This window comes from Pteropus medius, unplaced genomic scaffold, assembly GCF_902729225.1.
Source record: "Pteropus medius unplaced genomic scaffold, Ma_sr-lr_union100, whole genome shotgun sequence".
In the NCBI taxonomy this organism is placed as follows: Eukaryota; Metazoa; Chordata; class Mammalia; order Chiroptera; family Pteropodidae; genus Pteropus; species Pteropus medius.
The window spans coordinates 1,314,497-1,602,854 of NW_024343105.1; the positions used below are offsets into that span (position 1 = coordinate 1,314,497).

Consider the following 288,358-nt stretch of genomic DNA (forward strand, 5'->3'; position numbering starts at 1 on the left):
ACAATAAGATGAAAATTTCAGGACTCATGGAACTGCAGATGGGTCAATGGTCCCCTGGGCCCAGTAATATTCCTAAACCCCACCAGCATGGAGGAATGAGGTGTGGTGAGAAGGGCTGCAAGGGCACTGTGACGGTCCAACACTAAGGTTCAGAAGGCTGCCCATGTGAGTGAACATTTATACAAGTACTTCACACAGGCTGCATGCACAAAGTCAACACATGGTTACTGCCCTCCACTGCCCCGTAAAGCCCCACTCTTTCCCCATGTTGGAGGTAAGCATGCATCAGTGATTATAGTGCAGCGACCTAGCCATGAACTGGACTCAAAGTCTATAGAGGTCACTGAGAATGAATGAGAGGAACGAGACTGACTGTGCTCTGTCCACCTGTGACGACATAAGTTTACAGAAAAGCACAGCCCTTATATCCTTCCTCCATTCTCACCCCTGCACTGAAAGGGAAAGCACTGCAGAGATGAAAATCTTTTGTGAAGGGCAATTATTTCTTGGTAGAGGGAGTGCATCTTCTTCATTGGTTCTATTTAAATCCTTAGTTTGCTAATCAACATTAGTTATTTTAAAAATAACTAAAATCCTTATAAACTATGTTTTATTCCTTAATATATCAGTAATGAAGGGAAACATTTAACATGTGATTTTAATATTTTTTTACTATCTGCATTAGAGAAATTTAAACTTGACTCATCCAGGAAAAGACAGACTTGACAAGCATTTCACAGACCCAGGTGTTCCCCTTACGGCTCCAGCTCTCATGTCCTAGTTATACAAAAGGCCCCTCTCCCAAGGTACTGAAGATATTCACATTGGGCTTTCCTTTCTTACACATGATCTTTGCCTCATAGGAATTTTCTCTCTTAATAAAAATTTTTATTTTCATTACAACCAAAAAAACAATCAGTCTCCTCGTCTGCTACATAGACACAAAAAGCCACATATGGTGTGATTCCACTTATGAAAAATCCAGAATATGTAAATCCGCGGAGACACGGGGTCGCGACTGACACAGGCTGATGGGGGAGGAGGCGTGAGCGACTAAGTGATGGGTTTGATTTTGCTGAAAATGTTCTGGAACTAGATGGTGGTTGTGATATGGCTGATAGTGGTACAGACTGGTGACCGTACTTAAGGCCACTTGAAAGTACGCTGTGAGGGACCACAGGGTAGATATTATTAGACTTAAATGAAGGTTTCATAAAAAGTTATTAAATTTTAGTTAAAATAAATTTTATCGTAATTGAACTTCATGGGAAAAAATACAGTTAAACTGTATATAGGTCAGATAAAAACAACAATTTAAAAGAATGTGGATGGAGGAACAGAGAAAGAACCTTCTGGAGTGGCAGTTGAACAGACTGTTGCTCAGAATCTGTCACTCCAAGCCTCCGAGGATCCGAGGCAAGCTGTTTGTTGGACGTCGTCTCCTTCAAGAGAGGCCAAGACCCCAGATGGCCTGGGAATGGCGGTGTTGCAGAAAAGCTCCAAAATCAGACCAGAAAAAAGAAAATAAGCAGTAACTCAGAGAAAAGGAGAACTCAGGTTTATTATGGGTGGTCCCAGAGGAGCTCATGCTCTGAAGAGTCTGAGCCCAGAGCACAGTTGCAACATTCCTTATATATAGGGATTTTATACAAGCTGATTTGTTAGTATGAACTCAGACCATTACAAACAGGGAGTTGCTATGGTTGCAAGTAGTAACATCAGTGGAAGGGTGGGAGTTGTTATGGATTACCGGCTGATACAAAATGATATGAATTGTTATAGGAAGCAGGAGCTGCCAGGGGTACAAACTGCTACGAGAAAGGAGCTGCTAAGGGTACAGTTACATTTACAAGTCGAGCAAAGTGCAAGTGCGCTCTTGCAAGAGCTCCTGCATATAGCAAGCATATTTACAGAAGCAAACAGAGAGCTGGTTAGCATTTTGAAATATATTTTCTTCATTTTCCTTTTCAGTGATGGTAAATCTTCCTGCTCTGCCTCTTCTCCTTCTGGGGAGGCCGAGCCCCAAGACGGCCTGGGCTCTATAGAGGGCACTAGAGATGCTGTTGGTATCACCTATTGCTCGTTTCCTTGTCTTGCTCTGGACCTTGTTTCTAGATCCAAGAAGAAACATATTGTCAGCATCCGTCCCTTTGATGTGCCTTCCAAAGAAAGGGAACCTCTCAAATCCATCAATGGAGTCTCAGCTCCCAACCACACGAGGATGTGGTCCCGAAAGCAGTCCCTGGGGGTGGTGGTCTGAGCCCACTCGGTGCTCTGGCCTAACCCAGCCTTAGAAGCCCCATTCTGTGTGGCCAGGCCCCGGCCCCCACCATCACAGGCCACATACCCAACCGAGCCGTCCTCATCCGCCGTCTCTGTCTCAGGGGACTCAAAGTCCTTTAGTTCTGAGAGGAGGAGCTGGGCCTGATGCTCTAGGCTGGACCCTGGGAAGTTGACCTAGATGCAGGCCAGCAACAGCCTCAGGTAGAGGAATTCTGGGGGCTGGAGAAAGTCCCTGTGGTCCAGCCAGACGCCCAGGATGGAGCAGATGGCCCTGGGAAGAGACAGGCAAGTAAGAGAGTCTGAGGCCTGGCCTCTCCTTCTGCACCGCCCTCCCAGACCGGTGCTGGCAGAGACATGCCTGGTCACCCAGGAGGGTCCAGAAAAGCCTTTGGAACTGAGAGCTGTTGGTCAGTGGTTAGGGGGAGCTGACCCTGCCCCGACCTCCCCGGTGACCGCCCACCACGCCCCAGCCCCTCCACGGCTCTCTGACTCCTTCCTTCTCCTCTAGGAAATGCCCTCACCTCTCTGCCCCCTTACAGAAACCCTGTGGTGTGTGGTGCAGGGTTCTGCTGGCATCTCCAATCCATAGGCTGCACACTCAGTCACAGCTCTGTCCCAAGCCCACTCACCCCTTCACCTAGCCCAACGGTCCACCATCCTCTTCAGAAACTGGGAAAATGCAGCCATACCTATAGAGAGTCAGGAGGACGTCGCTTCGGCTGTCCTGTGCACACGACATACCTGTGAAGTCCGGTGTTGCTGTCTCACTCCTGTTAGAAGCAAGCTCTGGAGGGTGGGGCGTGGTCTGCTCTATGCCCTGGACTCCATGCCCGCACCTGGTGTGGCTTCCGATATATTTACCAAATACGGGCCCCCACCAGTCTCATCGCAGATATCTGAGTGAGCCTGGCCCACTTCTCACCCCTAGGATTTCTACTCTGACTTCTCCCAGGACAGAGACCCCATGGAATCACCAATCTCCTTTTCAGACAAGAAAACAGCTGGGCCCAACCCCAGAGACAGTGAGGGGTGAGGCGGAGGCATCGTCATGAGGAACAGAAGATGCCCAAATAGCACTGTCACAGACTTTCCCCTGCCACACACACACATACTTCCAGGGACCTCGCACAGGGCCAGACACCCAGAGAGCACTTTCCCACGAGTCCCTACAATGACCCTCTTGAGGCTGGTCCTCAGCTCACCCTGCCATCCAGAGGAGCAAACAGACTCAGATGCAGTGACCTTCTGAGAACTCACACTAGCAGGTGGCTGAATCAACCCTGTGCTGTGGGGGAAGGCGGAGGCAGGGTGCTCGCCTTGCACACAGGGTGTCCAGCACCCGCTGTGTGGTGGTAAATGTTTTGTAACTGCCTAGGAATGTGGGGACGAAGGTGGGGTCACTGCCCAGGAAGGCAGATACCAGGTAAGCAATCAGACTGTCCAGCCTGCGTGCCCACTTGAATGGCACCATGCTGGTCTTATATTCTTTGTTCCTCAATTCCCTGAGGTAGGACAGAAGAGGGACATGCAGTCAGAGGCAGTGCCATGGGCCACTGGGAGGGTTAGGGGCTGCAGCTCAGACGAAATACCCAAGCCCTCAGTGACCGGTGGCAAGAGGGGAGACATGCGTGCTTGCAGAAGAGAAAAGGTTCTTGGCATTCAAAGTAGAATTTGAGGTAGGGAGAAGTTCATCATATTGGTATCTGAGGTCGTTTTCTTGGCTGAGTTTGGACAGTACCTCCCCGTATTGAGTGTCATCCCTGTGATGTTTGACCAAACGTCCCACTCTAGGATGAGAACACAGAGGCTTCTCCTGGAGTGGGAGGGGTAAGGATACCAGGACATGTGAGATGTCCAGGGCGGCACCGTTGAAATGACAACAGAAGGAGAGCAGGTCAAGGTGAACAGGTGCATCACCGTGGTAACCAGTCCCCTCCTGTTATGTCCTGCAGCTGTGTGTCCTGGAAGGTCTGTGGGGATGTGTCCCCAGGGCAGCAAGTGTCAGAGCAAAGGACATGTCACATGAACCCTGTGTCCTTTTGCATCAAAGCACCCCTACTGGTCATGACGATGTCTAAGACTGTGGCAGGGGGAAAGGTGTGCAAAGATCGGGAGGCCACCACCAGCACTGGAGGGGGCGGTGTTCAAACAGGAGAATCTGTAGAACGACACAAACATACTCTTGACTGATCATGAGGTGAAATGGTGTCGATGTCTCTTTGTTGATATCGCTACAAATATATGGACAGTGACTTTGCATCTGGCCTAGGAAGGAGCTGGATAGTGAGGGCGGGCGGGAGAGGAGATGGGGACCCAGATTCTTTTGGGGGCTGGACTCTAGGAGGGAGTCCAGGGGAACAACAGAGTGACTCCTGGAACCCAGGACCCCCTGACTGTCTGGGTCCTGGGTGTCGGGTCAGCTCAGCGACTGCACTCACCGTGAGCCCTGGCCAGGCTGTCTCAGTGCTGTGGAGCACGTGCCTGTCCTGGTGGAGAACGGAGTTGAGGCCCCTCACTCAGCCCTTGACTGATGTCCTGTGTGGAACTCTGTGAAGACAGTGCCCGACGCCAGGCGGAGAGCCTCAGAGCCTGGTCCTTACCATCCTCAGACCCCTGACTCTCCACCCCAGACATACCCACACCATGGTCTTCCCACACCTCCTCCAAGAAGGGAAAGATGTGATAGCCTGAGGGCCCTGGATTCCTGATGTCACAGATTAGAGGCCCTCAGGAAGCCCCCTCCACCCTGCCAGCCTTGTCCTGGGGTGTGATGTGACAGGACCACCAGGGGATTCACCACCAAGCAACTTGTTCCTGCCCAGAGGGTACCCCCATCATGTCTGTCTTCTCCCACATTGAGTACAGGGCTGCCCAGGGAGTGCTCACAGAGGTGGCCTGGCCTGGAGTAGCCTAACCAAGGTCTCCTTGTGTTTCCCAAGGTGACCTTCTCCAAAAGGGTCAGAGTCACCTACACCATCTGGAAAAATTGTTACTGTGTTGTTTTCAGAGGCCAGAGCCCCAGAAAGTGGGAGCATAGCAAGAGAACATGTCATCCTACTGAATGTGAGTGACCTGGCTAAGGGCCTGTTACTGGAATGTGGGTGTCTGGTAACGGGGTTCCAAGTTCTGTGGGGATCTGTTGAAAGGAAGTTACATCGCTTCCTGAGATCCCTCTCTGAGTCCCCTCTTCAAGTAACTGCTACCCAAGTAGTCCTCTGGGCCGCTGCCTGTCAGTCCCCTTCTCCACACGGTGCCTGTGCATGGTGACACCAGCACACCCCTCTTCAGGACTCTTCACTGAGGACAGCTGGCTATAGCTAGGGCCCCGGCAATGAGGAGACAGGCCTCAGTCATGATTCAGCTCTTCATTCTTACTCTTTCTGGACCCCAGATAAACCAGTGCGGCCTCAGAGCCTGTCCCCTGCCTGCAGGGGTTACTCTAGCACATGGTTCATCAGGATGCTTAGATGTGTGGGGGCAATAGCTCTAAAATTGGAGGGTGCTGTCGCATGTAGATAGTGCCTCCAACCTCTTTTCTCTTCCTCTAGTCGCCTTTGTATATGTTCCTCTTTCAATCCTGCGATAGTCCTACACCTAGCGTATGTGTGTATGTGTGTGTGTGCATATCACGGGACCCAGGTGAAGACAGCCCCACGCAAGGGGAACAGGCTTGAGCTTCCCAGTGTGTTAGGCTTTCTAGTTTCCAAACCAGCCCTGTGGGAGTGAGGGGCAACGCCATCGACCTGGAAGTGGGAGCTCTGTTGACCTCTGGACTCTGTATGTCATGTGCCCTGGCCAGTCCCTGCCTCTTTGTGGGTCTCAGTTTCCCAACTGTCCAATGAGGGTGAGATTCAGAATGACAGAAGTGTGAGCTCAGTGAGAAGGGCCCCCCCCGCTCCTCCACCACAGGGAGGGGTGTGGACAAAGGTGCCCCCCAGTGGTCCCGGGGACCCCTGATGTGTGCTTTCTTTCCTGGAGCTCTAAAGATGCCTGGTGCAAATATAACTGTCCACTGTATAGAAACATCAGCAGCACTTTTACAATCAGAAGATGTTGCAGGAGGACTGGTAAGGCCTGCACAAGCGGCTCGGGGCTGCCCTACCTGGAGGGCCACTTTTGTTCAGTGTGGTTTGGGTGTGGAGTTGGGGCCAAGGAAAATAATGTTCACTGGGAATTGAAGGAGCATTCCTGATCCCCACTTCTGGGAGCTGGAACACCCATCCTTAGCTGAATACATAAGAATGCTGAAAAGAGGGGTAGTCAGCGCCACTTGGAGGTCTAGGCCAGTGATGCCTCCCCTTTGTTCTGCAGGAGCATCAGCAGGTGGGCTTTCAGGAATTCCAGGTGCCTAGTACCTCTTCACCCGGGGAGTTTGGTTTTTGTTGTTGCATTTTCCCAGGTTTATTGAGTTATGATTTACAGGTAACATTGTGTAAGTTTGAGGTGTACAGTGATGATTTGATGCATAAGGTTGGTTAATACCTCCATCACCTCACAGTTACCTTGTGTGTGTGGCGAGGACATTTAAGACTGTTCTCTGAGCAACTTTCAAGTTTACAGTACAGTTTGTTGGGTACAGTCACTGTGCTGTATGTTAGATGTCCCCAAAGATTTTGATTCATGAATCTCTAAGACATGAAGTCCTGGGGGAGCCCTGGGATCTCCTTGTATCTTGTGATTACAGTCCAGATAGTACCAGTGAGCGGGCTGATGGACCCTGTCAGCCAACAATAGACACTAAAGCCATAGCCCGCAGACACCAGCTGCTTTTGGTAGCACTATTGGCTCGCTGAGCTCTAGCATGGCCCCACCCTATGGCATCCCTCTCTGGTCCCTGTTGCAGCAACTGCCTGCACTAGGCGGAGCCCATGCCCCTGCCCATGTCCAGTTGTGATGTGGAGGCCTACTGCCTACTGTGTGAGTATGAGTATGAGCGTAGCACTGCCACTCTCAAGGTGACCCCACAGGGCCACACTACCCTGGCCCAGACTGCCCAATACCCACAGGGTTTGGCCTTATTCCAGAACATTCAAGTGGCTATCAGACTGGCTTCTGAGCCGGTATGTCACAGACACAGGACCCACTTGCCGGAGCCAGCTCTCCTCTGACCTCTGTCCAAGGGCCCTCCTTACGCTGGAGTGTGACAACCTGGGAAAAGCTCAACCTTCCTTCTTCCCCACTCCCCCATTCTTCCCAGTTATTTCTCTTTCACTCTCTTCTTCTGTTCATTCAATAAATATCTTTTGGTGCCTCTTATGTTCTGGGCACCATGAAAGATGCTGCTAGTAGACATGTGAGCCCTTCTAGTTGAGCATCCAAAGTGACAGGACACCAGCCTCTTCTGAGCATCCCAGAGAGCTGTGGCCCAGGCTGGGGGTCTGGGTGCTGACGCAGGGCAGGAGAGGGGTCAGGCTGCTGCTTCTTGTGCCTCTGTGACCCGCGTTCTTGTAGGCCCGTGGGCAAATTCAGGGGAGAAGTGGTAGGCATGGCTACCCCACAGGAATATGTGGACAGGGGCCTGTTTCTTCATCTACCACTAGCAAGACTTGCCTGGACCACGGCTCCCCAAACAAACACATTCCTCAGAGCCTCACAGTCTCCTGGTCTAGGTTCTGACCATCCTGAGCCAGCATTGCTTACTGATTTCCCACGTAGCCCTTCCTGGTCCTGTTTTTAAACTTATTTCTGTGTGTGAAGAATCTAGAAACAACATCAGGAGCTTAGGGCCACTGCCAAGTCCTCTGTCAGGTTGATCCTTTGAGGCTCATTTGGAGGCGAGGTAACTCTCACTGTCATCCTGCCAGGACCAGGGAGCTGCAGCGCCTTCCCTATCTTCAGTCCTGTGTTCTCACCTCAGGTGGAGAGCAGCTACCTGTCCCTGACCCTGTCAGTCATTGCCTGTCAGGCTGTGTGGACTCTACATCTTTCATCCTGCTGTCTTCCCGGGGCCACCCCTCCAGTGCCTGCTTTTCTCCTTTTCCGAACTTGCTCTAGCTGTGGGAAGAGTAGCTGTCCGTCTCCTGCTTAAGAAACCCAAAGACAGGACCCTCCCCTGGGGACTGGAGAGGAGACCCTCCCTGCCCTCAGGGGGCTCCTTTTCTGATGGAGAACAGCCCCTGCCTTCCTGTGGTGACAGTGGCACAGCCTCAGTTTTCAGAGTTCCCATCCGGTTGGAAGACCTACCTATCTATTGTCTGGTCACCAATAAATGGTATCTGCCATTGCTGTGGCTGGCTCCAACAGCTAGCTCTTTGTGACAGGTAGAGATGGAAACTAGTATGCAGTAAGTATCCACGGTGGGCTACTTAGCTGGGCCCTTAGTATTATTGTGTCATTTAATTATGTAATTTACTCTTTCCTGGGTTGTAGGGAGGTAAGTATGCAGGCCACTGCTTCTGCCTTGCTAACTCCTTATCACTTGGTTGGAACATTGTGCAATCATCCAAGGCAAAGTACTGATACCAGAGGGATCTATCCACGTATTTGCTTATTGGCTCTCTCCTTGACTGGAAACATAAACCCCATGACAGATTCTGTTTTGTCTACTGAGTGGAGGACAGTGCTTGGCACTCATTTCTTGAATGAGGGCCCCCCGCCAAGAATCTACACTTAGTTTTTCTGATTAACTGGGATGAGACAGATCCTAAGCAGGCACATCTGGAGATGGCTCCATAACTGTGATGGTGCACAGACAGACAAGAAGATGCCCACACATCCCTGTGGAGTAAGGCTTATGGGGAAGGCAGAAGTTCCAAATAAAAGGGACAAGGAGGCTCAGAATGAGACTCACACAGCCCACTTGGGAAAAAGGTGTTAAAAGCATGGTTGGTCATAGCCTTGACATTAGATGCTGAAAGTTGAAGGCCAGGGTATAGAATGAACAGAGTAACTCTTCCCTGCTTCAGCCCAAACTGCATTGTCGCCAAGCTGTTACACAAACCCCAAAGCCATCTAACCCTCCCAACCCTGCATGGAGATGGAGATTGGCTAACATTTGCAGACACACAGGGAGTCACAGTCAATAGTCAAAGCTAACTCCTGTTTGGTTTTGGTTCAGAAAGAACAATCAGGGGTTCAGCTACCCAACCAGAATTTGAGATCCCAAATGTTAAAACTCCATCAAATAATTGAATATTCTCAAACACAGATACTATAGCAGCAACAGGAAATAACCATTGAGAACAAAAGGATAGTAGTCACTACAAATTAGAATGACAACTGTGGTGGTGTGTGAGGCTCTTATCTCCAGGACAGTGGGGAAGCCATGCCCATGAGGACTTGTGGCTTCAGATAAACACCATTTCTTTGGGCTCCTTCAAATGTTCTCTCTGCCATGGATTCTCACGCATTTAATTTCTCAAATGTGGGTCCAAATGAATGACTGATTTCTTTTCCAAAGATTAAACTCCACATTTCAGGAGGTATGAGCTGAGGGGTCCAGTGAATGATGGCATAATCAATTGCAAGACTGTAATAAATAAATAAAATTTATGAGTCCATTAGAATTGTCTAGAAACAGAAGAATAACCAAAGAGAAAGTAAAACCTCATTTACCACCATTGGAGATAACTGTTAGGCAACTCCTTTTAAATGAAAATTGGTAATTGTAGGGATAGAATTAAGCATTTACCCTGCTTTTTAAGGAGAAATGATAGTTTATTCCCAGTTTATAAGGTATCGTTCTTTGAAGAAAAATGCCAGCCACTAAATGAGGAAGAAATGATGAAATTAGTAAGCCACTTATTTGCAGCCCAATAAAATAAGTGATTCAGTTCAGGATCATCAATGGATGCTGAAACCACTATGTGAAAAGATTGTGGAAGAGAATGTTCACTTGGTAAATAGTACCACTCCACAGCGTGAATAGGGGAAATGCAGTTTTACAATGGATAGATCTGGCTGTCACCACCCAGCCAAGCAATCTATCTTAGTATCACTAGTGGGACAACCTGAACCTCCTCTTAGAATAGGAAGAACATAGTGTATAAAGTGTTCTTGCCAGTATAGAACAGGAAGTGAGGGGGGCAAAATGTGAACAAAAATTACAGAGACTCTAGGATGCCATGAACCGAGAAAGCTTGGGAGCCTCTGTGTGGGACCATCACTCCATTGGAACTGGGCACATTGAACACTAATCGTCCCCCTGACAGTAGTCATTGGGATTGAGTTCTGACTCCCTGCCCCTTGCTCTAGCACTACTCCTGTCTCAATTCTTGAGAATTTCAATATGTATATATGGATTCTTCCTTCATGCGGGACCCTCAGGTACTCAAACTCTCTCCAAAGGACCTTGTCCTCTATCCAAACTTGACTGTCTTTTCCCCATACAACCTTGTTATTATCACACCCTCTAGTGTCTGACTCAAGAACTTCTTTGAGTGCTCCCGCCTGCCCTCCCAAGCCCACTGACATCTTTTCACCACCCCTACCTACCCTTGGCTTGCCTTTTTTTCTCCTCCTCAGTTTAAGTTCCGTAATCAATCGGTATAAGCCCTTCCCTGCATGATGCTTCAACTTCATTGCCCATTTCTCCTTGCATTGTACTCACTTTGCAAAACCACTACCCTGGTCAAATTCAACCCTTGCCTCCTCTGGGCCTGCACCTAAGCACCTGAACTATTATTCCAAGACCTCCTGACTGCCTCCCAAACCTATTTCCATGCAGCAGCCAGAGCAACTTTCTAAAGTCACTTCATCTCTTAAAACCCTTCAATGAGTCATTCGTTGCTCATAAGGTACAGTCTAAATACATTAACATAATTTATAGGCATTTCGTGCTCTGTCCCTACTTGCCTCTCCAACCTCCCTTTTCAGCATGCACTCCCACCTCCCAGCCCATGCCACCATGCTTCACACTTTGCAGTCAAGAAGGTTCCCCGTTCTCCTTCTCTCCTCTGCCTTTGCCCGTATTGCTCCCACTATGGGGAGTGGCATTCACCTTGCTAACCTGACTAGTCTCTCAGTCATTATTGAGATGTCATTCTCTCTAGGTTGCCCCGACACCCTCCCTGTGTGCTCCCCCGGGAGCAGCCCTGAACCTCTGCTGCAGGCACCTGGTTACTCACTGGAAACTTTTTGAGGGCAGGAAACGCATTTCATACACTGTTGACCCGACAGTGACTGACATTCAGAATGCACGTCATAACTAATTGTTGAATCATCCTAGATCTTGTGAACTGTTGTTTAAATATAGATATAATCTGTCCATGGTCTTTTTAAATTTTGTTCTGTAAAAACAGATAATATGTTTAGAAGAATTAAGTCTTGGTAAACCATCTCTGGTTCTAACTTCCTTTCTAAGTTTCTGTGAGCTTGTGCTCATCTTGCCTTGTTATTGTCATCTTTCAGCATAATGCGCCAAATGCCTTAAAAGAACCAGCGTGATTGCTCTTTCCTATGAGTTACTGTGTGTATATCACCCAAGAGATTGAGTACAAACCTCTGTTCTTTAATGGTTTCATGTTCCTGTTTTCTGTTTTTAACATTTGGGAGAGTAGATGTGGATGTTTTCAGGAAAAGTTTGCTGCCAATAAAGAGGTTAAAGGTTAACAGAGCCATGTCCTTACCCAGGGCTATCCCTGCAAGAGTCACTGATCTGTACTTTCATAAGTCTCTTGAGATGTCAATAATGATAGAAATTTCAAAAATGAATTTTAATGAAGTTCAGAAAAGAAGAACAAGGTGGAATTCCCCCAAACTCCCTGAAATGTGAGAGTCCAGGGTGGCCATACCAGTTATTCTACCTAAATGTCAGGCCAGCCTCCCTTAGACTGGGAAAGATAGTCCTCATAAGAATAAATTGAAGTAGATTAATGAAGGAATGAATGTAGGTGACCAGATAAAATTGAACTAAAAGGCTCTTCAGATATTGTGTAATACGTATGGGATATAGACGGGGTAGCATAACACAGAATATTCTAGAATGGCAAAAATAAAGAAAAAAACTTTGGCTAAATTGTTTGTACCAAGATTCTAGAGTTTGTATACATTTTATTATGTATTTTTCATCATTCTTTTAATCCTATTTAACTGGAGAGCAACGTGAATTGGAGGCTGCCTACTAGTTTGCACTGAAGCACAGTTAATACTTTCTTACTCTATTCTATAAAGATGTTACCAAGGTCAGCTCAGTGTTGTGTTTCTTTCTTGAGAAACTACATAAAAAAATAATACCTTTAACTGGAATAGGACAGTGTGGGAAAGAAAATTGCAATTGAAATACAGTAACATTTTCTAGAGTTCACGGGTTATTTTTCAATTCGAAAATCGAGTTTTGTCATATCTTATTAATGGAAATACTGCCATTTAGAGATATACATTAAAAACATAATAAAGGGTTGCCATTGTTTTTCTGTGCACTTCAGTAGATGATACCCTGGTGTTGCAGTCGGCAGCTGGTTGTGAGTCTATTGAAATTACGCCAATTTGTATTAAATTATGATGTGTCAGAAAAGCATGCAACTTGAATTTTCTGGGTTAAAGACAAGAATACTGAAGTTGAAGCGCTTTCATAAAAGTCTGTAAAATCGCAAAAACGACAAAAGGGCTTGAAAAATATTCGAATATTCTCCCAGCTCTGCAAAATCAGCTTTCAAAAGAGTTCTGGTTGTTTCCTAAGTACTTGCAAACTCTTCAGGTGTGTTAGGCAAGGTAATAAGGGATAAAAATGTGTTGAACCTCTCTTTGCACGGTGGTTCCCTTCACGTTTGTGCATTACAACAATAAAGGCTAGTATAACAGAGTGTGGGATTTCTTGGCAAATTGACATTGTCGAGAGGGGGGAAATGATCCTTATAGGACAATTGTCTTGCTGGAAGGCCCTCAATTAAAATTGTACTTAAGCATATACAACGTACTTTTTTTTTTTTTTAACGCTACTAGGAAATTGCCTTTGCGCGTAATCCCAGTCCTGCATTTGAGATGAGACACTCGCGGTAGGTTTGCAGATTTCCCGGCGCAACCCGGGGCGGGCTCTTGGAGGACGGGGAAAGGGGTTTGTGCCCCGTGACGCAGTGTTCATTCCCACCAAACTAGGAGGGCTGTGACTCTTGGTTGCTCCGACATTGGAAAGTGTCAGTTCATGTGTGTCCTTTTCTCCACTAGATGTCACTGTAAATCACTCGCTTGTGGAGGGAGACCCGTGTTTTATGAGAGCACCAGGGTTCTAAACATGGTCAGACCCTGCGCTTGTCCTTTCGGACTAGGGAGTCCGGAGCGGGGAGGGGTGGCAGGAACTCGCTGAAAGAAAGCAGCACCCAGTCCGAGGCGGAGACTCGAGCCGCAGGCGCGGGGGTCGCGAGGTGCGAGGCCGCCTGAGATTTGCAGGAGGACCCGCCACGCGTTCCTCTCGCCCACGCCGGCGAGATGGTCACGTGCCGCGGCGGCGCTGGCCCTGCGGACGACGGCGTGAGATGGGGGCGGGCTCGAGGAGGGGCGGAGCGGCCCTCGCCGAGCTCCGAAGCGCCGCGCCCGACGTTCGGGGTTGCCCCGGACTGGGAGCGAGCGAGCGCGTCCGCCGCTCCGGGGGGTGAGTGCGGGCGAGGAGGGGCCAGGCGCTCGCCGGCCGCGCGCGCGAAGCAGGACACCGCCCGCGGGGGGCGGGGCGGAGGCGGGGGCGCGCCGGCCACCGGAGGGGGCGGGGCGGGGCTGCGGCGCGCGCGCCCGCCGGAGAGGGAGGGGCGGGGCCGCCGCAGAGCGCGCCGGGCCGGCCTCCGCGAGCTTGGGGCGAGCGCGGACCGCGGCGTGACTCCTTCCCTGGGCCTTCCCCCGGCCCAAAAGGTGGTGTGCGGCAGCCGGCGCCGGGGCCCGCGAGGCCGGACGAGGTGGCCGTGCCGGGCATGGTAGTCTGGGGCAACGCGGAAGGTGAGTGACCCCCCAGCCGGCGGCGGGGTGGGGGAGGGGCGGGACCGGACGCGCGCAGCCGGGAGGCTCCGCAGAGCCGCCCGGCGGCGGCCGAACACGGACGGCTGAGGTGGGGCAGGGAGGGGAGGACGTGCCTGTCGGGCACCGAGGCGGTCCGCTGGCGGCCCGCGGCGTCCGGAGCGCGGCGGCCGCCAGGTTACGTAACGGTGACCTCCCTTCCTCCTCCGCCATGGCGCGGCCAGCCGGGCCCCTCACGCGGCGGCCCACGGAGGCGCCGCTGGACGACTGGTACCCGCGGCCCTGGCCCCTGCTTTCCTCGCGGGAGCCTCTCGGCCCCGCTCCGACCGCGCCGCAAACTCCCTCTCCTGCGACGGCGCCTTGCCAGCCATTCGGCGCCGCGCCGTTCAGTGGTCCGCGCGTGGGGTCGCTGGTTCACGGAGCAGCGCGGGTGTCGGCGGGGGAAGAGTGCGGCGTTCCCCGCCGGCCCCCCGCCGCCGTGTTTCCCTCCATTACCCTTCCACGAAGCCCCCGCCCATTGGATCCCGGAATCGGGTCGGAATATCTGAAGGCAGCTTTCATGCACTTGTTTTTCCTCGTTACTCATCTAGTTGCCTTAATATACAGGGCACCTTACCCCTACCTGTCCCTTTAACACTTCGATTCACAGTTAAAACGAGTCCTCCCTGTGTAGACGGGAAGGAGCATTTCCTTATGCAGTTCACTGCCTTTCTACCTAAACCCAGCTTGCAAAGAGATACCTTAATATATCACGCCTTATTTGACTCTCTTATTTAAAAAAAAAAAAAATGTATATGGTGTAAGTCTACTCTTTCTGTCGTTCGCGTTTCCTCAGGTCACGTACAGAGTAGAAGTAGTATTTAGGTAAAAATAATGCGGATCAGCACATACCATAAAAGGGCTTGTAACTTAAGGGCGTTATGTAAGTTACTAATTCTGTCTGGTCTCTCTGGCCTCTCTGAGACTCAGTCTTGGAGAAAAAGCCATTTCCTCCGTAGGCAGGGTAAGACACACTGTAACCTTGGTTCATCCTGTGGTGGGCACAGAAACTCATCCTTTGAGAGTACCCTCTGTCTGCTTTCCAATCTTGTCGTCTCTGCTTTCCCACATGGCCTTGTCTTAGCTGGTGCAGATGCTGCTAGCATGTTCCCTCCTTATACTTCCTATGGGAGACTCTTCAAGCACACCTCAAGTACCTCTTCCAGAATCTTCCTGCATCTATCAGGATCTCCTGTTCAATTCTTGGGCTATTTGGCACTTTCGATTACCTTTTGTCCACATCTATTTTTCTCCGATTGTCTTGTAGGTCTCCAGGGCAGAGTCTGTACCAAACTTGTCTTTCGTCACAGAACTTCTCACCTGTTTTATGGTAAACAATACACATCGAAGATATTTTTCCTAAAAAGTTGAAAATCGCTATTTTAAGGTTGATTTCTATGAGGTCTCAAGTAGAAAATAACTTTTCAAAATAATGTGTTTGAATATGTAAAACCACAAGTCACTCTATTTTTCTCACTTCCAACGTCAAAACTGAAGATTCTGTGTAAGAGGAAGAAACCCTGTCCTCACCAGGAACAACCTAGTCATTGCTAAGAAGTTAGGAAGGCTTCATGTGATACACAATAGTCCTTTTTTTAATAGCTGCTGAGGTAGAAAAGCCAGAACTTTGGAGTTATATGTAGATTTAAATTACACTTTGCCCACTATTAGCTTTGTGACCTTGGACAATTTAACTGATGTCTCTGGGTTTTTTTTCTCATTTGTAGAATGAAGATCTCATTCCCACCTTGGGTAGCTGAGGATTCAATGAGTTCTTAAATGTAAGGCATCTAGTGAGTCCCTGGTACTGGGTAATGCTCAGTAAATACATATTCCTTTTGGAATGCCTCTATTGGAATTCACAGTCTGGAACAAGTCAAGTTGTGCTGAAGACAAGGCATGAGAGGAAAGCTAATCAGAAGAGGTGATAGGTACCTTTTCTTGTCTCCAAATAAATGAATAAACCATAAACTAAAGAGCAGAGCTCTTTCTGCTCAAGAATGTATGAGTGTGTGTGGCACATGATATAGAGTATATTAAACAGGACATTTATAAGTTAAATACCTTTTAAACTTTTTTCCTCCTGTAATACTTCTTGAAACATTAACATGAATATTAAAAAGAATCTCTAATTTTCAAAGTCAAGTCAGGAATGGGGGAAGGAGGGAAGGGAGAATATAAAGTCTTTTTAGAGACATTTCATGCTTTTAGTCTCATCTAGGTGTAAACAGTATGTGAATTCTAGTCTACATTCCAGCATCTCTTCCTCATACTATGGCAACAGTGCCTTCCCTGCTGTCCCTGTTTTTACTCCCTTCCTCACTGATCCTCATATAATCAGAGTGATGTTTTTAAAGATATAAATCAGTTTTCTTGTTCAAAATCCTTATCAAGCTTCCTATAACCCTTAGAACTGAATCAGAACTCCTTACCACAGCTCATCAGGGCATTACATGGTTTGACAGCGGCCAGTTCTGACCTTAACCTCCTACCACATGACTCATCACCCTGTCCCAGTCCAATGGTCCGATTGCCATTTCTTCAACAAACCAAACTGTTCCTACTTTAGGGATGTTATGCTTGTTTTTTTAGCTGGGCCACCCCTCCTCCTGGTGGTTATCTTGCCTTTACATCTTTTGTTTGCTTTTTAAATGTCATCACCTCAGATACAACTCCCTTGATCCCTAAAATAGAAGCCAGCCTCTCCCTCCGTCATGTCTGATTTTTTCATTTTGCTTATTTTTCTCCATAGAATTTATTACTAGATGAGAATACACTATTCACTTACTTGTTTCTCCCATTAGACTTGTTTGCTCCAAGGCCTCTCCTCTACTAGAGGCTGAGGCCTGGTCTGACTTGTTTGCAGCTCTGTCCCCAATGCTTAGAATTGTGCCTGACACATAGTAGGTTCTTAGTAAAACTTGTTATATGAATGAATGGTATAGTTGATTTAACATTGGTTCCGGAGTCAGAATCCTGGCTCCTACTATTTACTGATTGTGTGCTCTCAGGCAAGTTAGTATCTTTTGGTGGGTAGGTTTCTCTATCAGATGGAGAAATAATATCTACCTCAGGATTGTGTTGAGTAATAATCGGGTTAATATATTTATTGTTTTTAAAAACCATGAAATTAGTTCAGTATTCACTTAAGATTTTGTATTTTTGTATGAGATAAAGGTCTAATCATTAAATTTTGTATACTTCTGCTGAATTTTTTGGCTATATTTATGGAACTCAAATACATTTTGTGGATGTCTAGAATGGATTAAAAAATAAACTATTGAGAATGGTGAGAAATATTTGGTTTTAATGTGTAGTGTAGGTCAGCCTTTTTAGTCTTAGATCTGTGGAAGATGCTAAGAGTGATTATCTTAACAGCTGCCCACTAGAGTGGCTTTTATATATTTCCTTTTGAAGTTCAGCTGGAGGTATGATTGTGGTGATGAAAGGACTTATTGGAGGTTGAAGACAAGAAAATCCTTGACGATCCAGTCAAAGTATGAGTCTTGTATTTCGGAAAGGCGAGGAACACATCTTCAGTGTGTTCAATTTCTGCCTTTCATTATGGATCCCTTCTGCGCCCCTCCCCCATTGCATTTTATTCTTAATTAGAGCTTTTAGTAACCCACTTGTACTTGTTTTCCCTTTCTATTCTTCATAATGTGATTTTATTTTATCTTTAGCATTTACAGAAATAGGAAAGAATTGATGGGGACAAGCAACTTAGTAATAATAGATACTTTGAGCTAATGCCCCTTTAAGTCTTAGAAATTAAAATTCCACCTGTGGTAACTGCACTTGTATAAAACCGGTTTTACTTAGTCCACTTATTTTTAGTAAAATGCCTCTTTGAAGGGACTCTGTGTTTCATTATGTTTTATTTCCAGGTCTGAACTTCCACCAATAAAATCCTAGTCTTTGGGTCTTAAACTTAAAAAAAAAAAAAAAAAAAAAATCAAAATACTGCTGCTTTGTGTAACATTTGTTCCAAAATTTCATAATAATTGTTAAATTACTAAATATTTACTGTGTGTCAGGCTCTTTGTTAAGTGCATTGTCTCACTTAATATTCACAACCATCACAGAAGGCAGGCACAGTTATAAGGAAACAGATTTAGAGATATGGTGTTACTTGGTCAGGTCACACAGGTAAGAATGAAGCCAGGATTTCGGTCTACTTCCCCCTGATTCCATAACCCAAGGTCATTACTACTTTGCTCTGTGGCACCTAAAAACAAGGTTTCTGTTTGGAAACTTGCCAGTATGTTTTATCACATTTCTGTTGTTCCTCTTTAACTACTGGCAGTTTGATCATTGTGGCCAAGTTTTATTTTTTTATTTAACCACTATTATACTTAAATGCATATGTAGTCTATAAGTGTGAGACATTTTAATAGGCTGCTGATATGTAAAATCATGCATTTTTTTCTCATTAAAAAGTCATTAAACATTAGTCCAAGTATCATGTGTTGTGGTAGGTCAGTTTTGTAAATAGTTTGAAAAGTGTTTGTATATAATGATGTGATGATGCATCAGATGTAAGAAACATGATGTCTTCAAATTTGCTTAAGGCTAAAATAATTTTCAGTAGCACATAAATAATAAAATTAATGATGTGTTTCTGCTGATTATGGAGCAATTCTTTGTTAACTCTGTTTTTAATAAAGAGGGACACACTGGTAGGATGTTTAGTTTTTTCCCCTGCTACACTATTAAACTGCCTCCTTTGTCACTTAGGGAAAGACCAATGTATGCTTCATATCTTATGTTCAAGAGGGTAGAAAATTGAGCAGTATATTCTTGTAAATTTGTGATTTAAAATCTCGATTTTTTCTTCTTTTTTTTTTCTATCATTGTTTTTAAAGTAGTAGAAAAAATTCTTGTCCTTATAGTGCAGTTAGAAATTATGCTTTCTCATGTAGGCAGGTAGCTGCCTTATGCACAGAGGATGATTTGAGAAATCCTTACAGATCAGTCTGGTGTCTTGGCTTTATGCTTGAACTAAAGGATTAATTAGGGATGGGCAGCAAAGTTGGTTATGATGTGAACCAGTAACTTAGTAACCAAAAAGTTGGTCACTTGCTTCAATCATTCCTGATCATAGCCAAGACTAAAAAGAGCTTTTTGGAGGTTTAGTCAGAAATTACCTCAATCTTAAATTTTCTAAATGCTACCATTTCTACACTCAAGATTACTAAGAATGGACTTGACTTACTATATTTTGATCATTTAGGCACTGGTCTTAATTATGTAATTGAAATTATGATTTAGGTTTCTCATTTTTTTTAAATGCTTTTTATCAAAGCTCTGAATTTTGTCTTATAATCTCTATTTCGTCATGACTGATTGGCTCTTTATTTTAAACCTTTTTAAAAATTTCAGCTGGACAATTCTGAATATTAAAAGAATTTTAACCATTTTTTATTATTTTTGAGAGCATAACCAAAGAAGTCCTTTACTTTTTGTAATGCTTCATGCCTTATAAAGTGCTTTCACTTCTCATTCAGTTCCTCTAAGAGTCCTGAGAAGAGGTGGGGCAGTATGTCCTGATTTGTAGCTGCAGTACAGTGGTGTCACCAACTACCCCAAGTTCGGGGAGGTATCCCAGGTCTAAGGGCACAGTCAGCAGGACTCTCCTCACTTCAGACACCCTCACTCCAGGCCACCTGCATGCTGACCAACTGGCTGTAAATTGGGAGTTCCCACTTCCCTCAGGTGTCATAATTTGCTAAAATGACAACTCAGGAAGATGCTGTAATTGCCGTTTTACAGTTTTATTGTGAAGGAGACAAATTGAGACTGGCCAAATCAAGAGATACATAGACAGAAGCCTGCGGAGGGTCCCATACACGAAGATTGTGTGTCCTTAGGACTTGTCATCCTCCTGCTACATTGATGTATGATGACCAACCAGGGAAACTCACCCAAGCCTTAGTGTCCAGAGTTTTTTTGGAATGTATTACACAGATGTGATTGAATTATTGGCCTTGAGGTTGGATTCAGCCTCTAGCCCTAGTCCTTTTCCAGGAGGTCAAGCTGCTGTGTGGGTTAAAGCCCCAACCCTCTGATCACATAGTGGACCTTTCTAGCATGATGTCTTCCCCATCCTGCAACTAGGGGCCCACTGGGAGTCACCTATTTATATAAAAGCTGTGGTCCTACGGACCTACCATGGTTCACAGAGATACTTCTAAGAGCTGTGAAATTCCGAGGGTTTAGAGTATCCCAGGAACCAGGGACAAAAGGCAGCCAAGTTCTTATGCAGCAGGTAGTAGCTGCATAAGTGGGAACAGATGTGCCCAACTTGTGACATTTAAGGTAACATTCTGGGACTGACTGGTATTCAGGACACATGGCCAGAGGTAGTGACTGCAAAACTAACAAAGTAGTTGAGGAAATATAAGAGAAGGCTCTGAATATCTTACTAATAAGTTCGAACCTTACTTTGTAGAAAGTTAGGAAAGGAAGGCTAAGTCTGTGTACTTAAGTGATGGGGAAAAGGGCTAGCTGGGAGACAGAGGTTCTGACTCCCGAGCTAACCTGCACTAGATCTGGCAGACGTCCTCACCTGGTGACTGTACCCACACACACATCAGATCTCAGAACTCAAGGTGGACTGGCCCACACAAAGACACACAACTAAAAACAAATCCCACTGGGAACTGCAATTCAAAAACGTGGTCGAACTCACTCTTCTAGATATGCTATCAGTTCCACCTTTCACAATCTCTCTTTTCACAAATCCTTCTATTAAGTAACTGCAAGCGAAAACAGGGAGTAGAATGTTTAAGAAACTGCCACTGCTTTGCTTCCTGGCCTCTTTCCAAACCTTGCTTCATGCCAAGAACTCCCTAGCATATACTAAAAACAACACCCCACTACTTCTTAAGATATGACATTCTAAGGAGATGCTACATTCTTTAATGTAACAGTTTATTTAGCTCTCTATACCTTAACTAATAGATTCTATTTCTGAAAAACATTCAGAGGGTTCCAGGACAATGTAATATAACCTTTATGTGACAATTACGTGACTGCAAGCAATTTACTAGTTGAAGGTTTTGATTAGATTACAAGTGACAAGATCTCTTCTGTGTGAGGCTTACTGCTGTTTTCTCTGCATTTATTGCATTTTTTCAGTGCCCCTAATGTAGGCTCCTGTATTGTAGTTTTATTATGGAAATCTTTTTTTCTCTGATAACTTTGGATCGTGGTTTATACTTACTTTACTCACCTTGAAAACTGCAAATTATAGTCAATGGACCAGCACCGGTTCGTGGCCTGTTAGGAACTGGGCTGTACTGCAGGAGATGAGCAGCGGGCGAATGAGCTAGTGAAGCTTCATGTGTATTTGCAACTGTTCTCCAGCACTAGCATCATCAGCTCAGCTCTACCTCAGATCATCAGGCATTAGATTCTCATAGGAGCACCAGTCCCTGGTGCCAAAAATGTTGGGAACCACTGTTTATATCGTACCTGTAATTGGGGGAAGAGGAAATGGGACACAGGACAGAAGAGATCTTGTCACTTGTAATCTAATCAAAACCTTCAACTAGTGAGTTGCTTGTAGTTCTGTTGTGAAATTCTTTCTACTTATTGCACTTTGTAGCAACATTTTTTTCTACTTTGGTACTGTGTCACATTATCTGTGACCTACTGTACTTGTGTCTCTTCTGAATTCCCACTCTAGATACCCTACTGGCAAAATCACAGGCCCTCCTAGTGATTCTGATGCCTGCTCAAATGTGAGAGGACCACTGCTCTGGACACAGTCCTCTCTTCTCTGAGATTATAATCTCCTTTATTCTCCAGCTAAGTTCTTTTCCTGTTACCAAGCTCTCTGGTCTTTGGAGTCCTTGATTCACTGCAGCCTTGAACTTTTCTGTGGGTAATCGTTTGGCTTTCCTGTGAGAATATACCACTCCTCCCTGGTGAGGGCCACTGCTTTTTACTTCTAGACTTTTTTTGTATCATGTCATCGCCAGAACATTCTTTTATTTTTCTTGGTAGCTTGATCCCTGGTTTTAGACATGCATGTAGGACATCCTAGTGGAAATGTTTGCTAAGTATTTGGGGCACATGGATTGGAGGTCAGGAAGTCAGAAAAATTGAGGGAAGGTGTTTGGAGACCAGTTAACTTTGCTGCATTTTGGAAAACCAGAGAAGGCAGTTCGTTGTACTTTATTAAAACAGTGTCTTTGTTTTGTTCCCTTACCTTCTGTAGAAGTCTAATTATGGGGAAGAAAATTATTAGAACGCCTCCTTCAACTTGTATTCAAATGATTGATTTTTAGTCGATCATCTTTTTGTATTTTTGTTGTTGAAAATAACCAAGGGAGAGGAAATTCTTTGTTGTATTTAGTTGTTTGGAATAGAAACTTTCCTTTTAATAAGATCATTCTCAGACTGCGACATTATAAATATTTGTTATGCATTTTCATTTTTAATATCTCCAGATGTTTTTCTTATACATCTTATTGTTTGTCTCTCTTTTTATCTCTGTGTGTGTGTGTTTTAAGTATTGACTAAATCATAATATTAAAATGCTGAAATGTACCTGTATTCTTTAGGGTATAGTCTAAGCTGCTGTAATGAGACTTCAGAACACAGTGATTCAAAAAATAATGAAGCTTCTCCTGTAATAGTAGGCATGCAGTCCACAGTGGATGAGTGACTGCCCCCCCTTTTTTAGGTCATTTAGGGTTCCAATCTCCTTCTGTTTGTTTACCTGTCCCCTAGCGTATTGTCATCGTTCTCATGGGTGAAACCAGATTACCTCTCAACTGCATTCCGGACAAAGAAGCGAACAACCTCCTTTAAGAACAAGGAACTGATCTTCCGCACATCGCTTTGCCCTTGGGTGCTCCTGATCTAACTCAGCCTAGGAGACGTGGTCTGGCTGGCAGCCCTTCTTCCTACCAGGAGGGAGCACGAGAGCCGTTTTATTACCAAAAGAAAGGGAGAATGGGTATTGGAGGGCAGTTGTCATTTTGCCACTCCACAGTGTAGAAGTTCCAAAACCATCCTCACTTCTGACACCAACTGCAAGTTTGGGGATCCTCAAGACTGCCCTCAAGTTTAGTAATTAACTAGAAGGATTCAAAACTCGCGAAAGCTGTTGTATTCATGATTACAATTTATTGCATTGTAAGGATACAGACTAAAATCAACGAAAGGAAAAGGTGCATGGGACACACAGGTGGGTTCCATGTATGGACTCAGTTGTCCCCTCCCACTGGAGTCTGGTACAGCACTCACTTACAGCAATAATGAGTGACAAGGTGCACAAAGAATTGCCAACCAGAAAAGCTCAAGGCTTAGTTAGTGTCCAGAGGTTTTATTGGAATCTGGTCATACAGCTGTGGTTGACTGCTCATGTAGTTGGCCTTTTGTCTCCAGCCCCTCAGGTAGATTGATAGTGCATGGCAGGGAAATTCCACCTTAAATCACATTGTTAGACCATCCCAGTGTCTCCTGGCTCCTAGATAAACAAAGACATTAATCAGGCAGGACATTCCAAGGGCCTAGAGATCACCTCCCAGAAACAAAGGGCAAAGGCTAGACCTCTCTGAGTAAGGTTAATCTTTTACTGTACAGCTACATCTGTGGATAGGCACATCTTGTTTTTTGGAAGTATAGACAGTTGCATAATATGTATGTTTTTCATCTTAAAAACCTTTTATACATTTTAAAAACTGCAAGAGACTAGAATGTGTCCGTTTTAACTCTATCCGCAAATGAGGGAACTGAGATCTGACTGCTTGTGACTTGCTTAAGGTCAGAGAACCGGTTAGTAACAAAATTGGTACTGTTACTTTGTCTCTACTCTCATGAACATGGACTGCTTCCGGTGGGGTTCTAGATGGAACCTATTTGTAGGACCGTATTTCCTCCTTAATTTTTCTGTCACATGGCTGCTGCTGTGTCTAATGCGGACAGATGCTTGGTTCCCCAGTGAAGATGCATCCGTTTAGTTGAATTGTATTAGGCTAGTGTTCTTCCTCACTTTTCAGCAGTTTATTGTATTGTAGCATTGTTGATTTCTCCCTTGAAGATTTTGAGACATAGTTTTGTAAAAGATAAGTGTGATTTTATACCACAAACCAGCAGTGCAGCCTTCTCAAGCATTTTATTTTGCCTTTCTGCCTTAGAAGGCATCTGTGTGCAAAATAACTAGTACTTGGCCCACCTGCTCCACAGATGTGTTGTAAAGATAAATTGATGTAAAGACCTCTTTGAAAAATAAAAGTACTATGGAAATGTGAGATATTACTAGTGATGTGTTTAAAGAATTTAATTTTAAATGTTAAAATCAATACTGAAAGGAAGGAAATATAAAGTATCAGTCAACAGGTGCATTTTTTAAAGAGATGGTGGGAATATGGGTCATTTTCTCTTTTTCGTTTCCTGTATTTTCTTAGTTTTGTACAATGAATATGTATTGCTTTTATAAATAGAGCAGGAAAAACAATTTTTTCAAAGATACACCTAGCAAGAATGACAGCACAACAAAGCAATGTATAAACACAAATCAGTAATTGGGAAGATAATAGAGAATGTCTCAAGGAAAGATGGAAAGACCGGATTCACTTCTAGAAAAGGCTTATGAATCGAAGCCTATAACTTGTTTAAAGTGCTGTGTATATTATAGCCAGTTTTATTTGGCAGATTAAAGTTCTTTGAATGCTATGTGGTTTTTTTTGTTTTGTTTTTTGTTTTGGTATTGTTGAGATGATATCTAATATAGTATAGGAATTGTTTCATTGAAGCAGAACAAAATTGGTAATAGGAAAATGTTTCAACATACCAAAGATGGAAAAACCAGGTTAAAATAAACCATCATCTTGATTTCAAATCACTAAAAGTGAGTATGTATGTGAGACTAGAGCCAGTAGTTGTGCTTCTTGGAAACTGTTAGAAGGACTTAATTCCTTCACCTGGGTGTCTGATTTTTTGTTTTAAATAGCTTGGCGAGGGTCTCTTCGAAGTCAAAACCTGACTGCAGTGTATGGGGTGGGGCTGGAAGAAGATTCTACTTCTCTGGGTTATGAAGTTCAAGAATCTCTCTTGTGCCCTTAGAACTTCAGCAGTGTGACAACTGTAGCCTTAGACAGTGATGGTCTCTGGTTGCTTTGAAACAAAACCTCAAAACCACCTGTATTATCGTACCTAAATGTCACTTAAAAATCTGTTTATCTTGTGTTAAAGCCTTTCTGTTTAAGGACAAATAAGAGCGCATTGGAGCAGGCATTGTCAACCTCATTAGCAACTGTGCCAGTGCTTCATTTACTTCGTCAATCGTAAGGACAGTACTTGGCCTCCCATTGCCCTTTCCTCCAAGAAAATCCTAGCTGCTGCCATACAGGCTTTGTGGGGAAATGGCCCCTTTCCCAGTTTTGTACTCCAGCTGAACATCTACTGGTCCTTTCCTGTAGGTTGCCAGTCAGTCTTTGTGATCCCAGCAGGCTGCAGAGTGTTTCCAGTGTCCGAAGTCTTTTTTTTTTTTTTAATTTTCTTTGCTTCTTTTTAAGTGTTTTAAAGATTTTTAATTGTGGTAAAATACCTGTAAACATAAAATATACCATTTTAATGATTTTTAAGTGTACATACAGGTTAGCAGTGTTAAGTATGTTCACTTTGTTTTGCAGCCAATCTCCAGAGCTCTTTTGTCTTGCAAAACTGAAACTCTGCCTCTTAAACAGCTCACTAGTTCCCCCTTCCCCAACCCCTGGCAACCACCACTCTGTTTTCTCTATCTATGGATTTGACTGTTCTAGGTACCTAATATATGTAGAGTCATACAGCATTTGTGTTTTTGTGACTGGCTTCTTTCACTTAGCGTGATGTCCTCGAGGTTCATCCTTGTTGCGAATCTTTCAGAATTTCCTTCTTTTTTAAGGCTGAAAATATACCATTGTATGTACATACTACATTTTGCTCATCCATTCATCCATCACTGAACACTTGGGTTGCTTCCACCTTTTGGCTGTGGTGAGCAATGCTGCTGTTAACATGGGTGAAAAATACCTCTTTTAGACCTTGTTTTCAATTCTTTTGGACATATACCCAGAAGTGGAATTATGGGATCATATGGTAATTCTATTTTTAATTTTTTAAGGAACTGCCATAATGTTTTCCATAGTGGCTACACCATTTTACATTTCCACCAGCAGTGGACGAGGGTTCCAATTTCTTCACGTCCTCTCCAATGCTAGGTATTTTCTGTTTTCTCCATAGTAGCCATCCTAATGGGTGTGAGGTGGTATCTCATTGTGGTTTCCATGTATTTTCTATAATGATTAGCGATGTTAGCCATTTGTTTATCTTTAGAGAAATGGCTATTCAGATCCTCTGTCTATTTTTAAATTGGGTTATTTGTTTTTTTTATTGTTGTAGGAGTTCTTTATATATTCTGCATACTAATCCCTTACCAGATAGATGGTTTTCACACATTTTTTCCCATTCTGTGGGTTGCTTTTTAACTTAGTTAATTGTGTCCTTTTGTTGCATAGTTTTGATTTCGATGTAGTCTAATTTATCTGTTTTTCCTTTTGTTGCTTGTGCTTTTGATGTATCTAATGAATCGTTACTGAAGCCAAAGTCATGAAGCTTTTCCCTTGTTTTCTTCTAGAAATGGAGGACTTGCCCCTTGGTGTCAGAGGCATCAGTAAAGCCCCTTTTTCAAGGATCCTTACTCGTTAGCAGAAGCAAGGTTTTGCTTTATGGCAAACTAGTTTTCAGGAATAGAGTTTTATGTCTTGATTTCACGCTACCAAGGAGCACTGTAGTCTCTAGAACCCACTGGATGATTTACACTTAATCCCACCAGTTGTGTGGTTCTTGTTAGTACCAAAAGCATGTATCATTTGCTGATCTTGTGTGTATGCTACTTTTTGGGGAGAGAGTGTCTATCATATTGCTATCTATTAATCAGCACAGAATTCTGTTGTGAATACTTGGAAAACTGTTTTAAAATACGAGAAATAAAAAGTAGATAAGAGTAAACTAAATATGCAAGGTAGAGTTTTGAATATTGAGATATTGGGATATACTGTACTTGGGACATACTACTGTTGTTACCATGCTTTATATGTAAATTCATTTTCTTTCTTCAACAAGCATCTATCGACTTCCTGTCACATACAGGGCGAGTGGCAATTCTATCTGTACAACATATTCATATTCCATTCAGAAAGGAGGTGAATTAGGTCTAACCAAAGTGAATGATGTGTGAACAGTCTTTGGTGCTGTGTACATGTCAGCGCACAGTGTGTTCTAAATCTGCTTATCGTTTACATCCATCACCTGCGTCTCCCTTTTATTTGGCCACACAGTTCAGGTTGTCAGGTAGCTTTGCTGCATGCAGGTTGGTCTGTTACTGCTCTTGGCCAGCATTACAGGTCGTTTAGTTTGCTTTATGCTCTAGGGTTGATTGGTTTTTTTCCCCCCTACTCTTCCTGCCTAAAATTTTTCCCTTAAAGTTATTTGTAGGGCTAGTATTTCCTTGATTAGTGCTCATTTGTTTTTTAGATCACATAATTTTAGAACTCATACAGAAAAGCCTGTTGGTCTTAGTAGTGCCTCGTATAGTATGGCACTTTACACACAGTCATATTCTATTGACTTCGATCTGTAGGTAGTCTAGTGTGGTGCCTCTTATACATGGGCTCTAAATTATTTCTTAGATGCTGTAATTATTTATGCCATGAAGTATAATCTATAGCTATCTACTGAACTATCTGGCATCTGTCCTCTGAAAAAAGAAAGTTACACAGTCGATGTCACGCAACAGTGACAGAGTTGATAAGTTGCTACTCCTCGTGTTCAATAAAGGCTAGATCCACAGTTAGGTTTTTACCCCTAATTTGTTGTCATAGGCCATCTCAGTCTGTATATAGATTATTTAAATGAATTTGGTAGGACAAGTTGCCTCGAATCTTTCAGGTATAAGGAAAGGGAGTCAGCATAAAGTAGACCATCAGCATTGTTATATAATCAAATTTCTGAAATTGAAGTACATTACTAAATATGGATATAGTAGTTTTAATTTTTTACATTTAGTTTCCAGAAATAGGTCTTGAGTGTGTCTTGTGTAGAGCACTAAAGGGAACTGTGAAAAGATTTCAATCTGAAATGGAACTGGAGGGTATGAAACGGAGAATCTCACGTGTGTACCCTCAGAAGAACAAACTTAAGAACTGAAAGATTGATTTCCTATAAATGCCTGATTTACAGAAGACCGAGATCCGAGATTTCTCTCCTGACCAAGAATCCCTCCCATTTTCATGCCAGTAAACCTGCTGCTTGGACTGTGGCTAGACACCCACTCCTTGCCCCTAAATACAGCTCCCTGTCCCCCCACCCCAAAACCCTCAGTGAACTCACTGTGGCTTGCTACAGTATGCAGTTCCTCTGCTATTCCCAAATAAACCCATGCAAGCTTCCTTAGTTTACCTCTTTATTTAAGTTGACAGAAGTCTACCTCTTAGAGTTACAGTTAGAGACCCGGATAATGCGGTGACTGAGACCCTGAGGTGAATGTTTACTGGTCAGCGAAACCAGTTAATGGTCAAGCCTAGACTAGAAACAGTTCCCCTTAGTCTTTTTTCATAATCCTTTGACTCACTTATGCTGTATATTATGCAACAGACTGTAACTGATTGTCATTATGGTATTTTTATTTAGTCAGTATCTTACACTGATGTACCCAGATATTTACTGTTTTCCTTGCTGTGTCTTTTCCCTGTAGTTTTGACCTTCCTTGTAGGAGAGTTTTCCTTCCACCTGAGGGACGTCCTTTAGGATTTCCTTTAGTGCAGGTTTGCTGGTGTCATTAGCTTCTGTTTTTATTTGCCTGAAATGCCTTTATTTCCTCTTTTGTAACTGAGTTTTTTCCTGGGTATAGAATTTTAAGTTAGTAATTATTTTCTTTCAGCACTGTTGTCTTCTAGCTCTGTTGGTTCTGTTGGAAAAATAGCTGTCTAATTTCTGCACCTTGGAGTATTTCGAGTGGAATTTCTCTGTTCTCTCTACTCATGACAGCTTTTAATGTTTTTTTCTGTCTTTAGTTTTCCATACTTATATATATATACATAAAGATTTCTATTTTTTCCTGCTTTGGGTTCATTGGACTTTTTGCATTTGTGGCTTGGTATCTTTAATTAGTTTTAGAATATTTTAGTCATAATTTCTCCAAATATAACTTCTTTTTTTCTCCTCATCCCCACTCCTCCTCATATTCACTTGTTAGACCTGCTCAAGTATCCTCTGTATCTCTTTCCTTCCCATATTCTCTATTCTTCTGTGCCACTGCTTTTTCTGGATACTTCTGACTTATTTTTAGCTGTTCTTTATTTGCTCTTATCTGTTCACTTGCTCTTACCTCTTTATGGTATTGTATCTTTCAATTTTAGAGTTACCATTTACTTATTTTATGTATTTTCCAATTCTTTACCAGTATTCCAGTACTTGCCTGTTATCTCCTTGAACATAGTAAGCATACTTACTTTAAAGTCTGTGTTAAGTTCAGTATCTGCAGTCCACGTACATCTATTTATTCTTTGTTTCTGTTGGTTCTAACTCATGATCTTCTTTGTGTGCCTAGTTTTTATGTGCAGGCGAGACATTATGTTTGCAGAATTGTTCATAGAAGTATGTGGAGTTCAGGGATTGTTGTCATCCTCCATTGAGGATTTACATTTGCTTCACCAGATGTTCCAAGCATTGGCTGTCCAGGATCACCTAAATCTGCTTACAGAAATCGAAATAGTCTAAGGCAAGATACATGTTCTGCAAAGCTTGGTCTGCCTACTTTCAGTTTACTTTTACTCCTAGGGTCCTCATCCCAAGTGTGCAGATTTATATCCTTGGAAGACCCTTGAAATCCAACTTCTGTTCCCTTAGCACTTTGTCAAAAACATTGCCCAGCCTCTCAGCCACTCTTTTAGAATTGCCAAATGCCCTTAGAGGGGAAAGCTGTCCCAGTTTGGCGAGGAGAGGTAGGGCATGGGTGGTGGTAGGTGTCACCTATAAATCTTGTCCCAGTAAAATTCTTCATTATTTGCTAGGCCTTCTGTGCCTTGAGGCAATTTTTTAAAAACAATGTTTTGTGTGGCTTTTCTGTTCCTCAGCAGGAAGGTGGGTCCAAATTATCTAGTTTACTATTTGTTATAGGATCTTTTGAAAAGTAGAATTTGAATGTGTAAAATGAAAAATGTTTGTTTCCTTTCCCTCTTTTTTGGGGGCATATTATTTGAATCCTTGACCAGAGTTTGTTGTACATGGCTCAAATTAGTGGAAATGATGAAATTACTATTTCAGTCTTTCATTCCTTTTATGTTTCAGAGCTTTAAACATTTGTCTGGGCTAGCTTTCTTTGGAATAGGGAAAGGATCTTTAAAATCTGTTTTATGGTTTTTTTACTTATTACAACTTTGTTTCATACTTGTCTACCCTCATTAAACCATTGATAAGGATTTTGTGTTGTCCTTTCCCAGTAAATACCCCATAGATCTTAAGTGAGGCTCTTAAATGATTGGGCAAATGAATTAAACTTTTAAAATATAGTTTGTTCTTTAATTTACTTCATTTAGCAGATTAATTGTTGTATTTAATTTTTGTGAGTGTGCATCCTTCACCTATAATGGCCTGAATTCTCAAACTCTTCACTTCTTAGAGTAGATGTATGGATTCAGTTTATATGAAATCAAGAACTATGTGTTAACACATTTCCCGGACTCCCTTAAGTCAAGGAGAGAAGTCGTGAGGGACTGGACAAAGCCTCTTGAAAAAAGCAGTAGTTATCAGAGCAAATTAAGGCAGTTCTGGGACTCATGATGAACATTTGGTAGCCATGCTCCTGCCATTGTTGAATTTCAAAACACAGGCCTTTTCTCTCCCTCAGCACCCACAACACCTGATCAAAGTGAATCACTTCGCCTCTTGTTTTCTGAGCCCATTGCCCATGCCCCTTGTCTCTGTTGGATTTCTCATTGAGTATATCTCTGCATATGTTTTAGGCACCTTTTATGAGTAAACGGAAAAATTCATAGTTAGTATAAATGTCAGCAGGGAGAAATATAGGATTTAAACGCCTATAAATCCCACAATATACCAAGAATAGAAATATTTGAAAGATAATATCTGCTGGTGTGTGTGGATAAAGTGTCATGTTTTAAGGTGTTATTCAATAACATTTTTATAAACCATATCAAAACTGACTTAGATAATGTATAAGTCTTCTCCAGTGATATATGGTAACTATTTGATATTAACCTATATATAGTTACTAGAAGAAAAATACCTAAGTGGAGATCGTGTTTGTTGATTTTGTGAAGGATAATGCAGTCACGTCTCACGATGTAGCCATTTGAGTTAGACTTAGGTTTTGATTTGAGTTGTTTTATACCTTGCTAGCCACTAAGGCAGCTGACACTTGACATGAGCTATCATTTAGTCATTTTGGTGGTTTTTATTGTACAGTTGGTCAAGTGTTGCCTTAAGGAAAATGCCATATTTACTAGTTTATTGTTAGTGATAATAGTACTGCATCACGTCCATTAGATGCATCATTTTAATTTACTTCTTTTAGGGCTTTTTGTGTAATAGGTGAATTACACTATGAATGTACTCTTATGTGTCCAGCATGTAATAGCGGAGACAGAGTTTAAGAGCCAATTTATATTGTAGGTTAGGTCATGAAGGAATATGTTTTCTTAGGTTCCGTTAACACTAATTGTTAACAAGCACAACCCATGTTTGTCTGATTTGGCGAATTTTTTTTTTTTTTTTAATGTAAGTGGGTGTTAGGATTGGTACTCAGGAATGCATAAAAGTCTTTCCTGTTAAAATTTGAAAATGGTTATAATTTAAACCCGATACTTATCTGTAGAAGTACTTCTATACTTATTTTTAGGAATAAATTTCCCTTGTGAATCAGTAGAATGATATGCTTTGGAAAAAGTTTCCTCAGTATTATACTTTTAACTTTTATCAATTGAACATTTGATTTATTTTCTCATTTTTTTAATTGACATATACATTATGTTATAAAATTGACATTTTTTTTCCCCTTAATACAGAAGCCCCACCATGAGACGAGGTGGATGGAGGAGGCGAGCTGAAAATGATGGCTGGGAAAAATGGGTGTGTTTTAAAAGAATAAAAATAATTATATTGAATTATCTAGGTATTTCTCATTCTTCTTTTAGTAAGACATTTTCTAAGTTGCAAATCACTTTAGACACCAACTCTTGAATTTTCACAATTTATTGAAAGTTCAGATTTTAACACTTAAACTTGCAAAATTTTCTCCTGAAGAAATGTTCGTGTGTATAAAATCGTATGATAATTTTATTGCAGCATTGCTAATAATACTGAAAAATTGGAAAACATTGATATCCAATAATAGGGAATTGGACAAGTAAGTTTTCCCTGTACAGTGGAACACTGTGCAACACTTAGCTTTGTATTTCTTAACATGGCAAGATGGCCTTGACTTAAAGAATGTTGTGTTATAAAGGAATATTGATATATATATGATCCTGTTTTTGTAAAACTACTATGCCTTGGGACATAGAAATAAACTTTGAAAATAATATCCCAAAATGTTAACAGTGAATGAGATCATAGCTAATTTAAATTTTCTTCTTTATATTTTCCTATGCTTTCTAGAAAAATGTTTTTGATAAGGAGCATGTAATATTTGATCAAAAACAGTGGACTCATTTCCATTTTGAAAAAAAATATATTTCACTTCTACATACCTACAGCTTTATTTTAAACATTTAATTGTTAATTCTTTATCCATAAAGATAAATTAATTCAAATCAATTAAGTTTAATTATTTCAATGTTCAGGAAAAGTGTGGTTGAATCATAGATTTATAAAGGTCTGTAGGAAAAATAATGTTTTTATATTCTTTTTGATGTTCATTTTATGGAATGAAAATTCTATAAATGAAATGAAACTACCATCAAATAGATTTATTAGATCCAGTAGTTAGCCACTGAATCATTTATTCTGTTCTTATCTACATGTATGGAGGATTGTACTAGTTTGTTGAACTGCTTCATTTTAATTGAAGTTATTATTACTTTTAAGTTTCCTATATAAAGAATATAGTGGAAGCCAGTTTAAAATATACTCTTTTGACCACTTGTCAAATTTTAATTGTTTTAAACTTTGGTGTAACTTTTGCTTGAATTTATAGATAAGAAAAATATTTCATGGCATTAAACTTCTTATACTTGACTTAACCTTTCCCCTCTTTTTAAAGTAAGTCTTATTATTATAAGAATGTGATAAAATTATTAAAAATCGAGTTGACAGAAAAGTCCTCCTTGACCTGACTGTTTTATTGTCTTCTCCTATGATTTACGTTTATAATTGTACCTTGTGTCACCATCATACCTTGGTCACTAGCACAGAATAAGGTCCTCTGTGTGTTTATTTTCAAATATAAATTACTTTTTTTTTTTTGAAATTGCTTTTTTAAAAGGTGGGGGTGGGGGAGAAAATATAACTTTTGTGATTAGTTTACCTTTTTTTTTTAATTCTAGGGTGGGTATATGGCTGCCAAGGTCCAGAAATTGGAGGAACAGTTTCGATCAGATGCTGCTTTGCAGAAGGAGGGAACGGCATCTGCGATTTTTAGTGGAGTTGCCATCTATGTCAATGGATATACAGGTCGAGTACTTTTTACTCAGTAGTAAATAGGTACCCTATTTTGGCATGTACTTTTATTGGGATCAACAGTGATTTGTTTTACATCCTGTTTTTAATTATCTTGTTTATTAAAATGATAAAAATAAAATCCTTTGCTTTAAGTATTCTTCCTTCACTTATTTTTCCATCTTTTATTGAAATATATAGTTTAAAAAGTCAAATGAGGTTAAAGTGGAAAACAGCAGGGGCCTTGCTTAAACAGCTGATTGGAAGTTCATCACACATGTGTGGGGCTTGTAAACTGTGAGCTTCAATATCCGGGATCTGGTAAGGCGACCTCACTGGTGAATCTCCCATTGTAATTATCCTTGGGTCCTTCTGAGCTGGTGGAGGAGGGGGTGGTATGTGTGTCAGATTTCCCAGAGTCTTGCTTCCAGAAGGGTATAAACCTAGCTGCCAGCTCTTTAGTTGCCAAGGGGGAAAGAAAGAGCCAGAATTCTCAGTCTAGAAATTAGAATTTCATTCAGTCTCCCTCCCTTTTTTTTCCATCCGCAATATGACTTCTCTGCCTCTGCTATGCCTGTTGTCATTGAGTCCAGTATCTGGAAGGGACAGGATAGTCGGTCTTCTTCATGAGTGGGAGAGGAGGTCCCTAATCTGTGTCTTACACAGAATTTCAACCATGAACTTCTTGTTTCATGACGTGTCTGCATGCCCACTTTTGGAGGTGCCTCTATTTCTTAAATCTCTCTTGTTTTCACTGGCACCAAGCAGCCTCTCCAAGGCTTCGACATAGCCAGCTCAGATTTTATCTTTTTCTCATCTGCAGAGTCAGTCATGACTTGCCTATTGGCCATCAGATTTTACTGCTTAAGTTTCTCTTCATTCTCTTTAGGATTTCTCTCCTCTTAAGGTCATGTTAGTGTATTATTTTTTGAAGCAAATGGCTATAAATATTTGTGTCATTCTGTTATATTTTTCCCTCTCCACTTCTCAGTTGGCTGATACCTGCTTATCTTTAAGGTCTCTGTTAATATATCACTTCCCTTTGATCAGTTGTCTTTCTACTGGTGTAACTGACTTCCCATACTTGTATTTATCTGCATCTTGGTATTTATACGATCTTACTGTAGTTGCCTGTTAGACAAGAGCAAGAGCTATGTTTTCATATTTCCATTGCTATTGTATCCTTGATTCTTCTACAGTGACTAGGTGTAACCCACACAGGAAATATTTGTTAAATTAAAGTTGAGTTTTAGTTACCTGATACATTTGCCTGGTTGAGTTTTATCGGGCATCACTGACAGCGAATTTAGCCTAAGACTGTTATCTCAGAATGAACTGCAACTTTGGGAAGAGTCATGTGCAACTCTTCTGTTGGGTATCCTGGAGCAGTCATGCTCCACAGACCTGCCTGAGATGCAGTATGAAAGACCCTAACACAAAGAAATAAACATTGCTCGTCACATTAGCTGGTTATGGAAGTTCCCAGTTCACAAGGGCACCCTTATTCACATAAGAGGAAGAAAAAGAGATCCTTTGAGGGAGAAAAAATGAGTATGGTAGTAATCACTATCATGGTTGAGAATTTGGAAATCTAATTCTACTTTTATCGCTAATTTCTGTATTCAAAGACTTTTTTTTTCTCTTTTAACCTATTTTATTTGGACCCATTATTAGCCCTATCCCTTTCCTTAGGATAAGGATAATGATATTAATTTTTACTCTTATTATTATCAGGATTACATTATAATTCTACAAGTGAAGTTCCACTATGTAGAATTTCATAAGGACATGCAAATTATGGAGAGTTTTTTTGAAAAATTTTCTGTTTTAGTGAACACTTAGCAACTTTATAGACAAAACAGAATCAACCTCTGTGTAATGAATTAGCAAGTGGAGAAAAGTGCTTTAAATGCAGTAAGACAAGTAGGGAATGCTGTTTTATTGTTATTTCTTAATATGTTCCTCTCAGGCTTTAACTAATATTCCAAGTTTTCTTGATTCTTTTAAAGCTCCCACTTCTGCCATCTGAACTTCTTTCTCTTTGATAACCTCTCATTCCTTCTAACCCGGTTAGCATTGAACTTGTGCTCAGAGATAAGATCCTCCCCACTCCCCTTTTGGATACTCTGCCTCTGTCAACCTATTTTCTCTTTTTTTTCCCCCTCCAAAAGCATCTTTTTCCTGCTAAGATAAACTTCTTTGCCTTCTATTCTTTTTTTTATTTAAAAACTTTTTTGATGTAATTGTAGAATCACATGCAATTGTAAGAAATGATCCAAAGAGCTCACCAACCTTTTGCCCAGTGTCTCCCAATGGTAACATCTCACAAACTGTAGTACTGTATCAGCTAGGGAATTGACATCAGTACAGTTGAAATACTGGGCATTTCCACAGCACAAGGATCTTTGTGCTGCCCTTCATAGCCACACCTGCTTCCCTTCTGCTCTCAGCCCCTCTTATCCCTGGCAGTGATTGATCTGGGCTCCACTTCTATATTTTTTCATTTCAAGAATGTTACATAAATAGAAGAGCATGGTATATAACCTTTTGGGACTGGCTTTTTTTTTAACTCAGCATAATACTCTGGAGATTCATCCAAGTTGTATGTGTCAGTAGTTTTTTTCCTTTTTATTGCTGAGTTGTATTATTCCATTGTATGGGTGTTTCACAGTTTGTTAACCACTCACTTAAGAACATCTGGGTTTTTTCCTGGTTTTAACTGAATATTTGTATACATAAGAGTGCATATGGGTCATATGGTGGTCACATGTTTAACTTTTTTAAGAAACTGCCAAACTGTTTCTCAAGTTATACTATTTGACGTTCTCACTAGCAATATGTGAGTGATCTGGTTTCTCTGCATCCCTGTCAATATTTAGTGTATTTTAAACATTTAGTAACTGTGTAGTGATACCTTATTGTGGTTTTATTTTCTGTAACAGTTGCCAAGCATCCTCATCAGCATTTTTGTTTCGTGTTTTAATTAATTTAGGTATTCTAACATGTATAGTACTATCTCATTGCAGTTTTAATGTTCATTTGCTTGATGACTAATGATATTGAACATCTTTTCATGTGTTTGCCACTTGTATAACCTCTTCAGTGAAATGTCTGTACATGTCTTTTGCCCACTTTCTAATTGGGCTGTTCGTTTTTTTTTTTACTGTTGAGTTTTTAGAGTTCTTTATGTATTCCAAGTACTATTTCTTTGTCAGATATTTGATTTGCAAATATTTTTCCCAGTCTATAGTTTGTCTTTTAACCTCTTCACATGGTCTTTTGTACAGCGCAAGTTTTTAGTTTTGTTGAGGTCCTATTTGTCCATCTTTCCTTTCATAGATTGTGTTTTCACATCAAAAGTCTGCATAGCACTAGATCAGAAAGATTTTTTTCTTGTAAAAATTTTATAGTTTTATGTTTTATATTTAAGTACATGATCCATTTTGAGTTAATTTTTGTGTGTGTGTGGCCTATGGATGTCTAGTTGGTGTAGCACCATTGGTTGAAAAAGCTGTCTCTTCCTTCATTGATTACTTTCGCACTTCTGTCAAAAATCAGTAGGACGTGTTTGGGTGGGTCTGTTTCACAAAATAGACACAGACAAAATAGAACTTGCTGGGATTTTGATAGGAATCATATTAAACCTAGATCAATTCAGAGAGAACTGACATCTTTACTGTGTTGAGTTTTCTAATTTATGGACCTTCCATCCCATTTTACTCTAGTTGATTGAACAAATATATTTTGTACACTGCTTGTGTGTTAGGAACTGTGTTTGAACAGAGTTGGCAGTTGACGAAGAATGTTGATTTTGTTAGACCAGACCAGAGAGATGTGGGCGGCAACATAGCAGAGCAGTCAGTAATTGCTTTCCAGAGTTAGCGTGTCCTTCGTAGAGAAACTGCCTTAATTAGCTGGGTCTTAGATAAATAGGGTTTTCTAGATGAAACTGGGTAAAGGCATTCTTGTCCTAATTGTAACCTACATTTGCACCTTAACATTCTCTAATTTTGGTCAACAGGCTTATCTGATAATTTAGGTTTGTCTTTGTACTTTTAGTTCCTGTGCTTCTGTTTGTGCTTTTGCCTCTGATGAAAAGTTCCTTCCCTCATTTCTGTGAACTGGAATTATATTCATCCATTAAGGTCCAGGTTAAATTAGATTGTGCCTCCTTCCCTGTCTGAGCCATTCCATAATTTTTAAATTTCATAGCATTTTTGCCAGAAACATTTATTTTGACATCCAAGCTTTGTATTGGCAGGTCTTACTTCGATATTTAGTTTTTTGAGGTCAGAAAGCCCATTGCATGTAGTAGCCCCCAGCCAAACATGGATCAGACAATACCATGAGACCTTAAATTTGCTGTTCCTTCTGCCTTCCCCAAGTCTTCATCATTCAGCTCTCTGCTCATATGTTGCCTCCTCCCAAAGATTTTCCTTGACCATCTCATCTGAAATAGGTGTGTGGTGCCCTTCAGATGCTTTCTAACCCCTATCCAGCTTTATTTCTCTTTATAGAATTTATTTGTATCTGAAATGGTATTATTTATCTGGCTTATGTTCTGTCTGCCCAGTGAAGTAGAAGTTCCGTGGAGCACAGATATAAGTCTTGTCATTGCTGCATTCCAAGGGCCTTGAACCTTGCCTGGTATTCACATTGTAAGATGCTCAATAAATGTTAGGTGAATGAATGAGTAATAGTTTTCATTCATTAGAATGGATAGACATACATCAGAATGTAAAAATATTTTAAATAAAAATATTAACATTATTATTTGTATGCTAATTAAACTTAGTCTTCCTGAATCTATAGTTTTTAATTAAGAAATGAGCCACATTCTAGGCTTACTGAATTGTAATCTCTAGGAGGTAGGTCCTGGGCATGTGTATGTGGGTGGAAGGCTCCCCAGGTAAGCTAGTGCTTCAATCTAGTGAAATGTAATTACTCTCTTCTGTGGAGTGGGGTTGGGACAGTCGATAAAGAAAGAGGCATTCTGGTTGTTTTGTACTGTTTTCAGTATGTGGGTAGAAGACCAGGCCCAGTGACTTTGGCACTGCTGATGTGGATGAAAAAGCAGGTGGATGGGCAGATACTTGGGCATGATTTGCAGAATGGACAAAGGACCATGCAAGTGTAATAGATTTACATTCCACGTAACCTTATATTCATGTTTTCTGAGCATGTGAATGTGGCAAGTTAGGAAAATAGTACATTTAATGCTGACAAATTAATTTTTTCGGAAACAGATGCCTTCTGGGAATTATTTTCTATAGATATAAACATGTCCCCTTCAATTCCTGTGAAATTCTGATCTTTTAACTCAGGGATGTAGGAATTTAACCTCCAACTTGGGAGAGTTACTGTATTAACTTGTGCCACCCACTGTAATTTTGCCAGTGTCTAGTACATATTTGTTCCTGTTAGGTATTCAAAAATATGTCCTGTAGGGCTTTGAAACTTTCTCATTTTTGTTTTATTCTGGCTTTTGGTTAAGTGTGGTAAGTCTGAGGCAGGCAGGGAAGAAAGGCATCCAGAGGAAGCGTGGCTGTTGCAGGAAGAGCAGTGGGTAGAGGTCAGAAGATAGGCAGCACAAGCGCCCGTGGTTATGGACAGGTCGCCTGATTTTCTCTAATTCCTCATCAGTCACTATGGTATATTATCTTTTCTGATTTATAGGATTGTGAGACTCAAATGAAATAACGAAGGATATTACTGCTGTAGGACCAAAGAAGGGACAAGCAGCCATTTGGCTGGCTTCTTTCTGCCATGTATGTAGTATAGCTAACATTTAATCAAGCTCATTGGATATGTGGAATGAAATGGTGACAAAATGAATGTTTTCTCAATAGAAATATATCAAGGAAAGCTTTTGTACAAGGTTTAAAACTTGTTTATAGACGTTGTTCTAACCAGATGAGCAAAACTCGATATGTAAACCATGCCGGAGATGTGGACCGGTCTTCACGTGGCTCTTCTGGTGTAACATGATGGCATTTGCTCTGCTGCAGTTCACTTGCAAAGCTTCAAGCCTAAAGAGAGTGTGTCCTGTGTTTGATATGTACCTTTTAATTTTACTGTGTTCCATTGTCTGTTACTGTGAACCCTGAAATTTTGTTGCATGCAGAATATCCTCAAAGAATGTTCTATGAAATTCACAGTAGGAGTAGTGTAGAATACAGTTTTATTTTAAATTTCATTCAGAAGATACTTAATATCTTAGAGTGCCTTCATGTGTAAGGAACACCCATTATTTTATGTAAGGACATCTACTAAGTAGTTTGAGTTTTTGCAGTGTTAGAAATCCTTTTATCTCTTGACAAAATGACCATACCAGCAGTACCGGCGAGTGCTCCTCCCACCACTCCAGCCCCAGCACCGGCTATAGCCCCAGCCTCAGTCCCAGCCTCGGCTCCAATTTCAGCACTAGTGCTGGCTCCATCCCCAGACCCCATGGCAGCGGTGACTACGACCATGGCTCTGGGCCAGACAAGGGCCTCAGCGGCAGCCCCAGTGCAAACCCTGGTGCAGTTGCTGGCTGGGCCTGCTCTACCAGGCCCTTCCCCAGCAGCTGTGTGGTCCGGCTGCACCCGGTCATTTTGGCCTCCACTGTGGACAGCTATGAGCGGTGCAACGAGGGTGCTGCTGGGAACTGTTGACAAGCTCTCAGTGGAAGTCACTAATTGCTTTTCAGTACCACACAATAAATCAGAAGATGAGTTTACTGTTGACATGGAATTTGCTAAGAACATTTATGAATTGCACAAGAAAGTCTCTCCCAGTGAGCTCATCCTGGGCTGGTACACTGCAAGCCATGACATCACAGAGCACTCTGCTGATCCATGAGTACTACAGCCCCCAACCCCATTCACCTCACTGTGGACATGAGCTTCCAGAATGCCCACATGAACATCAAGGCCTATGTTAGCACTTTAATAGGTGTCCCTGGGAGGACTTTGGGGGTGATGGTCACACCTCTGACAGTGAAATATGTGTGTTATGACACTGAATGCATTCGTATTGACCTGATCACGAAGACCTGTTTTAGTCCCAACTGGATTATTGGACTATCAAGTGACTTGCAGCAAGTGGCAGGGTCATTGGCTTGCATCCAGGAGGTCCTAAGCACAGTGTTGCAGGACACAGAAGATGTACTGTCTGGAAAGGTGTCAGCTGACAATACTGTGGGCTGCTTCTTGATGAGTCTGGTTAACCAAGTACCCAAGATAGTTCCTGATGACTATGAGACCATGCTCAACAGCAATATCAATGACCTGCTGATGGTGACCTACCTGGCCAATCTCACAGTCACAGATTGCCCTCAGCGAGACACTTGTAAACCTGTGAATGGGCCCTAGGCAGCACTCCTGCCATTCTGGGCCCCAGCCCTGGGACTCAGAATGGAGTGAAGTTGAAATGCATCTTGTGGGTTTGAGTTACACTGAGTCAGTCAACTGCTTGTGACTCTAAATAAACATAGCCTCACTTTTGTAAATGGGAAAAAAAAAAAATCCTTTTATTATTCTTCACACCCAGCACTTTTATCCTCGTTTGTGCCATTTGCCACTGGCCAGTCTGCTACAGAAAATTATCTGGTTTACATTTTATTTTTTCCCCAATAGTTTACCTTTAAAAAGCAGGTGGGACTAAGTGATGAAAAAGAACAGTGAGAACTAGCTCTGATGTCCCAAAACCTGTTGTAGAAGGCTATAAGCAATTAAAACTGTATAACTGGTGTAAGAATAGGTACGTGGTTTAGAGTACCTTAGAAATTTCATGTATATAAATTTGATATGTAAATTAGATATGTTATATATGTAGTTATAAATTAAATGAGCTAATATTTATAGAACACTTAGAACAATCTCGCATTTCAGCACCACATTAAATATTTTAAGTTACAAAGGAGTTTTCTGTAGATCAGAGGGGAATGACTAGAAAAAATCTTATACATCAAAATAATAGGAAATAAAACACTTAAGATTCCAGTTGATTAAAAGGCAGATTTCAGAAACGATCTATTTGAGGAAGTAGACCTGGATAACAAACATGAAAATAGGTTCCACTTCACTAATAGAGAAATGCATGATTAGTTTTTTGCAACGTTTACTTTTAAAAATTATTACATGATTATACCTAATTTAGGCATGGATGACGAAATAACCACTCCATTCATTATTGGAGTGAGAGTAGTATAATAGTAGACTGGCTTTGGAAAGTGGCAGTATATGAAATATATGAAGAGCCTTTAATATGTTATAACCTTTGACTCAATAGTTCTTCTAAGAGTCCATTCTAAGGCAGTAAACCTAAATGATTCCCTCGGTATAGGTTTGTGTAAAAAATAATCTTATCACATTGTTTTGTTTAAAAGCAAAGCATTGTATAAGAATGAAAATTTAGTTATAAAGTATAACATTTACAAGGTGGCTTAAAACAAAGTAAACTGGATAATTTGTAGTAACAGAAAACTTTCTGGTAAATGAGAAAAGTGTAGGCTGTAAAATGAAAAGTAGAGGATGATCCTCATTAAAGAAAAGCACAGAAAAAAGTGCTAGAAGCAAATATATCCTAGCGTTCTCTTTGGGCATAGAACTATGAGTGCCGTATATTCTATTTTCCAACTTTTTTTTCTAGGTGTGTTTTTAGTAGGATAATTCTGAGCTTTATTATTTGTCTTGGAAAACAAATTACAGGAGAGCCTTTGATTTTTTTTTTTTTGCTTTTAAAAAGGCTCAAGACATATGCTGCTAATAAGATAGGTTGCAAAAATAAGGAAGCCAGATTACTTAGGTAAATTTTTCTAACTACGCTGTGTGGTGGACTGTGTGTTGTTTGTTTTTTCCCCACCAAAATCTACTTGCCCTCCCTGGGAGAGGATTACACTTCTCCACTTGTTGAAGTTGGGGTGGGCCATGTTCACAGAATGTGAGCGTAAATGGTATATTCTATTCTATCACTTTGGGAGTCAAGCTTTAAAAGCCAGTTTGTGCTTCAGAAAAAGGTCCCTCTGTCAGCCCGGATTCCAGAGTAAACATGACATGGAGCCACAGCTCCATGGTCATTTTGGAGTAGAGGATGGATATGTTGTGTGAGTGAAAAATAAACTTTCATTGTCAGTCACTGAGATTTTGAGTCCACGTGTTACTGCAGCATAACCTGTGCTATCTTCTCTGAGCAATATCTGAAATGGTGGATTAGAAATATTTAAAACAAATATTTTGTTTTGGGTTTCCTAAAGTGGCAATCTGGCTGTATTGTAGCTCAGGAATTGGCATACTTCCTGTGCAAGTCCAGAGCTTTATGGGCCACGCACACTGTTGTAGCTGCTCAGCTATGTTCTGATAAAACGTCATTTATAGAAGGGCTGGATTTGGCCAACCCTTGCTGTGATCACAGACTCATAGACTCTTGGGATTGGAAGGAAACTTTTTTTCTGATGTATCATATTATACATTTAGTGTTAACAGTCATTTGTGGAATCCTTACTAGATTCTTAAGTGAGATGCTTGAAAATATGGGTACTGAGGATACATTCATGATTAAATAAGTTTCCTCTCCAATATCATAAGTCTTAAGTGCTATTGGAAGCCTGATTAAAGCTGCTGGTTGTTTTGGATTTGTTTATCAACTTGAGTTCCTTAAAAGTTTTACAGTCTTAAAATTACAGTATTTTTAAGTATGCTAAAACCAGGTTAAAAAAAAAAAAGGTGCAAACATGCTCTTTACCTTTTGCTTGTCCAGTTAAGTAATTTTTACACAGAGTTGGAATAAAACTTCTTTTAAATGGTTGCAAATGTTAATAGTCCTAATGTGTATGAATCAGGATTTTTTCAGTACTGTGCTGAAATGCAAAATAGTCATAAGTATATATTACAAATTGAGCTTTCATAGTAAAGATGTCTTACATAATACTACTTTTACTTGCTTGGTATTTTGGGGATTTCTTGTAAGAGTTCATTTAAAATGAGAGTTCTGCTATTAAAAAAAAATTGAAAATCCCTGGTTTAAATATCTCCATCTGTCTTCATTAAAGCAAAACAGTTTCTTAATTTGTTTCCTTTGGTGTTTTGTACATGACTGAACATTAGTAAATGCTTATTAGCCAATATAACTTGGCCTGGGGTCTGCAGAGGATTCATCCTTGATTTTTACTGTACTTCTCTAATGAAGTTGGTCAGGGTCTTGCATATATGAATCATAAAGTGGAATCAGTAAGTTGTGCGTACTCTGACCTGTGTGATTTGGAGCAGAGCTGTCCCCACCTTGTTCTGCCCCCCATACTTGTGATCATCTGAAGTGGCGGTTTTGAGAGAGAAGGAGAGGTAGAGCTAAATTTTTTAAAAGGAAGAGACTTTCATTTAGCTTAGTCATTGGAGACTTCTTTCCTGTGTTGCCATTGTACCAATTCTCCTATATCCTAAAATGGTACAGTTGTTTTAAAATAAAAGATAGAACCTTAATTTTCAGTTAGCTTTTTCTCATTGAGGTATTTTTTTGACCAAGATTGCTTTGTTGCATAAGTTAACATTTCACATTCTGTTGCCCAAGAAATGTAACCACCTGTGTTATGTCCTGAATTGAAATGCTGTGTAGACTAGGGCTGAGAACATAGTCAGGCTGCACTCAGCCACCTCTCTTTAGGTGAAGTAGACTGCCCTTGAATCAGTCAGTGCTCCTTTAGTGTTTTGTTTGCTGGGTGACCACCATTGTCCAGGTTTGCAAAGCTTTCTAAGATGTTTAAGTTTCTTAAATTGTACAGTCTTATTCACTGAGAAATATAGTTTCAGATGAAAAGTTTTCTTGGTGATCAGTGTTCTTGGATGGATCTTGTGTTTTTTCAAGAAAGGATGCATGTTTATAAGTGTACCTAGAAAAGGAGAATATGTGTATGTTCAAGATATAGTTATATAACCTGCTTTTAGATTTATTAAAACTTGAAAATGCTGCATTATAATTCTTTTATTTGAAATTGGCCTACTTTACAAAACCTCATGCAGGATGCTGAAGGAGCTAAGGATATGGCTTAAAAAGGATTGGAATGAGAAACCATCATTTTACTTTGTCGAAATATTTCTAGTAAGTTTTTATTTAGTAAATCCCAGTCTCCAATTAGAGTATCAAAGTTTTAAAAAAGTTGGAAAAGTTTATTGAATGTGTGCTGGTTCTAGGATTAATGTGGAAATGTTTATTAACTGTTGCAAGTGGCTCCCTTAATTTTTATTGATCTTTTCCCTAAAAACTTTTTTCCAAAGTACAGAATATAGATTTTTTTTTTTTTTTAATTGAGAGGTAGTAAGTTAGAGTATAAGCCTGGGATCAGGAATCAAGGCTTGGATTTTAATTTAATTCCAGTTATTCTTGATTTATTAGCTAATCTCATCTCTTCTTACAGCTGTGAGATGTTAACCTATTTCCACAAGCATCTCTAAAATGGTAGTCGTAATAATGTTTTATCAAGCTCTTATGATTATGGGTTCTGTAGAATTGAAAATTAAACGTGGATGAAATTACAAAGACAATAAAATTCTAGTTAATATTAACATGTGAGTGATACTCTGGCTGAAATCAAACTTGCAGCTCACAGTGTAGGCATGGTGCCAACCCCCACACTCCCATTCTTTTGTGTGTGGAATAGTTGTCCAGATGTGTTTTTTTGTTACATGTAACATAAAATTTACCACTTTAATAACCATTTTTAAGCATATAGTTCAGTACTGTTAAGTGTATTCACCTTGTTTTGCATCCAATCCCCAGAGCCTTTCCATCTTGCAAAACTGAAATTCTAAACCTATTAATAACTCCCTTGTTCTCCATCCTCCATCCCCTGGCACCCACCATTCTGCTTTCTTTTTCTATAACTTTGACTACCCTAGATACCTCAGAGAAGTAGAATCTATGCAGTGTTTGTCGGTGTGACTAGCTGTTCTCCTTACCATGGGTTAAGGGTTCATCCAGGTTGTAGCGTGTATTATAGTTTGCTTTCCTTTCTAAGGCTGAATAATATGCTATTGTTTATATAGCCCACATTAGTCCATGACATCTAAAGCAGTGTGTGACAAGAGCTGCAGCACCTTCATAATAAAACCAGAGCACTGAAATCATGTGGCAGTGCTTAGTTAGGAAATGGTTATCCAAATGATCCCCCAAAATGCTTGGTTTTGTTTGTTTTATAAGCATAGTATTGAAATGAAATTGATAATCTCACAGAGAATGATGCTGAGGCTGTACTGTTGGATTCCATAATGGAATCACCAGTGTGAGGGTAAGTGAGGTGAAGTGTGTAGAGTACCTGACTGGATAAGATGCTAAAGTAATGTTAATTTTCTTTCTTCAGTTTTTTTTTACTTGCTATGGTTATAAAATTAATGTTTTTATTTTGCTTTACAAAGAGTTGGGTGTTTTAATAAGATTGACATGTATATATATCGTTCACTAGAATGGACCCACATAAAGGCCTCTGCTTAGAAGTTAAAAAAATATTTTTCAAGTTTTATTACTGTCATGTGTAAAACTTGACCGTTATTTTATTTTCTAAACATGTATTGAGGCACTTAACTCCTTAACAGGATGAGCCAAGTATTGTATCTCTCTTTACAAATATTTTGTTAAATATAATGAATTAAGGAACCTGGCAACTAATCTTAAACTTCTATATCAAATATTTAGGATTATTGCTCGTAAAAATGACTGCCAAATTGCTTTGTCGTGGAGATTTTCTGAGCATCTTCCTCATGTATTATGTTTCAAACCACCACTAGGCTCAAGAGTGAAGCTGCAAATGAATAGATTAGTTACACTTTTTCTTCAGAAGTCTTAGATCTTTTGTGTTTAGGAGTAGGCCATTTGGGATGTGATGATAGCATACATATGTGCATACATATATGTAAGTGATAATGTTGATAATATTGCTAATTGAGGGAATAATAGAAGTTAAGATCCCTTAAATCTTTGTCTTTTACTCACAAATATTGTTAGCATATAATATTATCAGATATAGAATTTCCATTACAGAGGATAAACTCAGTTGTGCAGGGGTTCTAGTAATACACACATCATAAAAGATGTTTGTTTTAACCAGGCCGTCATTACTCTTCCTGGGTTTTTGATGGGCTATAGAGTTGGTTTTGTAATACTGATTTTGTTTTCTGTGATGGTATTTGATGTGATGGAACCTACTTGTAATGGAATATGAGCCAGCAGTAGATAATTTGTCTGGAAGCTAAATAGATTTATAATAGTTTAGGTCTGGAAGGAACTTTAGCAGTTATGTGCTACAGACATCCCTTGACCTCTGTCAAACTAAAGCACAGAGGTACTAGAAAACTTCTTAATGTCATCCTAGCTAATTATGGCAGAGCCAGACCAAACTCAGGACTCACGGTCTTCAGCTCATTGTGTTTTCCCTTTTGCCACAAGTTTTATATTGGCCATAATAGAGACATTTGCTTTAAGTGCTTTCCGTTCTGTGACTAAACTGTTTGAATTTTGTACCTGTTATGTGTACAAGACATTGTAGTTTATTAGATAGTCAAGATATGTTTTGTTTGCCTGCCTTTTCTAGTGTCTTGCTAATTTGTATGTATGTATATGTACTTATTTTTTTTCATATTTTTCTGCTTTAGTTTCTTTTTTCGTAAAATTGGGTGTGATGTGACCTTTGCTTTCCCTCATAAATTTGTGAAATGGTCTTCAAATTTTATTTACTGGAGGTAATGGTTTTAGTGTGTAGAATTGTATGGTAGCTTTGTGAGGAGGAGCCTCTTTGTCAGTGAGGAAACAAAGTCTAAAAGTGAGATGAGTCACTTGCCCAAGATGTCATGACTTTTCAGTGTTAACCTGCAACTGGAAACCAGGATTCTTTGTCCAGGGTCCATTGAGTTAAGCTTGATCAAGTCTGAATTTGTGATCAAACCTGGACCCAGATTATGGCTGTCCCAGTAGGTATGTGTGACTTTGGAAAGTTACCTTAATATCTCCAGTCTGTGATTTGTCTTTCTGTAATCTGCCTAAAATTGATGCTATTTATACAAAACTTTATTAAGTGCATTAATAATAACTTTCTTGTTTAAAAATTTAATAGAACTTTAAGGAAATAATTCAGTTGGCACATGTCCTTTTAAAAATTTTTTTTTTTTTTTTTTAGAACCAGTGCTATTTTTTTTTCCCCTGGTAAAGTCTCTTTGGGATCTCCTGAACCGCAGAGATACTGTTTTACTTAAAGGATCTTCACCAAAATGTCAGTGATAATCTGTGGTGATGATTTTGGTTGGTAGGATCTAGTTACCTTTTTTATACTCTAATGTATTTAAAAATAATATACAGTGAGAATGTAATGGAGTTTAAGGGATGTTAATTTTATTTACTATTTGAATTGGTCTGGTCAATTTAACTTGATTGATCTCGTTTATACCAGTGTGGGAAATGAAATGATTGTTAGATCCCTAAAAGCTCTTTCAGTTCTGATATAACACTAACTGGTAAAGATTTGGGGGATAGAAATAGAATTTCCCAAAAGTATGCTGGGCTGCTTGGGCTAATGGAGTGGTTCCTAACCACTGTCCATAGTGCACTGTTGGCAGTTCTACTTTTGTGTGACAGGGCCACCATAAATGTCAGCATATGTATTGTCTTCTACCATTTTGGTAGGGTCTAGGGCAGGAGTCTCAAGTCATATATATTACTTGAAAGGAGTTCTGATGTCATACTTTATAATAATAACAGTTTTAACATTGAGTGCTTCCTATATCTCAAACTTAGTTCATCATTACAGCCTTATTTGTTTATTTGTAATGGAAGAGGAGAACACTCAAAGGAGTTCAAAGTCACACAGCTAAATAAAGACTGTTAAAGCCAAGATTACACCCAGGTCAGTCTGACACAGTAGTTGATGTGATCTTACCTTCTAATAGGTTGGTTTTCATGGTCTACTTCAAACTGAAGAAATTTGAGAGTTTTCAGAATTTAACTTCAAAAAGTCCCCTTAAATTCACTCCACGAAAGAGCAGTGAACTCTCCAAGTTTTCCACTTACAAATTTCTGCAGTAATTGGCTTTCAAACAGCAGCCAGGAGAGGGGAGGGGCCTTAATGAGTGTGCGTGCAAAAGGCACTGTTCCTGGCGACCCGCACCTTCCTATCTCAGTCCTCTAATATAGTCACAGTTTGTTTAGGAAAGTATTAGATTAACTTGTTACATAATTTTTTACATTTCTGTGCTTTTTATTGAATTTGGTGTCTGCCCATATTATTGCATTATATCTAGCCTTTAATTTGGTACTTTTTACTGTTATAAGGTCAGCCACATTCTTTAATCTTAGGGAAAGTAAGTAAACTACAGATTCCTGGCTGGCTAGCTGTTTTCCCACCATTTTACATTAAAACATCGTGGTGCTTCTGGTTTATTTTGTGCTCCCTAAGCCCTGAAAACCTCCTATTATGATTAGAATTTTATTTAAAAGTTGATATTATTTCTCTTTCTAGTGTACTGTCCAATTTGGTAGCCACTGGCCACATGTCTGCATATGAAATATAGCCAGTCTAAATGATCTGTGCTATAAATGCAGAATACACACAGAATTCTGGAGAGGTAGTCTGAAAAAAGAACATGAAATATCCTGGTTTTTTTTTTTTAATATTGATTACAGGTTGAAATGGTAATAGTTTGAACCTTTCGAGTTATATAAAAATATTATTAAACTAATTTCACCTTTTTACTGTTTTTAGTGAGGTTACTAGAAATCTTTAAATTATATATGTGGCTTGCATTTTTGGTTTGCATTTTATTTCTGCTGAGCAGCACCAGTATGTTTGATCAGCAACATCAGATGAATTTTACACTGTACGAATTTACCAAGAATTAATCAAACCTGGCATATCTATGTGTTTTGTTAGTTTTTTCTTCTTCTAAAGACTAAAGCTCATCTAACTAGATAGTTATTATAATAAAACTGTTAATTTAAGTGCTTGGACTTGTATTACTTGGGCTTAAGGAAAATCTGGTGCTTGAATAACAAAGTAGATACATAAGCCTCCTGTGACAGCCCCCACCCTCACACCTGGGGTACAGCTGTTACCAGGGGAGGTATGATTTAGAGCTTTAATTAGGATAATAGGTGAAAGAAATAGAAAGCTATTGAAAGTAATTAGTTTAGATGATACTAGTAAATGCAGGTCATAACATAATAACTTTAGCAAGTAAAACATTTTTTTTATGGGAAAGCATAAACCACCAGTTCTTGTTTTAAGATATGTTTCTATAGTTTTATTAAGAATAAAAGAGTTTGAAACAAAATTTTTTAAAATGGTGTTTCTTGGTCTACAATTTTTTTTTTTTTCTGTATTGGTGAACTATTTCTTGGCTTTGACACAAATTCTTATTAGGAAACTGAATAAGATTATTTTAACATATTTTCTTAAAATTTAAAATTATTTCATAGGACTAAAGTATATTAATAAGCCCTACAGCAAGTCTGCTCATAGAAAGTGTGAGCAGTTTATCTGATTGCTATTATATTACAGTCAGTCCTCACTTAATGTCATTGATAGGTTCTGTGACTTTAAGTAAGAAACTGGTTTTACCATAGGCTAATTGATATAAACAAGAATTAAGTTCCTGTGGCATCTCATCAGTGTAATAACGAAATGATATTGAGGACCAGCTGTGTTTTGAAGAGTTGTAGTGTTAATTGGAGTCTCTGTAAACGGATCCCTAAATAACTTTATAGTTGTTGATTTTTAAACACATAAGATACCAATATCAAGATCATGTAGCTAAATGTGGTCAAAAGTTTAAAAATATTTGCTCTATTACTAGTATTCAATTCATTATTTGCAGTCCCTCTATTTGTTCTTCTAGGCACCTCTTAGCGGTAGATGTTTTTGTTGGCTGACTGTCTTTAGCAGCTAGGGGAAGAGAATGCGCTGAGGCAAAATAGCTTCATCACCTTGTGGGTTACCTCCTAACTTTGTTTACTGGCAGCACAGCCAAGGAGAAAGTGAACCAGTGGTATGTTCTTTGAATGGCTTAAGGAACTATTGAGCTAGGGCTCTGCTTTCTTACATGTAAAACTCTTAACATGTTTTAATGTTAATTTTACAGATCCTTCTGCTGAGGAATTGAGACAGCTAATGATGTTGCATGGAGGTCAATACCATGTATATTATTCCAGATCCAAAACAACTCACATTATTGCCACAAATCTTCCTACAGCCAAAATTAAAGAATTAAAGGGGGAAAAAGTAATTCGGCCAGAATGGATTGTGGAAAGGTAAGTTTAATGTTTAATAAGTTTTAAAAATTGGAATACGTTTAATGTTTAATAAGTTTTAAAAATTGGAATAACTTAAGGGCGAAAAGTAGTAATGTCTTAAACTATACTACCGTACCTGTAACCTCACACTGATGATTCAGGTGGTATAGGATTTGACATCCCTTGGAATGATTCAAGCAGCAGGAAGCAGTGATGGGAGGGGGCTTGATTAAGCAAATTAATTCATTTGGCAAATATTTGTGCTCCATGTACTTTGGAAATATCAGTGAAGAAAACACATCTTGCCCCTCTATCTTGGAGCTTACATTCTGTTGAGGGAAACAGATAATAAACAGTGTGGTTAATATATGAGTAAATTATATCACATGTTAAAAGTTATACATGCTAAGGGATAAAAGATCAAGGTAACATGAGCCTAGAGCATTGGGAGTGAGAGAGGTTCCTGGTGTTATTACTGCCTGTCCTTTAGTTATTCTAGCATGACTCCTCTGCTCTTAGTTTGAAGCTGATATATTTGTAACTCAGTGCTAACCATTCATACTAATTTCCTAAGTTTAAATGTCATCTGGAACTTCAGTGATGAGCCATAATGTAAGTGATTTATATTTTGAAATGGTTTGTTATACATATGAGTGATGGCTAGATTTTTGAAAGTTGAAAGTGAAAATATCATAATTTTAATGTATGAATAGATTATAATCATTGTATGAAAGAATGGTCACATTGTATAATGGATTGCTAATGAAACAAACTTCAAAATTTTTTAGTCAATTCCAAGTTCTCTTAAAAGCCTAAATTTCACTAATCTGACCCTTTCCATAAATTTATTCAGCAGATTTAGTATTGCTCAGTTCCTTTGCATAGCAGGTGAAGCAGCCCGTTTTCAGTGGGAGGCAACAGAGCAGTGGGAAAGGCTGTGCTCGGTCTCTGGAGACTCACCTAGGGACTCACATCCAGACTCAGGCGTGGGAGTGTCCCTGTCATCTTGTGTAACTTGGGGAAGAGCTGTGCAGTCATCCTGAACCTCATTTCCTCCCTTGTCAAAGAAGGCTAATCTCTGCTTGCCATGGTTATGTAAGAACTTGAAATAATATGTGCAAACTAGCACAATGCTTGGCACATTGTACAGGCATAATGTATAAGAAGTAACTTGTTTATTTTTGTTTTTATTGTATAAACATTAGCAAGTATTAAAAAACAAATTCCAAAAGGTCAAAAGTGCATTTTGAAAACGTTCATTTGGCTTCCAGAAATCCAAATGGATTTTATAGATCAAGAGTTTTTAAACCTTGGGGATATGAAGTTGAATGCCCATTCGTAGAACATACGCTTGACTCCTTGTGCTGTGTTCTCATGACCTTGCCACTGTCCATTCATTATATAGGATCAGTAAACATGGCCTAAGCCGTGTGTCTCCTTGAAGACTTGTGAGATTTTCTGTGTATAAGAAGTTAAGGTCATTCTGGAGCCAGCTGTGTGTGGTCATGGACATTCCAGGCCTAGGGCTAGAAATGTGACCTGGGTGTATTGGTCTGGCTTTGCAAGGAAAGGGGGAGATCCAAGTGGGAGTGAAAACAGCTTTTTCCTAGTAGGACCTGATTTGCTTAGAAAATGGTGGCTTTCATTACAGCTCTTTTCTTTCCCCTTGTTCTTCCTTCTTGTCCAGAATGCAGCTAGAGAAATAATACAATAGGAAAAGCAACTGCAGTAGTGATAAGTTTTAAAATTCATGTTAATGGATTTTATTTTAGCTTGAAGTTGGGCTTAATCATCTGTTTTTCAGTGATGGAAGCAACTTAAGATAACATAATAAAATGGCCTCTTTCCTTCATTTTATCTATAAGAAGGCAGGGCTAATAATAGAGCAGCCTGTTTGCCCAAGAACAGCAGGATTCAGAGTCCAGATTTTCTGACTCCTATTTGGGCCTGCTCTTTGCCATTTAATTAAGCTTATTGAGGAAGAATTGGCCTATGTGGAAATGGATCCATCTGGGCATATATCTTAGTATATAAAGTAATATGCCCAGTGTCTACTTCTCATAGCACAGATCCTTTTGGTTAAATCACATTACTGTTTTCTTTCATACTCTAACCTTAATCTTTTTAATCTCTTCTCAGCAGTGTTTAAATGAGATTTTATACATAATATTTTAAACACTATATTAGCTATGAATGGATAATACATGATCTCTTCTATAATTAGCTTTCTTGTTTTTAGTTTGAGCAGTTTAAAAAGCAACTACCACTTCTAAGCATGTGCGGTGATTACTTTGCTTTGGTTAGAATTCTCTAGTGTCTGTGCCTATGCCATGAAACCTGAGTTAATATACATGTGATTGGAGGGCCAAAACTGCTAGGAGGCAGGAAAGCCCTTTAATGAGAAGCCTGTACAGTGCATTAGTGTAAGATATGAGATGATTTTACTAAAACCTCTACCTTGTAAATCCTGTCCTTGTATATAGTATTAGTTAGTGATTTCAAATTTTTGCCATTCTCCTTTTCTTCAAACAATTTCACATTGAAATTTGAGTTGTAGAATAGTTGAGGAGCTGCTGTGATCACCCCATGACCTCGTCAGGCCTGAGAAATGCCACAGAGAGTTTGAAAACATTGTCCTAAGTTATTACAGGTCGAGTTAGTTTTTGTTCTTCATTCTGTGTTCAGTCTTTAGCATGGGGACCTGCGTCCTGTGGTTCTGCGTCCTGTGGTTCTGCTGTGAGTGGAGAGGTATGGTCTCCATTCTTCCAGTTCTGCTGGCTCACTGGGGTCTTCCAGTGGAGGGCTTAGTCTCAGGCAGAGTCGGATTTTTCTTTTGAAGCTCACAGACTATGATATGTTAGCACATTTGTCATGTACCCTGCCTGATTCTCCAAGGATCTCATACATCACATGGGCTAAAACTTTGTTTCTGATTACTTTCAGTGTCGATATTAAAGTGTTTATTCAACTCATTTAAATAAAACTTGATTGCAACTTTATCTCATGATTTAATTTTCTTTGTGTTTTTGTGTCTTGCCTCAATTTATTCTTCATAGAAAATGTTCATGACTCTAGTTTCCTTTTTACTTGGCTAACTAACCAACACACATTTCAGACTATCCTACCCCGCCCCCCATGGCCCATAGGTAATATTTTACTTGAAAATGTATTCTGTCTTTAGGAGCTAAAGAATGAATAGCCTAACTCTCAGTATCTGTAATAAGAAACAATCTGGACTCAGTAGGAGAAAGGGCAGGAAGTTGCGTACGTATTTTCATACCTGTTTATTTTCTTTTCTAAGCTCATGGCATCTCAGTGAGTGGTTGGAAGGTTTAGGGGATAGGGTAGAGGGAATTTTAGTTTTGTTGCATAGAGATGATTTTTGCTTAATGGTAGAATAATGGCACATAATTAGATCCTTTCTCGCCTTAAATCCACTTTTGAATATTAAAGGAGATAGATGCCTGAATGGGTGGGCAGATGAATATGCCAGGGTTAGATACCATTTTTTCTAATAGAGAGTGACTGGGACATTGACCGGAACCATAGATACATTTAATGTACATAATAGTTTCATAGAAAGAAAGTGCTGTTATTACAAGCTAGAAGAAAAAAATGGAATAGAAATTAATGTAGTGATGATTTTGTTGTCATAATTTTTGTAAAATTTTCCAAAATCTTGTTATAACTGTAAGTGTGAATTCATTGTCAGTTGGTAGAAATAGGAAATGGTTTGGAGAACTGTTAGTTACAGTTTCATTTTAGAGAACTTTAGTGGGGGTAGGCTGTAGGGCAAAGCAAAAACTTAAAACTCCTCAAGGGGATGAATATTTCACTTAAAATTAATGTGTCTAATCCATTGTATAGAATGTAAATTCTCATGTATATCAGTGTATATAGTACATAGAAAGCTTGGTATATAAAGAAACTGGTTTTTGGTAAAGTGAAGCTCCTTTTAGTTTTGAAATTTGGATTTTGGATTTTGATATTTGTTTTTTCTTGGTGGGGGAAGAAGAACAGAAGAAAATGCGGATACAGTCCCTTTGTGTTTAGGATAAGCAGGAGAATTAGAAACAGAATTCCTGAGAGAATTTTTTTTTTTTAAGAAGAACTTTCAAAAATACACTTTCGCATAATATTTCTATCCATGTATCTGTTTAGATAAATGGATAAGCAGGGATAATTAGGAGTATACAACTGATATGTAGTGGTTTGAGCTTCAAATTAAAAGAATTTCATGTCTAATGTTACTGTAGTGTGCATTGGGCTTTAATTCCTCTTACTAGGTGTCTCTGAGGATGTCTGATTTGAGACCTGCAGTATTTAAATTGGCTTTCTTATTTTATACCAGTCTCCATGGACTTAGTTATATAAGCCTAAAACTTCTGTTGAGTGACATTGCTCTTGTTAAGATTGGGACAAGATGTTACACCTTGCATGATCATTATTGACCTTCAACACCACCTTTAAAGTCTGTGTCACTCCCACGTGCTGTCACTAGGGTGGGAGAAGCAAGCAGGACCCTAGGCATCTCCTCATCACCCTTTTCTTATTTCTGATGTGCAGCTGGCACATCAGGAGTGGTTTCACTTTCTACTTATTCCTTAGTTATAGCTGCATATGATGAAAGGTGGGAGGCTAAGGTTAGGGTTCCACTTCAGGTATGAGGTGCCTCTCTCCCCAGAGGTGGGAGGTGGTGAGGAGGGAGCAAGTGAGGTAGATTATACTATAAGGAAAGATCATAGGCAGGCAGTTGAGACCAACTGTTAAAGGAAGAAAAGTTAGATAAAGAATAAAGTAAATTAACACATGGTCTAATTTTAGGATTTTGATTTTAAAATTTGAATATAATTTGTAATTTTCATAAAACTAACTTACCCTGGTGATAGATCAATTTATGTAAATGAAAATTGAGATGTTGTCACTAATATGTTCTTTATCATCATAATTTAGTAGTTTTAGCATTTGGATCCAGTTTAGGGTACTGTAGGTAGGATTACTAAATACATACTGATATAATTACATAAAGGACGTAGTGTATAACATATAGTTCCATTTTTAGAGTATATCATCACTATGTTTTCCTGTATTTACAGTTGACTATATTTAAAAATTTTTTTTTGTAAGCCAATTCAGTCATTTCTTACGTGGTTATTTTAATGTTTAGTGCCCTTTGAGAAAATTAAAATGTCAAAACTCTTGGATTTATGATACAATAAGAAAAGTTATCTGTTTATTAATTTTTTTCTAAGTAATTAAAGTATGACTTCCCTAGTATATATTTTAAGTTTAAAGTCAGAGAGAGGTTTAGAAATATTTCCTGATACTAAAGGAGCCTGTTTTAAAATTTGAATCTTAACATAAGTATATTATGGTTGGCTGTTTTAAAATTTGAGTTGAAAATGATATTTTAAGCAGTACAATAACCATATGTAACTTAATTTATTAGAAAGCAAAAATCACTTTAAGACCACTTAATCAAGTTAGTTTTAGTCCTGAAGTACAAAAGAAATAGGTGCTTAGGAGTGCCAGTACCACCTAGTATTATAACAATGCTAATATCACTCCGGTCTTTACTGGTGATGTTTGCTATACAGTAAACATTTGGAAGAGGGTATATATGATATAGCTTCTACCTTCATAGAGTTCATATCCTCAAGTGGCCTTGTCTCTATCACTTTTTAACACATAAAAATAGTATAAATTATTCATTACTCTTAAAGTTGAGGTTCTTTATTTTGTCCTATTTTTTTTAGTTTACAGTTTTTCACATTTAATAGACCTAACAGGAATTGTGGAAATTGGGAATCCTCATCCAGTTTACTTATTCTGGGAAGACTTACTATGTGATACGGGATTTGAGAAAGTCTTGATGACTCTATGTCAGTTTTTTGAGGGAGAACTGTGGTAAATATTAGTCATGTTGATTAAAATATTGACTTGTCTAACTCTTTATTTGTAGTTTTTCTCATCCTACTCTATAGTTTTTTGCTTGGTTGCTTTTTTAATCTCATAGGATTGTTGACCACTAACATCTCCAGTGTGTATCTTTTCATGTGCGGAATGTCATTCCAGAGTGTTTAAGTTAAGAGTACATTGTATTAGGATCACTAAGGTGGAAGGAGGGGAATAAACTAGGAAAACAGATGACTTATGAAGCTCATTTTCCCCAAGTATGGAACTGTTAAATCAGTGTTACTTTTTTGTTTCAGCATCAAAGCTGGACGACTCCTGTCCTACATTCCCTATCAGCTGTACAGCAAGCAGTCCACTGTGCAGAAAGGTCTCACCTTCAATCCTGTGTGCAAACCTGAGGACCCTGTGCCTGGTCCAAGCAATAGAGCCAGACAGCTCAACAACAGAGTGTAAGTTTGTCCAGAGAGGGAATACTACAAAACTGGGTTTTAGCAGTGGGTGTGGCCCCTTGTCTACTGAAGAGAGAGAGAACAGATGTAAAACTTAGCTATTCATCTGTATAAAACATGTCGAAATAGGTGTGTGGGTGTCTTACCTAAAAATTATTTCAATTGTGATGGTTTCATAAATAGAATATAAGCAGGAAAGCTTTCTCAGTCGTTTTAGATTCCCCTTTTAAATTAATGGATTGTAAATTATTATAAATAAAATTTTCCATGGATTTTCCTGAAAGTAATTATTTCCACACAAGGAATTTGCTATAGGGTGTTGCTTTCTCAAAAAGTGAACTAACTGGTCTACGGTCATGTCACCCTGAATGTGCCTGATCTTGTCTGATCCTGGAAGCTAAGCAAGATTGGGCCTGATTAGTACTTGGATAGGAGACCACCTAGGAATACCAGGTGCTGTAGGTATTATAAAAAAAAAAAAAAAATACACCAGCTGTACTTTTATAATGTGCTATGCATAGAAAAGACAGTTAATGAAAATGTTAACATTTCTAGTTTATTTTTTTAATTGCCCTTTTATAACGATTCTAAACATGTAAATATTTCATATCAGTGAAAATTTAGTTGGCCCTAAATATTGCAGAGTTAAAGGTGAATAGAGTTTTTTTCCATGTAACTGATTTTTAAAAAATATATTGATTTAAGCTTTAATTGCAATACTCCTGGGTAACTTGGTTTCACAGTTAATTGGTGTGTTACCTTCACTTGTATATCAGGTGGTTCATTATCATCAGCATTCTCATTATTTGTAAATTGCTTGCTTTGGGAGTTGGATATATTTTTTCCAAAAGACCCAGGGTCTAATTAACCTGGGAGGATCCGAGACTACTACCTTCTGTAGTTGTTGTTGTCATTTGTTCTTTAACTTGTATTCACTTAGAAGCATATTCACATGTTTTCACATTACCTAAAACTTAATTTTTATAGTACTGTGAAGGTGTACAACAGGTAATACCAGAAAAGCTTTCAGTGTACAACTTCATTTTTTTTTTCTTACCCACACTAATAAAGGAAAATAGAGTAGTCCCCCTTATTCATCAGGGGTATGTTCTAAGACCCCCCCAGTGGACAGTACGGAACTCTATGTATACTCTGTTTTTTCCTACACATACACACCTATGATAAAGTTTAATTTATAAATTAGACACAGTAAGAAATTAACAATAACTGATAATTAAGTAGAATTAATAACAAAAGTTAAGTGAATAAGGTATCTCTCTCACTCTCAAAATACCTTCATTTGTATACTTCCATTCTGTCAGTGTTCCAAAAGTTTTAAAAACAAAAGCTTTACTGTACTGTCACCCTTCTTATGATTATGTGAGATGATAAAATGCCTAGATAACGAGTCTACCCAGAAAGACATGCAATTTAAAACTTATGAATTTCTTACTTCTGAAATTTTCCATTTAATATTTTCAGGCCACAGCTGATGGTGGATAACTGAAACTGTGGAAAGGGAAACTGCAGATAAGGGGGACTATTGTCCATGTTTTTTGAAATTCTTTGTGTCAGTTTTAGGAAGAATTTACCAATTAGATTTTACTTTTTAACACATTGACACTATTGCCTAATAAATGTATCTTTGCCTGTGATATATTTTTAGTACAGCTACTTCGTAAATATCCATTTGTCTAGGCTAAAAAACTATAGTAAAGAAAGAATATACATTTACAGTGTTTTCTTGCCAATATATGCATTCCTTGTTGGGTATGCTGCTGGTATACATGTGAAGGATCCTTGTATCTATGACATAAAAACACAGATGTAAGACTTTTCTGACTGACTTCACTTTGTTGCTTTCTTTGATCTTTAGTTTTTGGTATGTTTAATAGATTTTGAAAATTGCTTTGAAATTTTTTTATGTGACTTTTTGCTCCCTTGCTTTCTTTTTATCTCAAGAGCCAGACTTGCTCTGGCATGTAACAAATTAGGGTTTTTTTTGTTTGTTTCTTCTTTTAATTATTTCTGGTTGGTCTTCTTTTCCCTTAAAATGACTGATCACCTGTGAGGATAGGACTTACTCAGAGGTGGCTGTCATATTCCATGAGATGGTCAGCTATAGCCAACCCAGAACTGGGTTGTAATGTTTTGTCTCTGACTCATGTGTGCCTTTTTGTGTGTTCAGACTGTTGTTACTAATACACCACATTGGTATTAGGATGAAGGACTTGGGGCAAACCTGGTAATACTGTGCCTTGGCATTGTATGTAGTACCCTCATCTGGAGCATGAGATGGAATTGGATTGATGATATGGGCATTTCTAAGCAGAATGAATTAATGCTCCATAATTCAGGTGTTTGTTTTGCTACTTAGATGATTCTTGTGAATGCAAATAAATTATGTCTTTATTACAGAGCAGTACCAAGCAAATAATGTAGAGGAGCCAGGATGTGAGTTTAGCATAACATTTGTCCTAGGTCACGCATTTATAAACCTGTCATCAGGAGATTCAGTCCAGGTTGCCTTGGCATCTAAATATGCTTTTCTTAGAAGCAGAATGCCATTTCCCTTATTAATAGGGTCAGTGTTCACATCTTTCTACGTATAAATTTTGCTGAATTAACCCTGGTTCCTTTTATCCAGTTGTGTAGCAGCTGGCCTTTTGCTGGATTAGTGAATGTGGTCTGTCAGTCTTTTCCTGAGTGCAGACACTAACTGGCCTCACAGTAATAGCAGTGCTGGGGTTAATGTGTTGGACAGCAGCTTACATGAAACTAAAATTAAAAGGATTAAGAATTCAGATAAAGTCTCTTACCCATTTTAATGGGAGTTATTCACATTCGATTAATTCAGCAAATATTTATTGACTACCTGGTATGTCCCCAACACTGCTATAAACTGGGTATTTGGAGCATACAGACTCCAATTAATTTTTAGTGAGAAAGTAATTGAAAATAGAAGAGTTTTGCTTTTTTTTTTCTTCTTTAATATTAAAAAGATTCCATTGGATTTCTTTGGGAGTATCTTAAGGTTTAAAAACTAAAAGGCTGTTAATGTTCTAGAATTTTCCTAATTATCTTGCTACTTTGGTTTAACAAAGAATTATCTCGTTGGAAGAGTAAAAGGATATAAAATTCGTGGCTTCTCAGTTTTTAGGGGAGAAATATCAAAGTGTGTATCACTAAGACAATACTTAAATGAAAAATTGTTTTAACTTGAAAGTCTGACATTAATTTAAAAACAATTTTTTTCTTGCTTTAGAAATCATATAATTAAGAAGAATGAGACAGAAAATGAAGTCAAAGTCAATGGGATGAACAGCTGGAATGAAGAAGATGCAAATAATGATTTTAGTTTTGTTGAACTGGAGCAGATCTTTCCAGGAGGGAAACAAAACGGAATTCCACCTCGCAGAGACAGCCCTGCCATTTTTAATGGACACACTCAGAGCTCTAATGGTGCCTTACAGACACAGGAGTGCTTGGTACCTGTGGCCAGCAGTGTTGCCAGCAGGCTTTCCCTTGACTCTGCCCAAGAGGAAGAGAAGGCCGAGAAATGCAGCACTGACTTCAGAGACTGCAGCGGGCAGCGGTGGCAGCAAAGCACCAGAAATACAGATGCTTTGCGGGACCCACACAGAACTAATCCTTCCTCCTCCTCCTCCTCCTCCTCCTCCTCCTCTTCCTCTTCCTTCTCCTCCTCTTTGCACACTAGCACTAAAATAAACGGTGCTCACCGCTCCACCGTTCAGGGCCCTTCAAGCACAAACAGCACTTCTTCAGTGCCTCCTCTCAGCAAGGCAACACCGTCAGCACCGTCCAAACCCTCCAGCTGCAGTTTTATTTCAGACTTCTATTCTCGGTCAAGACTGCATCACATATCAATGTGGAAGTGTGAATTGACTGAGTTTGTCAGTACCCTACAAAAACAAAGTGGTGGTATCTTTCCAGGAAGGGAAAAATTAAAAAAAATGAAAACAGGCAGGTCTGCACTTGTTGTAACTGACACAGGTAGATACTTACTAAAATTGTTTTCTTAAAAAAGAGTCATGCTTGATCATTTTGTTCTTCAGCTCTCATTGGTATTCTGACCAATACTAAGCTTTCATAATATAAGTCTTCAGCAGTGCCAGGTTATATAAGTTACAGTAAGTATGACAGAGTATAGAAAGCTTGCTTTATTAAAATATTTTTTACAAAATTAGATTTAAGTGTGGTTAACTGAAATTTCTTCAATTTAAACAGTAACAAGGTTGGGATTCTAAACATTCATTCCTCATGTAGACCTTATCAGTTGTTGAAGTTTTAAACTATGTGAAATATAACATGTTTATATTCAGTGCTTAAACTCTTGTAAGAATGCATTGGTTTGGTAAGGGTAGCTATTAATTTCTAGAAGCTTGCATCATACTGATTTTTAAATAATTAAATAACATAATAGCTGTTATAGTGGTAAACTTTTAGCAAGATTAAGTATTTTCACATATAAATAGATTGGTTAATTGTATTTTGTTTTTTAATACTTGACATCAAAAACAAAACCAATAGTAACAGGCTGTATTTCTGTGTCAGTCATAAATTAGTATCTGGTTTGAGGTTTTAGTTACTTTTTACAGATTATAGTTGTTTTTTTTTCCGAGGAGGGATCTTAGAGAATACCTAATATTACCCTTTAATTTATAGCTGTGGAAACTGAGGTGCAGAGAGATGCTCATGGTTCTGTCCTAGAAGGTGATAGAGCCCCTCCTTGTGGGCCTTTTCTTTTATGTTTTCCTGTGTTTGATGTATTCCTAAGTGCTTTTGTTATCCATGAAGTATTTCAGAATAATGTTATAAGTATTAAATTATCCTGACATCATGCCTTGGCCTTGTAACCTAAAGGCCATTTAATTTTGAAAACTTCAAAGAACTCTTATGCATCAGTTTCATGAATGGAAATAAAATGAGAAATTATTATATTGTATGAAAGCATTCAGTAGATATTTGGTATATGCATTCTGTACTACTTGAATGTTTAAAGTCATTGTTTTGAGTTATTTACATTATGTTTATATAATACTTTCATACAGCATCATTATGATTGTTAAGGTTTATTTTATTAATCATTTCTCAAGGTTATATAGAGGGCAGCAAGGAAGTGCATGGCTTTGGAGTTAGATAACATAGCCTGAACCCAAATCCTGGCTCTGCCACTCTCATTAAGCAGGACCATCGGCAAGTCCATTCAGCCCTCTGAGTCTCAGTTTCCTCTTGACAATGGAGTGAGTGATCGTCTATGACGGTCGCCTGGTGGGATTGTGAGCTTAAGGAAGATGACATGAACAAAGGCGCAGGGCCTTGCTTTCACGGTCACAATTTAGTGAATGGAGTAGTCTTAAGTCTGAACCTTTTGGGGGAATAATGTAAGTTTTTCGAAGCCTATTACGAGTAATGGTTAGTAGTGGTATTCTTAAATCTACCAGAGGAACATTCCTTTATGAGATCATAACTTTTTACAGGCTTGGCGTTCTTATTTCCAAGACTGTGTGTCTTGGAGGACCAGAGAGAGTGATGAAGGGGAAAGCCATGCCTATGTCTGGGTTAGCATTAAAGTGATGGCAGTGACTCTTCCTGTAGCTCAGGACGATTAGAAGCTGATGTCCTTTGGCGGGGACATTCACCTTTATCTCCTTAGAAGTGGTATATAAGCTTCAGAGCTGACTTTCAATAGTATTTAATGGCATAAAGAGAGTTACAGATTTTTGCTTTATGGACTATTAAATTATGTGTTTATAATAATAGTGTGGTGGTTTGAGAGGTCTAAAATCAGACAGCCTGGGATTGAATGCCACCTCAATATCTTACTGACTGTATGACCAGTAAGTTATCAGTCTGTAAAATGGGGATAACAGGCTTACCTATTGCATAGTGTTGAAATTCTCACATGTAAACCTCTACATCAGTGACTGAAACCTACCAAGCACTCCACAATAGTAGCAGTTTTTATTGTTGCTTTATCAGGGAATATTTGTGGACCACGCAGAATAGTGTCCACCTAACGTTACTTAGCTCCATGTAATTATGAAAACACATTTAGACATCTTTGTAAAATAGCACACAAATAATTTAAAGATAAGTATTTAGACAAACTTTGAGACATAATTTTTAGAATATAGACTAAGAAAACATGTCTCCAGAATTTTTTTGATTTGTTGGGAAGCTCAGTCTGACCTCTGAATTACTTTTAGAATTAAAGAAACAACTTTGACTTCTCTTGAGGTGATGGAAATAATCTAACAGATCCTTTTTTTTTTTTTAAGATTTCATTCTACGTGTAAACATGTAAACATATAATTTCTAAAATTTAATTAGACCTGTTTTTTTTTATATTAAAGATTAGTTTTGGGGTTGAACATTCTCTTTTTTCCTTCTAGGCAATATGTCAGTATTGAATTCAGCCAGACATCAGAGCTGTATAATGCATGTTGATATGGATTGCTTCTTTGTATCAGTGGGTATACGAAATAGACCAGATCTCAAAGGTCTGTATTCTTGTTTGTTTTAAGAAAATTGATATATTGTTATAAATATATTCTAAGGATCATAAAAACTTTTTAAAGAAATATTTATTTAAATTTTCTCTGGCAAAATCATTTCCCACTTCCAAATTTTCATTGTCAAGAAAGATGTAGGGAAATTTAAGTTTCTTTTTTTTTTGCTATGGAAATCAGATCTTTAGGGAAGAACACTCATCTTCAGCTGAAGGCTCTCTCATCTCATGCTAATGTAGGTGAGGACCTATATTAGGCATCTTCCTTATTTTTATCTATGTTTTTTTAAGTGGGAATTTTATGGTAGTTACGTCTTTGCGACTTGGGTTGCTGGGTGGTCTCGAGTAAATAACTGTCCTGTATATAGTGAACATTCCAGCTCTTTGTAATTTTGTGTTACTTAATATCGCTAAAATATGTTGTCATCTGTGTGGTCTTTGTTTTAATGGAATTTCAGATATTTTGTCAGCTAATCAGTACTTTAAAAAATATTTATTCTGGATTTTTCAGTGGTTTTCTCTGTGTCTGAAAGCTGTAGCTATGAGCATTTTCCTCTGAGAATCAGACCTTCCCTTAAGGAAAGCTAAGAGTCTCCTGGGGCTAATTCCAGGACCGGATTTTTGTCCTAGTAGTTACTGCTTCAGCTCTAAAAGGAGTATTTAGAATGTTAAAGAATTGATTTTAGCCCATGAGTGTCTCTTTGATGCATTGTTTGTCAGTAAATGCATTCAGTATAATATATAAATTATTCATGCTATTGCTTTAGAAGTTATAGTTAACTTGTAACTTACACACAGGGAAGTGATATATGAAAAAGTTTAAAACTAAACCTCAAACTGAGGACCGTATACTTGCATTTACTTATATAATAGGTCAGATTGTGATTCCTCTGCACATATATTTAATTTGTTTCTTGCTATAAAATTGAAAGATTAGTCTAGATTTTACCCTACTTTTTTGATACCAGAAATATTAAAAATCTAAATATAGTTATTCTTTTGCTCCCTATCCTTCCTAGTCTGAATCTAGGATCTGAGGTGTGTTTTCCAACTGTAAGAAACCAAACAAAAGCCATGGAAAGCTAAGTGATAGTATTGCTTTAAAGTTGAATAAATGCATCAGAATTGTCATAAATAGTTTACTTTTTTATGGTGGGGGTGGTGCATGACAATTTATATTCCTTAAAGATAATAGCTCTTCTAGAGATTAACACCAAAATAAAGCTAAAGAAAAAATGTCATTTTTAAAATTTTTTCTTTACTTGTCAGTGTTAATATTCTTGTACTTAAATTTAAAAATAATTTTATTCTTTTCCTCACAGGAAAACCAGTGGCTGTCACAAGTAATAGAGGCACAGGAAGGGCACCTTTGCGTCCTGGCGCTGACCCCCTGTTGGAGTGGCGGTATTACCAGAATAGAGTCCTGAAAGGCAGGGCAGGTACACATAATGAGCTCTCTTTCAAGTCACAGTGCCCCTGCCGAAGGCTTCTGGATATTGCTGTTGATGTAGTCATTATAAAAACAAAAGCAGAGAAACAACTAGATTTTTCATTCAAGGATTTTAAGGTTGTCCGTGACATCTTAAAGCAAAATCTGAATGTAACAATACAGATGACTGATTTATAGTTATGCTTTGTTGAAATGGATGATGATATATCTTCCTGGAACAGAGAGTGAAGAATGTTTTATAAGATGTGATTAGTTTGCTTTGTGTAAATGTAGATTGGGGTGAAAATCATGGACATATTTGTGGAAGCTTCTGGACTCGAAATGTAATTGCAAGTTGGTCACCTATCATAGTAAAGACGCTAAAGTTTGTGTTGCTAAAGATTTGTGTGAGGCATGGGAATAAGAAGCAGTAGGACTTAATGTTTATTGGAATGAAAAGGTAAATACCAGCAGTCATTCCTCATCTTTTTCGAACCTATTTCATATGAGAAACATTTTCTTACCTCTTTGGCTTTTAAATTTTGGCTATTAATAAATAAAAATTATAAATTTATACTAATTATGATATTGTTAAGATTTTCATATATCTTTTTTCCCTGAGTAAATTTCCCTGAGAAATATTTGCCCGTAAATTAAATTTTTTTGACACTGATCAGTTTCCTTATGGATGTCTGCAAAAACGAAAACAAAAAAGGTTTTCTAAATTAGTTTTTCAGAAAAATAGTAATCAGAAAGTAGTCAGAAATTAGATATGCAGAACAGAAGGCATGCAGTTAAATTTCAGCCCAACTATTTCAGGTCTCTAGTTTTCAGTTATAAAACCTTGGATTTATTTTAGTAGTGATCTCGGTGAAATTAAGGCCAAAGGAAAGCCAGTGGGCATGGCTGAGGGCGTTTTCTGGGATTGCAGTCTCTTTTGTTGTGGTCATCTGTTTATATGGTGTAAGTACAAGAGAAAATAATTATAGATACATCTTCATGCTTCAAGTGTTTTCCAGATTTTCTAAAGCTTTTCTTGGTTTTTAAATCTTTGAAGAGATTTTTGAGATTCTAGCATTTTGTCATGAATAGGTCTTAAGGTAGCTGATACTGATCTTGTTTGGATATAGTTGTCTTGTGGTATTTGATGGTACAGGTAGTTTCTTAAGTATTGGTAGTATAGTTTTGTGGTAGGCTGGTTTTTATATTTTCTGTGTGATATTCAAAGATGAAATCTTAAGTTCCACACAAATAAGTAGTTTGAGGAAATACACAATTCTGGTCACATATTAGACACTCAGTAAAAACTTAATAAATGAATGTTGAAAGAAGGAAAAAGTACCAATCATAGCATTCAGTAACATCTCTCAGTTACTCAGTGTTCAGAGTGTCTCCAGTGGGTAGAATCTGGTGTTTACTGCACGCTTCCTTATCTCAGCAGTCTGCGTCTGGGATTTCAGCCTTGACAAGCACACGTTTCATAGAAGTGGCAAAGAGCCACTGTTAGGTCTTCCTTCCATCACAGATGATCTGACCATGAACAGTTTATTAACAGAATACTCACTGTCCTTGGTTACCTAATTGTCTTCATCAGTTTAGCCACTGGATTTTCATAACATTCTAATGATCTTTTTATAATTTACATCTCTCCACCTCTACTGTGGGTAGTAAATGAAAAGGACACTCGCCTATCATTGAAAACTGTCAAAATAGACTTTCCTGTCACTAGGAAAGATGAATGTGATATTTTGTATTTTATATTCTTTCTTTAACTTGATGTCATTCACTTTTATGTCTTAAGTAAACCTTTCGACCCATTCGGAGTTTACCAAAATGTTTGGTTGTCCTCTATTATAAAGTTTGGTTGCCATTAAGCTTGTACTTAGAACTAGCATTGTCAGAGTGTCTTTGTTCCTCTTTCCTTTTTATCCCTTATCTCTCTTTCTCTGGGTCCTTATTAGATGTGACACCAGATTTAAAAACATTGAGAATCAACTCAGGACTCTGGCTTCCGCATACTAGCTTTGTTTTAAAAATTCAGTTCTAATGTGTTGGCTTGTTTGTCTAGCAAAGTATTAGAACAAGTTGCATCTTTAGCCCTTTGTAGAAGCTTTAGTTTCTTATTCATTGTATTCAGAAACTCTTTGTCCAACAGAGAGCACAAGCAAGGGCTCACTGTCCGGGGCTTCCTTTGGTAGCTGTCTCCTGAGCAGTGCTCAGGGTGACACTTCTCATTGATGACCTCATTATCTGGAAGCCATTTATACTCATGATTTTGTGATTGGGCCTTTTGATCCCTCTCTGGATTCCAGGATGCAGATATTTCCTGGCCCTTCAACAACTTCAGTGTTCATTCTAAAGAACAACAGTTTTTAAAATCATATTAGCCATAGATTTATTCTCAGCGATTTCTTTTTCACAGACCTGGGTCCTGGCCTCTGATTTCTCCAACCGTTCCTCCACATTCTCCATGTGCCCGTCTAGTTTGTCAAGTTTTGATGAGCAGTTCTCTACCTTGCCCTCCAGTGAGAACAGTGTGTCCCTGCATTTCCCCGAATCTCCCTTGAAGCAACTCACTGCGCTGGCGGAGGGACCACGCACCCTGCTGCACGGTGGAAAAGGTCAGCCGCCCGGCCACCCACAAGGGACCCTAGGCGCCACCTCTCTGGCAGGCATTGGGAGCGCAGGGGTCTCAGACACTGCTCTCGCTTCAAGCATGGTTTTCTCTAATTGTCAAGACAAATATCTTAGATTGTTTAACTGTCCCTTCAAATAGAAGTCCCCTAACTCCCCAGCCTTAGATGCATAACTCATGGTTATACTTTGAAAGGCAGCTGGTTGTGGCTGTTTTAGGCTTCAACTCTTTTTTTTTTTTTTTTTTTGGTTAAGTAGCAGCCTCTGGAACTGTGATACTCACAATCCTGAAATTCTTAAGATTTTCAGCTTAGAATAATAGACTGTAAAAGCAGATATTTAGCTTTCTAAGGCCCTTTGGAAACACTGGATAGTCTGCTCTGCATTCTGTCTTTAATTTGTCATGGTATATAGCATATGTTAGTCACTATATCAGAAATCATAGCTCAAATTGTATACTCGGCTGTTTTAATTTTTAAAGCAAGTGGGATTTGGATTTGGCCTCATTAAGATGCTAGTCCTCAGAGCTAGATTCGCATTTATGCTTTGTGTGTATGGGTGCTACGATCCGGAAATGCTTGTATAGGTTGCGTAGTTGGGTAAAAGATGGTCACTGCTGGAGTCAAACAGGAAAGGTTAGGAAAGGTTGTTTTAGCCTATGAAGCCTGACACTTTGCCATGTTTTTCTGGTGGTGCTTTAACTTGGCTGATTTTTCATGGAAATTATGTCTCTAATAGAAGAGAAATACTGAGTTTGTTATATATATTGTGGTAGTGGACTCAGAATAGGTTTGTCTAAAATTAGCTGATGTTGTATATCTCGGTCTTGTTTTACTAACTAATGGTATTGTTCATAATAGAACTGTGGCTGAGATTGTGTTTTTAAAATATGATTTTAAAGCATATTGTTCTTGGAACTTAACAGCCGTACCCAGGGGACTTGGAAATGAAATTGTGTTTTACTCTTTTTCTCAACTGTTAGTGAAGCCGATGGTGGTAAAGCACATGGAGTGGCTGCCACTGCAGGCTCCCCAGACTGTGCTTTGGTATCAATGTAAAGCTGCAGATTCGATTTGGATGTGCAGAGAGATACCAGTGAGCTGCAGTGTTTAGGCTAGACTTGTATTCGGTAAAGCAGTTGATATTCTGATCACATGTGAATGTTGTTACTTGAACATGCACTGGTAAACCAAAAGTAGAACTTCCTGAAAGGGGAATGATGTTGTGAAGCTTTTACCTGATATGTTCATGAAAGAAAAACCTTAAACTTAGGATGAAATTTTTATGGTATGTTATCTACTAAGTTATCGTTTAATCAAATGACTTGTAGGAATTTGATGTTTGTCGAACATGTTGTTAATTAGCTTTAAGTTTTGCAGATAGTTCTTTTAGGAAACAGCAAAGAACCTTTAAAGAGATTTATATTTTCCATTAAGTCCCATTACAAAGAGCTGTATAATCCTTTTAAGGCTGTGGAAGGAGGGTCATCTTCCTGATCACTTTCCATCCTTGTCCATCTAAAGAGACTGGGTTATTTTATATTTATGTATCTTTTGATATATGTATATTTTTTTTAACTATTATTAAAACAATATTTTCAACTTGTTCTGAGTTTTTATCTGACTGCTGGTGAAGAACTTCATGGAAGCAAACCATTTTAGAGTTACAGATTTTCTTTTACTAAGTAAGGTGATAAATATCAGTGGAAATAACTATTTGGAATTTATTAAACTTATATATAAATTTATTTTTTATTTGTAAATTGATTTGTTATAAGAAAGAAATGGAAAATATATTGAATGAAAGTCGAGGAGAACCAGTTTATAATATAGTCATTAAATTTTGTTATTTTTAAAGCAGATATGCCAGAGTCATCAGAATGGGAGAATCAGGATTCTGCACAAACAAATGGAATTGATTCTGTTTTATCAAAGGCTGAAATTGCATCTTGTAGTTATGAAGCCAGGTATGTGGAAATTGTGTGACATAATATTTAAGAATAGTTAATTTACTTAGTTTATATAATCTTTTGAAGTGAATTGAGACATGCTAGTCAGGCCTATCATATTTTAATGTTATAGACATTTTATGGAATGAAAATGTTTCTAGTATTCCTTCCATTCCTGTTTTTTCACCTCACCAGTGCTAGATAACTTTAAATAAATACCTTAGTTTCCCAGTGAACCAGTACCTACAGTAGAAACCAAAAGAAATTGGACACTCATTTTTAAACCATTGTCTTTTGAGGCATGGAATTAGAGGATCAGATGTTTTGAAGGGGGAGGGCTTTCAGCTCTTCTAGTGGTCCTCTGACAGCTCAGAGAAATCCCTTGTGATTTAAACCTCCCAGTACTGTGTCTTTTTTAAATTATGTTAAAACTCGGTTGTCTCTTAAATTATAAATAAATAATTCCATACTGGCCTACCTAATAATCTCATTTAAAATTGCAGTGTTGTCAGCTCGTCACCAACTTTGTGTGTGATCTTTATCTTACAGTAACCTTAAAATCTCATTGCAGTTGGCTGTTTCAGTGCAAGAAGAAACAGACAATACCATATATGTGTTCCTCATACTTAAAAAAATCAGTCGTTTAAAAATAATCTATTATAATTATTGTTAAAGTAGAGGAAGTAATGAATTGATTAATTAAAAAGAGCAGTCTTTATTTTTTTCCTTTCTTGATAACTGAACACAGACATTTTTACCTCTGTAACACAGCAAGTGTTCACACATTTTTGGCATTGATAATAATGATAAAAACCATATCAGTTACATTTTTCAGTCTTTTTTTTGAGAGAGATTAGGGTAGTGTCTTTGGCTTATCATTGATACTTTTTTAAAATTGTGGTATAATTGACATTTTCAGATGTACAACAATGATTTTCTATATGTAACATTTTTCAGTCTTGCTTAAAAGTTGGGGTTATTCAAGCAAGTCTAATCTGAACAAAAAATATTTCAACTCAGCATTATCTAACAAGAATAGTTTGTTTAAAATCTTGCCAATCGTTTTATAAATAGAATATTTAAGAAGAAAGCATCATATACAAACATGCATAATTATAAAATATTTTAAATTACTTGCCACTCATGACATGTCAGACTTTTATTCCCAGACTAATTTTGCCTTTCTCGTTGACAGAATTGTTTTAATTTTTTTCATTGTTGATAATGTGTGTAGCTGAGGAGTTGCAATTTTAATAAAAAATTATCACGTGTGAGTACATTTGGATTATTATATGTTCATTAGCATGGGTGGTTTAGAGCTGATTTCATGTTGTGCTCAGTACCCTGGTCTTTCCTCGCTAAGTTCCTGAGTGGTGACCTGTGCTATATTAATAGCTGGACAGTTGTGTTTGGGGTCTGGAGGGTGTGATGAAGCCCAGATACTCACAGTTTAGATTTTGATGGTTGATGAAATGAAAGCTCCACCCTTTCTGTTCTGCCTCTGCAGGATCTCTCTTCTCACTCAGTGCCCCAGGCTGGGTGCCGGATGAGTCTGCCACGGTAGCCTCCAGGCGGAAGCTTCACTTGCTCCTGGTGGTTCTGGATTCTAGTGGCCAAGGCTACATCTAGACTCTAGGCTTCTGTTGGAGTTTGAGTGGTGCATTTGTATTGTGTCACAGATGGTGATTTTCAAGCTGAATGTGTAATAATATATGAGGGCTAAATAATATGTAGGAAGCCATTTAAGTGCTACTTAAGTGGCAAATATTTAAAGAGATGCAGAAAGTGATAAAAATGAATTCGAGTATAAATTGGAAAAAAACTACCACAAAACCCACAACCGTGGGGGTGTTTGTCTTTTAATTGTAATTTTCCATTTTCTAGAAGGCCATTGCTAATGAAGGTCTCCAGAAAACATTTCTTGGAGCTATCTGATAATCATATTTTCTTTAAGCGAAAAGACTTTTTTAAAATAAGTATATTGACAGTTGCATCAGAGATGTTTCTGGGGTTGGGGTGGTGCCTGGACTGTAGGTTTGGTTGTCTCAGTTTTATGTGTTGGTGAGTTTTCAGTAGACAGATGAATAATGGGGTTGGCAAAGGATGAAACGGGAACATGAGATGGTAGAAGCCATAGAAAGGTAGGCTGTGTGTATGTAGGTCAGAATATACATTACTGTTAGTTCTAGCTATACTTACTGTAAAGAACAAGCTTTGTATGTGAGAAGGTAGATATGTGGATGAATAGGCCATTTCTGCCACACACAGGAAGCACTCACTGGTGGCCTCTTCTGCCTAGGCTTTTAATAGGAGGAGGAGCACGATGTCACCTGAGTGAGGAGTCACTTCAGACTGCTGTGTGATGGTCTTTACTCATTTATTTTATATGAAACAAATCTCATTTCTCAACCATTGATTCAGAGTCTTTTGCTTCCCTCGGTTTGGGGAAGCTTCAGGTTCTCCTTGCTCATGGACTTTCCAAACAGCCTCTCTCTCCAGGATGTGGATGTGTACAAGTCAATGCGTAGATGTGCTCTACTCTTCTAAGTAACATGCCCTTGTTGATTTTCGTATGTGAAAACTTGGAAAATGAAATGACTGTAAATGTAAGAATATATTTATAGGAACTGTGTAACATATTTCTTTAAAAATGAATAATTTCTTTTATAAGTTTAGCTTTTCCATGCTGACCTATATATCTAGCATCATTGAAATGTTATATGCTATTAATGTACTTCTCTGTAGACTTGTAGACTATTACATATCATGCCTTGCCTTAACTAGACGTGGCCGCTGACCATAACCCTTCCTGGGTGGGTGAGGGCAGGGTTGTCCTCACGAGCATCCTGAAATTTCATGTTCACCATCTTTTATATACCACCTCACAAAATGCCTGATACATAAAATTTTGTTGAATGAAAGTTTTTACCATGTGTTTTGTCAGTCATTACTTTTTTCACCATTTTTTCTCCTTCCTGTTAGATATTTCTCATCTACTAGGGGCTTCGTGGTCAGATAACTCATTACTGTCTTTGTATATGTAAGGAATGCATGTCATTTTGCTTTTTCTCTGAGTAGCTTGGAAGATTCTCCTTCTTGGCTCTCGTTGAGGGTCTGAGATGGAGAGGGTTCACAGGCCTCTGAGTAATTAAAGACTTTGTAAATATGTTTGTTAAAATACGGCACACCTCCATACAAAGTAAGCACTTAGGTAAATATTTATTGAATGTATGTATAGAATAACTATTCGATGTATTTCCATAGGCGTGTGTAATCTGGTGAAAACATTGCTTATTTGCTTGTGTTTTTAGTTTAATATTTTTTCTTGATCCATTGCAGAATGATAAAATGGAATTTTACTAATTATGCATAATTCCACAATTACACCTTTGTGCTGCATGCTCTAAATAGCAAGGATAACGTGGGTCATAGAGACACACAAAAGATTTTTTTAAATTTACCATTTTTAGTTGGGTCCCTTGAAGTTCTGGAACCCTGGCTCTAGCCCACAGTCATGTTCACTGTACACAATGCTGTTGACCTCTCTGCTACTGTAGAGCCACTTCTGGAGCATGGAGTTGGTCTCTTGGGAACCGGGCAGTAGTAAGGTGGGCACATTTTATCTCTCACTATAGCACAGTTTTGTGTAGTTCTTTCATTGTATGCTTTGTCTTCGGGGGATGAACCCTGGCCAAACCGTGCCGTGCGACAGGGAAAGAAACTGGTTTTTGACTGCACATTCCTGTTCTGTGGTGGTTGTGATATCACCAGAATATGGCAGCTGGCATCTCTGCAAAGCGATCAGGGGTCTGAGTCTTCAGAGAAATCTTCCAGTACAAGAGCCAAAGCTGAGATTTTAGTAACATTTTGGCAGACCTCCACATGTCATTAACCCTAATCAGATAGTTGTGTAATTCCCTTTGAGGAGGAAACAAACCTGTAAGTCTTCTTAATGCTTATTTTTACCCCTAATGAGAATGCAATTAAATGAAAATTGTATATTAATGGCATGGGGAGAGAATATCAACATACTTGATATTTTTTTTGCATTTAAAGTTTTTTAGTTTAACCTCCATTGTGTTGTATCTTTTCTCTAGACAAGTTGGTATTAAAAATGGAATGTTTTTTGGGTACGCTAAACAACTTTGTCCTAATCTTCAAGCTGTTCCATATGATTTTCATGCATATAAGGAAGTCGCACGCACGATGTATGAGACGTTGGCAAGGTACAGTATATGACACTGTCACTGCGTTTCTGTGTCCTCCTGCTGTTTCTGTCTAATAGTAAACTGAGTCCAGTTTATTTAGGGTTGGCAGGGTCACTTTTGCAAGACTTCTCTCTTTCAGGAACCGCCCCCTCAGTATCCAGTGTGACGGTCCCCTCTCCTATTTTTGAGCAGTTCCATTCATCAATAGCTCTGTCTTTTTGCTGCTAAAATTGGTCAGAAATGAAAGATTAATTTTTAAAACATTTATATTGTGGGTATATTTAACATCAATTCAAAACTCAAAAATTTTTTAAAGTGCATGGCAGGCTTCATGTGCTCTAAAGCAGGAATGAGCACATTTTCCCTACCAAGGGCTGTGTGAGGTCTGTATTCCTGCATAGAGTGAAAGCAACCACAGACACATATCAGTGAGTGAGCCTGGCTGTGTCCCATTACGTTGTTAACCAAATCAGGCTTGTCGACCTCTGGGCTGTATCGATGTTCTAAGAGAAGCTTCTTGCCTTTAGCTTCACCTCTTCCTTGACTTTCTTATTAGATTAAGTGCATTCTTTCCAATACCTGTTTATTGAGTATTAATACAGGGGACTGTTGATGCTGCTAGTCCTGCAGAGAAAAATAAGATCCAATCTCTGCCTTCATGGGGCTTAGTTTTAGCAGGAGAGAAACTAGAAAGGGACACGTGCAGTTACTGGCAACAGTATGTGGGACTGGGTGCTGGATGATGAGCCACCTGTAATCACAGCTGTCCTCGAGACCCAGCTATGGGGGCATTGGTACCAAGTGAAAAATGCACTTTTTTAAATCTGTTCCAAAGCTGAAGACAGTAGCAGCATCCAAATGAGAGTGGGGAGTGGGTGACTGAGCTGGGCAGTGGCCCTCCTGTGTTCCGGATTCCATAGCAGACAACCAGCCTGAAGCTCAGGGTAGGAAGATTTGTGGGAGAGCCACACATGCGCTGGTCCTGGTAGATTCTAGTCTGGCGAGATGATCCCAGCGGCATGCGGCTCTTATGTGGGGGAGGAGCATTCACTGTGTTGTGTCCCTACCCCCGGGAGACTGCTGCCTCAGCTGTGTGGTCCATGCCCTAGGGTAGCTTCCACTTGGAAGCAGAAGTCCTCCTCAGGTAAACCCTTCTGCTCTCACAGATGTCTCCCTCTAAGCACCAACAAAGCACTCCTCTCTTGGATAAATACAGATATTAATTAGTCTGATTTGTTACCTGCAGTAGATGTGAGTGGAAGACGAAGACTGTCCCTCCTAGTATTGTTATCAAGTGGATTACCAAAGATCCATTTTGATCCTGAGGCCTCTCTGGTGGCCTCCCATTTGTGGTCCACGTATGTGATTAGCATTGGGGCCACATGGCAGCACTCCTGTTCTCCAGCTAATTAAAATGAGTCCTTTGCATGGGTCAGTCATGACCAAAAAACAAAAACCAAAGCCCAGACTGTTTCCACATGCAGGGAATGTAAATGGTGTCCTTTAACGGAGGCATTTGGGGCGATTGGCCAACGTATTCTGTATCTCTAGGCCTACTACAGTGAATGCTACTTAATTGTGGTATTTTTGTTTAGAACAGCATCAGTTACTTATTTAACTGATTTATGTGGTTTTTCTGTTCCTTAAAGATTGTGGTAAACCATGTTTGAAAGTTTTTTAGATTTAATGTTATGACAGTTCTAACTCACCCACCAGTTTTCAACTACTCAAGAGGTTTACAAAGACATTCTCAGTATAGAGGAATTAGCATGGTTTTTGCTGTGTTTTTTGGTAGATAATATGGAAAAAAATATTAATTAGTTAACTTTGCAGTTAAAAGTCAGGTGACTAAATAATGGCACTTGGGACGGTTTAATGAAAATGCTATTTTTTAGCTTAAGTCTTGTGAGGAAATCTTCAAGAAAGACACCATGGGAAGACTATTTCGCAATGTTTGTGTGTCTGTGTGGATAGCACCCAGTGGCTGTGCTTCACTGCCTTTGCTTTGTGTTGATAGCTACACACATAACATTGAAGCAGTCAGTTGTGACGAAGCCCTGGTAGACATCACTGAAATCCTTGCCGAGACCAGACTGACTCCTGATGAGTTTGCAAATGCTGTTCGCATGGAAATCAAAGACCAGACTAAATGTGCTGCCTCTGTTGGAATTGGTCAGTACCAGCTCAGCTCATACCATCCACTTTACTTACAGCTTTGCTTTGGGATCACAGACTATCACGTAGCTTTTAAGAGTGATTTTTAGATTTTGTTTTTATTGCCTTACTGCGTAAGGCCTCTTGTAAAGCAGTTCATAGCATTGCTCATAGTTGTGCGATACATGAGATAAAAGTGTTAGAAATGCCAGTAAATGGTTGATAATATTTTTGGAATAAACAAGGTGGAATATTTCTTAACTTATTCTTCAAAAATGGGGAGAATTGAATTCAATATTTGTAAGCAGTATTTTCAGAAATGCACAGAAGTCGTGTTTTAAAACATTGGGGCTGGGGGTATGGAGTGTTATTAAGTCTGTTGTAATTCAGTTACTTTCTGAACTTCCTCTTTCTGGAATGCCCAGTGGCCCTGCCTTCCTTCGCAGCTCTGGAAGTCGCTTCAGTGACAGGTGCCCTCAATGATAGTGCTGTCCCTCCCACCAGTTATCCTTTTTAAGCCTTACACTCTGTTTCCTCTGTTACTCCTGCCTGTTTATCCTTCCTTTGTTGACCCCTCAGCTGTGCCCTCTGGAGCCCTCCCTCACACCTCAACTTCCCTGAAACACCTCTTCCTCTGAGACTTCTGAGCACCTCTTGCCAAGATCCCTCTTTCATTGCTGTTCTCTGAAGCGGGTCCAGTTTGTCCCTGCCATGCTCTGTATGCCACAGGCTTAGAAAGGAAAGAGAACATTTCGTTTAGCTTCTCATTGTCACTTCTAACCATTACTCCTCCATTCTCTTTCAAAAACCCTTCTTCTGAAGTTCCCTGTCTCATTGGTACCCTTGGGATCTTAGTTTATGGAGATAACTGAGCGATGACACAGAGGCCAGTGCTATTGGAGGAAGATGTTTATGACTTAACACTCCCAAGAAGATGAGGGGACATGCCACACCTCTTGCGGACCACATGGGGAAGCGGCAGGTTTTGGTCGGGAGGCAGAAGCAGGAGTGAGGGGCAGGCTGAGAGCAGAGTAAGCAGTTTAGGATTGACCACTTTGGGTAATTCTGGTGTCTTCGGGCTATCAGGCTGACCTCTAGTTGCCTGGTACCTGGCCCTGGGATGATTTGGGGCAGAATGAACATTGGCTTTTTATGTGAGCTTGATAAGGAGAGAGTTGGGGGTGGCTGGCTTGCATGTAAGAGGCACACTTCCAAGTAAAGTTGTTCACTCTCTAGAAATTAGCTTGCCCTGGGAGGGGGGCCTCTCCCTGGCCAGCAAGACTTCAGGATGTCGAAATATCATGAGGTACAGAAAATAGAAATGTGGTTAATGCACTCATAGTATCCCTCCAGTTACCAGCCAGCCCACTTGCTTACTCCCTCAAGTAAGACCTGCAGTTCCTTTTCATCTCCCATTTGGGACTTACCTTCTGTATTCCAGTATTGGGCATGGGCTGAGGTTTTTTGTTTTTCATTGTACTTATTTTTAATTTCAAGTATGACAATATGAATACATTCTTTTAAGTTCAATAATTAAAACAAAAACCCCACATGATATCTGCACTTCTCAGCCCCCTTTTCTCTTTCAGAACTCACCACTTTTATTATGTTGTGGCTGTCTAGAAGTTTTTCTCTTCGTAGATATCTATATATTTACTGTAGGTAAACACATACTTCTTACGTAAGTCTTCCATAAAACCAAGACATGTCCTTTATGTAAGTCTTCCATATTTTCTGCAGATGTTGTTATTTACCCAGAAGTTCACTTGATATCCTAGCTTCTCTGATCCAGTTGTCTTTCCAGTTCTCGGTTCCTTTTCCTCCACTCTACTGTAGCTTCGTGTCCACACCCACACCTTGGACCTCACTATTTCTGTTTCTAAGATTCTCAGACCCTCAGTTTCTACTACAGGTGTTCTATTCATAGGTGAGAATTCTGGCCCTTTGGGTTTTCTTTTTTTCCCAGTCTGATAGCATTCCTTTGGCTTTATGTCCCTTCAGAGCCTGGATCCACTAGTTGGTAAAACGAACTAATTTCCAATTATTGCCCTCACTTCCTATAAATCACAGTCGTTAGGACTGCCTCCTCCATTCCTTTACCCTGGGCAAGAGACGTTGAAATGGCACTTATTTTGGAACCAAGATTAACCTATGTCCATTTACTGTGCTCGTTATAATCTGTGACACTTAACAAAATTCTGCCACGTTCGTACTGTGTTTGAAATGATCAAAATTGCAAATTAATTATGTTTATTATTTTTTGAAATTTGGTCACTAACCTGTCTATAGATATCTTTGTTAAGAAATTTTTAAAAATAATTGTGAATATTTCTTGAACAGCTTTTTATTTTTTTACTTTTTAGGTTCTAATATTCTCCTGGCTAGAATGGCAACTAGAAAAGCAAAACCAGATGGCCAGTACCACCTAAAACCAGAAGAAGTTGATGATTTTATCAGAGGTCAGCTAGTTACTAATCTACCAGGTAAATACAAAATTTCTTTAACATTTATTTATTGGAAACATTTATTAGTGCTAAAAGTTCTGTAATGTGCCTCTCTTTTCCAAAACATGAATTAAAATTTTTGTTTATTTTTTGAGTGCCATGAAAAAATTTGGAATTTCAGTGACTATCTTCTCAATTCAGTTATCAGCACCTTAATGTTACATTTTAGTTTTACTTATCATGTATTTTACTTTTAAGTATTTCTCAAGTATCAAGATTAAGGGATTCTAAGAAATCATTTTTAAGGGAATATGATGAAATTTACTTTGGTTCTTTAAATAAATCATAATTGAAATAGCGTACTTTTAGGCCAATGATAAAATTTTGAGAATCAAGTCCTCTATAAAATTATCTTGCTGGACTAACGATAGTTTTCTGAGTTTAGTAAACCAGTCGTTGTAATTAAAAGTAGAGAATGTATGAATCATATTTGGAAGAATAAAACCCTAACAAGGAAGTATTGTGTTCTGCTAACTCAAAAGTTGAAGTAAAACTTCCATGATATCTTTCTTGCCTAAGGGGCAGGATGTTTGGTTATTTTGCATTTTCATGTAGTTACTGTGTGGCTGACTAACCTAGCATGTAAAAATCTTTCCATGGGAATATCAAATATAACTAATTATAACTGAAAAATAGTTGCCTTTTAAAAGGGCCTTGAAGAGATGTAATTTTTTGTGTAGGACAATTCATTTCACAATTATTAAATTTTTAGACTCGCTTTCTATGGTAGATGCCTCTTTCTAAGCAGTTTCTCTAAGCCATATAGCAATCCTGAAACTGTTTCAGATGACCCTCTCCTGTTTGTTGTAAAGCAGCTTGTCTTAGCTTCATAAAGCTCCTTTGTATTTGTGGTGGGGAAAGTTCAAGGCAGTACATTTTTGACAAAAGGTTTTTTGAATGAATTTGTTTGTTTAAAGTCGATTTAGTGCTATTTTTAGATGTATATTCTTAAGCCTAATAAAAGTGTGTCTAAACTAAGAAATTTAGTATTATAGGCCATAAAATAATAAATTGCCCAAATGCCATTTTACAGTGGATTAGTCTTAAAGCTTCCTGACCCCCTAGTAAATAACTCGAGAAATGTATTAGTGTCAGAAATATGGAAATGACATTTTGGTGGCCTGTTTGAGGTTAAATTTGAATAATTAACCTTATAAAAACAAGCTAGCAACTTACAGCACCTCCTTGACTAACATTTCATTCAATGTCAGTCTATTACAACGGTGATGAGAAAAATAATGGATTCCTAACCAGAGCCTCTATCTGTGAGGAGCTGTCATGTCCTTCCAGGTCTGCATGAGTTTTCTATGGGGACTCTAGGTTCCTTCCACATCCCAGAACTGTCTGTGCACATGAGGGGACTTGGTGTGTCTACATTGTCCCTATCTGAATGAGTAGGATGTGTGGGGGTTGTCCTGCGATGGAGGGTGTTCCATCTAGGGTGGGTCCCCGTGGTGCCCTGAGCTGCCAGGACGGGCTCTGGCCACTTGTGACCCTGAGCTGGAGAATTGGGGGTTTGGAAAACAATGATCTTACTCGTTTTTCTTCATCTCCCTTGAATGTATGCAGAACTCACGTTTATTTCAGTGTTTAATATTAAAAGTGTTTTGGGTCTGTGTTTAGAAATTTGCTGATTGGAAAAATGCGATGGGAACCAAACTCTCATTTCTGTCAATTAAAAGTCAAAGTTTCCAACCTATCATTGACATTGAGGACTCACTGTACCTTTTAGACAACACGATTTAAACAGTTTAATAACACATCATATTGCAGTTTTATATAGAAACGAACCAGTATATTTAAAGCTGCATTTGAAATTTGAATTCAGGTGTATTATACTAGCTATCTCTTTTAGTTTGCTCAGGCTACCATGACAAAATACCGCAGACTAGCTGGCTTAAACAGCAGAAATTTTTCTCAAGATTCTAGGGGCTGGAGTCCAAGACTGAGTTGTCTGTGTTCTAATCTCTTCCTGTAGAGACACCCGTCATAGTGGATTAGGGCCCTCTCATGACCTCATTTTACCTTCCAAGGCCCTGTTTTGATTGTATAGTTACATTCTAAGATACTGGGTATTAGGGTTTTAACTTAAGAATTTCGAGGAAACAGCTGTTTAGTCCATAAAACCATCTCCAAATGAATCATTTTTGTAGGATTTGTTGTTGTTGTTGTTGTTGTTGTTGTTTTACACAGAAATGAAGAATTTTTAGTTCCTTGACCTTTCACCTTTATTTGCTTCCTGGTTGGAGGGACTTTATTTCTTGAAGGGCAAGTGTGAGGTTACGTGTCCTGGGTGAGTTCTGAGGCACAGCTTTGAATTCCCTAAAGGATGTCTGAAAGATAGGAGGCAGCAAGGTTGGCTTCCTCTGGCAAGCCACCTTCTCATGTGGCCTCACCTTCAAAACCAGGTTGTAGTCACTGAAAATTGTATGATTTTCATATATTTAAACTTAACTTTTATAAAATCCGCCAATTCTTAATGAATTTGAACATTGCAGATATGTTATCCCTGTCCTGAAGATGGCATTGTAATCCACCTTTTCCCAAAATGTGCTCTAAGAGCACAAGCTGTTCTTTTAAAAATGGGTTTCCTGTAAGTGTGGGACCCCTTCATGGTATTTCCGTGTTCGCAATTAGCAATCTCCCAAAGACATTTGAAGATGAATATGTAATATCTGTTAATATCCTATAGATGGTGCTTTGAGGAAATTTGGCTCTCTAACCAATAAACCAGGAGAAATGGGCTTACCATACCTTGCTGCTTGTCCCCCACAAGCACTCTCTGGCTGCTGAGCCCTTGAGTGTCTATCGAGCACAGAGTGTGCCGAGCACAGCACTGCGCAGTCACCGTAGCTATGAGAAGGAAAAACAGTCTAGTAAGTCTGTTGAAGGAGACTCCACATAGTAACAGTTATATGTCAGGCTAACAGATAGGTCACCTAACGAGATCTGTTTATCTAATGACAGGCAGGATTGTCCCCAACAGTTGTTTAAATGCGATAGTTGTTTCTGTGTGTACCCGTAGTGTAAGGCCTTCTGTGCCCTGTTTAGCCCATGCTGGGTTTGTGCGCCCAGGCTATGTGTCTGTCTCTTCATTCTCAGAGAAACACCATGGATGTGTAGGTGGACCTAAAGATCTACACTGTCCTAGGACAGCAGCCACTGCCAGGTGACACTAGTGAGATTAATTGAAGTTAAAATTGTAGCCCAGTTCCTCAGGTGCACTGGCCACATGTCAGCACTCTGTCTCCATGAGTGGCAAGTGCCACATTGAACAGCACGGAATATCTTCATCATCACAGAAAGTTCTATGGGACAGTGCTCATTTAGATAGTGAAAACTTTCTTAACACTTTACTCTTCCTTCTGCGTCTCTGCTGGACTATCAAGTTCTGGATGCTATGGAGGAGATATCAGTCACTTCTGGTCTAGAATAGCAGTTCTCGATCAAGGACAGATGCCAAGTCCTTGTCCCAGTGGCTTGACCAGGAGATTCCATGTCTTTATTTTTCCTCTCTCCAGCTCGGACACTTGCTTCTGAGATGCCATATTTCTTGGCTTTCCCCTTTTGAAGTGACCACATTCAGTGTGAGCCTCGAGCCCTGTGACTTTTCTGCTTAGTGGTGCCCCCTTCCAGTACGACAGTTAGAGTTAAACTAGCCACCCTCTTGAGGGTTCATTGCTGACTCTAAGCTTGACTTGTCCACCCCAGTCAAGGTCACAGGCTCAGAGGCTGACCACCTGCAGGCTTCCCTCCTGAGACACTCAACTCTGGGCCTACCCACTGCACTAGACAACCTTTTCTTCTTTCCTAGAGGGACTGCAGTTAGATCAGGTTGATTGTGGCTAATTTGGTGATGGTCAATGTAATAGCCTTTCTTTTGTGCCTATTAGTGAATAGTTCTGTCCATTGTACTTTAGAATACTCTCAAAAATGATAAGTTGCCCCACCCCAGCGCATGCACACCCACACACACACACACACACACACACACACACACATTCTTAATCCAGGGTTGTTACTGCCTCTTGCAGACTTTGCAAATAAGAACAGGTCAGCTCTCCGGTCTGTCAGGAAAGGTCATTATCACATGAGGGTTGGAGTCAGGTGGCAAGATAGAGACAGAGAGCCTTGCCTGAGAATGGCCGTGTTAAGTATCATTCTTTCTTTTCTCTCTGACTTTGGCCAACCCAGTGTGGGATTTGTCCTTTCCTTTGAGTGTCCCTTCCCCACTTTGAAAAAACCTCAGACAGGTTCCACTTAGGGTCTCACCTTTTTTGCGATGCTGCTTGTCTGAGGGGTTGTGTTGCTGCTGAGTTGGGCACTGCATTTACTTGTTCTCTGCTCTGACTTGAACTTTAAAACAAATGGGAGGCAGCGCCCTCGAAACCTCTTATCTGACTTCTCTTGGTTTAAGCTTGTCTCACCTATGTGCAAGACTGTAGGTCTTTTGTGGAGGGGACAGCCTCCTAACCTCCTGCCATGCATCACTGCTGCAGGTCTCCTGGGAGAGCTGGACTCAGCTGCTTGTTCTTGCCACTGAAGACACTCAGCGGGCAGGAGACGCTCAGTGAATAACAGCAACATGACAGGCAGGTGTCAGACTTCAGTCTGAGGCATCTGATAGGACCCTGCAGGAGGCCAGGACGGTCTTCTCCTTACTGATGTGAAAGATTGACTTGATGGTGTGGAGACTGTTCCAATAAGTTTGGTTTCCTTAGGCTACTCTCTTAAACACCTTCCCTGGATGTGGACACCTTTGTTAAGCTTTCGGGCAGACTGAGAGTGACCAAACCCATGAGCACCCTTTGGGTGAGGCCCAGCCTTGGGTCTTGAGGAGTGTGACATTGGGGCTGCTGCCTGCTGGCCCAGCTGTAGGCGGGGTCCCACCTTTAAAGGGAGATCACATTTTTTGATAAAAGAACTCTGTATTTCCCCACTACCACTTTGCTTGCTTAATGAACCTTCATCCCCAGGTCACTGGTAATACTTTGTCCAGTATGATGACAGGTGATAGTTTCGGTTTTGGGCCTGTGTCAAAAGTTCTTATTCTAGTTCCCTTTTAAAGAAAACGTGGTCGAAACGCTACTGTAAAGTTTGGCTGTCAGTGTCATCACAGTGGAGCCCTAACATCTGTGAGCCTCCAAGCATGTCTGTAAGCCATACTGTAGACTCGTTTTAACAAGCCTGTAACTTAGTTGATTTTGTAAGATAGAAACCTTGATATAAGTAAAACTTGCATTCTTTTGAGAACTTATTTACTCATACATATTTAAGAAATCCTGGTTCACCTCTAGTGAGATGATGATTATAGAAATAACTTTGTTAGCATAATATATGCTAAAAATTTCTTTTACTCTATGAGATGCTTCAGTTATGTCACTTAAAAATTTCAAAGGACATTATTTTAAATTGTTATATGTATGAATGATAGTTATTTCTTTCATATTGAGAAATTGTTTTTAATAGTTTTTGTGCAGAATTAAAGAACTATATACATGTATATACATATCTATATCCTCTTTTCTAGGAGTTGGACATTCGATGGAATCCAAATTGGCATCTTTGGGAATTAAAACTTGTGGAGATCTGCAGTATATGACCATGGCAAAACTCCAAAAAGAATTTGGTCCCAAAACAGGTCAGATGCTTTATAGATTCTGCCGTGGTTTGGATGATAGACCAGTTCGAACTGAAAAGGAAAGAAAATCTGTTTCAGCCGAGATCAACTACGGAATAAGGTTTACCCAGGTACTAACTGAATGGGTGTCACCTCGTATTGTCCTTTATGTCCTCACATAGTGCTGTGTCGTCAGCTAGACCACAGACTCCTGATGCTTGAAATGAAGTCCTAAAACTCTTGCTACTCCCAGAGCTTGTAGAATCTTTGTATTTAACAGATGCTTAGCAGGATAGTAAATAATGTGCATACTTAATATTGAAAGTTAAAATACTTGAAGAGTTATTAGGTGTATAGGCAAATACATGAGAGTTTTTTATGCCTTTTTGTAGCCAAAAGAAGCAGAATCTTTTCTTCTGAGTCTTTCAGAAGAAATTCAAAGACGACTTGAAGCTGCTGGCGTGAAGGGTAAGCGCTTGACTCTCAAAGTCATGGTGCGAAAGCCAGGAGCCCCTGTAGAGACTGCAAAGTTCGGAGGCCATGGCATTTGTGATCACATCGCCAGGTAAGCTTATCTTGAGGGGTGCTGGAGCTTCATGTTTCAGGGCAGGTTATTATAGTGACTAGGAAACTGAGGCCATGGTGGGAGGCTAGAGGTGAAGAGCTGTGAGCTCTGGTGTTGACAGTGGAGCAGGCCGCAGCCCAAGGCCAGCGGAGCAATGTGCACACACTCGGGTTCAGCCAGTCATGGGGCCTGCGGCAGCAAGTCAGCCTGACAATGTCCCCCTGACCTTCCCAGCCCACCCTGGGGGTCTTCCGGCTGCTGATTTCAGTGCATGAACAGAAGGAAAGGGAAAAGCCTAACACCTGCCTTGAGGGGGACAGTTGTAGCCTCGGGGGAAGGGGCCCATGGGGGAAATCTCAATCTAGTGATTCAGTAAATGGTTTAGTGCAACATTTGCTTCATTTAGGGAGGTCTGGTTTCTGTTTGTGAAAAGATCAATCATTTTAGTTTCTATAAACTAGTAGAAAACATTTAAACACTGTTTTTTATGTGAGGGCCACTGATATAAAACTTCAGTTTAGATTTATGACCAATATGAAAATACTTTGTTTGCATGAAATTTTCTACCACAGTGTGCTATGTATTTTATCTGTCGGTCAACCAAAGCTTTGATACTTTTGACCCTTAAAGCCACATATGAGAAATTCTGAAATATACTTTAAGGGTAAGCTCATGTCAACCATATTATTACATTTATGTATTTATAGCAATGTCACTGAGTGTGATGAGATGACACTCTCAAACAGAAAACTTCTAGCCTTATCATTTGTTCACCATGAAAACGGATTATAAATTATACATTAAACAATGTAATTTATGAAATATTTTATGCAGTTGGTAATCTTGAACTGTTGTATTTACCTATTTCAGTGAACATTTTGATGTACTCATTTCAAATGGTAGTTAAATAGAGCATTGGTGGTCATTTCTGTAATAAGTTGGTTTTTAGTACCTTGCTCTGGATGTAATTTTTTAAAATATGGTTTCTATGGGAAAATCAAGTCCAATTTATAATACCTTTTCTGGGAATGTACCCTGCAGCTTTATTTTTTCAAGATACAGGGAAAGGATCATCCAAAAATAATTTTCCTTTTGAGGGAGAGCTGGTAGTAATTAGTTTCCTCTCGCCATATATGCAATTTTAAATATCTTACATTTACTTAGCGTTGTGTGTTGCAGTGCATTCAGCAGTACCGAGGGGCTCCCTCTGTCTAATCTTGTTAAGAAAATCAGCCTCCATTGTCATTCTCTTTGGAAAATCCAGGTTCTCCCAAAATCTAATTACAACATTTAAAAAATTGGGATTAATTACACTTTATTTCCCACAACCTGGGATAATACTCATTCAGCTCTTTTGTAAGCAGGTATCTGTTTGCCATTGCTGGCATTTGTTCCTTTTTTTTGTCCTAAACATTAAAAAAAGTCTTATGAAATTTTTAAAAAATACACAGAAGTAGGAAGAACAGTATAATGACTCCCATGTACCCATCACCTGATTTCAGCCATTGCTGTTAGCTCCCCTGCACCACCCTTCCTCCCTGACCCCATCACCGTGACGCAAACCTCAGATGCCATGTCATTTCTTCCTGTGTCTCATGTTTATCTCTACAACATAAAGACTTTGTTTAATAAACACAGTAATAAACAGTACATTTTGCTTTTCCTTTAAAACACTAACTTTGAATGAAATGTGATGATGCAAAAAGAGCACAAGATTAATTGAAACATGTCATTTCATCAGTGTCACCAAGATCTAGATCATCTGCGAACCTTTAACTTAAACCTCACCCTGTGCTGGTATTATAACTGAGTAAGAAATGTTTCAGGTGGGCAATTATGCAATATTATAATACCGACCCTGTATTTTCTCTATTAAGGGGTTGACAAACTACTTCCTGTGAGCCAGATCCATCCTATGGCGTATTTTCATAGGACTGTTGTGAGGGAAGATTGATTTTTATATAGGAAGTTGTAGAAATGAAGAGTGTGAAAGAGACCACTAGACACAAGCTATTCAGTGTCTGGTCCTTTAGAGAGAATAAGAATGGGCCCTGCTGAAGTCTGACATAATGCTCTGCTGAGGAGAGGTGCCCCACATTCTGTGATTCTGTGATCTCTCCTAATTGGCCTTAGTCAAAACCCCATGGTCATAGTCATGTGACTTAGAGTCCGATACATTATAACGTTGAATTAGAAATGACAGATTTTAAGTTCCTTGTCAAAGCCACATGTAGATTGAGGCTTGATTATCACTTAGGAAAATTTTTCTTCTGACAGTTTTACTTTTAAGAAGAGAATTTCCCCCCCTTGGAGTTCTTTTGTGTACATGCGTTTTAATTTTAATTACATATATGTACATACATGTTTTATCAAAGTCATATGCAGTTGAAAAGGTGTCACATACAGTGTTTTCAGTCCTGTGCACACCTCCCTGGCTCTGAGTGCCATTCTTGTCAGCTTTTTAGTGGTTTCCTTCAATATTTACATCTGTATTTCTGGATACTTAAATTGCAGTTTCTAGCTTATTTCACTTTTGTGGGACGTTTTCTGACTCCTTCCTCTCTCCCAAGCCCACTGCTGTTTCCCTGTGCGCATTTTCTCCGTCCCCCACCAGGCCATTAGTTTTTAGCTCAGGCCCTGTCTGGTGTTGGTATGACAGCCATGTGTGCACTGTGTGGGGCGACCCACACTGTCCCCTGTGGCCCAGCTCTATTCCTGGATTTACTGACTGTCTTGTTTTGCTTGTTTGCTTTTTTGTGACTTTGCCAGAGTTTGCTCCCCGCGCCCGCCCCCTCACCCCGGCCCGGTACATTTCAGCCCATCACAGCCCATTGGTTTGACCTTTTTTCTTGAAGACCTTACTCTGTCAGGCCGGCTGCCACTCTGCTGCTCTGGTCTGGGTGGGTGTAGGGCCCCCCGGGTCACACTGGCCTGTCACCTTGCTCATTGTCCCTGAGGAGGAGTGCAGGGTGGTGTTTTTCAAGCCTGCATTTCTACTCTCATGCACGACAGCTGTGCTGACTCAGAGGTTATGAATGTGACTTAAAGCTAGAAGTCATTTCCTCAGACACCCAGTGGCTCCGTGGCCATGTCTCTCGAGATCACATCGAGAAGGTCGTGCCCTCTGCCTGCCTGCCTGTTGGTGTCGGGTCTCCGCATTCTCTCCTAACCTCAGGACCTTATCTTACCTCAGGGGTTCTGGAGTTTGAGCGTTTTGGTCTTCGTGTTTGTGCTGGGTACTCTGTCAGTATTAAATTTTTTGTTTCTAGCAACATTTTAAATTTGAGTGTTTTGTTTTATTCTTGGACATTTAAGTGTCTCATTTCACAGACGCGGTTCTCGCTCTTATCTCTTAAATATTCTTCTAGTCCCGGAGTCAAGCTTTCCCTCCGAGTGCCTCCTTTCCTGTTTGGTTGCTGTCTTTTATATTAGAGGTCCTCTTCATGTAGTTATCTGTCTGATGGTTCTGGGCTGTCCCTTCCCATGTGAACAGCCAAGATGTTGTGGAATCTCCAGGTTCTCAGTGGGACGTGTGGACTACTGGGCGCCACCGTGGGCAGCAGTCGGAGGGCTCGCTACAGCTTGGTCACCACGGCCCAATGGCGGGACCTGCTGTCTTTTCTGTTAGGCTTGCCTACAGGGTGGGTGACAAGGTGCATTCTGGTGATTTGCTGGGAAAGAGGTCCTGGCGGGGAAGTGTCTCTTGACGCAGGTGCCTCACCTTCCCTTAGCCATGCATGTACCCCGTGGCATCTCTTCACTGGGCTGTGGCAAATCTTCACCGGGGTGGGGGAACATCTGGGACTGTTGCCCCTTCACAAATTCAGCCCGTCCTCTCTTGTCCCCCCAGAGACACCTGGCACCTCTAGTGACTGAGCTCCCTGAGGCTTTGTGGCATCAAGTGTGGCATCAAGCTTGTCTCAAGCGGGCGCCTTGCTGTTGGCTTCTGGTGGACATTTGGCAGCCTGCTACTTTCTGAGCTGCTTTCATTGTTTTAAATTCCTCTCCTCCTGTCTCTTCTCCCATTTCTATTTTAAGAGTTTCACCTTTTAAAAATCATTTCAAGTCAGTTTATTGATGTTTTGGAAAGAAATGAAGATAAACACGTTTAAGCCACTGTGGTCTACCAAAATCTTTTAAGTTATTCTGTATTTCACCTATGTGAAGTAAATTGAAGGTAATTATTTGGTAACAAATCATTTTGCAAATGGTTTTCTTTAAAAAACAGGCACTTTAGTATGTAGTGTCTTCGTGGTCCTGAAAAGATAAATACAATCAATGCCGTTGTGGCACCTAGCAGTGCTGGGGATGCTCAGCCCTCCTCCTGGGTCCCTAAGGATCTAAGAACTGTGTGTTCCAGTCTCCCTGGGTAGGCAAGGCACTGACTTCTCCTTCGTCAGAGCTGCCCACACATCTCTTTATCTACTTACAGAACCTCTGAGAGAAGGTAGAATTGTAATGAGCATATTCACATGTTAAAATTTTTGAAGGCTTTGCCTCCAAAATAGTGAAAGTGGAGTCAAGAATCAGAATGCAGGGGCTTCATCTCTCTTTCCTGAATATCAGCCGCACCTCAACCAACATTGATAATCTTGGACCTAAAATATTGTACTTTAGCATTCATTCTTTAGTTGCAACACAATATGCTTATATTTGTATATGCATTAACTAAAATACATATTTTTTTTTAAAAAGTTCCAATTTATTTTTAGTTGACCAGGTTTCCATTAATTTTTATCTTAAAATCTCCATGTTCTATATGATTTTTCTTTTCCCCTTGCTGCTAACATAATTAATTAATTTGGTATTACTGGCTTCCTTGAAGGAAGACTATATCTCATTCATTTTTAAGGATTATATTTAGAACTTATTTAAATTTTTTATAGCTTTGCAATTTTTCTCTGACTCTTTAAACAGTTCAGTACTACTGAGATACTGGTGAATACATATGGAATGTAGCTTTTGTTCCTTTTAAAAAGTTAATTCTACCACTTACAGGACCGTAACTCTTGACCAGGCAACAGATAGTGCAAAAATAATTGGAAAGGCTACACTAAACATGTTTCATACAATGAAACTAAATATATCGGATATGAGAGGGGTAAGTATATAACATTTTAAAATCCTTTCTGTAATACTGTTTTTCATTTGAGGTTTGATCTGAGAATGATTGTGGTCGGCTGTAGGGGTTTATTTGCAGGTTTCAGCTCCTTTGATAGAATACAAGCAGAATAGAAACTGAAAAACTCGTGACTTTCTCATCTGACCTGATCTCCTTATTTTTCAGAGAAGAGTCAGATTTGTTCTGAAAGCTCTTTGCTGTCTGCCTAGATTAATAATTTTATATCTTGAGTTTTTACAACACCTTTTTAAAAATTAAGGACTGACTTTATATGCATTATCTTGCTTCCTATTCACGTTCGTTTAGAAGTAGATGGAACTGGGAGAGACAGGGCAGCTGCAGGTTCTTGTCCCTCTATAAGGTCTTTTTTAATCAGAAGTTTATTCTGGTGTCTGACAAAAGGCGGCCTGGCTGGGTGAGAGAGCTTACCACAGGCATGGGAAGATGCCTTTGAACAGATAGATGGGAGGGCTTCGAACACGTGAAAACCTTAATTTTCTTGAAACTTTGGTCATTTGAGTTGTGTGCACACACACCTGAGTAAGGGGTAGTTACTTGGCTTGGTGTGGGTTTTGCAGAAGGATCGAGCAGCTGCTGAGGTGGCCATGATTAAACTCCCAGCAGCACTGTTCTAACAGGCTTTGGTAGGGGCAGGGTGGCTGTTGCACAGATGCCTGCAGGGTGCTACTGCCCTCCAAACCCCACGTCCATTTTTTAATGTCATTTATTTTATATGAAATAAGGTTGCATATAGATGGTGCTCTATGTAAATTTTTTCAAATCTTATTTCAAAATGTAGCTGGCTGGAACTCCAGTGGGGACAGCACCCACTTTCTGGGACTTTCTGATTTTGAAGAGATTGAGGTTCGTTTGGGTAGAATCAAATATTTGCAGATTGAGGGGACTAACTGCTCACTAGCTAGTGTCAAAGTTATTTGGTAATAAAATCATGTACAAAGCTGTTTGCATACTTCCATTTAACCTTGTATCCTAGAAACAGGATTTAGAAGATATAAAAGGAGGGTTTGCTGAGAATTTTGCTCAGTTGAATACATATTTCACTCTAGTTTTCCTAGAAACATGTTCTTTCTTCTGGTTCTAGGTTGGGATTCAAGTGAACCAGTTAGTCCCAGCTATCCCAAAGCCTCCCACATGCCCCAGTCGCCCGTCAGCTCATCCAGGCCACTTTCCTGGTGGGTCACACTCTGTCCTCGATCTCTTCCAAGTCCAGAAAGCGAAGAAATCCACAGAAGAGGAGCACAAGGAAGGTTGGTTGCCTCAGCGTGGTTCTTGTTTTGGTGCCTTTTGTATCCTTAGGCAAGTTAAAAGTGGTCTGGCCTGGCTACACGTGACCTTTTAAGAAACAAAGTATCTGATTTCTGGTGAACAGTAATAAAGTGTGTTGAATTAAAGTGCCCCTACTTCTCCAGATGATCTGAAGAGGCTATTTTATGTATTTTCTATACTTTCAGTATTTCTGGCTGCCGTGGACCTGGAATTATCATCTGCTTCTAAAACCTGCACTTTCTTGCCATCTTTCTCCACACATCTGACGTCAGGCATCAGTCCTGTTACTGGCAAAGTCGAGTCTTCAGGGAGATGGAACGGTCTGCGTTCTCCCATCAGGTTAAAGTCGAGACTTGACCTGAGCGTAGAGGTCCCATCACCTTCCCAGGTATCTCTTGGTTCTGAACAACAGTTTAAGTATGGAAGTGTGGGGTAAGAATGACATTTTTAATCTCTTTTTCAATATAGTCAAGAAGGAGAGAAAAAGTGACTTTTTAGGGTGGCTCATGATATTACTAAATTCTGAATGAGAAATCAGTTTAGGTGAAAGATTGTGCTTTTTAGAGATTTGCAAATTTTTGTATAGTATGGTCTTTAATTTATAAATGCATATATGCATATATGTATTTTCAAATTCATGTTTAGTTGTCTACTTAAAAAATCTCTAAGCAGAAATGTTTCTAATGTCTCCAAAATTGAACTACTGATCTTTCCCCAGCACTGTGGTGTTGCAGCTTTTGCAAGTTGTAAAATATAGATGAAAGCCAGTTCCATAGACTGCCACTATCACAGCCACTTTACCTCTTTGTGATAGTGATCACATGCACATACATACTCTGTTCTGCATGCAGCTTTGGTGGTCATTATTAGCAAAGGCCTTATGTCAAAGGTTTTCTCGCAGCATCTACAAACAGTTCTCTGTAGTGGATGACTGTCCCAGCATAAGCTATTCATTTGGTTGGTGTAGGCTGTAGATGGCATACTGTTGGAATTTTTACTTTTTGGAAGCCTAGGAGGCACTTTAAGCTATACTGGAAAAGTCGACTTCTCTGCTGCACTAAGTAGCACTGTGTAAAATTCTGACCCAGAAATTGGACATCTGCCTTAGTGTGGCCCCTGCCCATGGGTAGGGTCTGAGATTGGGGCTTAACAAAGGCTCTTCGTGTCTGTCTGCTCCTCTTGCAGGAGAGTCAGTGAGTGTATTTGGGCTTCAGGTTTCAGTGGCAAAAGGCCGGGATATTCCAAAACTTGTGCTGGTTTTGGGGGTGCTTTCCTGGCCTAGTTAGCCATACTCAGTGCCACATGAATGCTCTAGTACATCATCCCGGATCATGGCATAACCGCAGACTCCATGTGTGTACTTGCAGCTTGACCAGTCTGTTCTGGAAGCACTTCCACCTGACCTCCGGGAACAGGTGGAGCATGCCTGTGCTGCACAGCAAGGAGAGCTGCACAGTGACAGGAAGAACCAACCGCTAAATGGCTGCAGTACAGGAATTTTGCCACAACCAGTTGGGACAGTTTTGTTACAAATACCAGAACCTCAAGAATCTGACAGTGACTCGGGGATTAATGTCATAGCCCTCCCAGCATTGTCACAGGTGAGGCGAGGTTAGGGCCTTCCATCAGTTTCAACATGCTCCCTGTCCTTCCAACTCAGAGCGTGTTGGCCCCTTTGCACCTGAACTCATTGTAGTCCACACCCTATGCATTGGGGGACAGGGGGTGCTGGCTTGGCACCTCGAGGACAGAGACTGGCAGCAGTGTCTCCTGAGGCTGTGGTGTGTGGGCGCTTCCACCTAGCAGACAAGCAGATATACACACCTGGCTTGTGTATCACTGGCCAGAGACCAATGGGCAATATTTGAGTGACGGTGGGGGAAACCTGATCATATACTGGGGACTCTCGTCTTAGTGTGGCATTTTAAAAAACATTATACATGAGCCTGACTTTCTTGGGTGCTTCTTACCTTGGGTTTGGTTTTGTTTTTTTTTTTAGTTCATACTCAAAATTTTATTCCTTATTCTCATTCTAAAACCTCGTGAGGATTTAATGAGTGAGCCCTGATATTGAGGACCTAATAGGATTTCATACATATCAGAGAAGTTTGATTTGAAAACAAAATCTGTTTTGTGAATATAATCCAGCTGCCATGAGAATCTACTTGGGTGTGACTTGAACTTTCTCTTTCCCACCAGGTGGACCCTGAGGTGTTCGCGGCCCTTCCTCCTGAGCTTCAGATGGAGCTGAATGCAGCGTACGAGCAAAGACAGCGGCAAGGAGAGGCTGCGCCCCAGCAGCCAGCCAGCGCAGCCGGTAAGCCCTGGAGGTGACATGTAGCCAGTAATAAAAGAAATGGCATTGTAGTTGTGCGTGATTACTGTCGTAGGTAATAGCCAAGTCTGAGCTGTCATGTGAAGAGCCCTTCGGATCGGGGGACAGAACAGGTGTACAGTGTGGGTCCATTACAGGCCTAGTGCAGGTTGTATCTGTAACTACTTAACACCATTTTTTTTTTTTTACTTTATTACCAGAAATCTTTCTTTTTAAATACTTGTCAAGGCCATTGTCCTTTGAGACCGATACATCAAAGGACATACATTTAAAACTACCTTAAGGTTTCTGACCGTGGGTCACAAACACATCTATTATGAAAACAGGGCACGGCCTGCTGAGTCGAGTGCTTACGCTTCACCTGCTGCGGTTCATGTAACCCTTCTGTGCAGCCTCTGTGAGGTCAGATCAGTGAGTGGCAGAATATAGACTAGGTGATGGAGGGCCTGCATTCATGAGCTGCCGCCAGTCTTAGCAAGAGGCCTTGTTAGGGTCTGCGTGTGTTGGGAAAGAGAACCGTCCTACTAGGCAGACACATTGGTTGAGTGTCTTACGTTCATCTTTTAGTGCCAAAGAATCCCTTACTTCAGCTAAAACCAGCAGCAGTAAAAGAAACAAAACGAAACAGGAAAAAAAACCCCATCAGTTCCCCCAAGAAGATTCAGAGTCCTCTGAAAAACAAGCTGCTCAGTAGTCCTATAAAAACCGTGCCAGGGGCCTACGGGAATCCCCAGAAGCTGATGGATGGGTTTCTGAAACACGAAGGTCCTGTTCCTGAGAAACCTCTGGTAATATTTTCTAATGCTTCTTAAACTTTGATCTCTCATCAGATCTTGATGTTATGTAAATGTGACACTTTATCATGTTTTCTTATCAGGGTGAACACTCGGCCTCCATCGCAAGTATGTCAGGCCTGTCTGGGCCACAGCCTGGGCCGTCTTCCTGTACCAGACCCCCAGCACCCAGCCTGGCTGGTGCTGTTGAGTTCAGTGATGTGAAGGCCTTGCTCAGAGAGTGGATAACCACCATCTCAGGTGGGCTGGCACAGCGGTAGCTAGGCACAAACACAGCATGAATGGACTCGACTGCATAGATCTCATTTTTCTCAACCTAATAGGCTTAAACCAGCCACTCCCTAACCTTTTATACTCAGGCTGGCCGTGAAAAGTCCCTTGCACAGCCTAGTCATGTGTGTGGTTGCAGAAATGCACTTTCCTTTAACACTGTAGCTTTCTCCTACATCATTGGCTGGTTCTCATTTGCATTTTCCTTTCTAGATCCAATGGAAGAAGACATTCTACAAGTCGTGAAATACTGTACCGACCTGATAGAGGAGAAGGATTTGGAAAAACTGGACCTGGTTATAAAGTACATGAAAAGGTATCTGTGGCCTGTCACACAGCTAATCAAGGGGGGCGAGGCGCTGAGTGTTCCGTGAACTGTGTTTCTCCGGGCTCATGAAAAGGGCGCCCTTCACTTTGACCCCAGAGAGAGAAATGCCATGACACTGACTGGGTGGTGCTCCCTCAGTGGTGTAGTTTAGAACCACAGGAAGTGCTTTCAGGTGTTCTAGAGTATGGGTTGTCAGAATCGATTTTTGATTCTTACATAAAAATGTTAAAACCCTAAAGCTGTTAAACTGGTTCTTGAAGGAATCGTCAGCCGCCTGACCTCTCTCACACCTGCAGGTTGATGCAGCAGTCGGTGGAGTCAGTCTGGAACATGGCATTTGACTTTATTCTTGACAACGTTCAGGTGGTTCTACAGCAGACTTATGGGAGCACCTTAAAAGTCACATAAATACCCCGGGAGCTCGGCACTCCCTGCTCACTGTGCCACAAGTGCTTGTGAGGTATTTGCAATGTGCATGGTAGTGATGCTCCGAGGTTTTATAATTTTAAATTTCTTTTTGAGCAAGTGTTTTGTATATTTTTTTTCAATAAGTGCCAAATTTGTCAGTATTGCATGTAAATAATTGTGTTAATTCTTTTACTGTAGTATAGATTCTATTTACAAAATGTTTGTTTATAAAGTTTTATGGATTTTTACAGTGAAGTGTTTACAGTTGTTTAATAAAGAACTGTATGTATATTTTGTACAGGTTCCTTTTTGTGAATCCTTTAGGAAATGAATCCTGAACTGTTTATTATACTTGCAGGCTAAAAGATCAAGCCAGGCTATTGTAGGCCTCGTGCTAAGCTTTCCAGTTCTTGGAGGTCCCGGCCTGGAGCTCTGCTGCTTCCAAGCCCGGGTAAAGCTTCTAACCAACATTGTCACTCCTGTCCCCAAGCATGAACACTGGAGCATGTTAAGAAAATCTTTACTTCTACGTGGAGGAATTTACATGTTTTGAATTAGAACACACAACACACAATTGAAGACTACGTTTTTTTCCCTGGGAAAGTTACATCCCAGATGGTGTAGAGGTGTTTTCCTTGCCTCTGTTGGCCCTTGAGAAACTGCAGTAATGAATGGCACAGATTTTCAGATGTATATAAAGTATTTTTATGCTGTATATGTTATGCCATAACACTTTAAAAGTAGTTTATAATTCTATGCCAGTGAATACTTGGGAACATTTTCTTCAAACACCCCACATTTTTACTTCATTTGACACTGTGCTATAAATAGGTAGATACTAGAGATCTGGCATAGGAATTAAAGTAACACTGGGGAGAGGACTGTCCTCATGTGGGAAACCATAAAATGAGCTACAGTCCGATTACTAATGTGGATAAGCCATTATGACGTCTCTGCAACAATTCAGAAGCACTACGCTCAAATAATCAATTCCCTGTTGAGTGTCTCATCAAAAAATGTATGCATGATAGGATTTTCTAGATTAAGATTGGTATATAAAAATTCCTCACGTTAACGTGCTGCTGCACATGGTGGAATAGTTAATAAAATAATTCTTGTCCTTAAGAGCTGATGACCTGGGGAGAAGCTGCGCTGAGCTGGAAGCCTGGCAGGACGCATAGGCAGCTGGTACTGACTACCACGGACTCAGACAAGCAGAAAGCAGCAGCCAGCCCGGCTTTATACCATAGTTTCACAAAAGATAAATAGAATGCCTAATTTTCTATTTAAAAAAATTCCTAAGGGCCTATTGGCAGAAGAATGGCAGGAAAAAAAATCACCGTGGGAAGGATATGCACAAAGTATTTCTTACATCAAAAAAATCCCAAGAATCACAAAATCTGCAGAAGCTTGGTTAATCAAATACTGCAGTACTGATTTAATCAGTATAAAATTGAAAGAGCTTTAGGTCTGTAATAAAAATCCAAATTTGGGGAAGGGCAAACTTTAAAACAGCAGCCAGTACAGGATTGGGGAAGGAGTGGGCGAGTGAACAGGCACATTGGAACCGTGGGGACATGTAATCGACCACTGTCAAACCAGTGTAAGTTTCTTGGTTTCTCATGGAAAACATTTATACATCTATTTTTTTCCTTCCATACTTAAGTGCATTAGTGTCCAGATACGTCCATTCCATTTTTGTCTCGTTTTTCTTGCGTTTATTCCAATTCCTGCCCCACGTGGAAAAATTAGATGATTTCGAACACTTTCTTCAGCTCCACAATAAGCTGCCAGTCACTCTTCTGCATCTCGTCTCGGAACCAGTCTTTGAGGGCATCGATGGACTGCCGGCTGATCTGTGAGCACAAACAGGGCAGATGAGACAATGTAACCAAGTGCCTAAGAAGAGCGGGTGGCCAGATGTTACTGCAAAGAAAGCTCAGGTGGAAAGCACGGCGGTGCTGCCAGCCTTCCTCCACAGCTATGGGCGAAACCAGCAGAAGGGAACCTGGAAGGGCACTTTGCCTCAGAGATGAGGCCACACTACGGACCAATCCCTGAGGAAGGATTTGGCCCCATCAGATGCTGAAAGTTCAAACTTGAGCCACTGGGTCCAGGTGAGCACAGCCGACTTCCCCTCCTCTCACAGGCCACCCTGGTGGAGACTTACCTTACTGACGAGAATGTCTGTAGCTTCGAAGTGTCTTCCGTACATTTTGGGAGATTCACCAGGAATAGGTTCTATTTTGACACAGACTTCTTGTCCTTTTTTTGCAACATCCACTTGTTTATGGTTTATTTCAATGCTTGTTACTATCCCAATGTCGACAAACTAAACGATAAGAACAGAAACTACAATGTAAAGCACAGGAAGCCTGGCCATCACAGGCGCCCCAGCTGGACAGCTGAGCTAAAATTAGCAGAAGGGCCAGTCTTTAAGCCTTGACTTCGTGACCCTCCATGATTGCAGGGGGTGTTGCCATCGACAAACTAGGGATTACTCCTCTGTGTCCCCTCTGCCCCTCACAAGGTGGTGTGCGGACAGAAGGAGGGTATAGTGCTTTGGGAAACCTGAAGGTGCTCTGCCAGCCCAACACTGTCGTTTGCACTCCAGCCTTTCATATGCCAGGTGCCACAATGAAAGGAAATGGCAGGCACAAATGTTCTCCACAAGGAGTGAGCTTAGAAGGCTGGTATGGTCAGCAATGGGGGCAGCAGTGGGGCCCGTGGCAAGAACCTCACCTTTCATTCCAAATGAGTTATGAACCACCTATTCGTTACAGCTTGGAGTAGGGGGGAACCCTCTGCTTCCTGCCTGGAGTTTGGTTTGGCTAAAGCCATAACATAGATAAGTATTACAAACAAGTGTCCCAGCAATGTCCACTAAGATGGCAAAGGAGCAGTGACTCCAAGTGCCATTTAGCCCTAAAGGAATCAGTTTCTGGGCAGGGAACATAAGAGGCAAGCTCGGGGCATCTTGCTGTACCAGAAAGGAAGAAAACGCTCAAAGTGCATGGGGCGAGGACATAGTAGCCAGCTTGAATGGGCTCCCATGGACCAAACTAGTTGGTTTGGCTATCAGAAATACTGGTACTGGATTATAACAGCACATTTTTAACATCGGAACTGAATGTATAGCTACTTAGTGAAAAAGTTCAGGAGACGAAGGTTCTTTGCAGAAGTGCGAGGTGATCTCAATTGTGCAACCACTTACGTAGTAACTGATTTATGCAAAGATTTTAATGGTTAATAAAGATTCTGGAATAAAGCTGAGAAACATAAGATTCACACAGCGACTCAAAGTACCCGGGAGACTACTTAGTAATTACAAAGGGAAGGTGTGTGTACCTGATGCAGGTGCTGAGCTCCTGGCATCCCAACACACGGCCTGTGTGACATGCATGAGGCACAGGGGACAACAGAGTGTAGGACCATTTCCAATAACTTAAACTTGTATTTAGTCATGGGGAAACAATCAGACAAATCCAAGCTGTGAAATAATCTGTGAAACAATGGTCTGTACCCTTCAAAAAGGATGGGAGCTTGTGCCTGATTGAGACTGACACATGCAACAGCCAAAGACACTGCGCCTGGAAGGGGTGCTAGACCAGGTTAGCAAGTGCAATTATGAAAGCCATTTTGGGGACAGTTGGTGAAATGCGAACGACCACTGTAAATTACGATTTTCATTAACTGAGGCACTGGTACCACGTGTTAAGACTCAACAGTGATTAAGGAATGCTGATGTTTACCAAGACTGAGGTATAAATTTGTGACAAACACTGTTTGGTTTAAGTTTTTGTCACCATTCTAAAAGAGTACTTTTCATTGAAGCACCACTCACACTTACGTTTTTGCTAGGGACACACATGGGGGTCCCCTGTTTCACCTGGCCTGCTTCCACAGTCACGCCCATCACTATGGGGTCTCGGGAATTGAAAATATATTGCGGGAGAATTTTGATCTTGCAGGGAAATACCGCTATATGCCTAAAAGGGAGAGAATTTTTAAGCTTACAAAATCACTTAAAAGTATAAAACAAATGCAAGTGAATATGAGGCTGCTTCTCCCATTGGATAAAGGCCTTCCTCGCCCCTCCATCTGTCCATCCGGGCATATCCCAAGTCTTAAAGAAGCTATATCAAAGGAGCACTTGGTGCCCAGACTAATGGGCTGAGCCCTGTCCATAGGTATAGAAACCAGAGCTTCGGTGGCACCTACTGCCGGGTGTGGCATAGGTGTAGTCTGTTCTGGGGACCACGCAGCACCATGTCCCCCTTTGTTCTACCATGTTTCAACCTGGTTGATCTCTAAGTCCACTGTGCCCCTGTGTATTGAGCACGTGCTTAAAGTGCTTCCCCAGTTCGCAGCTGTCTTCCTCACCAAATTCTCCCTTTGGTTTCACGACCGAAAGTGAGCACGTCCCAGTCTAATCCCTGATACTGACCAGTCAGTCCTACTTTACAAACATGGCCAGACTGAGCCATCACACCCTATGGCCACTGTGGTCTAAGCCACACCACACCTGGGCTGCAGGAGCCTCCTTACTGGGTCTCAACCCCAACAAGCCACCGGGTCCTGCACCATCTGGGGCCCGCCAATTCAGCTCCCTCCTCTCACCCTCCCCAAGGTCACTATGTGAGGATGGTCTCCTGGTGCTGTCCTCCTGCCCAGGCACTCCCATGTCTAGCAAGCTCACTTCATCCCTTCAGATCGCACAAATGAGCTGCCTCCCCACAGCTCCCTCTTTCTTGAGGCCCCTCCCTGCCTTATTTTGCTTTTAAGCATGTACCCCACTTCTCATGTGGTCATTACCTGTCTGTCCCCTGAGCTCCAAGAGGAGGGGACCTGGTTGGGGCCACTAGTGACGCCTCCAGCGCCTGTGCTATGCCACTTCCACCAGGCGCTTGGCAGTCTGCTGGAGAAGTGAGCTTTCCTCCACAGAATGCCTCACCTCACCTCGCTTCCTACTTTTCCCCACTCTAATTTTACTTCCATTCCATGCCAGTCAAATAAGTAACTAAAGCAAGAAGGCGGCCCCAAATGTAGCCACTCACTTATGAATGAGACCTAGGTCTGCCAAATTTTAAATGGCAAAAACAAACAAACAAACAAAAAAAACCCAGAAAGGATATGTCCCCGGACTGCTGGTCTCGGGTGGGCAGGACTTGGGGTGTGTAACACACCACTTTAGGACACAACCTCTGGAAGATGCCATCCATGCCTCTTGTCTGCATACCTTTCTGGTATTGGATAAGTCTCCAATCATCGGCTTCTCCACCAAAGACCCAAAGTAAGTAAAATCACCAACTTACTTAAATTCTTCTTGTTTCTGTTTTTTGTAGTCTTGTCTATATTTTGTAAAGGCATCAAATAAGTGATAAATAATTTCTGCACTAAAAATTCTAACTCCTAAACTATCAGCCATTTCTTGTGCATCCCGTTCAATTCTCACATCAAAGGCCAAGATGACTGCGTACCTGGAAGGTCAGAGCACATCAGAGAGCAGCCAGTGAGAAGCGGAATATGTCACACAGGGAAGTTCAAAGAACAGGCAGCTACACGAGAGTCCGCGTAGCAAAAGAGAAACCACTTACTGCGGGTCGTGTTCCAGCATCACTGAAGCCTTCATAACATCTTTCTTGTGGACCGGACCGATGTTAATGCCTGCATACTGGGGATGGGACAGGATGGGATGGGATAGGATGGGATGGGACGGGTGGATGGGATGGGGGAAGGCTGGGGAGGAGGGAGGGGTGTTAGCAGCCTGTGTCAGTAACAGCAGCAGCACCACAGCCACGACCACTGACTGGAGGCACGTTACTTACGGGCACCTCTGATGTTCTCAGAAATTCAAGCAGAGCTTCCAGAGACCCCAGTGTAGACGCTTGGACATAGACCCCTTTCTCTTCTAATCTGATAGCATTCAGTGTCTGCTTTAACTCATGGATCAATTCATCCTTGAAAAGAAATTGGATTTTACAAGGTTGGAAATACAACTCTGTCAGCAGTAGCTTAGAATTAAACCATGTTTCTCTTTTTAATATTCATCTAAAAATATGGAACCCAGGCTTACAAAGAGCAAGGCACACAGCAGGGCCTGTGCTGAGTGGAGGATGGGCCTTGAGGGCCGTGCCTGAACTGTGTCCCATGTTACCTGTGAGAGGTTTATGGACACTGACATATATGTCACCTCTGCTCCATTTGGCAAATAAGGTAGATGCGTAAGCAAATGAAATAAGTTTTTTAAGTTAAAAGTACAACATGAAGGTAGTGTGTACCCAATGGCTCTGCTCGACTGTCTGAACTGTGAAATACCCTGATCTCAGTGGCACTTTCCTCTGTCACCACTCCTCCAGAGATGGAGAAAGTGTGAACAAGTAAACCACCATGCCAATGCCAGTAAGATGCAAAAACCCATGCCACCAGGCGCTTGGCAGTCTGCTGGAGAAGTGAGCTTTCCTCCACAGAATGCCTCACCTCACCTCGCTTCCTACTTTTCCCCACTCTAATTTTACTTCCATTCCATGCCAGTCAAATAAGCCAAACGGGGAAAAACTGTATTCAACCGATTGGCCAAACGGGGAAAAACTGTATTCAACCGATGAAGTAACTTGGATGAACCCACTGCACACGTTTTACTGAAAACCAGCCCCCATCTTATCGCCTGATTACTATGCTCTAAAATGGCAGCCAAGACTTTAAATTTTTTTTTTAAAGTTTTATAGTTAATGGATATAAAAACAAATCTGTGACATTTTTAGTCTAATGCATGTTTTCACTTTCTATCAAATACTTATTAAAATGTAATGTATTTATCAGGAAAGAAAATATCTCTGCCCTGTTCTCATTGGCCCTAAGGTAGCCAATTCCCTGATGGCTGTGACCTTACTTTGTATGAAGAATAATGGTGGTGTCAGGACACTAGAGGAGCCATGGGCTGGGAACAGTGGCAACTACTCCTGGGCAAGCAAATAAAGTGTGGCACAAAGTTTGTTTTGTGCTATGCTGGCCCGGGGTGGGTGGGGGGCGGGCAACAGACAGATAGGTAGATATAGCCTTTAGGGTACTCGGGTACCTAGTAAGGTTTTCCTTAGTTCTGTCTGCATATTCAGGTACCTAAAATAAAACGTAGATAAACTACTTCCAGCTCTCGATTCCTTTTTAATTTAAATAAAATATATATTTTAGAATTCTAAATAATTATAAATATTTATAATATTTATATAAATAATTAAGCCGATTCATATGACTATACAAACTGAAGTAATTCAAAAGCATCAACTGTTTACTAAGAGGCCACCAGATAAGGCTTCATGAGACAAAGGTACCCATTTTACTCACCCTTCATAGCATGTGCTCTTCTGACACATGACAGAGTTGACAGCTTTAGAGGAAAAAAATTTAAATAACTTACTTTAAGCACCGGGATTTCATCTTCTTTATAAGCCACCAGGAGGGGTAAACCAGCCAATGTTTTCTCTAAATCTTTTCCAAGAATCTTTACTCCTTGAGCTGCTTCTACTTCTTTGTGTTTTTCATACTGGCTCTACGGAAATGAATATATTTGTTACCATTTCTATTTAAACAGTGGTTAGCAGTAGGACATTATGTAAGAGACAATAGTTTCACAACCTTGGGGTAGAAAAAGATTTCTTAATCTAACACAAAAAGCAATAAACACAAAATAAAAGAGTAATTCAATATTAAAATTATTTGTTTCACAAGATACCATAGAAAAAGTAAAAAAAGTCACAGAGTAGAAGAAAATGCTACAATATATACCAACCAATAACAGGCTAATATTCCGACTACATAAACAAATAACTTGCAAAATCTGTACCATAGATGGATGATGCCAGAGCACATTGAGCATTTCATAAAGGAAGAAATTTAAGTGGCTAATAAAAATGTAATGACCAACCATAATAAAGTCAGGGAAATGCAAACGGAAACAGCAATGTGCTACACACACCCCAGAATGGGAAAAACTGGAAAATCTGAATCAGAACTGATGAAGATGTGAAGCAATGGAGACTGAACTACCACAGCTGGATGAGCAGCAGATGATGCCCGCTGGAGATGAGAGGCAGTGATGACCCCAAGTTTTCACACCTAGTATACACCTAGATAGGCCTGTACATCTGCACCTGGAAACAGTACAAGAATGGCCAGAGCAACAGCATCCATAAAAAAACATTAAGCCGAAGATGGCCTACTTTTCTCATCAACAGGAGAACCATGATATACTCAAGCAGCGGAACATGACACAACGACAACAGGAACTACGGCTACATACAACAATGCGGACAAATCTTAAAATTATTTTTTTGGCTGAAAGAAGCCATATACAAAGGAACAATGAGAATGATGCTATTCACATAAAGTCCACACGTATTTATTTTCTCGGGTATTAAAACTATAAATAAAAAAAGCAAGGTTATTAGTTACTATCATGAAAATGGAAGCATGGTTAGGTTAATCTGGGGAAGGGGGGGTAAGATCAGGAAAAGGCGCACGGAAGGCCTCCAGCGTGTCAGCAACATTCTGATTCTTTATCTGGTCGTCTGCTTCCTAAAAACTGGTTAAACTTTTCTTCTGTGTTTTGTGTACTTTTCTGTATGAATATTTTATTTCATAATAAAAAATGTTAATGAAAAAATAGCAGTATAAACCCATGACATGCTTTAATTTTGTGAAAAGCTTAGTTGACAAATGAGAACATTCACATATTGCCTCGTTCAGAGTCCTTCCTGTATGGAGACACCTGAAATGTGAAGGTGTGTGTGCATGGGTGCATCTGGATGTATGTGCGTACGTGTGTGTGTGTGTGTGCGTACACGTGTGCATGTGTGGGTGTTTGTGCGTGTGTGTAGTAAGCCAAGCAGTTCCCAAAGTGAGGAAACAACCCCAGCTGAAATTCTGAATACAAAACTTCCCCACATGTTGCAGCTCCCCAGCGGGCTCACCTTCACTCGCAGCTCCTTCATCGGCGGGGGTAACAGGAGGCCCCGGATCTGGGTCACAATGGGCCCCTCCACTCCGGGAACGATAACCGTGTCCCCTTCCCTCAGACGCCCATTGATCAGTATCACGTCTATGGTGGTGCCCATCCCTGGGAGAGCCTTGACCTACGAGAGACATCATCACAAAGGAGTGAGACACAGGCTGCAGTACCCCGCCGAGTCAGGTCTAAAAGCGGGACAATGCCCGCCTAGGAGCTGTGAAAGAACGATGAGCAACAAGCTGAGAAGCTGGCCATTACCTCCATCACCTGCGCTCTCAGCTCCTCACACTGTGCCAGTCTCTTGCTCAACATAGTCTGTGTCAACTCGACCAGAAGGTGGATGAGACTCCCCATCCCATCGCCAGTATGTGCAGAGGTGGGCACCAAGGACACAAATGTGCGGGGGTCTTTGTTCTCATAACACAAAGCCGCGTTCAAACCCTAAGACATGAAAGGTAAAGTCACTGCGCAAGGCTGCACAAAGAGGCGCTGGACTGGTACAACTAACTAGAGGTGAGACACGCAGCAGAGGCTGATCATTCCGAAACTCTTATAACGTCAAGAAAAGATCATGCATACCTTGGAGGCATTAATTACGTAACAGAAAAATAGTTTCTTTCCAAGTTAACTCGGATTTTAAAATTAAACTACAAGATCTCTGAAATATCAGATTTCTGATTTTACAAAGAAAAATAAGGGAAAAAAATAAAAAACACTAATTACCATTAATAGGGGCAGAGAACCAGTATTAGTGAAAACGCTTACTTTATTGCAAAGACCATGCAAATGAAAGAAGAAAATTCTCTACGCTACAGGCTCTTCCTGAAGCAGAGAAAGCTTTCTTACCTGCTGTGCAAATTCTACTATGATAGCCTTTGCTCGCTCCTCAAACTCATCCTTTGTATTCTTTTTCTGCTTCTTTAAAGTGGCAGCCACATCAGAGTCAGGGCTCTTTTTCCAATCATACAACCTATCAATCTGGAAAAGATTTTTCGTAAGAAATATCTCTAAAACATTCAGAACACTAGGGAATTTAATTAACATTAAAAACTCCAGAAAACTCCTAACGTGTATTATTTATGTCCAGAAGTGTGAATTACTCAGATGTTTTATTGTACCAAAAGCCCCCGGGAGCCTAACTGCATCCCCTATTCGATTAGAAAGTGCTGAGGTCTGAGCTGCCCATCTGCCATTCATCTGCAAAAGATGAGATCTTAGAATGGTCCTGGGGGGCCATTATCATGCTTCTGGAATTCCAGAATGGTTCTGGAAAACTAGTAGACAGAAGCAAGGGTTATTACAGCAAGTACCATCACCAGGAAACTTACATACCAAACAAACTAAAAATAATTATTCCCTATCTCAGGAAATAGCCCATTTTGTTTTATTGCTCAAATTAGGATTTACTCTGTTTAGTTGATCGAATAATTATTTTCCTTCACTTTTCAAAAGATAAATAGGTACAGAAAATTGTTTAATAACTTGAAAAAACAAAAAAGCATAATCTGTTGACTTGGTCTAAGGGGATAATTTAAAGTAGCAGACCAACCAGAAAAACTGGAGAGTAGAAACAGACCCAGAAATGACAAAGATGATATAATTTAGCATACAAGGCTTTTACAGAACTTATAAATAACAACTTTAAAGGGAAAACATGAACATGCGGAGCTAAAAAATATATATAATCTGAAATGGAAAATTCACTGATGAGCTTAACAGCAAATTACACAGTGCAAAAGAAAAGATTAGTGACCACAGAGATATAGCAATAAAAATGATCCCAAATGAAGCATATGAAGAAAAATAGATGAAGGAAAAAACAGAAAAACCTTCAATGACTTATGGGATGATATTAAGAGAAGTTAACTCAAGTTCTAGAAAGGTCCTAGAATTCTATCAAACAGTTAAAGAAGAGAGAGCAGAAAATATCTGAACAAATAACCAAGAATTTTTTTTAATTGAGCATAAATTTATAAATGTAAGAAAATCAAAGTAGGATAAACATTAAGAAGACTATTACATAATCTCATTGACAAAATAGTCTTAAAAGCAGTCAAAGAAAAGATACATTACATACAGGGGAACAAAGAACTAGAGATAAAAGCCAGTAAGCAATGATGATGAAGGAAAAAATATTTTTAAACCTAGAACTCTATTGTAATTGAAAATATTCAGAAAATATTTTGATCTAAATATGATAAAAACAACATGTCTAAGTGGTGCTTTTTTTAACAGTAAGAGGCATATCTTTAAATGCTTATGTTAGAAAAAAAAAATCTGAAATCCGAAGCTTCCGCCTTAAGAAACTGGAAAAAGAGCATATGAAAACAAAGTAAGCAGAAAGAAAATCAACACTGAAAAACCGTGACAAACAATAATAGACAAACAACAAAGAATACTGATAAAACCAAAAGCTGGTTCTTTGAAAGACACAAATTTTTCTACTGATAAAAGAAAAATAAAAAAACCTTGGTAACTTATATCTAATTAAGAAATTCCAAGCTGATGTGACTTTACTGGTGACTTCTATTAAACACTTAAAGAAGAAATGCTATTTCTATATAATTCTCTCAGAAAATAGAGGAGGAAATACTTCCCAACTCATCTAAGAGTCCATCATTACACTATCAAAACCAGTCAAAAAGCATTACAAGAAAACTACATACCAAAATCACTCATGAATACAAAAAAGCAACAGAAAATTACCAAATCAAATCCAGCAATATTTGAAAACTATATCATGACCAAGTACTCTAATCATGACAAGGTTTGTTCCAGTCATACAAGGCTGGTTTAATATCTAAAAAATCAATAGTAAGCAATAAATGGTACTGGAACAAATGGACATTCGCATGCAAAAAACAATCTAGAAACACACCATACATCCTTCACAAAAATTAACTTAGAATGGATACCTGTTTAGATACAACACCAAAGGCACAATCCACAAAACAAAGAACTGATAAGCTCCAGTTTTGTTAAAATTAAAAAGTGCTCCGTGAAATAACTGAGTGAGATGACAAGCCAGACTGGAAGAAAATATTTGAAAAAGATACAACTAATAAAAAACTATTCTTCAAAATATATGAAGAACTCTTAAAACTCAATAAGAAAACAGAATCCAATCTAAAAATGGGCCAGAGTTTAACAGATACCTCACCAAAGATATACAGATGGCAAATGAGCATAAAAAGATGTTCTACACCTTAGGTTACCAGGGAAACACAAGTTAAAAAAATGACAAACCACCACACACCTATTAGAGTGGCCAAAATCCAAAACACTGATAACACCAAATGATGGTGAGGATGTGGGGCAGCAGGCACTCTCGTTCAGTGCTGGTAGGGATACAATATGGTGCAGCCACTTTGAAAGATAGTTTGGCACTAAAACTAAACTCTTACTATAAGATCTTGCCACCACACTCTTTGGTATTTACCCAGAGGAGTTGAAAACTCATGTCCACACAAAACCTGCACACAGATAATTATAGCAGCTTTAGCTATAATTGCCAAAACTTGGAAGCCACCAAGGTGTCCTTCAGCAGGTGATGGATAAATTGTGGTCCATTAGACAATGGAGTATGATTCAAAGAAATGAGCTATCAAGCCATGAAAAGACATGAAGGAAACTTTAATGCTCATTACAAGAAACCAATTTGCAAAGGCTACATACTGTATGATTCCAACTGCATGACATTCTGGAAAAGGTAGAATTATGGAGACAGTAAGGTCAGTGGTTGCCAGGGGATGACAGGAGGGGGATGACTAGTTGGAATACAGAGGATATTTAGGACAGTGAAACTATTCTGTGTGATACCATAATGATGGATACATTTGTCTAAACCCAAAGAATGTACAACGCCAAGTGTGAACCCTAAAGTAAATGATGAACTTGGGGTGACAATGTGTCAGTGCAGGTTCAACTGTAACAAATGTGCCCCTCTGGTGGGGATGCTGATAAAGGGGGAGGCGGTGCATGTGTGGGGACCGGGGTAGGTGGCACATCTTTACATCTTGCCTTCAATTCTTCTCTGAACCTTATGCTGCTCTAAAAAAGTTTTAAAAATAAAAAATTAGTAAAGCCTCCCAAAAACATCAAGAGTGATTCATGTTGTTACAAAATAAAGGAGAAAAGCCACATGAACATCTCAAGAGATGCAGAATACACACCTGACAAAAATCAACAACCATTCATAATTTTAAAATAAAACACTCTCTAAGCAACCCAGGGACAATGGGAATGTCCTCGACTTAATAAAGTGCATTTACAAACAGGCCTACAGCTGACAACGGTGAGAATCCAAGAACCTTCCCGAGATCAGAAAGAGAGTATGGATGTCCGACATCACTTCAACGTTGTTCTAGAAAGTGTAGTAAGCACAGTAAGGAAGAAAAACCTTACAAAGCATACAAATGAGGAATAAAGTATAACAGTCTTTATTTGCAAATAACTTAATCATGCATATAGAAAAACCCACATGATCTACAAAAGAAGTTATTAATTCTAATCAGTGAATTTACCGAGATCACAAGATAGAAAGTCAGTATATAAAAATCAATGGTATCTCTGTTTAAAAGTGACAATTAGAAATCTAAAAATTTTAAGTGCTACTTACAACAGCATCAAAACCATGAAATACTATGGATAAATTTAAAAATATGTCCAACACACAATGAAACTATAAAATACTGTCAAGAGAAAATAAAGACCTGAGTAAATGAAGAAATACCGTGTTCACTGATCAGAAGACTCAATTTTGTTAAAATGTTAATCCTCTCAGAATTTATCTACAGATTAAATATAATTCCAATCAAAAGCCTAGAAAGCTTTATGTAGAAACTAAGAAGCTGATTCTAAACTTTACATGGAAAATTCAAGGACCCTAAAGTATCCAAAGCAATTGGGAGAAACAAAAAGCTGAAGAACTTACCACACCTGCTTTCAAGAGATACTGTGAAACTACAGTAACCGTGGACAGGTACTAGAGGCATGCGGAAAGACATTCGGGCCAAAGGATATACATACGGTCAATTAATTTTCAACAGATTCAAAACTAATTAAATGAGGAAGTAGAACTTTTTCAACAAAGGCTTCTGAATCGGATGTTCATACGGAAACAAGTAAACTTTGAACCTTACTTTTACACCATGCACAAGAATTAACTAAAAACATCACAGATCTAAATGTTAGATATCTAGAAACACTGGAGAAAATTTTCACGAACTTGGGTTGGAAAAAGATTACTTATACAGAACACAATAAACACAAATTGTAAGAAAATTTCTAATGAGATTTCGCCAAAATTAGAAAACTTTGCTCTTCAAAACACATCAAGAAAATGAAAAACCAAGTGCTTGACTACAAGTATATCTGCAATACACACAACTGACAAAGGACTTATAACAACAATATATAGGGAACTCAAAATTCAACACTAAACAGTCTAATAAAAAAATGAGCAAAGGATTTAAGTAGATATGGCACAAAAAGAGAGAGATAGCAAATAAGTACATGAAAAAGTGTTTAATGCCATTAGTCATCACAGAAACACAATTAAACCATAACAATTTAGCACCACACACTTATTAGAATGACTGGATGGGGCAAGTGTTGGCAAGAATGTGTAGAACTCTCACACATTGCTGGTTAAAATTAAATGAGCTACCATTTCTTTAGGAAAATGTGTTATTTTCTCATAAAGTTGAACATACAAATACATATGATCTAACAATTCGATTCCTATTTACTCAAAAACAAATGTCTAAACAAAGGCTTGCATCAAATGTTCATAGCTGCTTCATTAATAAGTAACTTAAAATTGGGGTCGATCCAAATATCCAATAAGTAAATAATGTGTGGTATTATTCAAATAATGAAATATTACTCAGCAATGAAAAGGAACAACCTATGCTATATTCAACATGGATAATTCTACAACATGAATAGCGAAAATGCCAAACTGAAAGGATTATGTACTGTATCTAATTCCTTTAACATGAAATTCATAAAACAGGAAGAATTAGTCTATAGTAGCAAAAAGAAGATCAGTGTTTGGGGCCAGAGAAGGGGGCAGACTGGCTGTAAAAGAACACAAGGGAACATTCTGGGAAAATGAAGATGGTCTGTATTCTGAATGGTGGTACATATGTGTATTTATAAATCTGTCAAAATACACTGAACTTAGCAGGAGTACATTCTTATATGAAAGTTATACTACATTTTTTTAATTACAAAAAAGTAAGCAGCTTGTTTCCACAATTTAATTTTTCAGGAGAGCTTACCTTATTGAGTGCAACAATGAAGGGACATTTTTTAGATTTTAGAAGGTTGATAGATTCGATTGTCTGGGGCTCCAAACCATGCATAATATCAACAACTAAAATGGCAATATCGCAAAGAGAGCTTCCTCTGTTTCTCAGATTACTGTTGAAAAGAAGGGAAAAAATGCATAGACATCTTGAAATTAATACTTTTATTTAAAGAAACTTAAAATTTTAATTTCTTTGTAAAATCTAAACAAGAACAAAATGAAGTACATGCATTAGATTCAAGCGCCATTAGACTTTCACTTTCCAAATGCTTATCTAACAGTGAACTGACATCAGCTGGAATGAGTTCCAGAAGTAACTCCAATATTTCTGTCAATTTTACTGACCAAGTCTTTTACACTAAGGAATATAGCCAAGAGGCAACTGGATGAAATTCCACCCGTAATGAGTTTCACTGGAGACAGACCAGGTATGTATTAAGTTTTGCTCTTTAAAGAAGAAAAGATTTCTTTCTACAAAAAACAAAAAACAAGTATCCAAGTAAAATACTGCTAAATCAGAAAGGCATGGATGAGGACTGGGGGTTACTATCAATCACTACCTAGGTCTGAGCTGGAAGCCACAGATCTCAAAACACCAGCCAACTTTAATGATTAGTCACATGTTCTCACAAATGAACCTTTAGACGAGGTTTTCAGGCGATCTGCTTGTGGACAGAAAACTCAACGCGCTCTTACCTGAAAGACTCATGCCCAGGAGTGTCGATAATCAGCATTCCAGGGATCCGCACATTCTCTCTATCAAACTAGAAAAAGTGGGGAAAATAGCTTAAGGACGCCAAACAATGAAAGCTTCTTCACAAAATGAATATTTTGCCACAAAAACATTAAACTATCTCCACTTCCTTATCTAGATGAACTGTTTCAAAAACAGTTAATGAGTTAACCAACAAAGCATAGCAGTTAATATTTTCATTAATATCAAAAGTTCTGCAGGAAAAAAATAACATTCCCTTTGTTATGGTCATAAAACTGTGGTGAAATCTAAATCTGAGCAGAGGGCTAATAAGTAACATGACAGCAGTCGTCAAAGTGATCGTCTACAAAAAGCTGACACGCAAAAGTTTCTTGAAAACTGGAAATGTCTCTTGTCCAATTTTAAAACAATTTTAAACTCTGAAAAATATCCCATGTGTTTTAAAGAAAATTTACATCAACCTAAAATATTAAAGAATAACTTCATATTCTGCTTTATTCAAATCAAACCATAAACATTTGATTTTCTGGATAAAAGTACACAAATGGAAACATTAGAACAGGCTTGAGGTGAACATTCTCTTTTAAGCTAAAGAGTAGCACTATCAAATCTCTTTCACACACACAAAACATTTTTTACTTTGCTTATCTCTACTTTTTGACAATCTTCAGATGATTTTTTTCAAAATCTTATTCTCCTGATCTAGGGTAAAATGATTCACATGTAAAACATTTTAAATTTGCAATCCCACAGTGATCCTAAATCAACATTCACCAAGTGCCACAATTACTTCCACTTCAGTGTCTGGAATATAAACACAATTGTCAGACAAGGCTCATCTGGAGAACTTTAACACAGACCTAATAAAAATCATACTCTATAATGATGTTCTAAAATAACACCAGATTTCAAGTTCTGACAATTGGTGGAATAAGCTGTTATAAATTCCCCATTGTCATAGAAATACCCAGGTAAAGTACAACCAAAATAAATTTTAAATTATAAATTTGAAAAACTAATTCAAGAAAACTATCCTAAAATAAAGATTTTGAACTACATACTGAAACGAAGACCACATAACTAGAAAACTAACCCAGAATAACCAACACCAAGATGAAAAAGACCACGTTACTTTTAAAAGGATGAAAACCAGCCTGTGATCAAACCTGAAAGGCAATACTTCTATGAGAAGAAATGAGAGTAATTTAAGATGATGGACTGAAAATGGGAACCAAGGGTTTTATATGTAGCCAGCAGACTTTCCAGGATGAAGGCTATGAAGTAACTTCTCAATATTAAAAAAAACTCACAGTATTATTCCCATTATTCCTTCCTTAGGAATCTACCAGAAAACAAGCTTCATAAAACACAAGCACACAAAACAAAAACTGGAGAGACAAGCTCATAGATCCTTCCTATATACAGAACTCAGACTAAGTAAAGGACCAAGGGAGATACTAGCATGTAATATACACCATGTGTCATTTATTGCTTCTCAGTTCTAAATTTACCACTTTCACCTGCTGTGACAATGGCACTGGGGAATTTTTTACAAAGCCCAATTCCAGGTCTGGAGTACATTACAGATAAAATGAACCTGAAACATCTTGCTAATCCCAGATAGCCCAGATACAAGCAAAGACCAACAAGATGACAGAATTGTATCACGAAGACCCAGGAACCAACCACCAGGCAAAGGTGAGACTATCTCAGTACAATATAACTGAAATGGATTAAAAGAGTAAATATGAAAAATAAACACACAATAAATACGTTTAAATCCAAGAGTTTTTATTAATACAAAACCAAAATCAAACTGGTCACTATATATTTTGAAAGCTGGTAAATAAAGGTAAAGGATCAAGCATTTATTCTGCCTTTCTTATACATACTCTCCCCAAATAACAAAACAGCAGATTAGGGGAAGTTTCTCTCTAGAAGTAATCCCATAAACAGAGGTGGAGGATGGGACTGGAATATCCACATTTTGTAACCCCTAACATTAAAAGGCAGAGATTACTTAAAAAGTTACTCCTGGGAGGAAGAAGAGGGTGGGTTTTGATTAGAAAGGGGCCCACAGGGCGTATGAGGGCACTGGCAAGGCTCCACCCCCTAACATGGATAGGAAGACGACAGATCAGGCTTCACACTGGTCTGATGTGATTTCCTTTATTGTGTTAAATGCAGCATAAATGGAATGTCTCCAAAGTAGAGAGAATAAGGGAGATAAAAATATGTATAATCAATCCGACAGAAGGAAAAAAGAGTGGGGGAGGGAACCCAATTTTTAAACACAGAGTTAAAAGTGTTAAAACATGACGGAGAATGACATACTCTAACTTCAGAATTGTGACTACTACTTGGAGCAAGAGAGAAGAAAATGGAATGTAAGGGATCCTACAACGTGTAATGTTTTTATTTCTTTAAAGATAGATCTGAAGCAAAATAGAAACACTGGCATATATGTTAATTATGAATGGTAAGCATATGCATCTGTTATACTATTCTGTTTTCATTGTTTGAAATAGTTTATATCTTAATGTTTGTTAGAAATGAAAACACTAAAATACAGGGTACTTACATTTTTAATCATCTTAGTCTGTTCATTAATAGCTTCGAGGGGAACATTGGTAGCCCCGATTTGCTGTGTGATACCACCTGCCTCACCATCTTGCACATGTGTGTGACGGAGCTGGGATAAGATGGCAGATTCAGATTTGTATTTCAAAATACAAAAAGAAGCAAAAGCAATAATAAAGCAGTAACTTATTATAAACAGAACTGCGTATAAGTGCTATTATGATTTCTATTAGCTTTTTATAAGGTATCATTCATTCGTTTAAAAAGTTGTATCAACAAAGGACTAATGGTTACCAGAGGGTAGGGAGGAGCAGACATTTAAATCATTTCTTCAATTGAAAAAATAAATAAAATAATAAAATAAATAAAAAGTTGTATCAATGCATAATAGTGTTTTCTTACTTTATCTAGAATTTTTGTCTTCCCGGTGTCCACATGTCCAAGTACACAAATAACAGGGGCTCTCAGCTTTTCCGTATTTACATTTTTACTATGTTCAAGTCGTCGTTTCTAGGAAAGGAAAAAAAATCTCGAAATTAAACATTATTTCAAACCTTATCATTATTTTCCTTTAAATTATTTTGCCTTGGCAAGAGAATGCCACAGCCTTCATCCATGTTCCTTGTTGATTTAAGTACATGTAATGTCTTGTACAGTGTAAGCTTTACAATCCAATTCCCATCACGGCGCCTTTGGACAAAGGGAAACCTGGTTAGAAGAGTTTTCAGAACAGCACTGAGTGTGCAAGTAAGAGCACTGTGAACTGTTGGCTCAAACTTCTGTACACTTCTGCGCATAGCTAATTTAATGGAATATACTGAATACAAAAGGAACACTGATCTTTCTGTCATACTTACTACACAGCACAACCCCTGACTTATTCACTATTCACTACAACTTCAGAATTGTATAACATTTTAAAGCAATTTATTTCAAAACTTTATCCAGTGTACAAATGCTATAAAACCATTCAATTAGGAGAGTTTACTTAAGCCTCTGCCTAAGACATCTAATAGCATTTCCCATCTTCCGAAGATGCCACCAAGCACGAGAAAGCTTGTTCTTGAGCCACATGTTTCTCTGTACCACTTACCTGAACACTTTTTCTGAAAACCAAACAAAACCACATGCCAGTTCTTTCAAATGACAACCTTTCAAGCACAACAAAGCTGGCATTCAAATGAGAAAACTTCCAACCGAATTCTGAAGTAATGTCATTTACAACACTATTTTCCATCTATAAACCATTTTTGTATGAACTTTTTATTTTCTTTTTTTTCCCCCCCTCTTTAATTCCACCCCTCCCACTTCCACCCCTGACCTATGCATGTTGCTGTTTCCCCTTAAGAACTGGATCTCTGAAGGCAGGGCGTCTCCTCCCACATGCACACGGCTTGCCCCCGGAGCCTGGCACCACCAGCACACTGCGGGTGGGGGGGTGGGGGAGGGTCTGGTGCACCGGGGGTATGGTCCGTGGCTCCACCTAGGGTGCAAACCCAGGACCTTCTGCATGTAAAGCAGATGTGCTAACCACTACACTATGAAGCCAACCCCAGAACTACTTATTTTCATTTCTACCCCTAGATCTTTCTGTAGAAACTGAAAGAAAAATATTTTGGAATGTCAAAGTGAGATGCAAGTATTTACTAGCAGAGAAATAAGTAAACAAGAGCTTCACAGTATGCAGGACTCGAATGCGAACATCATGATCTTATGATTTGATATGGTTGAAAACTACCTTCTCTCCCATACTTGAATTATCACAATGTTCTGGAGGGGAATGTAGTAGACTTTAGCTCAGAAATTCTGCCTCTTTAAGTATTTGTCCTGAAGCAGTGACAGGACAAGTACACATGCACAACAGGGCTTGTTCAGCTCAGTATTGTTTATAATCGTGAAAATTAGTAACTGCTTAATCTTCTGTAGTGAAGGATTTCTTAATGAGTGTTTCCTAAACACGAGGCTGATGATATCCGGCTGCATAGTCATGTAGGTAGAGACTCCTATTCACAATGGAGATACTTGCTCAGGAAGTCTGAGGTGAATTTCACAACAATTATAATATATAGCAAGGTCTGGGAACCATGAAAATTGTTAAGGACTGAAGTGTATCTCTCCCAAATTCATGAGTTGAATCCCTAACTCCGAATGTGATAGCATTTAGACAGGGACTTAAAGGAGGTAATTAAGGTTAAATGAGGTCATAAGGGTGGGGCCCTGATCTGATAGGACTGGTTCTCTCCCTCCTTCCCTTCCTGGGTCTCTGAGCACACCCAGGGAAAGGCCTCAGGGAGGACATCTGTAAGCCAGGAAGAGAGCCCTCACCAGAAACAAACCTATTGGCACTTTAATCTTGAACTTCTAGCCTCAAGAACTATAAGGAAATAAATTTCATTTAAAAATTGTTTAAGCCTCCCAGCCTGTATACCAGCCTGTATGGCACCCTGAGGAGACCGATACAAAGTTAAGTTCGGATGCTTCTATAAAATAGAATACGATATGCGGCTGTTAAAGGCACTGAGGCAGGACTTCCTGAATGATGGAATGAGGGGCTTAGTAAATCCTCTTCCCAAAACGAAAAGATAAAACTGGACAAAAGAATCAAAACAAGCACTTAACGACTCTAGAAACAGGCCAAAGGCATATAAATATAAAACACATTGAGAAACATCTAATTCAAGAAAATCTACTGGCTGTCAGTAAGAGCGGTGAGGCCTATGGGGTTTTAGACTGGAGTCACACCATCCCACGTCTCCCATACGTGGGGCAGAAGTGTGAGAGATGGGGGTTCCACGCCTTAGGACACTGTCAAAAATAGGAGTGACCTCAATGGCAAACGAAGAAGAGGCTAAGGTCTCTGGGAGGGCAAGAGATAACTTGGAAGACCAGTCAGATTTAACAGGGAGGCCTGTGGGATAAGACAGCCAACATAGGCACTGATAAGGCCCTACCTATTCCTTGGTAAATATGTTCAAAAGACTAAAGGGAACCATGTTTAAAGAAATGACGGGAAGTATGATGATGACTCATCAAAAGGGGGTGTCGATGAATTATTAAAAAACACATAGAAATTCTGAAGTTAAAACATTCAATAGCAAATTTAAAATTCCACTAGATGGGCTCAAGAGTAAATGAAAATAGTAAAAGAAAAATCAGAGAACTTAAAGATAGATTAATAGAGATTATATAATCTGAACAATGGGGAAAAAATGAAAAAACTACCAGAGCCTCAAGAGACCTATGGGACACCCTCATGTATACTGATGTGCATATACTGGGAGGCCCAGAAGGGGAGGAGACAGAGTATAGGCAGAAAAAAGATGTGACTAAGAAGTGGCAGAAAATTTCCAAATTTTGATGAAAACCATTAACCTATACATCTAAAAAGCTTAATAAACTCTAAGTAGAATAATTACAAAGATATTTACACCAAGATACATCATGGTTAAATTGTTACAAGTCAAGGTCAAAAAGAAAATCTTGACAGCAAGAGAAAAATCATTCACTGTGTAAGGGAACCCAAGTAAGTTTAATAACTGAATTCTCGTCAGTAGCAATGGAGGCCAGAAGGCAATGGGATGACATATTCAAAAGGCTAAACAGAAAAAAAAAAAACTGTCAAGCAAGAATTCTGCATGCAGCAGTATTATCTTTAAAAAAAAACGAAGGTGAAATAAACAATTCCCAAATTTAAAGACTGAGAGAATTCACTGCTAGAAGAGCAGCATGATGAGAAATACCACAGGAAGTTCATCAGGCTAAGATGAAGTGATACCAGATGAGAGTCAAAGCCACATGAAGGAAAAAGGAGCAATGCCAAAGGTCATTATATAACAAACATAACAGAAAGTAAAAATGTATCTTTTTCTATTTTCTTCTCTTAACTGATTTAAATGATAACTTCACAAAATAATAATTCTAAAGTTGTATGGTTGAGCTTATAATAAAGTTGCAATAAATACTACAAAGAGCACAAAGGCAAGGGGAGGGGAGGAACTGGAGCTATACTGTAGCAAAAAAAAAATGACACCAGACAGAAATAATCTATATGAAGAAATGAGGAATATCAGAAATGTTAATATTAAGATGCTACAAATGTGTTTTTCTTTCTTCACTGAATTCCCTTAAAAGATCTAAGATCAAGACATTAGTTTTACTGGGTCTATAACATTTATAAATATGTAACAATAGCGGCACAAAGGAAGGTAGGAGAAATGGATCTATATGCTAGAACAAAGTTCTTTTATTTCACTAGAATTAAGCTACCAATATTCTAAAATAGATAATAAGATGCATATTGTATTGCCTAGAACAACCATTAAGAAAATAACTTCCAAACCAGATGACACCAAAAGATATGCCAATATATAGAAAACAAATGGCAAAGAGAGGGAAGAAAGTCCAACCATATATATAATGACTTTAAATGTGAATTAATTAAATACTTACAAAGTATTTAGTCATATTGCGTGACATAAAACAAGATTCAACTACATGCTGTCAACAAGAGACACTTTAGATTCAAAGACACAAATAAACTGAAAGTGTTAAGACTGAAAAAGACATGCCATGCAACTGGCAACTGTGAGAGAGCTGGAGTAGCCATATTAATATCAGACAAAACACATAAAAGAAAAGAGAGGGATATCCACATCCTTGGGAAGACGTAACAAGTATAAACATATACGTACTTAACAGAGCCCAAAATACATGAAGAAAAAACTGGCAGCACTGAGAGGGGAGATGTACAATTCAACAATTTAGGAACTTCAATAACCCACTCTCAATAATGGATAGAAAAACTACCCATAAAATGAGCAAGCATATAGAAAATGTAAACCACACCATCAACCAAACTGACCTAACTGAATACCAGACCAACTGACAGCAGAATCCACATTCTTTCTAAGTGCACAAGAAACATTCACCAAAAGAGACCATTTGCTGGGGGGATATGACAAGTTTTAATTATTTTTAAATGACAGAAACTATACAAAGTATGTTCTCTAACAACAATAGTCAGAATTTGTAATTAACAAAAGAAGAAAAATACTGAAATCCATAAATATTTGTAAATTATGACAATGTACTTCTAAATAACAAATTGGTCAAGGAAGAAGTAGTAAAGGAAATCCAAAAATATTCTGAATAGAATGAAAACAAAACATATAAAATTTATGAGATGTAGCTAAAACAGTACTTAGAAATTTGTAATTTTAAATGACTATATACAATTAAAAAAGAAGAGTGTCAAATCAATAATTTAAGTTACCATCCTAAGAAATTAGCAAAAAAAAGAGGAAGCTAAACCCAAACTAAACAACTTTAGTGAAATACAATAATTAGAAAGATAAAAATTACTGAGAATGACTCAAGATGAAAAAGAAAATATGACAAATATAATTGAATGAGTAATTTAAAAATCATCCTATAAAAAAGCTTTATTGGTAAATTCCACAAAACATTTAAAACAAGAAATAATATCCTTCAGAAACTCTTACAGAGAATCCCAGCTAATCCTAGCAGGCTAATTATTAAACTGACACCAAAGCCAGATAAACACATCACATGACCAGAAAGCGACTGATCAATACTACTCATGGGTATAGATCACAAAATAACAAAATATCACAAACCAAATCCAGTAACATATAAAGAGGGATATATATCACAATGGAGTGAGATTTGTTCCAGAGATGCAAGGTTGGTTGAACATTTAAATACCAATAATGTAACATATTGTTTATTAACACAGAAAAAGAAAAAAACATCTTAATAAACATACAAAAAGCACCCATCATCCCTTCATGATAGAAAATCTCAACAAACTAGGAAAAGAAAGGAATTTCCTCAAAACTGATAAAGGGCATCCATCAAAAACTTACTGATAACATCATAGTTAATGGTGAAAATGTGAATGCTTTCCCCCACAGACTGGGAACAAGGCAAGTGTGCCTGCTACTCTTAGCACTTCTATTCAACAATGCATTTTTCTAGCCAGAGAAATAAGGCAAGAAAAATATGCAGGAATGAAACTGGAAATGTTGGAAATGAAGAATTTAAACTGTCTTTTGATAAATGACATGGCACTGATTACAGAAAATTCTAAGGAATCTATGAAAAACTATTAGAATAAAAAAATTTCAGTACAGTTGCTACACATAAATCTACAAAAGTTGTATTATTTATACTAGCAAGGAAATAAATTTAAAATATGATCTCATTCACAATCGCATCAAAATAATAAAATGCTTATATTCTGAAAACTATAATACATTGGTAAAAGAAATTTTTAAAGCTCTAAATAAATGAAGACAGCCTGCTTCCAAGGACTGGAAGATTCAATATTAAGAAGGTAATTCTCCCTAAAATTGACCTATATATTCAACACAATCTCTATCAAAACTGGACTAGGCTTTTCGCAGAAACTGACAAGCTGACCCTAAAATTTCTATGAAAAAGCAAGTGCCCTGAATAGCCAAAACAACCTTGAAAAGCTGGTACAACATTGGAAGGCTAACATTTCCCAGTTTCCAGATTTATGATACAACTAACGTAACCAAGACAGTGTGGTACTGGCATAAGAACAGATACACAGATCAATGAAAGAGAACTCAAAGTCTAAAAGTAAACACTCACATTACCAATCAACTGATTTGTCAGAGATGCCAAGGCAATCCGATGCAGCCTTCTCAGGCAACGATACTGGTTAAATTCACGAAGAATGACTTTGGTTCCTTACCTCACATCATACATAGAAACTATCTTAATTATCTAATTATCTTATAACTAAAAATATAAGAAATAAAAGGTATACATTTTTCAGAAGAAAACAAGACAAAATAGTCATGACCTTGGGTTAGGCAAGTATTTCTTCAGTACAACACCAGAAGCACGCTTTATAAAAGAATAATTTGATAAACTGGATGTTATCGAAATTAAAAATTTATTTACTTCAAAAGAAACTGTTAAAAAAATGAACTCTTTCAACTCAATAATAAAAAGACAAATTATAAAATTTAAAAATGTACAAAAATTGGAATAGATGTTTCACCAATGAAGATATAGGAATGGCCAATAAGTACATGAAGAAATGCTCAACATCATGGAAATGCAATTTAAAACCACAATAAAACATACTATCTAATCACAACCATTAGAATGCCTGGAATTGAAAAGACAAGTATTAGTGAGGATGCAGAGAAACTGGAACCTTCAACTGGTGAGAATCTGTAATTGTTCAGCCACTATAGAAAATAGTTTAGCAGTTTCGGAAAAAGCTGAACACAAATCTACCGTATGATTCAGCAATTTTACTCTTAGGAATGTATCTAAAAGAAATAAAAACACACTTTCACGCAAAGACTCATCTGAAAATGTTTACAACAGTACAAAATCATAATAGCTAAAAAGTGGAAACAATTCAAATGGCCTTTAACTGGTGAACAGATAATAATAAAATATGGTATATTTATACACAAAACACTATTTGGCAAAAACACTATTTGGCTTATATCACATACTCTATTCGTCTATGTGGTACTGCTACCACATAGACGAATAGAGTATGTGATATAAGCCAGACACAAAAGATCACATATTATAGGACTGAATTTTTATGAAATTTCCAGAGATTTCTATAGAAACAAAGTAGATTAGTATTTGAATGGGGCAAGGAATGGGGAGTGATTGCAAACTGGCACAAAGAATCTTTTGGGGGCAATGAAAATATTCTAAAGTTATGTTGTGTTGATGGTTGCACAACTGTAAATTTACAAAATGTCACTGAATTGTACATTTAAAATGCATCATTTTTATGGTACGTAAATCTTATCTCAACAAAGTTGCTTAAAAATGTGTTGAGCTAAGAGGTCTATAGCATACTGTTATGTGGAAAAAAGTCTACAAAATTTCTTAATTTTAATTAAACATTCTTAAAAACTTGAAGCTCATACACAGAACTACTAACAAATGTAGGGAGTAAGATAATGGAGGAACTTACTTTCTGCTTTATAGCCATTTTGTTTGCTTGTTTTTATTTAAATCATCGAACACAGAACAAACTCTCCTACATGGGTACAGAGCAAGGGAACTGGCTTGAGCAGGTGTTGCAGGAAGCAGCAGAGTCACCAGCGGGAATGAGAGGAGAATGCTACTGGTATCTAGTGGGCAGAGGGCAAGGATGCTGCTTGACAACCTGAAATGATGAGGACAGTCCTCCACAACAAAGGCTTGTCCAGCCCCCAATTGTGAACAGATCCAGGGTTGAGAAACCACAATGTACAATAATAGAACCACCTCAGTCCTTTAGAATCTCAAGAAATGTATCCCTGTCTAGACTTTACTGAAGGAAAAGGCAAATACTGATACATATGTATTAAAACAAAAACTGAAAAATTAGAATTCTATGTGAGAAGATAAAAAGGAAAGCTAAAATAGTTTAGCATCCTCAAGCAAACTAGTTTTTAGTGTATATTGATGCTAAGCTGACATAATTTAAGAAAAGTTTCTTGACGTCCATTGCATTAAGTAGTAAAAATATAGTTAAGTCAGCTAGGTACTTGGACTTTAATAAACAGAAACCAAAACAACTTAAGTGACCAGACACCTCACAGTGACTAATGTAAACATGTAACACAAACACTTAACTAATGCTTATTACCATAGAGAATGTGCTCAGAACCTCTGTCTACCTAAAAGCTGTCAAAGAGCATGTGAACTCTGGAGATCACAAGAAACAAGAGATGCAGCAGTCTCCACTCTGACATAGGCTAGGGGGTGTGTCCTTGGGTCAATCACTGTCAACCCGTCATGTCTCGACATTACAAAACGGGACAAGATACGACTCTGAGACTGTGTGTGAAGTGCTGCTCAGTGAAGGCCTCAGTTTTGGGGACACTTCCAGCGACCACAAAGGAGCAGGGAGGAGAGGAGCCAAGGGAAAAGGACAGCTGGTACCTCAATCCTCCGCTTGGCTTTGTCGTAGGCCCGCTCCTCCTTGGTGCGATCATCATCTGAGTCGTATTCGGACTCCGAGCTCATCTCTCCACTGGGCCTCTTGTCTGCGGTCTTCCCCGTCTCCTTCTCCTCTGGCACCTTTTCCTCCTCCTCCTCGCCTTCGCTGCCCTCGCTCTCACCTTCCTCCTCGTCCTCGTCCTCATCACTCTCCTCCTCCTCCTCGTCTTGCTCTTCCTCCTCCTCAGGGTTCTCTTTCACTTCTATGTGCACCGTGTTTCCTTTCAGAAAAACAAAGATTTTAAAATAAATGAAAATTAAAAATGAGACTTCCGTCAGGTAACAGAGACCTTAAAGACGACACTAAAAGTGTACCAAATAAGGTGGCAATGTTACATCGCTAATTCCAAATTAAGGTTTTCATGCATCAAAAATGCAATGTTTATCTATGTGCTACAATGAAGACTGCTATTTAAAAGTGGGCCCTTAATGTACCGATCCATACATAAGGTGACAGAAAGAAAGGCACTACTGAGCAGGATATGAGAGAGGAAGAAACCAGGGAGGTAAGCACATCGCTTAGTATGTCTTTCCCACTGGGGACACTTGCCGATTCTGGAGGAGAAGCTGAAAGACCAAGCAGTGCCTTTACCAACCCTGTAGTACTTCAAGACCAAGGCACTGGGAGTTCAGGCCTGTCGAGGTTGCAGGGGGTGAGGTGGCAGATGCTGGGTAATACCCTACTATGGGGTGAAACTATGGAGAACTGCACCCAGCAGTAAGGGTGACAGCAAGTAAGCAGAACCTTCTCATTCCTGGAATACTTCCAGATTCTCTCAATTCTAAATTTGGAATGATTCCACATTGATAGTTCCCTCAGACTCCTGGTAGATGTCTCTGGAGAGAGAAAACACCATCCTTGACCACGAATTATTTCTACACTTTTACAAGTATAATATCCAGCACAATATATAAAAACAAACCACACAAAAAAATTCACATGAGGAAAGCTAGCACATAGATGCCAACAGGGCTTCCATATAGCGATGTTATAAAACCAAAATTTTAAAATGGATATGCTTCTAACATCCAAGGAACAAAAGACAAGATTAAAATTTTAGAAATAAAAACCACAGAAAAGTTAAATGCAAATTCTAAAACAAATACAGGAGATAAAAACAGCTGAAGACAAAATTAATGAACCAGAAGACAGCAGAAAAAACAATGTAGAATGAAACATGGAGACTCAATAGGTGGAAAATACAGAAAAGAGGAAAGATACAATAATATAGTAAGAAGGTCCATCACAGGACAACTAGAACCCGAGGGGAAATAACAGCGCACTGCAAAACTGACGAAACACAAAACCATACATTCATGAAGCTCTATAGGCAGAATAAAAAAAAAGAAATGAACCCTGGCAACACCATAATAGAAATGCTGAAAACCAAAGACACATGAAAAATTCAGGATGATACCTGAATTCTCAACAGAAACAGTAAAAGCCAAGACAAGGGAATAATATCTTCCAAGTGTTAAATAAACAGAATTTCACTACAGAAGTCTTCATTCAGTAAAAATGTACCCTTCAAGAATAAAGAGGAGATAGAGTATTTTTAGAAAAGGAAAAATGGAATGTATCACTAACAGATTTGTATTAGAGGAAATTCTAAAAGTTCTTCAGCCAGGAAGAAATGACCCAAACAAGAGGTCAGGGATGCAGTGGACATCAAGCGTAATAGAAGCGAAGTGTACAGGCAGACCAAAGCAAACACTGACCCACACGCTATTGTGGGTCAAGAACGATGCTACGTAAACTGAGGACCAGTACGTACTAGTCAGGTGTCCGATGGCCTTCTCACCAAATAGGGAGCACATGACCTTAGATAACGAGAGCGAGAAGATCCACAGTAAGTGTCTAGATTAACCACAAAGTAAGTGGAGAGAGAGTACACAGCTTCTAAGCTCACAGGAGGAGGAAAAAAAATGTAATAAAAAAAAAATTCAATAGTTCAAATTATGGTTAGAAAAGAAAAAGAAACAGAATAAGGACTCAGTAAGATGATAAATATAAAACCAATATACTTCATTAATTACATCAAATGTTAGAAGAGGCTAAATGCACTAGGTAAAATATAAAAACAGACAAACTGGATTTTAAATCTCAACTATATGCTCTTTAAGGATATAGAAAGAGTAATAAAGACAGAAAAGACCAAGTAAATCAAAGTTGGTACAGCTATATTAGTATCAAGTAAGGTAGACTTTAAGGCAAAAGGCATTGCTAAAAATGAATAAAATATAAATAATAAATAAATCAATGATAAAAGAGTCAATTCATCAGAAAGATACAGGACTGTACTCATCTAATAATATAGCACTAAAATATATGAACTAAAAATTAACAGAACTCAGGGAGAAATAGATGATCTATATTCATGATGAAAGATTGATTTTATACACCACTCTTTGTAACAGAGAAAAAGCACTCCAGAAAAAAACTCAGAATATAAGAGACTTGTACAAAATGACCAACAAACTTGACCAATTATAGCAAACAAGGCACTTGACTACTGCAGAATATAAACTCTTTACAATCACATGTGAAACATTTACATACATATTATTTTGCTGGGCTGTAAATTAAGTCTCAACTTATTGCAAAGGAGAGAATCATGTATGTTCTATGACCACAATGAAATAACAAGATAATTAGAAAGAACATTTATGTAAATTAATACACTTCTAAATAAATCATGGGTAAAAGTTAATATGTATCAAAATAGAAATTTAAAAAATCAACATATAGAACTTACGGAGTTTGGCTAGAGCCATGCTTAATAAAAAATTTATACTTTTAAAATTATGTATTGGGGAGAAAAGGCAAAAAGAAAAAAAAGACAAGTATCTATCTCAAGAAGTTAGGAAAAAAAGCCAGTAAATTAAAACCAAAGAAAGTAGATTTTAGGAATAAAAGACAGAAAGTAAAAACAAAGACATTTTTTTATTCACAGTGATTAGGTACTATACTATTATTTGTATTATCTTTGTATTATATTTTAACTTAAAGGGGCTTTTTTGTAGGCCAGCTTTAATAACCTAACCCTATTTATAACATTATCACTCTGAAAAAACATATTCTAAATCCCAGACAACTATCTTACAAATGACTTTCTGAAAAAGCATTTATTCATAAAATGAAGATCCACATGTCGATTTAGGAGCCATGGCAATGTAACTGGTCTCCTGTCTGGGAATGCTCAGATGGCTTTCATAATCAGACCGACTACTCCTTTAAACATAAACCACCTCCAGTAACCACTAGATTTACCAGTGTGCTTATGAGCTAGTCACCTTTCTCTCTCTCCTCGTCACTGACCATAGCCTCCCAGTCATCCAATCCAGCATCCTCAGTTTCTTCTTCCTCTTCTGTTGTCACGAAAGGCACAGAAAAAAGCAGAAAATTATGCTAACATAAAAAGGATGTTTTCACTATGCAAAAAATACGTATACAATTTCATTATCTTTGTAACTATTTTTTCAATATAGCTAGCATGTTATAATTTACCATCACTAAATGCTTCACAATTTCCTAGTATTTTGAATATATCGCCAGATTTCATATTTTAGGTCATTAAAACACTAGAAACTAGCGTCATTAAAACAGACGCTAAAATGTCCCTTTAGATCTTGAAAACGGCACACGATCATACTACTTGAAGACAAATGAAATTTCACATATCTTTTTGATCTTTCAACTTACAGTTTAATACATTCTTTTGCTTTAACCTCTACAGATACATACAAGCACTACTTAAATTACATACATGGAGGTACCATCTACATCTCCAGCTGAAAATAAAAACAGAATATTGTACTTACAACCCAAAAATAGCCAGGAAGGTATAATTCTGAATATTAAAAACTTAATACTCCAACGACGACTCTCCCAATCAAGCAAAATTATTCTCGAATAAAAAAAAGGACGTGTGGTGTCTGCTTCCCTGTAATAATCATTATTTGCCACTAAGTCTAGATAAGTCATCTTGAGGAGGAAGAAGAGTCAGGAACAGGTGCCCCAAACATCGTTCTAAATTATCAATTATTTCTACTGATACAAGCATCACCTAAAATAGTGGACTGCTATCAACCTGAATTTCTCTAATTTCATTAAGCTAAGCTGAGATGTGCCCAGATCAATGATCCTTTCACACTGAGAACAGAAAGGGGGAGGAAAGAAACCATCAGCAGTAGCTTTCACCAGTGTGATCAGTCTCGACATCCTCCTCCGTTCCCACTCCTACCTTTAAGCATTTGAGATTCTTCTGATCTCGACACAAGCCTCAGGCTAGCCTCTCGCTCTCCTATCTACAACTAGTCTCATGAATTAGTACAATGTTTATCTTAAAGAAAAAGAAAAGAAAGCCAGAAACCTTCTCCAACCTTAAAACATACACACAATGAATAAGTTAAATCTTTTATGGATTTACCAAAAAGAGGCTGACCTCTAAGGTTTAAAACTACCAATTTTTATGACTCTTAATAAGTTCTAATTAAAAATGCTTCCAATTTGCTTTGGAAGGATTAAATAAAGAACTTCAGGTCTTGACACTACCTAAGATTTCTGACCCATAAACAGAAATATCAGAAAATTCAAACTTCTATTGTCTCTACAAAATATTCTGCCACTTCTGAAAAGAACAAATTTGACTCAAGTCTCACTTCTACACTTTTTCAAAGTGAAGTGAAAAGAAATGGTTTAAGAACCATAAAGAAAGGTCATCCTGCCAGATATCTGGTTTCCCCAAACTAATGAGAACTAAGATACCTTATGACACATCAACATTACTTGATAGGAATTAGTCAGTGCTACTGACCTGGGTCAGCAGGAGGTGGTGACTCTTTATCTGGTACTCCTTGTTCCACAGCTTCTCCAACAGCACTTAATTCTATTGGTTCAGACACTGAATAAAGGGCAGAAATGAAGGTGACAAAACTTTCAATATATAACCTGTTAAATAATGAATAAAAACCAGCACTGCAAACCTAAATTCTTTATCAAGTTTAGAAAATGTTTAAATATCAGTCATATATTTGATAGGAAACAGCAGTTTTTCTTTCTGCTCAACAGAATGGAAATTATAGAAGGTTGAGGAAAAAAATAAAGGAAAAATAAGAACGATAGTGGTGCTTTTCAGAGTTGAGGATAGTTATTCGGAGGATCCAGATTTTTCAAGCAAAGGTACTTTTCCATCAGCCTGTCATTTGAATCAGTTGACAGGCTGATAAATAAGAGTGATAAATAAGTTTTAATATGTAATTCTGACTTGTTATCTTTTTAAAAAAACATTGTTTTAAAGGTGTGGGAAGAGGCAAACAAAACTTTCTAAATCACGGGCTATTTTGTATACAAACCTTCTTTATTTTCTAACTGCTGTGGTGTTTTTTTCTTCTTTTTATCTTCATAAACTGGCCTTTTCTTTGGCAAAGAGTCTTTTGATGGCACTTCAACGCCTGAAAAATAAAAATGGAAAACTTCAGGTTTATACTATTTGTATGTCACCTACGGAATGCTGCTTAAAAAGATAACATTTTATTCACCTCAGAGATACAAACTCTAAAATACAAAAGAACATTCATGGGAAAAAACCTCTATTTTTATATAAGATATTTCAAATTTTATATACAATTCCACTTTTGGTGTCCAGTCCTATGGCTTTGCCAAATGCTTGGTTATACAGCCACCATCACAATGAAGGTGCCACCACCCTGTGCGGTGCTGTGCAGTCAAACCCTACTCACACTCTTGGCTCCTGGCAACCACAGACCTGTTCTCATCCTCAAACATCTGCATTTTCCAACATGTCACAGAGATAAAACCTTACAATCTGCTTACTGTCATCATTAGGAATGAGACATCTCCCACTGTATGCACCGATGCTGTTTCTTTTTGCTGCTGAGCAGTGCCCACTGCATGGATGGACCACAGCTCCTTTATTCAGTAGACAGCCAAAGGACATCCGAGTTGTTTCTAGTTTTTTATAAATTGTGAATAAAGCTGCCATGAAAATTTGTATGTAGGTTTTGTGAGAACATTTCTCTGGAGTAAATATTTTGGAGTGGGAATAAGGGGACATTATGTAAATATGATTTAGCTTTGTAAGAAACTTCCCGGTTTTCCAAAGTAGCTTTACAATTTTGCATTCTCACCAGTAATGTACGAGCCTTCCAACTGCTCTGCATCCCTGCTGGCAGTTTGGTAAACAAAGGTGTTTTTTATGTATTTAGAATTTATATATTTGAATAAGTGTGTAGTGATCCCTCACTGTGGTCTTAATTTGAATTCCCCTAACAGTTAATGATTTTTGAGCATTCTTTACACATGCATACATTGTCTTGGTGAAGTATCTGTTTAAATCTTTTGCCCTTTTTCAAATAGGATTGTTGAGTTTCTTATTGTTGAATTTTGAGTCGTCGTTATATGTTCTGGATATTAATCCTTTGTCAAATGTGAGATTTTCAGGTATTCTCTTTGAATTCTCAATGGTACCTTCTGTGGAAAAAAACTTTTAAGCTGGACTTCCTCAATTCTGTTATCATTTTTCCTTTATTGGATTATGCTTTTGATGTTATAACTAAGCATTCCTTACCTAATACAAGTTCATAAAGATTTCTGTTTTCCTCTAAAAATTTTATAGTTGTATTTACTGAACTGCCTTTTACCTATCATAAAAAAATTAAAAAATAAAAAAATGACCACATATGGACTATTTTGTTCTACTGATTTGTCTATCCTTTTGCCAATAATACCCTATATTAAATTACAGCAGCTTTATAGTAAGTCTTAAAATCAGATATTTTATATATACATCTTCCAAAAGTTTGTTCTTTTTCAAAAATATTTTGGCCATTCTACTTTTATCTTTTCCTACATATTTGCAAAATAGCTGATACATATCTATAAAATATCCTGCTGCAATTCTAATTAGGACTGCATTGAATCTATACTCACCAGCTGTAGGGTGTTGTGTTTTTTCAGGGGTAGATTCCATGGAATTTTCTATGCAGACAACTGTCATCTATGAATAGACAGTTTTACTTCTTCCTTCCAATCTGTACGCCTCCTTTTATTATTTATTTTTCTGCCTAATTGCCCAAGCTAGGACATTCTAGCACAATGTGGAATGACTACAGTGAGACTGAAAATCCTTGCCTTAATCATGATTAAGGTTAAGTGTTCAGTCATTCACCATTAAGTGAAATAGCTCTATGTTCTCTGTAGACGTCATTTGTCATGGTAAGGAAACTCCTTTCTATTTCTAGTTTCTAAATTTTTATCATATGTAAATGTTGAGTTTTGTCAAATTTTTCTGCATCTATTCAATGACTGTGTTTTCTTCGTTAGTTTGTTAATATGGGTAAAACAGAGCTATTGATTTTCAAATACTGAACCAGCCTTGCATTCCCAGAATAAAAACCACTGGGTCATAATAGATTATCATTATATATAAAAATATATAAATACACATACATAAATATATATATACATATTGCTGGAATCAAATTACTGATATTTTGTTGAGAACTTCTGCATCTTTGTTCATTAGAGACATTGGTCTGTAGTTTTCCATTCTTATGTCTTTGCCTCACTATGGTATAAGCCAGTTGTCCCCAACCTTTTTAGCACAAGGGACCAGTGCCCCTATTAGAATGTAATGCCTGATGATCTGAGATGGAACTGAGGCAGTGATGCTAGCACTGGGGAGCGGCTGCAAATACAGATGAAGCTTCTTTAGTTCATCTGCCACTCACTTCCTGCTCTGCAGCCTGGATCCTAACAGACCACAGACTGGTAGCAGTCTGTGGCCTGGGGACTGGGGACCCTTGGTATAGGGGAAATGATGTCCTCACAAAATGAGCTGGGTAGTTTTGGAAGATAATGTTTCTAAGTAGCAATATTTCTTCTTTAAATATTTACTAGAATTCCCCAGTGAAATCAAAGGGGACTGGCATTTCTTTGCTGTTTTTTTTTTTTTTACTTAGATAAAATATAAATTGATACTGGATTATAGTTTTAAAATACAGATGTCTCCCCTTATACGTGGTTTTACTTTCCACGGTTTCAGTTATTCATGGTCAATAGCGTTGCTGTCTGAATATATTAAGTACAAAATTCCAGAAATAAACAATTCATAAGTTTTAAACTACACATAACTCTGAATAGTATGATGAAATTTTGCACCGTATTGATCCATCTCAGCCTGGATATGAATCATCCCTTTGTCCAACGTCTCCACACTGAATATGCTCCCTACCAATTAGTCACTTTGCAACCATCTCAAGTATAAGATCAACTGTCATGGTATCAGAGTGCTCGTGTACAAATCACCCTTATTTTACTTAATGATATAGCCTCAAAGCACAAGGGTAGTGATGCTGGCAATTCAGACATGCAAAAGTGAAGCTGAAAAGCGCTTCCTTGAAGTGAAAAGGTAAAAGTTCTCAACTTAGTAAGAAAAAAAATCATATGTTGAGAATAAGATCTATGATACAAATGATCTTCTATCCACAAAATTGTGAGGGGAAAAAGCAATTTGTGCTAGTTTTGCTGTTGCACCTCAAACAGCAAAAACCTAAGCACATAGTATGTGACAGGTGCTTAGAAGAGGCATTGAATTTGTAGTGGAAGACATGAACAGAAATGTGTTCTAACTGATAGCTACGTGTTGCACCAGAAAGCACCGAGCCTATGTGAAGACTTCAGCAAGTAAGAGATCCCCTGAAATGACACCAAGCCATTTACTCTAAGTAAGAGATGGTTACACAGATTAAGGAATATGTTTAGACTGAAAAATATAAAGATTATTGTAAAGGCTGTGTCTGCCAATGAAGAAGCTTCTACCATATTTCCAGCAGTTAAAGAAGCTGATTAAGGAGAAAGAGTACCATCCAAAGCAAGTCTTCAACTGCAATAAAACCAGACTATTCCTGAAGATGCCCAACAGATTTGAGAGACCACATTCACATAACTCTTATTACAGTATAGTTACAATTGTTCTATTGTATTATTGTTAGTTTCTTACTGTGCCTAATTTATAAATTAAATTTTATAAGCACGTATGTGTACAAAAAAAAAAGTGCAGGTAGGGTTCAGTATTATCCATGGTTTCAGTCGTCCACTGAAGGGTCTTGTAATGCGTCTTCTGCAGTTAAGAGCAGGGCTACTGTAGATACAGGACTACCTGGGTTATGTATTTCTTTGTGAGTTTTGGTAGTTTGCACCTTTTAAGGAATGGCTCTGTTTTATGTAAGTTTTTGAATTTATGAGCATAGAGTTACTCATTATATTGCCTAATCACTTTAATAACTGTAGGATCTGTAATGATATCCCCACTTATCCTTATCACTTCAGATATCAATCGTGTTTTTTTTCCTTAGTCTAGAAATTTATAAAATTATTTTTTTCAAGAACTGGCTTCTGGCTTCACTGACTCTCTACTTTTTGTTTGTTTTCTATTGCATTATTTTCTGCACTTTATTTCTTTCTGCTTACTTTACTCTTCTATTTTTTGGTTTCTCAGGATGGAAAACAACTTTATTTGCGGCTTTTCTTCTGTTTCTGAAAAAAAGCACTTACTGCTATAAATTTCCCTCTAAGCATTGCTTTAGATGCATCCCCAAAGTTCTGATGTGCTGTATCTTCATTTTTTTTTTAACATATTACTAATTTCTAAGACTTCCTCTTGGACTCATGGATTAAAAAGTATGTTGTTAAATTTCCAAATATTTATGGATTTTAACATTTCTGTTATTCATTTTTAGCTTGTTATGATCCAAAAAACCATTGTATGATTTCAATTCTTTTACATGTTTTCAAGTTTAAATATCTTTTTGGTAAACTCACTTATCATTATGTAACATCTCTCTTTATTCCTGGTAATTTTATTTGTTCTGAAGTGTACTTCAGGTTAATGTGATGCCAGCTTTCTTTTGATACCTGTTTTTATCCTTCTAACCTTTCTCTATTTGTATATTTAAAGTGGATTTCCTGTAGATAGCTGCCTTGTTTCTCCAACAATCAATTCCTTTTAAATGATGTTTACACCATTCATATTTAACCTAATTATTAGTATAGTTGGTTTTAGGCCTATCATTTTATTTGATTTCTGTTGGTTCCCTTTGTTTCTGGTTCCCATTTTCCTCCTTTCCTGCTTTCTTTGGATTATTTGGTTCTTTTTTAGATTTTGACTTTCACTTACCTACTAACTTTGGGGCTTAATTTTATTTAGTGGCTGTTATAGGATTGAGAATATTCATAACTTTCCACAGTATACTTAGAATTAATATTTTACCTGGCACATGAGCCATTTGGAGGTAAATCTGGGTCTTGGACAGTAGTTTATATCATGGTTCACTACTTGAAGTTTGGCTATGCTTCTCTGCAAGCACATATTGCTCCATGGTGAGCCCAGGACTTATGTCACTTCATAAAAAGAATTCCAGGGCACTCTTCCTCCAGTTCTCTCTGCTCCGTGGTTTCCCCTACATTCTCCCATGAGCCCCTTCTAGTTCCTCTGGCCAAGAAGATAAGGTCCTCTTGGAATTTTACCCTTTACGTTGTGAAGTTCCACATAAGTGGAGTGCCATTTGGCCACAAGAGCAAAAGAAAAAAATAATGGGGAGTCCCCCTCAAACTCTTTAGACATCACACACCCCTTTTCCTGCCTCTTTAGCCCCAAAAAGGAATCAAATGAGTGTACCACTCTGTCGTAAAAAAAAAAATGACTACTCAACAATGTATTCAATTTAAAGTGAACAAAATAATTTTAAAAATTTACAGCTAAAAAAAATGGAAATTCTGGAACTTTCTTTCCTACATCCCCTAAAACAGGTCCCCAACCACTGGGCCGCAAATGGGTACTGGTCTGTGGCCTGTTAGGAACTGGGCCACACAGCAGGAAGTGAGCAGCGGACAGCAAGTGAGTACATCTGTATTCGCAGCTGCTCCCCAGCACTAGCATCACGGCCTCAGCTCCACCTCAGATTATCAGGCGTTAGATTCTCATAGGAGCAGCGGTCCCTGGTGCCAAAAAGGTTGGGTACTGCTATCCTAAAAAGGTCCACAGAAGCCTCCATTATCATTACTTATCCCATGAATTTGGGGCTATAAACTAAAATAGAAAACAAAAGCAGAAAAGCCAATATGAGGCCACAGGCAGAAGACAGTAAAGTCTCCCTTGGACCTATTCTTTTCCTCTCAGAATAAGTGCCTCTGGCAATCTGAAAGGAAGAGCAGAAAGACAAAAGCAGGTCCTTCCAAACATTCATTTTGTAGTAATGCAAAATGCAACAGTTTATATATGTTCTGATCATGATTATGATTACTGAGCCATATTTGGCTTAAACTCTCAAATTTAAGGACTGAAGTAACAAGACAAGGCAAATGAACCAAATCAGGTTACCTGCTGCATATTTCAGTGTAATATGTTCATTGACCTCTATTTAACAAGAGATTGTGGCCTTTGAAAGACAGGGAAACGTAAAACCCACAAATAACATGTTTCATTTGTAATGAACTCAAATAAAATGAAAATAAATTTAAATTGTGTAGTAAGTAGAATAATGCCATCACGAGAGATCTGCATGTCTTACTCTCTAGAATATGTGCTATGTCACCTACCATGGCCAATGGGGTGTGAATGAGGCTAAGGGCACTAAGATGGGGAAAGAGTGTCCTAGGTTATCCAGGTGAGCTTCACAATCACTCGAGTCACTAAAAACGAAGAACCTGTCACCGAGGTACAGGTTGAGGAAAACACAACTATGGAAGAATGGTCAGAGCACTGCAACGCTGGCGGCTTCCGAGATGGAAGGGAGTCATGAGCCAAGGAATGCAGGTAGCCTTAGGAAGACAATGAGGAAATGGATTCTCCCACAGAGATTGCAGAAAGGAACATAGCTCTGCTGATGCCTTTGCCCAATGAGACCCATGTCAGGCTTCTGATCTACAGAACTGTAAGATAATAAATCTGTGCTGTTTTAAGCCACTAAATTTGTGGTAATTTGTTACAACGGAAACAGAAAACTATGTATAACAGAAGTTTTCATTACCACTACAAAATGAAGTCAACTTTTTTTCAACTACGGCCAGCTTGACAGCTGATTAAAAACAAACAAAAGATCTGATTAAAAATTAGCTTATCCAAAATGAAAAAGGATCATGCCAGTAATGTTTTTGTTTGAATTCAAGATTATTTTATGCACTTTGAACATTTAATATTCTGATTATAATATTAGAGCAGATAAATAAGTTTTGTCAAAATAAGAGATGGCAGACCAAACAAATGTGACTTGCAAGTAACATTACTGAGTCTGAGGAGAATACATCTTCATCAGTCGACGGTTAACGGTGAATCCCAGAAGACGCACAGAGCTTCAAGCAAAGTGGCTCCCTGCTGCAGCCCTTCCTCCCCGTCCCTATGACGCTTCTGTCAGAGGCCCCTCACTGCCTCTATGGGCCACTAACAGTCTCTCACCAAGGGCAGAAGTTTTACAAGACAACAGTAAAAACTTTGCTATGGGGTTTTCAAATGAAGTCACTAAAAAAGAAAAATCACTTAAAATGTTATTAACTTTAAACTATGCGTGTACTTAAGTATAAGTGCTGAGACTGGTTAGAACTGTAAAAAGTGACAGAATAAAGCTGGCTGAACATGTGGAGATAACTAGGTTGACCAGAGATTTCCCTATCCAACAGCCAACACTTAGTGAGGGAAAGCACGAACCTGGGGATAAACTGTGACCTGATACCTGAAGGGTGGACCCAGCAACACCCCAGATTCAATCAACTGACTATTCCTGCAGTTAGGATTCTTTAAAAAACTGCTGTATTTGTAACCAACACCAAGACTTATGTGTGTTCAGATATTCCCTTCACCTTGCAAACTAAGACATTACAAATCAAGTTCTTACAGAAGCTCTCTGCCTGAAGTGCATTAATTCCAAATTACTTATGAAGTACCTGCTATATGCTTTGTAGTTATAAGCTAGGAAAAGACTGAGGAGGTGACTTGCTACTCATTTCATTGTAATTACCTGAAACATCTGCAAACACCTGCACCCTCTAAGAATACATTTTAGGCTCCATGAGAAAATTCTGTATTATTTTAGGTAATGAATGTGGTAACTGACCTTCGCCTAACAAGATTGCCTTGAAAGATATAGTAACGCATAATGCTACAGTGTCTTTTCATGAGATGCCTCGTTGAGCGGCCTTTAATGTCAAGCTCAGTGGCCTGGACTTTTTCAGTCACAGACATCAGGGAAACAGCAAGGGGAGAACAGTGGGCAACACTATGGAGAACAAGAAGAGAGACAGACCAGGGCCACAGACGCCACTTGAGAGGCTATCTCTTCCAAGCCTATCCTAAAGACTAATGCTGAATTCATCATTTTAAATCATAATTTTCATCTAATCTCGTAAGGACAAGTCAAACTACTCCATAAAACAGCATTTCTGAGATGCATATTATCCGCTGCTTGGCCCCATCCCAATTTCTTCATGAGTGTTGTTAGTCTGTCAGATACCAGTCAAACCTGGTATTTGGGTGCTGGGTATACTCAAATTTATTCTCTAATTTTTAAAAAAGCTATAGCCCCAATTCGGTATGAAATTTTCTGAACTCTAAGAGAAGAGAGGAGGCATTTGAAAAATGCAAAGGGAAGGGCTTGTAGAAATGACCTACTTAGCCAGTTATAGATTAACCACACCCCATAGATCTCTAAATGGTCTTCTGGAAACTGTTGCAACACCTACAAGATAAAGGATCTGTAAATAGATAGGACCAGTGGTCTGGGAATTCCCTTCCCCTTGGAGCCCCCACCTAAAACTCCCCCTGCCCATCCTGGGTCATGAGGTACACGTAAAACCTCAAAGGAATCACGCGCTTCTTGCATGGACACTGCAAAGGTATATAACCTGTAAGAAATCTAACCAAGGGGAGCTCATGCTTTGGTGCTGTTAAGCCCCACATGCTCTGCCAGTTAATAAATTCACCTTCCTCTAACAAAGTTGTTTGAGCGTCCAAATTCCTCCTTGGGGTGTCGCTTCCTACAACGTAAGTACTGTGTTTCTCTACATTTGCTTCTCCCAGATAAAGAGATAATGCAGAATAAAGAGGAAGCCAAAGAGATCAGTTAAAATCTCAGCTCCAGGACCTAGGCAAGCTGTGTAAGCTGAGTCTCCATTTCTTCATCTACATGATGGAAATAAAAATATCTGCATGATTTTTATGAGAAAATAGATGTCAAAAGCTTACTATTACTATAATTATGGCATAAGCACCAAAATTACTGTAATAAAATCTATGGAATGTAGAGACAGGAAAATTAGGGCAGTCCTAATAAATTTTCCTCAATGATGCAAAAACATTATTTTAAATAACTTCAATTGTCAAAAACATATATTCAGATTGTGGTCTCTAAATAAAAGGAACCAAGGCCTTTTGGGTAAACAGTTGATTCCAGGTCTAGGGCAGAAAATGTACAAGATGAACCTGAGATACTTTGCTGTGTTAGCAAGCAAGGAAGGGGTTAACAGAATACTGTGGTCATGTGAAAAATTCACAAGAACAAGCCTAAATGGGCTCCCACTGGCCAAAGATAAAACAATTTCAGTATCAAAAACATTAACAACATCATAAGATGAAATCAATTATATAAAAATCCATTAAAATAAAATGATAGGCATTCAAAAAAAAAACCAAAATTAAACTTATTGGCCAGCTTTGGAGGTTGCTGGATGCCTTTTACTATTTTGAAAATAAAGAAAAAAAAATGAAGCAATTACCTTGGCTTTCCTGAATGAACAATGTCAGGGAAAGTTTTTCCTTAGAAAAATATTCTAGCTAATAAATGCAGAATGAATGATAGACTATGACAATTCTGCAATTCCTAATGATATAGACAACAATTACCAATTGGATATTAAAATTACTAGGTGAAAAGTCAATGGCGAACTTTTATAATAGACAAGGCTGCCAATGGCTAAACCCACTGGTCACTCTTGACATCACCAAAAGTGAGATAACCAGATCACGTGCTGCCTGGCATGAGAAAACAGGAACTGCGCAGCATCACTAGGAGTATCCAAGCTGCTAAATCTAGTCAACACCAGGAGAATGTAATTAGACAAATCTAGAATGTGAGAAATTCCAGAGAATAATCTAGTACTGTCAACGAATAAATGGTATGCCAAAAACAGGGTGGTAGCTGTACCAGTGAGACAGGCCAAGCAACCAAATGTGACGCGTAGATCTTATCTGGATCCTGATTTGAACAAATCAATTATAAAACATATTGTGGAGACAAGGGGAAAAGCTTACATATGGTCAGAAAATCAGATGATATCAAAGAATCGATTTTGTTAGATGTAACAGATACTCTACTCATGTTAAAAAGTAAAATGTCCTTACCTGTTAGAGATATACACTAAAGTAAATTCTGAGTAGAATGACATGGTATTTACTTTACTTTAAAATACTCCAGGGGGAAAAAAAGGTAGAGGGGGCAAACAAGAATGGTAAATGTTGGTAACTGTTGAAAAGGAGTTATGGGTACATCATTTTACTATATTTTCTATTCTCACTTATTTTAGAGCACAAAAAAAACTTTTATGGACACTCTATCATTTATGTGTATATTTTTACCGTCATATAAAAGCCACCTCTCTAAATATTGAGATTATCTCATCCACTGTTTACATTTTTGTTTGACTTTTTCACAGCATTTCAGAGAGTTCTCTTGGTTCAATTCAGTTCTCCTTTTGACCACTGAAACTGCGTAAGAAGTGTCAGGACTGTGCGGTAAGGAGGAAGACGACTTACCCTGAGCCTGCAGAAGTTTGAGGGTAGCCTCAGCCCTGGCTCTAGCTTCTCGCTGGGACTTAGTTAAAAGTTTCCCTTCTTTTTTCAAGCGTTCTTTTCTTTCTTTTTCTTTTTGCTTTTTCCTTTCTCTTTTCTCTTGTTCCAATCTTTCCTATAAAAGAATACACATCAGAAAACTGTATTGGCTTAATCAATTATAAAACTTAAACAACTCAAACTTCAAACAAAGCTTTTGAGATATATGCAAAGTATTGTGTTAGGAGATTCCAAATGAAAGTATTTTAAATGTTGTACATGATTTTTTAATCAATATCACAGGAGAGTAGACTATGTTGGCCATGATACGCAAGTTAACTTCTGCATGTACCTGAGGCAATAAAGGCAGGGTTTTTCTGCACCTCTTCCTTTTATTAAGTCAGAATAAATAATTGGCATACCAAAAACAGGATGCTAGTGGTATCAGTGAGAGACAGGCCTAGTGACCAAATGCAATAAGCTAACTGAATTACCATATCATTAGGACATTTTAGAGAGACATTAAGTTAAACACAACATCAACGTGAGCAGCTTCATGAAAACGTACCTCTTCTTTGCGCTTGGCTTCCAATTCTTCAAGCCGTTTCACACGTTCTTCCTCCTCTCGCTTCTGTCTCTCTTCTTCTTCTTTAAGCTTAGCCAGAGCTTCTTGCATAGCTTTAACGGTAGCTTTGCTAGGTCCTTTTTTCTTCTCTTTCTCTTCTTTTTCTATTTTCTTTTTCTTCTTATCTTTTTTCTTTTTGTCGCTTTCATTGTCATCTACCGAAAAAAATATATATAGTTAAAGTGTTTTTTAAAAAAGTTGCTTCCTAAGGCAATGGATGAGTAAACCCCAGAACCCCAGAATGGGCTGAAGCTGATGCCAGCAGCAGACCAGTCTCTAGGCTCAAGGCATCCTGAGCACCTGAGTACCCAGAACAGCTCAGAACAACCCAGCTGGCCTCCTTAGAAGCCTAAAATGCTGGTATTGCTGAGTTGTCCTCAGGGATGCAAGAAGACAGGAGGATCTCGTCAGCAGGGAGACGATATGCTGTATCTAATGTAACTTTTAATCCCTGGCGTCTCAATTCCTGCCTCAATTCTGCAGCTAGTTTTGCTTCTGTAAGACAGGGATGATATGAATGATGCCTACCTAAGGGAATATTAGAAGGATAAACTATAGAAATATAGTTATATTCTAAGAATTCTACAGCATTATGTTAAAAAACTAAAGATTATAAAGCTACTTTCATGGTGTTTCTCCTCAAATATTCCAGATCATAAGCTAAGTGGTTAAAAAAGCTATGCCAATTTTTCCATTAACAGTTTTCCAGTCTAAAGAAAACTATGTGAATCAATTGGTCTTTAAATGTTTTCATTCCGACTAAAGAGAACATTTAGCAAGAAAGTTTATTTTTCAAATATCAGTTCTGGTACAAAAGAGTAGCTCAGTTAACTGCTTAAAAGATGTTAACTAATTTTAGCATGTTTTCACTTTTCTATTTCATAGATCAAATGGAGTTTTTAAAAACAGCAAAGATTTGGAATATTACCTGACATTGAGTTATTAAAAGAATAAATTTTTCATTAGGCAACTTCCACTCTATCAACAACAAAAAAATTGTTTTGTGAAGGAAATTCTATAAAAGTCCTACTCTGCACAAACCACTTGAAAGACATTTTAAACTACATAAAATGTTTAACAATAAACCTCAATTCAAAGAGTACTTAGATGAGATTTTCTAAAGGCTCTCTTACAACCAAGCACCTTTACAACCAAGGACAGACAAGAAAATCACTCTGGGGCATAATAATCAAAACTTAAGACTAGATATGAACCTTCCTGCCCTCTCCTGGACAGTTAGTTACCAACCTTCTGTGGCTGTGGGCGCCTCCCCTTTCTCATCAGAGGCAGGAGGTACTCCAGTATCAAGAGCCACTCTAGATTTTACAGCGTCCTCTTCAGATTTCCTCTGAGGTTCTTTTTGTTTACTCTGATCCTTTTTACCAGTTTCTAACTCTTCTTTCTCTTTCAGCTTTCGCAGTTTTGCCTTTTCTTCATCTCGCTTTTTCTTCTCACGCTCTTTCTTTTCTGCCTTCTTTTGGGCCACTGTCTTTATTTTGAAGGAAGAGTCTTCATCTTCATTCCCACTCTCCACATTAGGACCTGGTTTGTTTTTTTGACTTTTTTTCTGTCCTTTTCTAGACTGCAAAATTTCGTCTGCTTCATCACCACTTTCTCCTGAAGAATCTACTCTGGAACGCTCTTTAATTCTCTTACTGTTATCCTCATCTTCTTCTGACCCATCCCACTTTTTATTTGATTTTTGAGCTTTCCCTTTAGCTTTTTTAGAAAGTTTATTAAAATCATCATCATCACTCCCAGAGTACATTTCTGCTTTTGGTTTTGCAGTCTTTTTTGATTTTGAATCTTTATCCTCCAGTTCTTCACTATCATCATCAAAACTCTGTTTTTTGCCTTTCTGTCCTTTCTTTTTTTTATCTTGTTTTGAGGTGGGTTCTTCTTCATTATTTTCTGTTGGCTAAAAAATTTCCACTGTTAGAAATATTAAGAGTTATATTTTATTTTTTTAAGTAATTGAGAGTCTTCAGTGATGTACTTCATTAAGTACATATGGAAAAATTCTCAAAATAATTTCAAAACAAGGTCCTTTTTATAAGGACATAAAACTCAACCAAGTACCAGAAGCCAGTCTAGGCCTCTGACACATCTCACATTCACTGTGAATGTCAGAATCTAGGTGCTTAGAAGCCACCACTAATCACAGTCTACATTTACTACCTTCTCCAAATGGCACACAAAGCCCAAGGAGGAAATAGAAAGAAGAAAAAATATCTATCACTTTCCCATTACTTCGAGGCTTCTCCAAAATCAAAGGATGAAAAAGATATAATATAGAAAAATGGAGGTGGAGAAACGTTACATCTCCAAATGTACCACCAATTTTATGAACAGGCAACATATACCCAGGTATCTTTAGATTCTCATATAAAGGATATAAACCTATCTGTGAAAGGTTTTAAAAGACATTCTTTCCTAAAAACTGCTTTCCCCCTTTGGCATCGGAATTTACAGAACCTTCTAACAGATATACATTACTCAAAGGTTTCTGAACGCAGCCCCTAAAGCCGGCGCCGGGACACGGGACACACGGTCGAGGAGCAGCCCACTCACCTTCACTGTGGCAGTGTCTCTATCAGCTTTGATGCCCTGAGCTTCCCAAGACAATTCTTCTAGTTCTTTCAGGATATCGTCTTCACTAGAAAAGATTAAAGTATATTTTGAGGTCTTGAACTGGCTTAATAAGTGAATCCAGGACCAAAGTTAATAAAAAGCAAATATATTTGAAATATACTTACTCAAAGTCTTGCCTTTTTTTCTCCTTTTTTTTCTTCCCCTTGGACTTCTGAGGCTCCTGTTCTTTGGCAGCACCAGCTCCTTCTATTTCTGCAGCCAAGGCATCAAGATCAATGTCATCCTTGGCACTTAAAAGAAAACAAAGAAGACCTAAGTATTACTCGAGAGCAAAACAATCAAGTATCTTCCCCTACAGAGTTCTTTTGTTTTGTTTTGTTTTGTTTTAAATCATTTTAGCCTTTTTCATGCATTAGCAACCCACTGAGGAAAATCATGTGGCAAGTTGTCATGACAACTTATCGGCCTTGCTGCATTTGCTTCAATCAAGTCTTTGAGTTACATTCAAATTGTAAAGAGCCATAATGAAGCACTTCAGGTAAGTAAGAAAGGAAAATTAACTTTGGTTGATACCAAATTTTGTGTGTGCGTCTGGAGCTATTTATACAATGAAGAGAACTTAAGAGAGAAAACAAGTCTTATTACTTGATTATCAATGGCAACACCTAAATCTTTGGACACCTATGCATTTTTACTCGGAACATGGAAATTTTAGAGCTGGAAGGAACTTTAGAGATGATCTAGTCTAATATTTCATTTTGGAAAAACTAAGATGCACCAAGTTTGAATGCCCTGACCACACATCCAAATCAAAATGAATTAGGAACGCTTCACTAACTAAAACACATAAAACACCCCAAAATCCAGAATGAAACCTGCTCATAACCTTTTACATTACTGGTTTCATTTCCGGCTCCATCCCACAATGTCCTCACCAACCAATATTACTTGAAGTAAACCCAACTAAGTTCCAGTTAAAACTTATGGAACACCAAGAGGTCAGTCTGTCTGAGATGTACAGTGGAAAAAATAGATGGATCCAAATAAATGACACAGTGAAAAAACCAAGACCTCATGCAATATGGCGCCACTGATGGGCACCCTGTTACAAAGAGGTTTCATTTCAGTAAAGAGAATTTCTAAAAAGAATAACTTTTAACTATATGATAAATATAATTTTAAGATTCTATTACAAGACACTGAGGATACAGGGTTCACTCTCAAGGAGCTTAGAAGAGAAAGACGGCAAACCAGTAAACCAGGAACTGCAAAATGCTAAGTGCCATAAAGAAATTTAATGCTTTTATAAATTTTTGGCCAAAGTTGAAACATGTTCTTTTTTATCCTATAGTGTAGAGAGTGTATCTGAGGAGGACCATAGAACATTGAACTGTTGCACCAGTGGTGACTTCCTAAAACGCTAAATCCAGAATGAGAAAGTCAGATGCTCCCTAGCAGAAAAGCCTGGAACCGAGTTCTGGAGAAGGAGCAGAAGTTAGTCAGGCCACAGGGGGATCACCTATCAGACATGAAGAGCAAAAAAACCTAAAGGCAAACAAATGTGTAGTTCCTCAAGAGGACCCATAAAAGGGCACTTGAACCAACTGAGAAGTTTGTTGTACATTATGGATTTCTTGACCCCGCCCAAGATCTAGAACACCAGAAACTGGGGTGGGAATTAGTGTATTTTTAACTCTTTCCAGGTGACTGTGGGTCAGATTTGAACAGTTATTTTTTAATGAACGAAGAAACTGAGGACAGAGAATTTCCCCAGGATCACACAAGGCAGAGATGGGATTTGAACCCAGAAAGTCTGCTGTCATAGTTAGAGCTCTTAACCCCACTGACATAATCAAATCTGCATCTTAGAAAGCTACCTCTAGTATGACTGGCAGGGCAGAATTCCAACTAGTTAGGAAACAGGAAGACCAGTTAGGAAGCTTCCACTGTTAGCTGTGATAGAAATGACGCACACCTGATGTAGCAGTGGCAATATAAAAATGTGAATCCAATAAACATTAAGGGAATCAATCAGCAACACTTAAGTGACCAACTGGTTATGTATAGAGAAGCAAAGAATCAAAGACGATTCTCAGGTCTCATCAGGTAATGGAAAACTAAGTCAGGCCTAGCATCAACCAACAGTATCTCCAAAAGCATCCCATATTTCATACCACTGCAGCTTCTGAGAGCAAGGTGAGAGGGGAAGATGGTTAATGACTGAAGCTTGGCATGTTATTTCCAAAAATCTGCCAGCCCTCACCCAAACTATATTCATCTCATTAAAATAGCTTGTGACTGGCTCTATTTCCAGAGTATTTATTAACAAATATCTCTAGAATAAAATGATATGTAGAACTACATTTGTACATTGTTGACTCTGAAAGCCTTCTTCCGGCTAGTAATAAAAGATTAACAGTTTTTGAGTGCTTATCGTATATCAGGTATTGTGTTCACCAACCATTAGAAATACTGTATGTCATTTATTCCTCATAATTCTATGAAGTTAAGCTTAAAGATGATAAACAATTTACAGAAAGTAGCATACCAGGAACTTAAGCCCAAATCAGACACCAGAATTGTGCTACCTTCTTAGAAAATGGGAAATAATTAAGTTTCTGAAAACTATTTATTAGAAAAATGCAAACACAGCTACAAAATGTATCAATGATATAACGACAACATTCTTAACTGCTATGGTTTCTAAAGTGCCCCTTCTCTGTGTGAACTTCCTGCCACAGACTCAGGAGGATGTCCCAAAAAGTCAACCATACTACAATGACAAGACATGAAAATGACACGCTTATAACATTAGTAATTTAATTTGAAACTTGGAACTACATTTACCTTTACCTACATTTTCAGCACTAACTTCTATACTTACCCACCATAAACTATATCCTTCAGATTTCAGTAAACTAGTCAAATCTAAAATTCATTCATATTGATAATGAAAGCTTAAAATCTTTAAAGAATCTAAAACAATATTTTTCTGTAGGTGTACCTTCCTGAAGATCACTTTTTCCTTTATCAAAACTAAAAGATTTACATAACTATTTCCTATTATAGCCTCTAATCCTTTATTCTAAACTTAATACAGACTTACAGAAATAAAAGGCAATTTTCTATTGTATTCAACTGTGTTTTCATAAGCCACATTTATCCATCAAGATAGAATAATGTTACAACGGCCTTCAAAAATGAAGCTATTAAATAAACTGTATTGTACTGTGTAGCTCTTAAGAAACAGCCAAACTATTTCTTCAAGTGGCTTTACCATTTAATATTCATACCAGCAATGCACAGAGATATGTTTTTTTCCATATCCCAGCCAGTATGTGGTATTATGGCTACCTCTCCTTTAAGTTTTTCTAATAGACATGCAGTGACATCTCATCATAGTCTTTATTTGCACTTCCTTAAAGGCTAATGAATTTTTTTCGTATGCTTATTTGCCATTCATATATACTACTCAGTGAAATGTCTATCTTTTGCCCATTTTCTAACTAGATTGGTTTTCTTTTAGAGTTTTGAGAACTCTTTATGTTCTATATATGAGTCACTGGTCAACTATGTGGTGTGTACATATATTTTCTTCCAGTCTGTAGCCTGTCTTTTCATCTAACAGGGTTTTTATGAGAGCAAAAACTGTGAATTTTCATGGGTATCATTTATCGGGTTTTTCTCTACGAATGCTTTTGGTGTCATGACTAAGAACTTCTCACATGCTCTAGGTCCTGAAGGCTTTTACCTATGTTGTCTTCTATAAGTTGTATACTTTAATGTTTTATACTTAAATCGATGATCCACTTTTTTTGTCTATGGGAACTCAGCTGCTCCAGCAATATTTTAGCCTCTCCATCCTTACACTGAACTGCTTTTGTACCTTTGTCGAAACTCAGCTGGACTTGTGTAGGCTATTTCTCTATTCTGTCCTACTAATCTGCGTGTCTTTCCCTCTGGCACTACCACAGTCATGATTAATATCGCTATATAATAAGTCTCGAAATCAGATGGACTCATTCCTTTTCCTTTATTCATTATCAGAGTTGTTTTATCTATTCTTAAATTCTCTGACTTCAAATAATTTTAAAATAATCGTGTATACATCTACAAAAAAAATTTCCTGAAATTTTAATAGAAATTATGTTAACTGTGTATGAATTTGAAGAGAATTGATATCTTTAGAGTCTTCCAGTCCATTAACACAGTACATTTCTCCATTTATTTAGATCTTTGATTTCTTTCATCAGCGTTTTCACAAAACTGCAATTTTTTAATTGGTAGTATTTCAGTTTCTACATGCTCATTACTAATACACAGAAATGTGAATGAATTTGTTGATTTGGTACACTATAACTTTACTGAACTCATTTATTAATTCTAAGACTTTTATAATAGATTCTTTGAGATTTTCTAGATATATTGTGTCATTTGCATATAAGAACATTTCATTTGTTCTTTTTTGATCCATATGTCTTTTCTTTCATTGCATTAGCTAGAACTTGAATGTTATGTTGAACAGCAGTGGTAAAAAAGAACATCCTTGCCTTGTTCCTAATTTCAGAGGAAAGCATTGTTTTTCACTTCTAAATATGTTAGCTATACATGTTTTGGTAGATATTCCTTGTCAAGGTGAAGAACTTTCCCTCTATTCCTAGTTTTCTGCATTTTTATTATGAACGAGTGATGAATTTTGTCAAAGGCTTTCTGCATCAATAGGTGTAATCATGTAATTTTTCCTCTTTAATCTTTAATATGATGGATTACATTAATTTCTGAGTACTGAACCACTCTTGCAACCCCTGACTTCACTCCATTTGGCCACGATGTATTTCTTTTTACATAATGCTAAGATGTATTGGTACTCAATTCTACTGACTAATATTTTATGAGCAACCTTTGCTATCTATACTCATGAGAATATTAGTTTGTAGTTTTTGTATCCTTAACTGGCTTCGGTATCAGAGTTAACATTCATTTCTAAAAAGATTAGGAAGTGTCTCTTCTTCTATTATCTGGAAATGATTAATATAGCATTGGTGTTAATTCTTTAAACACCTGGTAGAAATCTCCAGTAAAACCATCAGAGTCTGAAGACTTTTTTTTTCAGGATATTTTAAACTATGAATTCAATTTCCTTAATAAGTACAAGGCTATTTGAATTGTCTATCTCACCTTGGTGAGTTTTGATAGTCTGTACTTGAGAAATTAGACCATTTCAACTAAGTTATCAAATGTATATGTATAGAGTTGTTCGCAGTATCTTTTTATCCTTTCAATGTTCACAGTTTATCTTTTTATCCTATAATGAATGATATCTCCTATTGCATCCCTGAAAAAGCCTGTATCTAGTAAATAAGAGTCACTAATAACTTTCCAAAAAAGAAAAAACACTAGGCCCAGATAATTTTACTGGTGAATTATAGCAAAAATTTAAGAAATGAAACCAATTCTCTGCAATCTCTAGAAAGAGAAGCAGAATCTTCCTAACTCATTCTATGAGGCCAGGACTATCCTGCTGACAAAACCAAAAACAGTATAAGAAAACCTACAAACATCCCTCATGAACACACATAAAAATCCTCAACAAAACACTGGAAAACTGAATCCAACAATGTATAAAATGAAGTAACACCATGATCAAATGAGATTAATTCCAGATGTGCAAGGTTTGAATACAGGAAATACTTTGAACTATATGCCAACAAATTAGATAAGTTAGATGAAATGGACAAATTCCTAGAAAAACAAACTGCTAAAAATGATTCAAGAAGATACAGAAAATCCGAATACACCCATAACAAGTAAAGTGACTGAGTTACTAATTTAAAAATTTCCCACGAAGAAAGGCCCAGGGCCAGGTAGCTTCACTGGTGAATTCTAGGAAACATTTAAAAAATTAACATCAATCCTGCACAAACTCTTCCCAAAAAGGGAGCGGGAGGGGGTGGGGGGGAAGGGACGAGACTGAGGCCAATATTATCCATATAACAAAACTAGACAAAGACATCACAAGTACAGATGTATATTTGTATGTATATGCAAATATTCTCAGCAAAATACTATCAAACCAAATTCAGCCACATATAATAAAGATGATACCCATAACCAAGTGGAATTTATTCCCGGAATGCAAGGTTGGGTTCAAAAAGCAATGTTATCAACCACAACTACCAGCTAAAAAAAAAAAAAAAAAAAATCGTACAATCATATCAACTGACACAGAAAATGCATTTTACAAAATCCAACACCTATTCATATAAAAACACTCAGCAAACAAGAAATAGAGATCAAGATTTAAACATACAGAAATATGTTCCATGGTCATGAATCGGAAGACTTAATATTGTTAATTCTTCCTGCCTTGATCAACAGATTCAGTGCATTTCCAATCAAAACAACAGTAACCCATTTGGTAGATATCAACAAAGTGATGCTACAGTTTAAATGGAAAAGCAATATGAAGAACACCACAATATGAAGAACAAATCAGAACACTCATTACCCTATTTCAAGATTTACCATAAAGCTAATATCAAGACAGTGGAGTACTGGTAAAAGAATAGACAAGTAAATCAATGCAACAGACCAGCTCAGAAACAGATCCAAACAAGTGCTGTTATCTGTTCTACAACAAAGGTGCAGAGGCAGTTCAATGGAGAAAAGATAATCTTTTCACCATGTGGATCTAGAAGGACTGGTTGTCCATATGCGAAAAAAACCCCCCAAAACCAAAAAAAATCCAAGATGCAAAATTTGTTGGCCTTGGATTTAGCGATGAGGTTTCAGATTTTAAAAAATAAAATTGAAAAATCAGAACCCATAAAAAATGGTCATTTAGACTATTAAAATTAAAAACTTCTTCTCTGAGGATACTGATCACACACACACACACACACACACACACACACAGAGGAGAAAATATTTGTCAAACACTTCTGGCTGAATCCAAAATATAGGAAAAAAAAATCTTAAAACCCAACAATAAGAATACAATTAAAATATGGGTAAAGATCTTAACAGTCACTTACAAAAAAATGTTCAACTTAGGAAAAATGTCACAAGGGAAATGCAAATGAAAACAGGAGATAGCACTACACATCTATCAAAATGGCTAAAATCCAAGAAACTGACAACATTAATTGCTGGTAAGAATGCAAAATGGCTGATCCTAGGCCTGGGGCAGGACATGTACAGGATAAATCTGGAGCATCTTGTAATGCCACAAAGGAAGGAAGTGATGAACCCCTTTCCGCCTACACACACACATACACACACACAGCGATGTAGGAGCTAACTAAAAGAGCTCTCAAAGGCCAATGGGAGTAACAAATTAATGCAATTAGAGCAACAAATTAACATACCATTACATTATAAACCAAGGTATAAAATATTATCCACAAATCCATTATGATAAATGATTGAATAAACGATGATGAGACAAATCTCTCATGCAGAAAAATTCTAAATAGTGGAGTGCAGACACTCCACTCTCCATAATTTCCCACCTCTGGACTGTATGGTGATTTCTTCCCAAAAAGTACTGCGTGGAAAAGGGAAAAAAGAGTAACTCTATAGTGTAGAAGCCTGACAAATACTACCTCACCTCGGTGACCAAGGTCAAGATCAGTGATATGAATCAGAAACGATCACAGATAGGAAGAGTCCGAAGAGAAAAGGCTACTAAAGGTAAAGTGGTAACTACACTGTATGGGATCAGATATAGGACAGAAGGTAGAAACTAAGGATATCTATATAATTTATGCAAGCTAGTTAACATCAACATTGCTTCCTTAATTGTAACAAATGTTCTATACTAAAATATTAATAGGGAAAACGGAGGTGTGAGATATATGAGGATGCTGTACTCTCTTCACAATTTTTCTGTAAATTTAAACTTCTAAAAAAGTTTATTTTAAAAACCTGAGAAGAAAAATCCCACCATATCATTTACAATCACTCCAAAGAAAATATTTTTGTATAAATCTAACAAAACGTGTATAGGACTTATATGCTGAAAATTACAAATTGCTGATGACAAAAATCCCAAACAACTTAAATAAGATAGAGAGAGATACCATTTCCATAGACTAGAAGATTCAACATAGTAAAGACATCAATTTCCCCCAAAATGACATTCAGGTTTAAGGCAATTCCAATCAAAATCCCAGCAAGATTTCTGGGACATAGCCAGTATAGACAAGAATTCTCTAAAATTTAAATGGAAAGTCTAAAGAAGTAGAATAGCTAAAACAATTTGAAAAAAAAAAAAAAGAAGAAGAAGAAGAATAGGAAAAATTACTTTACCAGATTTCAAGACTAAACAGGTAGGTACAACCAAGGCCATGCAGTACTGGCTGAGGGACAGACACAAAGACCAACAGTAAAGAGAAGAGAATCTCAAAACAGCCCCCACAGAAGTAGAGCCAACTGGGTTCTGAATTGCAAAAAAAGCAATTCAAGGAAGGAAAGATGGTCTTTTCAACAAATGATGCTGAAGTAAATGGACATCAATACATTCAAAAAAAATTAATTTCAACTGCACTATTATACAAAAACGAACTCAAGATACATGAGATCTAAGTGAAAAACAAAGCATAAACCTTTCAACAAAAAAGTAGAAAATCTTACGGATCAACAATAAGCAAAGCAAAAAACTGGACTTTATCAAATTAAAAACTTTTTCTGTGCAAAGACCATAGAAAAAAACAAGCTACAGAATGAGAGAAAATATTTGCAAACCATATAAATAAAAAGGACTAGTATCTAGAATATATAAAGAACTCTCAACACTCAACAGTAAAAATCCAAAGAATCCTCAGAAAATGGACAAAAGGCATGAAAAGACATTGCACTGAAGAGCACTTACAGATGGCAAACAAGGATGCTCCACTTCATCAGCCATTTGGAAAATGCAACTTAAAATCACAATGGCTATCACTACTCACCAATCAGAGGACCTCCCCCCTGAAAGTGATAATAACCAATGTTGGTGAGGATGTAGAGAATCTGGATCATCTATACATTGCTGGTGGAAGCAGCCAATCTGGAAAATAGTCTATCATTTTCTTGTAAAACTAAAAATGTACTTACCATTTGACCCAGCAATTGCATTCTTGCACATTGATCCCTAAGTAATGAAAATGTATCTCATGCAGAAACTTGTACACAAATGTTTGTAGTGGCTTCATTTGCAGTAGCCAAAAACTAGAAACAACCCACATGGCCTTTAATGGGTCATTCCTTGGACTACTACTCAGATAAAATGGAATGAACTATCAGTACATGCAACAACTTGGGTGGATCTCAAGAGAATTAGGCTGAGTGGAAAGAAGCCAACCCCCAAAGGTGACATATGTAAAGAAATGAGAAATGTAGACCAGATTCACGGTTACCAGGGGTTAAGAACAAGCAGGGGAAAAGAGGTGCACAGGGAAGAGATGGATATGGTTACCAATGACAACATGAGAGATCCTTGCAGTGAAGTTCTGTATTTTGACTGTGGTAGTGAATATACAAAGCTAGATGTGACAATACTGTATTAGCACTAAACATGAACACACACACATGCATTTGCCAGTACTTATGAAACTGGCTAAATTTGAATGTGATCAGTGAATTCTAACAATGTCATTACCCAGGTTGGGATACTGCAAAGTTTGGCAAGATATTACCACTGGGGGAAATGGGTAAAGGCACAAAAATCTGTGTTATTTATTACAACTACTTGTGGATCTATAATTATCTTAAAAGTTTAATTAAAAAAAAAATTGTTAAAATAAAAAGGCAAGCCATAGACTGAGAAAAAATTTTGCAATACTTATATCTGATGAAGGAGTTGTCTATAATATACAGTGAACTCCTATAATCTAATGTTTTAAAACACAATTTTTTAAAAGGGCAAACAGTTTGAATGCTTAACCAAATGAGATAAAAAAGAATGGCAAATAAATACATGACAAGATGGTCAATATCTCAAAGAAATGTAAATTAAAACCACAATGAAACACCACCAGAATGATGCAAATTAAGGACTGATAACACTAAGTGCTGTGAGAGGATGTGGAGCAACAGGAACACATCCCTAGAGGAAATGCAAAAATGGCACAGCCACTTTGGGAGACAGTTTGGCATTTTCTTAAAGTTAAACATACACTTACCATATGACCCAGCAATCCCACTCCTAGGTATTTACCTAAGAGAAATGAAAACATATGTCCACACAAAGACTTGTACTCAAATGTTTATAGCAGCTTTATTCATAATCACAAGAAGCTGGAAACAACCCAAATGCCCATCTACCAGATAATTTATAAACAAATTGTCATCTATCCACACAATAGGATACTACTAAATGATAAAAAAGAATTAATATTACACACACCAACATGGATGAATCTCAAAAGTATAATATTAAGTGAAACCCAGTCAGCCAATAAAGGCTACATCTACTTATGTGAATTTCTAGAAAAGGAAAAACTACAGTGACCAAAACAAACAGAAAAAGGTAAAAACTAGTGATTTCTGGCCAAAGCCAGCTGTAGGGAGAGAGGATGGCCTACAAAGTGTCATGAGGAAACATTTGGGGTTAATGGAAATATTCTACGCGATTGTGGTGAAAGATGCACAATTGTATACATTTATCAAAAATCATCGACTGCACACCTGAAACTTGTGAATTTTATTTTAGGTCAATTCCATCTCAAAAAATACATAAGTTAATTTGAATTTCTAGGAATACTATAAAACGTTGAAAAGTTACAGAATGCATTTATCAGTTCACTAAAGACAGGTTAAAATTATATAAACCTAATATAAGTCATTTACTCATTTTATAAGTTATGAAAACAAGAATAAATCTGTAATATTTTTCTAATACCTTAATTTCTATTAATACAGTGTAATGCGTAACTAAAATGATGTTAATATGAAGAAATCATTTTAAAACATGGTATTTCTTTATTAATTGCGTATGCAGGCATATACTCAACTTTGTGGTGTTTGGCTTTTTGGAATAAAAAACATATAAAAAAAAGAAGACATACTTCATTTTGAGACCAATACAGCATAAAGCCTTTTAAACACATAACATTACAAAAAAAATTTTTCACTGCAAAGAAGTAAAAGGAAAATTAACCTTAAATGCAAACATCCTCTCAATTCCATACTTGGCAAATAGCACTTAACAACAACAGGCATTTTCCACTGAAAAGTTGTCTAATTAATGCAGTTAGACAAGCACAAAGGAAATCCAATTCCTTCCCCAATGATTCCACAATTCAAAATCTCCAAGCTTCCTAAGACTCTCCCCTGCTAATCTCTCTTTTCCAGTGCCCCCAAAATTACGACCTGGACCCAAATTTCTGACACTCTGATAGGTGAAGGATCTATTTCCCCTCCCCTTCAAGGTGGGGCTATATTCTGTTTGATGAACAGAAAATGGCAAAATGGTGCTCTGATATCTGGGCCCAGGCCTTAACCTGACAGCTTCTATTTCTTGGCTCTTGAGATATTCATCGCCAAGAGACTGCCCAGGCCACATAGAGAGGTCAAATACAGGTAGTTCCAGCTCAGGTCCCAACCAAGAGCTACCACCAAACACCAGAAGTGAGGCAGCCTTTAAGATGACTTCATCGCAGCCACCATTTATCTTCAACCACATAAGAGATCCCACATGAGATCCACCTAACTGCCCAGGCAACCCTCAGAACCAAGAGATAATGTTATTGTTTTAAGCAACTAAGTTTGGGATGACTTGTCATGATACAGTAATAACTGGAGCACCCATATATTTCTTCCTATTCCTAATCAATACCAGGGCCCGTAAAAATGGACAAGTGCATGGTTGATGGAATGAGGTAAATCCAAGCCACAATGACTCCTTTCTCTCTCCTGACCCCCAAACGAACAACCATAAATTGTCCGTGATCTCTGAGGGAAGGGATGGTCATGACTAACCCTGTTACCACTTTATTTCACTTTACTTTGGTTTCTGCTCCTCCCTCTAACACTATAATCTACAACAGCAAATGAGAGGAAAAGCTAAGAAAGAATCCATTCTTTGCTCCTAACTCTTCCCAGTAGTGCCAGTAGCAATCGGGGAAACAGGGAGATCCAGTAATGTCTTCTCCACGTGAAGCCTTTTGGCATCTCATTTCCTTCACCCTCCATCTCTTCATACCCAGCACTTGCTCCTTGATCATCAACACTTACAGATGCAAAGAAGAAAAATATAGCAAGGAAGGAAAGCCACCACATAGCTCCCACTACACGACCACAGACCCCAACAGTTCTGTTCCCTCAGTGGAGCACTAGAACCCATTAATAAAGTCAGAACTACTTGGTCATATCTAAAAAAAAAAAATGAAAGCCCTCCCAGCTTACAACTCCTTGTGAACTGCCTTAATGCCTCTAAAGGGCTCTGAAACCACCTGGCCACTAAGTGTGCAGTGCAAGGGGAACGAAATGTAGCTTACTATCTGATTCTCCACTTTCTAAATACCTGCCATGTTAAAGTGACAAGCATCATCTCAGACTCCCAAATATACATAAACTAAGTTCAAACATATCATAGATTTTAATGTGTCTAACTTAAAATCTGTTTAAGGACAGCATTCTCAAACTGGAGTCAGTACCCTCAACGTGGGGTGGGGAGAACACAGAGTTGCGGGTGATTTCAGAAGCTTGAAAATTCTCCCTAGTTAATTTTTGTTATCTGTTTAATGTGTTTTTAATTTTAACCTGATAGTAAAGATTTAAGATGAACATGCTATGAACCACATAGATGGCCACCTTATCGCAGTGTACCATCATAAAACATCGATCCAAGCTTTTGTTTATAAACCCCCACAAAGTTGTTTTACATTGGTTGTAAAGATCAGAACAGACTTACAATGCAAATTAAATGTTTTTGCCCAGAGAACATGATATAATATAAAGCTAAAAATCATTAGTTTAAACTGAGAAAGGTATTAGAAAAATTGAGCCCTTGATAATATGTATAGGCATGCTGAACTCAAAAGAAGTCCATTATAGGAGGCAATACATTCACTATAATATGGTCATTTAGATCCTGATACTTACAAGCATAATTTCAGGATAAAAAGCACCTCATTAGAAATGCTAAGTCTCAGGTCTCACCCCAGACTCCCTGAAATCAAAATCTCCATTTTAACAAGATCCACAGGTGAGAATCACTGCATATTAAAGTCTGAGTAGTACTCATTTAGAATCAACACTACAGTATCATCCTTCCCATCAATGATACAAATTTGAACTTAAAAATAATATGTATTTGTTACTATTTGATGAGTATTTTGGGTTTCATAATTGCATAAGAGGCACAAGTTTATACCTAGAATTATGACTGTAGACCTATATAGGCAATATTGATATATATTGGCTAACATTCCCAATTAACACCTTAAGAAAGGACACAATTTATGTTCTAATCTAATTGAAAGTAAACTCATAGTCTTTGTGTTCTGTACAAGTCACTCTGGTCCTTCTCAATCACTGTTAAAAGATTATTCCACCTAATTTACTTTCTATAGTGCCTGGCACTACCAAATAAATAGTAATAAAATTATGACGTAGGTAATATTCTCAATAAACAATTTGTTGATAATTGGTTATCAACATAATAATAGCAATTAGATAATAGCAATTAGAATGGTCTGGCTGCACCTGTGTACAGAATCAATAGGCAACAGAGCAGCAACTGAAGCTCTTAGACACCCTATCACCAACTCTTTGTTCTCAAGAGACAGATGCACACTTCTGTGCCTTCCAATTTGGCCTGCTCTCCCGATGGCAGATTTAATTAGAAAGGGACTTAAAAGACGCATATATAGTAACTTAAGGAGGCAAATTTGAAATCTCAAGAGTGGTATTCTCATACTTAACCTAAACTCTACCTTCTTCCTTCATCTCCTCTGTATATCTGTGCACATGCCTATTTGCTATATTAAAATTTAAGATCCTTTGAGAACAGAAAACTCCTTTTTATATGCCCAATTCACCTCCTACATTCTACAATTAGCAATGAGTAGAGAATGTAACACCTAAAAGGCACTACCTAAATGAAGAAAAAACCCTATTCTGGAATGACAATCACAACTTTCATACAATAGGCAAGGCTCACTAGTTTCATCACAGCAGCTTAATAAAAACCATATACCTCTATAATAGTAACTGTACTTCTGATCACAGCAAAACTACCAAATTGAATCTGCTGAAATAAATTGAAAAACCAGTTTAAAAATCCCACTGAGAGAAAAGTACATAACATATCCCTTATCTAACAACATAGACAAAGATTCTACTCTGAATGTTTTAAATGAATGTAAATGTACTCTTTAGATGTAAACCTTTCTTATAATTATGTAAACCGAAAATTTTACAAATGTCTGGGAAGAGGGCAGAAGATAGTAAGTAGATAGGATATAGATAGAACAAGGTCATCCATGGTTCAAAAATATTTGAAGCAGGGTGATAGATGTGTGTGTTCATTAATCTATTCTTTTATGTTTGAAATACTACATTTAAGAAAATTTACACTAATCAAACAATTATTTGAACTTGGCAATAGATTCTTGAATACAACACCAAAAGTACAAGCAATGATAATGAAAACAGATAAACTGGATTTCATCACAATGAAACATTTTTGTAAAAAGAAAACAAGACAGTGAAAAGACAATCCACATGAGAGAAGTCATATAAGTCATATACCTAATGGATCAAATATCCAGAGTACTCTTATGACTCAACAAAAAGAGAAACTGACTTAAAAATGAATGAAGGACTTTGGACATTTGTCCAAAGACACTATACAAATGGCCAGTGAGTACATAAAATGATGTTCAGCATCATTAGAACCTTAGAAATGCCAATCCAAAACACAAGACACCACTTCACAACCACCAAGATGACTATTTCAAAAAGAAACAAAAGCGTTGGCAAAGATATGAAGAAATGAAACCCTTGTACATTGCTGGTAGGTATGTAAAATAGTACAGCCACTGTAGAAAAGTTTGGCGGTTCCTCAAAAAGTTAACCATAGAGTTACGAGATGGCCCACCAATTTCACTCAAAAAAATTGAAAACGGGGACTTATATATCCGTATATAACTGTTCATAGCAGCACTTTTCACAACAGCCCAAAGGTGAAAACAACTGATATGTCCAATATGGGATGAATGGATAAACGTTATGTGGTATACACAATAAAATATTATTCAACTATAAAAATAAAATGAAGTACTATAACAATGATGAACCTTAAAATCATTGCGCTAAATGAAAAAACCCAAACACAACAGGTCATACATGGTTGATTCCATTTGTGTGAAATCTCTAGAACAGGCGAAATAAGAGAGTAGATTAGTGATTACCAGGGGCTCAGAGGCATCAGCGTCATCTTGTTTTCGGGTGGTGAAAATGTGTTGCAGCTAGAGGAGATTGCACCAAATTGTGAATGTACTAGATGCCACAGAATGTGCATTTTAAATAGGTAATTTTATGTTATGCAAATTTCACCCCCTGGAGACTGCACCACAGTGTGAACGACTAAATGCCACCAACTGTGTGCTTAAAATGGGTAATTTTGTTATGTGAATTTCACCCATCTCCTCCCTTCCCATAAAAACAAACAAATCACGAATTGATTATTTCATACCAACGTGAACAGGAGTACATTAACACTTTATTCATCATAAAAGACTTTGTCCTTAAACCAAACTATAGCACAGAATGCAGCTGCCACATAAGTCTCGCTATAAATTCCCCTACATTCCACTACCAATAGGTTGAGATAGCCAAGTTTTGAGGATTCTAAGTAAGTTCAGGGTGAGAATGAGAAGATAATATTTACAGAGAAAAAATTTTTAGCTAGATACCTATCATAAAAGTGCAACTTTTAAAAATGATGACCTATATACCATAATGAAGTGTAGTGCGAACCTTATTTGCAACATGGTTTGAACAAACTAACTGTAAAAAAACCATGGTGGAACTGGAAATCTGAAGTATGAACTGGACATTAAACATTACAGAATTTGTGATAATTGTACTAGATACGAAAAGGTTATTGTGGTTATATAAGGAAACATTTGTAGAGAAAATGTCAAGATGTCTATAAAATAAAATGCATATTGCAAAAATGGGGACAAAAATACTGGTAATGACTAAATCTAGATGAGTATATGGGGGTTCATTATACAAGTCCCTCAACTTTTCTGTGTGCTTGAAATCTATATAAAAGTTAAACTTTTTAATTAAAAAAAAGTTACAAAGTCGCATAAACAAAAAGCCAGCCTTGGTCCACATCAGGAACTTGACTCATAATTTCCAGAATTTGTTAAAGTGTCTTCCCCAAATTTCTTTAAAACTTTTGTGAGTTATTAATGTGTCTAAAAAAGGAAATCACTTTTTATGACTTTGACCTTGGAGTGAATTAAATTCTTAGAATAATGGAAAATCCGCTAAGCACATGCTTATTTTTTTCTAGGTTCAGTCCTAACAAGCAATGCCTTTAAGGAAAATCACATCCAACTTTAAGCGACAAGTCACTGACCTGAAGTGGGAGACTGTAAAACTCAAGTACTGTTCTATAGGGCATCAAATACAATGTATATGTAAGGGAAAACTTCAAGTCTAACCACTTAAAAAAATAGAAAAATCATGTATAAATTCTAACTCAGGATTGGCAGGGGGGAGGAGGGGTATAAAATAAAGCATAGCAGAATTGGCACAAATGAAAAACAAAATAGGATGGCTGAAATAAGGTCAAACATGTCATGAATCACAAGCAATGTTAAATGACTAAACTCTGAAAGATGTTATTAAATTGTATTTATAAAAATTCAATTTTATGCTGTTTACCAAAAGACAGACCTAAAACAAGTAATACATAGAATGGTTAAAAGTTAAAAAAAAAAAAAAAAGGAATCCTCAACAAAAACAGTAGCAAATTAAATGCAAGAACATATAAAAAGGGTTGCACACCAGGACCACGTGGGATCTACCCCAGGACTGCAAGGATGGTTCAACACATCGATTAACAAGATCCACCAGCTATACATAGGATAAAAGACAAAAAATACACAAACATCACAATAGATGGAGAAACAGTATTTAACAAAATCCAACACCCTAACATGGTAAAAACATTCAACAAACTAGGAATAGAAAGTTAACTCCTCAACCTGAAAAAGGGCCTAGGAAAAAACACTGCCAACATTATACTTAATGGGGAAAAATTGAAAGCCTTTTTCCCTCTATGATGAGAAATAAGACAAGGATGTCCACTCTCATTTCTATTCAACACTGTACTGCAAGATTAGTCAGAGCTTTAAGCAAGACAAATAAAAGGCATTTAGATTGGAAAATGAGGAAACTATCTGAACTTGAAGATGACATAATCGTGTACACAGAAAATCCTAATGCACACACAAAAGACAAAAATATCATTACAATAAATGAATTCATTAAGATTGCAGAATAGATCAATACACAAAAATCAATTGTATTTAAACTATGCACTAGCAATGAACAACCTGAAAATGAAATTAAGAGTTCTATTAAGAACAATAGCATAGTCTTTGGCCATGCCACCCTGAACGTGCCCAATCTCGTCTGATCTCGGAAGCTAAGCAGGGTTGGGTCTGGTTAGTACTTGGATGGGAGACCACCTAGGAATACCAGGTGCTGTAGGTGGTAAAAAGAAAGAAAAAAAGAAAAGAAAGAAAATAAGAACAATAGCATAAAAAATGCTTAGGAATAATTTTTAAAGAGTGCCAATCTACTCTGGAAACTATAAAAATATTATTGAAAGAAACCAAAGACCTAAATAGATGGAAAGACAGCCCATGTTTATAGATCAGAAGGCATAATATTGGCAATACTCCCCAAATTGATCTACGGGTGACATGCAACACCAATCAAAACTCCAGCTGCTTTTTTTTTTTTTGTGGCAGAAATTGAGAAGCTGATCCTAAAATCTATGGAAATGTAAGAGACCCAGAGTAGCCAAAATAATCTCAAAAAAGAACAAAGAAAACTCACAATACCCAATTTCAAAACTTAATACAAAGCTACAGTAATCAAGACAGTGTGCTACTTCCATAAGGACATATAGGTCAATGGAACAGAACTGAGAATCAAGAAATAAACCCCTACACATATTTTGACGAGGAATTAGAGAGAAAGAACAGTCTTTTTAACAAGTGGTGCTGGGACAACTGGATGTTCACATGCAAAGAATAAAGCTGGACCCCTATCTCACACAATATACAAAAATTAACTCAAAATGGCTCACAGTTCTCAATATAAGAGCTAAAACTACTAGAAGAAAACATAGTAAATCTTCATGACCTTAGATCTGGTGTTAGTTTTTTAGAGCTGATACCAAAAACACGAACAATCAAAAAAATAAGACTTCATCAAAATTAGAAACTTTTGTGCTACATTTCACCACCAAGAAAGTGAAATGACAACCTCCTGTAGTAAAAAATAAACACAATCCACAGAATGGAAGAAAATATTTGCAACTCATACATGATAAAGGATTGGTATCCAGAATATATAAAGAGCTCTTATTCCCAAATAATAACTGAATTTAAAAATGGAAAAGGGATCAAAATAGACAGTTCTCCAAATGAGATACACAAATCTCCAAGAAACACATCTTAAACTATCACAGAATGCAATCCAAAATCAGAGTAAGATACCACTTCACACCCACCAGAATGGTAATACAGTAATCAAAAAGTCAGATGATGAGTGTTGATGAGGATGGAGAGAAACTGTAAACTAATATGTTGCTGGTTGGAATGTAAAATGGAGCAGCAGCTTCAGCAGTTCCCGAAAAAAAAAAGTTAAATTGCTTGGCAGTTTTTGGAAAAGTTAAACCTAGAGATACCCTATGACCCAGCAATTTCACTCCTAGGTATATACTCCAAAGAACTGAACACGTTATGTCCACACAAAAACGAGTACAGGGATTTTTATTGTAGTTATTACTTTAAGAGTCAAAAAAACCTAAAATCCCAATATCCACTAAACTGATGAATAGGTAATAAAACATGATATATCCACATAACAGAAACTCAAGACATGGGATTCTAGACTTAGAAGAAATTCTAATGGCAGTAACTATTAGCTTAACCAGAGTTCAGTATCTGAAATCTAATGACATAAATTTAATTGCGTTAAAAGAATACTCGACTGTACTTTTATGAACTGCTATAAAGTTTATGGTTTGAATGAAGTTTCAGAAACAGAAAAACCAAACAAACATTTTATATATCACTTAGAAAGTATACTTCTATCACCAAAGGGAGGTATGAAAACCAATGATTCTAAAAAAATGACTGCTGCCTGGGTGAAAGTAAGGATTCCTCTGCAAGAACACACTGCAATTGTATGTGCCATGTCTGAAATGCAAAAGGATAAAACGTTAAATCACCACTGCTTTAAACAGACAGGCTATGTGATAGGCAGTTATTCAATTAAAGAGAAATTCTTTAAAGAAATTCAGAACTGATTGACCCATAGACAATGGCTGTTCTTTTTCTAGTCTCCCTCCCTAAGTTCTTAATCTTTAACAGTAAAGATCCTATGTAAATATTAATTTTTATTTAAAGTCTGTATTTCGGGATATCAGAATTTCTTAATTCACATAGTACAGCACAGTAAAAACCATAGGTTCCTGAGTCAGGTTTGGCTTAGTAGCTTAGAGGTCCTAAGCCTCAAGTACATTATGCTAAATCCCGTTTCCTCTTCTATATGTTATATAGTAGTTCTTAGATCTTATATTCCTTTCCCTTCACCCAGATTCTCAAACTAGTTACAGTGTGGTTATTGGTTCTACATTGTTTTTCATTATTAAAATTATGTAAACATTGATAGGACAAGTAGTAAACTATTATTTCAATACTGTTTAATAAGAATTCAAAATACCCGTTTATTTTATACTATAATTTCTCGACAGTACATTTTGTTACAAGGCATTGAGTTAGAAAGGAAGGGAAAAAGGAGTCATCTGTGTGTCACTAAAACATTCAAATGCTGCTGTAATGTCTTTAATCTCCCTGCTCTCTCCAGTTTACTATTTACATATTGCAAACTGATAAACTAATCACAATTTAGTCCTCATCCTTTACACAGCTACTTCTAATAACAGAATTCAGTAAGTTGGTCAGATACAAAACCACCGCCTTGAAAAATAGTTTTCCTATTTACCAAAAAATAGAAAATTACGTTAACGAAAACCAAAACTGTAAGATACCTAGAAATAGGCCTAACAAGAAATATTCTAAAGACTCGAGTGAAGAAAATATAGAATTAAATTAACCAAATATAGAAGCATGTCACATTATTATTTGCTGACCACTATATTTCCAGCACCTAGAACAGTATCTGGCACTTACTTAATAGACACTCAAGACCTTTCTTGAATGGGATGAGTCAACACCACAAAGATTTCAAGTGTACCAAATAATCTAAAATCTTAATTGATTCTCAATTAAAATCAACCCAAGAGACTCTTAGTAGACTTTGTTCAATTCACCTATCATATTTTTAAAAATCATAAGTGGGTAAAATATCAAAAGTATTAACATATGTTTTAAGTTGTCCTTGAGTGATTCTCAAAGCATTCTAAGCACCTGTTGAGCAAACATTAATGATGGTCAAACAGCTTGAACAATATTTCACAAAAGCCTAAATCCAGTTCCTGAAATCAGCAGTCCTCAAAGCAGTCACACCAAGACCTGTTCAGGGGGTCTAAATTAATTCAAAGGGTCAAAACCATTTTCAAGATAATACCAAGAGACTTTTATATTAGCCTTCTCATTCTCATTTTCTCCAAACTGACAGTGGAGTCTCCCAGAGGCCACATATGTGACACTGCTACAGACTGAATGCACAAGCAGGTGAAAATCAAGCTATCGTCTACTAAGCCAGACAGTAAGGAAGTATGCAAAAATGTTTAACACCACTCTTTTCATTTTTTGAAAATGAATATTTAATGTTATTAATATGTAATGTTTTTTAATTAATATTTTAAGACCACTTGTTTAATTTGTAATATGGTTAAGTATCGATAGTTATAAGCCACATACACAAAAACCTTTTGGGGTTCCTTAGCAATTTAATAATGTACAGGATCCTAGGACCAAAAAGTCTGAGAATTGCTATTTTAACCTAACCACTGACATTCAATTCCTCAGTTAAACAATGCTTTGCTCGCCTTATAGATAAATTGCAAGACTAGAATAAGCTTAGGATAAGTATAAAAGCACAACTGGTGAGCAAGTAACATTAAAAGCAGCTGCATCAGCTCCCCAGAGATCACCGGCGTAGTATATGCTAATAACACAAGTTTATCATCTTATTCATTTATAACAAATTAGGCCTTTTTGCCTCCTTCCACATATCAATTTCCTAAAGTATCACTGTAAAAACATGGTAAGCCAAGAAAATACTCAGATCATGCACTTTTCTTTTCTGGTCTAAAGTATACATATAGAGATTTTTTTAAATTAATTCAAATATATACCAATGAGAAATAAATTCCTTTGTTGAATTACACTATTTGGACTATTTGTCACTTGGACCACTCCCTGTCTGGGAATCTTTGAAGTACCTGCCATACTCATGGCTCCTTCTGGACAGGTTCCTTGAGCAGATCACCATGTTTCCTATCAGAGGGGAAGGACCACACTACCCTGACTGACCAGGATGAATGTGTGACACCAGGGCAATCATCTAACCGTTAGGCAGCAATCTCAGAGAGCCAGAACTCCAAAAGAGGGAGTTGCCAGTAATGAGAGGAGTCTTATCCGTAGCTAAAAGCAAAGAATAGTGGAGTCACTACTCTGGCTCACCACTGGTGTAGAGAATCACAGCAACAAATCTGATACTGAAGCTACCCCAGGAAACTTTCTAGTTCCTGAATGACATCCCCACCTCCATAATATCTGACACTGGGATAGGTGAAATAATTATCTTCCTTCCTTCTACATCCTTGGGGGAGGTAATTAATCCCATTAAGATAACACACCAGATTCCTTCTAACCTGAAAAATATAACTACCATACTTAGGGGATCCTAACAAAAAAAGAACCAGAATGAAGAATTGGAGGCTGACTAGATAGTCCAGACCTTTCTTCTCTGCACACATCAATGAGAACCTCCATCACACTGTGTAAATGAAAAAAGGACATCACTAGAGCACACAAGCTCCCATAAGGTCCCATTATGTAAACTGATAACTGAAAAGGTTTTAGAAAGAAATGAAAATAGTGGCCTTATGTTCTGTATGATATGTAAATATTAAATCTTATCCCTCATCTCGAGAGTTTCCCCAAATGAAAAGTCAGGGAAATTTGCTAAATAAACACACTATTATAACCTCATTCTCAGAAATACACAAGCTGGAACAAAATTCTACAATTTAGTCTTTAAACAAAAGTCAGTCACGGATATCACAAGACATATGCTATCTGAATAAAGCCAGATGCTCAGATTAAATAAAACCTAATTTTAAATGAACACTAAAAAATTAAAATAAAGGTTAATTACATACAAGGCTAAGAGGATTGAAACAGTGAAGTATTTTATGTCCTTTCCAATAGGACACTTTTTTCTGAAAAGTGGCTCAGGGCCTTGTCTTGACAACAGATAAATAGCTGCTCATTTCTCACCCAGTTCCACCTGGCGAGAAACATGCTAGGCTGACAATAGCTTAGAAAGGAAGGGGAGGTGAGATGAACGTAAAATTTTTAAAAGTGGAGATCTTTGTACTAGAGGAAAACCAGATAAATCTCATTTTACACAAGCAAGAATATTAATCCTGAAATAGGACTTTCTCCTAGACTTTCTTCTCAGTCTGTGCTTCTGTTCCTTTTACAAACATTCAGTTCCAGGCCACCACAATAAAGCAAATGTCAGAACAAAGCAAGTCACATGAACTTTCTGGTTTCCAAGCATATAAAAAAGTTATGTTTACACTATACTGTGGCCCATTAAGTGTACAACAGCATTATATCTAAAAAAAAAAAAAAAATACATAACTTAATTTAAAAATATTTCATTGCTAAAAAATGCTAACCATCAACTGGGCCATTAGGAAATCAATCTTTTTGTGTCCTACCTTCAATGTGTAAAAAACAGCAGTACCTGAGAATCACAATGAGGTCTGCCTTGTTAAAACTAACTCACAAAGCAGTGAAACGTCCCTGCTCCTCACTCCAACATCTTATGTGAGATGACAGAGGAAAAAGGCCAAGCAGCTCTGAGCAAAGTGGGCCCTCTGCAAAATCCTAGGATTTCTTGGGTACAATCTGAAAGGCATTCAAGCAAAGGAGTCCATGAAACATTAAAAAAAAAAATGTGATATGAGAAAGGAAACATTTTTCAATTTTGTTGCCACCGCGTTCCCATCAATAAGACCCAAAAATAAAGACTACAGATCAATCTGAGCCAGGTAAAAAAAAAAACAGTAGTATTACATCTACCCTACCAAACCAATCATTTAACAACAGGCTCCTGTGTTTGCAATATAAACTTTATATCATCCATGAAAATCTTTATGAATCGGTTAGAAACACACTTCTCTTGAAATACACAGACAAGAATGACTCTCTCTCCTCTGAATAGCTTTTCCACTGTGAAAGAGCCTGAAAAGTAAAAACTAATAACATACACGTACTTTTTAATTTAAAGAACAGACTTCTGTAATTCTAAACCAAACGAACCAATTGTTAAATTTTTTTTATAAGACAATCAGTGAAATTAGAAAATTGACTGGATACTTGATACTATTTAAGAAATCACTGCTCATATTCTTTAGCCTTGATGGTGGCATTCTGGTTGTGCTTTATGCTGTTTCCGCGGCTGTGTTCTCCCTCAAGATTATCTTTCAGATAAACCTGAAGGATTTACACATGAAAGGACTCTAGATTTGCTTTAAAATATCTAACAGGTGAATGAAACAGGATTTGTCATGTAATAACAATGACTGAAGCAGGATAATTGGTACAAGAAGCTTTATTATACTCATTTATATTTGGTATACAGTTGAAGAAAAAAATTCCTTACTCATCAAAACATCCTGTCAAAAGTAGATAAATTTTTGTCCCATTAAATCATCCAGAATTCTGCTTTTTTAATTTGGTTTGATTAACAGTAAGCTTTATTCTTCAAACCAATTAACTTCCTCTAGTAAACCTGTAAATGAAATACAAGACTTACCTTGGTGTCTTTTAATTTCACTCATCAGCTAGATGAGTGCCAGGTGAGGAAACAATCCAGGATTCCAATTTATAATTAGTAATCTTATTCTAACTTCAAAATCACATATCCGTTTTGAGTCAGAATGAACTATCACAGGTTTGGGGTTTGGTTTTGTTTTGTTTTATCTTACTCTCCCCGCTAGTATTTAAACTAAGTTTGGTCAGTGGTGTACGAATGTGAAAAGTAACAGATGTTCACTCCAGGAAGTAAACTCTTTCAATGAGAAGAGTAAAAGACTCAATCGAATGTGACATACAGAAAAGCTCCTAAAATCTCAGGGTATGACCCCACACACATCCTTATACTCCCGCCCCCCAGCCCCACACGAAAACCTTTTAAGTGAATAGAAAGGAAAGACCCGGGTTGGTTTGTTCCATGTCCTCCTCCTTTATTAGGGGAGGTGCTAGAGAGCACAGAAATCGCCAAAAGGCCGGAAGGAGAGCGAAAAGCAAGTAGTCTGGACAGTCAGTCCTTAAATAATTCAGAGCAGTACCCAAATCAGATGAAGTTAAGAGGGAGTTAGATGCTAAACGCCTCCAACACACCTGAGCAGCTCAGAGAGTGAAAAAACCTGGCTGTAAGTACAGATGATTCCAACTCCCTTCTCTCTCCAAATATTCACCGGTACCAAAGCGTAAAGAGACCTCTTCCTGACCCTCACCAATTGTAGCGCCACAAAAACCACCCCCACAAGCCCAGACCACGCTGGGAGCCCCTCCCCGCGAGGCAGGGAACCCCAAAACCATTGCTCCACTTCTCAGGCCGGAGACCCCTCCTTTTCGGGCCGGGCGAAGGTGAGCGGTGGGACTGAGTCTCGGCTGGGAGAACTCGTCTGCGCCGAGGCCCTCTGCGCTCGCCCGCAACTGGGTCTCAGATCTGCGCCTCCCACTCTGGGCCCAGGCCCGGTGGCCCACGCGGCCGGCCTCGAGCCTTGACCCGGGTTCACCCCGCGCAGGCGAGACCCTCGCGACCCACAGAGCCGCGCCGGCCGCCGCCGTGTGGACCCAGCCGCTGGCTACCTGTCTTCGCTCTTGTTTTTCTGTTTCTTCCCCATCGCGTAACAGCGGCGCTCGGGGCCCCAGCCCTTCTAATCGGTCTCTCACAGACCCACTGTCCGCCGGCCGACTTTGATCTCCGTTCGGCTCTGTTCGCCCCGCGCTGCCGCCTCTCGCACCCGGCTCTCCACAGACCCGCGCACTGGGACAGAGCACATATGGTGTGAGCTCTCAGTGCGCAAGCGCACCGCCCGGCCGCCTCGGCGTGGGGACGCAGGGCGCGGCTCATCGAGAGCTGCTCTTCGGGTAGAGCGTCTCCAGTTGTCTCGCCTGCGAAGGCGAGAGCCCTAGCGCCCCCTTCGCGCAAGCGCCCGCCACGCACCGCGCGGGTTTCCAGGTTCTAGAACCAAGGTGGACAATGAGGCTGAATTCCTCCACTTGGGCTTTGCCCGGTCCGGGAATGTAGACTAGGGGAACTGGAGCTCGGTCAGAGTTAGGCAGGCCTTGAGCTTCCCTTCCACCGTTAACCTGGTTTTTTCCAAAGGAAATACATCCAGGACAAAATTGGGTCTCTCAATAAGATCCATGCATTAGGAAGTATATTGAGCCACTAAAAAATTAAAACGAAGACACAGTCATTGCCCCCATAACAGGTCTTAATGTTGAAGAGAGCAAGTTCGAAAAACCTGTGTCGGAGAAGTCACGAGGGAACCTACGACGGTGATGAAAATGTCCTCTATCTGGATCTGGTTAGCTATATGTCACTCTACAACATTTTTAAAAGGAATATATTTAATAAACAGGATGGATACGAAGTTGGACTGTCACTGCAGAACAGGAGAGTAGCTATCTCGTTTCTGACGTAATATTACGTGTACCGAGGCTCAGAGCCTAAGAGAGCCAGACAATTCCAGGCTGAGCACTAAGAAACTACGCCTCCCAGAATACTTTGCTCCCGCGCCCTCTGGGCGGTTTACCCGGTGGGAGGCAGAGAACCGGAAACCTTGGGCTCCCCGCAGCTCGGGGGAAGGCGCAGGCGCTTAGGCTTTCGCCGCACGCCCCACCGCCTGTCCTCTCACATTCTTGGGCGTCGCAAGCTGTATCGCGTAAAGGGCCTCAGCCAAAGAGGAGGCGGAAGTGACGGCCGGTTGGCTGACAGTCGCAGCTGCTGCGAGGCTGAAGCCGAAGTGGACTAGTCTTCTGAAGCTGCTGGTCCGTCACTTCTCAGGTATCACCGAGAGCTCAGGTGAGGCAGAGGTGGTGTGGAAAAACCGGCCACCGCATCCCGGTGCTAATGGACACATCGCCGCTCGACATCCGGCCGGTGCGGGGGAGGGGCGCGGCCCAGGTGCTGTGCAGCGGAGGCGGCTTTGGCGCATGCGCCTCGGGAGGCTTGGAAGTCGGGGCCACCTGAACTCTGCCCTCATCTGTCCCGGCGGGCTCAGGGTGTGGTGAGGATACTTTTGAGAAGGTAACTGGGGTGCAGCTAGGACGGAGGCCTCTTGGTTGTTTTGGAGGGTACACATTGGGGGATCGGGGAAATGGTTAGGTAATTTGAGGATAAATCCCTTGCCGCCATTCCAGTTGAACTGAAAAAGGAATTAGAGACTTGTGGTTTGAAGAATGGGAAGTTATCAGGATCACTAAACCACCTTTTCTCCCCTTTCCGAATGCGGTGAACACTACCACCTGCCCCCAGAGCAGTTCTTGTTAATCGATTCTGCTCCCAGTTACCCTTCCCAGCATTAAATTCTGAGCTTATCCTATGAAACTCCAGGGATGAGCATCCGCTGTGCCGGGATAAGAACAAGTCTGATATGCAAGTCAGGGTCGAATACCCAATTCTCTGCCTCATTCACCCCCAATAGAGAGGATCACAATCTCACTGATAGTTTTCTTGGAAAGTAGGGAGTGTGAAATTCTTTTACAATATTTAAAATACAAGTCTTTTAAAATTTTATAGCATTTATGAGGAACTTACAATTTGGTTCTTTCAAGATTAACAATCTTTTTTGAGCACCTGCTGTGTCCTAGGCACTGCTAGCTCTGGGGATACAAAGATAAAATCAAGTGTCCATTTCAACTTTCTATCCTGTGAAGAAAAAGGAATCAGAAGTGAAGTTTGGAAAACTATTTTTTCTTTTTTTTCTTTTTAATTTTTAATTGAGTTTATTGGGGTAACATTGATTAATACAATTATATAATTTTCAGGTGTACATTATCATTTGACATCTGTATATTCTGTTGTTTACCACTCAAAGTCCGGTTTCTTTCAGCTACCATATATTTGATCCCCTTTACTCACTTCACCCTCCCCCTAAACCCTATATTTGATCCCCTCTACCCTATTTACCTCTCCCCTCTCCCCCACCCCACTAGTAACCACTAGTCTATATTCTATGTCCATGAGTCTCTGTTTGTCCTGCTCATTTGTTGCTTTTAGGTTTATATCCCACATATAAGTGATATCGTGTGATTTTCAACTTTTTTTATCTGGCTTCTTTCACTTAGCATGATTATCTCAAGGTCCATCCATGTTGTTGCAAATGGCAGCATTTCATCTCTTCTTATGGCTGAGTAATATTCCATTGTATATATGTACCACAGCTTCTTTAGCCAATTATCTATCGTAGGACACTTCGGTTGCTTCCATGTCTTGGCCACTGTGAATAGTGCTGCTATGAACATCGGTGTGCAAATATCTTTTTGGATATGGGTTTTCAAGTCTTTGGGATAAATACCCAGGAGAGGGATTGCTGGATCATATGGTAGGTCAATCCTTAGTTTTTTGAGGAACTTCCATATTGTATTCCATATGGCTGTACCGATTTGCAGTTCCACCAGCAGTGTATGAGGGTTCCTTTTTCTCCGCATCCTCTCCAGCATTCATTACTTGGCTTGTTGATTATAGCCATTCTAACAGGTGTGAGATGGTATCTCATTGTGGTTTTGATGTGCAGTTCCCTAATAGCTAGCAATGTTGAGCAACTTTTCATATATTTGTAGGCCATTTGTATGTCCTCTAGAGAGAATTGTCTTTTCAGGTCCTCTGCCCATTTTTTAATTGGATGGATCATTTGGAAAACTATTTTTTTCAGTTCAGCATATAGAGGTCTTCGTGGACCAGGCTATGTGTCAGAAGCCGAGTGGATGATGAGTTCACAATTTATTCAGATTTTTTTTTTTTTTGTAATGCCTACAGCACCTGATCTTCCTAGGTGGTCTCCCATCCAAGTACTAACCAGGCCCGACCCTGCTTAGCTTCCGAGATCAGACTGGATTGGGCTTGTTCAGGGTGGCATGGCCATAGACCTATTCAGATTTTTTTAAAGTACTTTATTAGTATTTGCAAATATATCATAATTGGGATGCAACAGCCTCCTACTTTGACAGGCAAATTATAAGTCATATTTCTGTGGTAATAACCCAGGATTAAATATAAAATTGCCGTCTGATTACATTTTTTTAAAAAGATGTAATTGAGATAGTTCTTTCTAATAGGAATTTTTTTTTTTTAACTCTTACATAAAAGAGTGACGGAAAATCAATATTCTTTTTAATAGAGTGTTGCATTGTTTTACATCAAAGTTAAGAATGCTGAGTGTCAGAAAATCAATACCAATATCAATTTCTGTGGCCTCATAGATTTTGTTATGTAATGGGAGAACAAGAGTGGAAACTAAACCTTAGGGAACACCAGGAGCCATTCTTTACATAAATTGGACTGTCTTGGGAGTTTAAAAAAACAAGACAAAAAACTGAAGCAGAGACCATGAAAAACATGTCTCTGCTCAACTCTGTTCTGTACTGAAGCAGCATTTGGTATGTATGTTAGACATTATCATTGTTCAGTCACTTCTGCTTTGCCTCCCTTTCATTTGATGAAAAACACTGATTGTCACTATATATCACAAATATAACTCCAACCACTCATTTCTCTCTTGTCTGCTGATGGTTTTAAAGACTTTTCTTTGCTTTAGAACAGTAAAACACAAACTAAATCAGGAGCAGCTAAACTTTGCTCTAATTAGTTTTTGAGTGGTGTGACTATAATTTACTGAAACGTAAATTTTAAAACACTGAAGAAAAATTCTTAAGCCTCACATAAAGTGTTTGGTTGTTGGCAGCACACTTTATGGACTACAAATTACACATTTGCTAGAATTTTTGAAAATAAGAGATAAAATCGTACTTATTGTTGGTACTCTTTAACTTTGTAAATCATCTCCCCAGCAGCAAGACTGAACTGTACCACTTAGAAGAATGGAAGCTAATGCATCTGTCGACATGTTTTCAAAAGTCCTGGAGAATCAATTGCTTCAGACTACCAAACTAGTGGAAGAACATTTAGATTCTGAACTTCAGAAACTGGATCAGATGGACGAGGATGAATTGGAACGCCTCAAAGAAAAGAGACTCGAGGCACTAAGGAAAGCTCAGCAGCAGAAACAAGTAACCTCTCTGCCCTGCTTTCTGAAATTGCTTTAACAGTATGCGCCTAACAATTTGTATACACACGTGTGATAGTTACATTTCAGTCCTCATTTTTAAGGATTTTTGAACTCAAAGTACCTATCACTTCAAAATTTACCTGGAAAGAAGTTAGTTTTAAAGATACATTCAAAATTAGCCTGATTAACATGTAAACCTATAGTCAAGCAAAAGAAATATCTGCCCAAGGTCATTTTCTGAGCTTGAATTTGTGTGGTTAAGGAGAGAGTGGACCAGAAGGGCACTGACAGCAATAGGAGTCAGTGGTTTCCCTTTCCGGTGCTAGTGATGCCTTTCAGAATTTAGCTGTGCTCAGAGCAAATGAGATAAAAGCTGTTCAGGCAGTTTACATTGAAGAAGTTGTTGCAGGCAATTCCATTGTGACGTTTAATTATTATGTGGCGTATTCAAAAGAATACAGGCTGGGTTACAGGAGAAAAGTGGCCACAGCAAAATCCTTTTTGGCCTCTTAGAATATGAGTGTGGAAAGACTCGTAGTTGAAGAATCTGATCACAATAAATCGGGTTAAAGTCTGTAAATCGAATTATGATCAAAAAGTGTTTCCATAGGTTTAAATTGAAAAGCATTATCACCCATTCTGGTTCCTCTTCAGTGTCTAAAACACGAGCTTTAACTTTTCTGAAGAGATAGAGTTTTTGTGCTGCTATAGCACCACCTCTTTAATAATGTTTATACCCTCACCATTTAGAAGAATTGCTACAAAAGGAAAGAATCTTTTGTAATGTGACTGAGTTCCAGGTTTTATATTTTTTGAGTTTTCCGAAACTGTGTGTGTGTGGTTTTGAAAATCAGGCTCCTTTTCTTAATATAAGGCCTATAAATGGGATTCTGCTACAAACTCGTTTCATGATCACAGTTCAGTACACCATGAATTACTAATGCTTAACTGAAAAAAGGTAACTAGAATATATTTGTAGAAAGTCTGTATCCACCTGATTTGCAGTGAGGAACATACATTAATAAATGAAGTTGTCAGCAGTTAAAAACAATAGTCTGAGTATTAATAATTAAAAACCAATTAAGGTGGGCAGCCTTTGGGCCTTTTTTAAATCAATACACAAATCAGTTTTAAATTGTCATGGAGTAACTGAGTCTTATTTTAGAGCTTTCATTGCGTTTCAGCATATCTTTTTCATTAAAACATTTTCTGAGGAAGTAGGCAAGAAGCCTTAATGGTTTTTGCAGCTCTTCTTTTTGAAAGAGTAGCGTAGCTTGTATAGGAATTTTGATTTTCTAATCCATGAGGGTATCAGGTAAAGGTACAGTGAAAGAAGCACATATTCGGCCTATGTTAATCAATAGTCCTCAGTCAGCCAAGCACCCTCCTTCTGTTATGGCAGATGTAGATGTAGGCCTTAGGTAGGGAGCAGAAGGACAAGGTGAGAAGTAGCAAGAACCCACCAGAGGCTTGGGTGGTAGTAGCCGCTGAGAACCAGACACTGCCCTGCTGCCAGGTGTTAAGTAGGCTCAGGCTACATTGTGATCTGTGCCCTTCCTGCTTGATCACATCCACACGTACCTGTGGAGCACACACTTCATGGAGGGAACCACCCGAACAGTGCAGGGCTATGCTGAGTGACCTGGGAGAGGTGCCGTGTGTCGGTGAGGTTCAGAGTGAGCTGGCCTCCCTCTAAGGAACTGGGGCAGGTTCAGGTCTTTCAGCCTGTTAAACACATGAGAATAAATAATGAAAAAAATAGCAACTTCTTAAACAAAAATACTCTTTTCTTAAGGACAGATGTCATTAGCCAGTCAAAAAAGGTATCATGAAATGTCACATGTCACTAAGTTGTTGTTTTTGAGAATTTAAACTGTTTATAGAAGCTTTACCAAGGAAATGTCACATAAGGAGAAGATACCTAGGCCTTCTGTGAGTGTCAACTTAGTGCGAGCCAGTGTGAAGTGGAAACCAAAACCACTTCACACTGGCCCAGAGGAGGAAAGGACATGGCGCTCCTGCCCCTTTCTAATTGGGCCACTTCCTGAGGGCTGCAGTCAGACATCTGACATGTTTTGAAAGGACATGGAGGAATTAGACTATGTTCTCTGAACGAGGACAACCAGAAGATTAAGAAGGCTAGATACTGTTTCATGCAAGAAACTCTCAAGGGAAATGGAAATTTTAGTGTGGAGAAGGGAGGACATGGGCAAGTTACAACATTTGAAGGGCTAACATGTGAAAGAGAGATTAGAACTTTTCTCTCTAATCTTGGATCCAAGCTGGGACCAGAGCTATAGAGAGATTGCACTTCAGCATGAGAAAACCTTTCTAGAAATTAGGTAGTACATATACAAATGCTCTTTTAAGCACCTGTGCCAGATACTTCTGTAGTTACCTTCATGTTTTCTTATTTTCACAACTACTCGATGAGATAGTTGCTTTATGATGTCCACTTTATAGATGAGGAAACAGACTCAGAGAAGTTATTAGAATCCATAGCCTTGTAAGTGGTAGAACAATTAGTCAAGCTCATGCCTTCTGCCAGCAGGCCCAGTGCTCCGAAAAAGGAAACAGGCTTCCATTTGAGGTGATAAGTGTCTTGCCACAGGGAAGGCTCCAGGGGCTCAGGCCTGTCAGGTGTGGTTGAAAAGGGTCCATACGTTGGTTTGAGAAGCTGGAGTAGTTGGACTCCTGAGAGCTTTATTTTTGGACACCATGTGAGTGGACAGCTTTTTCTTCCTAAGATACTCCCTACTGGTTGCCTGTATAGAAGAGGTCTCTGCCTCTCTAAGGTCATAAAGAGCAAATAGGCTCCCAAACTTCAGAGCTGCAGTAATCTCCCCCACCAACCCCACTGGCTGACTGGCTTTATCTCATGAGCATTATTTTTAAAACCTCTGTAGTAACTTGGACTAAATGCTTCTGATTTTAATAGTTTGAGTGCAAAGAAATGTTTGTTTCCATTCTAAGTCTCTTGAGTCTTAAGTTTTCAAAGTTCTAAGAAAACATGTTTTAAGTTACCAAGACAGATAATTGTCTTAAATACGAGCCATGTTGTGGAGATGGTCACTGCCCACAGATTGTTTTTGTACTGACATCGGGAACCTAGGAAAGTAAATCAACTAAAATGAATTCATTTCTCTACAAAGTAAAATCGACTTCATTACAAAGTATTGTGGTGATTTGAACACAAACTGCAAAGTGGTACTAAAAGAGATACCTGAAATGTATAATATTTCCCTTTTCTTCATATTAGGAATGGCTTTCAAAAGGACATGGGGAATATAGAGAAATCCCTAGTGAGAGGGACTTTTTTCAAGAAGTCAAGGAGAGTAAAAAAGTGGTTTGCCATTTCTACAGAGACTCCACATTCAGGTAACTTCATTTCCTTCATTGACTTTTTTTAAACATAGTGAGATATTTGAAGTGAGGTATATTGACTTAATAGAGAAATTAAGAATAAATGAACATATTAAAAATTAAGAATGTTTCCATAGAAGTGGCTGTTTTCTGAATTGTATTTCATTAACTTTAAAAACATCTTAGAAATGGACATGTAAATGTTTTATCGATGTAACAAAAATTATTTATATTTTTTTCCCCACTATTATGATATAGCCAGGGAGACAATAGCTTGGCCAGGCCTTTCACCAGAAGCATAGATGGAACTGCCAGGCTTGGCTAGAGGGAGAAAAAAGTGATCTCTTAAACCAACTGAGGTCTGCAAACCTCTCTAAGGAGGTAGATCCCTTGTAAAATGAATCAGCCCCAGAAGAAGTTATATCTTAAACCAAAGGACACAAGTCTTTTTAAAAAAATTTTTTTTGATCAATATCTAGTGTTTAAAAATTGAAAAATATTTCATTTTTTTTATAATTTAGATTTTAGGTTTTTTAAAAAATTAGCAAACTCTATAGAAACAGACCTAGAATTCAGTGTGAAAGCACTTTGCAGATGCAGCGTAGCGCTGCCCTTTGATGGCCTTCCACTCCAGTGGACGGCCTCCGTCAGTCATTGTCATCTCAGCCCTGCCGCCTTCTCTCACTTCCACAGCCTGCCTGGCCCGTGTTGCAGCCTCACCACCCAACAACTTGGTCTTTAACACCTTTCATGGATTCACTGGCTGAGACTTAGTAAGAAAATAAAAATGAAAAAACACCGAGATGGTGAAACCATCTCCTGTAGGGGAAAGTACGGGAAGGGATTAGGAAGGTAAAGGGTAACAAAGAAGCCCTCTGCCATTGTGCCACACAGTCATCTCCCATGGGCACACATTCCTTAAGTGCCACCCTCTGGCGTACACAAAGAGGTGATACAGTGATATCAGTCCGTAAGATTGATATTATTTGTTCACTTGTTTATTAGATGTCCTCACCCACTAGATCATTAGTTTTATAAGGGCGGAGAGTTTGCCTGTACTGTGGGCCATTGTGTTCCAGATTTCTGGCCCTGGTGCAGCAGTGGCTGACATGTCGTAGGAGCTCAGTAAATGTATTTGATGGATGCATAAACAGTGCAGCACCAGGAGTACTGACCTTCAAACAAAACTGAATAATCAAAATTTAAATCATTAATTTCTATCTCTCAAAGTTGTCAGTACATAATAGGCTGCATACTTTCATGTATAAAATACTAGAACATTCATAGTGACCCACTGAGGTAAATAGGGATAAATCCTATGTTTCCTGTGTGGAGAACAAGACTCGGAAGGATTAAGTGACTCATCTAATGACACTCAGTTACTAAATGATAAGAGGTTTTAAGCCTAATGCAATTTTAACTATACCACGACTGCTGCTTCTGTATTTTAAAAAATATATTGACAAATGGTATGTTGCCTTATTAAAAATAGGTTCCAGGAGTTGATTTATGTACAAATATTCAAGAACATATTTCTCCAATAACAGTTCAGTTATTTGTTTTGAGCTTCATTCAGACACTATTGAATAATTTGTTCTCTCCTCCAATTTTCACTGAAATCTTGCTACACCATGTGAGTGATCTCTGAAAAGACACATTTATAGGGAAAGAGGCACAGCATCCAGGTTACAAGAAACTCACTGGGCCCAAACCCCATTCAGACAAAACCACACCAAGAAGTGCCCCCAGCACCAAGTAGAACAACTCCGAAGCATCTGTTGTCCTAGTCGTCAGAGTAGTGGTTCTCCACGTCAATGGGCATGAGAATCACCCGTCTGTTTCCCAGCTCACTCCCAGGAATTTCAATTCATCTATATATTTTTAAAGTTGGTTGTAATGAATACCAATGGTTAAGAACTATTGCTCAAAAATTATTACAGCAGTCTGTTCCAGAAACACTAGAGGATTGACCAGTTTAAAATACATCCTGCTTTAAAGGAAATATCACTTTCATTTGCCTCTTCAGTAAGGTGGCTTACTGAAGGTTACCTCTGGTATTTTCCATTCCTTTAATCTATAATGACCGTATTTACAGCCCTTAACCTCACTGTGCTTCTCGCTGACAGCTGCACAGCTAGAGGAGGTCCTTAGGGGACCATCCAGCCTTTCCTGATGACTTCCAGATATTGCTCCATGTGCACATTCTCAGTTCTGAGAAGTCTCTTCTGAGTCCTGTCAAGTCACCCTTCACGCTCCCTGCATGAGATACCAAGAAACGTGTGAGAGAAATGACAGTGATTTTTTTTTTGTTCTAACCATGAACAGAACTCCCTGACCCACTTACAACTTATTGCACATATTGCATATTTTGGTTTTTATGAATACCATTGGAGCAAATCTGACTTTCTAGAATGCTAGATGGTTTTTCTGCCTCTTATAATCGGGTAGCTTGACGTGCGAAGTGGATGTGTGGTCAACCAACACAAGCACAGATTGGCTGCTGAATTATGAGACTTAGAAAAACTATGAAATTAGATGTGCCTTAATGATATTCATTTTAAAAAGGAAATCTGTGGTTTTAGCTTTTGATTTTCTATATGTTGTTATTTACAGATGTAAAATCCTAGACCGACATTTGGTGATACTGTCCAAGAAGCATCTTGAGACCAAATTTTTGAAGTTAAATGTGGAAAAGGCACCTTTCCTTTGTGAGAGGCTGCGCATCAAAGTCATCCCCACACTAGCCCTGGTGAAGGATGGAAAGACACAAGATCACATCGTTGGGTTCACAGACCTAGGAAATACAGATGACTTCACCACAGAAACTTTAGAATGGAGGCTCGGTTGTTCTGACATCCTTAACTACAGGTAACTTCTAACAGGACAATGGATTTATTTTAACTCACATGTGCAGTTGATTTATTTAGAGAGAATTTTTTTATGTTAGCATTTATTTTATGGAAATAAAATCTTTTGGCTGAATTGTAGAAAAACTTTCACAAAAGAAAAGCTTATTTTTTAAAATGTATATCATTAGCATGATATAACAACAGAAATTGGAGTTGTGAATAAGATTCAGTCTTGTAGTACACCTAGCTATGAAAGTTTTCAACCTTACAGACCCTGTTGAATCTAATTCTGTATTGATCTGGAAACACAAATGACACTCCAGAATTAACTCTCCCCTGATTATTTAAATTGATAATGACCTATTTTCAAACATTAGATTCTTAATGTAGATATTCTCATCTCCCTTGTAGAATCTGATAAAATATATAGAATCTCATTTCCATGCTTAGCTTAAATTACTTAATACGGGAACAGTCTCAGTCTGAAAACAATCTAAAATCCAACTTCCCATTGTCATTCATCTCTTTGGCCACTTCAGACAAATAATTTATCTGATTCCACAAACTAGAGTATATCTTGTCTTTTGTGCCTCTTTTCAATTTGCAATTATAACAGGTAAAACTGCAGTTGTCATTCGACAGTCATAGTGCCTTTCAATAAATAAGAGTTCTCTCATCTTTTTACTCCCCTTCCCCCTTTTCTCTAAATCTCTCCTACACATGCCTGAATCATTCCTACATCATGGAAGTTGATTTTGGAGTTTTGGTGTTATTTTCTTAATATTAAATACAATATTAATGTTTATTAAATAAAATTTTTTGAAATGATTTCAAACTTTAAACAAGTTGGAAAACAATACACAGAATGCTCACATACCCTTCAGCTATATTCCCCAATTTTACACATTTATCATTTTCTAGATACTTATACAATTTTTTTCAGAACCATTTGAGTGGAAGTTATAAATATGTTAGACCTTTATTCTTAAATATTTTTGTGTGTGTTTTCTAAGAACAAGGACATTTTCTTACATAACCACAGTACAATTAAAACAGGAACTATTATGTAATTTAAAGACCTTATTCACATTCTGCCATTGTCCCAATATTGTCCTCCATATCAAAAAAACATGTTGAATATAGTTAATATGTGTTTAATTTCTATTAACCTGTAACAGCTGTTACTCTGTCTTTGTTTTTCAATACTCTGATGTTTTTGAAGAGTACAAGCTAGGTATTTTATAGAACCTTCCCCAATTTGGGTTTGTCTAATGTTTCAAGATTAGATTTGGATTATGCATTTTTTTCACGGGTATAATATGGAAGTGATGTGTTCTTCCTTCTTAGAGCAACATATCAGGAGGCATATGGTGGTTTGTCTCACTTCTGGTGGTGCTACTGAGCATTGGTTAACCAGTTGTCTACCAGACCAAATGGTGATTTAAGGAAGAACTTTTCCATATCTCACATTAACTTATTTTTTATTTATTCATATTAGAATGGATTATAGTATATTGTTATTATTATTTACTTGAAAGCTCAAATTGCCCCAGGTTTGGCCAGTGAGAGCCCCTTTCATGCTGGCTTCTATGTCCTATGGGCATGGCCCTGTAATTGCTTGAGCACTTTCTTTCTGGTACTGATAAGATGTTTTAGGGTTAATCATGTTGTACTCTCCCTAGAATTGGCTGTGTCTCCAAGAGGCCATGATTCCTTTCAGTGGCAAATGATAATTCAAAACCAAGATGTAGATGCTAAGAATATTCTCAGATATTTTTGAAAGAAGAAATTATCTTATTTCTTAGGCATCATTGTAAATAGTTTCATATCGATTCTGGGTTAATGATAATGAATTCTATGAGTTTGGATGATATCTGTAGAATTCTAAACATTAAAAGAGTTAAACAGGATCAAACCAGTTATAACAGACTATCAAAAATAGAGCATCATTTTTCTGTCATTCTCATAGTGAAAAGCATTTAATACGGGTTCAGCATATCCAAAACACATGAAAAAAAAACCTTTAATTTCCTTCTATGCTTTTCAGTCAGAAATTCTGTTAGCATATCCTATGAAATGTTAGTAATTAACAATAAAAGAAAATAAAACATTGATCTAAAACATTTAGTTGTACAAAATAAGGTTTACCACCATTAACTGTCAATATGAGTAATATACCTCTTCCTTGACACCAACATTTTAAAGAAAATTTTACTCTATTCCATATGGTACAGTGAGGAAGAAAAGAGATTTTTTGCAGTTTAGTATACCAGCTCTACTAAATCAAGGATAAATTCTTTTCATATTTTCTTTGTTTTTAGTGGAAATTTAATGGAGCCACCATTTCAGAGCCAAAAGAAATTTGGAACAAACTTCACAAAGTGGGAAAAGAAAACTATCCGAGGAAAGAAATATGATTCGGACTCTGATGATGATTAGAGATCAGTTATAATTCTTTGTAAATTGTCTTTTTATTTCTGCTCACTTTAGAATTAGATGTGTTTTCTAAATTCTGTTGATTTCAATGCATTGGTCATCTAGTGCTCATATTCTGGAGTTTTACACACATCACACAGAAAGACATCTTTAAAATTTTCTGTGTGGAGCTCATGTTTAAGTTGAGGAAAACTTCTGTGTTCTTAAATGATCTGGAAAGGGTCTGGATTCTCTATTTTTGCGATTGATTTTTATTGCAATATGATTTTTATGTCTTTATACCATTCACAATTGTGTTTTTAATCTACTGGATTGGAAATAGAAATTCAACAAACTATTCCAGGACTAATTCTCACACATTATTTATTTTATACAACAGGTCAAGTAACATTTACATGGCACTTGTAAATGAATTATGAAAAACACTCTTCACTTCTGGAATATATTTAAATAACTATTAAAGAGCTGCTTATTTATTTTGTGTGCTGCATGTCGTTGAGTCAGCTGATGACAGGAGAAAGCTTTCCCATTGTGAACATAGTGCCTTATTTAAAGGGTCCTGACTGCTTGTATTTTGAGACATGCGTTAAAAAAAATCAGGAAGCACTTGGAATGGTAGCATGAGAAGGTCTACAGACTCAGTGAAACAACCATAACTGGTAAATTTTATTTTTTAAAGTCCCTGGAAATTGTCATAAGAGCATACAGCAAACAAAAACATTTATTCAAGAAAATACTAAATCTTGGTGGAATAGTGAGTCTCTGGCATTTGAGCTGTAACCCTGCACCCTTTCTCCCCACAGGCCTCATCCTCGGCCTACAGTTTCTCCCTAGGGGGAGCAGACGGTCACATTTCTCATCCACCCAGGCCCCACTTGTGGGGAAAGCACGACCCCAGGAATGGCAGACCAAGAACACTGTTTCCTGATCACTGTTACCCTCGTTTACACATAACTTCATTAAGGTTATTAGTTAACTTACTCAGAAGCCAAGGCAATAGTGATTAGGGTGGAGGTTCCACAGAAAGACAGGCAAGCAGAGAAGACCAAGGGCCACCACCCACTGCTTTACTGGTGGGACCACAGGTATCACTCCTAGAAAAGCTGGCTGCTCTCTCCACCCCCAGTGGCAGGGGAATTGCACAGAGATCCACCCAGTGCCAGAAGCAAGCTATAAAAGCAGCTTTCTTCACATTCCCTATAGAAACATTTAATTTAGAACAGAGTGAAGGAGAATTTTAAGGATTCTGCTGTAGACAAAGGGAACTTAAAGTGGGGTGGGGGAAGACAAGTAGAGAAGACTGGTAGCTCCAGGCAGCAAGCAAAAGGGTAGGGTGGGAGAGGAGTTTGAGCAGAATGGAAGAGGCCACTGAGAGTAGCCCTCAGGCCAGGGAAGCCACAAAGACAAGTTTAATTGGATCAAACTGTGCAGCCAGTTAGGCACCAGGGCTTGGTCAAAAATAATAAAATGGTCTGCCAGCAGTTAGGGGACCTCAGTAGCAGAATGTGAACAATAGAAGCAGACCAACTGGAATCCTTACAAGTCCATCAGAGAAATGAACAGTAAAAGTCCTACCAAAACTCCCTGGGGTTGGAGGGAGGAGGCTCTGCAGAGGACATCAGAGGCTACAGTTGCAAGGTAAGTGGACAAAACAAATAGTCCACCCAAGTCACTGAAACTAGCAAACAAGCCCTGGGGGAGAGGGGAGGATGGGTCTCCTGAGCTGCTATATTATCTAAAATATCCAGTTTTCAACAAAAAAATCAGAAGACCTGCATAGAAACAGGGAACTGTGACCTATTCTCAAGGGGAGGAAGCAAGCAAACTGCCTTTGAGTGGGCCCAGGTGTCGGAAGCAGACAAACTTCAAAGCAGCTATTATATGTATTTTTAAACTAAAACCATGCCAGAGGTAAAGTATGATAGTAACCCATCAAGTAGAAAATATTAAGAGAGAAGTTATTTTAACAGAACCAAATGGAAATCTCTGGACTTGGAAGGTACAATAACTGCAATGAAAAGTTTATTAGAGGGACACAACAGATTGGAGCTTGCAGTAGAATCAGCAAATGTGGAGATCAAGCAATAACACATTGCAATCTGAAGAACAAGAGAAAAAAACAGCTTCAGTGGGAAATGGCACATCAACATGTGTAATGGGAGTGTCGGAAGGAGAGGAGGAAGAAAACCAGCAGGAAAATTAAAATAATGCCTAATTCAGTGAAGAGCATTAATCCCAGAAGACTGGTAAATTCTTAGAATGATCCACACCCAAACATGTCAGAATAAAAATGTTGAAAGACAGGGAATCTTGAAAACCGAAAACCGCTCATTATGTATAAGGAAATCTCATTAAGATTAACAGTTGACTTCAGAGACAGTGGAGGCTTGAAGGCAGTGGGATGACATGCAAACTGCTGAAAGGAAAAAACCAAGAATCTTAAGTCTAGCAAAACTATCAGAAATGAAGGCAAAATGAGGACATGCTCAGATTTTCAGAATTTATTTTTGGAAAACCCACTTTACAAATGCTAAAGGAAGTTTTTCAAGTTGAAGTGAGAACACAGTAGAGTCCTCCCCCTTATCCTAGGGGCAAATGTTTCAAGACCCCCAGTGGATGCCTAAAAATAGGGATAGAACCAAATGGTTTGCTTATATATGTATATATATGTTTTCTATTTATATTTTCCATTCACAAATTTAATGTCTTTTTCATCTTAACTAAGCACTTTTCACTACTGTGGCCATCACCTTTGTAGTTTGAGGTGCCAGAGCATAACTAGCATGAATTTCTTTTTCATTCACAGTTTTGAGGAAAGAAGATTTGTCCTTACTGTAGATCTTAGCAACCTTGGCACACAACTTTTTTTTCCTTACTAAGTTGAGAACTTGTACCTTATCACTTCAAGGAAGCATGTTACCGCTTCTCTTCAGCATATCCAAATTGCCTGCATCATTGCTCTTGCTCTTTGGGGCAATTAAGTAAAATAAGGGTGACTCGAATACAAGCACTGTGACACCATGGCAGTATATCTGATGAATGAGACTGCTACTAATGACTAATAGGTTTGGAGCGTTTACAGTGTGGTGACACTGGGATACATTAAACAAAGGAAATGAAATACTGCCCAAAACTACACATCATCACTGAAGTAAATAAGACAAAAAATTTGAAATACATTTCATGTTTATGAATTGGAAGATACAATATTGTTAAAATGACTATATCAAAAGCAATCTACAGCTTCAATACAATCCCTATCAAAATTCCAGCGGCCTTTTTTGCAATGATAGAAAAGCCGATCCTCAAATTCACATGGAATTACAACTCAACAGCAAAAAGACAAGCATTCCAATTAAAAAATGAGCAAAGGACTTGAAAATTCCTTAAAGGAGATATACAAATAGCCAATAAGCACATGAAAGATTCTCAACTTCACTGGGGAAATGTGAAGCAAAATCACAATGAGATACCACTTCATCCCCACTAGAATGACTATAATTAGAAAAAAAAAAAAACAAGTGTTAGTATAGTCGAGGTTTGTTCATCGCTGGGGGAATATAAAATGATGCAGCTGCAGTGGAAACAGTTCGGCAGTTTCTCAAAGAGTTAAATGTAGAATTTACCATGTGACCCGGCAATTGAATTCCTAGGTATATCCCCAAAAGAATTAAAAACAGCTACTCAAACAAATGTGTGTACATGCGTGTTCACAGCAGCAGTGTTCATAACAGCCGAGAAGTGAAAACAACCCAAATGTCCATCAATGGATTGATGAAAGGATAAACAAATTGTAATATATGCATACAATGCAATATTCAGCCACAAAAATAAATGGAATGCTAATACATGCTACATGGATTGAACATGGATGAACCTTAAAAACATTATTCTACATAAAAAAAGACAAAGGTCACATATCGTATGATTCTATTTATATGAAGTATCCAGAACAGGCAAATCCATATTGCAGATTGGTGGTTGCAAGGGGCTGGGGAAAGAGTGAATATGTATTAACTGCTTGATGAGTGTGGGGTTTCCTCTTGGAGCGCTGAAAATGTTATGGAACTAGGTAGAGTGTTGGTTTTACATTTCGAATGTACATGTCCTCAATGTCACTGAAGTGTACTCTTTAAAATGGTTGATTTTGTCTTATGTAGATTTCACCTCAATTAAAAAAAAAACTAAATTCAAATTATGGAAATAAGGGTTACAGGATAGTATGTAATTATTACGTGCTCTGACACTATAGATAGTGTCACTTTTTAAAATGAGAGAATAGAGAGTATATAGAATAAACTCACTAAAAAGGCATGAGCTCAAATTAGAAGCTCAGGAAAGGGGAGGGATAGGAAAAGAATATTTCTGCCTATCTTCATTTTTGTTCAAAGTAGGGAATCAATATTCTAAAAGAGGAAAGTAGAATTTCATTAAACTTTTTGTATAAGGATAACCATGAGAACAAAAATAGGAACATTTCTAAAAGAAAATTTGTTACATTTTGTTAGTGATTTTTAACTTTTATAATTGGAATATATTCAGGATTTTAGAAATATTGCCAGATATGGAAATTCCTTTGAATTATATATTTTTTCTATTATTTTCATTCTCTTTATAGTCACTAATTATGCCTACTATGGGTTTCCTGTGCATGGACTCTATACCTATAATTTTCTCTCTAACGCTTTTTAACTTAACTTTTGTTTACTATGCTCTTCTTTCTCAATTTTGTCCTCCATGGCTCTTAACAACTTTTCAGAATATCTCTTTTTTTCTGATTCCAAAATGGAATCTTTTGTGGCAGATTAAGGATGGCCACATGTCTCTGATATCCCTCCCATAAGAGGTGGAAGTCTAAGCCTCCTCACCTTGAACCTGAGTGAGCTCTGTAACTAGAAGGGACACTGCAAGTTTCAGTGAGACCAGTGCCATCTATTTTCTGATGCTCAAACACTGTTTTGAGAATCCAGCTACCATGATGCAGCTCCCAGGGCCAAGCAGCCCTGTGGACAGGAGCCAATGCTCCTGGCCAACAAACCTGACTTGGTTTTGAGCCACCAGCTGGTACCAACTCGCCAGCCACATGAGCGAGTGAGACATTTTGGAGGTGGATCCTCCAGTTCACTTGAACTGCAAGAGCTGATGCCTCATAGAGAAGGATAAGCCATCTCAGTTGAGCCCGACCAAAGTGGCAGATTCGCAAGCATCCTTTTTGTTGTGGTTTTATGCCTCGAAGATTTGGGGTGATTCGTTCCATAGTAATACATAACCAGAACACCCTTTTATTTTTCAGAATGTTATCCCATTTCTGATAGATATTTCATACTTTTTTAAACCAGAATTTTCCTGACCATTTGCTTACTTATAACCAAGTTTAGATAACTTACAAAGGATTTAGATTATGTGATGAGATGATTGTTCTACATGTTCATTTGTTTTTTGCTGACATTTTTTCTGGTGATGGATCTTTATCTGCCATTTGTTTTTCCTGTTTCTTTTTCTTTTATTATCTTTCTTGAAACTCTATCCATTTTGACTAACAATGATCTTTAAATGAGATGAGTTCTTGAAACTTCTTTGCGGTAGTTTCGGAAGAGGCCAGTATGAGGTTCCAAGCTAGCAGGAGGTCCCTCATGATGCAGGATTGTATGAGTGACATGTTTAAGCTTTTCCTTCTCCCAACCAAAAAAGATTAGCATCTAATGCTGCTCATAATGCATAATCTGTGTTCCAGTTGGCTTTGCCCACAGATAGCTTCCTGTATGTAGGACTTGTCAGTGTCTCATTTAGCCCTGCTTCTTTTTGGTTATAGACTAGTAGAGAGAAGCTCGTGACACCTGCGTGGTTGGGTTCCCATCAGGGTGTGCTTTACCACCCTTATGGGGTATATTCCTGTACCCTTATTTCAACCCTTCTGAACTAGCATTGCCTCATTATAATAGAATTTGAGATGTTGCCTGATTTTTTTCATAGATAGTTTCTCTCTGCTTCTGGAATTTGGAACATTCCCAGAAGTTGATGCACAATCCTCATTCCTTAGACATTCATTTTAAACTAACGATTTGAAAAATACATGTTAAATTTTCTTTAAAATTTTTGAATCATCTGTATTTATCAGGACCCAATTATAATGTAACAGTCTGTGTGCCCTACCCACAAAGGAAGCCAAAGTGAAATGCATTGCTTTTGTTCTTAGTTCAGACTTAAAGAAAAAAAGAACAATCACACCAGGCAGATTGGCTAAAACACTCAGCCAAGGAACAATTAGTAGGATTTTCTTAAGTACTTCGCATACTTTCACAAGAGCCAAAGTTCCCTCCTCACAAACTCCTTCCCCTGCCTCCTCCACTGGTATTATCTAAATGGTGACCAGGCTGAATCTTGATGCCAAGTGTACCAGGTCTTCCTGGGCAGAGAAGTACTCAGTAACAAGTGCAACCCAGAAGTGTACCTGACTGCCTGACACAGACTGTTCTTCCAGACTGTTCTACTTGAGCTCAGTTGAAAAAATTAAATTATTTTAAAGCTAATATTGAGTCCTTTTTGTCTTCAAAGCCGTTCTCCCTTTGCAGTTGTTGTTCTCAGCCTCCACATACCTGAGGAGTACGCCACATCTGCCAGTGCATTTGCTAATCGTCCAGTGACTCCTAATCTCACTGTTTTTCAGTGTGTTCCACTGAAGCACACATGTCTCAGAGTCTTAGACCACCCTCGGGGCACTATTGTCCCCAATTGTTAAGAGGACCTAAGACCTCACCTCAGATCTCCTGAATCAATCAACTGTAATCAGGGCCTTGGCCCCTTCAACAAAATCCCTGGGTGTTTCTTCATGCCCAAGTTTGAGAACCCCTGCCTAGGAGGCTGTATGACAGTCTGAGAAATTTAGATGGAAAACTTAGAGCAGGTGATTTTACCTTCCCCTTCTCCACCTCTGTGTACTAAGAATCATTGCTCGGAGCAAGAGCTAGGAAAATCTCCACCAGCGTTTGCATTTCCCAATTCGCCTGGTGCTCAGTAGGTAATACCTTGTAAGTTTATGTAAACATTAATATGAAGCTGAGATGTGACTTTCTGAAAAATAATCAGTGTCTGATCCCTAAGTGCAACTGAAATTTTTAATTCCTGTGAACAGTGTCCTGTGCTTTCCTGAAAGAAACCCATAATAGTCTTAATTCATAATGTAGCTAACTACTTGCTTATTAAGTAATAAAATAGAAAGTGAACTTTAAAAAGAAATTGCTTAATTACTGGAAATATTGTTTATCTTTGATAAAGAGCCAGTGGTGACTTCCCAGAGAAATTTATTTGTTCAAAAGGTTAACAGTTACATCAGCATGAGACGCTCCTTTTATCTCTCTCCCTCAGTCTACACCTGGGGGGACACTTGTAACTCATAAAGGTGCCCCTGTTCATGCCAGGACGCTGGAGGGCGGCTCACATGTGTGCATGTGAAGGTGGGTGGATTGAACACACAGAGGAGACAGAACAGTGAACAGCCAAGGTGGTGCCAACTACTTTGGTGGCTGAGCCTGTAGCTGGAGCGAAGAGGGTAGCAGTGGTGAAGATGCCACTACTCTGGCCCCAACCCCAATACGCCTTCCCCCAAAAGATAGCAGTGGGATAGGCGCCCATGACTCCAGTCCCCATCGGCTGCGCGGTACCCACACCTCCAGAGAACCCAGTGACAGTAGCAGAGATGGCACATGAGACTCCGCCCCCCTGCTGCAGCAGTGTCTATGGCCACAGGGAACCGAGCAGCGCCAGCGTCAGCCTCCACGACCCAGGTTCCCCCTGCTGCAGTGGCACTCAGGGCCCCAGCACCCTCAACCCCGGCGGTGGCGCCTTGGAACTCGACAACCCAGGAGGAAGCCAGAGGCCTGCGACCCTGGCTCCCTACCCCAATTCAGACGCCCAACAGCCCGCTGACACGAGCAGCGACACATGCGGCAGCAAGGTACCAGCGACCCCCGGGCCGCTAGTAGCTCCTCGGGCAGGGGCGGGGCAGAAGAGGTGCCGGCTGAAAGTGCGGCTCCCAAACAACCAGGCAGAGCCGAAGGGAAACCAAGACCTCGTGCTATGGCGCCACCCGCTGGGGAACAGAAGAAAGGCCTCTAGTTACCAGCCTCAACCTAGAATCAAAGTGAACAAAGCTTGCTTGGCCTGAATGAGAAAAGTGTCAGGTACTCCAAACGCCAGGGCAAAGGGGTAATTGACAAGCACAGTGAAAACTCATGGCTACAGGGTATCCCAAAAAGAAAACGACCATTGTCCAGACACCAAACTTAAAGTCACAGACGACTATGACCTGATAGAGAATTTGAAATAGCTACCATGGAGAAACTCAGCAAGCTATGAGAAAACTCAGACATGCAGTAGTTCAATGAGCTCAGGAATACGGTTAATAAACAGAAGGAGTCCTTTACCAAAGAGATTAGAACTCCAAAAGAGCACCAAACAGAAATTCTGAAGCTGAAGAACTCACTAAGTGAGGTGAATGCATTAGAAAGCATTGGTCAGAATTGTCACTATTTGTGGATGACATGATTTTATATATAGAAAACCCTAAAGACTCCACCAAAAAAGAATGAGAAATAATGAATACAGTAAAAAGTGCAGGGTACAAAAATCAATATACAAAAATTTGTTGTGTTTCTATACACTAACAGCAAACTATCAGAATAAGAAATAAAGAAAACAATCCCATTTACGATCACAACAAAAAGAATAAAATACATAGATGTAAATTTAACCAAGGAGGTGAAAGTCCTATGCAATTAAAACTATAAGACATTGTTGCAAGAAATTGAAGGAGACACAAATAAATGGAAAGATATTGTGCTCATGGATTGGAAGCATTAACATCTTTAAAATGTCCATGCTACCCAAAGCAATCTACAGATTCAATGCTATCACTATCAAAATCTCAATATCATTTTTCACAGAAATGGAACCAAAAAAAATCATAAAATTTGTATAGAGCCACAAATGATTCTGAATAGCCAAAGCAATTCTGAGAAAAAAGAACAAAGCCGGACATATCACAAGCCCCAATATCAAAATAAACTACAAATCTATAGTAATAAAAACAGTATGATATTTTCAGAAAAACAGACACACAGACCAATGAAACTGAATAGAGAGCCCGGAAATAAACACACATGTATATGAACAACTAATTTATGACAAGAGAGCCAAGAACATACCATGGAGAAAGGACAGCCTGTTCAATAAACAGTGCTGGGAAAACTGGACAGCATATGCCAGAGAATGAAATTGGACCACTATCTTATACCATACACAAAAATTAAGTCAAAATGGATTAAAGACTTGAATATAAGATCTGAAACCATAAATACATACAAGAAAACATAGGCGCTAAGCTCCCTGACATCAGTCTTAACACTGTTTTTGTGGATTTGACTCTAGTGGCAAGGGAAACAAAAGCAAAAAAAAAACAAAAACAAAAACAAAAAAAGGATGGGACCACATCAAACTAAAAAGTTTCTGCATAGAAAAGGAAACCATCAACAAAACAAAAATGCAACCTACCAGATGGGAAAAGACATTTGCAAAGCATATATTTGATAAGGGGTTAATATCCAAAATATATAAAGAACTGATACAATTCAACAACAGAAAAACTAAACAAACCAATTTAAAAATGAGGCTCTGAATAGACATATTTCCAAAGACGACATACAGATGGCTGATAGGCACATGAAAAGATGTTTAGCACAGTAATTATTAGAAAAATGCAGATCAAAATCAAAATGAGATATCACCACACACCTGCTAGAATGGCTATCATCAATAAATCGACAAACAACAAGTGTTGGAGAAGACATGGAGGTTGTGCACTGTTGGTGGGATTGTAAATTGGAAAATGGTATGGAGATTCCTCAAAAAAAAAAATTAAGAATAGAACTACCATATGACCCAGGTATTAATTTCTCAGATGAATATATATACATAAACATTAATTTGAAAAGATATTGTACACCTATGTTAACTGTAGCATTATTTACATCACCAAAATATGGAAACCTAAGTGTCCATTGACAGATGAATGGATAACGAATGTGTGGCAAATATATAATGGAATATACTCAGCCATAAAAAAATAATAAAATCTTGCCATTTGCAACATGGATGTACCTTGAGGGCATTATGCTAAGTGAAATAAGTCAGAAGAAGAAAGATAAATACTGTATGATTTCACTCATATATGGAATAAAAATAACAAAAAAGCAAGCAAACAAAATAAAAACTTATAGATGCAGACAACAAATTGGTGGTTACCAGAGGGGAAGAGAGTGGCAAGAGGGCAAAATGGGTAAAGGACTCAATTGTGTGGTGATGAATGGAAACTAGACCTGAAATGTATATAATGTTACAAACCAATATTACCTCAATTTTTTTTTAAAAAAAAGGTTAACACAATTCAAAGTAAAAAGCTATGCAGAAACTATCTAAAAATTCAGAAACCTCAATAGGTAACAAAATATAATTGTAGTAAAATATTCTGCTTCGTTGTAGCACTTAAAGACTTCATGTTTGCCACACCTCAGTTTATGGGTAAATATTATTTCCATTCTGTTCCCTGGGACTTGGCACTGAACGAACATGATGTAATCAAGTGCTATTTTAGGTTTGAAACTATTTTAACCCAAGATTTGCCTACATCCTGGCTCTCTGGTTTTGCCAAATGATTTAAGTAGGAGCTGCTACATGGTGGGCCAAGGTGGGCAGCAGCAGCGGTGCTTGGGAGCTTATTAGAAGCGTAGATTCTCAAGCCTACCATAGACCTACTGAATAGGAATTTCAGGGATGCAGCAAACTGTGTTTAACAGGCCTTCAGAGTTTCTTACACACACCAAAGCATGACTCAAGCAATTGTGGAAGGATTTTACCTTTAATTAAGAAAAAGAATACTAACACTTTCAATGTGATAGCTCGTATATTTTTTTGAAACAATAGATTTCCACATAAGTGACAATTCATTTTTTATTTGACAGCTTTTATTTATTTGTTTATTTGTTTGCCGTTCAAGGCACTTTTCCCCAGCAACCAGAAACTGACAACTTCATTGAGATATAAGTTACATACCATACAAACCACCTATTTTAAAGTGCACAGTTTAATGATATTTCATATATTCACAGATATCTGCATATTTACATGTAACCACCTCCACAGCCAACTCCCTCTAATTGGTATGTAGCAGCTGCCTAGAACATGGTCTTAAGGAAGACTCAGAGGTCATATCCAATCTTGGCCAGAAAGAGTGTTATGATCACTTAATCAGGTCTGCTATGGTTATTGGACTGAAGAATTGGGGCATTTGGGACATTTATTTGTCACAACTACACATAACTCTTATCTCAAATACATTTAGGGAGGCAGCAGAATTTGGTTCGGTACAAACAAACAAACTAAAACTGCTGTCAAGCCACAAAAGGAGGCTAGCCCTAAAGCTGGTGATTCTAGAGGCAGTCATAATGTGACTGAGTTGACCTGGGACATGTGGTCAGTGTGTTTGCTAACTAAAGCCCTGATCTGATGTGCATTTGGCTTGATGAAGATAGAGCCTGAACACAGAGAACGACACTGAATGAAGTTTAAGGTCCTGGGCTATGTAAGCTCCTCCAAATGCCTGTAGATTAATTAGAATAACTGTCCTACACCAGAAGTCCGGAAGCTACTTGAGGGACACATAGAGAACACCCCTGCTTGGGGATTTCTTTCCTCTCCATCAAACTAAAAAGCTCTGCACAGCAAAAGGAACCATCAATAAGTGAAAAGGCATCCTAGGAAATGGGAGAAAATATTTGCAAACCATATATCTGATAAAGAGTTAATATCCAAAATACGTAAAGAACTCATTAAACTCAATAACAACAACAAAACCCAAAACAAATTGATTTGTTAAAAAAGGCAAAGGAACTGAATAGACATTTTTCCAAATATGACATACAGATGGCCAACAAGTATGAAGAGGTGCTCACCATCACAAATCATCAAGGAAATGCAAATCAAAACCACAGTGAGATACCACCTCACACCTGTCAGAACGGTTATCATCAAAAAAATCAACAAAAGCAAATGTCGGTGAGGATGTGGGGGAAAGGGATCCCTCGTGTACTGCTGATGGGAATGTAAATTGGTGCAGCCACTGTGAAAAAAAAATGGATGGTCCTCAAAAAATTAAAAATAGAACTCGCACATAATCCAGCAATTCCACTTCTGGGTATGTATCCAATGGAAATAAAAGCAAGATATCAAAAAGATATCTGTACTCCCGCCCGTGTTATTGCAGTATTGTTCACAACAGCCAAAATAGGGAAAACAGCTTGCATGTCTGTCAGTGGATGAATGAATAAGACACACACACACACACACACACGTTATTATTCAGCCATGAGAAAGGAGAAAATCCTGCCATTTCAACAACATAGATGGATCTCAAGGGCATTATGCTTAGTGAGGTAAGTCAGAGAAAGACAAATATCATATGATGTCCCTTAAATGTAGACTCTAAAAAAAGCTGAATGCACAGAAACAGAGAACGGAATGGTTGGTTACCAGGGGCTTGTTGGTGGGGGACTGGGGAGGTATAGAGGGCTCAAACCTGCAGCTAGAACATAGATAAGTCCTGGAGATCTAAGCAGACAAAAATGCTGTAATAAATACTTCAAAATTGCTAAGATCACAAAATTACTGAGACTAGATCTTAATTGTTCTCACCACAAAAAGAAATGGCAATTATTTGACGAGATAGAAGTGTTAGCTAACGCTATGGTGATAATCAAATTGTAATACATAAATGTATCAAATCAACACATGTACTTTAAAGTTCAACAGTGTTATATGTAAATTATATCTCAATTTAAAAAGTTTAGTGATACAGGCACACCTTGGAGATATTGCAGATTGGGTTCCAGACCGCTGCAATAAAGCGAGTCATAATCTTTTCACTGGTCCTGCCATCAATTTGTAAAAACTGCAACATCTGTGAAGCACAATAAAGCGAAGGGCAATGAGGTATGCCTGTAAAAAGAAAAGGAAGAGAGCGAGCGAAAGGAAGAACTGGAAACAGCTGGGACAAGCCTTTTCTTTCAGATCTAGAAAGATCTGAGGCAAGATTTTGGCAAAGGTTGTCTGAGAGCCAGCAGAAACTGCAGCGGTGGTTCTTAACTCTGGCTGCATGTGTGTTTCCTGTTGCTGCTATAAAAATGACCACAAATTTGGTGGCCTAGACCAACACAGATTTATCCCCTACGGTTCTGGAGGTCAGAAGCCCGGAATAGGATCCACTAGGCTAAAATCAAGGTGTCAGCAAGGCTGTCGTCATCTGGAGCCCCAGGGAGAATCTATCTCCTTGCAGCTCCAGCTTCGAGAGGCCACCTTGGCTAGTGGCCCCCTTCTTCCTTTTCAAAAGTGTCTATGGCTGCTGGAGTCACATCACGTGGCTCTGACAGCGGCTGTTCTGCCTCCCTCTCCCACACTTAAAGACCTCCATGATCTCATTGGGCCCACCTGGGTGATCCAAACTCTTCTACCTATTTTAAGGTCACTTGAATAGCAGCCTTAATTCCACCTGCTGCCTTGGTTCTTTCTTTGCGTAACAAACAATCAGAAAACAGGTCTCAGTGTCCAGGATTCAGACGTGGAATTTTTTTGGGAAGCACACCCCTAGAGAGCCTTAGTGGGTGCTGAGGCCTGGGCTCTGTCCCTCGCATTTTGATGACCAGTCATGGCTTACTGCAGCCCTTATTGACACCCAGATGCCCGAGTTTGCCCAGGTTGCCACCTTTGAAAGTAGGAGGGGAGTGAGTGACTACGCCAACACCACCAATGAGGACAATGCTGTGTGGCCATAGAGCATCTCTAGAGGACACATGAGTGTGAAGGCTGGGTGAAGTGGCTGGCTAGCTGAACCTCACAGCCTTACTCGGTCAGTGAACAGTCTGTCACTGGCAACCAGCCAAGCCTTGAATATAGCTATACACATTGTGCATGGGTCCTAGCAATATACTGTTAAGTAAGAAATTAAGCTAAAAAGTTCCTTTTGGGAAATAGTATTGATCTGAAAAAAGATCTTTCAAAAGTGAGGGAATGGAGGACGTTGCTTCTGGGAAGATGGAGCTGACACGCTTCTCCCTACTCTTCTCTTAAGCAAAACCTTGGGCTGTGTATGTTTAAAGAATATGAGAATGCTGACAGATGAAGAGAAGAAGGCAGACTGGCTCAGAACCTGAAGAATCGTACGGCAGTGAGTTCCCTACATTTTTTTGTTTGTTTGTTTGTTTGTTTTTTGCTTCAGATATGCCAGTCTTGAAGGTGAAAGAAGAAGCCAGCAACCTGGAAACACCTATGGCCCCAGAAAACTACCCCTCACCCCAAAACCCTCAACAAAACCTGCTCTGTCTAACAAAAGGGCCAGGAAAGAGGCAGACCAGCAACACAGACGACCTTTAGACAACTGTGGCTCACTCCAGCCAAACACCATAGAAAAAACTGTGGCTTCAGTCCCACCAGCAGAGGCTGGGTGGGGAGCATAGATTTCCACTCTTGCAGGCTGTCTCCAGGTGCCCCGACACCTCCCAGTGTTGTGGAGTCAGAAACGACCCTTCATTCCAAGGGGGCTAATGGATTTCCTGACCCCTCAATGGTGTCACTGGGGACTTCCACCACCACCTGGCAGTAGACAGCACTCTTTCTCCAATAAAGGTGATTCAGAGGCCTAGCGGAGAAATCGGGAAAACCACCATCATCCAGCAGTAAAGAGACCAGTCCAACCTCAGTGGCAGGGGGCCAGAAACCAGGCACCGTTCTCAGCCAGGGAGATGTCAGTGGAGGACTGGTGGGATCCACCTCCCACCCAAGCACAGCAAAACTTCGTAGCCCCGCCCCCTGGGTGTGCACAGACTTTCACCCCCGCCCAGCAGTAACCACATGGTCCTGCGCCCTTTCTCTGTAGAGCGATGCCTGAGGAAACCAGTTAATGGGTTTAAATAAGGTCTAGGGTCTCATAACATAGTGCCTCAGATGTCCAGGTTTCACCTGAAAATCACTCATCATACCAAGAACCGGTAAGATCTGCAACTGAATGAAAAAAGACAAGCAATAGATGAAAAATGACAATGTATACGTGACAGAGATGTTAGATTTATTCAGCAAAGATTTCTAAATTACAAACAAACTTGAGACAAACAGTAAAAGAGAGTCTCAGGAAACAAATAGAAAGTCTCAGCAAAGAAAAAAAGATTTAAAGAAGAACCAAATAGAAATTCTAGAATTGAACAGTATAATTACACGCTCGTTTCCTCAAGTCCCATGGGTCCCATAATAAGTTATTAATTGGGGGATAACAATATGTAACAGCCAGTTGGCTCATATTGGCCTAAGTGAAAGTTAATTCGGAGCAAGAGGATAGGAAGCCTCGAGGAATCTCTTTTCGACACAGAGACAAGGCTGTTATTTCTCAAGGGAGAATTTACAACCTATGGGACTTCCTTATTCCCTTGGAGTAGCCAAGTGGCTGCTATTAAAGAGCATTCAGTCTCCTCCACCACTAAAAGCAAATCATCAAGGTTGGGAAAACCTGGCCTGAGGCAATGACAATCTACCAGCCTTGTTAGGGACACATCAATCCCTCTGGGATCCCAGCCACCTCCTGAAGACAATCAGCTCTGTACAACCATGGTTCCTTAAATAACAAGCAACTTTTCCTGGCCTTGATTGATGTGGTTCCCACATCACAGCACCATCAAGAACAAGTCAACTCCCTCCGAAACCCAGAGATGGCAGGAGGCTTCTCATGAGTAACAGTGATCCATCTACTTCGCTTCTTCCATCAATCATTCAGAAGGAAGCAGCAAGCTTGTGAATTGTATTTTCTGCAACCAGCGGTATATTTAGCCATGGCACCTTTTTCCATCTGATGATTTTAGGTAGCCATACTTTTCTTGGGCTGAAATTTCAGTCAGAGCTTTCCTTTCCTTCACTGACCTTAATGGAAATTGGAAGATGTGGTCTTTTGCAATAAGAATGCTTGACTATGTGTAGACTTTTGTTTCTGAAAATGGCATTGTACAATGTGAAAACAGAAAAAAAATCCATAAATTCTGTGTTCAGTGTATGAAAAGAAACCACACAGATTTTATTGTTTCTGATATTTCAGCTGATCTGTGGTGAAGAGCAATGATAAGGTTTATGTGGCTGTAGGGTGTCCTCAAATGAATATAAAGATTCTCCAGGGCACATCAGGCCAGATTAGCTACTTCCTTTGCTCTCAGTGAAACACTAACAGGATCCTGGATACGGAGACAGGAAATCCCTCTTGAGCCTGCTCACCAAATGAGTGCATGCCACACCCAGAATCAGCTGGGTCTAAGCTGGCCGTAGCTTGCACCCCACACCTGTGTCTGGGACCAGCCGAAGGGGAGGGCAAGAAGAGCTGCCAAGGTTTCCCCAGGAAATGTCAACAGAGCACCCCACAGCCCCTAACCCATTATAAAATGCCACCAGGAACAGTCCTGGACTCCAACATGGAACTTGCAGATTGGCTCATCTGACACTCCTACAGAAGAAAGTCGACACTGGATGCCAGTAACACACCCCAGAACTGAGATACCTAAAAACACACCTCCCCAAATTTCTAAACCCTTTTAGTTAAAAACAATTGAGGCCACTCGAGTAAACTAAATGGGAAGGTTCTGTTTTGTTTTGTTTGTTTGGTTTGATTTATGTTTTTTTTTTTTCACCAAAAGAAAAACTAGATAGAGTCATGAGCCGCATAACAACATTTCAGTCAACGACAAGCCACATATATGACGGCGATCCCATAAGATTATCATGGAGCTGACAAGTTCTTGCCACCTAATGGCATCGTAGCCATCCTAACATCGTAACAGCACATTACTCACGTGTTTGTGGTGATGCTGGTGTAAACAAACCTATTGCGCTGCCAGTTGTAGGAAAGTATAGCACATACGATTATGTACAGTACATAATGCTTGATGGTAATAAACAACTGATTTATGTTACTGATTTATGTATTTACTATACATAAACATAATATGTTTATGTATTTACTATACATAAACATAATAAACAACTGATTTATGTTACTGATTTATGTATTTACTATACTATACTTTTTATCATTATTTTTGAGTGTATTCTTTATTAAAAAAATTGCTGTAAAATAGCATACTGTGTTACACAGGCAGCAGCCTCATACGTCATGTGTTTACCCATCTCTTGATTGCATTATTTTCTCTTGTGCTTGATTTAATCTTGTGTTGTTTTGGACAGCAAGATGCTGTACAGGCTTGTAGCCCAGGAGCCGTAGGCTATCCAACAGAGCCTAGGTGTGCAGTAGGCTAGACTGCCTAGAAGTGCATTCTATGGAGTTCGCACAATGAGGAAATTAGCTAACGACTCATTTCTCATAACAAATTCCCATAGTTAAGTGGCACATGACTATATACAAGAAGTTTGGTGATTTCCACAATAAAATATAGCAAGTCAGTGGTGTCCAAAGCCATCACTGATGGGTCTTTCTCAGTTCCTTTTTTCTGATTTATTTCCTTCTGTCTGCCTCCTGGCATCTGTGGCCACAATTACCCATGGCCTAGTAAAGCTGTCAAAAATGATTGAGGAATAATAACATCTTGGTCCTTCCTTTATCTGGGAAGAGGACGCTGCTGACAGCATTCCTTTTTGGTAGCCAATATCTTGTCTTGTTTAATTGCCACCTTGGAAAGTTCTACAAGGACTTTGTTGAAGATTCTTTGGTAAGTAATTTGGAGACTATTAGATGAAAATAGCTTTGCAAATATAAATTTATTTTTGTCTTTTCCCTGTCTTCTCTTTTCCCACTGCCTTTCCTTTAGTGTCTGTTGAGGTCCAGACCTTTGTCAGTGGCTTCACATGAGTTGGTTGAGTTGATTGAAGTTGGAAAGGGGAAGGTCTAAGGATACTAAGAATACCATTGAGTCATTTACAAACATTATCTCATTTAAGCCCTGAAACCTCCCTGTGAGGTAAGAGCATTATTTCCACTTTAACAGCCAAGGAAACAGGTTCAAAGAAGTCAAGCTGCCCAAGTTCACCCAGAACTCTGAGATTTCAAACTTCACACTCTCAGTCTCTCTGCCCCGCTTTCCCATCAAAAGCATCCAACCCCTCATGTGAACTCAGGACCCCATTCTCAATCATCTTCGAGAAGACTTTGCTCATTTCTCATTCCCTTGATGCATTTTTAAGCTCTTTCTCTGCTGAACCCACCCCATTAGTGTTCAGAGATGTTCTAGTAGTTTCTCTTTTAAAAACAAGTGATAAATACCCCTTCTTTTGCGTCTACAACAGGGACAGTCTGAGAAGTGAGTCGTTATGCTATTTCATTGTTGTGTAAACATCACAGAGGGCACTCACACAAACCTGGATGGTCTAGCCTATGCACACCTAAGCGATATAGTCTAGCCTATTACTCCTGGGCCACAAGTCTGTACAGCACGTTACTGTCCAAAACAACATGAGGTTAAATTAAGCACAAGAAAAGATGATGTTAGGACAGCCATGATGTCACTAAGCAATAGGAATTTTTCAGCTCTGTTATATTCTTAAAGGATTATAACGTCTCACAGGCACATGAAATCTAACTCATTCTATTAAAATATAAGTTTTCTGGGGGCTGTCCTGTTCACCCCCACATCATCCATCCCTAGCATCATACCTGACATGGAATAAATTCTCCATGAATTTTTGAATGAATGAGTGAGAGTTGAATAAATGGGTAAATTAAATAATAGAACCCTTTAGTTGCAAATATCATTATCTCAACTCAAACTATTTTTAAGAAAAAGAGGAATTTAGTCTGAGACCATTGGAGTGTCTCAATCGAACCTGAGGACAGGGACATGGTTGGACCTCCAGGGCATTTGGACATTCTGCTTAGGACACTCTCCAATACTCACTCTTTCTTCTTCCTGTGCAGCTACTTCATTTTTCTCTCTAGCTGCTTTTTTAGTACCTCAGACCAAATGGAGACTCTAGACCAGGGGATGGCAAACTTTATCTTAGAGGCCCAAAAAGGTTTGTGGGCCATGTGGCCTCTGTAGCAAGTACTTCTGCCACTGTGGCACGAAAGCAGCCACAGACAATATGTAAATGAATGGTCATGGCTGTGTTTTAATAAAGCTTTATTTGTAAAGCAGATGGTGCCTTTGGGCCATAGATTGACAACCCCTGTTCTAGACTACCAACAGATATCAAATCCACATGCCCTCAACTTCAGCAATTTGGAGAGAAAATGCTACATCTCCCTCTTGGTTCCATGCTGTGTCTTGACCCAACTCAGGTCATTTTCCCATCCCCAGTCCAAGAGGCTGTGACCAAGGAGGCAGGAATGTGTCACAATGTGGCTGCTCTCATGGTACTCTCACTTGTAGTGCAAGAGAACTGAAGATAAGGGCCAATTCCAAGAAAAAACCATGCTGCTAACGTATGATGTCTAAAACTAAATTCTTGACTTTCTTTTGCAAATCTGTTCCATCACTAACATTCTAGCACCATTCTCCTCATTGCTACGCTCTCATTCGTTCCTTCTTTCTTTGCATCTAGTCCCACTCCAAGTGCGGTCAATTCCACCCCTAAGGTACATCTTGACTATGTCTACCCTCTTAACCATTGTCCTAGTTCAAACATTATCTCTCACATGGTCTTCTGCAATGTCTCTCTGGTCCCTTCACTCTTGCTCACCTCCAGTCCAATCAACAGCCCAAAGACACTTTTAAAACACAAATCTGTCATTTTTCTGTAGTGTCCAGAAGGCTTTGGGGTGACTGTCTTTTTAGGCCACTATGACTATTGGGGTTAGAGGACCCGGGTGCTGTGGGAGAGGAGTTGGAAGTCATTACAGAATCTGCAGGGTCCGTGAGAAGCTATTACTCAGAGACATGAATGGCAACCAAAGGAAGGACTGAAGTTCACTGAAAGATCAAACATTGAGTAGGGCAGAGGATTGAAGAAGCAAGAGTCCAGGAAGCACCTGCTCAGAACTTGATTGCTACATGGGGCGGGGTGGCAGGGGTGGATGGTGGTCATCCAGGGGAAGTGAGGCTTGGCTGTCAACTCAGACCTACATCCCTAGCTCAGTCCTTCCCTTCCTAAACAAGACACTTTCCTCATCTGTCAATGCAGATGTTTAAGTGAGGAGTAAAAGAGATGACATTTGGGAAAGATCCTCATATGCTCAAAAAATGCTTTCAACCTGTATGTGGCAGAATCTTGTGATATTTATACATGGCTGGGGTGTAAGAAAATGCCATGGGGCACCAGGAGGAGAGAAGAATGGGGAAGAGGATATTGGTTAGGAGATATCTTAGAGAAGAAATAGTATGGGCAGGAGCAGACACTTTCTGAAACTTTTGAGTGGTAGATGGGCAAAGAGGATTTGGGGGAAGTTTGGTGATGTGTGGAATGATTCTCGTTTTGATAATTGTACTTAGGGTAATTTCCTGTAAAGTTATCTATTTGTTTAGGGTCTCTAGGGGTATTGATTTGTGTCCCTTTAGATAGGTACCATGCAGAACCTGGCCTTAAGATGAGAGTAAGAATACTAAATTCATTCGAGACACAAAATCAAACTGAGGAGAGGATCCAGCATTTATGAAGTAAAATTGCAGTGAGAGAGAGGTGGGGGGTGTGTGTGTGATGTTGTGATTTATAATAAGAAATATATATTTTTGTCTTTTTCTTCATTCCTGGAACAGAGTTTCTCAACTCTTGGAATTTCCTGTGATGAGAATGAAAAAGCCAGCTTTTGTTACGTTACTGAGGTGACTTGTGGAAGCATCTAAGGATGAGGCCTGCCAGGGGAACCATGTGATTAGAGGTTTGGAATTTTGGGGCCCACTCTGCCCCCGCCTCACCCTGGGAGGAGAGAGGGGCCTGGAGATTGAGCTCAATCACCAACGGCCAATGATTTAATCCATCTGTTGCCTCTGTATGAAGCCTCAATAAAAACTGAAAGGATGCAGAGTTCGTAGAGCTTCTGAGTTGATGAACATGTAGAGGTGCTAAGAGAGTGTCACACTCAGAGAGGACACAGAAGCTCCACACCCTGTCCCCACACTTCGCCCTTTGCATATACTTTTCCATCTGGCCGTTCCTGAGTTGTAGCCTTTTATAATAAATCAGTTAGTAAAATGTTTCTGTGAATTCTATGAGCCACTCTACCAAGTTTATTGAACTCAAAGAGGAGGTTTTCGGAACCTCAGAGTTTTAGCCAGTTGGTCAAAAGCACAGGTGACACAACCTGGACTTGCGAAGGGGGCAATTGCAAGGGCTGAGCCCTTAACCTGAGGATCTGATATTGACTCCAGGTAGATAGTGTTGCCCAGCTGGTGTCACAGAATTGCTTGGTGTGACCACATTGGAATTGGTGTTAGAATTTTAGGTGGGTTCACTGCTCACTCAGCTCTGGGGACATGGCAGAGAATATCATGAGCTGCTCCTCTTCAGTCTTGCTTAAGTCTCAGTGCAGTCCCTCCTCCATGCCCCTCACTGGACGTCCACCAGGTCTGTGGAAGGAAAGTCATCCATGAGGGGTCTGGCTAAAGACTGGACAACCCTGAAGGCCTAGTTGGGCATCGTTTTTGTAGAGTTGTCGCCAGGCCACATGCTGGCTACCGAGCAGGAAGAATCTTCTGGGACATTAGCGTGGTCCCTCAGCTCAGGGTTGGACTAGCCCTGGTGACATGGTATTTCTGCAGACAGGGCCCAGGCATCCCCACATTTATTCACACTATAATAAATTTTAGTTTTCGTTAATGTGTGCTAGTCCTTAGTGGGCAAAATAAAGAGCAAGGGTTCCATTTTTTGGTGAGGTTATGGTTTGTAATGGGGTGCATTGTTTCTTTACTTTTTAACCCAACTCAGCCAATTACAGAAGAGACACCAGCATTCTCACACCCTCGTCCCCAAATTTAAAGTTCAAGAAGTTTGTCTAGGTCTGGATCTGCTCACAGTGCCCCACCTTCTGTGGCTTCATCATCTCAGACACAGGTAGAGAATAACAAAATCCTAATCCCCAAAGTTCGAACTGTGATGTCTAGTCAGTGACTTCCTAAAAGTCATAAATAAATCTTTAATTCATTTGTTCATTCATTCCATAAACACTTATTGAATACCTCTTATGTGCCATTTCGGGGAAACAAGAAAAAAGCCCCAGTCCTTGCTCTCAAGCTGTTTTCAGACTGACAAAAAAACCTCACCACCACCACCAACAAGCGTTAAAGGTGTTGTGATGGAAATATCATGAGGAATGCAAGCCTGCCCTGGGGCCCAGCACTGGGAACCCGGTCTGAATCCTATTGGGTGAGGTTGTAGCAATTCTTCCTGCATCGATCAATTCAATATATATTAACCCAACACCCACAATGTGCCAGACTCTGATCTGGGCTGTGAGAACTTGGTTGAAAATGCACAGTCAAGTTCACTGCTCACAGTTTACATTCTAGCCATGGCTGGGCAGAGGGGTGGGGGATACATTACAAACAAGTTAGTCATGTATTTCACGGGTTTTATTGAGTATATTATATGTGTCAGGCAGGTGTTAGGTGCTAGGGTTATAAAGACCAATGAGACACTGTCCCTGTCCCCAAAAGCATTTCAGCCCGAGGTGGGGGCCTGTGGAAGGCACAGAGCAAGCGAGGGGTTGCGTCTGGGGAAAACCCGTCATTGAGTAGAACTGAGCACAGGGTGTGGTGGTAGAGGGGCGCCCTCCTGTAGCTATGAGACATCCCTGGGCGATCTGGGGCAGAGTCCTTCCTGGAAATGTCATTAAACCCTCCTGAAGTATTTATTGAGGCCGACGTTTAGGAACAAGATGGAGTGCTGGATTACATAAAAGAGCAGCATCCAGCCTGTCTAAGGTGTGGCTCTACTCACCTGAAATACAGACCAAGAACAAGTTTCAGATTCTCTCCAAATTCCTCTCTCCTTCCTTCCTCCCTTCTTCCTCCCTCCTCCCTCCCTCCTCCTCCTCCCCTTCCTTCCTTCCTTCCTTCCTTCCTTCCTTCCTTCCTTCCTTCCTTTCTTCCTTCGCTTTTTTCTTACCTAATCCCACTCGCAGAAACTTGTCCAAATAAAATGCACTAGACCTGAAAGTGTCAAAGCGAACCTACAATTAGGATCTGCCCTCCTCTGAGGTGTGGTGAGAAACTAATTGGTTAATGTTTGTAAAATGCCGGGACATCCTTGAATAAAAGGCCTTCTATAAGTTCAAAGTATTTTTAATTATTATGATCATTGCTATAATTAGCCATAAATCTTTTCATAATAGGATGAAGTCAACACTTTTAAAAAGAAGAAGCAGGCCAGGGACTGTATATAAAGCATCAGCAGGCTGCCTGCTTCTAAGGACAAGAGCTAAGTGAAGACAGGTGAGTGTAAAACAGAGTTGTAGAATTTATGCTCAGGCTTATTTAGGATGGAAAGTCCAGTCTATGGTGATCGATTGATAATGATTTTGTCTTTGCTACTGAGTAAACAAGAAAAGTTGGAGTCAGATAAAACTAAAGGACCTTGCGAAGAAAACCCAAGTTATAAAAGATTATGTACATGATAGAACAATTTTTTTTCCTGTTCATTACAATACTTATATAAATTTAGGTTTCTTTTAATGCAAGTATATAGTTACTTTTGGATTTGTGAGCATTTGCAAAACAAAGAATGGAAGAACAGAAATATATGTGCATTTAACAGAAGCTGTAACAGGACAAATGGGGAGTCTTTTTGTTAATTCAAAGCCAAAGGACAGATGGAGGCATTTGTATTTCACCAGATAGTGCTCTCTCCTCCACTCTCATGCTCACTCCTGTCAAGGTTACCTTAACTTCATAAATCTTAAGTGATGGCTCTGTAACAGAGCTCTGTTTTTTTTCTGGAAGCTGTGAAAGAACCAAGTCCAATGTGTCTAAACAGCTTAAGCTTGACAGAGTTAAAGGATATTCAAGCTTCAAGAGTCTTGTGTGGAACAGAGAGGCCGTGGGCTCTGGTCTGGTCCTTGTTCAGAATGGAATATTTCTGGGACTGCCTCCAGCATCAGGACTAGAGTTCTCAACTCTGGGAGCTCCGATCGGGCAGTGAGGAAAGTAGACACAGCGGCCTCACAGAGAGGATTCCTCCATATGGAGAAGGCCTGTCTCCATACGGAGAAAGGTTTGGTCTGCGGAGTGTAAAGAGAAGTGACCAAAACTCTGAGCTCTTCCGGCCTGTAATCTTTGCTCACTACTCCAATTCAGTAAATATGTATTTTTCCCAGACCATGTAGAAAGTCACCTCTGCAAAAAGTGAGTTTAAAAGGAGCCTTATGGTTTACTTTGAAAAGTTAGATTTCTCTCAAGGATATGCAATCCTAGTGGCAGAAACAGTTTATATTTGTGACTGTCACTGTTATTTTAATTTAAGGCCTGTTGGTGCATAGCTGTCTTGGAGGCAATGGGCTGGGATGTTGGCGCCAGTGTGTGGAGGGAAGGGAAAGACAGGACAGTGAGAGGGTGTACTGAGATGGGATGAAAAGGTCTGCAGGGAGCAAGCGAGGGAGAGAGAGGGGACAACAAAACCAAGGTGACAATGCAACGTGGAGCAGATGACCAGGCCTAATGTGGATGTGTAGGGCAGTTCTCAGTTCTTCCGGGATCAAATGGGGACCCACAATGGGGAGGGGCCACCTTCACCCCCAGGGCCTGGCAGGGTGTGGATATGACACATTCCCCAGGCTGGTTGCAGGGCCCTGTGTGTGTGTGGGGGGGCGGGTGAGGGTGGGTGGGGGGTTTATGGGTGTGGTGTCTAGAGATCAAAGTTTATGGCAAAGGTTTGGGAGAGCTTTCATGGAAAAGAAATGAGAGCTCTATGGTGGAGGAACTACAGAGACCAAAAACCTTCAGTGCCACTTTTTCCAGAACAATTGTTTAAGTGAGGAAGAAATGGTCGATTCCTCCTTGCAAATCAAAACGACCCTTTGGGAACTGCAAAGTGTGCTGTGGAGGGAGGCTAGGGATGCCTCTAGGAACTTGACTTGTCCCCAAAGGAGGTTCAGGCTGTCGGTTTCCAAGGTGCCCGGTGGGTGCCACGACTCCAGCTTGTTGACACGCACATGCTGCTTGTCACTGTTTGCTCTCCAAGAAATGGGGAATGAGCCAGACATGGTGCTGGGCACTGACTCTGTGCAGTCTGGCTAGACATTCTCACAGTGGTTCCAAGTGCTGGGAGCGAGGGATGTTAATAGGTTAGTCATCGGGAGCACAGGGACCCTCCCTAAGCCCAGACAGTCCCTTTCTCACAGAGTGCCAGGTGCCTGTACAGTTGGGTCCCGGAACTTGTGTCAACATGCATTGTTCATGTCCATTGTTGCTGCTTATTCTTTCCTGGTGTAACTGTGGAGAAAACATGAAGGAAAGGAACTCTGTTTTTTCCAAGTAATTGTATATTTACTTAGACTCTTCTTTCACGTGTTTGCTCAACAGATATTTAGTTGAATTGTTACCTCCATTAAAGCAGGAGTGTGCATATAACTGTGGTATTTGGCACTTTCATAACGCTTGGGGATGAGTTAGTTTTCATGCTGCAATAAACCTAAGTGCTTCCACTTGGACTTCCAAGAAGAAGTTGTTTTTGCTCCTCCGAAAAGCATCAAAAAGAGTGAAATGTTCCAGGTTTAGCATCGGGTTGCAGGCAGTGCTATTTTCTGCTGGGTTCTTTCCGTAAAGACTCTGTCAGGATGGACTTTCTACGAGCTTTTCCCATACCTGAGCGGCTCTTCAGTCTTTTCCCTGGGATGGGGTGTCCTCTCTCATTCAGTGCTGAGTGCTAAATAGACGATTCCTGTTGGGTGACTGAACCCAAGAGTTCCTGCAGACCCCACTATAATTCCAAGTTCCCATAACTCTTTTGGGCTGTGACTCAGCATGACATTTTCTGCTCAGCTACAAGAAATCAGGTAGACCGTCTCAGTGTTGCAGGGGACAAAAACAAGATGGCACACGTATCTGAGAGGCATGCGACCCCCAGTGTAAGAAGACTTAATTCAAATGACTTTCTTACCACTTCTCCTTCATCTTTTTTTTAAAAAATGTTTCTAATTTTTCAATTACAGTCGACATTCAATAGTTGATTAGTTTCAGATGTACAGCATAGAGGTTAGACTTTTACATAACTTACAAAGTGATCCCCCTGATTGGTCCCTGCGCTCTCGATGACTAACCACCTCATAACCTCTCCTTCACCTCGAGACGCAATCTCTTCTTGGGTGTTTGAAAGGGACCACTCATAGCGTTATGAAAGTGCCGAATTCCACGTTTATATACCCACTCCTGCTTTAATGACAGTAATGATTCAGAATGACAGGTAGCCAGTCTCTTGGAGGAGGTGATGGGAGCACCCTGCAGTGGGAGGAGCTGGTGGCGGGGGAGTCGTTGGGGACAGGTGGCCTGCTCCTTCAGCATTCCCTGGGGCCAAATGCAAAGATGCTGGTGGCATTGGTTATTCATTTGGCATCTAGCAGGGGACCATGGCTCTTTGGCCATGTGGGTGGTGACTAGAGGAATGGTGGAGTGAGAGAGAGAAAGCACATGACAACAAGTGAGAGAGCAAGCACCCGATGGTGACAGTAGTCACTTCTCCCATCTGAAGAGCACCTTACAGGTTTGGTCCTGGACCCCTGACCACGACCTGATTTCACGGGGATGTGACTTTGCTGGTGGGAGCAACCTGTCTCTTTATCCCCCTGCCCAGGTTATGGCCCAGGTTTGTTCGAGCCCAGGAGTTTCACTGGGGGTGGAGGTGATGGGGGACATGGCCCAAGGTGGCCAAGGGAGTCGGAACTCCCCAAACTGGGGGCTTAGAGTGGGGGCAATATCTCCCAGCTCCTTTCAACAACCAAAGTAAAGAATATATTCAAAGGTTACACTGTCCTCTAATCTGAAGGAACAAGAACCAAATTAAAAGAAACACAAATACAAACATCTCCTTTTTGTATTATCTTTTTATAATGAAAAGGCTATTGGGATAAGTCACATGTAGCAAAAACTTGCTTTTCAGTATCTGAAGTTGGGGTCACTATGTTTCTCGGCATTGAGAATCAAAGTATCTTGGCTTCTTGAAAGAATTATTGTCTCTGTGGGCTAAGCAGGAGTGTTGTCATTTTAAACTAATTGAAAGGGTGAGTGGAGAACATATCCTACCTTTGCTTTTCTCATTGTGATTCAAAACATTAATTTTTTAGTTTAGACGTAGGGAAACTTGTTCTTCCCCCGCCCCTCACATCTTTCCATATTGTTATTATGACGATTGACATTTTTACACCTGCTAGCTAATTTCTATTTTGAAATCATTTTAGGACGTGCAGAGTCAGATCATCACTATGTCTGTGCTGTGGCTGCTTCTGGGTCTCCTTGCCCTTATTGGTGAGTGTGTTTTATTTTTCCCAAATGACCTTGGAGATGGGAAGAAACATAATGGTACTTCTGATAGGTAAAACTGCAGTGGATAATGTAATTTTTTCCCTAAACTGTTTGACAAATCCTGGAGTTAGTCACAGCCACTTTTTGGATGCCCCACAAAAGAAGAGGCTTCTCCAGAATGTAGGGTGGGCTTAAAATAGCATTGCTTTAGGCAGACTTTAAGTATATACCATTGATAACTACTTATTGTTTCTTTATAGAAACTCTTTCTCCAAAAGTATTTGTCGAATTTATGACTGGACCATAGAGTTCCACAGAAGGCTTGAAGTGGCTTATCATAATAGGACTAACGTGATTCAGTAGAAAACCTGCTTTGAGGGAACCGGGGAGATGTGATTAAGCTGGCCACTGAGGCTGACATGTTTGCAATGTTTGAATTTCGGATTTGGTTTTAAGATTCCTTACAGCTGGGGCGAAAAAGGAAAAGTATACTTTTTTTGATAAATAAAAGGAGGAAACATAGTTCCTCAAGAGAAGCAAATTTTTTTAGTGCCTCAAAATTCTAAAAACTGCTCAGATGGGGTCAGTATTGCATGCATTTGTTTGTTGACCTATTTATTCAACAAATATTTAAAAATTCCTATAAGGAATTTTGGGACCATAAGGAACTTTGAGGAGCATGTTATGTGGTTAGAGAGAGGCTACGAGGCAGGGAGCAATGAGTGACCCAACCAGGTACCATTAAGGGTATTTGTCACCAAAAAATAAAGTATATTGATTATTTCATTTTCTCATTTCTCTTAGATTCCTCAAAAGTTTTAAAGCAGAAGTATGTACTCCAAAAATACTAGTACTTTCAGATGTCAATCCCATGAAGCTCTTAGTAAGAGAACTTTAAAATATATCCACTTAAGCGTACAGTACACATATGAGATAAGCAATAAACGTATATCTAAAGATCTGCAAATGATTAAGATTTGATGAAATAATCTACTTTCATCAAAGAATAAAACAAATCAAAAAGAGCATCTAATGAGAAGTCCTTACAGGCTTATAATAGTGAGGTGATTCTCTCAAGGGGAAACTTCCTGCCACGCATAGACATCTTGTTACTGGGTCTGTGCCCTCCTAGTGGGGTGTGAATGATAGACTCAGAAATGTTCTTCTTTTCAGTGGTCTTTGTGGAATCCCATTAGCATGTGAAAACTCTCCTCTCTGGGATCGCCATGTGCCTTCCCTCTCTCGGCTATCTTAGGCATCCTCTAGATGTGCACTGGAGAGCAGGTGAAGCCACCTCCAAGTCACAGTTTACGAGCTGTGCCTTTGCTTTGGGTCTGGGCAGAGATCTCAGGGAGCCCACTCTTTATCCGTGTTTCTTGAGAGCAAACAAATATCTCACCATACCAATAAGTTAGAGGTATTGGAGGCAGAAGTGCTGAGAGCTGATGGAAGATGGAAGATGAGGACTAGCTTACAGGGAACACATGGTCTCTGATTTGACCCCAAGACACCTACTCAACAGCACTGGACAGCCCCAGAGCTTGGCAAGGAGAACTGTCCAACAGTTGCCAATTCGGTATCAAGATGGTTCCGTGATAATCTCTTAGTCATTATGCTGTAAATTTCACAAGGATTTTCATTGCAGGGTCAAGCTCTTATCATTGACTTCAGTATAGTTGTGTTTATTAATGTCACTTCATTGGTGGACAGAAAGACGATCACAATACCTCAGCTTGAAATTTTCTCAATTTGTAGACTCATCTGAAAGCGGCAACTGGGGATGCTATGGAAACATCCGGACCCTGGACACCCCCGGGGCAGCTTGTGGAGTTGGAAGGCGCAGAGGCCTGAACTACTGTGGTAGCTATAATCTCAATGTCTTCCTTGCCCTCCTGCTTCTTCCTCTCAGACGGTGACTTTTCCAGGCAAGGGTGGCTGCAACAGGATTTTGTCCTTCCCTTTGATACTCCACGCCTGTGTCTCCCAGTCATCCCCACACGTTTTTATCCTCTCAATATACCCTTTTGGTTCCCATGGTCCCACGCTCCTGAGTGGCAGAAAGAGCACTGGACGTGGAGTCCAAAGACCTTGTCTGAGTGCTGGCTCTGCTTCTTCAGGTCACTTAGTGCCCCGAGCCTCCACCAGAAGGGGAATATAGTGCTCACTTTACAGTGTCTTTGTAAACACCAGTCAGTAATGGGGATGCAAGTGCTTCTGAAATTGTAAGGAGGTGAGGGGGCTAGCCAGGTCAGTTAGGGTTGGTTTTCATTTTGTCCAGCACTCTTGTTAGTTCATAAAGGTTTAAGTGCACATGATTCCTGGGTATTACTTAAGGTTGGAAAGGTAGACAAGGGTGAGTCCATCTGTCAGGGACACTCTCCAAGGACTTCTTGAAGGGTGTGGGAGAACTTCTCCATCACATCATGTGCCCATTGTAGCTGATGGACAGCTGCATTTTACTGAGTGACTCAGTTCGGGATGCTTAGGATGGTGCCCATGGTGCTTGTGACCACAGAATTTTCCTGGGAGGACTGGAGCTGCTTCTAAGAGCTGAAACGAGGGGCCTTGGTAGTGACAAAGGACACTGCCTCTGGGGATGCCGACTCAGTCTCAAAGGAAGAGAATCACAGTCTCAAGTCTAAGAGTGCCTGCCAGGAGCTTCAGACCCAAACATGGGCTTCTCAGTTCTCAACTGCTGCCCAGGTGCTGGAGTGTATTTCCTCTCTCCTCTTGAGCTCTTGTCTTGGTATACATCGCACAAAGCATACCCTTCTTTCTGTGTTTGCTTTAGGAGTTCGTGCTTCTGAAAGGATGGCTGAAATCGACCTGCCGTACCTACTGAGATATCAGCCTGTGATGCATACCGTTGGCCAAAAGTACTGTGTGGATCCTGCCGTGATCGCTGGTGTCATGTCCAGGGAGTCTCCTAGTGGCAGTGTCCTGGTCAATGTGGGCACTGTGGACAACGGAATTGGGGTGGTGCAGGTAACCCTCCATCAGTTATAATGTATGGCTGTTGTGCTGAGTGAGGACGCCTTCATATTTGCCGTGCGGATGGCACCCCTGGGGCACAGCCCTATAGGACAGAGTGAAAAGAGTTCCTGGGGGCTGTGGGAGCCATGACTCTGCCTGAGAGAGATGGACTGCCCCATTTCTGCTTCATTTTAAGCCACAGTTCCTTTTCAAATTGAATTACGTTGTTTCCAGGATGTTGTCATCGGTAGCCTATTCTGAATTTCCAATAAGGCCATGCAGGAAAAAGGTCACAGATTGGGTCCTTGCTCTGTTATTTTACAACCATGGAACCATGGATAAACCATTTAATCTGCCTGGGCCTCAGTTTCCCTACCTATAAAATGTCATCCTCATAGAATTGTTATGAAGATTCAATTTAAAAAAGTACTGAGTGTCTGGTAGATTGTCAATGAGTATCGAATTCCAATTCTTAGTTCTGAAGGTCAAATTTTATTTTTGCATGAATTCTGCCTGGTTTCACTTGTCTGATAGAGATCTTCTGAGAGCTGGTCATTAATTCACTCCACTGCTGAATTAACCCTACTCTGGGAGAATGGGTGATGGCACGGGAAACAATAAGATCACAAATTTTATCTATTGCATTTCATATCATTGTCGTGGTTGTCAAGAAACCAGTAACTTTTGCAGTCATTTTTTAAGCTTCTACGAAAATGTATTCCTTGATGATCTTTAAATTGGCTTCCTATAAGTACTTTGTATGCATAATTTAAAAGTAATTTCAAATACTTTATCTTATTTTGATTTGGGGAACTAACAATCTGATGGAATGGGGTTGGAGAAGGCATGTCATCTATCTTTTACAAGTGAAGGTGAATTTAAAGGGAGAGTGTCGTTGCTGTAAAGTCACACGGTAGCTAGAAAGTGCATAACTGGGACCAAGGGCAGCTTTGGTGATGTTAGGGCCGGCGTCCTTTCCGCTGCCCCGTTCTGCCTCCTTTGTAAAATCTCGTTCTTGGGAAAAGGACGAGTCTATCATCTTTGAAGATGAAGCAAGAATTCCCCAGAGTCAGGTATTTCTCCTAAAAGTGGTGAAACCTACATGGAATGGCAATCAAAGGTGGAGAAGAAAAGTCCGAGGTACCTTTAGACATTCAGATTATCTGGAAGGAGAATTACAAGTAGAGATAGAAAATCCCCTTTCTTACCTGTTTGAAGGGTTTATGGTTGCAGCATTGAAGGACAGCTTCAGACAGGAACTTATGCTACCTGTCAACCCGGGCTTGCAACTCTTCCTCTCACCATTACACTGAGTGAGGTCTCACTGAAATTTCTCCTCGTCCCTCCCTTTGCCCAAACTTTGTAGCTTTACTATTTATCCTCAGGGAGCCTGAAGGTGGCACTGGTTCTGCCAAAGGAGGAGGAGAGGAGGGGAAGGGAAATGAGAGAGCAGCACCGATTCCATGAAGCCACATGACCCTCCCATCTGGCATACCTGGCTTTTCATCTGCCTCCCTTCCTCTAGGACCCTGGCCATTACGTGCCCACAACATGGATCAGTGAGTCCCAGCTTTCTCGGATGACTGAGGCCCTGACTGTTAGAATCAAAGAAATCCAGAGGAGGTTTCCAACCTGGACCCCCGACCAGTACCTGAGAGGTGGGTGTAACCCATGGATCGGTGGTTCCACAGCACGGGGTTAATAGGGACAAATGTAATGCATTGTACCAGATGCCCCTAACCTCAGATTATTCCTGATAAGCGTGCGGAAGAGTATCTAAAGTGACTCCTGAGCACTCTGAAGTCACAAGGGACTCTGGAGTCAGCAGTGACCTGTCTCACCAATTGCAGGTGGACTCTGCGCCTACGTTGGAGGTCCTGGCTATGTCAGAAGCACCCAGGACCTGAGCTGTGACTTCTGCAATGATGTCCTTGCACGAGCCAAATACTTCAAGAGACACGGCTTCTAACACGACATCAAACCCAAGGTCATTATCACACATGAGGCCTCAACGGCTCCACAGATAAAACCAGCCAATGGGGCTTGTAGCTGCAAATCTGAGTTTGACCTGAGGTCATCAAAATAAAATGAATCACATGAAAGAAAGGAAGGATTGCTCTCTGCATTTTGTGGTCTGGTGTGTGCATGTGTAAATTAAGGGCTGTGTCTCTTTCAAGGTCTTTCCATGCAGGTAGGCTGTCAGGTGGTTTTCATTGAAATGAACCCTATACTTCACTGACCATCACTGCCAGATTTAGCCAGTAAAAACATAGGAAACTCAGTTACATTTGACTTACAGTTAAATAACAAGTAAGTTTTTAGTATAAGTCACATGCAATATTTGGAACACGTTTATACTAAAAAATTACTCAGTGTTTATCTGGAATTCAAATTTAACTGGGCATATGGTATTCTACCTGGCAACTCTATCATTGATTTCTTGGATGAAAATAAAAGTTTCAAATTTAAATGAAAGCATTTGATGAAAAAAGGGTAAGCCCCATCTGCTGGGTGGGCTAGTTTTAGGAAAGGCACTTGTTAGCTTTGTAGCATTATCGTAATCTCTGTCATCTAGGTTCACCTCCTTCCCCTTTATGGACCACAGAACTGTCTTCGCCCAAGTTCCCTCAACTCAGCTAAACTATTCTCTTCCTTGGGGCATTTAAGTCACTGACAGAGCCAGGCCACAAGACAGCAATTCATCAGTTGAAGCTGCCCTCAAGGACACTGACCATGTCCTGTACTGGTAAATTATTTAATTCTAGGGGTTTTATTCTATAAAAGTAATTATTGTCCCACTCTATCAACTGTACAATATCACTACAGAGTGTCATTCTAGAACAATTGTCATTGAAAGCAGAATTTTTTTTGAAGCGACAACTATGTGCTCAGTACAATGTGAAGCATATATCAGAGTCTCCGCCCTCGTAAAATTTAGTTGGAGAGAGCAGCCAACTACATGTGTGCACGAGCCTATAGTACAGTTGCAGGGCCTATATCAGGAGACAGTGCGAAGTCGCCTTCGCCATCAGGGGCCCATGGGACAGCTCACAACCAGTGGTGCCCTAGACCCTCTCCAGGACCATTTCTTGGTCTCACCATCCTCTGCCTCCCAAGACCCGCTCTCAAGGCTGATGCAGTTGAACAGTTCCCACCAAGGAGAAAGTGACCGAGAAGGCCTCATGAACACTCTTCAGACTTGGGAGCCCACAGCAGCAACACATATGTGAAAAGGCGTCCTGACATCACATGCCTGGGGAAGCCTAGGGCAGCTCCCACTGTTCACATGTGTGCCCAGTAAGTGGGACTCACTTGTGTCTGAGCTGCTGGTCACTCTCATGCTGAGAAAACGTCCAGCCAAGGAAGGCCAGGAGCCAGTGATGTCGCAGTGGGTGTTCCCGCAGGCCCAGCTGAGTCAGAGGTAAAATGTAAGGGTAATAGTTAAGCAATTATTCACCAGCCCTCCTTGAATACCTCCTGCCCGCCCGCCGCAATATTGGGAACCACAAAGGCACAGCCCTTGTTCACAATCGTGCCTTTTCCAGTTGGGATCCAGATCCAGGACACTTGGGACACAGCAGGCTGATTCCTCTAAAGAAGAGGTAATTAAAATTGGAATAGGGGCTCTGGTGATGACCTGAGGTCTGGAGTTCATGAGGGAGGGAAGGGCTGTCACACTGAGCTGAGTCCTCGCAGTGGCCCACATGAACAGTTTTTATCCCATTGAACAGACGAAAGAGCTGTCAACCAGAGCTGGTAAGACACTTGCTTAGTCACAGAGCCAGTAAGGGACCGAATCAGAGTCCAAATCCAGCTTTCTTCCATTTCAAAGCCAATTTTTTTATGTTTAATTTAAAATTTTCCCTGAGTGCCACATGCACATAAGTTGATGATTATTCATGTGTGTGTGCGTGTTTGTGCGTTTGCATGCGTGTGTGTTAGGGGATTAGGGTGTCTAGCTACCCCAGATGGCCTGAAACTAGTGTGCTTTCTGGGACACGAAACTTTCAATGCTAAAACTGAGAAAGTTAAAGTGGAAAGTCCCAGACAAGTCCACATGAGGTGGTCACCGAGCATGGCATTATCTTTCCTGAAGGTATCTGAAAATGTTCAAGGGCAGTTTTCTTCTCTCTCTCCCTTCTCCTCACTCTCTTGCTTTTGTTATTGCCACAATGCTTGAGAAGGGGGTGTAAGGTGGGGTTGGACATTACTGGTATTTTGTGTTGGGGCAAAGGATGCTAAACATTTTGCAATTTGCACTGGGCGTGATGGTGCCATCCAGTGAAGAACACATATACGAAGGGATATATAGATACTATTACATATATATAGTGTATATAGCATTTTTAATACTATAGTATTAATTAGTTTAATATACATGTTTTAAACCCCTTTATGAGTGAGCCTTTTATCAGCTTTACAACCCAGAAATATTGATTTTTCAAAGATTGGGAACCATTCCTTTGAAATGTAAACCTCTAAGAAGAAAGTGTCCAGTGTTCCGTGTCCCTGTCACTGTGGGAGTTTAGCCTTTAGGCCTCTCCTTGTCATAGAAATAAGAAAATTTTTATTATTCCTCTGATAAAGGTGAATTTAAGATAAACTATGAAAAAATATTCAACAGAAGACAGTTAATTTCACCTCGAGAACAGGCAGAGCAGTGAGAAAGAATTGTAACTTCTTGGCTGTATAATTGGGGTAGACTTTCTTTTGGTCTTTATAATCTCTTTGCAGGTGATTGGCCAAGCCCATGGTACCCTGGCTTACACTTATTCAATAAGAAAACTGCTTTCTATCTTTTTTATGTTTTGTGGAGATTTTTAATTCCTTAATATGAAAAAGGAAGACTATTTGGTTACTGACCACTAAACCCTCGCTGACAGTCAGCTGGTGACCCAGGGGGAGTCTTAATCAAGTCAAAGATTTTTTTTTCTTTTTAATGTGCAAGCATTTCATCAAGACACCAGAGATTTCTTCATAGAGATTGTGAATTATAGCACACAAAATGGTTATGTCCCATAGTGGAGTTTTGTAGGGAGAAAAATTATATGCATGTGTTCAATCCACTATCTTTACCTGAAAGCTTGGCTTCTGACCACCACATAATGACATTTTAGGTAAAATTCGAAGAGTGAACAAGAGTTTGCCAGGAAATAACAGGGATAAGAATATTAAGCTTAGGGAAAATAGAAGCTAAGGGGTGGTAGCTTGAAAAGGTATGTGCTTCCTGGAGAAATGTCGGTAAATGCATGTTGCTGGAGCCTGAATTGCAAAAGACAAACAAACGAACAAACACACACACACCATAGAGAATTTTGGCAGATGGGAGTGGACAGTTGGACAGGAACCAGATTATAAACCAGCCCTTTAGGACATGCCAAGGACCAGAGAACTTGGCCTGCAGGTAAAAGGGAGTCATTGAAGGGTTTAGAGTCCAGGATAGAATCAGATTTGCAGGTTGAAAAAGCCACTCCTGCAGCTGTTTGGGGAAGACAGATGACAGACACACAAGCCTGCAGGCATGAAGATGGGTGAGGGGGATATTATTTGCAGGGCTTACCCGACGCAGTGGTACAGGAAATAGAAAGGAAGATGTGTGAAAGAGACTTAGGAGATAGCACGAACATATTGGTCATTGGTTATGTGACAGCTCTTAAAAGTACACCATCTGATTACCTACAGAAAGAACTGATCTTAGAAAAAAAATTTTTACCTTCAGTCAAGGAACTTTTCTATTAGTGTAAAATTTCAAAAAAGGTTAAACATTCTATTGAGAGTCTAGGGTTTTCTCTCTGAAATGAATCTTCAGCCAGCATTCCTAGCTTCTACTGTTTATCTGCACCTGGAACATAACTGGTAGGTCCAACTGTGGATCACTGGCAGACAGAGGCTAAGCTGCCCCACTCCTGGTGTGCATGCTCTTGCATCATTTCCTCCCAGTGAGTGTGGGAAGGAATGTGACTCACTTCTAACTAACAGAAGAGATGATGGGATGTCACTTGTGTGATTACATTACATAAGACTGTAACTTTCACTTTGCTAACCAACTCTCTTCCTTGCTGGCCTTGATGAAACAAGTTGCCATGTTAGGAAAGGCCACATGGCAAAGAACTGAGAGAAGCTTCCAGCCAATGGTCAGTTAGGAACTGAGGCCCTCAGTCTAACCACCCTAAAGAACTGAACTCTACTGCTAACCAAGTAAGTGAGTTTGGAATCAAGTCTTTCCACCTTCAGATGAGACCCTGGTCCCAGTTGAAACCTTGGCTGCACTCTTAAGAGAGATACTGGAGTAGAGAGAGGATCCAGGCGGAGCTGTGCCTAGATTCCTGACCCACAGAAACTATAAGATAGTAAATGTATTTGTTTTAAACCACTGAGTTTGTGGCTTAATAGATAACCAATACCACCACTATCAAAATAATGGCCAATGTGCCCTACCTCCAAACAAAACTTGATTATATATTTGATGGGTAATCAGTTTTCAGAATCAAGTAGATTACCTAATTAGATACATCTTGGGGAAATATAGTTGCTTCCTAAACAAAAAATCAATTATCTATAAATCTGAAATTTTTCTGTAACCCTCCCTTTGTTTTTATTGTAATTTTAATCAAAGTAATCAAAACACATAGAAAGAAAATAGAATTGTGTAAATAAAAAGCAGAAGCGTCCCCACTCTATCCCTCCTCACACAGCCTCGAATAGAAAATTATTTTCTAGTGTTGCACTGTATTTCATTCCATTACATGGATGTACCATTACTTAATTAATTTCCTAATAGAAGTTTGGGTCATTGACATCTTCCCCTACATTACAGAAATTTGCAAACACACAGGAAAGTTGAAAGCTTTTACAGTAAACATCCCCACCACCTAGGTTCCACTTTCCCATTTTACTATATACCACTTGCTTTATCACAGATCTATTCGACCATCCGTCTTCTATCCACCATTAATCCATCTATTCCCTTGGGTGCGTTTCATATTTTCAGACATCACTATACTTCCTCACAAAGACTTCAACCTAGATATGACTAACAGGATTCCAATATTTGTTCATGGTTCTTTTGGTTGTTATTCTTTTTAGGTAAGATTTACACACAAAAAGATGTACAAATTTGAAATGCACCATTTAATGAGTTCTAGCAAGTGCATACTCTTGAACGGCCTAAATGTCAGTCAGGGGAAAGAACTTGCCATCACTTTGAAAGTTTTCTCATGCTCTTTCCCAGTCAATCTCCTGCCAAAAAAACTACTATTTGGATTCTTCATACCACAGATTAATTTTCTTGTTCTAGAATTTCATTTAAATAGAATAAATAGCATACATTCTTTTTGGTAAGGCTTCTTTCACCCAGAAAAATGGTTTAAAAATTCACCCATGTTACTGCATTTATCAGTAGTGTATAGCATTTTCTTGATCTTTTAAATAAATAAATAAATAATTGATTATTTAAATTGAAGAAATGATTTAAAAAATTTTCCCCTACCTATCTTTCCCCTCCGCACTCCTCCCTACCCTCTGGTCCATTGTCCATGTCCATGAGTCTCTGTTTGTTTGTCCTGCTCATTTGCTGCTTTTAGGTTTATATCCCAATATAAGTGATATCATGTAATTTTCCACTTTTTCTGTCTGGCTTATTTCATTTAGCATGATTATTTCGAGGACTAACCATGTTGTTGCAAATGGCAGTATTTCATCTCTTCTTATGGTTGAGTAATGTTCCATTGTATATATGTACCACAGCTTCTTTAGCCAATCATCTATCGTAGGACACTTCGGTTGCTTCCATGTCCTGGCAACTGTGAATAATGCTGCTATGAACATCGGTGTACGAATATCTTTTCAGATATGAGTTTTCAAGTCTTTGGAATAAATACCCAGTAGAGGGATTGGTGGATCACATGGTAGATCACTTCTTAGATTTTTGAGGAAACTCCATATTGTTTTCCTTTGCAGTCCCACCAGCAGTGTATGAGGGTTCCTATTTCTCTGTATCCTCTCCAGCATTTGTTATTATTTGTCCTGTTGATTATAGCTATTCTAACAGGTGTAAGATGGTATCTCATTGTGGTTTTGATGTGCATTTCCCTAATAACTAGCGATGTTGATCATCTTTTCATATATTTGTTGGCCATTTGTAGGTCCCCTAGGAAGAAGTGTCTGTTCAGGTCCTCTGCCCATTCTTTGGTTGGATTGTTTTGTTGTTGTTGTTGTTGTTATTGAGTCGTATGAGTTCTTTGTATATTTTGGATATTAGGCCCTTATCAGACGTGTTGCTTGCAAATATATTTTCCCATTCATATGGTTGTCTCTTTACCTTGTTGATGGTTTCTTTTGCTGAGTAGAAGCGTTTTAGTTTGATGTAGTCTCATTTATTTTAGCTTTTACTTCCCTTGCCTTTGAGGTCAAATTCATAAAATCCTCTTTAAGGCCAAGGTCTTTGAGTTTAGTTCCTTTGTTTTCTTCTATGCATTGTATTGTTTCAGGTCTTATATTCAGGTCCTCAATCCATTTTGAGTTAATTTTGGTGTGTGGTGATAGACAACAGTCTAGTTTCATTCTTTTGCAGGTGGCTTTCCAGTTTTCCCAGCACCATTGATTGAAGACGCTTTCCTTTCTCCACTGTATGTTTTTGGCTTTTTTGTTGAAAATTATTTGCCTGTGTAAATATGGGTTTACTCTGGACTCTTGATTCTGTTCCACTGGTCTGTTTGTCTGTTTTGCTGCCAATACCATGCCATTTTGATTACTGTCGTTTTGTAGCATTATTTGAAGTTAGGCAGAGTGATGCCTCCAGCCTCATTCTTTCTTCTCAGGATGGCTTTGGCAATTTAGGGTCTTTTGTGCTTCCATACAAATCTGATGATTTTTTGTTCTAGTTCTTTAAAAAATGCCGATGAGATTTTGATGGGTATTGCATTAAATTTGTATAATGCTTTAGGTAATATGGTCATTTTAACTAAGTTGATTTTTCCAATCCAAAAACATGAAATATCTTTCCATTTCTTTGCATCTTCTTCGATTTCTTTTAACAGGGTCTTATAGTTTTCATAATATAGGTCCATCATGTGTTTCATTAGATTTATTCCCAGGTATTTTATTCTTTTAGTTGCAATTGCAAAAGGAATTTTTTTCCACTTCTTTTTCTGTTAGAGTATAGGAACGCTATGGATTTTTGAACATTGATTTTGTATCCAGAAACTTTACTCTATTTGCTTATTGTTTCTAATAGTGTTCCTGTAGAGTCTTTAGAGTTTTCTATGTAGGGAATCATATCATCTGCAAATAATGGGAGTATAAATTCTTTGTTTCCTATTTGGATGCCTTTTACATCTTTCTCTTGCCTGATCACACTTGCTAGGATCTCCAATGTTATATTGACTAACAGTGGTGATAGTGAACAGCCTCGTCTTGTTCCTGATCTTAGAGGGAAGGTTTTTAGTTTTTCACCATTAAGTATAATGTTGGCTGCAGGCTTATCATATACGGCCTTTATTATGTTAAGGTATTTTCCTTCTATACTGATTTTGTTAAGTGTTTTGATCATAAATGGTGCTGTATTTAGTTGAAGGCTTTTTCTGCATCTATTGATATGATAATATGATTTTTATTTTTAAATTTGTTTATGTGGTATATCACATTAATCGATTTGCGTATGTTGAACCATCCCTGTGCTTTTGGGATGAAGCACACTTGATCATGGTGTATAATCTTTTTAATATGTGGCTGTATTCAGTTCACTAGTATCCTATTTAGGATTTTTGCATCTGTGTTCATGAGAGATATTGGTCTGTAGTTTTCTTTTTGTGTGTGTTATCTTTACCAGGTTTTGGTATCAGGATGATAGTGGCCTCATAAAATGAGTTGAGGATAATTGCCTCCTCTTCGACTTTTTGAAAGAGTTTGAGGAGAATAGGTATCAAATCTTCTTTGAATGTTTGGCAGAATTCACTGGTGAAGCCATCTGGTCCTGGACTTTTACGTTTTGGTAAGTTTTTGATGATTGTTTCAATTTCCATACTGCTGATCGATCTATTTAGACTTTCCAGTTCTTCTTGATTCAGTCTAGGAGGTTATATTTTTCTAAGTACTGGTCCATTTCTTCTAGGTTATAAAATTTGATGTTATATACTTTTTCATAATATTCTTGTATGATCCTTTGTATTTCTGCAGTGTCTGTCGTAATTTCCCCTCTTTCATCCCTGATTTTGTTTATTTGTGTCCTTTCTCTTTTTTCTTGAGTGAGTCTAGCCAGGGGTTTGTCAATTTTATGAACCTTTTCAAAGAACCAGCTCTTTGTTGCATTTATTTTTTCTATTGTTTTTCTGTTTTCAATTTCATTTATTTCTGCTCTAATTTGATGATTTCTTTCCTTCTCCTGAATTTAGTCTTCATTTGTTCTTCCTTTTCTAGTTTTTAAATATGAAGTGTTAAGTTGTTTATTTGGGCTCATTCTTGTTTTTGGAGGTAGGCCTGTAATGATATGAACTTTCCTCTTATGACCACTTTTGCCATGTCCCAAAAGTTTTGATATGTTGTACTGTCATTATCATTTGTTTCTATGTATGTCTTGACCTCTCTTTTTATTTCTTCTCTTATCCAGTTATTCTTCAGTAGTATGCTGTTTAATGTCCATGTATTTGTGGTTGTTTCTGCTTTATTTTTACAGCTGATCTCTAGTTTCAAAGCATTATGATCAGAGAATATGGTTGGTATGATTTCAACCCTCTTATATTTGTTGAGGCTCTCTCTGTGTCCCAGTATGTGGTTAATCTTTAAGAATGTTCTATGTGCACAGAGAAGAATGTATAAGTAGCTGTTTTGGGATGAAAGGCTCTGCAAATATCAATTATGTCCAGTTGGTCTAATTTAAGGATGTTATTTCCTTATTGATTTTCTTTTTGGATGACAGTGGGGTATTTGTGTCTCTTACTACGATAGCATTTTGGTCTGTTTCTTTCTTTAGTTCTGTTAGTAATTGCTTTACATACTTCGGGGCACCCTGATTGAAAGCATAGATATTAAAATGTGTTACATCTTCTTGATGCTTGATTCCCTTTATCATTATGAAGTGTCCCTCAGTATCTTTCTTTACCTTTTTTATTTCGAAGTCTATTTCATCCAATATTAGTACTGCTACTCTTGCTTTTCTCTGAATGCCATTTGCTTGATATATTATTTTCCGCCGTTTCACTTTGAGTGTATATTTGTCTTTGGAACTGAGATGTGTCTCCTGGAGGCAGCATATGGTTGGGTTTTGGTTATTGATACATTCTGCAACTCTGTGCCTTTTTATTGGTGAGTTCGGTCCATTTACATTTACATGTAGAATCTTAATTGCGTTCACTACTCTTAGTCTAAGTCCCTGCCAGTGTTAGCGACAGTTTTGGTAGTGTTTGCTCAGACTCCCCTGGGACTCCATGGTGTTCAGTCTCGGAGATTATGGGGGAAGGGACCCTCTGGGTTCGAGAATGGAGGCTGCTGCTCAGCCTCTGTTTTACAACCGCAGCTGGTAAATGTCAACTGTTTTTTCTCTGCCGTCCTGCTTCTCTGCTTTCTGCCCCGATGACTGGGCCCTGCCTCCGGCCGCGTGGAGCTCACAGCACTCCCAAGCAGGGTTATTCAGGGAACTCGCCTCATCTTCTCCCCTCCTTCTCCTCCTCCAGATAGCTCTGGTGGCTGCGAGAGGCAGCTTCTTTATTTCCCCCAGTCCACTGCCTGACACCTGGGGTTCTGACCTGTGGTAGCTTTTATGCGCAGGTCCCACGCTCAGACGTGCTTGTGTACAGTTTGATTGTTTTTTTGTGTCGAGTTTTAGATGTTCAGCTTATTGTTGTTTCAAGGAGAGATCTGGGGACGTCTCTCACTCCTGCCATGTTTCTCAAACTCTCTGATGCCAGAACAAGGCTGGAAGGGCAGCCACCATTTAGCCTTAGTCCCCCCCACCCCCACCCTTTTTAAGGCAACAACCAACTTTACTAGAGTATTTACTAAAGTATATTTTATTTTTCCTTCATTTATTTTTTGTAGTCTCTGCTGGATATATTGCTTTTCTTTTTTTAAGTACTTCATCCAAAATTTTCCAGTGTGAGTTTTTGAAGCATATATTCTGAGGCCATATCTGCATAAGGATTTTTTTAAAAATCATACCCTCATATTTGACTGGATCTAAAATCATATGTACTAAGTTATTTTCTGTCAATATTCTTTATATTAAGTTTAATATTAATATTCTTAAATTACACTATATTGCATCTATGGCATCTATGTAGGAATTTGTCCTATTTCCCTCTTTTCAGTCTCTGAGCCCTTTCTATTTGAGGCTAATCATTTTTTTTAATTCTAAAAAATTAATATTTACTATTCCTTCAAATAAGTCCTTTTCTTCATTTTTATTTTCTCTCTCTTTATGGGTCACCTGCTACATAGATTAACACCTGGATAATACTTCTGTTTCTATCCATTGTATCTCTTCGCTTTTCATTAAATTTAAAATTAAGCTAATTTTAAATTATTCAGACTCTGCTAATATTTTTGCTTTTGATGGAATCTATTTGTTTTCCTTTTGAAGTGCTTCTGCTCCTCAAACATCTAGTAATTTTAGCCTGACTCCATTTGCCACTGGGATGCTGTCTTGTAGGCAGCTGTGAGAGCACAGATCTCTCAGTATCAATCCCCATGGGTGCTGAGCCCAGGCAGGGGTGGGGGCATCCCAGGAAGAGTTGGGGCACCAGACGATCATTCGTTCTGGGAGGCAGTGGTTGTGGGGGGGCGGTTACTAGTTCCCACCTTTTCCTCCAAAGCACAGGGCGTGATAGGATCCCTAGACCAGGCCGTGTTTATCCTAAAGTAATGAGAATGGTGGTGAGGCGACATCAAAACTCCAATAGTTGTCTGCTATTTTAGTCCCTTAAGTAGGTTCTGGTACCAGTTCCAATGTTGCAGTGGTGGAGAGGTTCCCCCACACTAACAAGAGATTCTCTGAACAGCAGCTGAGTGTCTTACAGTTCAACTCAATCCTGAAACCATTTTCTGAGAGCATTAGATTCCATTGGATAAAGGCTCAGTCCTGTAAAACTGCCTCTCACTTCAGACACTAGTCACGAGACCAGGCTGTCACCTGTGCTTCTGACCGACTGGCTACGTATTGGAGGTTGCCATAACCCCCTCCTACGATTTGGTTGGTTCGCGACAGCGGCTCACAGAACTCAGAGAAACATCATACTTACCAGATTTCCAGTTTCCTGTAAAAGGATGTAAGTCAGGAACAGCCAGTGGAAGAAATGCAAAGGGCAAGGCGTGGGAATGAGTTTCAGAGTTTCCATGCCCACTCCAGGCACGCCATGCCACTCTCCTCAAATATCCTCGTGTTCACAACCAGGAAGGAAGCTCTCTGAACAATGTTCTCTTGGGTTGTTAAGGTCTTCTTTCATAAACATGATTGATTAAATCATTGGCCACTGTGATTGATTCAGCCTCCAGCCCTCTCATCTCCCTGGAGGTCAGGGGGTGGGAGAAATTTCCAACCTTCCAATCACATGGTTGGTTCACCTGACAAACAGCCTTGGATGCTTCCAAAAGTCACATCATTAACATAACAGAATTCTTTATCGCTTAGGAATTCCAAGGGTTTAGCTCTGTGCTAGAAATAGAAAGACCAAATGTATATTTATCATAAATCATAGTATCACACCCCTGCAATTTGCCTGGCTGCCTCCTGCGCAGGCCACACTGACATTCCTACCAGTAAAACACAGGCCCCACCCTGCCCAGGGGCATCTCACAGTCTCCCCACTTTTGTTTCCCTCTATAGAGCCTCAGAGCTTGAGTTAGGATGGAGAACCATCGATTTTGCTATACCAGCATCTCTGTCTTACTGTCTATGGTCCTTCTTTTTATTTTAAAGTAACAAGTGTATGTGGTTTGAAAGTGTCGACAAAAAAAGTCCAAACCTATAGAAAATTTTATAAGAGTTTATTTGAGCCAATAACTGAAGACTGTCACTGGCGATGGCCCATCTGTTCCTGAGAGCTATGTTGGAGCAGCTGGATGCACGCAGAACCCCTTGTTAAAGAGTGGCCCCAACTACAGCATTGGCGGTGGTGGTAGAAAAGGCGCCTTGAAGGGCAATCTGTTACAGAGAGGCAAGAGGACAGAAGTGAACACAATGAAGTAGTGCAGGGGCCAGCTTCGGGAGGGTGTGTTCATTCAACATTGGGGAGCCCAGGAAGTTGTTTGACTCAGGGCCTTTGTCTCCTGCTCAGTCTTCTTCACACCTCTCTTCACTGGATAGATGTGTGGAAGGACCGTGCGTAGTCTCACTCTTGTGGAAACTTCTCACTCTTGTGGAAAGATCCATGTCACACTCCTCTTCTCCTCTCAGATATGTGCTTTGCCTATTTGAAGACAGTACCTTTCATTTCCTGTTCCTGGGCAGAGATGTGTATTTCATCTCTTCCTTTGGACATAAGCGTGAAGAAAGATACTCTATCCTTGACGAAATTTTCTTTTCTAGCCAAATTCTTTTTTCTCATTTCCTCAGAAAGTTTGAGCAACCAGCAGCCACGTGGTTACTCCCTGGCTTTGTACTGGTCCCCCAGAGCAGCTACTCACTCTTGGATCTCTTTGTTGGAGGAAGAGTTGGAGCAAGTGGTCAAGTTCACTCTTCAAGATCATGTGACATATTGGTGTGGGGATTATGTGGTGATAGAATGAGGAACAAGAAGGAGGCTCAGCATTTCTGGCAAACAACCAATCTGGGAATGAGAGCTGCCAGTATTTCCTGTTTATCTTTTTAAAGATAATTACCTGTTTCTTGTTCTCAAATTTAGAAATTACTTCATAGCAACATGATAGAAAATGAATATTTTAAGTTAATGGTATCCTTCTTTCTTAAGTTGTCATGGCATCCTTCTCTCTTTCTTTCCTAAACCAAGTCAGTTGTTAATCCAGATGTTTACATCCCCAGAAGTATTTGCGTCAGAAGTATCTCAAAATTTTTCTCAAAGTTTCTGCTTAGAACTGCAGTGGCAATTTTAATTATGATCTAGATCACAGGAAATGTTTTTGGGACCTACAAGACCTGACTTTCATAATATTTTGCACAATGTTTAGAATTAAGTGCTATATTAAATTTTTTTTTTTAAGGTTTGAGTTGAGTGGAAAAAGGGAATCTTCTGTTTTGTCTTGGAAGCCATTCTGGGGGTCTTGGGGAGGGATCTGGGGATGGTTATGTTTATGGCTTCGCCTTTGGTTAAATAATGTTCATTACAGCAACTCAAACAGTATTTTCCCACAAACTTCATGAGAATTATCATTCTATCCTTAGGCACTACCCTTGTCCTCTTTCCCTTGCTCAATGAACCCCCACCTGTATCCCTGCATGTACCATGGCTGCTATGATGACATCATGAATATGGAGACCTCTAGTGCCACCTGTGATATAACCAGGTTGATTAACTACGGTAAGTGAAAAGCAAAGCAAACATTTAGATTTCCCCCTTTCATCATTTTCAGGTTCTTTCTTAGGAAGTAGCCTCATTTTGAAAAGGTATAATCATTATTATAACAAAAATGTCAACATTAAAAATGAGGAGAAAACAGAACCTTGATAAACCTAACAAACTCCTTCTTTTCATTTTTCCCCTATTTTTGCCAAACTTTCCCCAGATGTGTTTATTTCTATATATTGAAATGATTACTCAAATAAAATATTAAATTCTGGCTTTGCTTTTGTTTATTGTTATGTTAATTTCATGTCAGAGCATGGACAAGGTTTTAAGCAAGCCTTTTGTTCTTTGTATGTCCTCACTTCTGTAACCCTGTTCTAAAGTCATCCTCTTGTTAGTGCAGTATTACAGTGTCGGAGCTGGAAATAACAATAAAGTCACCTCATCCTACTTCCCCAGTTTATAGACCGGAAAACAGGCTCAGCAAGAAGGAGAGGCTTTCCCAGGGCCTGGAGCTAGGTAGTGGCAGGAAAATGAAGAACAAGAAAGAGAGCGGAAGGGGTACCCATCTGGGATTGTGGATCTTTCTAGGTTTATGCAGAGATCAAGAAATGTTCTAGAGTGATCGTCATAAGCTGTGGGCCATGGTCATGGGCTGTGGCTAACTTATTAAACTTTGAAAAAGTGTTCTCTTTTGGAGTCAATAGTTTCTTTTCTATTGACTTAAGGATCCAAGGTTCTGAAATATTTACTGAGATAGACTTGAGGGCATTGAAACCTTACCAGGCTCTGATCAAAGAAGTTGGGCTGAGGCACTGAGTGGACCCAGTCCTTATTGCAACTCTCATCTCCAGAGAAAGCCATGGCGGAGCTGTCGTGCAAGATGGCTGAGACCACCAGAGCCTTAAATTTGGCCTGATACAGGTACTTAGCTAGGAACTTTCTGTCAGCTTCACTTCATCCTTCCTTGCAGAAGCTCAGCCCAAACTGGAAGCCATCTGCAGTACTTCCAGGCTTCAAAACATCCGGCATGTTAGCACAATTTGTTTTGGGATTACCATAATACATTTTCAGTATCTTATTGAAATGTTATCAATTATTGGATATCTTTTAAAAAGTATTTTATGAGTTTCATCGCTACAGTTTGCAATAAATAATATGCAACATACTTAAATTGAGAAAATCCAATAAAGAACACCATTATTACAGGCGTCCTTTTGAGGTTGACGAAGTAGTCAATTTCATCCATGTGAATCAAGACACTAATATTAAACCCGACTTGAACCAACTTGTTCTTTAGGCAAATTGGAGGAAGGGGATTCAAATTATCTGGCTATTTACTTCTAGGTTCTATTTTACATTGTTTGTAGAAATCCAGACTTTTTAGCCTTTCCAGTTAGAAACAAATTTTTTATTTTCGATTGCAAATATCTAGACTTTGAGTTCTAATTCATTGTTTTGAAACAACTTTTTCTTTTGTTTATGCAAGTATGCGTGACTGTTAGAGTGCTTAATTAAAACTATGCCACCAACACTTCTCCTAAATCTTCCTTTGTTTCTCTGAGTCTCTTTATGTGAAAGAAAGGGCTGTGAACTTGCTTCTGTGGGGATAAGAAGGAAGCCAAGGCCGAGACTAAAGACTTGAACATGAAAAGGAGAAATCAGGAACAGCAGAAAACTGTTGCTTCATTCAGATGCTGACATGATTATCTGAATTTTCTAGCTAGCTAAAAATATTCATCACCCTGTTGGAACCTGAGACAGCAAAGAGCACCTTCTGCAGGCTGTTGGGATTGTAACAGACAGAGTTAAGGCAATCCAGAAAAAATTCTCCATGTGGAGTGTGGCTCAACACCTCAAAGGTAGGCCATATGTGCTGGGCCTCTGTGGGAGTGATCCCACTGGGTCAGCATGGGCCTAGGAGGAGCTGTTGAAAGTGCTCTCTGAACCTCTGAGTCACTCCGAGCAGTCTTCCTCCCCAACTCCTTCTGCAAGATGTTGGGGTTCTCTCTGTACCTCTCGTTGGTTAGTGAGCCACTGGGTGTTACCCCAAGAGTTAATGCAGTAGTGGAATATGTTTGCCTTCCTCTGATTGGCTTTTTCCTGATGTAAGAAGCTGTTAGTCAGTTTCCGAATTGTCTGAACAAATTTTTACCCTTTGAGCATTCTCAATGACATCAAGACTTTATGTACCATGATATGTCCAAGTGGAGAGCTCCGCCTAGCTGATGACAGACGCCCTCCATCTCATCATCTCCAAGACAAAATTAAGGCACTAGCCTCCTGCTAAAAAATCTTCTCTTTCTTTTACATTTTCTGTGTCTGTGAAAGGCACCGTAAATAGCCAGTCCTCCCAGCCAGAACACCAGATTGCTTCCTTAGGCTCTCTGGCTCCTTCTCTCTTTAACATTCGACCACGCCAGTTCTTATTAAGTCTACCTCCTATAGGCCTAGGTATGTGTATACTTCTCTCCTTGCACACCTTGTGACCTTAATTTAGAATAAACAAGATTAAGATTCTAGGGTATAATACATATATGCACACGCATGTTGCACACATATCCCTGCAAAGAAATGATTCTGTCTTGGGTACCACCGTGCACCCTGCACTCAATGTGGTATCCATCCTGGTACATAGTAGGCACTTAAAAACATTTATCGAACAAGTGAATAAGTGGATTACTGAATGACTGAGAGAATGTTACAAGCATTCTTGGACTGAACATTTTCTGGGGATCTAGTTTTGCAGTCCTGGACTATGGAAGAAGCAAATCTGACCTTTGCAGCAAGAAAAACAAAAGACTTTTAAAAAGAGAGAGAGAAGGAAAGCAATCTGGAATTTTCCCGGTGATGGTTGGAGAAGTTGGTCCTTTCAGGAGGGAGGGGAAGGGAGGATCTGGGATTGCCCACTTTGGAGGATTTGCCTGGAAGGCTGACATCTTGGGATTGCTCATATCTTATTTCTGCTGAAAGTTAAAACTGCAACCTGGACCTCTGTGTTTCATTTCAGGTGGCCTCTCGGCCTTTAAGTCAGGAATTGAAGCCATTGTCACTCCTGCGGACACAGAGACTTACTTGGTCAATGACCTTCTCACCTGAGCTAAATTTTATAAAAGACATGGTTTCTAGGCAAAGCTCTATGGGTGGGCCAGGATGGCCAGTGCTCAGATGGCTCCTCTTTGAAGGTTAGACATGGATGTGTTGTACCCACACACACACACAACCTCCCTTAATGTCGACATTCCTCGCCACAGCTATGTGTTTGTTGTAATCGATGAACCTGCACTGACACATCATCATCCAAAGTCTACAGTTTACATTAGATTCACTCTTGGGGTCGTATATTCTGTGTTTTGACAAATGTATAAGGACATGTATACATCATTATAGTATCACACGGAGTAGTTTCACTGCCTTAAAAATCCTGTTTGGCCTGTTCCTTTCCTTTCTTCATCCCGTCAGTCACTGATTATTTTACTGTCTTGATAGTTTTGCCTTTTCCAGAATGTCATACTTAGAATCATACAATATGTCAGATTGACTTCCTTCACTTAGTAATATGCATTTAAGGAACCCTCTTTTTTCCTCTCAAATCTTGACTCCACTCTCACATTTTTGCTAAATCCCACTTTGATTATGGCCATGTCCTTACTTAATAGCAAAGCATGTCAGTACTCTTTAATGTGTTGTCAGTTTTATAGGGGCTCCTGTAATGGTCAGGACATTTGTTTCTAAAGCATTTCAAAGTCACATCATATACCTATCTTATCAATATATTTACTTTTGTTAGTTGTTAGATGTGTGAATGGATACAATTTGAAGAAAGCTTATACTTCAAGGGCAAATTTGAGTCTGACAACAAAGCCTGATTGGCAGTTTTTAGTTCAACATTCTAAGTATAAAATATCAACATACACAATTAAATCGGTCATCTAAGAGAGTCTTTAGGTCTCTGCAGGATATGATAGCGTCCTCAGGCAAGCAATTATGGGCTGTTCCTTTTGTGGGTGAGGGAAGGAGGTGGTTGGGTCGAGCGTTGCAATATGGAACAGTAATGTGTGAAGGAAAAGTAACAACACTTCATAGGTTAGGTGACTAGCTCAAAAATGCTGAGGGTTTATTGTCAATCAAAGTCTATACAGCATAGCATGAAGAAGTACTTAGAGGAGATCCTAGAACTACATTAACTAAAGTTTTCACTTTTGCTGTTGCTGCTATAGTTCTTAACAAGGTGGATACATATGTCTTCACTACTGGATATAATGAAAGACTGAATAAGCAGTAAGGTTCTAATGGTTTCCATTTAATGCAATTGGTTCCTTAGTGCCTGTTCAAATACATAATAAAAAGAAGGGGAAAGTGAGGGGAGGACTTGTGAATCTAGAAAAATGGAAAGAGTCTTTTGGAAAATACTGCCCCAGTCTTTGTATCTAAACATGACTGTTTCCTTTAACTTGAAAAACATATATTTATTGAAAATATTTAATAGACTACTTACATATAATTAAGGTAGTTGGATCAATTCTCTTTTTGTCAGGTTTAATATTTAGCTTGCTAGACAAAAACTCTCATAAGAATTTTGAATTTAAGTTTGGAGAATTTTTAGTCAAATCTAATAATTCTTATTGTTGTTACTTTTATGTGGTGAACACAAAATCTTTGTGTTATCTGATGGCCACTTTAGAAAATGCACAGGTAGCTTAGGTATAAAATACATCTTAATAATTTTACTATTTTAAATTTTGGAATGAAGGAGGGTCAAGATGGCAGAGGAGGCAAATGCTGTGCTGCTTCCTCTCACACCCTTATCAAAATCACAAATAAACTACAAAACAACTATTATTAGGAGTTGCCTGAAGTCTAGCTGAACAGAAGTCCTACAGAGGGACACACAGAAGAGGCCACATTAAGACTGGTAGGAAGGGCAGAGATGTGAAATGGGCTGGTCCCACACCTGCATGTGGAGGTTGAGAATCAGGAAATATCTCAGCTGTGGAGGTTCCCCTGGAGGAGCAAGGGGTCCCGTCCCCACCCTGGGCTCCCCAGTCCAGGGTACCAGTGCAGGGAAGAGAAAACCAGCAGAGATTATAGCTGAGAGAGATGGAGAGCTACAGGAGGCACAGAATTTCCTCTTAAGGGCCTGCACAGACTCACTGCTGATAGACTCACTCACTCTGAGCTCCAGCGCTGGGGCAGTGGGTCGAAAGATGCTAGGGACACAAAGGAAGGAGCTGAATGGTATGGCTTCCAGGCAAGGGCTGGAGAGGTGGCCTTCTCCTGGACACAGTACTGGCAGAGGCCATCGTTCCTTTGTTGAGCTCTCCGGCTCGACGTGCAGACGCAGGCAGCCGCCATATCAAATCTCCCTCAATGTAGCTGACACGGTCTGCCCCACCCTGGTGAAGCCATAAGACACCGCCCCTGTGCAGGCCCAGGCAAGCCACTCCCAGTGTCTTTTCCATACAAACTGCCTATCTTGGCTCATGCCACAGACTTTCCTAAAACCTTTCTAAGGCTCACAAAACCCAAACAAGCAGCATTTGATCTTGGAGTGTCCCATATCTCTTGCCGAGCAGCCCCAAGCCTGGCACTTGGATTGTGGCTTGGCCTCTCAAGGCACTTCATTGCCAAGCTTGGGTGGCAGCCATCTGTGGATTGCCTGGTGGCCTATACTATGTGGCCCTAGGCAGGGCATGGGCTGCACCTGAATTTAGCCTGCTGCAGGGCCCCTCCCAGGAGGCCCCGGCCTGCACATCCAGTGGCCGGTTTCGGTCTGAGCCAGAGCACCACCCGCGGTCACATCTGAGGATGAAATACCCAAAGGATAGGCTGGGCAGAGCCCGGCTGAAGAGAATCCTGCTCCATAGAGCCAGCCCCAGCACAACAGCTCCTCTACTGTAATCATCAGTCATCACAACCAATCAGCCCGAGGTTCAATCCTTCCCATCGATGAGCAAACAGCAACCAAGCTCACCTACAACAGGAGGATACACACAACCTACACAACAGACATACCTGGAGCACCTGGCTCAGGTGACCGGGGAAGACTATGCCACTGGGACCCACAGAACACCTATTACATAAGGCCACTCTAGTAAAACCAGGAGATATAGCAGCCCTGCCTAATACACAGAAACAAACAAAAGAAGCCAAAATGGGAAGATAAAGAAACATGTCCCAAATGAAAGAATAAAACAAAGCTCCAAAGAAAGAACTAAACAAAATGGAGATGAGCAATCTACCAGATGCAGAGTTCAAAATATTGGTTATAAGGATACACAACGAACTTAAGGAAGAGTAGATGAACTCACTGAGAACTTTAAAAGACAGAAAACATAAAAGCAGAGAAAAGCATAGAAAACATAAAGAACTAGACAGAAATGAAAAATAACAACTTTAGAATGAATTAACAGATTAGATCAAGCAGAGGATCGAATAAGCGTTTTAGAAGATAAGGTAGTAGAAAACACCCAATCAGAACAGCAACAAGAAAAAAGACCCCCTCCCCCGCTGCCATGAGAATACTTTAAGGGGCCTCTGGGACAACATCGAGCATACCAACATTCGTATCATAGGTGCACTAGGGGAAGAGAGTAAGCAAGGAATGGAAAATTTCCCTAACCTGGTGAAGGAAATAGACATACAAGCCCAGGAAGTGCAGAGTTCCAAACAAGATGAATCCAAAGAGTCCTACACCAAGACACATCATTATTAAAATGTCAAAAGTTAAAGAGAAAGCGAGAATTTTAAAAGCAGCAAAAGAAACCAGTTAGTTACCTATAAGGGAGCTCCCACAAGACTGTCAGTTGATTTCTCAACAGAAAATTTGCAGGCCTGAAGGGACTGGCACAAAGTATTCAAAGTGATGAAAGGCAAGGACCTACAACCAAGGTTACTGTACCTAGCAAGACTATCATTTAGAATCGAAAGACACATAAAGAGCTTCCCAGACAAGAAAGAGCTAAAGGAGTTCATCATCACCAAGCCAGTATTACAGGAAATGTTAGAGGGACTTTTTTAAAAAGCAGAAGAAAAAAAAAAAAAAAAAAAATATGACTAAAATGGCAATAACTACATATCTAACAATTACTTTAAACGTAAATGGATTAAATGCTCCAATCAAAAGACAGAGTGGCTGAATGGATGAAGAAACAAGACTCTTACATATGCTGCCTACAAGAGACTCACTTCAGATTGAAGACACACACGGACTGAAAGTAAAGACATGAAAAAGATGTTTCATGAAAATGAAAATAAAAAATCTAGAGTAGTAATACTTATACCAGACAAAATAGACTTTAAAACAAAAGCTATAACAAGACACAAAGGACCCACTTATTTCACTTATGGGTATTTATCTGAAGAAATCCAAACACTACTTTGAAGGGACATGCGAAACCATATGTTCATTGCAGCATTATTTACAGTAGCCAAGATTTGGGGTCAAGCTGGGTGTCCACCAATGGATGAATGAAGAGGTGGTATTTATGTACAATAGAATATTACTCAGCCACAAGAAAGAATAAAATCTTGCCATTTGGAACAACATGGATGGACCTAGAAGGTATTGTGCTGAATGGAGTTAAGTCAGACAGAGAAAGACAAATGTCATATGTGGAATCTAGAGAACAGGATCAACAAACGACAGAAACAAGCTCATAGAGAGCATTTTGATGATTGTCAGATTAGGGCTGGGGGATGGGTGAAGGAGGCGGGGATTAAGAGGTACAAATTGGTAGTTACAAAATAGTCATGGGGATGCAGAGTACAGCATGGGGAATATAGTTAGTAGTATTGCAAGAACTATATATGGTGTCAGATGGGTACTGGACTTATCAGGGTGATCACTTCAGAAATTACATAAATGTTTAATCACTCTGTTGTACACCTGAAACTAATAAAATATTGTATGTTAACTGTAATTGAAAAAAATAAAAATTAAAAAAATAATAAATTTGGGAATGATTTTGAGAAAGGCAAAATCATGAATAGTTTTTAGAGAAGACAAGATATGTACTAAGTAAAAATTGGAAATAATTTGATAAAAAAAAGGAATCCGTGGGCAAAAACAGTTTACCCAAAGTCTATTTTTACTTTTACTTTACATTATTCATGTACAGATAGCAGTAACAATATATTTTTATATGTATGTATTTAGGCATGTGCATATATACACACGGTAAATATAAAGTTTCTATCTATGGGTTTAAAATAGAACTAATTTATCAATGTATTAAATAAAAAATATATATACCATGCTAAATTACCATATAAATATTAATAAACAGAAAATCATATCTACTTTGCTATATACATATTTGTATTTCTTTTAAATTATTCTACATGGTACAATGAACTGTTTATATTATATTTAACTAAAGTGATCAACAAATTTTTTTTTCCAGACAAAAATGAAAGTTAGGAAATAGAAAATGGAGATTTTTCTAGGTTTTGCTCCATGAGCACTTATATCATATTAATAATTTTGAGGTAAAAAGAGCCACAAATATTATTCAAAGGCATTTTCATCATTTGTTAATCAATTGCCACTCCAACAAGGGTAAAAATTTTATTTAGTGACTAATGTTTTGTATGTTTCTTTAGAAACTATTCATACTTCCAAGATTCTTATTAATTATCTAAGGTCTTAAAATTAAGAGAAAAACATTTAGATGCAGAAAACAGATTTTGACATATATACACACAAAAAGAGTGACAGATGCTTTAGATAGTAACTTGGACTCCTGAAAATTTTATCAAGCTGCGTGATCAGAAAGCCAGTACTTACTACTCTTTGAAATATGGGAATGAAAGGCTATCACCTAAATTAAACAAAATTATCTATTTTTTTTTTAGAAAAATAAGACAAATAATTTCCTTATGGGCATTTCTTCACTCTTTGTTTTAAGGGCCCTCCCAAATACACAATCTCGTTCAAGCCAAAAGCTTCCCCAAATGGTCAGTACAATTCCAAATTGTCCTTAGTGAAATAATGCGTTAGAATCATCATATTAGTTTTATAACAAAGATGAAAACACAAGTTTGGCCTGGAAAAGGTGCAATTTCAGATTGAGACCTTATGAGAGCTGGAATGGTCCTTACAGATAGTGCTTGGGTAACTTCATCTCTCTGAGCTTGACTAAAGGCAAATGGTCACCCATGAGAGCCCAGGAAAACCTCCTGAAACAAGGCAGATGAAATTAGAGCAATTCTCAGAGACACAAAGGCAAGACTAAGGAAGAAATCCTTACCAGGTTTTGAAATGATGATGTGAGCCCCACCTGGGGAATCCCCTGGCTCCAGCTTGAGGTTGGACCTCAGGCATAGCAGTAGCCATTAAGGAGGCTCCAAGAGCCCTGCCCTTAGTAGTCACACCTTTGGGCAACTCCTCTTCCCTGAGCGTGGGCAGGACCTGTAACTTGCTTGTAACCAGTAGAGTGCAATAATGGTGATGGTATGTACATGACTGCATTTACATGATTACCTAAGAGTATAGCACCCATCTTGCCATAGGCTCTTTCCCCAATGCTGGTTTTGAAGGAGCAATTTGCCATTGATCTTACTCCAGAAGAAAACGAATTCTGCCACCACCCTGATGGATCTTGGAAGCAGATCCTTTCCCAGTCAAGGGTCGAATGAGAACTCAGCTTCAGCTGACATGTTTTTCGCAGCCTCGTGAGATCCTGGGCAGACGACCCAGCTAAGCCCAGACTTCTGACCCACAGAAATGGTGAAATAAACGTGTGCTCTTTCAAGCTGCCAAGTCTGTGGTAATTCGTTAAACAGTCCATCTCTTCCCTATAGATGTTCACTCTTCTCGACAATCTCATTTCTAAATATGTGACGTATCATTTAGATCCTTTCCTCTACTTGTGTACTGCTGAGGTTAAAATTACCCTATCTTCTAATTAGATCTTTGGGTAAAAATTAACCAATGCTCTTTTTCCTGTTTTAAACAATATTAATATTGCCACAGTAAAGGAAATGGAAATATATTAGCAGGGGCCAACTTTTATGAACACAACTGTCTTCAACCAAGTGCAGCAAGGACACCTTGTGTTGGGTATACAGTCTGTCTCCAGTTACGCCTTCTGTTTTACAGTCCCTCTAGGCTGTACACGTACTACATATTCAGTAACTGTTGAATTGAAACTGCAACTGCCTTCAAGTTTATTAATCAAGGGTATCTGGTCTGGCATTATTTCAAGTGGCACTTCTACTTGATGCCGCAAAACATGGACCCCGAGACCACAAACGATGACCACGCCAATGTTACTGCTGCCCGAGCCAAATTGCACAAGAGATGAGGGAAAACAAAGGTAACTAGAATTTGGAGATTCTTTACCATTATCTAGAATTAGCTGCCACAGAATTTCCCAGTATTGCACCTCTCCCACGCCTCCAGGTATCTGAAGCAGAAAAAAAGGAAATGGAACAATTCTCCCTAAAAGATTTTTCCCTTCTTTTTCTGCTTTTAAAAAGCACCTTCCACTATTGGCAGAAGTTTCTTAAGAATTCAAAGAACACCAATAAAATTTAGGCCAAATGAGATTTATAATTAGAAAATAGATTCTGTTTTTGGTATGACATTTGAGGATAAAATGAGGCCAAGTGCACGGGCAGATTTATAGACACTCAAGCACAAAGCAGACGATCTAGCTGTACCCCAGGTTTAATGACGTTGGCTGTACCTCTGTTCTCTGGCAGAATAGACTCTGGAAGGACAGGGACCATGTCCTGGTCAGCTCTGGATTTCTCTAGCACATAAGATACTGCTACGGCTGCTAAGGTGACATTTGAACCTAGATGTTCAACCAATGTCATTCTCACTCATGTGGTCCTAAAACTTCCAGGCCAATAGTAAGAAAGAATCACGCCATGTTTAGTCAGTGAAAATGACTGACGTTTAAAATATATTTTAATGAGAACACTTTCTCACCATTTTTAAATAAAAATATTTGCACTTTTTCATCTGAAGCTGCTCTGGCATTAGGACTTGGTTGCGTCCTGGTCTGCAGGGCTGAGATGCCACTGCACTACTAACTCCCCGTTGCTCTTGAGGCACGTGTGAGCCATGTCCTCCTCTGCTGGAAGTCCTTGTGGCAACCTCAGGGGCTTGATTCTGTGATACAAGAAAACACTTTTAGGATTTTACCAGGCAATAAAATTTTAAAAACTGAAGTAACAAACGACAAACCTTATCAAATGTTTGACCACTTTCAGTTTTGCATTCACGGAAGGGATGTTCTTGTGAACTTGTGGAGTATGTGCCTACGAACAAATGGAAACCATGTTAGACACCAACTTTGAAAGTGCAGATGGTCCCATGTTTCAGTAAAATGTTAAGGTAAAAGCTCGCTCTATCTAAAACGAACTTTCAAATACACTCCATTAAATAATACATTTAAACAAAACATATGTATACACACCTTAAAGTTTTAAAGCCTTCAAATTTAAAACAAATTTAAACACTAAAGATGACTAAGATAGGTGCATACTTTTTCTAATCCAAGCATCTTTATTACATCTTTTTCCCAGTATGGACGTCTTTTTGTACTCCTTATTCTGGTAACAACATGCAGTTTATGAGGATGCTGCGGATCTCCACCATATTTTTCATGATCTGCAGGTGAAGGCTGAAATACCTAGAAAGGAAGAATCATAAATGGTAATTTTCAACTTAAACGATTTCTATGTACCTTTTTCCCCTCAAAAAACAAAAACAAACAACAACAAAACGCCCAAACAACTAAACAATCTCATCCTTAATCTTTCTATAATCCTCAGCCTCAAATCAAACATTTCTACCAGTCTGCTTACTCAGATGGATGGAATCTAAGAATTTCATACTCTAAGAAAAACATCACACAGGCATTTTTTTTTGTGTTTGTTTTTGTTTTTGTGTTTTGTTTTTAGAAGGGCAAGGCAAGAGCAACTAGATGACACTAAAGAGTTCAGATGCCAGGAAGATGTATTAGCACTATATGAGCTGGGCACTGGGCTGCATCCCCTTGCCCCACTGAAATGGGGGAACAAACATATAAGTCTAAAGTGACAATAAAACTTGAGTATTATAAAATAATATGTACAAAGTACCATGAGAGTACAGACAGATGACCCTGCCTATGAAGGATCAGAAACAGCTCCACAGAGCTGACATCTGAACCTGATTCTCTAAAAATCAAAAGGGTCTAGAAAGCTACCCCACAAAAAACTTTCGCAAGTACATAAAACGTATTGGGTAAAAATGTACATTGTAAAACTACTTGTAATACACAGCCATGGTCCTCAATAAACTAAATAAATTAGAATGAATACATTCTATATAAAACTAATAAGAGGTACTAGCATTAGGATGGCCATAATACATTCTTGAGTAAAAAAAAAAAGAGAGAGAGAGAGAAAACCCACATCCAAATTCCACAGCATGCAGTAGGATCTTGTATTGGTTTCATCTGTACTGGATATGATACGTTCTATAAATACTGATTCTAAGTATCCACTATATATCATAGTAAAGGTTTCAAAGACATTAGATCAAGTCATTAAAAGTTATATTGTAGAAACTTACTCAGAGAGATTCATATCATATGGTTAAATGAAAAGAGCAACTAGAGAAACATTATACTTATGAGACAATTCACATCTTTAAAAACAAGACAGAAAAAGATGTGAGAGGTATTGACAGTAGCTGTCTGTCTCCAGGTGGGTGAGATTAAAGGTGTTTTTTGGTTCTTTTTACTTGTTTGTGTTTTTCTAGGGATTTTGAAGAGATGTGGGGTCAGAAGAATGATGGCAAGTGCACCAAAGAAAAAGAGAAAAGATATAAAACAAAACAGCATGAAGAGTATGAAATATTTGGGAAAACCAAGTGGTTCTGTGTGGCTAAGGTAGAAAAAAGCACAAAAAGCAATGCAGGGGATGAAGTTAAACTATACTCAACTATGTGGAGCTATTAGAAATTTCCAGAAGGGATATGAAGGTATTGAAAGTTTGAAGCAGCATGACCATCTTTCAAAAAGAAATTCAGAAAGAAAACTCTTACGAAAGAATGAAATGAACCAGAGGTGGGAGACCTGCACGAGGAAAGCCGGTTAGGACACACTCATGGCCACGGTTTAAAAGCCTGAACTATGCAGCTGTCACAGGAAAGAGACTGATTTGGGGACTCTGGACAGTAAAACAGTTGGGTTTGTGCAGGGTGAAGGAGAAGGAGGGGTCAAGACTGCCTGGGAGGTCTCCAGTCTGGGGAATCTGGTAGATCAGTGGTCCCCAACCTGTTTGGCACCAGGGACCAGTGCTAACTATGAGAATCTAACGCTAACTATGAGACTCTAACGCCTGATGATCTGAGGTGGAGCTGAGGTGGTGATGCTAGTGCTGGGGAGCAGATGCAAATACAGATGAAGCTTTGCTAGCTAGACCACCCGCTGCTCCTCTCCTGCTGTGCAGCCCGGTTCTTAATAGGCCACATACCAGTGCTGGTCCACGGCCCGGGGGTTTGGGGTCCCTATGGTAGAGGATGGTAGCATTAACTGACATAACTAACACAGGATGAGCACTCTCTTTTTGTTTGGTTGACTGGCAGGAAAGTCAGATATTGATTCTAATTCCAGACATTTTTTACTTGAAATACCCCTGAGATATCCAAGCAGCAAGGTCTAGAAACCATTTGTGAATATAGCAATAAGGTCAGAAGACAGGCAAGAGCTGGAGATATACATCTCGGACTCATTTCTATGAAGTTTAAAAGCTTTCACATCTACTACAGCTGGTGATCAAATCACTGCCTTACACATTTTTAAAAAATGCTATGTCTTTATCCTTTTCTCCCAGAAGTTTACCGACTAAGAAACAGGAAAACATAAGGCATGGGAAAGGAGAGCAGCAGGAACACCATGACATGAAAAATAAAGACGTTTCTGATAAAAGAACATCAAACGCATCGAAGGTATCAAAATAGTCAATGGCAACATTATTCTTTTAAAAACATCAATGGAGAAGTGGTTGCCAGGGGCTTGGGGGCAGGGAGAATGGGAAATTACTGTTTAATGGAGATAGAGTTTCAGCTTTGTGAGATGAAGAGTCCTGGGAATGGATGGTGGTGATGGTGGCACAACAATGTGAAGGTACTTAATACCTCTGAACTGTACACTTAAAACTAAACAGTCTTCCCATACTTCCCAGCAACTGCATTCCTAGGTATTTACCTCAAATGAGTTGAAAACTTATGTCCATACAAAAACCTGCACATAAATGTTTATAGCAGCTCTATTTACTACTGCCCTAAACTGGAAGCCACCAAGATGTCCTTCAGTAGGTGAGAGGATAAACAAACTGTGGAACGTCCAGAAGATGGAGAATTATTCAGCAATAAAAGGAAATGAGCTGTGTACATAGCCACAAGACTTAGGTTATAAAAATGTAACTTTCATTACTTCTAGAATCTTGTTTGGTTTCTGAGTCCCCAGCCACTTTAAAGGAGAACGCCTTGATATTTTCAAATCTATCTTCTTCCTGAGTTCTAGCCTTTAATTTTCTAGTTAACGTATGGTTTGTAATTCTTTTGATTAAATATACAGCTCAGTAAAAAAAAAAAAAGAAAAAAGAAAAAAGAAATGAGTTATCAAGTCATGGTGAGACATCAAGGGACCTTAATTTTTTATTGTTAAGTGAACAAAGCCAGTGTGAAAGGGATACATATTGTATGATGCCAACTCTATGACATTCTGGAAAAGGTAAACTATGGAGATAGTAAAAAGATCAATGGTTGCCAGGAGTTGGGGTCTAAGAGGGAGTGATAAGTAGGACCACAGAGGATTTTTAGGGCAGTGAAACTACTCTGTACGATACTGTAATGGTGGATACAGGACATTATATATTTGTCAAAACCCACAGAGAATACAATACGAAGAGTGAACATTAAATGTTTACCTCAGCCCCTTACATGAATGACATCCCATTTTATTACTAATGTATTACACCACAAAGAGCATGTAATTACAGACTGCTAGACCAGGGGTTGGCAATATTTCTCTGTAAAGGCCTAGACAGTAAACATTTCCAGCTCGGGGCTACACCATTTCCACTGCCTGAAGTAAACTATGGACTTTAGTTAATAATAAAGTGCCAATATTGGTTTATCAATTTTGATATATGTCTACCAATGCAAGACTTTAATAGGGTAACTGTGTATGTGGGGAGAGGGAGTATATGGGAACTCTCTGTATTTTCTGTGCAATTTTTCTATAAACCTAAAACTGCTCTAGGAAATAAAGTTTACTTATTTAAAACAAAACAAAAATCAATGGAGGGCTTAGCCAGTGTTTTCTGAAAGAATGACATGTACACATAAATCTAGCAGAGAAAACTCAAAGATTCAAAGTGGCAACAGTCAACACAGAAAGGGATGCAAAGAGCCATAGAGACAGAGCCTGGGAGCAGGAAGCAGAGGACTGTATTCACAGGACGATGGTGATATGAAAACACAAAACATTAAGGAGAAAAAACCATACACAGGAATAAACATTCTGAGATGATGCAAACCTACTACTTCGAAGGCAAGTGGTACATTTTTATTTTTAATAATCATTAACATAAATCCTACTGTGTTCTAAACTGCACTATCGCCTATATCTACAAATGATTTAACATAAAAGTTTTCAACATTACAAAAATAGGTACCTTTCAAAAATAATGTTTCAAAAAAAAATAACATTTAAAAAAAAAAATCTTGTTCTTACTTTATCTGGAATTCTTGACTTGGTAAATTTGTGACGAATCCAATCGGTACAAATGAGAGACTCCATACTTTTTGCCATAGTCTAATAAAATATGATGTAAAACATTTGTTTTTTAGAAATCTGTTTAGTGTACAAATCCATACCCACCAATTTTTAGGTGACAAGAGTCTGTTTTTTTTTTTTTTACCTAATCTGTATCATTAAATGTTTATCTCAGCCCCTTACATGAATGACATCTCATCATACCACTAACATATTACACCACAAAGAGCACATAATTACAGACTGCTAGACCAGGGGTTGGTAAGATTTTTCTGAAAAGGTTCACACAGTAAACATTTCCAGCTCGGGGCTTTACCATTTTCATTGCCACTGTAGGATGAAAGCAGCCTAGACAATATGTAAACAAACGGGCATGGCTGTGATACACAAAAACAGATGGGGGACTGAATTTGCCTGGGAGCCAGAGTCTGCCAAGCCCTGCTCTTGACAAAGTGTGCAGTCATTAGCCCTCAACAACACAATGTACAAGAAGGCCGAATGAGTTTCCAGTTTCCCTTCTAGTCCCAACCATGCCAATGCTCTGGTTCCTATCTCTTGTTCCCTTTCTCAATCTTGCAGTCCTTTCTCTCAGTTGGCCAAAGAGAAGGCACTTGCTGTCAATTCTTCACACCATGAAACTCCTCGCTGGGTGGGCAGTAGCTGTTCTCTCCGGGCATTCCCTGTACTGAGGAGATGGCACATGCACAAGAGAGGCAGCAGGATGCGGTGGGGGTGGGGGCAAAGGAAAGATAAAGGTCTTGATGCCCCCTGGACATTTCTAAGCCTGGTTCTGTGCCCACCAGCTGGAGAAATGAGACACCTATCCTCTCAGAGTCAGTTTCCTCAGCTACAAAAAGGAAGTAAGACTGGCCTCACAGGATTAATCTGAGGCTAAAGTGATATAGGTAAAGCACCTGACATTATCATCTAGAGCCAGCAGCAGGCCCATAACTAGGCTCTGGCCCTCATGCAGAGGTTAGGCTACCATGGTAGTTTCGAAAAAGGAAGACTCGAAGGAAAACACATGAAAATACAAACGTCAACAGTCTCTGGGACACTGTTTTTCTTCTTTCTGCTTTACTATATTTTTCTAATTTTCTGTGAATGAAAATGTATTCTTTTCACAATTGAAGGGAAAAATACCTAAAACTTTAGAAAGATTAAGGCAGACCAAGGGGAATTGACACTGGCTATCTTCACCAGCACGTTCTCCAGGAAAAGTTGTTTTGTGATTATAAAACATTAGGGATAAAACAACAGATAAATCATAAATAAGATTAACCCTCAACATAAAAAAAATACATATATAAAGAAAAAGTTCAGTTTAACTTGGGCATGACGTTTTATTTAGAAAAGAGAACAAAAAAGTTTTAAAGAAGTAGGAAAAAAAGATAACTCTTGAAAAGAAACACTTACTTGCAATCTGCCTGGTGGCCTCTGAACTATTGAGCGCAAAATCCCGGCCATGAGTCTGATGAGTTCTCTGCAACAGGAAATAGATCTGTGGGACAAATGTGTCATAGAAACAGATAGGTCCCCACTCTGCGTTAAATGCTGAGAGGGATGAACAAGACACAGTTCTTGCTTTCAGGGCACTAAGGATTTAGTAGTTAACTCTCCTCAAACTGATCCATAATTAGTCGAGAGAGACTGGTTCAGTTGTTGAGAATTTTTCTGTATATAAAAAACTAAACGAGTTAGTTTTCCAGTATCAAAAACCTAAACAAGTTAACTGTAAACTTGATTGATATTTAACAGTCAAATCTTGGTTATTTTAATAAAGGCAAGAATGAAGTTACAATAAATATTTTATTCAGAGTTTAGCAAAACCGTAGGTAGTAATTACACATTAACCACATCCAATTTTCACCAAATGAGTTAGAGCCTTGTGGATTTGACAAAAATGGGCAATGGGGGATACTATCATTTAAAAAGTCTTCAACAATAAGGGCTGATAAAGAACGCTTTGTTATAGAATCCCTCAAAATGAAAGAGCTGAAGGGACTGAAGAAACCCCAACTCCTATAATCGGAATTGGTAACCCTCTTACTTTATGTAGGAGGAAAACGAACCCCAGAAAGCCCATTTACCTGAAGGCAACCAGCTCTCCAGGGAGTGCACGGTTTGGAACCCAATTCCATTAATTCGCAGTCCAGTGCATTTTCACTAAATCATAACACTTTCCTGTTAAAAAGCAAAGTAGAACTTTTTTTTTCTTCTTTGTATTTTTAAACTATTCTTAACAAACATGCATTGCTTCTATGACTTAAAAAAGTCAAGTTTATTTAGACACAAAACAATCACAGCTACTATACGGGCACATACTGAAAGCAGAAAGATTAGGTGCATGAACATCATGTATATTTTGGATCAGTTACTTAATTTATGTGTTTCAATTTTTTCCCCAAAGAACAGAAAGAAAATAATACCTATCTTGTAAATGAGTTATTCTAAAAACACCTAAAACAGCACCTGGAACACAGGAAACCCTCAATAAATTGTAGCTTTTACTATTATGTATAAAATTATTAAATTAGTACAAAATTTTAATGAGAACACCCTAACAAACCAAAACAGGGTAAGTGCTGTACTTCAGTGTCCACCAGATTCGGGTTCACTCAAACTCTGCAGGTCTTTCCTGTGATGTGGACAAAGCAATAGAATTGTGGGAATTAATGCAAGATGTCCCACGAAAAGAGCCAGACTTCAGAAAAATTCTCAGCGTACTGAACTAGTCTCTCCAGACTAATTATGGATCAGTTTGAGGAGAGTTAACTACTAAATCCTTAGTGCCTTGAAAGCAAGAATCGTGTTTTGTTTGTTCCTCTCAGCATCTAACACACTATCTGACGAACGATAGGTACCTAGTGTTTGTTGTTGAATGTATTAATAAATTAATGAGTTAGATCTGTGGTCTGCTCAACTAAGAATTCAGAAGTGCATCAGAATTTCCTGTCATTCAGACATCAGACCTCAAACATTACAAGACAGAATAACAATTTCTAGTTCAAATCACTCACTGTTTGCTTGGCTAGTTTTTATATATTTATATCGAGGCTCACTTAGAAGAGACACTTAGTCCTCTGGTCTGCCAATCAGATAGGAAATGTGAAATTATTTTCTTTACCATCCTTTTGCCTCCCAAGTTAAACATTATATACTAACCCAATGCATGTAGCTTCCCACTTTGTTAAATCTTCCTCCTATCACTAAGAATTCAACAAAAGCCTCCTAATTGGCTTTTCTTCTTCCATTCCAACTTCTCTGTCTTTACAGCAGCAATAATCTCATTAAATCCTAAACCAGATCACGTCAACTCCTTTGCTCCAAACCTTCCAAAGAGCCAGATTTCTCACTATTGGAGTGGGAGGTTACACATAAGCAAGTGTGGAAGGCTAGAATAATCCATGCTATCCAATGACACACGATTAGAGTTGGGACTTATGTTTGGCTCAGTATAGATACTAAAGGCTATAGAAATAATTATAGATATGGATGTAACATGAGTTAGTTCTGATAGCTGAGAGGACCTAAAAGCAATGGCATCCCAGTAGCAATGAGCACACCCAGTGCCCAGGTCTCAGTTTCTAATAGAAGTCTCTAATAAAAGAACCCAGGGCTCCTCGGAGAAATAGTTGATTACAGGGCTTCAGGAAGGGATACGTAGAGATGAATCTGGAGCATCTTGCAGTGCTAGAAAGGAACACTAAAAAATCAAAATGATGGCGGTATATCAAAGGGTCATAAGAGCCAACTGAAAGAGCTCCCAGTGGCTAAAGCTGGAATAGTATAGAGAATAAAAAAACAAAATATTGGTTTGTAAAATCCAAACCATTAAATAACCATGAGTCTGTACTTATATAAATAAGTGAATAAGTTAAATTAATGAGATAGAAGAAACAAATCTCTCTTACAGAAGAATTCCAAATAGTTTATGAAGCTACTCCCCCCTCTAAGAGGTGGAGCAAAGCCACTCATCCCAGAAGGGTGGGCTATGATCCCAGAGGACAGTATAGTAAGGGGGGAAAATAACAATAGAGAAACCTGACAAATGCCACGTCAGCCAGGTGACCAAGGTTAACATCAACTGTGATAAAAGTCAAGTTGACAGCATGTATCCCAGATATGGTGGAATGAGAATGGCACTTCCACCTCTGTGGTCTTCCTCTCAAAAACCCCTAACACTACTCTAAGAGAAAAACATCAAACAAATTCCAATTGAGGGACAAAATACCTGACCAGTACCTCTTCAAATCCCTGACTGCCTCAAAATTGTCAAGGTCATTGTAAACAGGAAAGTTTGAGAAACTGTCATAGTTAAGAGGAGCCTATGGAAACAAGATGACTAAATGTTGTAATGCATGATCTTGATGTGATTCTGGAACAGAGAAAGGACATCAGGCAAAAACTAAGACAATCTGAATGAAGTATGAACTTTAGTTAATAAAGTATCAATATTGGTTCATCAATTATAACAAATGTACCATACTAATGTAACATGTTAATAAAAGGGGAAACTGGGTGTGGGGGTATATAAGAACTCTGTGCTATCTTCACAACTTTTCTGTAACTCTAAAGCTACTCTAAAATAAAGTTTATTTATTAAAAAATGAAAAACCTCCAATGCTTCTCTATTTCAATCAGCGATAGCGAGTCTTTAACTCCCACCCCTAGGACTTCATCTCCAATTACTCTCTTGCTCAATCGCTAAAAGTACTGGCCCCCTTGCTGGTTCTGGAACTTGTCAGGTAGGCACGCTCCCTTGGACTGGCTGATCCCTCTCCTGAAATGCTTCAATTTTTGGCTCCAATCTCACCTGCTCAGCGAGGCCTACCCTGATTTCATTATTTAGCATTTGACCCACGCCACAATTGTCAACACTTCTAACCCCTCTTACGGTTCAATTTTTCCATAGCAATTATATTTCAACATAATTTGTTAGGTTTGTTTACTGTCTGTCTCCACCCAATAGCATGTTAGTTCTACAAGGACAAGGATTTTTTAATTTTATTTTATTTTGGGTCTGTTCTATTAATGCATGTAGCCTAAGCATCTACTTAAAGCAGCACCTGCCAGGTAGCAGGCACTCAATTTTTGCTCAATGAATGAAGTTTAATTTACAGACTTCAGAGTATGTGATGGCCAAAAGTTTTAAGTTTTAATAAAGGCTATTCTTAATAGTTAGGCACATAACTCTTGGACCTTAAAGCAAATACGTTATCTTCTACTGTACAATAACCTTTCTCCTGCATAGATGCAAAAATAGGAAAATGCACGCATGATATGAGACTTAAGATCTCATTCCTATTAAAAAATATGTCTGTGAATGTGTGCGTATACACAGAAAACATCTGTTAGCTATCAGAAAAAAACGTTAACATACCCCTGGGGGGCAGGGTACCAGGGCGGTATTTTCTCTTTTTCGTCTCTGTAATATCTGATGTTTTTTGTTGTTTTACAATGACCATGGCTATAACCGTTCTTTTTTTAAAAAATATTTTCCTAAAGAGACATCTATTTAATTATAAAAAAGGAGGAGACATTACTGAAAATGCAAAACATAAAATTTCCCTCTTGATAAACAGAGATCTCCGAAAGCACAAGGAATGTCCCTATTTGAACTCTTAACGCCTAACAAGTAGTTGGCAGCCCTCCTAAGTGCCTTTTGCCAAAAATACGCAGAACGCTCAGCTTTGAGTAGGAGGCGACCAAACATGGTTGCAAAATCACAGCTTTTGGTAAAATGGCAAATATTTTAACTTATAACTCTGGAAGGTTCGCCTTCTAAAATGCAGCAATTTTAAAATTAGGCGCTGTTGTATCTTTATTAACAAATTAAGTTACGCTGACCCTCAGTGGAAAGCCTAGGTTATGAACAACGCAGAAGCACAGAAAATGCTAAAACAAATTCGAATTCTCCTTCCCAGGCTGTCCAGCCTAGGCGGCTCGGCCCCTGAGTTTCGGGAATCGGTGTTCAACTACCGCGCGTCCCAGATACCCTCCAAATTAGAAAAAAAGGATCACGTCGGCCAATGGCCTTTCGGGAGCCAAAGGGACAGGCCCGGGACGCAGGCCATCTAGGTTACAGTAGTAAACTCAGAATCGAAAAGGGAAAATCCGCATTTACACAGGGTTCCCAGATACGTACTCTAAGCAAAAATGCAATAACCTCAGCCACGCATTTTCTCTATCACCAGCGACTGCTAATAGTTCAGCCTGAACTCACCCGCAGACATGAAGTTGAGCAGAGGAAAAACCACCAAGCGCTACACTCAAACTCCGCCGGCCCGGTACACGCAAAATGTGGCACTTTAGTTCCGGCAGAGTCCCTCCCAAACTCAAGGGCCGTAAGAAGAGAGCGCAGGCGCGTCGATGTCACGCGATCACTACGCGGAAGTGAAGCAGATCCATCTCTGGCAGGGTTTGAGTCGGAGTCCGGTTTCCAGAATAATGGCGAAATCCGGGCTGGGGCTGGATGCGGGGAGCTCAGCTGCAGTCACTGTGCTAAAGCGGGCGGTGGAGCTGGATTCCGAGTTTCGGTACCAGTCGGCTCTGGTGTGTTACCAGGAAGGGATTGACCTACTCTTGCAGGTTCTAAAAGGTGAGCAGTGAACCACGGAGGAAGGATTACGGGAAAGGGAGATAATTCCTGCTGTTTCCGGGCGGAGTCTAAGAGTTAATGATTGTTGTGCACTATGAGGAAGGAGTCAAATACAGAAAATTGGATTTTCTACAGGATAAGAGGACTGGTTTCTTTTCTGTCTTTAATAGATTGATGTCATCAAGAAAAGGGGGTTACTATTCTAGATAGGTAAGAGACATAACCGAATATAGTATGTCTTGATAGGACTTGGGTTTGAACAAACTGTAAAAGACATTTTCAGAGCAATTTGCAAAGTTTGAATATGGATTTGATACATTAAAATTATTAGCTTTGTTAGGCAGTATGGTTTTTTTCGAAAATGGCCCTTAATTTTTAGCGATGCAGACCGAAGTATTTTAGGAAGAATTGTCATGATTTCTGAAGTTTAAGAAAAAAACGTTGAAGCAAAGGTAGCAAAACGCTAACAAATTTTAAATCTAGGTGCTGAGTAGTAAGGATGTTCATTACACTATTAACTGTACTTTTCTGTTTAAACAGTTCATTAAAAGTAAACAAAAAAGAGTGGTAGAAGACAAAGGTTTTTTTCCATAAGAAATGGATGTACTGATATTCTGTGTGAGAAATGCATAGTATTGTGGGCTGGGACAGTGAGACTTTATACTACAGTCATTCAGTGTTGAGCAGTACCCAGATAACCCTCAACACCAGCACAATCCCTGGTACAGAGTAGACACCCAATAATTATGTTTTAAATTGATTGAGAAGAGCCTCTGGTCCCCTCACCCTGTTGCTCTCAGTTGGCCTGTAGCCTAGGAGTTTTTATAAATGCTCCAGAAACTTTGAGGCAACACAGGGTGTTTTTAATGTTCGGTGCTTCTCCCTTGAGCAGGGCCAATATGATGATGATGATGATGATGATGATGATGATGATGATGATGATAACAGAGTAACTTAACATTTATGAGTGCTGAGTGCAACACACTGTGTCAGAATCCATTAAACACATGATCTCATTTCACCCTTACAGTTGCCCTGTAAAGTAGAAGGTGATGTTATCCTCATTGTACAGCATAAAAAAGTAAAGTTTGCTTTCTAGTTCCCCCACAGTTGGTAGAGTAACAATTGGAAGCCAAAGCTTTGAAGACTCTGGTAAACTGACTCTCAAAGAGTGATGGTGTGTAGTGTTGGTCAGGGGTAGCACTGCTCAAATCCTGGCACTCGAGAATCTGAAGCAGCAGAATGACAGGCATCCTCCAGTGTGCTTCACTGATCCTGTAGAGGTTACAGAGATAGTGACACGATCTTGCAGGTTAAGGTACAAATGCAAATAACTCTTAACACAGAATAAGTGCCAGGAGCGAGCTATAGACAAATGCAGGGAGGATTTCAACATTTAAAAGTCATTTGGGATGGAAGGGTGGAGGTGACTTTTGATATAGGGGCTTTGGAAGAACAAGTAGAATTTTTGAAATCAGAAATTCAGCTAAGAGTGTTTAAATTCTGTCTGTTTTACCAAAAAATTAGTTCTCTTTGTTTCAATATATGTCTGTAGAGGAAGAGCGAGAGGTAAAGGTTAAAGTTGATGGGGGCTGGGGGTACACTGTGGATGACCTTGACTGCTAGGAGATTTTAACTCATTCCGTAGAGAAGGAGAAACCATTTCAAGTTTTTAGAAGAGTAACGTAATTAAAGTTGCATCTCAGGCCTGGTTTCTCTTAGGAATATGCTCTTCTCCCAAATAGTTGGGTTGCACACTCCCTCTCTTCTTTCAGTCTTCACATTAATACCACCTTTGTAAGACCTTCCTTGACCTCCAGGGTAACACGACAACCCCACCCCCAGGACTCCCTCATCCTTCCTGCTTTCTTTAATAGCATTTATCACAATCTAACATACATGTTTTACTGATATATTTTTATCGTTGTCTTTCCTCTCACTCAAATAGTAGGGGAGGACTGTATCTGTTTTATTAACTGCTGTATCCTCAGTGCCTGGCAGGTAGTAAGTTTTCAATAAGTATTTCTTGGATAATCGGTGAATGTGGCAAGAGTGTAGGAGAGAGATTAACTTGAAGAGGCTGAGGCCAAGCAGATCCATTAAGGAGCTCCTGCAGGGGTCAAGATGAGAAGTGATAAGGGGCCTGAGTGAGTTAGGGGGTGACACCAATATTAGGAAAAGGAGGGGACCGTGTAGATATTGAATTATTGGCGTGGGCCCATGACCATATGTGGGAGTGAGGTTCCATTGGGAATCAGAGATGACTGTACAATTGCAAGCTTGGAAAACCAAGACATGATGTTTGGAGAATAGGTCTGCATTGTCAAACTCTGCCAGCAGATCAAGGATAGTGATTAACAGAGGACTACTACATCTGTAGCAGATGGGGAGAATGGGGTATATTTATGGGCAGCAGTAAAATAACTGGAATTTAAGAAATGTCAGATAAATTGTGCTTCTAAAGGAAGTCCAGAGTGAGGTATATGGGAAAAAAATTATGTAGATGATATTGACAGTGTAGTAATCCTCTTCACAACTCTCTAAGGTACTATTACTCTCTTCATGTTATAAATGAGGATATGGAGAGGTTGAATAAATGGCCAAGGTCACAGAGGCAGAGGTGGCATAGCAGGTTTAGAACTAAAACAGTCTGACTCCAGACACTTTGCTGTTAACCACTATTCATACTACCTCTGTAAAGAGACCGTAAAATGCTTAATCTTGACAAAAAAACAGGACAGTTCAAAGTTTCTGAGTTTAGAGGAACATGTATCAACCTAGTAGAAGAGTGATGAGTTCTCATAAAAGGATTCCTCACAGGAGATTTATGGATCATATGTGGCTATGTAAGGATTTTCTTGTGCTCCAGTAGTTTAGGCATGAGAAAATAGGGATCTAAACGATACCAATTTGGGCAGTAGAAGGACCTGAAAGGGAATTATTTCAGTAATTATATTGATGTCAATAAAATGTTGGAGCCAACCTAAATGTCTCTGGCTAGGAATGGTTGAGTCTATACTGCTATAAAAAAAAAAAGAATAAGATCTTTATGAAGTGATATAGAGTGATTCCAGGATACATTGTTAAGTGAAAATTACAAAGGACAAAGTATCTATAGTATGCTATCCTTCATGTAAAAAAGAGGACATAAGAAGATAGCCACGTGTCTATTCATTTGTTCAAAAGAAAGATAAAACCAGGAACTAACGAGGTTTGTGGGGTGGTGGGAAAAGAGGTAGAAAGGAGGAAATGGGAATGGAGTAACAAGATGAGAGAGTGACTTTTCTCTGAGTTATTCCATTGTAATACGTAAGGAAGGGGGAAGAAACTAGGAAACGTAAGTATCTTTGGAAAATAGTATTTTGACTATTTTGTAAGGTTCAAAAAGAAATCAAAGTTACAGACATTGTATTTTAATTGGTAAATATTTTCCTCACGGGGATATGGGTTAGGAATTCTGAACTACTTTATGTTTATATTAGGCTTGAACAAGCCAGTAAATGTATTGTGGATAATAAAAGAAGTTACAAATAAGGAAAGGAGGGCTAGAATGAGCCTTGTGGTGTTATATTAGCACGAACTAGTAGTTTTTAATACATGCAGATGGATAGACACAGAAATCCATACAGGCACATCTCATTTTATTGTGCTTTGCTTTATTATACTTTGCAGATATTGCGTTTCTTTTCTTTTCTTTTCTTTTTTTACTGCCTACAGTACCTGGTATTCCAAGGTGGATGTTGCGTTTCTTTACAAGACCCTCCACCAGCACAAAAATTGACTTGCTGAAGGCTCAGATGATGGTTAGCATTTTTTAGCAATAAAGTATTTTTTAGATAAGGGTATGTACATTTCTTTGTAGACATAATGCTTTCATGCACGTAATAGACTACAGTAGAGTGTAAGTATAAATTTTATATGCACTGGGAAACCAAAAATTGTGTGTGAGTCATTTTATTGCGGTAATTTCGTTACTGCAGTGATCTGGAACTGAACCCAAGATCTGCCTTAGTCACGTATGTGTGTATTTGTAAACCTACATGCTTTCTAGCTGTGTTGACTACAACGGTGTAGCAGTAGTGATAGGAATTCCCTGGTAGAAGTTAACACACTCAGCATCCAGAATACAGTTTCTTGAAGCCATTTGCTAATAAAAGGAACAAGGCCTCCTTGGGAAAATGGTTGATTCCAGGACCAGGGCAGGGAAAATACAAGATGAGTTTAAAACATTTTGCACCAGAAGGTAAGGAGGTGCTCAAAAAACATGGTGGGCAGGTCAGAAGGACAGAAAAGCCAGCTGAAGGATAAAATTTGAGCAAGAAAATAATGATAGTATTGGATCACAACCCATAGACTAAAATAAATACCCATGAGTCCACATTGATATAAATGAGTAATCGAGTAAGTAAGTAGGTGGGGGAGAAGGGATAGCTCTTCCCTGCAGCAGGATTCCAATTAATAAATAGGAATGATGGCAATAGAAAATCAGAAGGTGGCAAACACTGTGGTAATAACTGTTGTAGGTAGGAACCATTGATGGATGCTAAAATTTGTGGGTGAAAGAGTGATGAGAAACAGGATATCTTCCCATAAGATACTTATTAATTACAAAGGAGAAAATAGTGATTTTACAGTGGAGAAATCAGCGAACACCTTAACATCAGCAGTAATAGGACACAGTGATATTGTGTACCCAGAGAAGCATAACCTCAATCTAATCATGAGAGAACATCACCAGCCCTAAATGAGAGACATTAATTCTACAAAATAACTGACCACTACTCTTCCTAAAGGTCACATAAAGGGCAGAGCAAAACTAAGGAACGATTACAAATTGGAGGAGGCTAAGGAGGAGACCTAACAACTAAATGCTGTGTGGGATCCTGGAAAATTGGGTAAATACCAATAGGGTTCATAGATGAGTTGATAGTGTTGGATCAGTATTACTTTCCTAACTCTGATAACTGTGACATGTTAACATTAGGAGAATCTGGGTGAAAAGATTCTGTACCATTTTGCAAATTTTCCATGAATATAAAATTAATTCAAAATAAAATGTTTAAAAAAACCCAGGAGTTTAAAACTGAAATTATCATGGAAAATATAAGCAATATCAAAAGGAAGGAGGGAACCAGAATGATTTGGGTAAGATTTTATCGATAATGTATATTCGAAACTATCTTACATTTTTGGGGTGGCTGGGAAAACGATTGAGCATAAACTATAATGGAGAAGTCTGGAAGAGAAGCGGTTTTGTGGAAGAAAGATATTATTCGCTATCTTTTGATTATGTTAAGATTTTAAACGTGTGAGTGATTAGGACAAAATAGTACTCAGACTCAGGTTTGACATGTAATGAGCCACCTTTGTGGCCTCACAAGATTTGGTGTCCCCAGCAGTGAGATGCAGTGTCAGAGTTCCTACTCCGAAATAAAGCAGCTGCACATGCTTAGTGCACCAGTGAAAGTCCTTTCCTGATCAAGCCAAATTTGAGGCTGTTATTTGTATATTTTAGGACCAAAGCAAACCATGCTAAGGGATAGGAAATGCATGGAGAACTTGAAAAGCTGGAAATAACACTAGTACTAAATAGAAAAAGTTTTGAAACTTATGAATATAATTTTTAATTTGTAGGCACCAAAGATGATACAAAGAAAGATAATCTCAGAAAAAAAATTTCAGGCTACATGGATAGAGCAGAAAACATAAAGAAATACCTGGATCAAGAAAAAGAAGGTAAAGCGGCTGTTTGAGAGGATGTGTCCATGAGCTACTCAGATGAAGCCCATTTCAACCAGTGTTTCTACCTCTGCCCTTGGGACTCTGTGGGGTCTGCACCGTTTACCCCTGGAGCTTACAGATTTGCTGTGCATTTCTACTCCCCTGTACATAGCTATTCTTAACCTTTTTTGGGGGGTGGGGTTGGAGAGGGAGGTGGTGGTCAGATACCCTCCTGAGAATCTGATGAAAGCTCCACATCTGCAGACTTCTGTGTGTGCTGGAAGGAATTCGCAGATCCCCATGAAGCTTCCATGTGGACTCCAGTTTAAGGAACACTCAAGAGTGGCGGTCTCTAACTTTTAGGTACCAGGGACTGGTGCACCTATGAGAATCTAATGCCTGATGATCTGAGGCGTAGCTGAGGTGGTGACGCTAGCGCTGGGGAGCAGCCTCAGCTCCACCTCAGGTCATCAGTTGTTAGATCCTTTTAGGAGCACTGATCCGAGCTGCCAAAGAGGTTGGGGACTGCTGATATATATTATAGTACCATTAGCATTGTGGTTTGAATACACTGGGTTAAGTTAACCTCTGTGGCCATTAGCTTGGCTTGAAAATTGATGCATAGTCACTAACACTAACATTGTATCTGTGGAAATACCAAAGACCAAACTACTGGTTTTTAAACAAAGTTTAAAAGTGCAACCAACATATCAATTAGGAACTCCATTAGGAGTCATAATTTTAAAAAACTTTAAAGGTCTTTGATAATGTACTCCGTAATTACTCATTTTGAATGAGCAAGAACCTGGGAACTACCCTGCAGATCCTGCAGCGCCCCGGTCTTTGGCTTGGGTTTCGAGTAGTACTGTCAGTTTCTGCTTAAAACACTCTTTACATGTGCTAAGAAGGATGTTTAAACTCCATATTACACCGCATGTATGTAGCTTGTGGTTCTGCTCATGGCGACAGGAATGTCAGATACACATACAGTTCTCTCTGGAATAAACTGCCTGGTTTATAGGAATCAGCTCAAAACGTGCTCCCAGAAATCTCTGGACTTTGCCGCATGCCTGGCCTCTGTAAATGCAGAAATCTCTCACAGAATGGTTTGCCTTATTTTCCTGTGTATGTGTAGCATCTCACAGTGTGCCTGGTATACAGTAGGCATTCAAAAATGTTTCCTGAGTGGAGGAGTTAAAAAAATTAACTTGTATCTCATCCTGATTAATCCCTATATATAAATGTAATATGTATAAAAGGAAGATAAGTAGTCACTGGTCTTATTATTGAAACTTTTGTTTTGCAGATGGGAAATATCACAAGCAAATTAAAATAGACGAGAATGCCATAGGTTTCAGTTACGAGTCGCTTTTTCAGGAATACCTTAGTGATACAGTTACAGAAGTTTGGATAGAAGATCCTTATATTAGATATATTCATCAGGTAAGTGAAATGTATCAGTATGATGAAATGTCATTTAAAACGTACAAGTTACTAGTAACTCATCCTCATGTCTTTCAGCTGTATAACTTTCTTCGATTTTGTGAGATGCTTATTAAGAGACCTGGTAAAGTAAAAACCATTCATCTTCTCACTTCCCTGGATGAAGTAGGTATCTGAAGGCATTTACTCTTTCTTCACTTCATTCATTTTATTCATTTACAAGATGTAGTTCAGGCCCTGGCCGAAATTCTTCAGCTGGGGGTATTGCCTTTGGGCGAACTTATCTAACAGTGGGCATAAACACCTGCAGAAGATGTTGTTGATTTTAGTATTTTTACCTTGCATTTGGCCACTTTGCTAAACTCTTATTCAAATAATTCGTCAGGTTATTGTCTCGGGTGTTCTAGGAGACGATCACGATCACACAGTCTGCGTTATTGACAGTTTTGTCTCTTTTCTACTGATTATTGTGTTTTTCGTGATTGATTACACTGGCCTTCTGGGAGATCATAGCGTGATACTGGGTGTCTCTCTTGAATCCGACTTACATTGGAATGCTTCTAAATAACTCAGATTTCTTGGATTAATTTAAGAAGGCAGTCCCATCTGAATATCTAGACAGCATTACCAAAGTACATTTTAGGAGATAGGACAGAATTGTATTATGTCTACTTAGAAAAAAACAATTATTTTGATAAAAACATTGCTCATAAACTACTTCATATTCTTTGGTTGCTTCTCTGAGATACTAGACATTGAAATTCGTATAGACTTTCCATTTTAATTCACCTATGATGCACATTGCATAGCTCAGGGATAATTTAAAATATTAACTGAGGCAGAAAATTGTATTTTTCTATTAACAGGGTGATGGGAAAGAGCGGCAAATTAGTGGCCTGAAAGAAATAAAAGAGTCACTTAGGAGTCACGGAGTGCTGTTGGAATTAGAATACTCTTCTTCAATACATGACAGAGAAATCAGGTTAGTGTATAGTAACAATTTTTATGCAGTTGAAAAATATTTTTATTTAAGTTTTATATAATTGTATATATTCGATTTAAGTTTTAAAGTTTTAAATAAAATTCAATTTTAGTATCTTTTCACTTCTGAGGAAAAGAAAATCTCGCTTATTTTACCCTGTAGGTTTCATATTTCCTAATGGAATGAAATGTACATGTTCTGTGTTGTGAGAAGTAGTTTTTGTACTTTTCTATTTAGCTCTACGTACTGTGTTACGGTATTGGGAGAATTTCCTCTTTTGGTAATAATGATATGTACTTAATGTGGCTTTACTTCTTATGGTTTATAAAACAAGAATGTTTTAGGCATGACAGTATGCCATGTCTGTAATGAAATGGTATATGCAGTTATTTTAGTGGTACGTCCCCTCTATTTAGCACAGTAGCTTTCATATGTTTATAGCGATGGCACTTTTGGTTTTAATGAAAACTTAAGCACAAACTAAATGCAAAACAGATGAAGATGCCACAGCTGTGGTTGAAGCAGAGGTCAGGACCCTCAGCCCTTCCTGCTTACATTCCCCTGAAACACCAGCCCAGTCTGCTTGAGTGCACTTTGAAACCACTCATTAATAGAATAGGAAAGTATCAGCAAGCTGAAATTCAAGAGTAAGGTTTAATTGGAATTGTTAAACTGTTTGTCAGCTAATCAAATCAACTGATGGTTTATGTGGACGTTTTGTTTCATTGTAGACACAGCCCATGAGTCCCCCCAGATTTGGTTCAACTCATGCCCCTGGAGGAAGTGATTTTCTCTGTTAGGGGGAGATATGCTAACACTTTATACCCTACAGCTTTGATAATCGTCTAATGTAAATGTCTGTAATATAATACTATTTACTAATTTCAATAGGTTCAACAATGGATGGATAATTAAAATTGGAAGGGGACTGGATTATTTTAAGAAACCGCAGGTACAATATAGCCTTATGAATGGGTAGCACACTTTTTGTATTATTTTAACAAAATGGCTTTCGTCCTTTTTGTTAAAGAAACTCTTTTCTTCTCTTCTTAGAATCGTTTTTCACTTGGATATTGTGATTTCGATCTAAGACCATGCCATGAAACAACAGTGGATATTTTTCATAACAAGCACACAAAAAAAATATGATGAGTAGTAGCTTAATTTACAGTGTAAATTTCTATTTTAAGTGAATATTGGATTTTTTTCTTACTTTGGACAGATGATTTTTCTATTATGTGAATTAAACAATAAAATTGTACATTTCTACTAATTTATGGATCCATTGTTCAGTTGTGTGACCAATCCTAAATATTTTTGTAAAAACATTACTCAGATTTATTTACAGTGTTTCAAGTCATATGGTTAATTTAAACATTTTACCAGCTTTTCTCTTATTTGTCTGTTGGAGAGTGAATAAAAAAAATAATGAGCACCTATCATAAAGATGAATTGGATGCTGATATCGCCTCTAAGAATTTAGAGTCCAGGAGGAAAAATCATAGATTATTCTTAAGAGACACATGGACGCAAGTCTAATAACCAGGAAAAAAGTACAGTGTTAATTTTGTTACAATTAAGTGTCTTTGGCAGACATTCACCAGATTTCAGTTACCCAATATTCCCTAACTCCATAAAGGCACACCAACCTGCTTAGTTATCCAGGTATGTTATGCAGCTCATTCAGCCTTGGCTGGCACATTTGTAAAGCTCTGCAGCTTAGAATCAACTGTGCTGGGTTAGCTCCTCCAATAGATGTCATTTGCCTGGTCGGGGACAAAGACTAGTTTCAGAGAGATAGGCTGGGAGAAAGGGGTACAGGTGGAGGCAGTGGGCAGGCAGTTAAGAAGCTTAAAGAATAAGCTAAACCAGAATCTACAGAGGAAAATGGACATACTGGTATTGGAGAGTGCACATAGAAACATCACATCTGGAGAAGACTGAAGATTAAATTCAGGATTAGCGTGGGGGCCTGAAGCCAGGCGGAGGGAGGCCATGGGTATAGGGTTGAGCAGAGTAGTCCTGGGTGGGCTTAGACACCAGGTTTATGTTTTGCCTTTGTGGGCCAGCAGGTACATGGTTCAGTTGGTGTAAAGACCAAAAAGGGTTTCCAGAAAAGTTCCTGATGTTTTCTTTTGATATTTGCAGGTTTAGGTGCTGATAATGCTGAACCTGAAAACAGTCGAGCCAGTTTTGCCAAACTTCATTCTACGGAAACTCAGGATCCCGTCCCAGGAGAGCACTTGGACAAGTATTGGACCTGATCAAAAGTTACTTTCTGCAAGGAATCCTAGCTTATTTTGCCAAGTACCCATCGTTAAGTGGAAGTAGAGTGGTTTTTCATTCAGGTGAGAGCACATGTCAGACCTTGTTACTTTCATGTTAAAATAACTCTGATTTCTAGACTATACGGATCTGCTACTAGAGAATCAGCAATCCACAACTCTGTGAAATTAACTTTTATTCATTTCTCATGGAAATCTTGCCTTAGAGATAATAATATTTAAGGAAGAGAACCTACAGGCTTACCATTCATTATTCTGGATATTTGAAGTTCTATCCCCAGATCCAATTACACCACCTATTAAACATATCAATAAATGTGCAAGAACTATATAAAAGAAGATAAACTTTATGGAAGGATGTAAAGAAAACTAGATGTAACTGGAAAGACAAATTATATTCCTGAATTGGAAGGCTTAATAAGATGTCATTTCTCCCTATGTTAATTTATAAATTAGATGACAAAAGAGACTAATGAGACTTACAATAATTTTTTAAATGTATGGGCATAAGAATGGACAAATAAATCAGTGTGTTAGAATAAGGAGTCTGGAAACACATCTGAGAAAGTGACTATGTCTATGGGTACTTTGTATATAATAAAAGTGTCTTTTAAATTAGTTGGGAAGAGTAGACTGTTCAATAAATGGGAAAAAAATAACATTAGATCTCTACCTTACTCCACCTAGAGAAATTATTCTAAAGTGCTAATTAAATGAAAAATCCAAATTTTTAACCAAAAAAGCCAACTAAACTTAAGCACAACTTAAAACCCAGGAATTATCAAGGAATGAGCAAATGGTTTGACTATTATTTAAAAATTTTAAACTTGATTAAAGAAAACCATTAAAAATTTAAAAACATATGCGTTCACATTTATAACATGTAAAAAAAAGGTTTTTAGTTCTAATTTGTAAGGAAGATAGTCACATTTTCAGCAGGTGAACTTGACCTCACGTGCTCTAGCCTCACCAAGGACTAAGTCCTTTGAGCAATCTCCTTCTCTGCTGCATTGTTCCTGCTAGTACACACATCCCCATCCAGATACCATCCTATTTCTTTGTTTTTCATGACCAAACTTATTGAAAGCATTCTCTATCAAGTTTTTTCCCCATTTCATCACCACCTATTCACACTTCAACTCGGGGGTCCCCAGTCTGGCATATGGGGAAACAGGCCCTACAGGTTGATCATTCAAATTAATTAAAGCCCTGGATAGTACTTTAGCCCACCCGGCCAAAGTGGTTTTACCTGTTAGTAATTTCATCTGCAGCGCTGATATTCCCTTCTTCTGTCTACCAACCCTGCCGCCTGTGGATTATAGGGGAGATGGAGACTCCACTCGGTATCATGTTCTTTTACCCAGTCTTGCATATCATGACCTTTGTACTGTGACACCCCGATTATTGTCCATTATCGAATGGACAGTGATCAAGGTGTCATAGTACAAAGGTCATGGTAGTTAGCTTCTCTAAACCCCTAATTAGATTGCAGTCTGGTTTGCACACAAGGGAAAACTTGGTTTAAGCCAGATGTGGGGTACACACAAATCAAGCTGTGTTTAGAACCCTGACTTGGAGCCCATACCGGGCTGTTGAAAGCACTGTGGGCTGAAGTACAGTATCCACTGGGTGCAGGTCTCAGATAGTTGTCTTGCTTCCTTAATTCCCAACCTGGCAATGTATAATGTTTGACAGTTACCACTGTCACAGGGAGTGGTAGGTTTACTGGTTCACAGTTGGTGTTTCCCCTCAGCACTGGTTTGATTACTATAACCCAGATACAGAATTTACCAATAGAGGTTTGCAGAGTTTGACTTTGTAGGACATCCATGTCCAATGTTCTCTGGCACTGGAGAGATATCAACATATTCTCATGAGGGAGAAGGCCCAGTATGCAGTGTGAAAAGGACCTTCCTGACCATAACCATTTGCTGACGGGGCCAGAAAACTTCTGAGGGTTACCATGTATTAGAGTAAATTTGGTTCCAGAGCCGTCACTTTTTATTTCTGGGGGATCAGTGAATGGCAAGCCCAACTTGGGGGCCTCTGATCACCCCTAACAGCCCTCACCTGGAGGCGATCTTGGCCTGCATCCTATACCCATGGTGTGGGAGTCCACCCCAAATAGGACTGTATCTCTGAGGCCCCTGCTGGAGCAGGCGGGGTAATAGGGGTGGTAGAGCCCGTGGTGGTAAGAGCAGGTCTGAACTATTGCTCAGGATTTAAAATGTTTCATAGGCTGACCAATACAGCGTTGGATTGTGGTGTCCCAACAACAGTAGAGTCAAACCACATTTACCTCCCGGTTACTTCTGCTGGTTATAATCCCTTTATCCCCAATTGGGATAACCTTTTGGCTTCTCGAGTTTTCTGTCTTGGGTCTTTCCCATAGTCTGTACTCATTCCTGGGATTTCAGTTTCCCCCAGATCAGCAATGGATTGCCCAACATCATAAATGGCTTGACCCAGGAAAAGGCTCAGCATGGATACTAGTGTCCCACACGCAGTGCTGGGGGTGGGCTGGAGTGTCTTGGCTTTTATTCCTGCAGTGACTGTGGCTCAATCACGGCTTTCAAAGACAGGAGTATAGATGGCTTGTCTCATTCCTAACTCCCTAAGTGTTTGTTGTACTTCCTCTATTGATTTCCAGGGTCCCACATGTCCGGGGAGACTGCCTTCACTTGGCCCAGCCTCTCTGCAGGATAGAGTAATCCAATCTATAAAACTGACTACTTTGAACCCCGAGTACCACACAGGTGCTGCTGGAGGGCAGGGTACGTGGTGATAGATCTTAGTTGTTTTAAGTCACCAAGTTTTGGAGTGGTTTGTTTTGTAGTAATAGATAACTGATAAAACCTGGAATACTCTTCACTCTGTGTGGCAGCTTTCTTCTCCTTCTTCAGATCTCAGTTCCAAAGTCTTCTCCCTGATAGCTCTAAGTAGGTAGCCCCCATTATTGTCTGTTATAACTATGTGGACTTTCCTACCCTGCTCATTTTGTAATTATTTACTGATTTGTCTCTATTTTCCCTAATAGGCATGAGTTTTTAAAACTCAGGACTTGACCTATTAATAGGTCATAAAATCAATTTTTAAAAAATGAAATGAAGCTGAATATAAAGTATCAGATAAGGATAAGCGTTGTATTGTAAAACTTGTTAGGTATAGGTAATGTGTGTTAGTGCACAATATAAGATATACATTTTACTCTAGTTTTAAAAAAGCTTGAAAGCCACTATACTAAACTATCAACTCCTGAGGTCAGTGGCTACATCTCTCACTCACCAGGAACATCAACTAGCAGAGTATCTGACAGTCCATAAACACATGGTGAATACCGTGGGAATAAGAGAAGGGTATGTGAATGAACTGGAGACAGGAAATAGGTGGAGGTGATGTTACTCTTTGAAGTTTGGCAATGAAGAGATGGAGAGGGAATAAAACCTTGAGCAGGAGAGTTTTTGGGAAAAGGGAGACATGAGCGCATTCATTAACTGCCGTGTGGATCCATTGAGAGTTGAAAGAGAGAAAATGCAGTATTTGACAGCATAAGGCCCAAACAGGCTGGAGGGCAAAACTCGGGTACAAGTAGACAGGTTGGCTTTCAGGAAAAGGAGGTATTTCTTTCTGAGACCGAATGAAATGAGAAATATTGAACTAGGGAATGTGGGCTAAAGGAGCTCATTTCTGAAGGCCTCTGCTCTGAAATTCTGAGTCAAGGTTTGTGACAAGATTAAGAGTAGTGGACTTCCGAGCTTAAGACCGGAACATTTAGGATAAGGCCTTTGAGGAACGAGAAGGAGTCCACAAATATGAGTTGAATCTGACACCAACAGAAAGAAGAAATATAAGCTGACAATTGTAAATTTGAAATTGAGTTTATCTGCGTGATTATGTGACTTTTCTTCCAGCGTTGTTTGCCACCTGAGCACAGGAGTTAAAAAAAAAAAAATCTGTTGGAATAAAACAAAAAGGTGGCCACGGTAGGTCAAGAGGGAGAGGCAGATGAGAATGCAAGTAACAAAGGGCAGTAGACTTAAAATAATTCCTGCTGGATAGGAAGGGAGATGAAGTGAGAGATCAGGGAAGAGTCAAGGGCTTGGAAAAGTCAAGGCTTGATTTAGTGGGAGAGGATGGAAGGGTAAGAAAATATGACTAAAAGGGTGAATTCCAGAGTTTAAGGTATCAGAGGTGGCGAGAAGCCTGGGTTATATTCCATAGAGGTAAAAGAAAGAACGAACTCTGAGGTTAGAGTGTCCTCTATGGTGCACATATATTCCCAAGGTGGCAACAGTGCCAGTTATTAAAATCAGTGCAGGAAGAGACAGAGTATGGTAGAAGTCAATTGCAAATACAGACAAGGAAAGGTGGGAGATGCTTTCAAATGGGAGTTAGTTACTGAAAGAGTCTAGGCCTTTTTTATTTTGAGAGACATACAATGTACATTGAAAAAAATTTTTTTTTTTCAGTGAAACGTCAATATTAAGAAATCTACTTGGAATCACATTATTCCCTTAATTTTTTCACAGAGAATATTCCATTTACTCTGTAGTTCACCGTCTTCTGCACATGTTCTATGTAATATATTTGTTAGCATAGTTACTTCAGCCGGGCAGAACTTACTGCCAATAAAACTTGAATTTAATTTGTCACGTATTTCCAGTGGCAGCCAATGATCAGGTGCTTCAATGTTACAGATTTCAATTCTCCCATTCTTTATGTCTAGGAACACTTTTATTTCCAGGTGTGACTGTCCATGTGACACATTAAAGGAAGTGTTTACACTGAACTTTGGAGTTTTACCATAGATCCACTCCCAGGTTTGTAGTTCTTTAGCTTTGCTATTTATTCCAGGGAACTGTGTCTCATCTTTTGGGTTTATTAGGATGATGTGATTATCAGTCTGATGATAAGCAGCATACTCTACAGCAATAGCATTTATCAGCACTTCACAGGTCAGAGTGGGATCTTTTTCCAAAAGATTTCTTACCGAGGAAGGTATGCTGGCAGTGGCGTTGCTCCTGATCCCTTGGTAAGGGCTTTTGAGCAAAGACGACAAGAGGGTCCCATCAGTACTACATAACAGAGTGCAATGGTGATAAGCGGTCATCCGGCCAATCTTAGAAGCTGTTCCTGAGATTTTAAATTGTCCATCAAGAAGAAGGTCAAATCTTTTGGTGGGCTGCACATCCAGCTGGGGTTGGATGGCATTCAGAGCTCTCACAAGTAATTTGAGATTTTCCATCCGATCGTACTTTTTTTTGGTTGTGAAAAAGGTCAAATTGATATTACCCATATCATGGTAGACTGTTCCTCCTCCACTTCTTCTCCGAGCCAGTTTTACACCTTCTTCTCTCATCAGATTCAAGTTACACTCCTGCCAAGGGTTCTGATGCCGACCAATTACAACGGAGGGAGAATTTCTCCAAAATAACAGAACTGGCTTGTTGTCTAGAGTCATGTGGTCATGGATCCAGTCTTCTACAGCCAGATTCTGGTAAACGTCATTGGAAATTGACTGTAAAATGAGTGCACCTTTTACTGTATTTTTAAAGCCAGCTGCTGGGACTTTGAGATTATAAAGTAACTGGAAGCAGTTCTTCCTCGAAAATGGGATCAGCATGCTTTGAAAATGGAAGACAAGCAAATTGATTGAGAAAAGGAAAACTAAACTCTATTTTCTAGTGATCAATTCTTGGTAATTTAATCCAAACTTATCTAATTCTCTTGTATTCAGGACAGTTGTTCTTCCTCTCTTTAACAATTTGACAACAGAGTACTTGAAGTAAATGAAGATGAACCTCAGATAATTTCAGTTGAAATGGAATAAGGCACAAATTTTTCAAACAATAAACCTAAGAATACGTTATGTAATATGTCTCAAAGTCAAACCAATTATTTTGAATTCACAGGTACTACATGCTCATTGAGAAAAATGAGAAAATATAGATAAGCAAAAAAGGGCAAAATAAAAGTCTATCACCTGGAAAGAATCACAATGAACAATTTAGTGTGTATGTACTTTTTTCTGTGCGTGTGTCAACACATACACTTTCTGTTATTTCATTCAGCATCAAATCCACATCATTTTTAAGGTTTTGTAATATTCCATTGTCACACATACCACAGTTTATTCAGTCTCTTAATCTGTCATTGTAGGTTGTTTCTAGTTACCAACAGTGTATTCATGAACATCTCCATGGAAAGCTTTACTTATGCCCTTGTAATACTTTTTAAATAATTCCTATTTGACTTTGAGGTATATGATTTAGTGGCAGCATAAGAGGTTTATTTAGATCAATATTAAATTAGGATGGACTCCCTGAGGTCAGGGAAAGAGGCAGTCAGTAGGTTATATGGAAAGGCTAGGAACAATTTTATTATATTTGGATACTTTACACATTATTTTTGTTAGCAGTGCTGATGAATATTAGGTGGCAAAAGGCTGTAAATACTAGCTACACTAATGAAGTATTTTGACTAGGTATGGTCATAAAGAAACCATTCTATTCCAATTGTATTTTTTAGGATGGTCATAATTTTCCTTTAAGTTAAAGAACTGGAATAGAATGGGTTGCCAAAATCCATAACTAGACCAAATTCTCTTTTGTCCTAGAAGCACAATTCCTAGGTTAAAGAGGTTTCACAGTTTCATCACTCTTGATATAGTTTGATAAATTACGCTACAGAAAAGTGGAACTGATTTATATTCTGTCTGGAAAGGTCAAGAGAGCTTTATAGGAACACTTAAACTGGGCCTCGGAATCTGATGGCACTTACCAAGTGGATGGGAGTCGCACATCCCAGGTATGTGCAACTGCAGTCATCGAGTACAGTAAGGCATGTTTTGGGGCTCTGTCCTCAGGGACAGCTGTACTACTCTTCTCCCAGCCACCCTGAAGCCTGGCACTGCTGCTCTCAGATGCCTCTGCAGCCAGACCTCACTCCTTTGCATTGTTTTTTTGTTCTTCTGTTTGACTTTGATACAGTCCTCACTCAACAAATATTTATGGAGTGCCTACTAAGCACAAGGCAGCAAGGGACTAGAGAAGGGGAGGAGACTAAGAAATTGAGACTTTTGCTAAAAGCATCTGGAATGTACTGAGGTGTTTTAAGCAGGCAGGTGTTAAACTGAACTGCTGCTGCCAGCAGTGTTGAGCTCAGATTAAAGAACACCAGTGCAAGGCCGGGGCAGGGAGACCAGTTAAAAGACCAACGCAGTTGTCCAACTAGAGGTAGTGAGGGCCTGAACCAGGGCAGCAGGCAGACATTAAGGTTGCAGACCGGTCCTTGCCTTCAAGGAACTCACAATCTAGGGGCAGACAGTAAAAAGCAAACAGTAAAAAGTAAAAAGGAAGACAGTAAAAAGTAAAAAGGAAGGTAATTAAAATAACGTCATAAGTGCTGTGACAGGTAAGTACATTCATTAAAGGACCATCTAACCTCATTAGTAAAAGTGACATTGAAGCCAACAAAGTGAAACAACTTGGGAGGGAAAAAACTCAAAGAATTTGATTCCAGTGGCCGGTACGTAAGAGTGCATAAGAATGGGGAGTTTCAAGAGAGAAGGTGGCAGAATTAGAGGTCAGATTATGAAGAGACTGAAAATCCATGTTAAACACATAACTTTAACTGAGGGCCAAGGAAGAGGTGTGCTGAAGAGTTTTAAGGAAGTGAGAAGGTCAGTTTTATACTTCAGAGACATCGCCTAGAGAATGAAGCATGGAGTATATAAACTTGGTGACTGGTTGAATGAGGTTGGGAGAGGTCAAAGGTCATGACCTTTATGGTATGATGATTACAAGCTCAAGCCAGAGTGCCTGCATTCAAATCCCAACTCTGTCTCTTACCACCTGAGTGACCTAAGGCAGATCAGTTGACTTTTCTGTGCCTCAGATACCTTATCTGTAATGTTTGCATAATGACAAGTCTCATACCAGGATTAAGTGAGTTAATGCATGCAAAGTGCTTGTAAGAGTGCCTGACTCATAGAAAGTACATAATATGTTAGTTCTGTTATTAATATGCCCTGATTTCTGACCTGACATGGGTGGAAAGAGGTGATATTTCCTAAGACATTTCATAGGAAGAGGAGATATGGGGTGAAGATAATTAGTTCCTTTTGACTGTATTGAACTTGAGTCTATGGTTATCCAGCAGCAATGGCAGAGAGCTAAACAGATGGTAACTGAGGCCATGGAGACTAGATTATCCAGAGAGGTTTAGTGAGAACACAAGAGCCTTAGAACCCCAAAGAGCAGAAACCTTTAAGAGATAGGCAGAGGAAGGAGAGAGAGCTCCCAGAGGAAACCGAGAATAGAAGAAAAGGAAGAGATTTTAAAAGATGGTATTAAACTTCAAGGAGACAAGGTGGTTAACAATACCAAATGCAAATAAGATGAGGTTGAAAATGATCTATTTGAGTTGATAGGATCAAGATTATTAGTGATCTTAGCAAGAGCCATATGTATTGAGGAAAGGGGATAATGAGTATATTCTAGTTGCAAAGTGGAAAAGCTAGGGACAACAGAAGGAAATGCGGGGTTAGAGGATTTAAAATGCAAGGAACTGAGCATGCTTAGATACTGGTAGGAATCAGGAGAGGAAACCAGAGCAGCATTGGTGAAGGCAGGTCTGGGACAAAGTGGTGCTGGTGATACCTAGAGTTTGGGTAGGAAGGGAGAGTGCCTTGACCAGATCCTCTTCATTGTCATCTAAGGGAGACACAGTAACAAACTGGTATGGTGGATGCTAATATGCTGAATGGTGTCTGTGGATTTGGAGATTCTCAAAGACCTTGTGACACACCCTACCCTAAAGTGAAGATTATGATTCTTGTCCAAATATGCAGTGTGGGCAGATAGCAAAGCAGTTAAGAGCTTAAGGTCCCCTTCTCCTGTTCTGATATATAACTGATATATAACATTGTACTAGTTAAAGGTGTGCAACATAATGATTAGATGTATGTATATACTGGAAAATGATTATAACAATAAGTTTCATTAATACAAATCAATGTTATACATTTTTTTCTTCTGCTGAGATCTTTTAAGATCTACCCTCAGCAACTTTCAAATATGCAACACAAGATTGTTAACTATAGTCGCTTATAGAGCTTAAGTTTTAATCCTGGCTCTGCCACTTACTAACTGAATAACTTTAGGCACGTAGTTTAACTTCTAGTTGCTTCAACTGGCTCATCTGTAAAATGTTCCTACCTCATAGAATGGTTGAGAGAATTAAATGGATTGACATGCATTAAGCACTCATGCCTGGCAAATATGCAGTGCTCTATCACATTAACTGTTACAGAGTTCCTGCCTTTCCATCTCTTTTCTCACATTGTTGCTGTCGTATGGCATGTATTCCTTTCAGAAGCTTAATAGGAACAATAGAAAACTGTTAAGATTCCTAACAATACATTGAAGTAGCATTTACCTTGATTAATGATAGTGCAAGATATTGACTTTGCTCAAAAATGCGATCTTTTTAGGGTTCCAGAATTGATTCAACTCATTAATAGTGCTGAAAGCATTTCTATTCATCCAGGCATTGTGTATACAGTGTGAATGAAAAACAACAAAGGTTATTAATTTGACAAATCTTGAATCTACTACACAACAGGCATTGATCTTGGCATGTGGGATTCATTAGTGAACCAAATAAAGGTGATAAAGGGCTATCGGAAAAAGAAAAAGAAAGAGAAAAAGAAAAAGTAGAGCTTAGAAAGGAAGACTGGAAATGGATATGTAAGAGGAACTAGGCTGCAGTTTTAAATAGGGTTGTCAGGCTAGGTTTCCCTAAAAAGGTGAGCAAAGATAGAGAGCTGAGGGAGTTAGCTTGAGTGCCCACTCTGTGACAAACTGTTCTAGGCACCCGAACACATAAACAAATAGGCCCCTGAAGATGTAACATTTCAATTGAGCCCTGAAGGATGAGAAGAACCACAGCGTGAGAAAAAGTGGAAACAAAGGGATGTCTGAAAAAAACCTGAATGCCAATTTATCAGTTTACAAAGAACTGCAGGCTCTTAACCAGCTTTTCGGATCAGCCTGTCCAACTTATCCTAAGTTTGCTTGGTGAATACAGAATCCCAATGAAAGGACTGAGTTATACAATTTCAATGTCTGATGGGATGAGCCCTGAGGAAACCTCAACTCCTGGGCTCTGGAGAGAGCCTGCTGTTGACACCAGGGCATCCTCTCTCCTAGAGGAGGCTTGGATTCATCCTAGACAGGTGCACCTCTCCGTGATTCCATGCTTCAGAGACAGATGGGACCTCCAGCTGAATGACAGTCTCTGTTTCGTTGTCAAGATACAGTCAAGTCTTGAAGCCCTGGTAAAATTTTGTTTAAACGAACTTTGCATATCTCTACTCTCATCTTGTAATGATAAATTTTATAGACTTTCCTTAGAAGACAATCTTATTTCCATGTCCTAGGGCACATTTCACTACCACCACTCGGCACTGCCAAACATGCTTCTTCATCACTCAACAGAAAGCAAAAAAACAACAATCCCACCTATCCACCTAGGCAGGCCCACCTCCTTTAGAAAACATTATCGAATTATTTTGCCACCTCCGACAGTTGCGTCACTTAACCCAGAATCTCTTGACCGTCGTGTGTACGTTTTATTTGGTATTTTCAGCTCCCTGTGGGCGCACACACAGCTGGCACCCAACACGTTTTAATTTTTACCCTCCAGTGTCGGGGAAAAACTGTTCCCAACCTTGCAGCTGGGTCGTCCCTAACGCTGAGTGCAAACTGCGGCGCCTCCAGCGCCAGCCAGAGCGCGGAGCCTGGCCTGGGGGTCCCAGATCCCCGGTCCCCGTCCGCCCCAGCCCGCAGCCCGCGACTGGCTTCACTCACCTGCTGCTTCCGGTCGCGACGACTGCCGCGTGCGTGTCAGTGCGAGATAAGGACGTACAGGACCTGGGACCCGGCAGGCTGCGCGCGCAGCTGCCTCTTTCGGCACCGCCCCGGAAGTGTCACGAGGAGGCGGGGCCTCGCTCTTCCCAGCGAGGCTCTGGCGGGGCGGGGGCGCCCGCGGAGGCCTAAAGGTCTTTGGGAGCGGCGGAGCCAAGGCTAAATGAGATAAGAAGCAGGGACGCAGGGCACGACTGAAAGTCCTAGAGCCCCCAGTTCAGATGACGCTCCCCGCATGACAGCAAGAGCTAACGGTCACCGGGGCGAAGGTAGGAGGGGCGGCCGTATCAGGCTGGAGGGGGCACTTTGTGCAGCGCACCTGGAGGAGTCCGTCCAAAACCCGGGCAGTCGGGTCACACGCCAGGCCCCAGTGCCAAGAGGTACTGTAACTGAACGTTCCGTGTCTTCACCTGTCTTCTCACAGTCTAAAGAGCAGGAAACGCCACTTGGGAGGGGAGGGAACTCAAATCAGTTTTAAAAGACAAATCTCATTTAAAGGAATAAACGCTGGTATTCCCCATACAGAGATGGTAACAGGAAGGAGTAGGTCAGCAAGCACACACACACGGAGGGGAACGAACGTTCCCATTTGAGGTGTCCCTCGTTGCACCTGTGTCTCAGCCATTGGGGCTCAGCCAGATGAGCAGTTCCCCAGCAAGCCAGTTTCAGTTAACTATTGCTGCGTAACAAACTGCCTCAAACACTAGTGGCTTAAAACGATTTGTTATTTGTAACATGCATATGGGCAGGTTGGGTGATTCCTTAGCCGGTTTCACCTGGGCTAACTCGTGGGGCTTCAGTCTGCAAAGGTTGGCTGGGTGGGGAGGTCCAGGATGGCCTCATTCACAGCTGGTGCTGGCTGGCTGCTGGAGCACCTCAGTTCAGGCCTGGCCTTGGAAGTAGCGCTTCAGCCACATTCTAGCTGCCAAAGCAACAGCAAAGCCAGCCTAGAGTCCAGGGGTGGAGTAACAGACCCCACCTCTTGATGAGAGGAGCCCAAAGAAGGTGCAGATCTCTTTTTTCAGCCTTCCATGGAAATCAGTCTCTCCTTCAGGCAGAATAGAAAGAGATTGCAGAAAGAAACATCCAGTGTTCACAACTTGGAGATGCTGATACGATAAATGACCAGGGCTGCACATAAAGCTGCGACAAAGATACAACGGCTCCTCATGCATCTATTACCCTTTTGAATGAAGTCACTCTGAGTTAGTCTTTCTTTATTATATAGATGGGAATGGATTCTGTTGAGTAAGTCCCAGTAGGGATTTCCCTAGTTATTAAAAACAGCACTGTTGCCCTCTTTCTAAATTCCATTTGCCTGAAATGTGAGATGGTACAGTCCACCTCCTTCAATGATTCTTACCCCCTTTCCTACTTCAGTTTCTCCACTGGAACCTTCTTTCTACCTTTCATCCTGTCTATTCCCTTTCAGAGCGGAGCTGCTTCAAGGAGTTGCTACACATCTTGCTTGTACCCTCTTACTTCCCAGTCATTTTTCAACCTGCTCCAACATGGTTTCTATCCCCATTATTCCATCAAAAGTACTTTTTGGTGTGTGGGTGAAATGGGTGAAGGTGGTCAGAAGGTACAAACTCCCAGATATAAGACAGATCAGTCCTGGGATGTCATGTCATGCACAGCATGGTGACTGTAGTTAACAATACTGTATTGTATATTTGAAAGTTGCTAAGAGAGTAGATCTTAAAAGTTCTCATAAGAAAAAAATTGGTAACTGTGTGGTGATGGATGTTAATTAAACTTACTGTAATTGTTTTGCAATATATACAAAAATAAAATCATGATGTTACACATCTAAAACTAATACAAGTCATATGTCAATAATATCTCACAAAATAAAAATGAAATTTAAAGCATATTTTAAAAGTGTTCAGGGGTGACAGAATTAGGTCAGCTACTTTCTCTCAAATGGTTGGTGGGGAGGGAAGGGTCTTAGTACTAGACTTTCACCTTTCCTGTAACTTTGAAATGGTTTCAAAATAAAATGAAAATAATATGTTAGGTGTCTGGCATTGTCATAAAGGCTGTTGGTACCCTTACCCTGGCCCCCTTTACCCTTAATCCATGCATCCATTCTCCAGCTGCTGAATGTGGGAGCTGTCATCCCCAGACACCTGAGTGATTCCTGCTACCTCCCTGTCCCCACCCACTTTGGCTTGGTGGTTGGCAACCAGTGCCCAACTGGTATAAGAGTACAATAGTCCTCTCACCTCAAAGTGAACAGTGGGACAACTTTGCGGTGTGAACCTGCAGAACACCTTGTGGATCAGGGCAAGAATTCATCTGAGTCCTCTTCCTTAGCTGACTTTTTCTGCTTCCTTACTTTCCTCACCCCTTTACTGACTTTTCCCCAAAAGTAACATGCAGCTTCTAGGCGATCTCAACCAAGACAGTCACATGCCAGCTGAATAAACGGTAGCTATTGTTACTAGCATCAATAACAGCATCATTAGATATAACACCAACACATGTATTATAGATCTGATACCCTTATATGGATTTGTTGAATTTAAAGTTGCCTACCATCCTTATTTCTGCTGAACTACATTATTTTAATATTTACTTTCTATTACTTTCTATTTACTTTCTTATCAGAAACAACAGAATGCTGAAAAGTGCTCACTTTAGGATTCCACTTGTAGAATTCTCCCCCAAAACAAATACCTAAGTGAGGCTGCTGTCTTGATTAAACTTGCTCTATTCTAGCCTTTCCAGGAAGTCTTTGTGGATTTCCCTTCCCAGGTGTGCTGCTTAATCTATGGCCTAGATGGGATTTGGGGATCCAGATTTTCTGATGTCTTAGCAGCAGTGGGTAATTAATGTTTGCACTTTTTATTGTCTCAATGACTAGGATGTGCTACTACATTTGACATCCTGCAGTGCATGGAGCATCACACACAACGAAGGATCATTCCAAATTCAGCATCCAACATAACTATCAGATGTCCACTTGGACTTTCTTGGAGGTGAAAAACAAGTTTGTAAACATCCGAGCCAAGGCCCTGTTTTTAAAAAAGTGGTTTTGCTGAGGTCATTGGTGACATTTATGTTGCTAGATCCAATGGACCTTTCAGTTCTCATCTAACCTTTCAGCTGACGACCTCTACCTTAAAGACTCCTGTGGACAATCTTGACGTTATCTTGTCTTCGTTTTCAGCCAGCCTCACTGCCAACTCTCAGTCCCCTTTGCCAGCTCCCCCTGCGCTGACCAGCTCCTAAGCTATGGAGTTCCTCAGGACTTTATCTCAAACTACACATTCGCCTTAAGCAATCTCACCCATTCCCATGGCTTTAAATACCATTACTGTATACGACTTCAGAATTTATATTTTCAGTTCTATACATACAACTGTCTACTTGCCTTGGAAATCTGGTATGTCCAAAAACCATGCTCCTGAGCTCACCTTTCCCCGTGGGAGCCTCCATGCAGCTAGCCATTTTTTTTGCTAGAAATCCTTTTTCCTCAGGTGCCACTTTCAGACCATCACTATGTCCTGCCAGATTTCACCTGGAATCTGTCCCCTTCTCAACACCTCAGCCATCACCATCATCTTACTTGGACAACTATGTCACTGCAAAAGTTATAAATGTCATGTCCTCAGAGAAGCCTTTCTAGTTCCCACTATTAAAAATCAAGTTTATGTCTCCTCTTCTGTTTCTGAACATTTTACTTTTTCCTCATGGCACATCACAATTTGTACCTTATGTGTCTTCCCTGGTAGACAAACAGCAAGCACTGTAAGGTAGTAGCTCTTTTACTCACCACTATATCCCCAGCACCAAGCACGGTGTCAGGCTAGGTGAACAAATGAATGATTTGTCTGTGTTTTCTCTCCCATAGAATTATGTTTTATAAATGATAAACATCATCTTATTGGCTTATTTCTCATTCAATATTTTTACTCTAGACTCAATATTCCCCTACAAATGTATTTGTTTAGTACTGTTTCAATTTATAAAATATTGCTTCCCCTAAAAGAAGATGAATTTTCTTCTTTGTTTTTATGAATATTAAGGAGATAACTCAATTGGGCATTAGGGATAGTCATTATATATTAAAGTACAGAAAAATGTTCAAAACATACATAATATAAGTTGTTACAGGCCACTCTATGTCCAGACACAAAATGGTTTTAATTTCATCTAACATTACTTGGGACAACAGTGCTGTTTCAAGCTATGTCCAGACACAAAATGGTTTTAATTTCATCTAACATTACTTGGGACAACAGTGCTGTTTCAAGCTTCAGTAAGAATGGTATTTAGTACTAGTCTATTTTCTTATGAAATATTGATGGTATAAAATGGTAGCATCGGCAAAATAAACTATTACACTTGGAAATAACTATTTTGTAACAAATTAATTCAACATAGAGGAAAAATAACAGTTTTAAAAAGATAATTTGAAATATGAACTGCTTCTCAAAGTATACAATTTGCTGGTCTTTAACAGAGTTTACTTGCAGTGAGCTTTTACTAAACAGGAAAGAAGATAAAGTCCCCTAAAGCAAAATCTCAAACTGGAATTATAACATAGAAAATTGGTACACCAGAAATAGTGTGACATACTGATGTCAAATTGGACACCGTTTTATATTTTTTGACCACTTGTTAAATAAATTTTAATTAATATGTTTTGGTGCCATTTAAATACTGTTACTCAAAAATTCTGATTTTGAATAGGATAGAATGTAATAACAGAGAAACCTGCTTTGAATTTTGAAAAGCTTTTCCTCCCTAAAGCAACTTTTCAATATGTATCATCAAAAAATGCAGTCTAAGGTGATTCATAAACAGTGAAAAAAAAAGGAGTCATCTTCCTTCATTCTGTTAGGTTTTCTCAGTAGGGTTAAGTTCTCATTCAACACATGCCCTCTTAGACAAAAGTAATTTGTGGCTTTTTTGGTAATTTGTACAAATAACTTCATTCCACATCTGTCATTTTGATTCCATCACTTTCTGTAACATAAACCACTCAACCCAAAATTTTTTCTGAAAGAGATCCTGTGTCAGTCTCTTTACTTGCAAAGTTTTCTTGGTTTATGTTTTCTGATCTTATTTTCTTGGTGTTTTGAAATAACCAAGTTACTGATTCTAACTTGTTTTTCTCAGTTCCTTGCATTAAGTGGTCATCCACTTTTGAATCCATACATATAGCAGATGCGAGTAGCAGATTTACTAAGAGAAAATCCCATTGGAACAGCCGAATAAATATAGTTTGCACTGTAAGTACTAGAAGCATTTCTTCAACTTGATTGCCTAGTGGGGAAATAGAAACTAGTGAATACAGCAGTAACTTCAACTAATTTCATGGCAATGTTTGTTTTAATGAAATGTCATGGTGATGATGCCAAGAATATAAAGTGAAATCACCTCCTACCTTTCAGTGTTTACATTTTCTCTGTGGGAGGGGTCACAAGTTCTATAGATTCTTTGAAAGTCTTTTTAAAAAGGAATTTACCAGATTTTATGTTTTATCTGATAAATTTTATAAATTTACCAGATATTACTTTCAGAAAATAATAGAACTTATCTACTTAGTCTCTTCTATCATGCTAGTTATCAAAAACTTTAATTGATTATTAATGGCTTAAAGAAATAATTACTGAAGTCCAAACACTGCTAGTGTTCTCCAAAAGATAAAGATACTGAAGCAACCGTAAATGTTTACCAGGTAATAACACACCATCAAAGTATATGGAGCAAAAATCGACAGAATCGAAGGGAGAAATACAGTTCTACAATAATAGTTGGATGATAAGTAAGGAAATAGAGGACTTAAACAACAAATTGAACCAACTAGTTCCACCAGACACATGTAGAACAACAGCACCATGCGTATTTTTATGTGCACAAGGGACATTTTTCAGGATAGACCATATGTTAGACCACAGAAGGGTCTCGATAGATTTAAAAAGATAGATATATATTTGCTCTAACCACAATGAGATAAAGTTAGAAATCAGTAACAAGTAAAACAGGAAAATTCATAAATCTGTGGAAATTAAACATGCTCTTAACCAACCAATGGATCAAATAAATCACAAAGGAAATTAGAAAATACTTAGAGTTGAATGTAAGCAAAACACAACATATCGAAACTTAGAGGATGCAGCAAAATTAGTGTTAAGGGGGAAATTTATAGCTATAAACACATTTTTTTTTAAAATCTCAAATTAGTAACCTAACTTTACAACTTAAGGAACTAGAAAAAGAACAAACTAAATTCATAGTTAGCAGAAGGAAGGAAATAATAAAGATTATAGCAGAGAGAAATGAAATAGAAAAAAAATTCAGAAATAAAAGTGGGAGATTACTACTGATTCTACAGAAATAAGATTGTGAGAGTGCTATGAATATGTCAACAAATTTGATATAGCTATATGGATAAATTTATGGAAACACTGGATATACCAAGATGAAATCATGAAGAAACAGAAAATTTGCATATACTTATGACTACTCAAGAGATTGAATCAATAACCAAAAATCTCTTGACAAAGAAAAGCCCTGGACTCAATGGCTTCACTTGCAAATTCTACCAAACTTTTAAAGAAGAACTAATATCAATCTTTGTCAAATGTTTCCAAAAAGAGAAGGGAACATTTCCTGACTCCTTCTAGGAGGCCAGCATTACCCTGATATCAAAGCCATGCAAAGACACTACAAGAAAACTACAGACCACTATTCCTTATAAACAATGATGCAAGAATCCTCAACAAAATACTAGCAAACTGAATTTAGCAGCATATCAAAGGGATTATACACAATGACCAAGTGGGATTTATTCCCAGAATGCAAAGATGATTCAACATACAAGAATTGATTTATATAATACACCACATTACAGAATGAAGGAAAAGAACCATAAGATAATCTCATTTGATGCAGAAAAAGGATTTGACAAAATCCAACACTCATGAGGAAAACACTCAATGAACTGGGAAAAGAAGGAAACTCAGTAAAAACTATATATGAAAAACCCATAGCAAACGTCATACTCAGTAGAGAAAGCTTTTCTTCTAAGATCAGAAATAAGGTGAGGATGCCCATGTTTGCTACTTCTATTCAACATAGTACTGGAAGTTCTAGCCAGAGCAAAAAGAAATAAAAGGCATACAAATTGGAAAGGAAGAAGTAAAATTATCTCTATTCATAGAGGATATGATTTCATATGTAGAACACTCTAAAGATTCCATTATAAACTGTTAGAACTAATAAATCAATTCAGCAAAGTAGCAGGATAACAAGTCAGCATGCAAAAAGCAGTTGCATTTCTATACACTAACAATGAACAACTTAAAAAGGAAATTAAAACAATTTAATTTACAATAGCCTAAATATAATAATAAAATACTTAGAAATTAACTTAACCAAGGAAGTTAATCTAAAGGAGATATATGAATGACGAATAAGCACATGAAAAGATGCTCACTAGCATTAATAATTAGGGAAATGCAAATTATAGCTACAATGAGATACCACCTCACACCAGATAGGATGACTGTTATCAAAAAAATAAAATAACAAGTGTTGGTGAAAATGTGGAGAAATTGGAACCCCTATGCACTGTTATTAGGACTATATAATGGTACAGCTGTTGTGGAAAAACAGTTTGGCAGTTCCTCAAACAATTAAAAACAGTATTACCATATGATCAGAAATCCAACTTCTGGATATAGACCCAAAAGAATTGAAAGCAGGATCTTGAAGAGATATTTGTACATCCACATTCATAGTAACACTATGCATGACAGCTAAAACGTGGATACGACTTAAATGTCCATTTATGGATGAATGAATAAGCAAAATGTGGTCTATACATACAATGGACTATTATTCAACATTAAAAAGAAGGAAATTCTACAATATGCTAAAACATGCTGAACTTTGAGGACTTGTGCTAAGTGAAATAAGTCAGTCACAAAAAGACAAAAACTGTATATATGATTCTACTTATATGAGGAACTTACACTAGTCAAAATCTTAGAGACAGGAAGTAGAATGGTGATTGCCGAGGGTAGTAATTTTTTAATGGGTACAGAGTTTCAGTTTTACAAGTGAAAGAGTTCTGGAGATGAATGGTGGTGATGAGAGCACAATATTATGAATATGTTTAATGCACTGAACTGCACACTTCACAATGGTTAAGATGGTAAATTTTATATGTATTTTACCACAATACAAAAAAATTGGAAAAAAAAAAAAGATGTCCAATAAAGAAACAGAACCTTTTATTATGGATCCCAATTTGTTAAGAGAGATGAGCATGCAACATGGTGGGAGGGCTTGGAAAGGCTCTGAAAGGAGGGAGGTGTCTCTGGGGTTGGACTTTGAAAGACAGGCAGGAATTTGGTGAGCAGAGTTGACCAGGGTGGCAGAAAGGACTGGTTTCCTGGCACAAGGGGGACAGTGAAGACAAATGAAAGCCCAGTACTTATTAGGGAGCAGTGATCTGCTAAAGACGCTCTAGCAGCAATGTGAAGTTAAAACAGACTCCACAGCTATGAATGAAAGCACTTAACCACTTTTTAGATATATTCTGTAATATTTAGGCCTTTGTTACCTTTCATGAGTTTACAATTCCATCCCTGTCAAGCCCTAATCATTTATTGACAAGATTTCTAGAGATATCTTAAAATCTTGTTTGTCTATATTTGTGATTGACTGGCATTGTTTGATATATAACAGAACAGGGTCTTGGGCCTATTGTCATATGCTAAACATGGTAGTTACTCAAATGTTTTTAATGTAAATATTAGAAAAATAGTATAGATTTAGCTTTCTGGGAATCAAATGCCATTTAGTGAAATTTAGCCAAAAATTATGGCTAAATCTTTGAGAGATATATGTGATAATATTCTAAAATGTAAGCATACGTGTTTCTTAGATTTGGAACTTTAAGAGTTTTTCCTCATCAAATAAATATCCAATACTACTTTGAAATTAATAAACGAGTTTATTCTATTCTTTGGTTTCTCCTCTTTATTTAAAAGAGAAACACTCCTGTCAAAAACACATAGCTTGAATCTAATCATGAGGAAACAATCAGAGAAATGCAAACTGAGAGACATTATGTAAAACAAATAGCCTGTACTCAAAAATGTCAGTGCACGAAAGACAAAGAGAAGCTGAGGAATCATTCCAGGTCAGAGGAGACTAGAGAGATGACTTCCATACGCACTGGGTGATCCTGGGTTGAGGAGGGTGGGCAGGGCTGGGATGTGTGCTAAAAAGGCAATTACTTGGACACTGGAAAGTTTGAATGTGATGGTTTATTAGATAATAATATCACATCAATATTAAATGTCCTGAATGTGATCAATTGTATTCTGGTTATATAAGTGAATGTCCTTGTTCTTAGGAGATACATGCTAAAATAGGAGTAAAGGAGCATATCTACGATTTGCTTTCAAATTATCTAGCAATAAAATAAAATATGTAAAAGATTAACAATTGTTGAATCTATGTGAGAAAGGATAAAAAATTGTTCAGTGTTTTTCTTGTTAAATTTCTGTGTTTAAAACTTTTTCAAAATACAAAGTTGAAAAAGTTAAAAAGAAAATACTAAAACTATAAAACAAAATACTGCATTTGAAATCAGCAAAGGTGTAACAGTAACATATCATTATCAACTAGCATATTAAACTTCATTCTAATAGAGGGATTGGGGAAGAATCAAATGTAATAGGATGTATTTGGCCCTAGGAGTCTCACCTTAACTTGTCTGGGATCTTGAGGACATGAAGGGAGGACAAGTGTATTTGGGGCCTCTTTGGCCTGACATTTGGATTGCCATTCAAGAAGAAATCATGAATGCATAAGGAAGAATACGATTCCATAAGGAGCTAAGTAAATTTGGACACACACACACACACGCACACACACAGACTTGCCTTACCAGATATTATGATATGCTACCAAGTAAAAATAACAAAAACAGTCTAGCACAGGTGCAGGTACAAATAAGTGAGCAATAGAATAGGACAGAGCTCCAACTTGCACAGGTTTGTGCAGGGGCCTCACATATGATAAAGGTGGCACTGTACAGCAAAGGGGATAGAACAGACTAAGTTTACTGTCATAGCACTGTGAACACTGGTTCACTCTGTGGACAAAAATAGAGCAGGATCCTTCCGTTACATACAAAAATGGACTCCAAATGCAGTAAAGACCTAAATGTGAATGGCAGTGATACGATTTGAAAAAATGTAGGACAATATATTTGTTACCTTGAAGTAGAAAAAGATGTCTTAAACAAGAACAAAACAGCCTAATAAGAGGAAAACTAATGGATCTGACTACTCACAATAAATTTTTTTAAATAAAGAAACTATAAATAAAGTTAAAAAGATGGAGAAGATGTGCTGTCCACAGCTGACAGAGGATCTATAGCTAGACTATAAAAAAGAATACCTACAAATCAACAAGGAAACCCAACAGAAAAATGGGCAAAGGATGTAAAAACAATTCACGGATTGAAGAATCCCAATAGGGAATGAGTACATAAAGAGATGTTGAAACTTACTAGGAATCAGAGAAAAGCAAGTTTACTATTATCAGAATGGCAGACGTTAGAAAGGTGGAGAATGCCTAGTATTGAGAATGCAGGGTGACAGGAAAACTTGTGCCTTTCTAGTGATGTAATTGTTAACTCCTATTTCATATTCCACATTCAATTCTCCATTGAATCCTGTTCCTCTTTTCACCCTTGCCCGTCCCTCTCCATCGTATGGTCTTCAAACTGTATCTAGAATGAGCTTTTAAAACATAAGCCAGATCACATCAGCGCTCTGCTGAACACACTCTAGTTGCTTCCTATCTCAGCGAAAAAGCCAGATTCTCTGCATATCAAATCTCAGCTGTAGGCAGAATAAGGACCCCCAAAGATGTCTAAGGTTGCAGATGGAATTAAAGTTGCCAATAAACTGATCTTGAGGTGGGGGGACTGTTGTAGACTAATCAGTGTAATTACCAATTGTGATTACCACTGTAATCACAAGAGTATAAGTGAAGGAGAGGCAAGAATGTCACTGATGCAGTGTAGGAGGGACCTGACTGGTCATTGCTGGCTTTGAAGATAGAAGGAGACCACAAGCCAAACAAAGTGGGGAGGCTTTGGAAGCTGGAAAGGCGAGAAAACAGATTCTCCCCTGGAGCTTCCAGAAGGAATGCAGCCCTGCTGACATCTTGATTTTAGCCCAGTGAGATGCATTTTGGATTTCTAACCTCCAGAACGGCAAGATAATAAAATTGTGTTTATTAAAGCAGGGGTCCCCAACCCCTGGGCCACGGACCAGTACCAGCTTGTGGCCCGTTAGGAACTGGGCTGCACAGCAGAAGGTGAGCGGCGGGGGTTAAGAGGAGCGAGTAAGCTCATCTGTATTTCAGCTGCTCCCCAGTGCTAGCATCACCGCCTCAGCTTTATCTCAGATCACCAGGCATTAGATTCTCATAGGAGTGACTGGTGCCAAAAAGGTTGGGGACCACTGTCTTAAAGCCAACAAGTTAGTGGTAAATTGTTGCAGCAGCAGTAGGAGACTGATATATGAGCTAACATTCTGTTGTCTCAAACTCCTCCCGTGTCCCACTCTGCCTCAGCAACATGACTGTTCCTCCAGCACGTGCTGTGCCAAAGCCTCTTCTGCATCAGGGCCTGGGCACTTACAATGTCCTCAGCCTGGAGCGCTTTTTGAATTGCGAACCACTTCTTTTGGGGATGGTTGGTGACAGGAGACTGCGACTGTGAAAACCCAGCTGACTTTTGCTTCTCTCCATGATATAGAAACAGAGACCAGATTTATCCTCATGCCTTAAACATCTTAAACAGATGAAACTGTGGTTTTTAGATACTGGACAACAGGCAGTGCAGGAGAGTAATTCCTAAGAGAAGGGAAATAAACAAGGTGAGCCCTGGAAGTGCTCACTGCCTAGAGACTTTAGGCTTCAGCACAAGGAGTGGGAACCAGATTGAGCCTGCCTATTTCAAGTCTTTGAGAAGACAGAGTCCAGAGTTTGCAGAGGCGGAGATGGCTAGAATTTGTGGAGAGAGAGAGCCGTGCAATGAGAGCAAGAACTTCAGAGATCTGGAGAGGGTTCCCCACAGTTCTTTGGCTGAGTACTGATTAGTCTATGTGTGTAGGGAAACTACTGAAGCCTAGAAAAGAACCAGCAAAAACGAGCAGACACAGGCCAAAAATCAAGTTCCACCAGCCAGAGTGGAGAGAACTCCTAATACATCGGGCATCGAATAGTCCTCAGAAGGGCATTTGCTCAGTATTGGGGCCAAATTAGCCCTAGATAAAAACTATTTTGAATCTAAAAAGCTTAAAAGCAAACTTCAAAAGCAGTGCTGTCCAATAAAACTTTCTGCAATAATGAGAATATTCTACATCTATTGTCCAATATAGTAGCCACTAGCCATGTATGTACATTAGAAATGTACAAATGAGAAATTAAATTTTAAATTTGATTTAATTTTATTAATAAATTCAAATAGAGACATGTACCTAGTGGTTACTATTTTTGACAGGGCAGCTTTAAAGAATCAAACTGTTTCCAAGTAAACTTACTGCATCTCAGAACAAAGCTTAAATATATTTAAAGAAAAATAAAACCTTCAGCACCCAACAATGTAAAATCTGCAACGTCTGACAGCCAATAAAACTTACCAGGCATAAAAATAAGCAGAAAAATATGAACCATAACCAGGAAGAAAAAAGAACAGTTAATAGAAGCAGAAATGACACAGATGATAGAATTAGTATGCAAGTATGCAAGGACCCTAACAGCTATTTTAATATATATTCCATATTTTCAAGAGGTAGAGCAAAGCGTGGACATGAAGAGATCAGAAATGGAAGATATTTTTAAAAATCAAACTTCCAGAAATGAAAAAATACAATTCTGACATGAAAAATATTGTGGATGAGATTAACACCGCCAAAGAAAAGAATAGTGAATTTGAAGATAATATCAATAGAAACTGTCCAATTAAATACAACAAACAGAGCATCAGTTTGATATAAGATAATATTAAGCACTTTAACACATATGTAATTGGAGTCCCAGATTATTTTGAGGGAGAAATGGGAAAAAGGCAAAATAGAGATGTTCATAGTGAAGCCTTTGAAATGATGGAGAAACTAAGGGACTAGAAAACTCAGACCTTAGAATTGCACAGGATTGTGTCACAAGAGAGAGAGCAGAGGTATTATATATAAAAGGGTTAGTTGGGGCAGGATGGAGTATTGACCACTTTTTGCATTTCATAGAGGGAAGAAAGTTTTCACGTTCTTGGGCTGGGGGAGGAAGTCAATAGTCCTTGATAGGGAAAGAAAAGAAAATCCTCACGCCCCTGTTTGGCCTTAAAATGATCTCTCGCCTACATTCTTTCCAAAGAATCTTCCATAACATCTAGGTGGCACACATAAATGCTTAAACTTTTCTTATTTTTTCCCTAAGAGAAGTGCTTTCCTACCTCTTATATTAATAATTCCCCCCTCTCTCATGTCTTCAATTCCAACTGGGAGTTCTGAAATTTGTACATTTCCCCTTATTTCTTCTCAATAATGCTGGACAATGAGAATATTTTATTCAAAATAATCTTAGTATCTGAAGAGGAAATGAGATTATACATTGTTCTCCCTAAAATGCCATATTTTCAGTATACACTTGTTTAAAGATGTTTGTATGTGATTGCATCCATTGCGAGGACTGAGCCTCCTGCGTGTAAGCAATAACTTGATGCAAAGGAAGGGCGTTGCTGGTAGTAACTGGAAGTCAGACTGCTGCCATTGGATAGCGCTTGCATCCGAGGTGATCATTGATCAGAGGAGCTTAACTTGTTAGCAGGGAATCATGATTCAATCTCTGTGCTCTAAAAAACTATGTTGTCTCTAAAATTGTATTGGGGATTTTCTTGATCCCCCTCCCCTTTTTTTGGTACACTGCAAGCATTTTTTTGTGTGTGTGTGTTGAAATTTAAGATAAACTATAGTTCATGATATTCATAACTTTTATCAGCAACTTTGATGTTTGTCAAATGTTAAAGATATGAACATTTTTTATTGTTTTCAAAACAATAGCATACATTTCTAGTGATGAAAATTATTTAAAGACAATTTAATGGTAAAATAAACGTGTGTAATTCTCTGAATGATTCATATATCAAAGCATAAGAAGATGATTACTTCTTTGTGACAAAAAGAATCTTGATAAAGGAAAATTGATTTTGTTGTTCCTAATTAAGGAAAGAAGAGAGATTCTAGGTTTCATAAGGATATTTTATGACAAATACTATGAATCATGAGTGTAACCATTTCCTACATTTTTCTTGCAATATGTTTCTTTAACTGATTTAATATTTATTTACTTTGTCAGGTTTATCCAAATCTGTCCAAACAGTCAGTATTTGCTTGGAGTGGCTGTGTACTTCATGTGAACTTGGCAGTAATTGGTGGGGAGACATTCCAAAGATAAAAATTTATGTTTTACAGATTTTAAAATGTCATATGTTGGGGCCACTTTTTCCATATCCCTTGTGTTCTACTTGCGTCAGTCATCAACAAGCCTTACTTCATTTGTGCATGAAAGGATGGTGTCACCATGACCTGGTTGAGTAGTAAGGGACTCTTCTGACTATATCCCATAACTCTCCACGGTGGCAGTTGATACTAGTTGACAGGGCCTGCGTGACTGATTCCTAAAGGTTCCTGTCTGCTGCAAGACCCCAAGTTGTACAAGATGTCCCAGGTATGCTGTTCAGAGTGCCCCCGGGGCTGGAGACAGGGACCAGGAGACAAGTGGTCCTCAGCTCTCCAGCTTTTCCTGTATGTCCCACTTGAACCATTTCATGGTTTAGAACTGCCTGGCCAGAATGCCTGGATTAGGGTTTGTCATGAAACCCTTCCAGGTGAGTGCATGCTGGCAGGTGGGTTATCTTACCACCCCATGAGGACTCCACAAGGAGTGGCCGTCAGAGCCCATCCCCTCTGTATGTCTGGCTTTGCTCTTTCAGTCTCTTTTTCCCTGTCAAGTAAGGGTAGCGTTGGGTCTCATAGCAGCTTTTGTTGTTGTTGTTTTTTAAATCTCTAGAGTCAAGTTGTTAGCAACGGATCTAAAGTTTCTACGCTTTCTTCTTCATGCTCTTTTGGATTATTAACGTAAGAAAATTTGAATGCACCTGTTCAGTGGTGTAATTCTTTTCTCTGAAGTCAGATTAACCAATTATTTTATGTAAATTTATTTCACTGCCTACTCAAAATGTACCTGTTCAAAATATTTGGTAAATGAGCAACTGCAATTATTTCAGGACTGAAAAAGAGCCACTGAACATTTGAATCAATTAGTTAAATTCAGTCCATGTCTGAAGAGAAAGATTTACTTCTTTATGCTCCTGCATGAACTCGCTGACATTTCAGCATGTGTATTTCAAGTTGAGAAAGTCATTTTTCATGTTACTTTCCATCACTATTTATTTTAAATATCTGTGAATAAAATTGTATCCATCAAATCATTTTTTTATTGTGGAGTATTGTAGGGGTTAAGAGCACATATTCTGGCACCAGGTTGCCTGGATTCTTATCCCAGCCCTTCTACCAGCAAGTGAATTAGTAGAGTGTTCAGATTTTCTTTTCTGAAATGCATATCATGAAAAAAAATACAGAATGTCCACTTCCAGCTAATATTTGTTATCATCTGTAGTGACACAGTGTGTTCCATTTTGGAAATAATCCTAGTCTTCTGCTGAATAGTAAAAACACCGACAGCAAATTACACGTAGTTTAAAAATTGATTTTTGGGCAAGGTAGGAAACTTTAAAAATTTAATGTTAAAAACATGGCATGATGTTATTTTAAAAATAAATACACACATGCAAACATATATATCATCTACAAGTGGTACTTCACATCATAAAAAGGCAAGTTGGAATAAAATCAAAATCTTGATTTTTTTTTGGAGGAAGAGAGTCTCAAAATTTAAACCTATCTATCTATCTATCTATCTATCTATCTATCTATCTATCTATTTATCTATCTTTCTATCATCTATCTATCAAATACACAGATTTTGTGATGAAATAAGTGCTTTTTTTGTCCCTTTGCCCCTTGTGGAAGATAACTTTGGCTCATGGCTCTTTGAAAGTTATTTCTGTTCTTCGTAACACATTTAATTTCAAATGTGAAAAATTAGATCGCATTTGTTTTATAAAATATACAGCGAGTGAAAACAGCAAAATTATTCCATGTCAAAAAGATAAAATTCTGCATAACAGTATCTGTGACACTTACATTTTCTTTTGCCTTCTTTTCTTTTTTCTTGGGAAAGTTACTTATAGGTTTTGAGGTTATTCATGAAACCATATTTGTTTGGCACTTCCTGCCATTTAGTACTCTGAATGGATGGTCTTTGTCTCAGTGTTTCACCACGACCGTTTGGCATGTGCATCCTTGGATTTGGATCATGGACTGCCTTGATGGGCCACACAAGGAAGCTTAGCCCAGGAAGTCTGAGTAACGCCTTCCAGCCTCTGACCTTTGATTAAGGGACCTGAGGTGTAGTATGTAAAAGGACGCGAGGGGGAGCTGTTGAGCTGTTCAAGGACTTCGTTATGGTTTCCCCCCCCACCCCCCTCATTAGAAATTTGGTAATCTATGTTAAACTACATAAAATATTAAATGGGGCATAATATTAAATTATATATAACAGTAAAGTACTCATAATATCTCATCCCTATTTCCCATGTCATAATTTATCACTGAATGTGATGTTTGAGGGTTTTAGGAAGACCTGATTACATTCCAGGATGAAAAGAACAGGACATAAGAGAAAATGGAAAGGAAGGCCAGGCTCCGATCTGCTCCTGTGCCTGCCAGGCCGGGTGTGTGTGTTCTGAGCTCTGGAGCTGGTTGTTTTCAAATGCCACATCGATGGAGTAGAGGCTCTAAGGAAACAGATTTACTATTATTCCTAATGTATTTCTTTAATTGTAGAATAGAGGAGACCTTTATCAGAGTTCAACGCAGAAACGGGTCAGGGCCCCAGATGTCTGCCGCCCTTTATGATTGGAGCGTGGGCTGATGTCCGGCGACAGGCTTTGTTGTGGAGACAGTGGGAACCTACGTGGTAGTGACCTAAGGATGGAAAAGCTCCTTCAGGCCTTCAGTTCTTTGCTGTGACAGCTTTCAGGGCTCATTGTGTGCACTCATTAGCATTTTAAGGGAGGACTGTTTCCAAACCAACTTATGAAAGTGAGAATTTAGCCAATTTACGCAATTTCTCGGTATTGAGTGTCCGTTTGGCTATCTCTCACTTCCTCCAGAGGCAGTTGTCATAACGGGTCTGTGCAACAGCTTTAGAAGACATGTTTAAACACCATAGCTGTATCACTGCAGCTCGGTGAACGCGACTGAACCACGTTATTGACATGACGCCCCCATTTCCTCATGTGTAAGGTACAGATAATAATGCCCAACTCAAGGGCTATTGTAAGATCAAAGAGGTAAAGGTTTTGTGCCAAGATAAGTAACAGGGTCTTGATTTACCCTCCTCCTGAGACAACCAGTTATGGACAAGCTGCATGGAACAATAGTCCTTAAGTGGCTGGACATCAGGCAATGAAGGGTGGTCATCTTTGAGGGATGGGGGCCTTACGGTTGTTTCAGTTTACCTCGGGAGAGTTTCTGGGCAACAGTTCCAGGATGGCAGGACCTAGCTGAGCGGGACAGACTCCCTGAGTTAAGGAGTTGGAGCTGGGATGTGGAGAGACCGCGAGGGCAGGGATTCACAGGTCAGCATACCCGAGGACAGAGCTGCCCAGAGCGGAAGCACCCCAGATCTACACAAAGGTCCCCTGAGTATCTAGGTGAGAACCGATCTACCCACTTCTGTGAAGGAAAGACTGGGGGATGGGAAAAGAATCAGCCCAAACGATCAGCTAGAAAATGTGTGATGCTTACTCACGCAGGGCTGGAACAATGCCCACTCCCA

At 39.2% G+C, this 288,358-nt stretch overlaps 10 protein-coding genes, 1 long non-coding RNA gene and 3 pseudogenes across 47 annotated transcripts in view; 9 read left to right on the forward strand and 5 right to left on the reverse strand.

Annotated features, from left to right (window-relative positions):
* The first annotated feature begins 13,997 nt into the window (after nt 1–13,997).
* REV1 (REV1 DNA directed polymerase) lies at nt 13,998–95,921 on the forward strand. Of its 16 annotated transcripts, XM_039867122.1 has the most exons (25): nt 14,017–14,145; nt 22,942–23,401; nt 32,283–32,346; nt 33,762–33,888; nt 48,017–48,109; nt 50,970–51,138; nt 57,333–57,485; nt 60,751–61,499; nt 63,902–64,009; nt 65,340–65,456; nt 69,938–70,046; nt 74,126–74,254; nt 76,254–76,408; nt 78,754–78,873; nt 84,425–84,645; nt 84,907–85,079; nt 90,078–90,180; nt 91,304–91,469; nt 91,674–91,876; nt 92,856–93,089; nt 93,688–93,805; nt 94,391–94,611; nt 94,701–94,857; nt 95,101–95,203; nt 95,512–95,623. In XM_039867122.1, the coding sequence occupies exons 3-25, from the start codon at nt 32,293–32,295 to the stop codon at nt 95,621–95,623; spliced, it is 3,894 nt and encodes a 1,297-aa protein (XP_039723056.1). In that variant the 5' UTR covers nt 14,017–14,145; nt 22,942–23,401; nt 32,283–32,292. The 16 variants fall into 16 exon arrangements, with proteins under 16 accessions (XP_039723059.1, XP_039723055.1, XP_039723060.1 ...); XM_039867125.1 differs by lacking the exon at nt 22,942–23,401 and having other exon boundaries at nt 13,998–14,145; nt 69,941–70,046; nt 95,512–95,790; XM_039867121.1 differs by lacking the exon at nt 22,942–23,401 and having other exon boundaries at nt 13,998–14,145.
* On the forward strand, nt 40,310–43,628 carry LOC120606034 (eukaryotic translation initiation factor 3 subunit F-like). The gene has a single exon (XM_039867144.1). The coding sequence runs from the start codon at nt 40,713–40,715 to the stop codon at nt 41,226–41,228; it is 516 nt and encodes a 171-aa protein (XP_039723078.1). The 5' UTR covers nt 40,310–40,712; the 3' UTR covers nt 41,229–43,628.
* Nucleotides 57,832–57,950, forward strand: LOC120606053 (uncharacterized; annotated as a pseudogene).
* Nucleotides 95,922–96,126: 205 nt separating the features above from the next.
* On the reverse strand, nt 96,127–167,850 carry EIF5B (eukaryotic translation initiation factor 5B). The gene is made up of 24 exons (XM_039867138.1): nt 167,632–167,850; nt 142,474–142,599; nt 142,289–142,373; nt 140,966–141,635; nt 139,661–139,872; nt 139,078–139,228; nt 128,609–128,707; nt 128,071–128,157; nt 126,548–126,622; nt 123,197–123,474; nt 114,641–114,748; nt 114,240–114,350; nt 111,640–111,707; nt 110,915–111,056; nt 105,477–105,608; nt 104,889–105,071; nt 104,593–104,754; nt 103,041–103,172; nt 101,452–101,583; nt 101,221–101,297; nt 100,939–101,103; nt 99,474–99,612; nt 97,794–97,955; nt 96,127–97,479 (listed from the first exon to the last, which is right to left on the reverse strand). The coding sequence occupies exons 1-24, from the start codon at nt 167,664–167,666 to the stop codon at nt 97,372–97,374; spliced, it is 3,639 nt and encodes a 1,212-aa protein (XP_039723072.1). The 5' UTR covers nt 167,667–167,850; the 3' UTR covers nt 96,127–97,371.
* Nucleotides 159,912–160,030, forward strand: LOC120606055 (uncharacterized; annotated as a pseudogene).
* A 751-nt stretch (nt 167,851–168,601) lies between the features above and the next one.
* On the forward strand, nt 168,602–181,182 carry TXNDC9 (thioredoxin domain containing 9). 5 transcript variants are annotated; one of them, XM_039867142.1, is made up of 5 exons: nt 168,602–168,835; nt 171,841–172,059; nt 175,318–175,436; nt 178,035–178,289; nt 180,592–181,182. In XM_039867142.1, the coding sequence occupies exons 2-5, from the start codon at nt 171,871–171,873 to the stop codon at nt 180,707–180,709; spliced, it is 681 nt and encodes a 226-aa protein (XP_039723076.1). In that variant the 5' UTR covers nt 168,602–168,835; nt 171,841–171,870; the 3' UTR covers nt 180,710–181,182. The 5 variants fall into 5 exon arrangements, with proteins under 5 accessions (XP_039723076.1, XP_039723073.1, XP_039723074.1 ...); XM_039867139.1 differs by having other exon boundaries at nt 168,603–168,853; XM_039867140.1 differs by having other exon boundaries at nt 168,603–168,853; nt 171,844–172,059.
* On the reverse strand, nt 170,801–170,919 carry LOC120606054 (uncharacterized; annotated as a pseudogene).
* Nucleotides 181,183–198,414: 17,232 nt separating the features above from the next.
* Nucleotides 198,415–213,144, forward strand: LYG1 (lysozyme g1). Its single transcript, XM_039867078.1, has 7 exons — nt 198,415–198,507; nt 204,060–204,159; nt 208,116–208,182; nt 209,935–210,039; nt 210,971–211,164; nt 212,678–212,810; nt 213,003–213,144. The coding sequence occupies exons 3-7, from the start codon at nt 208,140–208,142 to the stop codon at nt 213,119–213,121; spliced, it is 594 nt and encodes a 197-aa protein (XP_039723012.1). The 5' UTR covers nt 198,415–198,507; nt 204,060–204,159; nt 208,116–208,139; the 3' UTR covers nt 213,122–213,144.
* Nucleotides 213,145–214,644: 1,500 nt separating this feature from the next.
* On the forward strand, nt 214,645–231,133 carry LYG2 (lysozyme g2). The gene is given in 5 exon segments (XM_039867168.1): nt 214,645–214,754; nt 226,484–226,623; nt 227,333–227,528; nt 228,328–228,466; nt 229,615–231,133. Coding segments are annotated over 4 exon segments (564 nt in total). The 5' UTR covers nt 214,645–214,754; nt 226,484–226,513; the 3' UTR covers nt 229,734–231,133.
* Nucleotides 231,134–237,485: 6,352 nt separating this feature from the next.
* On the reverse strand, nt 237,486–270,315 carry MRPL30 (mitochondrial ribosomal protein L30). 14 transcript variants are annotated; one of them, XM_039867155.1, is made up of 7 exons: nt 270,293–270,315; nt 244,480–244,573; nt 243,806–243,872; nt 242,348–242,428; nt 238,103–238,249; nt 237,802–237,875; nt 237,486–237,726 (listed from the first exon to the last, which is right to left on the reverse strand). In XM_039867155.1, the coding sequence occupies exons 3-7, from the start codon at nt 243,854–243,856 to the stop codon at nt 237,594–237,596; spliced, it is 486 nt and encodes a 161-aa protein (XP_039723089.1). In that variant the 5' UTR covers nt 243,857–243,872; nt 244,480–244,573; nt 270,293–270,315; the 3' UTR covers nt 237,486–237,593. The 14 variants fall into 14 exon arrangements, with proteins under 14 accessions (XP_039723089.1, XP_039723092.1, XP_039723086.1 ...); XM_039867158.1 differs by having other exon boundaries at nt 243,806–243,890; XM_039867152.1 differs by lacking the exon at nt 270,293–270,315 and adding an exon at nt 248,616–248,804 and having other exon boundaries at nt 237,501–237,726.
* MITD1 (microtubule interacting and trafficking domain containing 1) lies at nt 248,757–260,039 on the forward strand. 4 transcript variants are annotated; one of them, XM_039867151.1, is made up of 7 exons: nt 248,757–248,990; nt 254,625–254,726; nt 256,018–256,154; nt 256,233–256,319; nt 257,021–257,136; nt 258,028–258,088; nt 259,285–260,039. In XM_039867151.1, the coding sequence occupies exons 1-7, from the start codon at nt 248,762–248,764 to the stop codon at nt 259,288–259,290; spliced, it is 738 nt and encodes a 245-aa protein (XP_039723085.1). In that variant the 5' UTR covers nt 248,757–248,761; the 3' UTR covers nt 259,291–260,039. The 4 variants fall into 4 exon arrangements, with proteins under 4 accessions (XP_039723085.1, XP_039723083.1, XP_039723084.1 ...); XM_039867149.1 differs by lacking the exon at nt 259,285–260,039 and adding an exon at nt 258,167–258,352; XM_039867148.1 differs by lacking the exon at nt 259,285–260,039 and adding an exon at nt 258,190–258,584 and having other exon boundaries at nt 248,758–248,990.
* On the reverse strand, nt 263,800–270,371 carry LIPT1 (lipoyltransferase 1). 2 transcript variants are annotated; one of them, XM_039867146.1, is made up of 3 exons: nt 270,293–270,371; nt 266,202–266,733; nt 263,800–265,045 (listed from the first exon to the last, which is right to left on the reverse strand). In XM_039867146.1, exons 2-3 carry the CDS (start codon nt 266,246–266,248, stop codon nt 263,923–263,925), a joined length of 1,170 nt encoding a protein of 389 aa, XP_039723080.1. In that variant the 5' UTR covers nt 266,249–266,733; nt 270,293–270,371; the 3' UTR covers nt 263,800–263,922. The 2 variants fall into 2 exon arrangements, with proteins under 2 accessions (XP_039723080.1, XP_039723081.1); XM_039867147.1 differs by lacking the exon at nt 266,202–266,733 and having other exon boundaries at nt 270,293–270,370.
* Nucleotides 270,372–270,390: 19 nt separating this feature from the next.
* Nucleotides 270,391–288,358, forward strand: part of LOC120606041 (uncharacterized) — a 41,482-nt gene continuing 23,514 nt past the window's right edge. Inside the window, exon 1 of the long non-coding RNA XR_005653818.1 lies at nt 270,391–270,729. This is a non-coding gene — a long non-coding RNA (uncharacterized LOC120606041). The remainder of the gene's footprint in view (nt 270,730–288,358) is intronic.
* Nucleotides 275,343–275,516, reverse strand: CUNH2orf15 (chromosome unknown C2orf15 homolog). Its single transcript, XM_039867167.1, has one exon. It carries the CDS (start codon nt 275,514–275,516, stop codon nt 275,343–275,345), a length of 174 nt encoding a protein of 57 aa, XP_039723101.1.

Coding starts and splice junctions, on each gene's coding strand:
- LOC120606034 (XM_039867144.1), top strand. CDS start 40,713: ATGAGTACTACAGCCCCCAACCCCATTCACCTCACTGTGGACATGAGC.
- MITD1 (XM_039867148.1), top strand. CDS start 248,762: ATGTCACGCGATCACTACGCGGAAGTGAAGCAGATCCATCTCTGGCAG. Junction 254,727..256,017: donor CCTGGATCAAGAAAAAGAAG/GTAAAGCGGCTG, acceptor TTTGTTTTGCAG/ATGGGAAATATCACAAGCAA. Junction 257,137..258,027: donor ATACATGACAGAGAAATCAG/GTTAGTGTATAG, acceptor TAATTTCAATAG/GTTCAACAATGGATGGATAA.
- EIF5B (XM_039867138.1), bottom strand. CDS start 167,666: ATGGGGAAGAAACAGAAAAACAAGAGCGAAGACAG. Junction 111,708..114,239: donor AGACTAAGATGATTAAAAAT/GTAAGTACCCTG, acceptor CACTTTTTCTAG/TTTGATAGAGAGAATGTGCG. Junction 97,956..99,473: donor TGTGTGTCCCTAGCAAAAAC/GTAAGTGTGAGT, acceptor CTTATCGTTTAG/TTTGTCGACATTGGGATAGT.
- REV1 (XM_039867121.1), top strand. CDS start 32,293: ATGAGACGAGGTGGATGGAGGAGGCGAGCTGAAAATGATGGCTGGGAA. Junction 76,409..78,753: donor TGCTGCCTCTGTTGGAATTG/GTCAGTACCAGC, acceptor TTTACTTTTTAG/GTTCTAATATTCTCCTGGCT. Junction 90,181..91,303: donor ATATATCGGATATGAGAGGG/GTAAGTATATAA, acceptor TTCTGGTTCTAG/GTTGGGATTCAAGTGAACCA.
- LYG1 (XM_039867078.1), top strand. CDS start 208,140: ATGTCTGTGCTGTGGCTGCTTCTGGGTCTCCTTGCCCTTATTG. Junction 208,183..209,934: donor GGGTCTCCTTGCCCTTATTG/GTGAGTGTGTTT, acceptor CTCAATTTGTAG/ACTCATCTGAAAGCGGCAAC. Junction 210,040..210,970: donor CAGAGGCCTGAACTACTGTG/GTAGCTATAATC, acceptor TGTTTGCTTTAG/GAGTTCGTGCTTCTGAAAGG.
- LIPT1 (XM_039867146.1), bottom strand. CDS start 266,248: ATGACTGCAGTTGCACATACCTGGGATGTGCGACTCCCATCCACTTG. Junction 265,046..266,201: donor GTGCGACTCCCATCCACTTG/GTAAGTGCCATC, acceptor CCATTTTCAAAG/CATGCTGATCCCATTTTCGA.
- CUNH2orf15 (XM_039867167.1), bottom strand. CDS start 275,516: ATGGATTCAAAAGTGGATGACCACTTAATGCAAGGAACTGAGAAAAAC.
- MRPL30 (XM_039867155.1), bottom strand. CDS start 243,856: ATGGCCGGGATTTTGCGCTCAATAGTTCAGAGGCCACCAGGCAGATTG. Junction 238,250..242,347: donor AGTCAAGAATTCCAGATAAA/GTAAGAACAAGA, acceptor CTTCCTTTCTAG/GTATTTCAGCCTTCACCTGC. Junction 237,876..238,102: donor AGATGCTTGGATTAGAAAAA/GTATGCACCTAT, acceptor ATTTGTTCGTAG/GCACATACTCCACAAGTTCA.
- TXNDC9 (XM_039867142.1), top strand. CDS start 171,871: ATGGAAGCTAATGCATCTGTCGACATGTTTTCAAAAGTCCTGGAGAAT. Junction 172,060..175,317: donor AAGCTCAGCAGCAGAAACAA/GTAACCTCTCTG, acceptor TCTTCATATTAG/GAATGGCTTTCAAAAGGACA. Junction 178,290..180,591: donor TCTGACATCCTTAACTACAG/GTAACTTCTAAC, acceptor CTTTGTTTTTAG/TGGAAATTTAATGGAGCCAC.